Source organism: Ostrea edulis, chromosome 8 (assembly GCF_947568905.1).
Source record: "Ostrea edulis chromosome 8, xbOstEdul1.1, whole genome shotgun sequence".
Taxonomy (NCBI): Eukaryota; Metazoa; Mollusca; class Bivalvia; order Ostreida; family Ostreidae; genus Ostrea; species Ostrea edulis.
The window spans coordinates 11044772-11327330 of NC_079171.1; the positions used below are offsets into that span (position 1 = coordinate 11044772).

Below are 282559 nucleotides of genomic sequence, written 5' to 3' on the forward strand. Positions count from 1 at the left end.
TAAATAAAGCAATGGATTCCACTTTTAAGCAGAATTTTTTAAAGTTTACAACGATAGGTATTAAATATTTCTGATGTGGATTTATTTTATTTAAAATCATAATTTGATGCAGATCGAGTCAATTTGACCGGTCTCTGAAAACTCTTTCTCTTCTTATCTGCCGCTTTCTGCGTTGCTTCAAAATCAACACCGGTGTCATTATTCGTTTAGTTGTTCACAGACTAAGAGTTACCCCTAGTCCTGAGCAGGCTTAAATTTAATCCATAAATTTAGTCGGGTGCAAACGTAGTCTGTTTTATGAAACGCAACTTAGTCCGGTTTTATGATTTAGTCCTGTTTTACGCCCGATTAAGCTAACATCTGGTTGTACGTCTTTTTGTGAAACGGGCCCCAGGTGTGACTGTCACGGGTCTTCGGGGATTACCTTAAAAACGGATGTCCCGTGTCGCAGTAGGTGTGGCACGTTAAAGAACCCTCACTGCTCAATGGCCGTAGGCGCCGAGCAAAGGCCTAAATTTGAAGCCCTTCACCAGTCTTTGTGAGGTCTCAATATGAGTGAAAAATTCTCGAGAGAGATGTTAAAAATGTATGTAATGATAGTTTTGCTGAAGTTTGTTTACTGCTAAAAACTGCTGCTCAGGTGAGCAATGTGGCCTATGGGTCTCTTATTGCGCTTATAGTTGATTTAAGATTCATTCAATTCAAGTTGATTTGTCTGTTGGTGTCAACACAGCATAAACAACACAAATCAATCATTGCATAAACTACAGATATAAAACAGGGGCCAGTTTCACAGAACTATCTTACGACTAATTTGTCATAAGATCCATCATTATGTAGCTGTTTCACCAAACTGTCATATCTTAAGATGATCTTAAGGTTGTTAGAAATCTTAGAACATCCTGATACTTGTCTTAAGTCTATACTGAACTATGCTGTGTTAAGAGATAGGTAGCTTATCCGGAGGAAACGTGGTTTCAGGGACAGAAACAATATATTAGACCATATGGAGGATGTGGACATCATCGATAAGCTTCGTATACCGCGACATGTGATCTTTATGATGAATTCAATATTCGTTTAGAATATCATACAGCCAACCTTTCCCTACATTTGCTGTTTAGGCATGTCCACTTTTTCTTCATTTCTTTACCCGGCCGGACATAGTCTGTTGAATTTACAGCATCTTAAAAACAAATGTCTTCTCCCCCTCCACCATGTCAAACAATGCTGATATTTCAGCAACTGAAAAGTTTGGACATCGTTTCATAAAATCTTTTGACACCGATTTGTCTGAGTGCATGTAAACGGACTTTGTAGTCGCCGTGTGGTCACAATTAAACGCATTCGAATACCATTCATTTATTGCTTGTAGACACAAAAGCAGTGTTGGGTGAATCTATTTCTTTACGTTTTTATGTTTGGTTAGTTTTCGTACTATTTCATTTCATTCAGTTATAGACTTTTTCACATAGGAAAGCCTCTGCGCCCAGTATACATGTATAGTCGAACACGCGTATGCGTTTTGTTCGATTAATGCGACGTTCGTTATAAATTTGCTTAAGTATTACATGTGTCTTTGGTTTTTCCAACCCACCCACATCCTAGTTTACTGAATACCTTTTTTGTATCCAGTATATTATTTTGTTGAATAAAACAAGTGCGGCGTTGCTAACTTGTAATAAACGCAACAATCCTAAATTGTCTTTTTTCTCTATATTTCAGTTAAACAAATATTTTATTTTCGGAGGAGAGGAATGGGAGAGAAAATAAAAATATATATCAGGCTTTGATATATTGTTTATACAAAAATAGCATTCAATGTTTTCATTTTTGTATCACAATTTCTTAAATCAAATATTACAGAAATTAAATGTAACTTTTGAAATACGAAATAAAGTGTAGGTCACATCATTTAAAAAATAAGTACAATGTATCAAATTTTATAAATATATTAGATAATTACAAATGCCTAAGATCGCAATATTTCAACTTCCTATTTATATTTTTACATACTTTAATCTTTTATTTACATGTAACATTTAAATTCATCCATGACGTTGAAAGCTTGTGAAGGAAACACGGCATTTTACAATGTAACGAGTATACAAGTACATGTAACAACGTGGTATGATAAAGACCCCCCCCCCCCTCCTGCTCAATGGTCATAATCGCTGAGCATAGGCCTAAACTTTGCAACCCTTCACCGGCAATGGCGACGTCTCCATACGAGTGAAATATTCTCGAGAGGGACGTACAACAATATTCATTTAATCGATCAATCAATCAAACAAACAATAAATCAATCGTGAAATGGAACTTTAAAAAGTACGGGTTAGAGATAAAAATTTAGACTATTCGCGAAAATACTGAAATGGTATACAAAATTTCCAGTAAATGAAATCAAACTTTTTAACTCACCTGAACTGAAAGCTCAGATGAGCTTTTCTGTAAAATTTTCATACTTTTGACTTGATCTTCTTCTTCAGAACCACATAGGCCAATTTCAAACAAACTTTGTTCAAATCGTCTTTGGGCAAAGGGGATTCAAGTTTGTTCAAATGAAGGGTCATGTCCCCTTCAAAGATGAGATAATTACAAAAATTCAAAAATAGCGTGGGGTAAAAATTAAATATAATATTCTCAAGAGCCACTGGGACAGAAAAGCTGAAATTTTCATGAAGGCTTCTTGATATAGAGTGGAAATTCAAGTTTGTTGAAATCATGACACTCGGGGGTAGGTTGGGGCCACAATAGGGGATCAAACTTTTACATGCGAATGTATAGGGGAAATCTTTAAAAGTCTTCTTCTCAAAAACCACTGGATCATAAGAGTGGAGTTTCTGGTATAAAGTAGGTTGAAGTTTGCCCAGATCATGGATGGCCCCTGCGGTATGATGGGGCTACAATAGAGATCAAAGTTATACATGCTGATATATAAGAAAATCACCCTTTCCAGAATTAATTGGCCAATTTCAACTAAACTTGGTACAAATCAGTAGCGTATCTGCCTATACGCAAGTTCGCAACTGCGTACACATCATGTGCTAGACAGAGAGAGAGAGGGGGGGGGGGGTTACATTTTTAAATCAGCATTATGATGTCCATTTAATCAAATTTAAATCCCATTTTGAATTTCAAATTGTCAACATCATGTCGAATATCACTTTAACGTACATTATCTATGTACACAGTACATGTAGTAGACGGATTTAGGATATTCTTTGTTACCAGTAACAATTATCATCTATACCACTCGAAAACATCGAAGAAAAATAACCCGGACAATTTACAATTAGCAAACCAAATGTAAAGTCAGTCCAAGTACACACGGTGAGTCGGCATTATGAAGCACTTTAGAGAGTAATTTTGTGACTTCTTTTTGTTTTGGAAATTGACAAGAGACCCTGTAACTACGCACAAAAAATAGGCGATTTCATTGGTAAAACCAAGGAGCTTCCGGGGGCTTCGACCCCTCGGCCCCATTCTCAGACCCCTTGCCATACTTTGCGTACGCTTCATTTTCTTTCTGGCCATGCGCCCACAAATTATCCTTACATGGAGGGGATATCAAGTTTGTTCAAATGAAGGGTCATTCCCCTTGAAAGTGGAGATAATCCAAAAAAAAAAAATAGGGTTGGGTCTTTTAAAAATCTTCTTAAGAACCACTGAAATTTACCTGAAGGTTTCTTGACTTAGTGAAAAATTCAGCTTTGTAAAAATTATGACCTGCATTGGTAGGTTGGGACCACAAATGGGGATTAAAGTTTTACATGCAAATATATGGGGAACATATTTAAAAATCTTCTTCTCAAGAACCACTGCGCCATAAGAGTGGATATTTACCTGAAAGCTTCCTAGTATAAAGTAGATTCAATATTGTTCCGATCATGGCCCCCGGGGGTAGGGTGGGGCCACAATAAGGGATCAAAATTTTACATACAAATATCTAGGGAAAATCTTTAAAACTTTTCTCGAGAACCATTGGGGCAGAGAAATTCATATTTAAATGAAAGCTTCCTGACATAGTGCAGATTCAAGGTTGTAAAAATCATGATCGCCGGGGGTAAGTTTGGGACAACAATAGGGTTAATCATTGTAAAGGGATGAACAAACTTAAAATTATCCTCATTTCCCGATGGTCTTAGAGGATGTGGATGAAGGAAACCCTGAGTAGGAGGATTACAATCCTGAGGAGGAGGAGGAGGAGGAGCTTCATTGAGCTGCAAGTAGGATCCACTTGTTCGAGGGTAGGGATTACTTCTTCCATGAGCAATTCGCTCATGTCTCCTCATATTATCATGCCTGGTAAATGTGCGCTAGCAAACAGAACACGATGTTGAGCGTATGACTATCCTATACGAAATTAATATGTGATCTTACTTTGCTCTGTTATATACAAAATTCGGCACATGTTCAAATCCAGAACTTGAATATTTCTCTAGATATTATTGCCCTTAAAAATCGATGAAGCTCCACCTCTGCTTCGTTTCAGACATAATGCAATTTGGTCTAACTTTTAATTCGGCACACTTGTTCGTCTTCTATACTATAGAAATTAGCGACATCGAACCAGTGGTGACATCCAGCAAATACTAGTATAGTGCCATCGACATCCATCCAGAATTTGTGGGTTGCCATTAATCTATGAACTGGAATGCATCATCTACCAATTCTGAAATAACTAGGGTCTATAATGTTAGATATAAACTATCATGGAGACATTCTTCGTACACAAACTGTAGCTTTGTACGAGAATAGTCTACTATTTGCAGTTTTATGCATAGATAAAAGCGTTTACCATACGTTTGAACTGCACAAGAAAAGAATATATCAATACCCTAGCATTTGGAAGAGAAAACGTGTATTGGAAACCATTGATCTAAACTTTAATATATTTTATATATACTTAAACCTTATAGTCCATTAAATTAATGATTCTGCCACATAATTAGTACACACTGTGGAGTCTAGAAACCATACACTTCACTGTTAAAGGTATAACTTATTAAAGTACTACTTACAGTAACTCTACTGCAGTACTATTATACTAACTATTAAATATAACTAGCCATGAGCATTTCTGTAAATTATCAAGATTGTTTTAACACTTTTCACAAAGAAAATGAATTGTCCAAATGAAATACTTAACTCATGAATAACTTTGTTGTTTTGCGTCATAAGACTTAGTGTTAACTTAAAGTAAAATGTACTTATATCTCTGTGTAATATTTTATTATAGTAATGCTCAGTAAAACGTGTAATTTAAGATATAGTTCTAAAGTATGCTCATTGTAAAATATTAGGTTACGTATCCATACCTAATGCAGTCTTAAGATTACCCATGTACAGCTAACCCAAATAACAAAATGTTCTACATATCTTAAGACAAACCAGTAACCGCAATTACTGACAATAACTACTATTAGCCCATATACATAACTTTGATATGTATAATTACTTATTCCGTACACGTTCAGATAAATACTAAACTCGAAATAATTCCATTCCTTTAAATTAACAAAATACCCATAGCCATAACTGTAGACATTGACCATAAAAATAACTGTCTCCAAAGACACAGCAATCACCAATGCAAGGTGAAGAAAACGAACAGTGATCAATCTCATAACTCCTACAAGCAATACAAAATAGATAGTTGGGCAAACACGGACCCCTGGACACACCAGAGGTGGGATCAGGTGCCTAGGAGGAGTAAGCATCCACTGCTAAAAAGACTGTAGCATTGTAACGATCTGTATCTCATGACACAGCAATCACCAATCCACTGCTAAAAAGACTGTAGCATTGTAACTATCTGTATCTCAGGACACAACAATCACCAATCCACTGCTAAAAAGACTGTAGCATTGTAACGATCGGTATCTCAGGACACCGCAATCACCAATCCACAGCTAAAAAGACTGTAGCATTGTAACTATATGTATCTCAGGACACAGCAATCACCAATCCACAGCTAAAAAGACTGTAACATTGTAACGATCTGTATCTCAGGACACTGCAATCACCAATCCACAGCTAAGAAGACTGTAGCATTGGAATGAACTGTGTCATGTACAAAGCCCCTAGTCTCTGCAGGATAATAACTATCAACGAGGAGTTTCATTTCCTATGTAAAGCCCTGTGTCTCTACGAGAGGTTTAACAATTGAATTGCAAGAACTCTTATAATTGCATCTTGGTTGTCAATCTCTGTAAAGTCATGTGTCTCTACTAGAGGTGTAGCAACCCTGTAATCAACTTTATAGAATGTCGTTGGTTCTAGAGTGTCAAGACACCAAGGTACATTCCAGCACTTGTTCTCAATAGGTAAGCCTGTGCTGTATTTGTTGTGTGTATATGGCACAAGACACAAAGGATGTGTGCAGGACCAAGTGTAAATGCCCATAGACGTTGCTGTTGTCTCATTGAGCTGTGGCACTGGGATGACTTCACCATCGTGAACCATCCTCTCAATAGTTTCAATGCAAAGTTTAATTACCGGAGGCATAGCCATTACGGCCATTTCCCCAGCAAACTCTGACATTTTTTCGCGGTGGTCATCATCGTCATCACTATGTCCTGTCCCAGTAACTGGAGATGCAGCCAAAATGGCCGGTGTCTTATTCAGATGTGACATAGACAGGACCTTATTATCTCTATCCACTCCCTTAATAGTTTCAATGCAAAACTTTGTTGCCGGAGGGATAGTCGTTACGACCATCTCCCTAGCTGACTCTGACATTTTCTCACGGGGATCTTCATCGCCATCACTGGGTCCTGCACCAGTTTTCACATTGTTTTTAAACAAGGCACCCCTTTTTGGATCTGATGAAAACGGTGCTGAAATTTCTAATTTTTCTGTTGCACCTACTCATCATTTAGACTGTTGCATTTGAACAGCTTGATCGATTAGTTTTTAAGGGATTTCTTTGATTGGATGTACTAGATTTAATCCAGCCTGTACATCTGGCACCTGTGCATACAAACGCAATTCAATTTTATCTATTCTTTTCTCTAGGTCATTGAATCTGTTGTTGCATTTTTGTTCTAGCATGTCTACCACGATTAATAGTTTTTTGTCTACTGGTGACTCCTCTGACAAAGGTTCGGGTGGTATGTTTTTGTCTGAGGCATTTGTGGTGTTGGTGTCCTTCTCATATGCACATACATTTTGGTATTAACTTTGTAAATGTTGTCTGAAACAATAAACACAGCTTGTATCAGGAAACAAACGTACTGTTATGAAACAGCTTTATCTATTAACAAAATCACTGTTACAGATTATCAAAGACAATATTAGTATGGAAATACTTTTCAGGTAAAATGATCCGGAGACTGTATCTACAATATATTGATGTTTTGCATATTCAAAATTATCAGCTTGCAGAAAGTCAGACTTTAACTACTTCGTATGTTTTAATTGTTCTAGTTGGAAAAAAACCCCGATATTTGACTGCTTGGGTAATAAAATACTTTCCCAAACTTTAATTCTACATGTTGAAAATATTACGTTTCGATTGATAGGTAGATAATGACTGAGTACTAACTCGTGTATTGGTACACACTAAATGACTATGGAGCGCCAAATTAACATAAACTCAAATAATAAATTCAATTATTTGAAGATAGCATCAATTCATTTGATGCGCGCAAAAATTTAATTAAAGATCTCTTTAAATAATTAATGCTATCTTTAATTCTGAATTATTGCGCGCATTAATTGAATTAATGATCTCTTCAAATGAATTAATGATATCAACAACTGAATTGATGCGCGCTACAATTCAATTGTAGAGAGCAATAATTGATATAATGCGCGCATTAAATCAATTGATGAGAGCAATAATTGAATTGATGCGCGCATTAAACTTGTAAAACTTTATCTAGGAAATAAGGAAAGCGATAAATGTATCAACGAAATGTCTTTGAATGAAACATATGGGAGCGAAACGTCTGGGGGCGAATCGTCTCTTGAGGCGAATCACCCTAGGGCGAAACTAAACTGGTTCCCCGCTGATTGGTGCTACACAGAATACCTGAGAGAATCGAGGTCAACAGGGTACCAGTTGAGGGCGAAACATCATTAGGAGCGAAACGTCTCGCACTCAGAAATGGGGCATTATAGGTTATACAAACATTTCTTATTTTTATCTATTGATAATTCATTCCGGTATCTTTTTACATAATATTACGAAAAAATATGTGCATTCACTTTTGTTTTTGCGTAAAGGGCGCTTTTCAATTACACTACTAATTTTAACAATTTGGATCGGGATCGGAGTCGACATTCTGAAAATCAGTGAGATCTGAGAGGGCCCAATTGCCCAACGAAACATTCTGTCCTAAAGCAGGACATATTAAAGGTAAATTTACAGCTTAAATTCGTATAGTAATACTCCACATTGTTTCTTTGCGTGATAGATCACAACTAGTACAACTAGTATGTTAACTGAAGAAGAATTTACATGTCAAAACACGTGGTAAGACGCCTAAAAAGTGAAAGTATGTTTGGAAGTGAAAGTACTTGAATATACATGGGTAATGTAAATGTGTATATTCGGCGTGACCATTGGACTGAGCGAAACATGCAATGGTCATTGCTGTGTCCCAAGTGATAATCACAATTCAGTTAAGTACGGTAATTTATAATTCATTTAAAAACAAGCATTTTAAAAGTATTGCATTATAAATAGGCTATACATGTCCCCTAATAATAATCTAATGATTGTAAAGTTTTATTAAAATATTCGAGGTAATACAAAGTTAAAAAACTGGAGACCAACACCCTGGGGTTAAAATTTCGGTGAATTTTCACTAATGGATACCACTTGGTATTCAATAGGGTCTGCATCCAAAGTAAAAACTTATTTTTAAAGATAAAAAACAGATAACCAACACATCATGGGAATGTGATTTCAAATTTATTTGGTTGACCGGTTTTGACCTTAGACGGTCGTCATCAGAACAAGTAAAACGCTGAGGTGCAAATTTCGGCTAATGTTACATGTACATCAGATAAAAATAGATTCTGGAGTGACGTTGCTATAAACAAAGAAACAATGGTGGATGACAACAAACATGTACTAAATCAAATGTTTTAGAATATAGACTTGACTCACAGCCTACAGAAACAGATTTGATGTATATTTTCGTTGATATGTTCCTCTTGTGATTAATTAGCTAAAAATGCTAATTAATGAGAAGTATTTTTATTGCGATTGGCTGTCCTCTGTTGTGCGTTAACAATTGAACATTATTAAGTTCTTCTTGATAACTGCTATTCCAATTCTTTTCAAATTTGGTATGAAGCATCTTTGGAACAAGGGGGACATAAATTGTAAATTTCAGGAACCCTGGGCCTTAGGGGTGGGGCAAAAACTGGCCAAAATGGACCAATTTTCAAAAATCTAGAATTGCACATGTGTAAGAAAAACTAAATGTATATTAGTGATGTAGAGCAGGAAGGCCTGTACCTAAATTGTAAATTTCATGATCCCAGGGGCACAGATTTCGATTCCAGGGCGGACCAAATTTAGTATATAGTGTGTATGTGTAAAACACTTGAATAGCATCTTCTTTAGTGTTATTGATACTAAATTGAAAGTAAATAGATATTTAAGAAAGAGAAGGTAGTCCTTTATCAAGATTGTAAATTTGATGATCCCAGGGGTAGGGGTTTTGGTATTAGGGTGGGACCAAAATAGTCAGTTATTAAATGTGTGAACAATAGAATTTTTTTTATCTTTTTCTTGATTACTACCATTCCAATTCTTTTCAAATTTGGTATGAAGGATCTTACCAAAATTGTAGATTTCCTGATCCCCAGGCAAGGGGTTTTGACCCCAGGGCGGGCCTAAACTTAGTATATGGTGTTTATGTGTAAAACATTTAATTAACATCTTTAGTATTATTGATATTAAATTGAAACTAACTAGATATTTAGAAGAAGTAGTTAGTCTTTTATCAGAATTGTAAATTGCATGATGCTAGGGGTAAGTGTTTGGTTTCAGGGTGATGTCACAATTATTTTAATGATTTGAAGGACTTATTTAATTTTTGCTGATACTGTATAAAATCTAAATTCATACCAAGGAAGAGCAGAAAAGAATGTACAGTCAACTTTCTAAAAACTGCCCCTTTTCTTCTTTTGAATTTTTGACATTATAACAAATTTGGTGATGAATTGAATTTCCACCATCTTGGGGAGAAAGAGTTTCTATTTTTGTATATGTAAGAGTTATCTTTCCTTAACGTACAGACTTAAAGGGAACGTAGGGTATAAAAAAATATTTTCACATTTCAAATACTAAATATTTAGTAATTAAGTCCACTGGTTATTTCCATTTGATTGTAATCTGTTGTGTAGAAATCGGCTATTAAATATAGCTACACATCATCTGCTGGAGGCTGCCATTTTGCAAGATAAAGTTATTGCTCTTTAAGATATTTCCCACAATCCTATCTGCTTATGACGTATACCGGGCAATTGCCACTCAGTGAAAGCAGCTGATCCTGTCTGACTGCAAATGATATCAATATGAGCCTGATTATAATGAAGAGGAATTATTGGCAGCTTCAAATGAAAACACCAGTGAATTGGGATGGATTGATGAAAACGACGCTCTTAATTCTTAAACTTTTAATTTTGTATTCTTTATACAGTTCATTATCTTCACTTCTTCATTCTTCACTTGAACATTCCTTAGCACATATGATGGATAATGACTGGGCAATTCTATCTGTATATGTTGCACAAAGTTGATCTATTCTTCAATATGGATTGAGAGTGGGATATTTTTGTCACTATTCATGTCTTCATTGAGCTGAAAATATAAAAATGAAATCAAACCATTACTTTATAACTTAAGTAATGAATTTTCCTGAAAGTGCATGTACATGTATTTCACACAACAAAGAATTTATTTTTCATAGTAGTTTTCTCTCTTTCTGATTTATTAGTACATCTGTTTACAAGAGAATCTTGCAATGTGAACATGTATACAGCACAAATCAGTTGATTATCACCACACTCCTGCAGTAATTGCCACGTAAATGTCAAGACTTGAAAGATTAACTGCACAGGGGGAATTGAAATGACCTTGGTTGTAAAACTTTGTTAATCATTTAATAGAGAAATGCATCAAATTACCCGTTTCCTTAGATGCTGATAGTCCAGGTTGGTCAATAGGTTCTGCATATGAGTTTTTCATTGGTTTCCAAAAGAAAATGGAATTTAGCTGAAAAATGAAAAATACTCATAATGACTAATTAATTATTTATACTATACTTCATATATACTATATTCATTTGTTGACTTGTACATTTTCAATTTCTTTAAAAAACAATAGTATAGGGCCTAATACAAAATGTGCTAGTGCTGGGATGATTTTTGAAAGTATTACATGAATCCTGCTTTTCCTCATCTTTTTGAGCTATTTTCTCTTATTTCCTTAGGCTTGCTGCCATCAAATATTTTAGTTACTGCATCTTCTTTTTAATAGGTCTTGGTGTGTATCTCAATATCTTAACTTAATTATATATTATTTTAACTTTGAATATTTCATATTTAGCTTGTACAAAATGTTCACTGGATAAGGATATTAAAATAAACTGAATTAGATTAGATTAGAAAATTATTGTATAAGTAAAAGTTTGTTGTAAATAAACTCTGGTTATTTACACATTAAGAATTATTAGTATTTACCAAGTAAAAAGCAAATATAATTTATACTTACCCTGATATCCTCTTTCAAAGAATCTTTCTCAAAATGCCGTTCAAAACAAAATATTCATTCCAAGGTTATGTATCCAAATTATTGCACAATGCTCATAGTTTTGGGGGGAGATCAGGGATGCTAAAAGGTAGATACATGTATTCCCTTTCCTTTGACCACAGTGCAAAATTTCGATTGAACTTCCGACATTTAAATTATAGATACTCTGTAACCCATTTAGTGCTAAAGGCACAGCAGTTGTAATGAATTGCCGCATACACGTCATCAGCCGCCATGATAAGAGATTCTCCCATTCAGCTCAGTTTTCAGTGTAAATGACAGATTAAATATTGTTATCAACAGCAATTATTTTTTCTATGCTTGATTTTGTTGTCTGCATGGTACCAGTTTTCACATATCAAATTTTGATTTTTGACCCTACGTTCCCTTTAATGTAAAAATATCTAGTAATTTTTGTTCCAGATTTTCCAACATGATTAAAATAGTTTTACAGTGATTTTTTCCTACCCATTGGTACTGGTACCGGTACCCATTCAATTGGGAAAAATAGTGTCAAAATCGAACAAAATTGGGAATTTTCTACCACTGTATCGGCAAAGTAAGCACGTAAGTAAGTAATTTATTTCCAATTTTGGGCCCAGAGGGCATACAAAGAATACAAAGTTCATATACATAAATCATAAAAGAGTGATTATCCAAAAGATAGATGAAAAATAAAATTTACAAGTTCATGATAATTAAATCAACTTTTCTTAGTAATGAACAGCTATATATGTAATTGGCAATTTTTTTCAATAATACTGTCACATTCGTTGCTCATAAGCCAGATAAAGTTTTGTCTATTACACAGGTTTATAAAATTCTTGCACAAAATGTTCATGGACTCTATGAATGGTTTTCTTAAGTGTTGGTATGCTATGCAGTCAAATACAAAATGGAATTCATCTTCTACACAGTCAGACTTGCAGACAATACATATTCTCTCATTTACATGTGTTTGTGTGTAACGTCCAGTTTCGATAGCCAAAGAATGAGAACTGATTCTGAAATTTGTGAAACATTTCAAAACATGAGGATTACGAACTACTGAAAAATATTTATCTCTACAGAATCTTGTTTTGAATAGTGCATAGGTTCGTAATTTACCAAATTGTTTGTCTGCATTGTCTGAGAGTGTATTACACCACTGATATTTAAATCTTTCATACAACTTACTAGCAACTGAACAATTGAAACAATATTTTTATCATGTATAGGACATTGTATATCCAACTTATTCAAAATATAATGAATGCTACTGATCCAGCTGCTTTCGTTATTATCGTATAATACATTGTTTTCAAGTACAGCATTTCTTAATAAGGAATTTACTTCGGAATTTAAAATTCTTTGTAAATATTTAAAACAGCTTTTTATGACTTCAATATACATTGGGAATCGACCAAGTTCACCAACAGTAGCTTGATTTGAGGCTTTTTTTATGTACACCACAAATATATTTCAAAAATTTAATGTGCATTTTTTCGCAGTACATTTTGTTAAAGAAGTTTTCCATACAATAATTGGGGCGTTTTGCAGAACATGTATCTGTATTTATTGTGCCCCAGATTTCACACGCATATAGCAGTACAGGTTTTACAGTATGATCATATAAGTGTATCAGGGTATGTATTTTAGGTTTAATATTTCCAAAACATTTGACTAATTTAAAATATGCTTTTAAGGCTCTTTTGTAGAGATCAAACTGGCAATTTGTGAATGAGCCTGATGAGGAGAAAACAGTTCCTAGATATTTATATGATGACACTTATTCAATAATTTGATTTTTATAGAAAAAAATTTCGGCTGATTTTTTACCATTTTTGCAAAATATGATAATTTTTGTCTTCTTGAGATTGACAGACAGGCAATATTTTTCACAGTAGCTTCAAGCTTATTTATACATTGCTGAAGTCCTCTTTCAGATTTAGAAATTAATACTAAATCATCAGCATACAATAGACAATTTAGGGAAATGTCACCTAATTTAACCGGATCATCATTATCATTAAATTAAATTATCATTAAATAAAGATGATTTCAACTAAAAGAAAAGAAAAAAAGAGTTCTACAAAACAAGAGGTAGTAAATTGGGAATTTTTAGTCTCAAAATTGGGGAAAATTTATGGTTTTTGGCATTGGGAATGGTACCGTTTATCGGTACCAGTTATATAAGGAAAATAATCGCTGGTTTTATCAATAATAAGGCGGCTTCATTTCAAAACAATACACATACAAGACACATATATACACAGTATGTTCAAAATTATTTATAAACTATGTCCAGTGTCGGAATTTAACGCATGGCGAGGCTATTTCCTGGCAGGTGAACCGTCATTAAATGGATAAAGATTAACAAATATTTCATTCTTTGCAGCCAAAATATCACCCACTGTCCTCCTTTTTATGGAGTTTTCCCTGGGGCATAAAACAATAGAATAATTGATGACTTCCTGTTGTGTACATTTCGGATGGTTTCCGCATGTGGTATGTAATAATTTACTTATTTTCTTTGAAACTCAACAAAAACCTCTTTCGTGGCGAAGCCATATAGCTAAACTGAAATATTTTGCTGTGATGCAAATACATGAAGACTACAGTTCCCATTGAGCAATTATCTTGTTTATTTATTATTGGGGTCCGTCTGCCTAGGAGTATGCAGGAGATCGACAAGGACCAATTTTCCGCATCCATGGCGGTTTATCGAGATAATTAACACTTTCAAATATACTTTTGTAATAAAAACACCTTGGCAAATGGTGAAAGCAAATTTGGCATTTTAACGAGAAATATTTAAGTAATAGGAAAAATGTTCCTGGAAAAATGCGGCTTTATAATGAAAATGGGGATGAATTGAGTGGCGATAATTCGAGAATTAACTGTACAAACAAACAGGGTTGGGCGATTAAAACCACCCTTGTTTTTAACAAGTTTTAATCTTCCTGGTCAATATATACTCCTTAAGTGGTCAATACTGGTCAATTGTGATCTAAACTGTCCATTTTCCTATTTTTGTACATTTCTTGCAGAGTTAAAGATAAATTAAGTCTTTTCATCATATGGATCAATTATTGATTAATAATTTTCATTAGTTTCATAATTTTAATACATTTGGTTTGCTGAAACTGAACGAAATATCTTCAGTATTAGAGGGTTACAGATAACATAGCTTGACAATTGGAAACAGACCTGTTTATACATGTACCTGGACAGATTAAGAATAAAAGGTAGCTGGACATTACCTGAGCACAGGAAGCAGAGTTGACAGGTGTTAGTTAGCATAGGTTGGGACCAGAGATGACCAGTGTGCCTGTTATTGTTATGAAAACATTACCAACCCACCCCCTCAAATATTCATATTTAACAATTGAAATGAAGATTGGACACATTAGGTAGTTCTTGTTAAACTAAGGAATTTGAACAGAAACCTTTACATCTTCCCCAATTGAACAGAGTCACTTACATTATATTAGTTATTTGATATTATGACTCAAGTATATTATAAACTAATAATACATGTTATGAATTACAGTATTTACCATAATCAAGATAATGGCCATATCAATGTCGACATATCAAGCCCAAGCTGCAACTGATTTGCGTGCATCTTTCACCTGTACCGAGGTGATAAACAACTAAAAGTCTAGCGGATAAAAATAGCTCTACGTCACTTGTATGACGACGTAATCTAGGTAAGCAAAGGATTTCCCCACGTGATACGATTTTTGTTAATGTATTGACAAATGATTTTTACTAAAAATATGCGACGCTTGAAAGAATTTTACTTTTATATGAATATGCTGTTATTACTTGTTATTTTACTCGGGACACCTTAACCCCGCTGTGTCGTTTTTAAGGCCATGCATCTCTGAGGACCCGTGGTAATGCTATTGATACTAAATTCTACATTTAAAATATAGCCAATAACACAGACTATAATGACCAAATAATTTTCAATCGACCAGTATTGACCGGTTTTAACCAGTATTGACCACTGTCCCGGTCAATACTCATATTGACCCCTTTTTTGTCAACCCTAACAAAAAATGGTGAATTTCACAACCCAGGGTTTTGACTCTTTTATGAATTGGGGCAAGAAATTCATTTTAGAAATGATATCTTATGCTGCACATTCTATCTTGTTGCAATACTCAAACAGTCTGTTTATTCGTATAGTGCCAGGGCCCAGCTAAAAGTTGACCAAAAAATAATAGGCATTTTTCCGAATCCTTTTCTGCATATCTTGGGGAAGTATACGGAATTTCGGGATGAACTTTGGTAGTAATGTAGATTAAAGATGTACGGATATAATAGAATACAAAGTAGAATTTTATATCAATTAATTTATTGTTTTTACATTGGCTAACTTGGATCCCCTATATTTAGAGTTCTAATACCTTTACTCTATATATAGTGAATTTGACCCCAAGCAATACAATTGTCTGCGGTCCAGATTAGTGATGTTGAATACACATATTATAATATGTAAAGCCTTTCATCAGTGTATGCACTTTTGGGGGCAGTGAAGTTTTCAGAACACAATCTTGTTATATGCTGTTGTTGAACTTTAGAATTTAGCTTAGATATTCAGAACAGGAATTTTTTTTCTTAGATTTCATAGCCCTTGGGAGTAGTAATACTTAATAGTTCACTAGTACTCAGGTGACCGATAAGGCCTGTAGGCCTCGATTTTGTTGTCTTAAGTGGCCAGTCGGCCATCAACTTAAAGATTTATTGCTATCTTGCTAATCTTAGTGGCCATATTAATTATTTTGATAACACATTAAATGTTTTAAAAACTAACTTTTAAAATAAATTAATTATGAAGTTTTAAAGTTTCTTGTTTAAAGTTTCGGGATCCTGGTTTTGGTTTCATCTTCTCTGCAATTGTAGGAGATGCCTTAATTACTATCCACGCAGTACATGGACATCGTTTCCTTATTTTCAGATCGAAACCGTTAATACAATTTCAACCACAAATCTTTGAATGCTTATTATTCATCTTCCTTCACCGAACCCTTGCGCTGCAGTTAAGAATCATCATGTTCCCTTTTCTGTGTGTCAGCAGCCCTTAGTTTACGGTTAATGTTACCAAAAAAGTTTGCATTTTTTTCCACGACTAAGTGCTTCAGGTTGTTGTTGTTGTTGGTTCCTTTTTATGTTCGTGCAGAATTACGGGTATAGTGTTCACACTATAGTGGGCCCCCTTCCAGGTATCTGACTAGCTGCACGAATGGCAGATCTCACCTAAGATAAACAGGTTTTCAGGTAAACAGAAGATGTTATAACCAAATACTTTTGTCAGACTCTTTCGTGATTCAGACTATGTACAAATATTACCTCATACTTTTCGGAAGGTCGGTGGTCTCTTCCCAGGTACATTGTACCTGGGTTCTCTCTTCCACCAATAAAAACTGGGCACCACCAGAGAACTGAAAAATTGTTGAGTGTGGCGGAAAACATCAATCAATCAATCAGGCCACAATTAAAATATTGTTTGTTTGCTGTTTCCGACTCATGAGTAAATAGTGATGAAACGATTGTCGCCGATGATCGATTTTCGGTCGTTCAGATACCTACGATGCTACTAATCGATTACAAAATATAAGTCACCTTACAGAAAAAAGGTACATTTTAGGTACCTTTGTTGGGTACGCTTTTGGGTACATTTTGGATACATTACAGGTACAATTTGGGTACACTACGGGTACACTTTAGGTACACCTAAAAGTACCCGGAGTGTACCCAAGAGGTACCTGGAATGTACCTAAAGTGTACCTAAAAGTATACTCTTTTTGGAACCGGACTTTGAAAATATTTCTAGCTGCAGACGGGTACTTTTTCGGGTACATTGTTCTTTCCCATGCAACTGTCGAAGTTAAAATTTTCCGGGGTACTTTTTGGGTACCTTATTATTTCCAACTTTCCAAGTATCAATTTTTAGGGTACCTTCTGGGTACAATATTTTTGGGTACACACTTTGGGTACGCTTCGGGTACACTAAAAAGTACCCGGAAAGTACACAAAAGGTACCCAGAATGTATCTAAAGGGTACCTAAAAGTCTACCCTTTTTGGAACCAGACTTTAAAAATATTTTTAGCTGGAGGCGGGTACTTTTTCGGGTACATTTTCTTTCCCGTACAACTTTTTAAGGTTTTAATTTTTGGGGTACCTTTTAGCTACAATTTTGTCAACATTGTTGTTCCCATTTTGGGGTACCTTTTGAGTACATTTCTTTGATACATTTTCAGGTACATTATTGATACAACCCAGGTACATTTTAGGTACTTTTCAGGTACAATCCAGGTACCATTTCAGAAACTTTTCTGGTACATTTTAGGTACAATTCTGCTACTATTTTAGGTACTATTTAGGTACATTAATGGTAAAATCCGGTTAACAATTTAGACAGTTTTTAGGTACAAACTGGGTACATTTTAGGTACTTTACGGGTACAATTTTAGGTACAAACCCGGTGCCATTTTAGGTACGTTTTGGGTACATTCCGGGTACAGCATAAGTACCATTTTAAGTACACTCTGGGTGCCATTTTAGACATTTTTCGGGTACCATTTATGGCATTTTCCAGACTTTGCTTGCCTCTCCTAAAGTATGCTTGACTAACACTTCAAATGTAATGGAGTTCTGCTAGTTTTCATGAATATTACCAACCATGTGTTCTGAAAAAATGAAGAATCTTAACATATGAGAAATTGCATTTAATTCATCTATAAAAAATTATGACAAAGCTTCTCTTCTTCGTAGTCCTATTTCTCCTGCAAATAAAAAAAAAAACCCATTTAATGAAATATAATAAAACCAAATCACAATACGAATGTAGTTTACTGCACTTTTCTTTGTCTTTAATTCAGTTGACTTGACGCTTTAAATTATCTTTATTTTACACCCGTTTCGTCTCTTTTAACTTTCTAAATTAAATATACTTATATATTATATTTTCTTGGATATTGTTCCTTTATTATTACTTCGATTAAAATCTAACAAATACATGTAAATATAAGTGCATAAATGAAAGAAATTTTAAAAAAACATTTTCATCATAAATGATTAACACATGCAATAAAATACCAAGATTGCAATGAAAATATTTTAACTTATCTAACTTTGCATTAAATGGTTGTGCTAGATAATCATTCTTAACAGCAACATCTTTTCATAGTCTGAACAGCAACAAGACATGAATGTGAACCATGGATGCCCCCAAACTTAACGGTTTTCAAGACAAGTAGGTCAAAATTCATGTCAAGGTCAGAAGATCAAATTTGGTACCATCAGAAAGCCTTAGTAGGTCAAACGGTCATTAATGAGGTACTTATATATACAGTTTGTATATATATATTAAAAAATATTTTCTTGTCACAAAGAATAAAAATGGCAAATATAAAATCCCTACCCATTTTAGTTGAAAAGTTATAACTAAGTTAAAGTTATATCAATATGCCACTTATATTTTATTACAGATCATAGGATACAAAATATTTTAACAGCAATATTACCTGTGCATTTTAAAAAGTTTCACAAAAATGTGCTGTTGATTCTCTGGATAAGTTTTTGCTCACTTTCCTTTGGGAGAACATTGATGACGTACATTCTAAAAAAAATAATAATGCAATTATTTTGTGGGCATGTTATATATCTATTTAAAATTAATAGAAACAGTTTGTATGATCTGTTCAAATTAAATCAGTGATTTGAAACTGATAGTGGAATTAGTCATCCCAATTTGACTTGCTGTCAGACAAATTTAAGACATATCAGGGTCATGAACTTCCCATCCACTATACATATAGACCTAGTAGTCTAATTGGACTTACCTAAAATGTGCATGAACTGAAGTGTCATTCAGAGTAAACTCATTTTGGAACTATGTAAAAATTGATCCAGGTCTGCATAGTGTAATTCTCAGAATGGCATATTAAAACCAGTCTGGTCAGTGGTCACACCATATAAATTCTGTATCCATCATGAATTATATTCTGAAAGAGAAATGAAATTGTAAATAATCAAAGGATACCAAAGACCTTGCTTCCAATAACCAAATTACAGGACAATAAATAAATATTTCTAATCACTGGTCACTTGTGCTATCAAATTAAAGTTTTACTTGTCAATTGATAACTCTTACTGTTCCTTCCGACCAATCTGATTAAAACCAGCTCCTCGATCCGCTCCTCGTATTGCGACAACATAAAAATAAAGGAGCGGATCGAGCTGATTTTAACATAATGCCGACGTTACTTAAGTTATTTCAGTTTGACCTGCTTTGTACATAATAAGAGTGGTTAAACTATGAAGTGTTACAAATGAAATAGCATTGCTGTGTCTAGCGAGTATATATCTAGTTGATGCAAATCGCGGGTTATCAAGTGCCGGGTAGAAAATGAAAATCGTCTAAGTGTCCGACAATAGACGCATTTAGACTAGTTGGCGAATTCCATTGTCCTACTTTACAAAAGACACATGAGTTACATAATTCAAGATACCTCTGACTGTTACCCTTGCTTTCTCTATATGTTATGTGCAGTGAAGATCATCAGACACAAATGTGAAAGGGATAAGAATCGGAGGAATTTCGGATTATCAGTGATCATGACTGGCATGAAGTCAAAGACTCTACAAAATACACTAGTGTGTAAATCACTTACTTAATGGTTGTGAGTCTCTTCAGGATAATACCACGAACTCCCTCGGGTCCCTGTTGAAGGCTATTCTTTGTCTGTTCATAAAGTTTACGGTATGTCACAACATCATAAAAATGGCGTCTGCATGGTCTGCATGCTTATTAAGCTCGGGAACTCGGAGTGCACACCCGATGCTTTATATCAGGAACCCGATCTCAATTTACGGTTGTTAAGAGCCAAGTACTGTGAAGACCCACTCTGAATTGATTGGTTAATTAATTAATAAGTTATCTAGTTTATAAAAATAATATGATGATCTTCAATAATTTCCTTCTGCAGGGACATCTTTTGAGATACAGTGTATATCAATATTAAAAAAACCCAATACCACCCCCCAAAATAAAAAATCAAATACAGATAGATCTATATATGTATGTATTATGATATATACGGATTGTTTACTATATATATATATATATATATATATATATATATATATATAAGCACTGAAAAGGCCACGACACTGTTGGTTATTTAAAACTCAAATTTTCGACTCAACCCGCGTCTTTATCAAGAGACACATAACTTACATAAACAAATAACACACAAAAACGACAAGTATCGATAAACTACATTGGTGAGAAGAGTGATACACTATTGTACTGAGTGATAAAAATGGTGGTGGTTACGTTGTAAAGCGTGTTTACTGACTATGGTTTAGAGAGTTTGTACCATGGTCGGGTCGGGATGAAAATAAAATTATTCTTGAAAAATTACAGAAATCAGAAAAATTTAGAGGGAAATCTTACAAAACAATGTGATTATGGAATAAAATGGTGGGAAGATAATGATATGGAGTGATTAAGTTCAAAACAATATTAGGTAGTCCGTACCATTGATGATTCGGATATGGTGAACAGCGAAAAATAATGATTGCCAGAAGAACACGATTAAACAACAAACAAAGTCAATCAAAGGACACTGATCTAGCATTAAAATCAACAATCGAATAGGTGAATGGGAGAGAAGTCTAAGGAAAAAGATTCAATAATATTTTTATTTTTCAAGGTAATATATTTTTCAAGGTCAGACAAATTGAAGCCGCATTCTAGAAATTCTGATATCCCAACATAAAGAGCTATGCGAATCCGAAATTATGTTGATTTAGAATAATGTTTTACCATAGTTTAGAGGTCTTAAGATGATATATTAATAAAATACTAGTCTTCAAGGTCAATACATTTTTTCCTTTATTATCGCCCCCCCCTTTTTTATTTTAAAATTTTAAAAATGAAAGAGAGAGAGAGAGAGAGAGAGAGAGAGAGAGAGAGAGAGAGAGAGAGAGAGAGAGAGAAAGAGCTATAAAATTTTATAATTGTAATGATTTCTTACGATGTTCTAACATAATTAGGAAGTATTGAAGGTCAAACAACAATCGCAATCCTGGGAATCCTCGCTATGGCTAAACAAGGAACTCAAGGTTAAATAAAGGAACTCAAGGTCAGAGCCTTGAAACCGGGGAAACGAATTTTATTTATATTAATCAAACAAAATAAGATATCTTATCGGGTGAATTTTGGCGATTAGGCTATGGAAACTGATTTTAACTAAGGATTTATCCTGGATTCATGCGCGTGAAATCATTCAAATTATTCATTCCACCTGGACGGAATGATTTCAAACGGTGCATCCAGGATTTTTCCGTGCTCTTTCTCTCTGCATCGGTCCATAATGGGTTATGATCAATAACAACCACTTGCATGTCTTGCCAAATGTGACCTTCTTTGTTGAAATGTTCCCCTACGGGTTCGGTCACGCGTTTGGTTTTGATGGTTGATCGGTGGTTGTTGGTCCTAAGTCTGATGTTTGTAGTTTCCCCAACATATTGTTGTCCACATTGTTTACAATTGATGAGGTATATGCAGTTGTTGGTTTTACAGGAGAGTTGACCCAATATTTTATACGTTTTGCCTGTAGTGAAGCTTTGGAACGTTTCTGAATTATGGCTAAATTTGCAAAGCAAACACCGCTTGTCAGAGCAAGTTGAAAAGCCTCCATTGGGTAGGGGGTTGTCTAATCTGGCCCTTACCACCAAATCCTTGATAATCCTGGGTCGTCTGAAGGACACCATTGGTGGCTCACCAAATTCTCTTGCCAATCTAGGATTATCCAAGAGTTTCGGGAAGTTATCCTTTAGGATTTTGTTTAGGTCCTTCAATGCAGGGTGGTAAGTGGTGACTAGAGGTACTCTACAGCATTTCGTTTTCTCCCTGTACTGCAACAGTGAAGACCTGTCGAATGTTTTAACCTCATCAATGGCATTAGTGACAGATAGCGGCTTGTAACCTCGTTTGCATAAATGAGACTTTATTTGTTGACCCTGTCGTTCATAGGATTCCTCACTAGAACAAATTTGTCTGGCACGAATTGCTAGGCCTTTCGGTAAACCCTTGAAAATGTGATGTGGGTGACAGCTGGATGGCATTAGATATAAATGGGCGTCTGTCGGTTTGGTATGGAGATCAAATTCAATTTCACCATTTCTAAGAGTGGATTTTGTATCAAGAAATGTATTGGTGGTATCTGAAATATCCACTGCGAACTTAATACTATGGTGAAATGAATTGACAAAGGACACAAAATTGTCCAGACTTTCCCTTCCTTCGACCCATTTGATTTCTATGTCATCGATGAACCTAAGCCAGCTGAGGGGTTTAGTGGGTACTTGTAGCAAAAGTTGTTTTTCTAGTCTACCCATAAATATGTTAGCATACGAGGGTGCCATTTTAGTTCCCATGGCCGTACCACTTACTTGGAGGTAATGTTCCCCATTGAACATGAAGTTATTGCGTTTAAGTACATAACGTAACCACCACCATTTTTATCACTCAGTACAATAGTGTATCACTCTTCTCACCAATGTAGTTTATCGATACTTGTCGTTTTTGTGTGTTATTTGTTTATGTAATTTATGTGTCTCTTGATAAAGACGCGGGTTGAGTCGAAAATTTGAGTTTTAAATAACCAACAGTGTCGTGGCCTTTTCAGTGCTTTTATAAATTTCTTTACTGGCCTTGTATCTTCTCAGATCCGACACTTTAAGAAAGTAGGGTGTTGTTGGGTTTTTGTGCTTTTATATATATATATATATATATATATATATATATATATATATATATATATATATATAATTTTTTCTAATGAAATTGCCGCAGACTAACAATCATGTAGCATTATCAAGTTCAAAAGAGTATCTTACTACTAGGTCTCTACAATTATTTATTTTTGATTGTTATGTTTTTAAAAATCGAAAATAGCTTTCCATTTAGAAGTTTAGGGATGGATCCCTCATGTAATCCTTCAGATTTTCTTTAATACTATAGCTACCTTAATGGCAGAACAAAAAAAACCTTTTTATAGATAAATTAAAATTCATTAACATCAACAGGATTTGCACTATTTCATATATATATATATATATATATATATATATATATATATATATATATATATATATATACATATATATATATATATATATATATATATGGGCAGTATTAGGTTCGTCTAAATTCTAAAAAATGCTATAGAAAGTCACAAAAACTTTAGACTTTGTAACTGATATTTGGTTTAAAATGATTTTAGTTTCTCGGTTTTTGCCTATAATAGCTCTAAAACTTCATTGTTATTTCGGATTTCAAACATTTCGGTCGAGCATCACTGAAGAGACATGATTTGTCGAAATGCGCATCTGGTGCATCAAAATTGGTTCCGTATAAGTTTTACATTATAACAGTTTAATTTACAATATGACAAATAGTTTTGTTGTTTGTTTGGTGTTTATGAATTTTTTTTCAATACTGTACAATCACAGGGGATTCTTATCCATTTTATTCTCAATTTATATGTTATATATAAATTATATATAGATTGAGAACAAAATGGATAAGACCCTGTGGTACAATAAATGATTGTATGTTTACGGGTGAAAATTCTTTGTAGTTCTTTTTATTATAAAGTCTTCATTGTCATTGGGATTTTGAAAATTGTTTAGGTATTAAATTTTGATATGCCAGACACTCAGTCATATGATATCTGGTTATATTTAGACTAAGTGATCAAATTCTGTATTAGTGACAAACAGCTGCAGATAATCAGTAAATTAACAAAATACTCTTTTGACTTTTTCTGAAAAGCAAATACCCGTTGATTTGAAAATCAGGGGGTAAATACTCTTTGTGGTAAAAAATTATCTTGTCATGAGCTCTGAATTTTTATATAAACATATGTAGTATGCGCTACGGTTAATTTGAACCATTAAAATTATGTTGTGACCATGTAATCTCTGCGAATCTTACTCAGTAGGGAAAGCAGGATTTAATTTGATGCTGTTATAATCGATCATTGTTTGTGAATAGTATCCTCAAAGACAAGGTTCGACATTACCGAAGCTAGGAATTTTTATGACATTTACATGCATTTCTTAAAATAAATCTGACAATGCTCTCTAATTGCATATGCACTTGCACTAAATATATTTCAATGCTATGACATGTGCTGATAGAGCAATTTATCGCATGAACTTTGAAATGTAGAAAACGCGACTGATCTGATCATATAAAAATAAAAAAGGGTGTTCTCTAGTACATCTTAAAATAGTCTTAATTTTGTCAGAAGAATATCTGCATAACGTCGACATAAAACAAATTTTATTAGTGTCATTTTTACTAACTTTACATTACACCCCCCCTCTAGATCCATCATTGACCGGGCTCTATACTTTATATTGTCACGAAGGTTACTGGTGTAAACAAATATCAAGTAATGGAACAAGGGGATGGAGATTATTTCAAAGATGTAGAGTATAAGACAGGTTCGGGCTAATGTAACGCAGAATTTATGACGAAGCAGGACCGTCGAAAAACCACCGGGATATTGAAAATATTGTATTGTATTGAAATTAGAAAAAAAAAAACCCTCAACATCTTAATTTCTAATAAATGTGATACTACAATACTTGACAAATAAATATAAATATCATTTTTGGGCTGGAATTGTATCTTATTCATGAAAATGCTCAATGCACTCTTCAAAAGTTGTACAATTACAAAACAAAGTGACAAATCACATAAATGAAATAATTCTTTTTAATCTGTTACCATGAAAAGTTTCAAACAAAGCCCGGTGGGTAGTAATTTTATATGCTTTCTTAAATATTTATGGTCGAAAGTAATTTTTTTCTGATGTAGACCTTATAAAGCTGCTCAATATATATTTTTTGTTGCCATGACAATGACCAATTTAAATTTTATTCAGGATATTAAAAGTGCTATTTTTTGAGTTTTAAAATAACATTTTTCTACCAATTAGGATTATCTTATAGATAATACTCTTTTCAAAAATTCTAACAGCTTTTTACCCCATAAGTTTGCCTCGTGTAGTTTTTATACCACTAGTATTCCCTTTTGTACAAAGATCCCGAAAATGTAAAACATCACAAAAATAAGCCCATCTGGTCAAAAAGCGACACGGGCGATTTTTTTTTAAAGTCAATTTTTAAAAGATAAATTCCTACTGAACATACTGATATGCAACATGACTTTGTTCGCCAAATATCAAAATGTCGTAAACCTTGCCTTAAGCAGGTCAAAAACTTGAACTTTTACATCCTAATTTATGTCTATTTGATATCAACTTCACAAGTTTCATGTCCAATAAACTAATCCTATCGGTCTTCTACTGAGGTGAAATTCATAAGGTAGTCAAGCAATATTATGTATACAAGTAGGTTTCCTCATAGAATTAAAGTTCTTTTAGTGAAAAAAAATTGCATACAAGTTATATGTAGGTAGCTGGTGTTTGGAATGCGACACCTTGAACATCAGCTTTTGAACCATACGTACGATACTAAAGCTAATGATTCTTAGAATTATTGAAATTTATCTTTAAAAAAAAACAAAACAAGAAAAGTCTTATTTTTATTGTACAGTATTAAAAAAGATTTTCAAAATTTTATATGAAATCTCCATGATTACATAGGAATGTCAGACTATGTCTAAAACTGTTGATCTTCCATGTGCGAAATGCTGGGGAATCTTGCACGGTGGTCATGACGTAATTTATGACCTCACTAATACCCGAAAAGAGAATAGCCGGCAGCGGGGAATTACCCCGGCGATGTAGATTAATGATTAATATTGATATTTAGCTTCGATAAACCGATGTAACTTCGATGAGTTAAATCCCAATAATTTACATATAGTTCATAAAACATGTACAAGTGAATTGTAGCTCCAGAAATCTTGCCTTTATGATATTATTTAGCAGCATCAACATTTTCCAGCGACAAAATCATAGTCATGCAAGCTAGGCTGACTTTTATGGTGCATTTTTTTTTTCATTAAGGGTTGATGCTTCAGAGAAAGATGGTTCGTTTGGACGCCTGTTAAACAATGATCAACCTCATCCAAATTTTAAGCCAAAAGTCATTGAGATAGATGAGAAGCCAGTTATTTGCTTTTACTCTCTAAAACCAATACCTCCAGATACAGAACTGTTGTATGATTATGGGCCTGGTAACATGTATCCTTGGATAAGAAAGGTAATAAAGCCATATTTGCATGCTTGTTTTTTTTGTGTGTGTGTATGTGTGATTTGAGGTGGATGCGCATGAATATACACATGTAAATATTCAATCTCATCGTCAGAAAACCACGGTTGATTACACTTCATCCCTCTCTCCATCACCCGTGTTTCCATTCATTCCTACTCGGTCGTTCTAATGAATAAATATTTTAAAATATCGTCCAATCAAAGTAATCGTTATAGTAATGGAACTTTTGTTTTTAAAGGTAGCACTAACTTAACTTTGCTACCACAGCAATTCTATACCGAAATTGGGGTGAAAGCGTCTTTTTGATTGGACAAATCGCTTAGGGTTTTCTATGAGCGTCCAATCAAATTGCCTCATTAATTATTCATGAGAACGAGCGAGTAGGAATGAATGGACCCACGGGTGATGGAGAGAGGAACGAAGGGTAATCAACCGTGGGTTTCTGACGATGATTCAATCTAATTTCAGCTCATTTGCAATGCTATATTTCATGTTAGCTGAATCAAAAATAAGATATCGATTGCATGACTCTTTTATCTGTAGACGTCCAAAAGAAGTGCAAAAAATACAAATCCACGGAAAGGTCTTATTTTTGTGCATTATGTTCTTGTTTTGTTGAAACTTATCACCAGAATTTTTTATTGAACTTAACACTCAGAGAAAAGCAAATTTATAATTTATCTATCTTCAATATGCTAACTTAAGACTGTGGTTACAACCCGAGTACAACAGTTTTGAAGCAATTTACTGAATTTCATCTTAGAGTTCATCTTTTTCTAACTTATATGAAACTTGAATGAATACATAAGCTCAGAAGTTGTGAAATAGTCAATGTACAGTGTTTATACATACAGCAAATTTGCTGGACCTATAACGAAAAGTGTATATATTTGTTTATGGTTACCCAAACAAAACCTAATTTAATAGCTTTCTTTAGAATATATTTTATGCTGGTATGAAATTTTCACTGTTTCACTACTGCTGCAAATCACTTCTTTTTTTTTTAGCTTTATTTTTATGTAATGACTTGAGACTGTCTGCTTACATGTATTTTTAATGTTAAGGATTATTTTCAACAATATACAGATTTCTATAAAAAATTTGTCTTGCTAATAAATACCATATGACTTTCTTGCAAAAATAAGGTGTCAAAAAACATTGGTGCTCTACAGTGTGTCAGAACTGTTCGTTTGATGGACAATCTATTGTTTACTACCTTGTGTTAAACAAAAAGTGGGTTTCACATAATTTTTCTACTTTAGACTAAAACTAGATTGGAAATTTCCCGTACTAAGAAAGGAGAAAATGTATGTCAGGACCAGGTATCGAACTGAGACTCCTGCATCACTAGTGCAGGTGCTCTACCAACTGACCTATCCAGGCAAATACACATGGTCCAAACCATTACATTCCAAAGTGATGTAATTGGTTCATTCTTGTCATCCAATGAAATACCTCATTTCTTGCTACGTTAGGCTATGACTTTAGCATATGTAAACAAACTTGCTGAAATGGCAAATTTTGCTAACTCAAATGGAAAAAATACATGCAAATTAAGTTTTTAATTACTCTATCATGGACTAATATAGTGTTTAGAATGCTTGGACTAATCTTTATAAATTATGTAATAGAATGCAGATTGCAAATTATTCTATTTTATATCAAATGGTGGATCGGTTTAACTACACAAAAGTACCCTGAAATTAGTGTTCAGTGTAGAGAGGGTCATTAAACATGTTAAGCAAAGTGATTTTCATTCCGTTTCGTTGTAAACCATGTTGACAACTTAACAATATAAATTATGTTTATGAGAGCAAAATGGTCAGTCCTTGGTATTTTGCTATAGGGATGTTTTACTGTACATGTATGTATTCCCCCTGTGGAAGTTTGATATGTATACTTTCTATACTTGCAGTGTTTTAATGTAGAATTATGACCACAGCATTTCTTTTATCTTGGAAGTACTAACTGTAAGAATTAATATTATTATACCCCCCACAACAAGTTGGGGGGGGGGGGGGTATACTGGAATCGGGTTGTCCGTCTGTCTGTCCGTCCGTCTGTAGATGCAATGGTTTCCGGGCTCTAAAGCATTATCCTTTCCACCTACCATCACCATATAATATATATGGACTACCCATGGGATGAAGATGTTCCCTATCGATTTTGGGGTCAAAAGGTCAAAGGTCAAGCGCACTGGACATTGAAGTAGCAATATGGTTTCCGGGCTCTAAAGCGTTATCCTGTCCACCTACAGTCACCATATCATACATATGGACTACCCATGGGATGAAGATGTGCCCTATCGATTTTGGGGTCAAAAGGTCAAAGGTCACATGCACTGGACATCGAAATAGCAATATGGTTCGGTTTGTCACGCCATTTGTTTTTTACACTCAGAAAAGAGGTAGTTTATACCTATTACCAACACCCTTTGGGAAATTGGGGTAAGCGGGGGGTATTCTTAGTGAGCATTGCTCACAGTACCTCTTGTTTTTTCATTACTAATGCCATAAAATCAGGGATCCAAGGCCTATGATAATTGTGCAAAACTTAAAACAAAAAGGTGGAGGCTCATACCTCACATTACAAAGGTTTTGACCTATGAATATGTGTGCCTATCATAAAATGGCACTTTCTATTCTGGTTTAAATATTTGTGTTTTTAAAATTAAGTTGCAATTTTTTCCAGAGGAAGTAAAGGATATTGATGCCAGTTCTTGTGTGGATGATGAGTATCAGAGTGAGGAGGAAATAGATGACAGTCAAGACAACCAGAATTTCCAAACTGTGACTCCAGGTACTGTATACACACTGCATGAAACAATTTTGAGCATCAAGTTTCTTTACTTGGTATTGTAAGCATAAGCCCAACATGGACTACATACATGGAAATGTGTAGTTCTCAAGACTTGAAATGGAGTTTGTGAATGGCAATCAGGATGATTATACTCGAGAATGGAGCAAGGTTTAGTTCAGGACAGAAGTTATTTGCATTGAGTGAAATTTGCCAGTATGAAAGACATTGTACTTCACACAAAAATCTTCTGAATGGAGATGGGGGAGCTGAGATTAAATTCCTAGTAGAACAGAGTATATAACTTTGTACATAGTTAACCACTCAAGTACACAGACCATTCAATTAATGAAAGTATTTATTACCAGTACAGATAAATATGTAAACAATCACTCTCCTAAATCGCATTCATATGATAAAAATCACTTCACTCTTCTCAAAAGACTTAGCCAGTCATGATGTACCACTTTCTGAGCAATTTGCATTATCTATACACATACCATACTACCAACCAAAATTATAGTCTGAAAACTTGATTTTAGGGAAGAGGGAGGCAGTATCTGATAGCGGATGCTCCAGAGAAATGGCTGAGTCTTCATCCAAGCGACAGAAGTTACAGAAAAAGCCATGGACTTCATCTGAAATGAACTCCATTCACAAACATTTTTCACACTTTATTACCATATTGAAGGTACCTGGGGAAAATGATGTAACAAATGTTTTGAAAAAAGATAAAAAGATAAAAATCTGTAATGTAAGAGACCAAGTCTACAATATAATTAAAAAACAGAGAAAATGTTGATTTCGATACTACATGTACTTTGATTGTTCACTAGAATTGATGGTATCTGTATGAAAAATTATATTTTTGTTTACAGTTCTTACAATTTACATAAATTGTACATAAAAGAATTTGTTGAATCATTATCAAAATAGATTTTGACAAATTTCAGCTTTTTAGCTCATATGAGCCAAAGGTTCAAGTGAGCCTTTCTGATCAAAATTTGTCTGTTGTCTGTCGATGTTGTGACCGTAAGGTCGGGTGCTCGAATCCCTGCTGCGACTTGACCTGAGTCAATAAGAAATAGGTAGCAACTGTTCCATGGCCAAGCACTCAACACATTAAAATAATAGTTTCAGGTCTTTCAGATGAGACCTTAAAAACTGAGGTTCTGTGTCATGGCAGGTGTTGGCATGATAAAGATCCCCCACTGCTCGATGACCCTAAGTTCCGAGTAAAGGTCTAAATTTGAAGCCCTTCACTGGTATATGATGAGGTCTCTGTATGACTGAAAAATCTTAAACGGGATGTAAAACAACATACAATCAATCTATCAATCAGTCATTGTCAACTTTTTACAATATCATCTTCTTCTCCAGAACCACTGGGCCAGTTTCAACAAGACTTGGCACAAATTAGGAATTCAAGTTTGTGCAAATGAAGGACCACACCGTCTTTCAAGGGAAAATACTTAAGAAAAAGTAAAATTGGGTGTTGTCATTCAAAAATCTTCTTCTCAAGAACCTTTGGGTCAGTAAAGATGAAACTTAAATGAAAGCTTTCTGACAAAGTGTAAATTCAATTTATTCAAATCATGACCCCGGGGTATTGGTGGAGCCATTATGGGCAATCAAAGTTTTACATAGGAATACATAGGAAAAATCTTTAAAATCTTCTTCTTAAGAACAGCAGAGTCATAATCAGTCACATTTATATGGAAGCATCGTCAGGTAGTGTAGATTCAAGTTTGTTCAAATCATGACCCCTGAGAGTAGGCTGGGGCCATTATGAACAATCAATACCTAGGAATACATGTGAAAAATCCTTAAAATCGATTTCTCAAGAACAGCATAGCCATGATAATTCATTTTATATGGAGGTATCCTCAGGTAGTGTAGAATCAAGTTTGGTCCAATTGTGGCCCTGAGGTAGGGTGGGACAACTATGGGCGGTCAAATTTTTACACAGGAATACATAGCAAAATTCTTTAAAACTATTTTCCCCATGGATAAAAAAGTAATGATTAGTCATATTTATATAGAAACATCCTATGGTAAGCATAGGTTTGCTCTAGTCATGAATCCCCCCCACACACAAACACATCCTGGGCTACAATGAGTAATCAAATAAAAGTTTTTCATAGGAATATGTAGGGAAAAAAATCTTCTGATTAAAAACAAGAATGGTCATAATTACGCATGTGAGCATTGTGGCCCATGGGCACATTGTTAACATTGTTTAATCAAAATGCAGAGAATATGTTAATTTGCATATTAGTGTACATGTAATATTGATCAGTTGGTCATGTGATATAATTTTATATCTGAAATGAAATGATGACAATTGTATGAATGATGATGAGTTTAAAGTCAGATTCTTTAACACATGTATTTTCAAGAAAAAAATTGTCTGGAGGTATTTTGGAAATTTACTTTTTATAGTATTGTGATAAATGTTTGTTTTCATGCTATGTTGAAGGTCAAGTATCTACGAACACAACTGACTTGAATGAACATCAGAAGTATTAGATAATGTATTTACAACTGAAACTGTAATAGAATTTTATCAATTGGATTTGTAAAATTAATTTGATAATAAATTTTGATTTTTTACCTAAATTTAAACATTTTGTTGCTTAGTAGATCAGACTACATTTAAATCATAAGATTTAAACATAAAACCCATAGGCCATTTTACTTAAACTGTTTGTATTGACTGAATGGTTCTGTACTTTTTTGTCAGTCAATAACTTAATACCTCAGTATGTGAGCAGGTCCAGGAGATTGGTGTCTGGTGTGAATAAGGGACATGCAGTCAATTTGTAGCTCATGGATCTAAAAGAGGAATAAATATGGTATACGCTCTGTATTTGAGTCATAGTTAGCACTGCCCCAGGGTGAAGTTTTTGCAGCAGATCTATCACTATGTAAATACATACTTTGCATAGAAGGAACTCGCATGATTGAACAGTGCTTCACAAGCCTTGCATGACGTGTGTAGCAAACATTGAAGGTGTTGTAGGAAGTTTTACTATGATTTGATTTCACATGAACAAATTCCAAAGTATCACATACTTTTCTTAAAGTAAAAAAGGTGCAATTAAGTTTGATTAAGTCTCCAATTTTAATTAATAACCATATCCTTGTATGATATCCTCATTTTACTGTACCTTTATCAAGTGCATGTACTGTAATATGTCGGAAATTGAATATAAGTTTATTATTTTCAAGTACCCCAATTTTTCAGTGTAAATAAGGTCCGCGGTTTCTGTTTAAACCATATTATTTAATGTAAGTCCCCAAACTTGTACCCTGTGTATAAGATCCTCAGTTTCTATATAAACCCTTCTCTTGTTTAAGTCCCCAAACTTTTACCATGTGTATAAGGTCCTCAGTTTATAAATATACCCTTATCTTGTGTAAGTCCTCAATTTCTATTTATACCCTTATCTTGTGTAAGTCCTCAAACTTTTACCGTGTGTATAAGGTCCTCAGTTGCTCTACCCTTGTGTAGGTCCCCAAACTTTTACTTTGTGTATGAAGTCCTCAGTTTCTGTAGGCACATTTACCATGTGTCAGTCCCCAAACTTTGACCACGTGTATAAGGTCCTCAGTTTCTACATATACCCTTATCTTGTGTAAGTCCTCAATTTCTATTTTTATCTTTATCTTTTGTAAGTCCCCAAACTTTTACCGTGTGTATAAGGTCTTTAGTTTCTATACCCTTATTTTGTGCAAGTCCCCACACTTTTATTTGTGTATAAAGTCCTCAGTTTCTGTAGGTACCCTTACCATATGTAAGTCCCCAAACTTTTACCGTGCGTATAAGGTCCCCCATTTCTATCCCCCTTCTCTTGTGTAAGTCCCCAAACTTTTACCTTGTGTATAAAGTCCTCAGTTTCTGTAGGTACCCTTATCATGTGTAAGTCCCCAAACTTTTACCTTTTGTATAAAGTCCTCAGTTTCTGTAGGTACCCTTACCATGTGTAAGTCCCCAAACTTTTACCTTGTGTTAAAGGTCCTCAGTTTTCTATGTATACCCTTGTCTTGTGTAAGTCTTCAAACTTTCATTGGTTATATATCGTTTTCAGTTTCTATATCTTTATCTTGTGTAATTCCCCTTAAACTTTAACCGCGTGTACAAGGTCCAAGTTTCTGAACCTCTTATTTTGTGTAAGTGTACAATGTGTATAAGGTCGTCGGGTTAATGTACGTTTTTCTTATTCAAGTACACAACAATAATTATGATACCGGGCGCTACAAACATAGCCGTAGAAACCCAAGGGGCCGTGCCCCCATAATCTTGCCGATATATAGTATACTAGAGAAAAACTTAGCTCCTTGATGCTTGTGCCCCCACAACAATAGTGTCTGATTACCTATTTTTCTTTTCTTTTTTCTCGTCAAGAAATTTTTGCTTGGTAGTTTCTGAAAATATTTGGTTGCTCCCCCCCCCAAAAAAAACCCATCTGCTTCCTACGGGCCTGTCAAATATGTTTTGATAATATATGAAGGTTTTGTTTAATATTCACATGAAATATTTGACTTGAATGCTTATTTATTTTTCAACGATCATGCGAATGCCCTATGATATATATAACTATTAATCTACCTGCCTTCTAATACTATTTTTACATGTTTGACCTTTCAAAAATTATGGTACTCATAATGGTTGAGTGAAATCAAGGGAATTTTTAGCTCACCTCAACGAAGTGGGGATAGCTTATGCATCGTCTGTATCTCGCAGGTTAAAGATTTTTAAACAGTTTATTTCCAAGTAACTCTGCCCTAGATGCATGGATGATACCTCTCGGGTTTAACTGTACCAGTCAAGTGTCAAAATATTTTCTAAATGTAGGAGCAGATTAAAGTTCCGGGATTGTGTCTCATTCCCAATATATAATTGTATAGGCCCTACCTGAATCAAACTCAGTTGCATGGATGATGTTTCATGGGATAAAATACCAGACCATGCTTCTGATTCTGTACGATACCCATAATTTTGTGATGAGTGAAATTGTTAAATTTTTGAAGCAGGTCTTATGCGTGAAAAATAGAGCCATACTTCACTATTTTGCATGGATAAGTCTGATTGAAAAAAAAAACCGTAACAATATCACAATCTTATAATTATTTAAATGGAATACGTCAGAAAACAGTGTGTGTATGAATAGTATCGCACAATTTGGTACATAATAGAAATTTGGTTTTACTTTTATGTAACCCTTTTTTTAACTGACGACATTTCTAGGAATGCACAGAGTATTAATTTACAATAAAAATCAGGGTTCATTATTCTTCAAACATTCAGTTTTAACTGTCAACTGTCATTTTTGTGTCAAAATAAAATCATCGCTGATTCTCAGGAGCTTCCCCAGGAACTTTGACATATAACAGTGCCACTTCTAACCCTCCCACCGTTCCAACGCAAATTCCTGCTGGATCCACATTTATAGTCAAATTTTCTGTATACAATCTGACCATTGGCTTGTTCATTTTTCATCATAGTACAGTTTAAACATGTATTTGTAGCATAAATTTACAATTTCGTTTTGTGGCCATAAAAAACTTTTGCCCTGAATGAAATCAATCTACAATACACATAGAGAGAAAAAAAAAACCTATTTCGCCATGCACAGACCATGTACCTGTGTACGATGAAGTACAAATAAAAGTGTAGCTGCACTGTATCCATAGTTATGAATAAGCAAAATGACCAACTTGTTTGGCTGCTTCTTTTTTTTTTACTCTCAATCTGTTTTCGAATCTCAACGTCAAAACCAAATGGAAGCTTCTCGGAGTTTTAAACAGATTCGGCTTTGGCTACCATATACGCATCCAAGTCATGATCAGGATTCTCGCCATTTTTGTTTTTGATGTTAAATTCATTGGACCCGTAGCAAAATCTTTTGTCATACCTATGAAAATTATTTCTCACATAAATCTGAACTAAAATAGTCTAACATTTTTGATGAAATCGTAATTGTTGAACAGCTCATTGAGATATTGTACCTCAGTCGATGAGATATTGGAGAGCTATGACTTTTTTTGACACACTGTAGGCGGGATAAGTTATTATCTAATCAACGATCGCAAACATGGAAACCATCACAAGATATGATAAAATAAAAAGTAAAAAGGTATGACAACACATTGTTTGACTATGTTCTCGGACAAAACGTGTTTTTTCCTTCGAACCAAACTGTTTGCCTTCGGCTTAACAACCATAAGCAAACAGTTTGGTTCATGGGTCCGACAAACCACATGTTGCCCTAGAACCCAGTCAATAAAATTAATGACATGTATGATTCATAGGTCCATGCTACCCCAAAATTTTAATTCATGAATAGGTCCCCATTTCTCTCTGTGTATGAACGACTGAGGTTAGGTCCTCAATTCTGTTTGCTTATGAGGAATTGGGTCCCCTAATTTTACACAGAAGTCCTCAGATTGGCACTTCCGGGTTCCCATTATCTAAATTCATGGAAATATCAGTCCAGCTCAAAGACTCATTCTGTTTACTTAAAGCAGGATACCTACAGAGTAAAATGAGTTGAACAATGTCAAATATGTCATGAAATCTCTCAGTCCCCATATTAAGATGTTATGACATGGTCCCCAGATCGGAGTCGATACACGTGTGTGTGTGTGTGTGTGTGTGTGTGTGTGTGTGTGTGTGTGTGTGTGTGTGTGTGTGTGTGTGTATGTGTGTGTGTGTGTGTGTGTGTAAGCCCTGTCAATTGAACCAGTGAATAAGAAGGCACACGTGTAAATCAACACGGGGTCGGCCAAAGGAACACGGAAAGGGTGGTGTTCAGTTGGATGTTTATAAAAATCAGCGTAAAATCATTAAATAGGTCATCTACCATCAAAATCCTGAAGTGTTTACTTAACAGGATTTATGAGATGTGTGTAAAGGTATGTAAAGATTTAGCACTCGTCCATCTTTTTTTTCCTTGCGAGCATGGCTTACACACTTTTGAAGAGCGCAAGCTCTGTTTTAAATGACGTCATTTGTGATATCATCATAATGGAGTTTTCCAGGGAAAGAAGTTGGCCCATCTGATGTAAGTAAACACGGTTGAAAGAAATTTTGTGCATATTATCAATGGGTTTTTTATTACATAGACTGATTAAATGGTGTTTCATACAGATCGTGTTATGTACAAGCGACAGAGTACCCGAGTTACTGAAAATTTCGATGATAAAAGTGATAAATTTGCGTGAACTGTTTGGTTTTTTTTTTCTTTTTAAAATATAATCTTTGCAGTTAATGTACTCTGTATACTAAGCATTCATATTGATTTTGGATAGAAATTCACAAAAAGATGTGCGCCAGGTCCTTAGGAATCAACCCCCTACCCCACCCCCACACGGCACATTTTTTGGATGATTGGAACGTATACTCCTCTACATCTGTCTCCCTATTTTGAAGTTTTTTCAAACGCCATGACATAAATAATAAATAGATAAGTAAATAAAAATGCAAAAATAAAAAAGAAAGATGTATATGTATTCGGATTGACATGTTGCACTTTGTCCGGGTTGAAATCCCTGAGGATGCAAATACGCCGCACTGCTTGCAGTACGCACATGGTACAGGCGTACCGCATAGGTATGTAACTACTAAGACTATAAACCAAACAGAATATGATATGTAAAACTATTACTCTGAATGCATTTTACTTGTTTACAATGTAGCCTGTCGGGCTGTGGTGTCACAAGTGTGGTTTACACGTGCACTTTAGGTGGCAGTGGAGAAAATTCGAACGATGTATGGACTATTGTCTCCTGGTAACTTTGGCAGTTACCTTTTGCTTTCGATCTACTTTTTAAGAATAATTCAACCCTCGCTAATCATTTCCAAGCTGCATTTCGATCTTGGCAGAATGATCTTCAGCTACAATTCAAAATTAAGGGATAATGTTGTGTACTGAGTTTTTCTCGATTGTTTACAACTGTGATTGTTTATGTGATGTATAAATTGATCAAGCTGTACAGTGTCATGACATACAGTGGCATAGCTTCCATTTATATGCTTGCGCATCATTTTGTCAGAAGAAGAAATTTCTAAAATTAAGATTTTTAACATGTATATGATTATATGTGTTTGTTTGATTTTAGTATTTACCTGTAAAGAATATTTCTGTAATATGAAGTGCAATACATTTAGACGTATGCATGTGGTGTTTGAAGGTATCATCTGAAAGACCAGCAACTTTCTCTTTTGAATGCTAAATATGACGATTGAGCATTCACCTCACTACCTACATTTACACCCTAAATAAAGTACATTAGCATGGCTCGAAACCATGATTTCTTCATCATGAAGCAAATGCTCTGTTACCACTGAGCTACCAATTTTTTAACATGAATTCATAGCTAAAAATTTTAAAAATTTATAACTAATTTTTTGGTTAATTCCATAAATATTATTCCTCTCTCTAGACACAATTCTGGGAAACCCCCTGTCTTTGGGGATATAAGCACATCATTTCTTTCAGAATGGGACAATGTCAGGAGAGCTTTTGTTATTTGTTATACTCTTAGTGTTGATGGAATATATGAACAACAGGATAATGTTTTTAGATTATTATTTCTGATATCATATTTGTAAATTGTTTATGAGGGGTTGTTAATGTTTGTGGACAACAGGACACACTTATTAAAAATTCAAAGTTATGATAAGTAAAAAATATAGGAGATGTGTTACAAGATTGTAGATTTGAACATTTTAATTTTAATTAATTTTTATAAGTATTGATTTCAGATACATGTATGACATTGCATGCTTGATCGGGGAGGGGGGTTACAGTTAGATAATATTCTGGTCAGCACATTCGATAAACTACAGTTGTACATGGAACTCATTAAATCACTTCTTTTTCTTTCAGTGGTCTTCAACTTTTAATCTCCAAGAAGGAAATGTAATTAAAAGATGAATAAAGTATCCCTAAGAATACCAGAAGAAAGGCTGTGTTGAGAAAAACAGCCCTTCCTCAGTACCTCAGAACTAGATGATAGCCCCTGTTACTTTATGCTGAATATGACACAGTATAGAAGATCTGATCATGAAGAAGTTACATCATTGATACACTTGCCAACTGCCAAAACTACTTTCTGATAAAATGACGAGATTAAAAGATAGCATGGTGTAGTCATGACACAAACTGCAAATCAAAGATTGTCTTCCCCAGAGGATGAACAGAGTGCTTCACATGGATAACATTTCCTTTTCGAGTTTTGAAATTAGTAAGTATACAAAATATTTTAGGCCACATAGTCATAAAATTATTTTTTAGATTTCCATCCTTGCTTGGAAAAAAATGGGGCAGGTGGTGTATTTTTTATTTTTCAGAATATATATTTCCCGTTCATTATACTCGCATGTTGCTGTAGAGTGTAGATTACTTCATTTTTTTTTTACATTGTTTTCTTTGGACAGAAAATTTTCATACAGCAATATTATAATTGTTTTTAAGTGATTTTGAAGTACATTTTCATGTAACACTGAAGTTGAAAATTCTTTTGCGCTTTTTTGAATAATAGTAATTTTTAGCCCACCTGAGCTGAAAGTTTAAATGAGCTTTTCTAATCCCCTGTTGTCCGTCTGTCTGTAAACTTTCACATTTCTGACTTCTTCTCAAGAACCACTGGGCCAATTTCAACCAAACTTGACAAAAAGCATCCTTTGTGAAGGGCTTTCAAGTTTGTTCAAATAAAGGGCCACACCCCCTTTCAAAGGGAAGATATAATTACAAAATTGAAAAAAATAGGGTTGGGTCATTTAAACATTTTCTCCTAAAGAACCACTGGGCCAGAAGAGCTGAACTTTACATGAAAGCTTCCTGACATAGTGTAGATTGAAGTTTGTTCAAATCATGACCCCCATAGGTAGGATGGGGCCAAAATAGGGGATCAAATATTTTACATACAATTATAAAGGGAAAATCTTTAAAAATCATCTTCTCAAGAAACACTGAACTAGGAAAGTACAAATTTACATAAAAACTTCCTGACATAGTGCAGATTCATGTTTGTTAAAATCATGACCCCCTGGGGTAGAATAGTGCCATAAAAATCTTCTTCTCAAGAACCATTAGACTAGAGCAGTTTACATAATTTACATGAAAGCTTCCTGATATACAGCTCAGTAGTGCAGATTCAAGTTTGTAAAATAAAATTTCGGAAAGGTGTCGCTGTGTTTGGTGTAATTTTTGTTCGTTCTGCACAAACTTGCTCACTCAGCTTGACACAGTCTAGGTGTTCATATGTATTTTTTTTATTTTTCGTAACTTAAAATGTCGTGTAGCAATGGTGGCCAGATCAAATTTCCCTTCCAATGTTATAATAGGACTAGACATGGGTATCATTTTGCATACAATTTAAAGTATGTTTTTGCATATACACATTTTTCTAATGCCTGTACTCATTGAATTATTAAACACCAGGCACGTCCTCATATCCCCTTTACAAGCTATGCTTGTGTAGGGTTTTTTAGAGTTAGGTTTTATGTAGGATAAATCATGGCCCCCGTGAGTAGGTTGGGCCACAATACATAAATAGGGATCAAAGTTTTAGAAGCGAATATGTAGAACAAATCTTTAAATATGGGCTAAGGTGAATCAGGTGAGCGATGTGGCCCATGGACCTCTTGTTTGAATATGCAGTTCATGCAGGATTAAGATATGCCATTGCCGTATCCGCTAATTAATGAGTCATAATTACCATCATTGTACCACAAAGCAACAGCCACTGTACTGTAGTTATTTTGCTTAACATTATTCAATTCAGTTTGCCATCATCTTCTTCTAGTCTAAGACACGCACACTCAATAATGAAAGTTCCAAACACAGAATTGGGAAATGGCATGGTATCGCATACTTTCACATTCAATTGCATATCCATTAATCAATTTTAACAAGGCATACATATGCAGTCACTTGACCAAATGCATATCACACTGCAACAATCCTTCACAACTACCACATCATTGGGTACCCTTATAATAGAAACATGTCAAATATAACCACAACATGCCAAAATGTTAGGGTCAGTCATTGAAATGCTCTAAATGTTTGATATACAAGCCAAATATTTGTTCTCAACTTCTTTTTAAAAAAAAGGTAGAATGAAAAACAATGGGGTGGATAATTTTGAGAGGGGTGGGCGTGGATGATAATCTGTAAATATGAAATTATATGTGGCCTTAAGTACAGTAAATATGAAAGCAGATCTTAGTATTTAACAATTTTGTTGATCCATAATTTATTTACAGATTTTATATGATCTTATTTTGTATAATTAAAATCCTAGATGCTATGCGTAGAATAATTATATCATTTAGCAAAATGTAATGATTTGTAAACTATAGATACATATACATGTAGTAAATTGGTGTAACAATTAATACATTCAACCCAAAAATGAATTTGCATATTTTAATTGATTTTTAGTTCACCTGAACCAAAGGTTCAAGTAAGCTTTTCTGATCACATGTTGGCTGTCGTATGTCCGTCTGTCTGTCTGTCCGTCTGTAAACTTTTCACATTTTCGACTTCTTCTCCAGAATCCCTGGGCCAATTTCAACCAAACTTGGCCAAAAGCATCCTTGGGTGAAGGACTTTCAAGTTTGTTCAAATGAAGGGCCATGTCCCTTTCAAAAGGGAGATAATCATAAAAATAGGGTGGGGTCATTTAAAAATCTTCTTCTCAAGAACCACTGGGCCAGAAGAGCTGAAATTTACCTGAAAGCTTCCTGATGTATTGTAGATTCAAGTTTGTTCAAATCATGGCCCCCGGGGATAGGATGGGGCCACAAGGGGGATCAAAGTTTTACATACAAATATATAGGGAAAAACTTTAAAAATCTTCTTCTCAAGAACCACTAAGCCAGAAAAGCTGAGGCCAAAAATAAAAATTGATTTGTTTGATGTACCCCGACCGACCAATCAAATTTGCTCCTACCCGACAATTTTTTCCAGCAATTAAAAACTTTTTTTGGGGGGGGGTCCCTTGAAAAATAGAAAATTCTCCTTATTCTGAAAGAAAAAATTACAAATTTTCATGACGTTAAAAAAAACTCCAAACTAGATGCTGTCATGAGACAGTAATACCCTCACGTAAGTGTTTGCCTTTAAATGTACTATCTGTCCAAATGGCGGATCCAGAGGAGAATCCGGGGATTGGCACACACCCCCCTTTCTGTGGGACATCTTTGTAGTGTTGTTTTTTGGTTTGTTTTTTTTTAAATATGATACTGCTATTATTTGTAGACAATTATTTTTAATGTACAAGTTGAATAAAATATTAACTTGCACTGGGTGATACACGTATAATTATTTTTATCGATTCATTTTTTCCTTCTTTTTTTCGATTCCTTGACCCCCCCCCCCCTTTTTATATCGCTGAATCCTATAATCTTTATCTAGTAAAGAAGCCACCGTGTGATTTCGCTACGTCATTGCATTCTCAGTTTCAAAAGGGGATGAAGAAGTTGACTCAGTAATTTGACAACTAGGCCTAACGCTATTAAAACAAAGTACGTACTTAAAGCCAAACCTCGATATACCAAATCTTCAAAAGATGACTGAATTCATCGTTTAAACTTACATTTCCACTACATACCGTTTCGACTGCCAACCAGAGAGAGAGAGAGAGAGAGAGAGAGAGAGAGAGAGAGAGAGAGAGAGAGAGAGAGAGAGAGAGAGAGAGAGGGGGGGGGGAGTCAATAACTCGAACTTCTTTCCCATTTCAAAAGAAAGAAATTGCGTTGTCAATAAAGCCGACGCGGCTCATATTTCTTCGCATTGAGGTGGTTTTAAAGGGCAAGTGACTGTAATCGCAAATGAAAGTTCCTAGTAGAAACAACACATAATACATGGGCGGATCCAGAACGGGGGGAGGGGTCCAGGGCGTCTTATTCTAAAAGAAAATATTACGAAGTTTAAGAAATATTCAATTTTAACGAGACTTTGAGTCCAAATGATATGAACGGTAGATACTTACATGTATATGTACTACTAATTGCTTCATTCAAATTTATCAACACTGTTATAATTATCATTCAACTCTAGGATAAGTAAGACAACACACTGATAATATATTTACGATATTTTCGTCAGATGCAAGTATCGCTTTAAAAAGAATTCTTAAAAAGTACATTTGTATATATGTAACATAAAAAGAATTGTTTAAGAAGTAGACAATTTGAAAGTGAAAGGGAAGTGCCAGGAAATGTACAGAAATATACAGAATGCAGGACAGAATGCCGGAGTTGCACCATTTACCCTACAGCTTCTGGGGGCCTAGGCCGCCTCCAGCCTACTAGGAGTAACTCTCTCTCTCTCTCTCTCTCTCTCTCTCTCTCTCTCTCTCTCTCTCTCTCTCTCTCTCTCATTTCTTTGCGATATCAGAAATAGATAGCGGAGAGACGTTGTGAAAAGTATCTAAACGATCAAGTGCTGGACCCCCCACCCCCTTCCACTTCAAAAATTCCTACATCCGCTTCTGTACAAGATATACTTCACAAGAGATATAATCCGCCAGTAACTCGAAAATCCAGGTTTTCTGCAACTCGTCGTAGTTACTTCAGTGTGTAATTTTTACGACAAGTTTAATTTTTAGCGAATTACATTATCAAACAAATATGATGAAAGTTGATGATCAGACATCGTCATATTCCACTTTTCCCCTCTCTAAATATAACTATGATCATTTGACCCAGCTGACGTTTTTGTGAGCAAAATATTTACGAAGGTAATGTGACCAGGGTTAAATACTAGATGATATAAAGAGAAGAAATAATGGAGTTTGAATGATATTAATGATGTTTATTTGTGTTTGAATGCATGATGGTGATCATTGTACATTGATAAAGTGGCTTTTTATAGGATCCGAAACAGTGATATGTGAGAAAGTTGGTTGGCGGGGATTTCTACTTTCACTTTTGAGGATGCAGTAAACGGACGACAGGAGGGGAAGCTGCGCATTTCCTCATTGGATGATTTTTGTACATGTGTGGACGTGGATGTCATTTCAGTGAGTTCACTTGGATTTGAGAGCTGAGCAAAGGAACAAAGAAATTGTTTCCTGAGTATAGAGTCTGAAACGAGGATATTGCATCATTTCTGATCAGGCAAGTCTGGCTTGTTCATTTATTTTATTTATCATTTCTTTTTCTTTTTATTATTATTTTTTATTCATTTATTGGTTAACAATATTACAGAAGGTGAAATGTACATGTTTAACTATTTCTGTGTATCATGTATGAGTATTTGTTTTAATTTTTAATTTTCTTGGAGAGGGGGGGGGTGTTATCAGTTTGTGTAGAGTGTCAGTTTTGTGTATTACTTAAAGATCAGTACCAGTGCCCTACTGTTGAACAATGGGCAGATATGTAAATTGGCACTTCGTTGGTTTATGCAGTCCTACCTGACATTGACAGGGCTTTCCCATGGAGACTGTTTTCCAAGTTATGCGTATAGTGTCAGTCATTTATCTGTGTCTCACAAGTACTTGGTGCAGACAGCTGAAGGAAGGGGATATATACTTCCTTTGGAATGACGTACATACTCAATGTTGCGTCGCTTGTGGAGACCCACATCTTGAAGAGTGACCTAGACTTTTGACCTTGTCCCATTTTTAAAGGTCAACCACCTATGACTCTGTGGAGGAGAGAGTGATCTTGACCTTTGACCTTGACCCACTTTCAAGGTCATTCAAGGTCAACAATCCTAGAATATCATGTGACTACTCCTAAAGATGTAGATGGAGCTTTATGATAGAAAACGTCATTTTTCGGCCCCTATTTGCCCCCTGGGGCCAATATGAAAATTCCGAAACCTTATTGCACATCTACAGGACATTACTATTCAGCTCCTAGAATATCATGTGACTGCTCCTACAGATGTAGATGGAGTTTAAGTGACAAGCTTTATGTTAGAAAATGTCATTTTTCAGGCCCTATTTGCCCCCTGCGGCCAATATGAACATTCTGAAACCTTATTGCACATCTACAGGATTTTGCTATTCATCTCCTAGAATATCATTTGGATTGTGCTGTAAATGTGTACACAATTTTAATGACAACAACCGGGACATACAGACGGACGGACCGAGATAAAACAACATACCCAAACATCCTTTAGAAAGTGCGGGTAAAAAAAACAAACCCTACCTACCGACCCACCTTGAAAAATGTGAGTCAGAGTACATCAGACAAAAATATTTTTAATGATGGCCTGATATTTACATGAAAGCTTCCTGGCATAATGCAGATTCAAGTTTGTTCAAATCATGGGCACCGGGGGTAGGATGGGGCCACAATAGGGGATCAAAATTTTACATACACATATATAGGAAAAATATTTAAACATCTTCTGAAGAACCACTGAGCCAGAAAAACTGATTTTTACATGAAAACTTTCTGACATAGTGCAGATTCAAGTTTGTTCAAATCATGGTCCCCGGGGGTAGGATAGGGCCACGAGGGGGATCACAGTTTTACATACAAATATATAGTTAAAATCTTCTTCTCAATAACCACTGAGTCAGAAAAGCTGATATTTACAAGAAAACTTTCTGACATAGTGCAGATTCAAGTTTGTTCAAATCATGGCCCCCGGGGGTAGGATGGGGCCACAATTGGGGAGAGGGGTCAAAGTTTTACCAATCTAATTAAAATTAGATCCTTTGATCCGCTCATCTACTATCGCTACACAAGGATCTAACAACTCTCCATAAGAGGTCATCTCAGATTGAACTTTTGCATTGACCAATCAGCGATGGGCTTGAGAATCGTTGGTGCGATTCTATATTCTCGGAAATAATTTGTTTTTAGCTTAGCTGAGCTTTTCTGATTGAAACTTGTTCTGAAATTTATATTGTCAGTCTGTTCATCTGTCTGTCACAAAATCTTGTGACCGCCTCTCCTCCTGCATGGCTTATTGGAGAGAGTTGAAACTTTGTACAAATTATGCTTCATTGCCATTTGTAGATGTGCATATATTGATTCAGAAGAGGGATAAGGGATGTTATATAGCTTGTAAACACTTCTCCTCTTCTATGGTTTATCGAATATCCAGGGAATGGGATACAATTGTTCACAGTGCAGCACGAGTTATTTCCCCCTGAATACAGGGGGCGCACAACACGGTGGGGTCCTCAAGTGATTTTATCAATATAAGGAATAGATAGAGAATTTATTATTTCTGATTGTAATTAAATGCCAGTTAAGGGATTTTTGTAGAAATTAAGTGTATAATTACTGACATTTGATATGACTACATTTTTTTGTAGTCATTTAATATATTTATACATCCTGTATGGGCTTTTTCACATTCCACGATATCTAAATTAAGATCAGAATAAGGATGAGCAATTCTTTCATAAATACTTTTTATCAATATTATTGACGACCCCCCAAAAAAATCCACGATGAATATGCAAGAATTAAATTACATGTGCAACCAACACATGCAATCATTAACTTGTAATCCTTTCACACTGTGGACAAAAATATGTACACCAGGTGTCAATAAACAGATCATATATGTTAAGTATATCAAATCTGTATCTCTAATGCAAATTCTCTGTTGAATCTTTTTTCTAATATATATTATAGTATATAATTATAGTGGAACTATAAAATTTAAGGTACTAATTAACTGAATTTCAGGACTAACCTTTACAACCCCCCCCCCCACCCCCCTTCACGATTTAGGGTTTGGAGCTTTTGGGTTTTGTTATTTTTGTTAGTACATGTGTATGTTTTTGCTTTTCAAGAATTTTCAGACAATAATTGTCAAGTCAACTTCACCTTGCCTCCCCCTAAACCCCTTTTGAAAATAATGTTACATACCCGACAATTATATTTATATCATATTATGGTTTCAGGGTGCTTTTGTTCCCAAAGGTCTATTATCTATTTTTTTTACAGATTACTCATGAAAGTTTTGGTATTAATTGTACCATTACTTGGACAGAATTAAGCACTAAATAGACCTACTGGATATAGGTCTAGTCTTTACTCCTTCTTCCCCCTCCCTTTCCCACCCCTTCAATTTAATGAAATGAATATATTCTAAAGTGTTCTTCGTAGAATTGGATAAACTAATAAGTTTTGTTATTACTGTATAGGGAGAAAATAAATCATAGTGAACATTTTCGCTATATTCGTGATCTAGACAAATCTGCGAATTTAAGAAACTGTGAATATTTTTATTTTTATTCTTTAATACACAATGTGTTTAGAAAAAGGGGAGGGGGCTTATAGTGATTTAAATCTGCGAATTTATGAACCCACAAATGTGTCTAACATGAAAAAAAAGCGAAAATTACAACCCGTGAAATTATTCCCCATTACAGTATAATATATATGATATAACCTGTTAAAACTCAACCCATAATAAAGATTTTGATCCCATAAGCTTTACAATACCCTATTTGTTACCACTATTGTATCTGTCATCTTAGGACCCCATTAGTAAGCACGCCCCCTACTTCCGGTGTAATGGCAGTAACTGCAAGCATGAAGGCCATTGTTTACAATACTTCATTATCAGTTAATGTTGTTCACGTTCTTCTGACCCAGGGATCGAATATATTCCTACAATTTACAGTGGATGAAAGATAATTGTTTTATAGTTTTTTTTCTTCTTTATGCATATATGACCCAGTATGTCTCTGCAGAGCACATATCTACATCTGGCATTTTCTAATTACTGAATGTTCACTATTTTTAGCGATCAATTAAGTTTTTTTTAAAATTAGTTTTTCAATCAAAATTAGCATAAATATAAATCTATAGCTAACCAGGGGTATGATGCATGTGACCCAAATTTGTCATTATGCAGGGGCCTATATCTATTCTACGAAGTATATTTGATGCGCATTAAAGTTTGAAAATTTTAATTCAAAATATGCATTAAAACCGCTGTTTGAACAATTTAAAGTTACATATGTACGTAAGTATCTTTGCTAGATATGATGTTCAAAAAGATTAATCAGTTTTTTAATTACTGATTAGATCACCTGAGTGGGTAACTAAGGATTGATAAACTAAGATTTTGAATTTTTAAAAAAGCTAACAGACAGATGAAAGAGCTTGATAAATACCATAATACAGTCCATCATAACATGGGTGCATGAATATCAGGTTCTAGAGCAGATATTAATATATTAGGTAGAACATTGATGATACGTCTTATCTGGTATATGTAAGTTGTAACACCCTCTTCATTAATACTGTGCATTTTGACAAAATAGTATATGAAGTCCAGTGGTTCCATTGAATTTGAACATATGTTGAATAAATATATAGTTAGTAGTGTTAGGGAACAGGTATTGCTTGAATGTGTCTACTAGATTTCTTGTTAAGTAACCTTCACTTTAATTTCAGTCAAACATAATTTTGCATCAAAGAGAACAAGTGGCTTTGACATAACCTAGAAAATACAATATTCATTAAAAAGAGCATGGCACCAGGATAGCTAGATGCCCATATTCTCAGCAAAATGAACCAGTCCTAAAGAGAGTCCACTAGAGATGAAATAAAACTCATTTAAAATGTATTGAGAAAAGGTATATATATATACAAGTTTTGATTTGCACCTTAAGAGTATATTGATAATTTGTATTTTCACAGCTTCCAACTGAAATACAGTGAAAATATTGCTGCAGTACTGTAATTATGTCTCCCCTCTTTCAGGGGAGACATATTGTTTTTGTACTTTCTGTCCGTTTGCCACAAAATTTTGTGAACACTTCTCCTATATGGCTTATCGGATAGACTTGAAACTTTGTACAATGCTTCATCATGTTCATTGTCATCTGTAGATGTCTATATTGGTGGGACGGAAGGATCCAATTATTTTCCTAAAAGTTATTAGTAGATCTGAGAGGGGTGGAGGATGTAAAATACCTTGTCAACACTTCTCCTCCTATATGGCTTATTGGATAGATTTGAAACTTTGTACAATGCTTCATTGCCATTTGTAGATGTGCATATTGTCGGGACAGGAGGGTCCAATTATTTTTCTAAAAGTTAATAGTAGATCTAAGAGGTGTGGAGGATGTTAAAATAGCTTGTGAATACTTCTATACGGCTTATCCGATAAACTTGAAATTTTGTAGAATACTTCAATGCCATTTGCGATGTGCATATTTCAGGGACAAATCAAAGATCCAAATGTTGACCCTAATATAGTGGATTGTAGGGGTGGAGGGTGTAAAATAGTTTGTGAACCCTTCTCCTATGTGCCTTAATTATTGGAGTTCATAATGTCTATGTTCCTGCTCATGCTCATGCTTTATCTTCCATACCATGCAGTACATTAAGGGATTGAAGGTTTCATTTGGAGCACTTCCAATTTGGGGAGCTGGGGATACATTTGTTTTTCATAAAAACAATCTGAAGTTATGATATATTTGTCATAAAATGTTTATGATATCTGTATCACTTTGAATCTTTAAAAATGATAATTGATATGTGAATTAATATTTACAGCTGATCATTTGATAAACACTTACTTTGTAGAAATAGAAATTATGACTTTTATCTAATTGTACATGTCTTGCTATCTCTATGAAGACCTTTTACGAAGACCTTTTACTAATCACTTCTCTAAATATTTTTGCAGATTTGTCAGAATCCTATGCATCATAATCAACAGAAAAGAACTTCACAGGTAGACCAAAGCTGACATGGGATGAAATCCTAAAACGAGACCTAGGGTTTAGAGGATTGGATAGGATCAATCCACTGGGTCGCCAAGTGTGGAAGTACAAACTTCAACCTCGACAGGACAGCCAGGCCTCACCCTTGCAAAACTATTAATTTGGCCTGGATAGTCAAAATGAGTGATGATGATGATATCAAGGTCTGACACTGTAAGCTCAGTAAGGGTAGATGCTGGCAATGAAGCTGTTAAGCAATACAACAAACAGGTTTAACATTGAACATGTTTATATACTTTTTTAGTTCACCTGAGCCAAATGCTCAAATGAGCTTTTCTGATTACCTTTGCCTGTCATCTGTCTCTCTGTAAACTTTTCACATTTTCATTTTCTTCTCCAGAATGAACCACTGGGCCAGTTTCAATCAAACTTGGTATGCATCATCAATAGATAAAGGGTATGCAAAAATAGGGTGGGGTCATTTAAAAAACCTTTTCAAGAACCACTGGACCAGGAGAGTTGAATTCACATAAAAGATTCCTCTTTTGTGCAAATCATGGTATCCGGGGGTAGGGTGAGGTCACAATCGAGGATCAAAGTTTTACATTCATATATAGTACAGATTCAAGTTTGTTAAAGACCATGGCTCACAGGGGTAGAGTGGGGTCACAATAGGGGATCTAAGTTTTATATGTGAAATATATACAAGGACAATCTTTTAAAATCTTCTCCTAAAAAACTAGATGCAGAACTAAACCCAAAATCGTAGCTCTTTGAGAAGATATTGGGGCAAGTCAGAGCGCTAGAGCTTCAGATGAACCCATTATTAAAAATCTTCAATTTACGGCACAGAAAAAAGTGCATGGTTAAGTCCCTCTATCACTGCATTCCTGCATCGCTGTCTCATGAATTTAATATTAAATAATTCCTAACATATTTTCCCACTATACTTGTTTCCAAGCATACTTTCAAATATTCCTTAAACCCACATATAACCTAAAAACTCACAGCTTCAAGTGATTTTCTTTGTTGATGTAGCCATGTTAGGTATACGTAGCCAGTCAATTTGAACCCCAGTTCATTTCCATACCCATACTCAATTTGAAACATAATGTCTGTGTGAACTAATATCCCCACAAATATTTTTAGTGAAATATTTTGGATGAAATCATCCCAGTTGGGTTAAATATTTATTATTCAAAAACTGTAGGTTTGAATATTGAACTAATCTCACAGCTTTCTTAAGTTTGATCCCCATCCCCTCCAGTCTGTTTTTACGCTTAACTATTGAAATGGAATGTAAGGGATCAGACTAGGCTTTAACAGCATTATCAATTTTCAAAAGCTTTAGAAAAATATACAATTTTAGGTCACTTGAGTAAACTCAGATGACATATTGCTATTGGTCTGCGTCCCTTGTAGTCCGTCGATGTTAACAATTGAATATTTTCAACTAAATTCTATAACTGAAAGGTGAAGATAACGAACAACGATCGATCTACGATTCGAATAACAGAATTCTTTTCAAATTTAGTATGAAGCACACAAATTTACATTAAACCTTCCTGACATAGTGCATATTCAAGTTTGTTAAAATCATTTCCCGGGAGGTATGGTGTGGTAACAATAGGGGATCAAAATATTATATGCTGATATATTTAAAGGACAAATCTTTAAAGATATCTCTTGAACTATTTAAGCTAGAGCTTTCATATCTTGTATATACAATTTTTATAGCAAAACAAATCTGACCTATTCAGTGTGTCCTGAACTACATTGTGTTTAAGGTAAAACTTATACGGTACCAATTTTGATGCACCAGATGCGCATTTCGACAAATAATGTCTCTTCAGTGGTTGGCGTGGGTTCGAATCCTGCTTGCACCGGTAAGTGAGAAAGTTTCCCAGTTTACTTTCGGAAGGTCAGTGGTCTCTTCCCAGGTGCATTGTATCTGGGTTCTCTCTTCCACCAATAAAAACTGGGCACCACCAGATAACTGAAAAATTGTTGAGTGTGGCGGAAAACAGCTAAAACAATCAATCATATTATGTTCTTTGACCTTGTGACCCTGAACTCTGAGTTTGACCTACTTTTAAGAAAATATAACTTATCAAGTATATCCAGGACTATTTTAGATAGGCCTTTCATGTATTGTATATAGATTACTTATGGCAAGGTCTTTCATATCATACCAAGACCTATGACTTCATACCTTGGCCTTATCGAGAACAGCAATATTATGCTTGTCATATCTTTGTGTTGTATGATTTCATTTTAGTAATGTTGTGTTCTTTAGAGATAGGTTTGGGTCACATTATTCATGATAATAAAGATTGATAAAATAGCATTTAAAAATCAAAACAGCAGGGCCAAGGTGACTCAGGTGAGTGATGTGGCTCCTAGGCCTCTTGTTGATTTTGATATTTATACAGATATCATTTGTATGAGAAATGGAACTCTTTTTTTCTTCTTTTACAAATACATGTATTATCATATGGATCCATCTGTGTTGATTATTTAATCAAAGGACTACATTCAATGTATTAAATGCAAATTTATTGATATGTCTGTGGTTGAATTACTCATGTATGTATACATTTTTTGGCACATGCAATTACATATATAATGTATATATATATATATATATATATATATATATATATATACGATTGCCGACTTAGCGGCTGTTTTAGTATGAAAAAACACCGAGTTAGTGGAGGCGATTTTTAGCGGCTGTTTTATAGCAGCCGCTAAGTTTGAGCGAATTTCAATACGCTGACATTTCCATGCATGTGATTGTTTATGAACGGAATTCACACACATGAAACTATGAAGCATTAGCTTTGCACCGGTATAAATATTATATCCGTATTGTATCTATTATATCAGATAATGCCTTGAATGTGAGGGTACCCTTTTTTGCATGTATATCGAAGTGCGTAAAAACACCGACTTGTTGGAAACGGTCGATTTTTGTCCATTTTCTTTCTAAAATGCGATATATATAGTAATAATTCCTACATATAACTCTTCAAGGAATCGCTCTGCCTCTCTGAGACTAATACTATGTCTTAAAATTCAAGTTTTACATTTTTATTGGCGATTTCTTATTTTACCTGGTCGATTTTTGCAGCTTGTATTCTATATATATACGCGCAAGCGCACTGTAAGAACTACGATGTTTGAAAATGGCGGAGGTGTTTTTATCGCTTGATACAGAAAATCAGTTATGATCTCTTGTGTTTGCATATCTATTGCACCTGAAAATATTCATTTTGGATCTAGAAATCATATTGAACAATGTGAGGGGATTACGGGACATGTGGTGTTTATTTCAGCACACATTACAACTACAAGTAAGTCAATAAACAGATGTGCGATGTTTGTGATAATTAAGAACATGTTTGTTTTGGAACTGTGATAACATTCCTTATGATGTCGAATTTAAAGCGTGGATGCGATTGTAAGCTCATATCTTATTTCAGATTTAGAATACTGGCCCATTAATTGACAGTCGTGGAATAATGTCTAATTTATACAACATTCAAACTATTCCGATGAAAACACGGAGACCGTGTGCATGTGTAATGTATTTGTATGAGTGCAGTATATATATTCAATTTCTCTATTAAATGACATTTGATATGCAAGTATTTCACTTTTACTGCATTGTTTCAATTGAACTATGTATTCTAGTGAATGCCCAAGAAACGTTTCTTTATCTGTTACAGACCTGTTATTGTCCTGGTTTATTTACTTATCTATTTATAAATTATATTTGTTTCAATAAAAACATAACCTAAGAAATATACTGACCAAAAATAATATTCACTGAATTGAGAATTTTTAATGCTCGTATATATTTTTATATATCTATATATAACATATAAAGCAACACACTCACATCCCAATGGCCTAGATTACCAGTTCTTTCCCTTGCACCATACACAAAACATTTTGTGATCTGAAAAACATGTTTGTTGGCAACCCTAATAACTCCTAAAGAGGATTTCTATGCTTGTAATCTCACATTACGTTTCAGAATCCTGAGTCTTTTTTTTTTTAATTCTATACATTAAAAGCCGTTTCCAAGTTTGATTTCAAGTTTGATTGATAACAACATATTAATTTATTTTATATGTATTCACACAACACTATCATTATCTGCTATCCCAGAAACTGATGTGTGAAGCAGTTGGGTTATTTTATTTATCATGTTGTTAATTTAAATCTTGTCGGTAATCAGTATTTCATATATAATTATAGATATGTGCAGTGCAGAAGTGTGAACTCTGTCAGTATTACCGGTAGTACTTCTAAATGATTGTTATTTATTTTCATTGTTATAATTAATTGCCTGTTAACATGTGTACATGCCCCCCGAGGGCCCTTGATTGGTGAATAAACTAATACAATATTAAATATAATGCGATACAATGTGTCAAATCAAAATTATTCTTTCAATTCATGTGCATGTAGATAAACTCTTAAAATATTCAAGTGAAAATATAGAAACAGTGTGTCTCTGTAATGTATCAAAATGAATATAGATGTATGAGTGCAGTATATATGCCATTCCTTTAAAATGGTAGTTTAAGTTAGTAATGTCTAAATGCGTTTTAATCACACTTTCACATCAAATAATCATGGTTCAGTTAGTGTCAACTTTTGTTAATAATAGTAACATATAATCTTGTCTGCAATCAGTATTTCATATATAATTATATAGATATGTGCAGTGCAGAAGTGTGAACTCTTGTCAGTATTACCGGTAGTACTTCTAAATGATTGTTATTTATTTTCATTGTTATAATTATGTACATGCCTCCGAGGGCCCTTGATTGGTGAATATAAACAGTGCTCGAGCTGGGCTTCGCCATTTTCGGGCGAATTTTTTTTTCAAAAATGGCGAAAAAAAAATGAAAGTAGCGAAAATCCCATTTTGTTAAAATCTGTCTGTCAGTGACACATTATCGCCTGTTTGTTTATGCAGTCAAAATTTGTTTATTCAGTCAACGCGTGCGACCGGAAATCTCGCGTCGCTCCAGTGCACACAGAGCTGGTCAAGATGGCCAGATAATAATCTCAAGTAATGTATGGCTGCAAAAAAGTCGGTGATTATGTAATAAAGTACATCGGACAGCTGTGTACCCTGCTGTGGTCAATTGTTTAACATTTGAAGTCTTATTCATTATCGTGTTATCATTTCCACATCAATGTCCATTCTTAACCACAGAACCGACCGATAATTAAATTGGCCGTATTATTGTGTATAATGTATATACATCAATTGTTTGTGTTTGCGGCCAAGCTCGTTGATTACAAGATTTTAATTTTGATGGGTTTGATTTTAGTTATTTCATAAACAATGCGGTCGGTCACCATTGATATGGACATAGCAATTTTAATAAAAAAAAATTCTTTGAAGTTCGGTGCGCAACAGTATAAAAATGTTAATCTCATAAGACTGTGCACCCCATTCTATTTTGACATTAAACTCGTAGCTTCTGACCCAAGTCAGTCTAGAATTTTAAAAAATATATTGTTTGGTTTTACAGTCAACCCCACCTGCTCAAACATCTTATTCTGTCCAAATTCCAAAATCTTCCATACCAAAACGGAAATTTAATAGGTAGTGGTTCAGATACGACTCTAAATTGGGCTTGATGTTTTGTGACATCTGTATTTCGGGCAAAGTACACAATGTTTTCACTGAAGGGTGTAGCATCATGAAGTTTATATTTATATGATTTATTATCTGATTTTTGATTTCCAAAATAGAATTTATCAAAAAACAAATCAACTTCTTAATAATTCAGAAAGAAGTGTTTAGGTATGGTAGGTGGATATGATTAAGTACTATAACTGATTCAAACTGCTAAAATCAGTGTAATGAATAAAAATAATATGATGGAAATAATTGTAAAGCATGAGATTATTTGCGCTGCGCCGCACCCCGAAAAAGTGGCGAAAGGGAATTTTGGTTCAGTGGGAGCACTGCATATAAATATGGTTTATTCATCTGGGTTAGCTTTTTTATACATGTATATGTAAATTAACAAGCATCTATGATAAGTTATACACATACATGTACACCAAAAACAAAATTACACTCATTTCTTTCTGCATATCCAGATAGCTTATTGGAAGCGACCATAATGTTGTTATGGTTATCTAGGTTCGAATCCTAGTCTGGATTTTGAGTAAAGAAATCATAACATATTTCAAAATACCATGCAAGCACACAAATAACTTTATGACCCCGTGACCTAGATTATAAATGTTTTCCTTTCAATCATGCACAAAACATTTTGTAGTGATTATCAGTTCAAAATTATCTAACAATCTTAATTTCAATGTAATTTTGACAAATAAAAATTCAAAAATGTGTTTTGAGAACCCAAATAGAAAAATAGAAAAACAAAATGCTATTTTTAAAAAGCTATCATTTCTGATTTAAGGATGCATGTGGGGATTATTTCAACACCTGATTATTTTAAAAATGAACTGTTGTGCGATGAAATGTTTCATCCTTTAACTTTATGATCTGAAGGAGAATGTTGGCAACTCTGCAAATTCCTTTAAGAGGAAAATGAATTTAAAGAGTGTGCTTTCAGAAGATTTTTTCACCAAATTTAATATTAAAAGTCATTTCCAAGTTTGCTTTTCTGATAGACAAACTCTTGCAAATATCGCGAATAAATATGTCATATTTTTACTGATTTTAGTCTGGAAAACCCTTTCGTCAGAAATTAGAGCAAACATATATCAGCAACATGTCGAATTCACTTCATCGATATTAATTACGCCTCATTTGATTTTTTCAACATACAAAGTATTGTAAAGAACTGCAAACAATGTAAATATGATATCTGACTGCACGTTTTTAGGCTTTGCTAATAGGAGAAATAATAATGCTAAAAATAATGGCACAAATGTGGACTTGACAAAGAATTCACAAGGATTTTAATGTATTTTCTAGGTGAAAACAAGTATTGTTTGGGTCATTAAGGTTGATATTGATTCTATATAGGTAAATTCAATAAAACAAATACCACTGTGATACATTTTGAACTGAAAGTAGAGTAAAAAAGGTATGTAAAGCATTTGAAATTCCCTTAATCGGCTTTATTTAAGTGGAGATTTATTTTTCCGAGAAACTATGTGTTGCGAACAATGCAAAATGAAGAATAATTTATTGTTTTCAGTCCAAATTCCTGGAAAATAGAAATAAAGGTGTTCGTAAAAGACAAAAAGGAGACATTTCACAACCCCCTTTTTACTCACATATTTTTTATGAGTAAAGTTGCAATGAAAAATCTTGAAGAATTTGTAATTTATCAAAGGTATTGATCCTAAATTAAAAAGAAATTGACCCTTGTAAGCTATGCTCTTTTCTAACAAGCACTTTGGCTGAAAATTCTAAGTAAACAAAAACAATAATTGGATTAATTTTAGGGAAAAAAATCCTTTTCTGAGGGTCATTAAGGTTGATATTGATATTATATAGGTAAGTAAGCTAATATCTGATAAAAAAAATACCACTGTAATACACCTTCAACTGCAATTAGAGCGAAAAAGCTATGCACAACATTTAAAATTCTCTTAATTGACTATATTTTAATCGAGATTTCTTTTTTTCGACAAACTATGTATTGCGAACAATGCGAATAAAGATTAATTGACTATTTTCAGTCCAAAATTCCTTGAAAATAGAAACAAAGTTGTTCATAAAAGACAAAGAGGAGAAATCGTGATTTTTGGCTGCCATACTTTTATGAATAAAGTTGTAATGAAAAACCTTGAGAAATCTGTAGGTACTGATCCTAAATTGAAAAAATATTGACAACTCTCTATTTTCATTTCAGCTGTGCTCTTTAATAAAACGCACTTTGTCTGTAAATGTCTGAAAAAGTAAACAAAAACAATCATTTGATTAATCATTTCCTGGGGGTCAGTTAGGTTGATATTGATTCTATATAAGTAAATAAGCTAATATCTGATAAAAAAAAATGTCACTGTGATACATTTTAAACTGCAATTAGAGCGAAAGAGATATGCACAAAATTTAAAATTGCCTTAATTGGCTTTCTTTAGTCGAGATTCATTTTTTGGACAAACTATGTATTGCGAACAATGCGAACAAAGATTAATTGAGTGTTTTCAGTCCAAATTCCTTGAAGATAGAAACAGAGGTGTTAATAAAAGATAAAAAAGAGAAATCGTGATTTCGCACTCCCTTTTGGCTGCCATAATTTCATGAATAAAGTAGCAATGAAAAATCTTGATGAAATAGTATCTATTAAAGGTACTGATCCTAAATTACATAATATAAACTATATACATAAAATATACACATTTCCATTTAAGTTGTGATCTTTTGTAACAAGCACTTTGGCTGAAAATGTCTGAAGTAAACAAAAACAATAATTGCGATTTATTTAAGATATAATCCATTTTCTGTGGGTCATTAAGGTTGATATTCTATATAGGCAAATAAGCTAATATATAATAAAAAATACCATTGTGATACACTTTCCACTGAAATTGGAGCGTAAAAGTATGCACATCATTTAAAATTCCCTTAATTGGCTTCATTTTAGTCGAGATTTTTTTTGGACAAACTATGTATTGTGAACAATGCGAATAAAGATTAATTGATTGGTTTTAGCCCCAATTTCTTGCATATAGGAAATAAAGGGGTAATAATGGAAGAATATGAGAAATTGGCCATTTTTGTAACTCCCTTATGGGCTGCCATATTGATATGAAAGTAGACAAAATATACAATTTTGGAGAATTTCTAATATATTCATGTACTGATCTTAATCTTAATGAACACTTTGCCTCTATATGTGCATACAAGCTGTGCTCCTTTGTAATGAGGTTGTCTGAAAATGTCAAATATAACCATCAACATACATTTTCCTTTATTATGATAGCAAGTGTTGTTTGGTTCATTTAGCTTGATATAGCTAAATAAATTATTATCTACCTAAAATTTTCACTGTGATATACTTTCAACAAAAATTAGACTGAAAAAATTAGCACAATGTGCCATTTTCCCTTCATAAGGGAACTACGGGCTGCTGATTTGTTATTTTTTGCATTGTGCACATTTCCTTTGCTTTACACTTTTAAGCTGTCTTGGTTACTGGGAATCAAGAGTCTGGTACAATAAATTTATTGCCACACTGTTAACAGGCACTGTCCCTTGGTACTCCCTGTAATCAGGTCAACATATTGTGGGTTTTTTATAATTCTCTCATATAATGCTATTATTCTCTTTTATATAAGTATTCCAACCTTCCTGCTTTAGACATAAAACGTTAAGAACAACTGGATCCTGCGTGTACATATGTAATACATGCTGTATTCAGTAAGATGATTTCGAACAGTGGAATGTGATACTACAAGTACATGTCTTTGCATTGTACACATTTCTTTGTTTTAGACTTGTAAGCTGTCTTGGTTACTGGGAGTACAAGACCAACAGTCTGGTACAATAAATTTACTACCAGACTATTAACAGGCACTGTCCCTTGGTGCCCCCTGTAATCAAGTCAACAATTCATACCTTCTTTAACACTTCGTACAATTCTTTTCATTGATATAATTATTCTATCCTAATCTCCCTGCATTAGCATGTAAAACTTATACGGTACCAATTTTGATGCATCAGATGCGCATTTCGACAAATAATGTCTCTTCGGTGATGCTCAACCGAAATGTTTGAAATCCGAAATAACTATGAAGTTTTAGAGCTAATTATAGCCAAAAACAGCGTGCCAAAAAAGTGGAGTCAAATTCGTCTAAGGATAAGTGCTATGCATGAGGGAGATAATCCTTAATTTTGAAATGAATTTCTAAATTTCATAACAGCAATCAAATATACATCCGTATTTTCAAGCTAGTAACGAAGTACTTAGCTACTGGGCTGTAGAGACCCTCGGGGACTAACAGTCCACCAGCAGAGGCCACGACCCAGGGGTCATAATGTAAAACTGATACGGTACCAATTTTGATGCACCAGATGCGCATTTCGACAAATAATGTCTCTTCAGTGATGCTCAACCGAAATGTTTGAAATCTGAAATAACATTCAGAACAACTGGGTCCTACATATACATGTGTTTTATACTTACATACTGTACTTACTAAAATATAATCATACTGATTTGATTACGATTTTATTTGTATTCACACAACACTATAGGAGAGGGCGTTCTAAGTTTTAAGAACTTGTGCTCAATCCGTTTGTAATAACATCCAGACAATAAAATATGTTCAAATCAACACTATCATTATCTGCTGTCCCAGAAACTGATGTGTGAAGGAGTTGGGTTATTTTATTTATCATGTTAATTTAAATCTTGTCTGTAATCAGTATTTCATATTTAATTATAGATATTATAGATTATGAGATTGATCACTGTTCGTTATCTTCACCTTGCATATGTGCAATGCAGAAGTGTAAACTCTGTCAGTATTACCGGTAGTACTTCTGAATGATTGTTATTTATTTTCATTGTTATAATTCATTGCTTGTTAATCTGTACATGCCCCCGAGGGCCCTTGATTGGTGAATAAACAATATTCTATAAAGTGTATATATTTGTGACACTTTCGAAAGAAACTATATAAAAGGAAATATGTATACGAGACATGTTGGATTCACTTGTAACAGGAAGAGAGAAAATGCAACGGACCAGACTGTAATTCGAACCCTGGCCCCTGAATCTCTAGTCAGGTGTTCTACCAACAGAGACATCTGGTCACCTGCGATCGAACCAGTCTGATCGTTACATCCTCCCTCAATAAATTGTCTTAGTCCCAGAGGACACAACACAGATTCTTATTGCCCCCGCCAGTACTTTCATCTGCAAGTCCAGCGGTGTTCAGTGACACGAAATGTAACATAAAGGGAGAAAATGCAACGGACCAGACAACCCGGACCCTCTGAATTTCAAGTTAGGTGATCTACCATCACTGAGGCATCTCGAACCCGGCTGACCGCTACACACTTACGGTTTTCAATGTATAATGATGGTATTTCATATCAAGAAAGTGGATGGTGGGATTTTTTGTAATCATGAGTCACATTTTGAAAGGTTTATCACAAAAAACAAAAATAATCCACCGTACAAATTTTCAGAATTTCAATCACTGCTTGATTTACTTCACCTAGAATATTACATTGAAGTCTATGGGAAGAGCATGTTTCATTAGAATATTTGAAAAAGAAATTATATTTTCATAAATATCTCTGGGTAGAAAGTTACATACACTTTCTCTTTATGAAAATATGAAATAAAAATAATGCTTTACCACAAATGTTTTAGAAAACTAGATCTTAGGTCTAAATTAAGTGCTTCTAATCCTGTACTGGTCAGTCATGTTAATTTCTCAACTTCATTTTCACCGTTATTTGACAATAAATAATTGTGTTGAAAACTGTTCACTATCCGTTGCTATATATTGAATAATTTAGTTGATATGAATTTAGATGCAATGTATATTTCTCCCGATAGACAAACTCTTCCAAACTATGCGAATAAGTGTCATTAAGTAATAATTAACTCTTTTTAGTCCGGAAAACACTTTCGGCATAAATTAGAGGAAAAATATATCAGCAACATGTCGAATTCACTTCATCGAAATTAATTAAGCCTCATTTGATTGTTTTCAACATACAAAGTATTGTAAACAACTGCAAACAGTGTGAATATGATATACAATGTATATAATTGCATGTTTTTAGTCCAAATGCATTGCTAATAGGAGAAATAATTTTCCGGTATCTTAGGGGTGAAAACCCGTATTTTGGGGTGAAAACAAGTATTGTTTGATATTGATTCTATATAGGGAAATTAGCTAATATTCAACAATAAAAAAATACCACTGTGATATTAGACGAGATTTCTTTTTCTCGACAAACTACATGTATATGTTGCAAACAATGTGCCTCAAGAGTAAATGACTGTTTTCAGTCCAAATTCCTTGAAATAAAAAGGTGTTCATAAAAGACAAAATAAATCGCGACTGAAATAAAGCCGATTAAGATCCACGGGCATATTCTTCTTTATAGGTTAGGATTAGGGCTTTACTTTATAATTCTCTGGAATTGAGACCGAAAACATTAAAGTAGTCTTTATTCGCATTAGTTAGTTCCAACAGGTAGTTTGTTGAAATAGACAACTGCGAGTAAAAGAACGTCATTTTAATGAGTGTAATTTTGGACTTAATAGTCAAAGTTGTCTACCCCCTGGGGTTAACATTTAGAGGAGAGATACTGAAATTATTTTTTTACTGTAGGTACTTTGGACTATGTAGACCACAATGTACATATCTATATTCATTTGAGTAATAATGCAGCAGATATAAAAATGTAATAGAACCACCGCTTCTGACAACTCATTCCATAAAATTGTGGAGGATACCTTAAAAGACCGTTTATAATATTCAGTTCGAACTTTTGGTAAATATAAAATGCCACTATCGCTACTTCTTGTTGTTCTGGAACTAACTTGGCTAACAAAACTAAAAACATTCATATATCCTGGTGTCATGTTTTAAGAACCTTCAAAGCAAGCACTCGTTTTCTATATATAAAATAATCATGAACAGGCATCCATTTAAGAACATTAAAAATACCAACCGTAGAAGTCTGAATTACTTTCACATTCAATATAATTCTGGCTGCCCTTTTCTGTAATTTAAATAAACTATGTATTGCGAACAATGTGAATAAAGATTAATTGACTGCTTTCAGTCCAAATTCCTTGAAAAAGGAAATAAAGGTGTTCGTAAAAGAGAAAATAGAGAAATCGTAATTTCGCACTCCTTTTTGGCTGCCATATTTTTATGAATAAAGTTGCAATACAAATCTAGAAGAATTTGTATATATCAAAAGTACTGATCCTAATTTGAAAAGAAATTGACACCTTTGTATTTCCATTGAAGCTGTGCTCTTTTGTAACAAGCACTTTGGCTGAAAATGTCTAGAAGAAAACAAAAACAATAATTGGGATTTATTTCAGAAAAAAATCATCTTCTGAGGGTCACTATTAAAGGTTGATATTGAATAAATAAGTAAGCTAATATCTAATAAAAAATATCACTGTAATACACTTTCGGCTGAAATTAGAGCGAAAATGTATGCACAACATTTAAAATTCCATTAGTCGGCATTATTTTAGTCGAGAATGATAATAATAAATTCTTTATTTAGACAGGATAGCACAATTAGTACAAATTACTAGCTTACATTGTGGTCCTGTATAAAACATATTCACAGACAGATAAATGAGAGATTAGAAAAATAGAATAGGCCCCCTTTTCTCCAATTTGGTAATGACGAGCACTTTACTCTTTATTTCTCTGGAATTGAGACTGAATATAGTAAAGCAGTCTTTATTCGCATTAGTCACAATAGGTAGTTTGTCGAAAAAATTAATCAAGACTACAGAAATGGACATCATCAGAATTCACATTGGAGTTCGCCATTTGCAGCTGAAGTGCTTGTTTACAAAACAGCACAGCTTGTATGCGCATGGACATGAAGAATGCTCATTAGGATTTAAAATCAGTACATTGAATTAATACAAATTCTTTAAGAATTTACAATTCCTCTCCTTTCATACCAGTATGGTAGCCAATCAACAGGCTTCCTTTTCTCCGATTTAACAATGACGAGCATTTTACTCTTTATTTTTCTGGAATTGAGACCGAAAACATTAAAGTAGTCTTTATTCGCATTAGTCGCAATAGGTAGTTTGTCTAAATAAATAACTCCGACTAAAAGAACGTCATTTTAATGAAAGGGTCATTTGGGACTTAATTGTAAAAATGGCGTACCCCCTGGGGTTAGCATTTAGAGTTGAGATATTTAAATAATTTGTCTACTGTAGGTACTTTGGACTATGTAGACCACATTAGAGTACAAAATATTGTTTTTGGAACATCTTGGTTTTTTGGCTATATTGGATCTGTAATGCAGTAATCCAAAGTGTCATTTGGGACTTAATAGTCAGAATGGTCTACCCCCTGGGATTAGCATTTAGAGTAGATATATTGATATAATTTTTCTACTGTTGGTATTTTGCACTATGTAGACCACAATAGTGTATTTGGAACATCTTGGTTTCTTGGCTAAATTGGATTTGTAATGCAGTAATCCAAAGTGTTATTTGGGACTTAATAGTCAAAATGGTCTACCCCCTGGGGTTAGCATTGAGAGTTGAGATATTTAAATATTTTTTCTACTCTAGGTACTTTGGACTATGTAGACCACATTACAGTACAAAATAGTGTTTTTGGAACATTTTGGTTTCTTGGCTACATTGGATCTGTAATGCAGTAATCCAAAGTGTCATTTGGGACTGAATAGTCAAAATGATGTATCCCCTGGGGTTAACATTGAGAGTTGAGATATTTAAATATATTTTCTACTGTAAGTACTTTGGACTATGTAGACCACATTAGAGTACAACCGTGGAGTAAGACCGTGGATCATATGAAAATCCATTAACGGGCTTTATTTCAGGTGCGATTTATTTTCTCGACAAAGTATTAGGTGGGAACAATGCGAATAAAGGCTTATTTAAAGTTTTCAGTCTCAATTCCAGTCAAATAACAAAATAAAGTGCTAACACAAGGGGTAAGACCATTTCGACTATTAAGTCCCAAATGACACTTTGGATTACTGCATTACAGATCCAATTTAGCCAAGAGACCAAGATGTTCCAAACACACAGTTGTGGTCTACATAGTCTAAAGTACCTACAGTAGAAAAATCATTTCAGTATCTCTACTCTATGCTAACCCCAGGGGGTAGACCAATTTGACTATTAAGTCACGAATGACACTTTGGATTACTGCATTACAGATCCGATTTAACCAAGAGACCAAGATGTTCCAAACACACTATTGTGGTCTACATAGTCCAAAGTACCTACAGTAGAAAAATTATTTCAGTACCTCTACTCTAAATGCTAACCCCAGGGGGTAGACCAATTTGACTATTAAGTCCCGAGTGACACTTTTATTAAAATGACGTTCTTTTAGTCGCAGTTATCTATTTCGACAAACTACCTGTTGCGACTAATGTGAATAAAGACTACTTTAGTGTTTTCTGTCTCAATTCCAGAGAATTATAAAGTAAAGTCCTAATCCTAACTTATAAAGATGAATATGCCCGTGGATCATATGAAAATCCATTAACGGGCTTTATTTCAGGTGCGATTTATTTTCTCGACAAAGTATTAGGTGGGAACAATGCGAAAAAAGGCTTATTTAATGTTTCCAGTCTCAATTCCAGTCAAATAACAAAATAAAGTGCTAACACAAGGGGTAAGACCATTTCGACTATTTAGTCCCAAATGACACTTTGGATTACTGCATTACAAATCCAATTTAGCCAAGAGACCAAGATGTTCCAAACACACTATTGGGGTCTACATAGTCCAAAGTACCTACAGTAGAAAAATCATTTCAGTATCTCTACTCTATGCTAACACAAGGGGTAAAACCATTTCGACTATTAAGTCCCAAATGACACTTTGTATTACTGCATTACAGATCCAATTTAACCAAGAGACCAAGATGTTCCAAACACACTATTGGGGTCTACATAGTCCAAAGTACCTACAGTAGAAAAATCATTTCAGTATCTCTACTCTATGCTAACCCCAGGGGGTAGACCAATTTGACTATTAAGTCACGAATGACACTTTGGATTACTGCATTACAGATCCAATTTAACCAAGAGACCAAGATGTTCCAAACACACTATTGTGGTCTACATAGTCCAAAGTACTTACAGTAGAAAAATCATTTCAATATCTCTACTCTAAATGCTAACCCCAGGGGGTAGACCAATTTGACTATTAAGTCCCGAGTGACACTTTTATTAAAATGACGTTCTTTTAGTCGCAGTTATCTATTTCGACAAACTACCTATGGCGACTAATGCGAAGAAAGACTACTTTAATGTTTTCGGTCTCAATTCCAGAGAAATAAAGAGTAAAGTGCTCGTCATTGCCAAATCGGGGAAAAGGAGGCCCATTGATGGGCTACCATACTGTTACGAAAGGAGAGGAAATGTAAATTCTTAGAGAATTTATATTAATTCAATGTACTGATTCTAAATCCTAATGAGCTTTCTTCCTGCCCATGTGCATGCAAGCTATGCTGTCTTGTAAACAAGCACTTAAGTTGAAAATGGCCAAGTGCAATGTGAAATCTGAAGATCTGCATTTCTGTAGTCGTGATTAATTTTTTCGAGAAACTACCTGTTGTGACTAATGCGAAGAAAGACTACTTTAATGTTTTCGGTCTCAATTCCAGAGAAATAAAGAGTAAAGTGCTCGTCATTGCCAAATCGGAGAAAAGGAGTCCCATTGATGGGCTACCGTACTGTTACGAAAGGAGAGGAAATGAAAATTCTTAGAGAATTTATATTAATTCAATGTACTGATTCTAAATTCTAATGAGTTTTCTTCTTGTCCATGCACATACAAGCTGTGCTGTCTTGTAAACAAGCACAAGCTGAAAATGGCAAAGTCTAATGTGAAATCTGAAGATCTGCATTTCTGTAGTCACGATTAATTTTTTCGACAAACTACCTATGGCGGCTAATGCGAAGAAAGACTACTTTAATGTTTTCAGTCTCAATTCCAGAGAAATAAAGAGTAAAGTGCTTGTCACTGCCAAATCGGAGAAAAGGAGGCCCATTGATGGGCTACCATACTGTTACGAAAGGAGAGGAAATATAAATTCTTTGAGAATTTATATTAATTCAATGTACTGATTCTAAATCCTAATGAGCTTTCTTCCTGCCCATGCGCATACAAGATGTGCTGTCTTGTAAACAAGCACTAAAGCTGAAAATGGCCAAGTCCAATGTGAATTCTGAAGATGTCAATTTCTGTAGTCGCGATTAATTTTTTCGACAAACTACCTGTTGTGACTAATAAGAATAAAGAGTACTTTAATGTTTTAGGTCTCAATTCCAGAGAAATAAAGAGTAAAGTGCTCGTCATTGCCAAATCGGAGAAAAGGAAGCCCATTGATAGGCAAAAGGAGAGGAAATGTAAACTCTTAGGGAATTTAGAAATTCCTGCAACATTAACTTCTCTGTTAATAACCTCCTTCTGATTTGTTTGTCAGTAGCCTGCTTCGACTTAATATTTAGTCATATGGAGAACAAGCTCTTGCAAATCGAATGTTTATGGATTTTTATTGTTGGTTCTGAAACACAGTTCCATACATAAAAAGTAAAAACATGGAGCGGACCGTTCCCGCCCCCGATTAACACTCCTCCTATCCAATGAGCCACTCCACCTCTCCTATGGTAGGTCTCCTCTCCTAGAGTTCCTTCGTGCCGTGCGGACCCTGTCAGCAATCCTCTTTAGGTACCCCTTGGGATCTACTTCCTTTACCCGTGACAGGATCGCCCTTCCCTCTGGTGTTCGTTCGAGGACTCTAGCACACGCCACACTCGTAATGGAGCAATCGGGATCTGCAAAAATTATATGGTGATTTGATTAATTGATCACTTCAAGTCAATTGAAGTTGTCGTCAGCTATTTTTGCTTTTTATCATATTGCTTACCAGAAATCATATAGTGGCATTCATCGATTAGGAACTTGGCTTCCTCCTCTAAGAAAAGCCTCCTACCATGTGAGGAAATGGCTGCAGGTGAGGGACTCGATATAGTCGATCGCAGCGGAGTATGTTGTTCTTCCGGTGGCTCATTGGATGCCGTCGCAGTCTGGAATGGATAAATATAACTGTAATTTCAGGCTAATTTGTTCATGTTGAATTCTTTGTATACGTGATTTGAAGACAGAAATTGTTTATTAGTGCAATACCAAGGAGAGGGTTTCATCTTCCTCCTCCACCTCTTCAACAATGGGGCCGGATGGACCTGGCCTGTCTTCCAATGCCTCTGCCTAATGGTAATACAAATATTATTTCCAAAAAGTTTTATGTTTCGTCTTTGGATTTTCACGTTTGATAGATACCCGCCACATTAATTGTAATGCAGCATCTTTTGGGACTATATGGCCATTAGATCACCCACAACCAGGCACATAACATTATCTAACCATCGCAAATTCTTCTTACAGTTGATGAACATAAGATATACAGTCAATATAACGCTCTAAAACACACATGTGACTTGATCAAGCGTCCCTCGTATACCCTATAGCAACACAGTAGAAATCAGAACCGGAGAAGTTGATCGGTGAACTCTATTATTTTCATCACTACAGCTTTACAAAAAACAACTGCACTACACCATATCTTCATACGTTAGATATGCATACATGAGTAATAATTGATATCCATAAGTAACTGGAACATATTTCCTCCAATTGCTATCTTAAGAATAAAAAAGAAAAAAAAAACTATAAAAAAATATGCAAACCCCGGCTCTTTTTTTTTAAATTTGCAACTCTCAAGCACTTAAACATGTTGTTCTTAGTGTGGAAAAAAATAAATAATCATCAAAACAGACATATATTTCCATTATATGCCCGTGCGAGTGTGGATGCATGACAAAAGTGTAAATGTTTATGTAAGAAAAAGATGGCAATTAAGTTGTGCCAAATTGAGCAGACTTTTGGGAGATGCAACACCGTTGCGCCCTTTTAAAACTTATTCATCTAAATGTGTAAAATACAATGTCTCTTAGAATATCTGCTGTCACAACACGGAAGGAAATAATTAGAATATAGGTATGAAGAATTGGAAGAAAAGGAACTTTTATTAAAATATATGTAATAAACAATATAAATTACTGATTTTCCTTTCAAACCGGGACCTCCTATTTCTCTGTATGTGTTAATTACAAATTATTGATTCTAGACAAGCAAACGTTTATGAACTTGAGATGACAGTACTTTCAGATTTTCTGACATCAGTTTGCTCGGCAAATCACTGCCTACTTTCCATACTACTTAAAGTGAAATTGTGATCAATTTGCACTCTATCTGGACAGGCAAATAACCTTCAACTGCATTGAAATCGACAGCTTTATCTTCTCCTTCAAATATACTGTATTCCCTCAATCCCTTCCTTGTTGTAAGAGGTGACTAAATAGGGCGGTCCTTCCGATGAGAAACCAAAAACCGAGGTCCCGTGTTACAACAGGTGTGGCACGATCAAGATTCTTACCTGCTCAGTGACCATAACTGCTGAGCATAGGCCTAACTTTTGCAGCCCTTCACCGGCAGTGGTGACGTCTCCATATGAGTGAAATATTATAGAGAGGGACGTTAAACTATATTCAATCAGTCATTTATTCGATTCCTAAAAATACTTTTTTTATCATATGTTATATACGATCCTGATAGTCTCCGACGCTATACAAAACACGATACATGGTATACCCGATAAGTGCAAAATACGATAGAAAACGGAAAACCTGATAACCGCAAAACAGGATACTATAAGATACACGCACAATAGAACACGATAAGAATGTCTTTGATGATGTTGTACAAACTGTAAGTATTGCCAAACCGATATATGTTCTTTGTGTCACATGTAAGAAAGTACGAAAATGTATTTTGGATGCAGTTTCGGAGGATGAAAAGCTGAAGTCAACAATGAAGATGCAGGATCATATTGCACAAACTGAGAGAGATGTTTACAACGACTGTTAAAAACTATCGTGAAACATACAACTTGCAAGACAAATTGGTACATTTCACCTACATGTATCCCCAGATGAGACGTCTGTACTCTTAAACTTTACGGAATGTCCGTATAGCTAGCGTCTGCAGTAATTGAGAACCAAAACAATTGACGTATTAAATGAAGATGAAACTATCGTTTCCGAGGTATCCGATGTCCATGTACCAGATGCGGTCATTTATTTGTTAAATTGGGTAATGCGCAGCTCAGTTAAGGTTATCCGAGAGAAAAATCACAGTGTTGTTGCAAATGTTCTTCGGTGCATTTCGCACCATATGACGTCACAATGAAAAGGTACGTCACAACGTACAGGTTCAGATAGTTGTATCGCGGGGAAAGTGTCGTAATATTTTGTAATTGTGTTCTACTGTTATCAAGTGATAAACTGTATATGTGAAAACATTTCTTGTCTAATGATTATATATAATACTCCTTTATGATATCAAATCAGTCTTCATGGCACATAGATGGTCCTTACATTTACCTTCTTTAATTTTCACTTTACTCGACGGAAAGTGTACTCTCTCCTGCTATAGTAATATTGATACTGATAATTTCTCATTATTACTGATATTTTAAATATTGGTTCTAATAAAGTTTGTCGGTGCTTAAAAATGCCAATTTTTAAGCTAGTCATACAAATACATGTACAAGCTGATGCAAGCATTTATACACCTTTGATTATAAACTTATTCCAATAAATACACGAAGTACAAATTGTCTGTTTTAAAGCAGCCTGGATTGGTCCCTTTGCAGGAGTTGTGGAAATCGGCCGCTGGCAAAATAAAGCATATTATTACCTAATATAGTATACAATTGTTAGGTCGTCCTTAGTACACTGATATTGGCTACGGATAACTCCGTTCACGTGATCAAGATATACCGCTTACGGCGGGTGTGACCGGTTCACAGGTGATACCTAATTCTAGACACTGATCCCACCTTTCTTATGTCCAGGGATCGGTGTTTGTCCAACTTTTTATTTTATATTGCCTGTGGGAGTTGCGAGAGTGATCAATCTATTGCTTATCGAATCAGTTTAAATATGTGAGCATCATGTATAGGTGATAATGGGATATTCCTTCATAAACATGCTACACAAATGTGGTACGATGGGAAAGCTGAAACCATCCCGTTTGTCATGAAGTTGAGTTTTCAATTTTTCGTTGATATATACTTTTACCAATATATCAAAGCATGAATCAGAAGTAAAATAATATGTGGTGTATTCTATTTCGAGTCCACATGGACATATCGAATCGGTATGTGAATGGAAGCTATTATTCTTAATACAAAGAAGGTCGTTGATATATCTAAATGTCGAATTGAAGGCCGCAGCAAGATGTTTCTTCTTCTGACTCTGATTTTTTTTTTAATAAATTCTGCTTCATGTGAATATAAAAGCATATCAGCTAACAGAGGAGTACAATTCGTATCCATGATTTGTTCCAACAAACTGTTGGAAAATATGGCCCCCAAATACCAAGATATTGTCAATCAGGAACTCTAGCATATTGTTTTCTATTTCAACTTCAGAGTAGCTGTACTTGAAATCATAGTGGTGTTTAAAAAACTATTTTTGGATGACTGATCACTACATATGAATATCTCTTTTTTTCATTTTTGTAGCAGCTGTCTATGATGCCAAAAGGTGTAGTCTTTAATTTATCGTGGTGAATAGTAGTGTAAGGTGATGGAAAGCATTACGTTTTATTTTGTTGATTTGAGGAAAGGTGGCCATTTAAAATTTACTACAATTCTTTAGAACTTTTTAGAATCCACATTTGATTTACACCACTTCTGACATATATAGTACCACAGTAAATTTGTTTTTTATCCGCAGCTCTGTGTATTTTCATGAGGAGCAAAGGTATGTGTTTGGTAGAATACTTGCTGGATCCAACAAAGTATCTTTGTTTTATGTAGTTTTGGAATCAGTATTGACACGATGTCTCATATCCATTCAACCCATTGACGGGGATACTAAATGTTTATAAAACTGAAACATGATTTTGAAGAATTTCCTATTCTGAAAGGCCACTTGGAGTATGATTACGATTACCAAAAGTGTAATGAATATAAGTTCGTTTAAAATAAAGTTGTAATAATTAGCTTTACAAGGTACGCTTGGAGTTTCTCATTCACAGCTGTTAATGAAGTTTATCAACTTATTGAGAGGTTTGCAATGATACCAAAACAATAGAAAACAATAGAAAATCTAGTTTTGAACATCGTCAATTTCATATCCTCCCCTATGGTGTTCATTGCAAATATTCTTTCATTCATTGTTAAATAATACAAATAATGACTTATGCGTGTAATTCGTGTTTTGGGTGTAAATTAATTAGTGAATAAAAAGCTTACGCATGCAGTAGGGGTATTCAATAATTACCTATGTGTTCTTGTTGAGGCGCATTTTTTCTTCATTATATTGTTCTGATGAACATTTGATGAAATCAATTTGATTCCAAATTGAAATTAATGTCGACGAATTGGAATCAGTTTATAACATATATTAAGAAAATCAAAAATACAAATCATCAAATGCTGTTTAAAATCATGAGTTAATTACATTTGACGAAAACCTATATACTTTGATCGAAATTTTCATCAAAAACCTTTCACCAGGGTGTTTGGATAATTTAATCGCGTCTTACAACAAGGAAAGTGGATAAAACTAAGCACCATTATCCCCATTCATTCGTATTTACTAGTCCTAAAATCAATTAAACTGTGCAACTTCTGATGGGTCCAGGGCAATAAATTGTGTGAGTATTCTAGCTAAAAATAGCACTTCTCTACATGTCAGTGATAGGATTGACCAGATTGATCATCATTCATTATTTTTCCTTATTCACTCCTTTTACCACATCAAATCATGATTCATGTCTAGATGCAAGGTGAAGATAACGAACAGGGATCAATCTCATAACTCCTATAAGCAATACAAAATAGTTGGGCAAACACGGACCCCTGAAGGTGATATCAGGTGCCTAGGAGGAGCAAGCAACTTGCCGACCGGTCAGACCTGTCCTGATCAGGCAAACGGAGCCATCCGCAGTCAAAATTTGATGTGATTTATATGATTATGGTCATACCCAGTCAAGATTTGTATGATTATGTTCATGTCAAGTCAATATTCATATGATTATGTTCATACCCTGTCATGATTTATATTATTTAGTTCATTTTGTCATAATTTATATGATTAGGTTCAAAAATCACAAATAAACGTGACAATTTTCAACCTTTAAAAGTATACATACCATCTTTATAGATAATGTTTCCTTAGAACTACAGAAAACGAAGCATAAGTGAATATTGGAAGTATACATGGTGTAGTTTAACTTTAAAAATCTGAAAGAAAAGATATAAGAAATGTTTACAAAATGTTTGATTTCTTACATAATTAGAATTGTATCAGATAATGAAATAAGAATAAATTGATTCTTAAAACGTAATATGTTCTCTATGAAAGGTGAAGATCTCTTTGTCAGACATGCAAATACAAAAAAGAAAATCTAAATTTCGAGGCAAATTCAATGCGATATTACATTGAGTTTATGACATTAAAACAAAAAGAGTTTTCTTTTCGTAGGTAATGTTTGAAATTTTCCCTTTTTGAAATAGAATCCGCAACAGAAATAATGCAAATAAAACAACACATATATTATTATTATTTTTATTTCTTTCTTGGTAAACTAGTTGCGCTATTGCATTGATTATTTTTAACCTGTTCGTGACAGACAAAATCAGGCACAGGGATACACTACATAGAACGATGTAACTTAAATGAGGAAGCTAAAAAATCTCAATTTCCAAAAATAATATACGATACCGGTTAATAAAATTCAGCGTGGCAAACAGGGTAAGTACAGACATGTGCATGAAATGTTAAGGAAACATTTTTTTCTATCGGCACAACGAGAACAGGAAATAAGTACCTATATTTGTCTCAACTTAAAATATGGCACACGATTTCTTTAAAAAGGGTTTGTTAATGTATTGTTTCCACCACTGTCACTCAAATACGACAGTATGTGTTTTTCATTGCTAACCATACCGTCTTCAGCTATGTTTGTTACACAAGAAACAGCTAGCACCTGTGTTGCAATCGCTTTGATCAAAATAATTTCAAAAAAGTTTTAAATATCGTGTTGCAATGATTTAGATATATCCACAGGTCTTTGAAAAATATTGAACAACATTATAATCGATATTTATTCTGGTGTCATGCTGAAACATGGATCGCTCAAAGAACCTTGACCTTGTAGATGCGTACACTAAATGTTATGACTGAACATTTGGTTTTCACTCCGTGAGACCACACCATGATTCAGATTTATATTATTGGACACCAGGTATGGTTACTACTCTGCTACCTTAGTTGATCTAAGGCAATATCATGGTGGATAGGGATCGTCAGATTGAATCGCCCACTAAATATCTCGAGTTTTAAATAACGGAAGTACTCACTCTTACAGACAAAACATGATAGAGGAACAAGCATCTAATATCCACACTTTAGATAACTTTTATCCTGTATCTAATAGCATCACTGCCGTGTCAGATATGTCATGGCTGAGCATCAGTGACTCATGGCAAGAATTGTAAACGTCAACACATTCTGATATTAGTTGAGAATCTTTCAACCATTAAACCATACTATCTAGATGTACCGTGACAAGGTATATCGTTAGTGTTATGGAAATTAAAAACTTTCACATGTGTGATATGCTTCATTAGTATGGTGGTAATTGCTCGGGATATTCGACCTCCCATTGGAACACCTATGGTCTGTTTGTAAAACTTATTTGTTCTCATGGGTATATCTTAGAAAGAAAATAAGACCGACAATACTGAGTCGGGAAATATCCACTTCCATGTTTTGTAATGATTCAATTTTGTGTATAAATCAGGTGAATATATTGGATCTTGACCATCGTTAAAAGAAAATTGTCGTAGTAATGTTTTATCTGGGTATGCCGCAATAACAAATGATATACCATTCATGTAGAAAAAATGATGCAATATTCACTTTTTAAAGGTTTATAAGGAACATATTGATGAATTTCGTGTATTTTAGGGAGCACACACATTCTTGTATATGCGATGGTGTCTGAAATTTCCTGGTCTGATATTTCAATATAACAAACTTCCTATTTTCGACTGCATGTTTTGATTGTATCCCTATAGCGTCGCTATTAGTTGTCTGAGTCAATTGCCCCTATAGGGTTGCTTTCATTTGTTTGAATCACTAACCCTTTTAGTGTTGCTAGTATCTGTGGTTTGATAACATCGGGATTGTTTTAAAACTACTTACCGGAATAGTTAGAGAAAAGCTTGTGTTTCACTTTTGTGTTAAGTTATCAAGGAAAGGTGAAGATAAGGAACATTGATCAATATCATAACAAGCAATAAAGAATATATAATTAGGCTAATACGGACCTGAACACACCAGAGGTTGGATCAGGTACCTAGGAGGAGTAAACATACCCTGTCGACACCCACTGTCAGCCCTATATCCTGATCCGTAATCAAAATCAGTGTTCCAATAATGGCCTAACAATCGGTATAAAACACGTCAGACAGCATTTGGCCCAATGATAGGTTGTATTGACAAACTAGGTCGTTATATAGACCATACATTTTACGAAATGCTGACTTCAATCGAGCCAGTCGAAACCCCTGTACCATCAACTTGTTTGTCAGTAGGTTACCTCAATTTAAAACTGACTATACGCAAAACAAGCTCTTCAATATCGAATCAATTGAGATATGTAATCACCATTTACAAGTGATAATGGAATATTGCTACATAAATATCTGAAATTGACGATGGAGAAGCTGAAATCATCCCGTTTGTCATGCAGTTGACTTGTCAGTTTGCCGTTAATGTCTACTTTCAATACCATATCTAAGTATGAAGTGGACGACTCTGTGATGTCCTTCATTTCGAACTCACAGGGATATATCAAATCTACACATGAATGAAAGTTATTATTGTCAATAGACAAAATGTCAACGATATATCCAAATGTCGAATAGAAGGCCACAGCGAAATATTTTTTCTTCTCTCGTAAATGATTTTGAATAAATTCTGCTAAATATGAATATAGAAACAGGTCAGCTAACAAAGGAGGACAGTTCGTGTCCATGGAAATTCAAACAGCCTGTTGGAAGATCTGATAACGAAAGACCACGAAGATATTGTCAATGATGAACTCGATTTTAAAGTATTTGTGCGTGGAATCAGAGTGATGTTTAGAAACGTAAGTTTTTAAATGACTGATCACTAGATATGGATGTTTCCGTTTTCCATTTTTGTTGAAGAAGGAACTGTCTATGATGAAAAAAGTATAGCCTTTAATTTAAAAACTAATATTTCTGACGATATCGTTTCAAGCTTGGTTTTGTCAATAGATCGGTGCATTTAAAATGCATCACATATTACCCTCTTGTAAGTAGTACGAGTGGGATGTGAATGAATACAGGCAGATAACTGTTAGGAGTGATGCATAAATATTTGCCCCGTAAATTTGTCAAAAAATATGTAGAAGTTGCGTAGCATTGTATCATTTGTAGCTTGGTATTAATTTGAGTCATTTGGTCAAAACAGAGTTTGAAGTATAGAATAATGTTGCAAGACGCTTCTCATACCAATTCTTAGGTCGTTCCAATTTTGAATACATAATATATAGGGGTCACGATGGATGTTACAGAGTCGACAGTGGATGCTTACTCCCTTTAGCCACATTATCCCATCTGGTATACTTATGTGCACATGTTTGCCCTATTTTCTATTGTGTATTATTTATAGGATATATAAGATTGATCGCTGTTTGTTATCTTCACTGTCCAATGTTTGAAGAAAATTTTGTGTGACAACATAGCATGGCCAGAAGTCCTGTGCATCAAAATATACCATCATTTTAAAAAAGCATTTACTAAAACAATCAATAATAGAGTTAGATTGGTGTAAACTGCATCACAGCAATGTAAACATCCAATCAAAATATCTTCATAATTTAAAATACCATGCATAATCCACAAATAAATCTGATAGTAAAGAGTGCAAATAAGAATGATCATATTCAGTGAAAACTTAAATTTATATATTCTAGATTTTTCTGTGGTTGTGTACATTGTGTAAGTTGCAATTTCCCGCTGTGATATTAAACGAGTCTTGATGTAACATCACTTTTTGTACTTACCACACATAATGTTTGTCGGTATGTAGGAGAGTTAATATCTACTTTCAATAAAGTACCTAAGATGAAGCAAAAGTTGAAAACGTTTAATTGTATCCATATAAGAAATAATATAGATTTGGAAATAAACAATTTGGTTTCACTATGTTCCCGATTCACCTCTTACTCCGGAAAATTAAAACTATAGTGAATAAGGAACTAAAAATACTTGGATGCGGTCATAACCTCTTCAAAGAGAATTATTGGACAAAGAGAAATAACTCCAGTTTTTTATTTGTAAAATCAGAACACTACAATCAGCTAGGAAAAAGAAAAGATGCATGGAATATTTATGGCGTATGGTGGCCATGTTGAATATAGCAATTTTGGGAATATTTTCAATTACTATTTTGTATGTTTATCAAACCACCAACTTTCATGAAGACGTAGTAACCTACGATATGGACCAGTATTGCATGACTGTTTGCTACACAGGCTCTTAAAACCTTATAAGTGGATAAGAAGAATGCATACTTTACTCAATACAATGTGTGTCACGCATGTGATTCGTAATCACTTAGAACACTGAGAGCTACACAAGTGATTCGTAAGTACACCGGATAGTATCACTTCTCCTGTTTTAGGATGATCTGTTTAGTGGAGTATTTGCTTTTCTGTAGATACTTTACATGCTGATTTAGACTCGGATTAGGTTATATTTTGTTGAACAGAGATGTTGACGGAAAACTAACAACTCAACTTTATGACAACCGGGAATTAGGTAGCAATGTTCCATTATCACCTGTATGCACATATGGTGCATCAAAATTGGTATCGTATAAGTTTTACATCATGACAGCTGGGCCGAGGCCTCTGCTGGTGGACTGTTAGTCTCTGAGGGTCTCTACAGCCCAATGGCTAAGTATTTCGTTACTAGCTTGCAAATACGGATGTATATTTAATTGTTGTGTTAAAATTTAGGGACTCATTTCAGAATTAAGGATTATCTCCCTCATACATAGCTGTTATCCTTAAATCAATTTGATTCCAGGTTTTGGCACTTTGATTTCCCCTAAAAAAGCTCTTACAAGTTTATTGTTATTTTGGACATATTTTTGTCGAAATTTGCATCTGGTGCATCAAAATTGGTACCGTGTAAGTTTTACATGATAGTGCATTCCACAAAGATACTAAACATGCATCGATTTTGTAAGAATATTTTGATAACTGTTTTAGCGTATTGGATAAAGTTAGTATAGTGAGAGTAGGTTAGGACTGAACCGATTGGGGCTGCATATACGGCTAATAAACGATCTACGTCAAAACAAAACAAAAAAGATTTATACTCCTAACGACCGTCTTCTTTCTCTCGCAAAATGACACCTCGTTAACCCGAGATAGCGAACTACGTGAATAAGATCATCTCGTCTTAGTCTTATGGTCCCCTGTCCAAAACACTGCTCCATATTGATATGAAATGAGTAAGCTTATATACATACAATAGAGTTGATTGTCGATCATACCCGAAGCTAGACTATACATGTAACGTTATAATTACTTCGACTTCATGATACAAATAATAATCAAATGTCCATGATCATCTGGAAAGAATCTCAAAGTGTCGTCACCGATATGAAAAGGGAGCAAGAAAGAAGTGGGTGTATCTACAATATAGCAAAGTTGATTCTACATATCTCTACACTATGCTATGTCGATATGTTCAAAAACTGTCAAAGATTAAGATTGTATACAATATGATATTTTTCTAATTTACCCTTTGAATTCCACATGTGATTTCCAACACGCTACCAAGGTGTCCCGCCTGTTTGAAACATTGGTAGAAATTTTATCATTAATTTTTGATAAAAAAATGACCTCTTCTACGGTATATCCCCCGCAGCCAGATGCGAATCAAGAAGGGAACGAATAATCCGACCCCTTCCCTGTGACTTTTGTAGAAAAGAAATCAAGTTACATACCCAATACTCTTCCAGTTGTTAAACACCAAGTGTTAACATCTTATAACAAATGCTAATTGTTTCGTAGGATGAAACTCCCCTAAAGCAACTTTTATGGATCCATGCATATGTATCAAGCTGCTCTTCACCTAAGGGTTTCAACATTTTACTCGTGAACTTCCACTGAAATTGTGAAATCCGTAACCCTAGGTTTGACGGATCTGCTGGAAATCTGGACACAGTGTCCGAAGGTTGGGATGTTGATGGTAGTCTGGAGCTCCGTCTGGTCTGACGTGTATTAAGACTCATTTTGGTTTGAATTGTTGGACTAGTAGTGATGGACATCGGCGTACAAAGGTATAATGAGCTCCGGTCTAGCATCCAGTGGATGATCAAATGTTGGATGCATTGGACGAGTATGGGGCGATGATGCAGTCGAGTGTCGTGCTGGTGAGTCTGGGTTGTTCCATGTTGAGATCAATGCATGCGCTGGGGTTTCTGATGAGTTATGCGAGATTATCCCATGCGTGAGGGAAAATATGTGGCCTTTCATGTTAGTGATAACGACTCTTGCCAAGGGGCATAGTCAAATTGCCATAGCTGTATCAACCATGGTTGAAACAGTGTTATATCAGTTCTCTGGAGAATCTGTTTCCAGGGCACCTGGTAAATGTATTTCTGTGTGCTTGTCTGGTGGTGGTTATGTTGTATCTGGGGATGATTCTGTGGATGCGGATATCGTGTCTACATCCGATTTGGTCTGGTGGGATAGTAGTGTCCCTTGTTGGATTGAGAGGCTTCCTCCTGACAAACGTCTAAACACTGAATGGGGTGGGTTTGTTACTAGGGGCTTTGTAAACTCGCATTTTTCGTAGAGTGATGGCTGTGCAGCCCATGTTCAACTGACAGTGAAATACGAACAAACCAGATTATGTCACCACAAGGGGGTTTAAATAAACTGAATGAGTTATTTGAGGGGTGTATTCTCCTCCATACTCAGTGTCACAAAATACGGGGGAGGATACCTTAGTCGTTGTTGGGTGGAGGTATTTCCTTGTGCTGTTTCCGGATCTGCTTAGAACTTGTGATGTTCTCTAGTGTACTATGGCGTATCCGATGTCCAAGATGACACATGTCCTGTGACCTGTTCGTTTGTGGACTTCATGTGATGTTCTGTGTGATTGTGACATTCTGTGTTTTGAGTTGTTACACTTTATTTAATTCCAGGGTACATTTTTGACATGTTCATAAAATATCATTAATTTGATTTGTGTAAAGTTTGAATTAATGGATTTCGACGCTGGTAAGAGATGGGTTTGGAGGTTGTTATATTAATTTGTTCACATGAATCTATCAGGGTAGGGTCTCTTTATTTCCGAATCGGGATATTCCTCCTCAGAATTGGGGTTGTGCTGAATTCAGGTATTTAAATTATAATAGGGGATAATTGCCAGGGATTCGCTCCATTTTCACTGGAAGCGGAAATCCTCAATTTCTCTTTTAGCCCTGGCGTTTGAATATGCAAGGCCGTGTGTTGACTTCCCAGAACAATTTTGTCATTATCATTGTATTGCTTTCGTGTTTTCTAATATAGTCGTTTATTCCTTGAGTGATTAGGTTATCAAAGTTGTTTTTCGACCAAGGAATCATTTCAACGTAAATCTGAATTCATGTGATGCGGTGATCCTTCAGAAGATTTTTTAAAAATAAGATTACTTTCTACTAGTACTGTATTTTTGATTGAATAAAATATAGTTGAAATCTTTCAATTTCAAATTACAGTGAAACTTCTCCAAACCGGCTTCTCAGAAAACCGGTTCTCCCTGAATATCGGCCGATTTTCAAAGTCCCGGCAGACACCTTAACATTTCCTTACAAAAAAGTCTCACAAAACCATCCACCCCTGAAAACCGGACATCGGCCACTTTTTAAAGTACAATTGTTAACAAACGTGTGTAATTTACCCTTATAATACCGGTCACTATTTGAAGACTAGATAATGTTGCCCAGGGAGTGATTAAGACCGGCCAGGTGTGAAAAATGACTGACCTACCGGCCAGGTGGGGAATTATCGACCGGAGGTGTGAAAAACACGAGTGGTTTCTATAAGTTCTATAGTTTACCTGTGCTGTCCAGGGTGTTAATTGGTGCTTGGCTAATCCAAGTGACCCTTTCAAATTTATGTACGAAATGTTATAAACAGATATTCACATATTGAATGAATACAATCAATACGCCATATTGTTGTACCATGGATATAAGCGGTAATTAATAAACAACAAACCCATGCCTGTCAATGATACCTTTCAATATATAAATGTTTTTTTCTTGGGGGGGGGGGGGGGTCCATACACTTAAAATTCTTAAGAAACATCAAAATTAGAATTATATATTTACTACTGTACTTTTCAAAAACGTCAAAACAAATTTGTTAACGATATCAGAAATGGACGTAAACATAGTTTTTATAGGTAAGAGGAAGTCCAATAATAGGCCTCTGTATTTTCTTTATGCACATGTATCCTGTTATAAATTTTTAGTTAAAGATCCAAATAAAATACCGTACGGTTTCTTCACGGATCACTGAATGTGGGCGGAACTCATATATGGTTATTGCTATTTACCTGTAATTTACCTGGCCAAGGGATCAGTGTGATGTGCATACTTTTGATACATACAGGATGGGTCTCAGAGCTGCCTGCAGTGTTTTTGTGATAACAGTGTTTGTATAATGGTTGTATCGCTATGGCTAGATGACACACAGTCTACACCACCCCTCTTTCTCTCTTTTACTGTCAGTCATTGCCTCAACGAATAATTTCTTTTATAGATATAGAACTATCATAAATTTATAATATAAATTAAATTACTTCAATAAGCTACAAGTTTTAGAAATTAGTGGGCACATTATTGTTTGATCTCTAATTGTGATATTTATATTACATGTATGTAAAGGGGGAATTTATAATTATATTCAAATTAGGTTGTTCAGGGTTCTTTTTAAAAGCAATTGAATTGCGAGAAAATAGCAATTGTGGACAGGTCAATGCTATCAAAACTCTAGAATACAGGGCTTCCTCAAGATCTAAAGAATGCCAGTAGGTACTGGTCATTATTGTTATTAAAACACCTCTCTGGGGTCCCTCCAGACCACATTCTATGTCACTCCACCAGAGATGTATTGTTAAATGTTGGATTGACAGACGGCTAAGAATTTGGGGGTGTTAACTTAAAGTTGGGTTTTTAGAATTAGATGATTGTAGCAAGACTGTTTCTCGTAATACTTACCTGTAGGTACAAGCGGAGTAGTTTGATCTCCACAGATAATTGATTATACATCCCTATATCAAAGTGATCAGCACCTACTATGTATCTACTATGTGTATTGATTGAAGCAATGAAATGGCTATGTGTTTGTTTTGTTTACTAAAACATAAGCCGATATTCTACATAAATGCTCCTAGTCAACAGATTTTATACATATATTAAATGCAATTTTATTTTCAACGGAATATTTTCCATTATTTATGCATTTCAATGTAAACATGTTTATTCGTGTTTAATTAGTTTTAATGCTATAAATTGAAAATAAACATGTTAGTAAATTATTTTATTTTATTTCCAATAGGGAAATGATAGTCCTTGAACACCATATTATATGGTTTGTGGTATGTCAATGACATACCTAGGAAAAATTGAGCTGAAATGTCTCTAAATGCTAAATTCTCGGTATACCGGTCACCCCTCTAAACCGGCCGCTTTTTTTTTTTGGTCCGACAGCTGGCCGGTTTAGAGAAGTTTCACTGTACTCTTGAACATATTCTCCACTTTTATTTAAATCATATCTCTCTGAGCTGTTATTTATTCATAACATTACATATGTAAACGTCATCATCAGCATTGACACTTTCGGAGTTCGTTATATCTTAAGAACACATGTTGCTTCATACTGCTGCCGAATTATATTACATTTTTAGATATACAAAGCAAGAGATTCATTACAGACTTTGCAGTCTTTGGGGTTAATGATACTTTAAACTAATACCCACATTACTGATAATGCACATTGCTGTCTTGATGCGATTTGTTTAGTTTATTTGGATCGTTAGTTTACATTTTAGTTCACCTGAGTTGAAAGCTTAAGCAGATTTTCTGATCACTTTTTTATCCAGCGTCTTTGCGATCGTGAATTATGTTGACATTTCTAGAACATAGGACAGTACAGCCAAACATTTTATGCATGTTCAAATGAAATGACATGCGCCCTCCAAAGGGGATACGATTGAGAAAATGAAAGAAATAGGGTGGGATCATTTAAAATTTTCTCAAGAACCACTCGTTCAAAGAAATTGACATTTATACATGACACCTCCCAGACAGACTGCATAATCGAGTTTGTTGATATCATGAATTGAGTGTAACCACAATAGATGGTCAAAATACATTGAGAAAAGCTTCCCAATAACCACACGTTATGATTACTCGAATCAATGTGAAATCACCCGCTGGTAATGCAGATTAAAGCTTCTTAAAATTGTTACATTATTATTTTTTCACCTCCCCATGGCAATGTTTAGACAATCTACCCATGGTATCCTAAAACAAACATTAACTGTAGCTATTAGATACAGATTGTGATTCATGTTAAACCACGTACAAACATATAATGTTCATTTGCGATGAATTTTATACAGATTAAATCTTAATGAAGATGGCTTCCTGTTCTCTGCATGAATAGCAAATCATTGGGGAGCGTAGACGATGGCTTGGTTTCAATTGTGTAAAGTTTTCCTTAAATATGCGATTTTCCATAGTTCCTGACACTCTATCACACATCCATTTCCGGTTCATTGTGAATAAAACAAACAATATCGAAAAAAGGCTATTAGTTCTAAAAATGTTCATTTTCAGTTAAAATATCGATATATTATTTTACCAGAATGAATGCCTGGATGAATATTTAAATTTGATAGACTCCGTTATTTAGATATCATGGATACCCACATTACAGCTTGTATTGTTTTAACGGTTGCAATAGCTCAGTGGTAGACCGTTTGCATAGTAGCCGGAAGGCTGTGAGCTCGTACCATGAACACATCATACCTAAGACGGTAATGGTTGCTCCTTCGCCAAACACTCGACAATTAAGGATCTTTCGGATATGGCCCTTAAAACGAAGGTGCAATGTCGTGGAAGGCGTTGGCAATTTCAAGAAGTCATCACTGTTATGGAGCTGATCGCTAAGCATTGGTCTAAATATATGGTGGGTCACCTATATACTTCGTTTTGTCTCAATGAGTGTGAACAATTCTTGACTGGACGCAAAACAAATAAACAACTAAATAAGTATAATATATTTACTTTTGAAACACACCTTGATGTTTACTTTCGGTTTAAAACGTAGGAGAAATGGGCACTATTATGTAGTGAAAAAGTCGTGTAGGGAGTTTGGAAACTTACCTTAAAGGATACAGAACGGTTTAACAAAAAATAGGCTTATTTTACTAGTATGGGTATTCCAATACTTTGATATAGATGATATATTGGTTGTTTAGCCGTTTTTCGCTACACTCAACACATTTTCAGTTACATGTATCTGGTGGCGCCCAGTTTTTATTAGTGGAAGAGAGAACTCAGTTACCTTCCGAAAGTAAACTGGGAAACTTTCTTAATAGCCAGCGCGAGCGGGATTCGAACCCGCACCGACCAAAGTTGAGAGGCCATGTGGTTTTGAGCCCGATGCTCTAACCACTCATATATATGTAATGATCAACGGGGAATGATTATTCTTTCTCCTAAACACCTAGCACCTTACCCAACATCTGTTGCATGCAGGGTCTGCATTTTCCTTACTTTAAATTTTGTATTCTTCATATCGATTTTTCATCCTAATGATTTCAACGTTTGTCTTGATTTCACCATTTTAACCTGCCTAACAGTTGTGTACACGTTTTCTGGTAAAATGGGCATGCCTCCTGTACATGCGATTCCTACATCGGACAAAGTCCCAATGACAGTCCATTACAGTCTTGTATAGTTAGATCATTACAGGTCTTCTAGAAATAAACACTGTCACCACTGCAAGGCTTCAAAACCTAAAAAAAAATAATATTATGATTTTTATATTATATCGCCAAGGCACGAGAGTAGAAAACACAGCTCCTTGGATAATAATCGTATCCAACCACTAGCCATGGGAGGTCCTATATATAGTCCCTCTTAATTCACCAATGGAGACGATGTTATGTATTGTATCGTACGAAAGTATACAATGAATTAAACGAGTTGCATTAACCCGAAGAAAGGGAATATATTGCCTCTGTTCTGATGTTTTACTAGCAGCCTTTCGACAGGGGATGCTTGCTCCTCCTGGGCACCTGGTCCCACCTCTGGTGTGTCCTGGGGTCCGTGTTTGCCAAACTATCTATTTGTATGCTTGTAGGAGTTGTGAGATTGGTCGCTGTTCGTTATCTTCACCTTGCATATGCAATGTTTACCTGTTTTAAGTGTGGTTTTATTCTAAATCATTGGAGAAGTACACAAGTATAAACACCACATTCTTCTGTCTACTATTAAAACCCCACAAGTAGATAGTGAGACTATACTTCACTCATCACTATGAGATCTACACAATTGATTCGTAAGTATACCGGATTTGAAGTATCACAATTCCTTTTTTCCGATCATCTGTTTTGTAAAGTGGTGATTTTATAGGTATTTCACATTCTGATTTTAACTTCGGATTACGTTATATTTCATTGAGCATAGCCGTTATCGGCAATCTAAAAAGGCAAGACAATATTTTGTGTATTATCAGATTTGAAATCGAGGCAGGTTATTGGTAAATAATTTGATGTCACAGTTGTTTCAACATTATCCCTTAAAGTCGGCATTGCGCACATTTTATGACCGTTATAAAGATCTACATTGTTAATACAACCTGACGCGGAGGTTAATGCTGTCTGTCGCCTGTAATGCTTTGTGTTAGGCCACTCTTTACACACTTGCCTTTTACCTGATTAAGATAAATGACTCTGGGTGGCTGTAAACGGTCGACAGGGGGTACTTTTTCTAGGCACCAAACCCCACCTCCGGTGTGTCCAAGTGTCTTTCTGTGTCTTACGCTTAACTTTGTATTTCCATATGTATTATGGGATTGATCACTGTTTAATATCTTCACCTTTTCATTATATATTATGTTAAACTGACTACATACATGACTCATATTACTTTCACTTTTCTGATCATTGATCTTTTCGATCATATGAGTTACAAGTCGATGTGTACCAGTGATAATAGTGCTCGCTTCGCAAGCAGGTGGTTTAGGGTTCGATCCCAGAAGTTGCGTCACATTTAAGACGCTTAAGATAGATAATAAAGACTATAATACAGCCTTAAACTACTGAGGTTACGACAGACGTGTGAGACTGAGAGCATTAGATGTCCCCACATTGAAAAGGTAAACATGACGAACAGCGATTCATATAGTAACTCCTATAAGGGATACAAAATAAAGAGTTGGGCAAACACGGACCCCTGAACACACCAGAGGTGGGGTCATGTACCTAGGAGGAGTAAGTATTCCCTTTCGACCGTCCACACCCTCCATCATCCCCATATCTGAATTATATACAGAGATTAAAAGGAGGTGTGTTTGTGAAACAAACTCATGTGATTAAACTCCGAGATCAACGTCATGAGGTCCAATATTTTTGCTACTGAAGAGAGGATGAGTTTAAATATGAAATGCACATGTGAAATATGAAAGCCCTTACATCATATATTTTAATATATTACCAGGGTTAAGGTTGTTGCGGAAAAGAAAACACACGGGCATGCCCCCAATCATCCCAAATATGTGACTTCATGTCAGCTGGTAACATATCAATGTGTGAAGGTTTCTTAATGAGACATGGAAGTACAATACTAACAATAAGGTCACAGTAAGCTCTTAGTTGGCCTATTGCGATGTTTTATACGCATGAGGTGTACCAGGAAGTCAGAAAATACAATGGGATAGACTTGAATTCGAACCCGGGTCCCCTTAATATTTAGTCAGGTGGATGAGCTATCTGGTCACTTCCGATCGAAACCGTCTGATTGCTTTATTCACACCCTTAAGTCATCAACTCAGGATCTTTATCCCCGGTCATACATTTTCACCTAGCAGTTCCAGGAACTACTTTACGGAACCAAATCTGATCAGAAATGTGCAATGGAATAGACCAGATCTAGATTCGAACCTGGTCCCCCGGATCTCCAGACAGGTGCTCGACCAACTGAACTACATGTATCTGGCCATCAGCAATCGACCCCCTCTGGCGTCTACCAAGATTGTGAATTTCCTGATCCCTAAGTTATGGTTATCAAGTGAGCCTTGTATGGTGTAAGATAAGCGTACTAAATTACATCCTTTGTGCACAAAGACCTTCTTGGCACTTGGTTAAGAATATAGAATGAAATTTTTATTGCGATCGCAGAATAGACACAGAAATATAAACGTTTTCAATGAAATAGGCCTAGTAAAAAATAAATACCCTTCAGCTAATTAAGGATCTAAACTAATTAACCTTAAGTTAAGTGATACTGTGCAATGTTGGGTCTTGACTCTATGAGATAGCAGTGAACAATGTACATTGGTTGGTTCTAACATCATTAAAAATCAATATTGTACAGCTGAAGGGTTGGCTTTGAAGTTTAAAGTGCCTATAGATACATCTTGATATTAACTCATATAATCCATTTACTATTGAAAAAAATATCTTACCCGTTTTCGTCGAGATACAATTAATGATAAATAAATGATAAACCTACACCGGAAAATCATTGGGTTTTTTTCAAACATGGAAACAAAAACAATAGAAACTATTGACGCAGTCGTATATGTCTGGTAATTATATATATATATATATATATATATATATATATATATATATATATATATATATATATTTTAAACAAAAAATGTCTACAACATACATACATCAATAAAAAAAAAACATGCCAGATTGAAGTTGGGTACATAATGCTGGTACAATTGACTATAAAAGCTTTCTTATTTCAAAATCAGTTGTGAAATTGTTTAATGTTTATTTTCATATCATTTGTATCTGTTGTGAAATTACAAGGTTTATTTAAATGGGTACATTTCGGGTAGTCACATTTAAAGTTGGTACATTACGGGTACAATTTAACTTTTGAATTTACCCAGGGTACATTTCTGGTAAACATTTCAACATTAATATTTTTGTTGGGTACATTTCAGGTACATTTCAACTTAGTAACTTTAAAGTGGGTACATATCGAATACATTTTAACTTTTTTAATTGATACCCTGGGTACAATTCGGGTACATTTGAACATTTATATTTTTCTGTTGGGTACATTTCAGGTACATTTTAACTTTTCAATTTTTAATCTGGGTACATTTTGGGTACTTTTTACAGTAGTCGGGTACGTTCCGGGTACTGTCGAAAAATGGCTAAGTTTTTTGCGGATACTTTTTGGGTACCTTTTTCAGGGAAATAGTTGCTTCGGGTACCTTACAAATACATTTTGGGTACCTTTCAGGTACATCTCATTTCTGTAAGGGTCGCCGACATCGTTGACCAAACAAAATCCGGAAATCACTTCAACTTTGTTCAAATTTTATTTTCTGTATGTCAAACCTGATCAAAAATAAGCAAACAGAATGGCGGGAGATATGAAGGACAGTAACAACGACATTCAACAGTCAAATAAAGGAGCCTATCTCTGATGTCTTTGATACATTGAGATTATAGATAAATTCCATTACTTGATATATTGGAATTCTCTTTTATTTACCAGTGAACAAATGAAACAAAGAAGAATGTTTCCATACATTTAATGGTTCTGTTACATCTCATTTGAGGGGGAAACACTTAAATGCCAATTCCGATTATAATCGATTATTAATCGAGTACATGTGTCCGATTATTGTCGATAATCGATTGTGGTTTTTGGTCCGATTGCCCATCACTATGAGTAATATAAACCACATGGGTCGGTAGGTAGGGAGAATTTTTTTCCCCTTTCAGACAATGAAACTTTTAAAAATGTCAGATCAGGACCTACTAGTCATGAAGTATGCATGTACTTTTTGAAAATTCTAATGGAAAGAGGGAAATTGTCTGAGAAGTTTCAAGAATTAAATTTGATATCTAGCACCTTTGTTTTAAACTGTCAGATTCTTTGCCCAGTAAGTGTGTGTTTGTGCATATCCTTTTCAAGTATGAAAATGTTTATTTAATAACTATAAATTTGACAAATATTTCTTCACATTAAATGTAACATACTTGAGATTTGGATCAAAATTGAGAGCCACGCTTATAGGTTCTGTTATGTCAGGGTGGAAAATTTCGGGCGAAGCTAATTTATGAGTCAAACAGACGGTAATAGTGTCAGCTTTTCCAAGAGTTAAATCTACTTCATCGTCATCCGTTAAATCATCAAAAACATCCTGCCATGTGTCCTCCTCGGAGTACTGATAAATGGTGTTTTTAACTGTGTGCTTCCTGTCTGTTATAAAGTTACCACAAAGAGTTACGTTTTTGACAGATGGACGTTTAGTAGAAGGAAGTTCTGTCGTCGGGAACGCCATTCTGCAGTCTCACAAACACATTTTCATTCTCTCACCAGAGGGCACGTTACGCAAGCTTTACATACACCTCTGTCAACCCTTGGAATCACGTGACAATATAATCACATGATATAAACAATCATTGTCGGTTTCCTTTCCCTTTAAAAGTTCAGGCAACAGGTGATACATCAGGCTCTTTTCATAGTCAACTGACACTTTAATAAGTGAATTTATATTTACCATTTAGCTGTAATTGTTTCTTATTTTACAAGTTTTATCGTATTTTTACAGCCTTTCTTACTTTTGATTCCATGTTTACATTTAAATATCCACCATGTGTATATCCTACATTCATATGCATATTACGAAGTAGTTCCAAATTTATGATCAGAAAACGGCGATTTTAAACAATTTACAGTAAGCATCAATTTGAGTGCACCAAAAACATATCATAATATGACTAGATATTTAGTCCAAAACATAAATGTTGGATCAAAGAAACTTTTACAAGATTTCTGTAAAAAGCCGTTGACAGAGGTATAGTGCGAGGAGTGCACGGAACTCTGGGTAGAGAATGACACATTTTATTTTTGCGTTAGGAATTCGTAAATATTTCATTATATAAAACGTATATTTGACAAAGATTAAAGATTGGGTACGACTAAAAACCGATCAATAAAATAAACCACCAATATACCGCAACATACTCGGAAGCGATCGCAAATTTTCTTGATAAAAACAAATTTTACTTTTAATTTAAATCATAAAAAAAAATTCAGATCGCACTGAATTCGTTGAGTCGGGCAGAAACGGCAAACAAATGAAATTTTATTGTTATAGGCCTCAATCAAATAGACTTTGAACAAGTATGAGCTCATACTTCAAACAATTTGTTGATTTACGTGAAAAAGCTTGGTCGCCAAATGGTGATCGTTCCTTTAAATTTGGTCACCAGAGACAAAATTAAGGAGGTATGCTACACCAGAGAAATTTGATGTGGATGAAAAGTCAATGGAGGCTATGTACAACAATATTTGAATTTGAAAACTTTCAAATTTACTTTATTTAGTAAAAAAATACAGTTTTAATTGAAAGCAATCTTAGAAAAAATTAAAACCCCTGCTGGATTTGAACACACAATCTACAGTTCGACTGTCGACGTGTTTACCTACTGAGCTACTCAGTTAGGCAAGAATTTTCTAAATGAATAGAAAAATATTGCTGATATTTATATTTTCCACCTTGTTTTAAAAGTAAGTCAGCCAGTATGACAATGTAGAGTACCTCCTTAAGTCGAAATTTTGACCATTTTAGTTGTTATTTTGAGGCCTATACAGGAAAGCTTACTGACATAGTGCAGATCGATTCAAGTTTGTTAAAGTCATGGCCCCTGGGAGTAGGTTGGGGTCATAATAAGGGATCAAAGTTTCACATACAAATACAATATTGTATATAGGGAAATCTTCTTGCGAATCATGGAGCTAGAAAAGTGTACATTTTCATGAAAGCTTCATGTCATAGTGCAGATTCAAGTTTTAAAAAATCATAGCCCATGGGGGTAGGTTGGGGCCACAATAGGGGGGAAAAGTGCCTTTTCACTTACGAAATTGTTGTAACGTTTAAATTATCCCATATCAATTAATATGTGTGCTTTTTCGGAAATACTATTAGACCATCAATTTGAAAAGCAGACTCGTCCGCCATATTTCCCACAATAAGATTATTAATAGGGTTTAGACTTGGTGCTCGCCCCACTCCAATTGCGAGTAAGATTTGTTGTGGGGACCTAAATTCGCTGCCTGGCTCGCCCATATGGCGAGTGATTTCTTTGAACAGGAATTGGTCATTATTGTATCAGGTTTGGTAATTATTATATCTTTAACAACCAGACTCTTTTTCGACAGATATTTACAAGCTTTATAATTTAAAGCGTTTTGGAGACTTTTTCTAAAACGAAAGTAAACCATGCGCAATTTTACTATGAAAGTCGATTGACGATATCACTCATGATGTCAAAACAGCTGAAAGTTTTGAGCTTGCCGGAAAAAAAGAGTACGATTGCAGTCTTTACGATGATTATAACGTAGGGATATGAAAATATAAGTAACCGTTAGTACAAAGAAAGCAGTGTTGTTGATGAAACAGATTTAAAAGAATATTGGAATTGGAATACAAATAATATAATGAATGTTTTTGTGGTAGAGTATATATACGCATCTTATAAAAAGGTGTGGAAACCTATTCTCAACCTCTATGAATATTACTATGCATTAATTAATTCACACGGTATGCATTAAAAGCACATATGAGTTGTATGATCACATGTCTCATTATATTTCATGAAATGTGGGATAACAAGTTTTGTCCATATGGCTCTTGGACATTTTAGATAAAGCGAGAGAAATATTATTTTTCGATTTTACGGATCTGTCGACTCATTTTTTTCGATTTTCGAAAAAAAAGGTCAAAATCCGCAAATTTCATATCTACCCATGTGTGGTTTTAAAATTATCTTTCTCCAATTAAAATCAGCAGAACGTTTGACAATGCTAATCCCTTCTTATGGAATTATAAGCGTCTATTTCACACGGAATATAAACCAATTGAAAATGGAGGCACAAGTCTTGCTTGGTTTAGTTGTCAAGATTATTATGAAGATATTTGTAAATCAACAGCATCCTAGCACTCAGAAATATCCTAATTTATTGAAGGCGTACACTTAATATAGCATTTGGTCAGTTACTTGCATTGCATTTCAACTATAGGCCTCACTAAACAGTTAAAGAAAATTTTAGTAAGGTATGTAGTAAATTTAGCTTAATTCTCTCACAAGGGGTCCATCTTATGCACATATCAATTAATCTCTTTGGATTTAGTTTTACTCTTCAGAAAAAAAAAGGAAGACAAAGAAGAGACAAATAATTTTTATTCTTCAGTTAAAATTTGATCATTTATGTCTTGCTCTTTGTTACAATGCATGTCGCTGGTTGACGCAGGAAACTCGTCACAAACATTTGAGATTGACTCACGAAATATTACATACCTGCGGTGTCAATTTCTTGGACATGCCAATTAACAAAAGGATAAGTTTTTTTTAGATACTCAAAGATTACTGGTCAAATAATCAAACATTTACCACATGTAACACTTTCCAGCACTGCACAGGTGCATTCTTTATAGCATATTTTAGTTTTAAGGGCCTTACCATCATCTAAGTAGGGCCGAGTGGTTAGAGCATCGTGCTGAAAACAACATGGTCTTTCCCCTCTGGTCGGCGCAGGTTCGAATCCCGCTCGCGTCAGTAAGTGCGAAAGTTTCCAAGTTTAATTTCGGAAGGTCGGTGGTATCTTCCCAGATACATTGTGTCTGCATGGGTTCTCTCTTCCACCTATAAAAACTGGGCACCACCAGATAACTGAAAAATTGTTGAGTGTGGCGGAAAACATGAATCAATCAATCAATCAATCCAAGTAATGCTAGCTATCAAGCTGTACCACAAATTGTCCCGGTATTATTGCAAAGATTACAAAAAATTGGATATGAACAGAAATAAATCAGAAATTGAACCTGTGTATGCCGGAAACTAGCTATTTTTGCAAGCAGAAAAAAAAATGATTTTCAAAAGCAATAATCATCTTATGATCACAAAATTTCATTCATGTATAAAGGAGTAGAATAAACAATTTGTACCACTTAAACCAAATACAGCGAGATGAATATGTAAAGGTACTTAAATCACGCGTCCTCATAATGTTGCATATGCAGTTAACATAAAAACTTGGGTAATCTGATCAAATTTCAATCAAATTTGGCACAAGTCATCCTTGTGTGAAGTGGATTCACGTTTCTTCAAATCAAGGGTTCAAATCAAACCCCTTAAAAGGGGAAATAATCACAAAAATGTCAAAAGTGGGTTCATTTAAAATCTCGAGAACCGTTGAGCCAGAAAATGTAAGTTTGTTAAAATTACGGCGCCCAGGGGTATATATATGGGGCCATGATGGGGAATCAAAAGTTTTACAAACAGATATATAGGTAAAATCTTTGAAGAACCACTAAGCCAAAAAGTTCAGATTTAATACTTGCAACTTCCTGACATACTGCTAAAGCGATTTTCAGGCAGAAGGCGAATGATTTTAGGAACGAAAATACACTCAACAATTTAATAATTAATCTTGCAATTTTTGAGATTTGGAAATTTTCAGTGCTGTCTGACACTGGTTTGAACTATGGTTAGCTCACCTGGCCTGAAAACTTAAGTGAGCTACTCTGATCATCTTTTGTCTGTCATCTTTCCATCGATCTGTCTGTAAATTTTCCACCTTTTCATTCTTCTCCAGAACCACTGTGCCAATTTCAACAAAACTAGGTAGAAATCATCCATGGGTAAAGGTGATTCAATTGTTTTTTCAAATGAAGGACCATGCTCCCTTCAAAGGGGAGATAATCATAAAAATCATAGGGTGGGGTCTTTTAAAAACAAATTCTTAAGAACCAATGGGCCAGGAAAGCTCAAATATACATGAAAGCTTGCTGACATAGTGCAGATTCAAGTTTGTCAAAATGATAGTCCCAAGGAGTAGGATGGGCCATAATAGGGGATCAAAGTTTTACATACAGACATACATGTATATGGAAGATCTTTAGAAATCTTCTTAAGAACCACTGTGGTAAATCTTTTTTCAGGAATTACTATAGGCCAAAAAAGTTCAAATATACATGGCAGCTCTCTGGTACATTGTATAGTGCAGATTCAATTTTGTTAAAATTGTGTCCTCGAGATGGGCCCACAATAAAGGATCAAAGCTTTACATACAGATATACAGGGAAAATCTTTAAAATTCTTTTCCAAAAGTTTAAAATTATAAGAAAGCTTCATGAAATAGTGCAAATGACAAAGCCTCGTGAAATAATGGTGTTTGATCTTTTGAACTTGGATTTTGACCTAATATTTGTTTTTAAAAACCTGACCTACATGTGCATGTATTCAATGTGTCTTGAAATATTTAAGATAGTGCTTAATTGATATTTTGTTGATTGATTCATTATGGCAAGGCATTTAGTGTTTGACCATGTGACCTTGACCTGGAAAATTTACATGTTATTACTCTAGATGAAAAGAATTGACCTATTCTATGTCTCCTGAACTATCTAAGAAGGAGCTTTCATGTTTTGTATACATATTTCTTTTGGCAAGGTTTTTCATATCATACCAAGATCTATGACCTTGATTTTAATTGTGACCTTGGTTTTATCCAGATCAGCAGGATCATGTTAAGTCTTTTTGGTGTTGAGGCAACTTTTCAGTTATGATGACCCCTGTGGGGATTCAGGTTGAAATAAGTCCTCAGTACCCCATGCTTGTTGTATGAGGCAACTAAAATTAATGGGGTGATCATTCTGATGAGACTGCAAAAACTGAGGTCCCTTGTCACATTAGGTGTTGCGCGATAAAGATCCCTCTCCCTGTTGACAGGCCGTAAACGCCAAGCATAGACCTCAATTCCACAGCCCTTCGCCAGCATCGGTGACATCTGCATACGAGTGAAAAATTCTCAAGTGGGATGTTAAACAATGTACAACCAACCAACCAACAGTTTTGATGTGATCAATTTGGACTAGGTTAGGGTCTCAATATGGATAAAAATGTTTCATTAAAATAAAGATCTTAAAAATCACTATAGCTGAACAACGAAATGACCAAGGTGAGCGATGTGGTCCATGGGCCTCTTTTGGGGTGTATTTGTTCACCAGAACTGTTCTCGCTACAATTAACACATGGTTGACAATTCTAGGCAATCTGGGCATTCTTCAAATCATGTTTGAGAAGGAATTTCATGTAGAAAGTACATGTGGACCTGTATGAAAGCTGGTGATGCTACTATGTGACCTTCTTGTTTTTCTTGATCCCAAATCCCTGAATCACTTCTAATTTGTAAGGTGGATTTTGATGACATTTTCTTTGAGAACTGATTTGACTGTGAGTGATTTATTTCTATTATTTGAATCTTTAGTTCAGGTAAATTATCGACTCATAAGTTGAAAAATAAATATTGCAAACTTATTTTTGTGGTAGATGCATCTGTAGTTAGTTGCTATTAAAACATCTGAGTGCAGGTGCCCTGTTAACATGTTTGGTCGAATTTGTCGGACAAAGCCTGATCTATTCTCTCGTATTTAATGACAAGTGGTATCTATTTTTTTCCTAGGCCAGGTAAATTTTTTAGGGATGTGTGGGTTTGGGTGTAAAATGGGGTCTTTAAAAGAAAAACTCCTTCACTATGAGTATGTATGGTATGTACTTATATGTTGCAGAATCCCATCAACCCACTGAGAGAGACGAATCACGTTTTTATTAATACCAGACTAAGAACACTGTAGAAACTCCGGAAGACAACAATGGATTTACTTAACGTGCATACAGAGGAATGAAAATGCATGACCTTCCTAAGATGGCTGTCTATTAACGTACAAAACCAGTAGGCAAAGCTCTTCTAGCTCAGAAGGGTGCATCAACTCCATCAGAAGTAAAGCATTAAGTTTCAGGGTTGGATATGTCTTCTTCACATTCAAAAGATAGTGCAAATGAAAAAGACAATGGGTGTAATGAGTCTATTGATTCTATCTGTGTAACAGGAGATTTACAGAAGTGTACTATGATAATTATGCTTGCGAGTGCAAACGGAAAAGGTAACACACATAGTGAATGTGCGGAAGCTGTCTGTGTAACAAGTCAAAATGAAGATCAGGAAAATGATTTACAGAAATTTATAAAAATACATGCAGGTGAAGAACAAAGTTTTCAATGTGATGTTTGTGTGAAGGCATTCAGTCAGACAGGGGACTTAAATAAACACATGGGCACACATACTGGTGATAAACCTTTTAAATGTGATGTCTGTGGAAAGACATTCAGTCGGATGGGTCACTTACAGAGACATATGAGGATGCATACTGGGGATAAACCTTATAAATGTGAGGTATGTGGGAAGGCTTTCACTCAGACAGGGGACTTGAAGAAACACATGAGGACACACACTGGTGAAAAACCTTATAGATGTGATCTCTGTGGGAAGGCCTTCAATGGGACAGGGGACTTGGAGAAACATATGAGAACACATACTGGTGAGAGACCTTTTCGATGTGATGTCTGTGGGTAGGCTTTTAATGAGAAAGGAAGCGTATGGAAACACATGAGAATACATACAGGTGAGAGGCCTTATGAATGTAATGTCTGTGGGAAAGCTTTCGGACGGACAGGAACCTTGCAGAGACACATAAGGACGCACACTGGTAATAAACCTTATAAATGTGGTGTCTGTGGAAAGGCATTTTATGGAAAAAAAACTTTACAGACACACATGAGGACACATACTGGTGATAAACCTTTCAAATGTGGTGTCTGTGGTAAGGCGTTCAGTCAGGCAGGAAACTTACAGATACACATGAGGATACACACTGGTGATAAACCTTATAAATGTGATGTGTGTGAGAAGTCATTTTATGAGAAAGGAACCTTACAGAAACACATTAGGACACATACTGGAGTTAGACCCCATCAATGTGGTGTCTGTAGGACGGCATTTTCTGAAAAAAGAACTTTACAGAAACACATTAGGACACATACTTATAAATGTGATGTCTGTGGGAAGACATTCAGTGAGATAAGAATATTACAGAGACACATGAGGACACATACCGGTGATAAACCTTATAAATGTGATGTCTGTGGGAAGGCATTCAGTCATGCAGGAAACTTACAAACACACATGAAGACACATACTGGTGATAAACCTTATAAATGTGATATCTGTGGAAAGGCATTCAGTCAGACAGGGCACTTACAGACACACTTTAGGACACATACTGGTCATAAACCTTACGAATGTAATGTTTGTGGGAAAGTGTTCAATGTAACAGGAAACTTACAGACACACATGAGGACACATACTGGTGATAAACCTTTTAAATGTGATGTGTGTGGGAAGGCATTCAATCAGACAGGAAACTTACAGAAACACAAGAGGACACATACTGGTGATTAATGTCATATTCTCCAATAAAAATTATAGCCTTATAGATTTATTTAATATACAGATAATATCCTTAAGGGACTTGTTCACGGTTTTTAATTTTTTTTTTTCATTTTTGATGTTAAACATTAAAACTATAACTCATTTAATGTTGACTAGCCAAAATGTTGACCTTCTGAATGCAAGAATTAAAGCCATATTGTAGCCTTATATCTGTGTTAGGTAAACAAAGACTAGATTCAGGTATCCTAAAAATTCATTAATTAATAATTATCAACCTTGATTATTAAAATTGACTACAAATTCACAAATTATCATATGCCCTTGTAGACGGGTATGACCTTTCATATCAACAAATTTCCTCCAAGTATGCATTGTGCTTTAAGTTTGGTTCCCTATTGTACATGAAATTCGCATGTAAAATTTTGATCCCCTATAGTGGCCCCACCCTAACCCCGAAGGTCATGATTTTTACAAACTCGAATCTCCACTTTTTCAGGAAGCTTTCATGTAAATTAAAGCATTTTTAGACCATTGGTTCTTAAGATAATTTTAAAATGACCCAACCCTATTTTTGTGATTAACTCCCCTTTGAAGGGAACATGGTCCTTCATTTGATTAATTTGAATCCCTTTCATCCAAGGATGCTTTCTGCCAATTAAGTTTGGATGAAATTGGCCCAGTGGTTTTGGAGTAGATGAAAATGTGAAAAGTTTACGCTAACAGACAAGGCACAAATTTTGATTAGAAAAGCTTCAGCTATGGCAAATTAAAAATGGGGCAAAGCATATTTCACCAATTTTACATGAAAGGTGAATACAACAAACAGCGATCAATCTCACAAATCCTATATAAGGCCAATTCAACTTAATTAGTAGATTATCATCCAGGGTCAGCAGAAAGTATGGGGTGGGTGGGAGGATTTTATTATTATTTTTTTTTTTGATTTTTAATTTTCTGAGAAAAATATTAAAGAGAAGCGAGCCCCCCCCCCCCCCCCAAACAGATCTGCATCATTTAATGGCAGAAGGATATCAATCTATGCTATTTTCATACACTAATTCTAGGTTAATCTTAAAGGATATAACAGAATTATACCTAACTTCTTGAAGATTTACGTCTGTAAGAACGCGAGAAATTAAGAAAACCATATTTATAAATCTATTTTCTTCACGTGACTTTTCACGGTCCTATACCGGAAATGTAAACAACAAGTGTAAATACCAGAGTCGGACATGAAAATATTCCGGCAATCGCAAGTTTCGCAATATAAAAAATTCGAGGCGGCCCAACTTTTGAGGGTTGGGTGGGGATGATAATCTATCAATTAAGTTGAATTGGCCTAATGTAAAGCATCTTAATTTTGCATAGTCACACATTTTATCCTAGATGACACATTTTACCCAAAGAATGCTTTAAATGTGAAAGATAAAAATTATAAACTTAGATCGATATCCATTTCTTTTGAAAATTTCGTGAACAATAACATGCAGCAATCTTTGTTTACGAAACAAATAATAAGCTCGCTAAAATGAGCTGTGCTATTGTATAACCTTTATTTTTTATGAAATCTTTTAAACACATTAGACAATTAGACACTAGATTTTGATCATTAAAAGTGAAAAACAAAAATTTTAGGGAAATCGTGAATCAGTGCCTTTAATCAATATAGTTAAAGTTGAAAGAAATGTTAACTAGATGCTGTCACAAGATATAATATCCACACCTCTTTTGGAGTATGATTTCACCATCGACAGGGTGATACAAGCTCTCAAGTATTTAATATTATTATTGGTAATTTATCCCGGAATGATAAAAAGGTGCTTTGTTTGCAAATACGATACTGCTGCTTTAGTCCAAATTTCGCTTAGATTTGATGCATGATATGAATATGAAAGGTCAGGATAATGAACAGCGATCAATCCCATAACTCTTTAAAAAAAATACAAAATATATAGTTGGGTAAACACGGACCGCTGAACACAGCAGAGGTGGGACCAGGTGCCCAGGAGAAAGCACCCCCTCTCGACCGGTCACACCTGCCATGAGCTCCATATCTACGAAAATATGCTTAAATGGCTCAGATAGACATTGTAATGTTTTAAATTGAGAAAATATGAAAATTGAATGTGTCATTTGCTAATATTTTTTTGAGATATCTTATAAAAGAATATATCTTTATATATAAATTTATTTTTGTACGATATCTTATAAAACATATAAGATATCTCATGTTGCGACTCTTGTGTTTGCAAAATAAATTCACATCAAATTCCATCCAGAAATGTCCAAGTTGTTTGTTGGCTTTGTATCGTACTTGGCTTGTGTCATAAATGTGTGCACGTATGTGCGTGTGTATTGCAAAACAAACTTTATTATGCCCCACTTCAAAGAAGAGGGGCATATTGGTTTGCACCTGTCGGTCGCTCAGTAGACCACATGTTGTCCGCTCAATATCTTGAGAACCATTCACTTGATGATAATGATATTTCATTTGTGGGTTATGAGTAGAAGAGGACCCCTATTGTTTTTCAGGTCAGAAGGTCAAGGGTCAATCTACTCTGGACATGGGCATATAATGTCTGCTCAATATCTTGAGAACCCTTTGCTTGACAGACATCAAACTTAGTACATTGGTACATCGTCAGACGAAGATGACCCCTTCTGATTTTGAGGTCACATGGTCAAAGGTCAAGGGTCAAACTGGACATAGGAATATAATGTTCATTCAATATCTTTAGAACCCTTTGCTTGACAGACATCAACTTGTACACTGGTATATCTTCAGGAGAAGATGACTCCTATTGATTTTGAGGTCACATGGTCAAAGGTTAAGGATCAAATTAGACATGGGAATATACTGTCTGCTCAGTATCTTGAGAACCCTTTTCTTGACAGACATCAAACTTAGTACACTGATATCTTCAGGGGAAAATGACCCCTATTGATTTTGAGGTCACATGGTCAAGGGTGACACAGGATATACATGTAGGAATATAATGTCTGTTCAATATCTTGAGAACCCTTTGCTTGACAGACATCAAACTTAGTACACTGGTGTATATTTAGGAGAAGATGACTCCTATTGATTTTGAGGTTACATGGTCAAAGGTCAAGGTTCAAACGGGGACATAGTAACATACTGTCCACTCAATATCTTGATAACCCTTTTGCTTGACGGACATCAAACTTAGTACACTGGTACATCTTCAGGAGAAGATGATCCATATTGATTTTGTGGTCAAAAGTCAATAGTTGAACTGAACATCGTAATATATTGTCTCCTATATTTTAAAAATTATTTGCTTGATTGACACCAAACTTAATTGGTACACTGGTACAGCATAAGGAGTAGATGGTCCCTATTGATTTTTAGGTCACATGGTCAATTCACTCTTGACGTAGGAAGATATTGTCTGCTCAATATTTTGAATTGATGATACTACTATCAGTTAAATGATGTGTGTGTATAACCCTTTTCAATTTTGCAATATGGGGGGCATGTGTGTTTTACAAACATCTCTCTGAAGAACCACTGAACCAGAAAAAATTACACGAAAGCTCCCTGGTATAATACCTATTCAAGATTTTTAAAACCATGGCCCCCTGGGGTAGGATGGGGCCACTATGGGTGATCTATTATTTTAAATACACATATACATGGGGACATATTTAAGATCTTTCTTCTTAAGAACCATTGGGCCAGAAAAGTTTATATTTACTTGAAAGCTTCCTGGCATAATACATTTTCTAGTATGAAAAAAAAAATAAATCATGGCCCTTAGGAGTAGGGATGGAGCATACATAATAGGAGATCAAAGTTTTGCATTCAAATATATACCAAAACAAATCTTTAAAGATCTTCTCAAGAACTATTGGGCCAGAGAAGTTTACATTAACTTAAAAGCTTCCTGACATGGTGCCAGACTCAAGTTTATAAACACCATGGGCCCCGGAGGTAAGGTGGGGTCACTAAGGGATGAAAGTTTTACCTAAAAATATGTAATGAAAATCCTCTCAAGAACCACTGGGCCAGAAAAGTTTACCTTTTCATGAAAGCTTTCTGATATAATACAAATTGAAGTTTGTAAAATCATACGTTGGGGCCACAATAAGGATCAAAGTTTTACATGCGAATATGTAATGGAAATCTTTAAATATCGGCCAAGGTGACTCAGGTGAGCGATTTAGTCATTCGGCCTCTTGTTTATCATTCCGGGGAAAAATCAGGAAAAAAATGATATAAAATGATAGAGAGATTGTATCCCTTTCAATGATGAAAGCATAAATTGTCTCGTGGGTATTCCGGTTAGAAGGGGTCCCCAATACACCTTGCTTGGCGTAAAAGGCGACTAAATGAGACCGCAAAAACCGAGGTCCCGTGTCACAGAAGGTGTGGCTCGACAAAGATCCCTCCCTGCTCAAAGTCCATAAGCGCCGAGCATAGGAGTAAAAGAAGATGGGTGAACATGGCGAACAATAAGCCTATTCATGATTTGGCACCGGTCGCGAATCGGGAGTTTAAAATCCGCATTGATAGTACCCGTAGTTACAGTAGATACAGTATCGTACTAAAATGCTGTCCACAATTTTTAAATCAACATCTTCATCAGAACTTGCCTCACAGGCAGCATCATGTATATCAGACATTAAGCGGTTTTTAACAAACAGACATAATTACACCGATGCCTGGATTATCTAAGGTACCAAATGACATTACATATATGCTTGCAACATCCAACTGTATGTTCTCCGCATTTCCATTGACATATTAACTGATGTTAATGACAAACCACATGTTTTGTGGTGTAAATCAAAAGTGGAATAGCGTTTTCTGTATTGTGCACTATTAATGCTTTGATTTGGATTCAGTTTTCCCCAACACATGTTTTTGAACAGCATTTACAACCTACTGGTACTATTATACCGAATATGATACCAGTTTTCGCCTCTTTTGGTACAACTCTGAGGCCGGTTTTACAGTTACAGAACGCACATTTGCTGTTAGATTTCCCAGCAAATACGAATGGGACAGACACAAACACTTTATTTGCTTTTGATTTTGTACTAAACTGTAGTTCACTGTGCCTTTAGGCAGTCTGCACCAGTTGGTTGCATATTTAGCCTTTGTCATGATCTCTTAAAGTAACTTCTTAAGCATTGTTGAAATTGTTCTCTTTAACGTTCCTTTAACGTGTCGTTTACATAAACAACATCCATTCTTCACAGGAGGCCCCATAATTGTTTACATTTATTCACTAGCTGCATGTTGGAATCTATTTCTTGCGATCGTCATTAAGACTGCATAAACTTAGCATAAAATGCCAGAGACAAATAATAATGGGAAGTCTATTCATTAATAAAAAAAAAAGTAGGAAAAATTGGTATTCGAACCACGGATGCGCAATCTAGGCTTGTCCAAAACTCCAGTGAGATTGCCGCTATACCACCTCGGCTACCCATCTTATGAAGAATTCTGGAATTTCAAGCTATCTAAAGTCATCCGTCGTGATTGTGAGAATCCGCGCTAAATATTATTAAAAACCCCTCACAGATTGCTATGCTGCACATTGCAGCGTATCTTACTTCTGTTTTGGTTCGAAGTCCGTTTATATCTGAAATATTTTGGGCACTTCATTGAAAAGGTTTATAACATTATGTGAATGTTCAAATTAACGGACTGAAAGAAAATACGAATCATCAGTATTGGCACTTTGAAGGGCATTTACGTCTTAAAAGCTTATCTTTTTTTATACTTTAGCTAAATATTAGAATTGAGAACAAGGATTTTTTTCTAGATCTCATATCCTTTGGGACTTATTTAACTGAGGTGACTGGTAAGAGCTATGGACCTTTTCTGTTTATCATTTGCTAAATGCTTTTACTGTGGACAATTCAGGTACGATAGTCCGCGTGTGTTACTGTTACATGTAAAATGTAAAATGGTCTTCATTGCTTTCTGAATTAACTGCTCAATTGAATTTTATCAATTTTTGATATATTAAGTAAATAAATTCATTTATACATGTATCAAACATTTTAATCTATCATCAATTCCCATGAACTCATTTGAAAACATGTATAAATGTAATACTAATGAGCTCTAGTTAAGGAAATGGTAGCCACATTGAACTATTATCAATTCTAATCATTAAGGCTTCCATTTTGATCACAAAAGACCAGTTGTGTAAAAATTTTGAACTCCTATCCTCAAAAGTAGTGTTTTATACAAACACGCAAACAGATATTCTGTATAGCGGCCATATTGATATATTACAACTTTTGAACATTAGGGTTTCTATTTAAAGCAACCGCAATCGATCAATTGTGTAAAGTTCTGAACTCTTTGTATAAAAATAGTGATTCTTTTAAAATAGTGTATTACTTGAGATCGATCTTTGTTCGTTATCTTCACCTTTCACTCAACGGGATTAGGACAACACCAACATTGATGTTGTTTAATTCCACTTTTACCTTAAGGAAGAATTAATGACAAATTCCAAGGGCATATGTCTACTGCTAGATCAATTCACTGTAAGTTCTTATATTTCCCTAGTCCATGTGACATCGTATGACGTAATTTAGTACACTTTATTTAATCGTTTATTACATGCATCTGCGTTCCTTCCACATCAAACGAGTTCACTGTAAATATATTGGTTTTAAAAGAGAAAAATATTGGTACCAAGTTTCTAAGCATCACAGGACGTAATTTCTATTAGACAGTGAGTTTCTTAGATTGCATATAAACGACTGTAACTGGCCTTAACTTGCGTGTTAGTAGAATGCATATATATACACATCAGATATCTACTTCAGAATAAAAAAAAATGACTTAAAGGAAAACGACTTCAATGTGATAATGTGTGGTATGTACTCTTATGTTACAGATATCCCAGCAACACACTGAAAGAGACGGATCACATTCACATTGATACCAGAGACAAACAACACCGTAGAAAATTCAGAAGACGACACAGGAATTGTCTGAAGAGGAATATGGTCTTCCTAATATGGTTGTCTATTAACGTACAAAACCAGTGGACAAAGCTCTCCTAGCTCAGAAGGGTGCATCAACTCCATCAGAAGTAAAACATCAAGTTTTAGGGTTGAATATGTCTTCTTCACATTCAAAAACTAGTGCAAATGAAAAAGATTATGAGTGGAACGGATCTGTAGACTCTGTCTGTGTAACAGAAAGTTTACAGAAGTGTACTATGAAAATTATGCATGCAAGTGCAAACGGAAAATGTAACAGACATAGTGAATGTGAAACAACTCAATCTGAAGATCAGAAAAATGATGTGCAGAAATTTATAAAATCACATGCAAGCGGAGAACAAAGATGTCAATGTGATGTATGTGGGGAAATATTCAAATGGACAAGGGACTTTCATAAACACAGGGGTACCCATACTGGTGATAAACCTTGTAAGTGTTATGTCTGTGGGAGGGCGTTTATTGATGCAGGAAATTTGCAGAAACACATGAGAACACATGCTGGGGGTAGACCTTATAAATGTGATGTCTGTGGGAATGCGTTCAGTCGGTCAGAAACAATGCAGAGACACATGAGGACACATACTGGTGATAAACCTTATAAATGTGATGTCTGTGGGAAGGCATTCAGTCAGACCGGAAGTTTACAGACACACTTGAGGATACATACAGGTATTAAACCTTATATATGTGATGTCTGTGGTAAAGAATTCATTCAAGATGGAGGCTTGCAGAAACACCTAAGGATACATGCTGGTGATAAACCTTATGAATGTGATGTCTGTGGAAAAGCATTCAATCAGACAGGAACATTACAGAGACACATGAAGACTCATACCGGTGATAAACCTTACAAATGTGATGTATGTGGGAAGGCATTTAATCATGCATTAGTATTACAGAGGCATTTGCGGACACATACTGGTGATAAACCTTTCAAATGTGATGTCTGTGGGAAGACATTCAGTCAGACAGCACATTTACAGACACACATGAGAATACATACCGGTGATAAACCATATATTTGTGGTGTCTGTGGGAAGGCATTCAGTCGGACTGGAACGTTACAGAAACACATGAGGATGCATTGTGATGAGAAACCTTCCAAATGTGAAGCCTGTGGGAAGGTGTTCAATAAAATAGGAAGCTTACAGAAACACATGAGAATACATACTCGTGAGAAACCTAATAAATATGTGTGTGAAGGCATTTAGTCAGACAGGGCACTTACAAACAACTCTTATAGGGCGCATACTGGTGATAAACCTTATATATGTGAAGTATGTGGGAAGGTGTTCTTTCATGCAGGATATGCTTACAGAAACACATAACAACACATACTGTGGATTCCTAAATTTATTATCGCGTAATTTTGCGAGGAGCATCACTCACGACATGAAATTGCTCACTTTTAATTTTCTATTACTAAAATTACATGGAAGAATTCTTTATTATCAGACGTTACGCATGTTCATGGTCACCTGATTTGATGTATAAAAGATGAAGAAAACAAACAGTAATCTCATAACTCCTATACAATACAAAATAGAGAGTTGGACAAACACGGACCCCTGGACATACCAGAGATGGGATCAGGTGCCTAGGGGGAGTAAACATCCCCCGTCGACCGATCACATCCGCCGTGAACCCTATATCTTGATTAGCTAACAATCGGAATGAAACACGTCCAACAGCATTTGCCCAATGATAGGTTGTATTGGCAAATTACATCGTTATTGTATATGAAGTACTCGCGTAAGATGTGGAATCTGCAGTGAATGTGATACATATGTGGGAAAACAGTCAGTGAGGAAACTTAAAGAAACACATGTATCTCACATACTGGTGATAAACCTTGTAGATGTAATTTTCTCCAATAAAATAAGGATAATTGATACATGTACAACTATTATCCTTAAAGGGAAAGACAACCCTAACCACATTGTTGCTTTTATGAATAAAATATCACTTACTGATATCGTAAATGACAACAAAAATCCTTGCTTAACAATTAAATCAATATTATTCTATCATGTATTTTAAATCACCCGCCGCTAAGAGAGCGGCCATTCATGTTTAATTTATGACGTCACACCGTCTGTTCCGGTTTATTTCATCAGTAGCACTGTAAACACGACAAGTCAGAAACAATTAAGTTTGGAGCCGTATAGATTTGAGCCCGTTCTTTCACAAGAAGAAATTGAGAAAAGAAGTCGTTCAGTCGAGCCACAGACCAAGCAGATGGTAAACTTTTCTTCATACCACATCTTGTCATTACGTTAATGATGAGTCCACAGTTTACTTGTCTTTCTTTTCAAATGACTTGGTTGGGTAGGGAATTTTGCAAAATTTTTTTTCACATCTTCCCTTCGCATTGGTGTAATTAACTGCTCGATAGGAAGGCATCAACCTATTTATTCTTAAGATCTACCACATGCACATCTTTGATGATCTTGGAATCTCATCAAAACCGGAACAGACGGTGTGACGTCAAAATTATTGATTTTTGTGATCTTCAATACAAAAGAGTTGCACATCATGGCAGCCTCTATAGATCGCGGGAATTTCAATTTTTAACGTTTTCAAATTAGTACTGAAGCTTATCTAGAACGTATATCAACAGAATAGTATGATAAATCTTTATCATATACTTAATCCTATCATTTATCATGTAAAAATCTTTTGGGTTGCCTTTCCCTTTAATTAATGTAGTCAAAGTTGACACAACAGTTAACTATATAATGTCAGAAGACATACTACCCGCTCGAAAGTGTTTGCAATATTGACAATAGACTCTCTTCACGTATTCGCGATTGAAATCTTCAAAGCGAGGCTGACCTGACTATAGCTTTGCCTTGAGACAAAGTATGATGCCGCGGCCCTATCAGCGTGGGTACCATGTCATCACCACTGCATGATGCAACATTTTTCAGGTGTTGCAGATATCACTTCAAAAGTTAGCTGCACGATATTGAAAGTTTCTTTTTGTTTTCCAACGGCCTCGCAGATGGCATATATTAAACTCTGTTTACCTTGAATACATTATAACTAATGCGACAATAAAGATACACCATATGTGGAGCAGGGAATGCATATCAGTGATCATTTATACAAAATGTAGCGAAAGAAAATATATTGCAACCACAATATGCGATTTGCGAAACTGTAAGGTGGCGTGGTTAAGAATTTGGATCAGCTGTTTTAAATTTGTAACTGATTTATCAGGAATGTTCTCTGAAAACATGCATGTCTTGCACATATTATTTATATGCTCGTCGAAGACAAAACATATTTTGATATGTTGTCATCCGTCTGTCTGTCCGGACCTTGTGGGCAGGATACAGGCTCAAATGTAGGCTTTGGGATTTTACAACTTGGTACATTTGATCACCATGATGAGAGAAGGATGTCTATTACTTTTCAATGTCAAAAGTCATGGTCATAGTATTATTCAGTGGGGAAACCTTGTATGCAGGATACAAACCGGACCGTAAGCTCCAGGATATTACAATTTGGTACATTTGATCACCATGGCAACAGGAAGATGCGTATTGTTTTTCAGGGCCAGAGATCAAAGGTCAAGGTTGTAGCATCAATTGATACATGTAGGAAACCTTTTAAGCAGGATATAGATTGAACTGTAAATTCCAGGATATTTCAACTTCATACATTTGATCATCATTGCGAGAAAGCAATGCCTATATTATGTTTCAAGGTCAAAGATCGAGGTTGTATCAATGAATATGTAAACCTTGTAGGCAGAAGACAGACCGAACTATTGGAGTTAGGACTGCCAAACTCGGTACATATACTTAATATGCCAAGTGGAGGAAACATGATTTTGAAGGTCAATGTTGTAGTATCACTTCAAAGAAAACCTCGTGGTCAGGGTAGAGGCTGAACCGTAAGTTCCAGGATATTACAACTTGGTATATTTGATCATCATGATGAGAGGAATGTGTCTAATGTTTTTCAAGGTCAAAAGTCAAGGTCATATTATCAATTAGTATGAAAGCCTTGTTGGTAGGATACAGACCGAGCTGTTGGGGCTAGGACTGTCAAACTTTGTGCACATGCACCTTTTACCAAGTGGAGGATGTCTACTGTTTCTCAAGGACAATGTCTTAGTAGCAGGATACAGACCGAACCATAAATACACCTTATTTCAAGTATACATATTATATAGAATACTTGATTTGTCTGTTTTGACGATGCAAGGAACGTATGCTATACCCTGATGATTGCTGACTACTTGAAGATAAGTTATACAAATCATGGTGTAAGAAAACCGCCCTATATTAGCTTCGAACGCGTGTATTATGTACCGTTGGTACCATTCTTGTTAATTATAAACTTTGCAGTGCCTAGATAGAGATAATGGTATACTTAATCCACCTACATGTTTTTGTTCTTCGTCTTCTTTCAACTATAGTCCAGTTGGACATGTCCTTACTGGTGATGTTGATATTAGTTGAAAATGAGGACCTCCAATCACTTATTCTAAAAGGTCTTAAATACAGATAACCTCGGTCTTTCAATTAGCGATCGAAAGAACTTCATCTCTATTACATGTATGCATTCAGGCGAAGATTATGCTAGTAAATGTTCTACCAAGCCCCTATATTTAATCACGAAAATATTAACAGCTGTGAAGGAGAAACTTCAAACGTACTGTGTGATACTAAAGATGCCAGAAGTGCTGTAAATCAAATATTGATTCTCAAATTCTGAAGAACTTTTAGTAACCTTAAAATCGTAAAGCTTTTCTCAAATCAACAACATCAAAACGTATGAGTTTTCAACACTTTACACGACCATTCTTCACGATAAATTACAGACGACTTTTTGACATAGAAAGTTGCTTCTTCAACAGAAATGAAAAATGGAAATATTCATATCTATGATCAGTCATCCAATCATTACTTTGTTAAAACAACTCTGATTCCTTGCACAAATACTCTGAAGTTGAAATTAAAATTATGCTGGAGTTCCTCATTGACAATATCTTCGTAGTCTTTAGTGATCAAGTCTTTCGACAGTTTGTTTGAATTTCCATAGGCACGAATTATGCTCCTTTGTTAACTGACCTGTTTTTATATTCTTATGAAGCAGAATTTATACAAAAACTTCTACGGTTTAAAATCTTGTGGGGATTTGGAATAGAATAGGTCCTCAGTACTCCTTGCTTGTCGTAGAAGGCGACTAAATGGAGCGGTCCTTGGGATGAGATCGCAAAAACCGAGGCCCCGTGTCACAGCAGGTGTGGCTCGATAAAGATCCCTCCCTGCTCAAGACCATAAGCGCCGATCATAGGCCGAAATTTTCCAGCCCTTCGCCAGCAGGGTGGCGTCTCCGTATGAGTGAAATATTCTCGAGAGGGACGTTAAACAATATTCAATCAATCTACGATTTAAATCATAGCTTTATGATAAACGGGACGATTTCAGCTTCTCAATCGTCAACTTCATCTATCAATATTCCATTATCACCTGCATATGGTGTTTATTTCTCTCAACACAAGAGCTTGTTCTGCGTATGATCAGTTTTTAACTTTCGATTTTATCCGAACTTGTGACCTCTAAGGTTAATGCACATCGGAAATTACAAGCAGGAATTTCTAATAGATGACAGTGGGCGCACTTGTTTCAGACATCCGGGCGATGACCCGGTTCATTTTTATCACAGGACTTTTTGACCCGGTTTGTTTTGCGAAACGAGTGGGAAATCGGCCGAATATATATCAAAATGTAAAAACAAAAATTCAGTATTTTTCAAAGAACATCTGCATAACAGATTTCATAAAATGTAACCCATGTAAGTTTAAAAAATCATAATTGATAATCAGTTTTATATTCAAACATTTTGTTCACAAACACTGCAGACTGGGCTGTAACTTCCACATAGAAGCGGTGTTGATCGTATCATCCAGCATTCGGAAACAAAAATGTCAAAAAAAACTTACCTCTTAACTCACTACTTTATACTAAATGAAATTTAAACTCTTTTCTTATGAATGAAAAATGGATAAATAACGAGCAAGAAAATGTTTATCTATATTTTCCGCCATATTGTTTTCCATCTGCTCGCTCTAAATTTATCGGGCGATCCGGACTACTTTTCGGTCGACCGGCGGCTTAAAAATACTTGAAACAAGTTACTTGCCCGTTTCCGGGAGTATCAACCGGCTTGACCCGAGCGATGAAACAAGTGCGTCCAGTGATTCATAAATTGACATTTTTGAGTCGGCTCGCGAAGCGAGATTCTCCTTGCTAATGGCGTGCGGATTTATCGCGTCTCACAAACTTTCGATTTATTCTTACACCGACAGCAAATAAATCCCGTGCACAAAGATCTTGAAAAAAAATTAATTTGCTTTTTTCAATAGCTTCATTATGTTTTGATGACAAATCATACATAAATGTTCACATTCTTATAACAATGTAAATTAAACGAGTCCCCTCAATACTTATAAAGAATCTAAACATAGTGCGCATAAATACATAATGCCATTAAGTCAATAAGACTTTAGTGTCATAGGCTATTGTACATTAAACATGCGACGTACATGTGTATAAATATATCAACTACAAAAATAGATTCGTAAACATGAAACAAATAACTTATACGTAAATATTTTATAGTAAAGAAAGTAATATCTCGCTTTCTTAGGTTGGAAAAGCATGGTAAATATTTGAAAATGGGTCTATTACGACCGATCATACTCCCCGTCGAGGCTTCTTCGAAAGCCCAAACCGTGTGACTATTTCTGCGGGACCCCTATTGATTTTGAGGTCACATGGTTAAAAATCAAGGGTCAAACTGGACATAGTAATATATTGTCTCCTACATTTCAAGAATCAGTAGCTTGATTGACACCAAACTTGGTACACTGATACATCACATGGAGTAGATTACTCCTATTTATTTTAGGTCACATGATCAAAGGCCAAGAATCAGTCCATTCTGGACATAGGAAGATATTGTCCACTCAACATCTTGACTTGAATTGCTTTGGCACTATTATCAATTAAATGATGCATGTGTATAACCCTTTTAAATTCTGCACCACATTTGGGGAGGGGGGTATGTTTTTATTGTTTGACAAACATTTCTTGTTTTCTGTATTGTTTTGATGGTAGCATTTTATGACTATTTGCTGAATAAACTCTCCAAATATGCACGGAGAGTCAGTACAGTACAAACAGCGATGTTTCTTACAGATGTCAACTGCATAGTCATTGTAACATTGACTACAGTTTAAGCTCAAGGAATTGATTTGCTAAACTTTTTTGTTAGATGGTACCTTCTTACAACCACTGTGGTGCTTATTTGAAGGTTTTCTGTTGTGATATAGAGTACTATATGACTACATAATGGTTTTCCTCCAAGTCTTAGCATTTGTAACTCGTGGATTGTTTAGCACAATCTTCAGTTAGCAATGACTCTTTATATCCATGTTGGATATGTACATGTGATTTAAATGGCAGTGGTCAAATTTAGTCAGTTTACACAGGCATGATGCATTAAAGTATAAATCCTGCTAAAAGAAGCATGGATATGCGAACTCACACACACTATATTCGTCATCCTTGATTACTACTATCTTGCTCCTTCAAGATTACCTATTGCTGTTGACAATAAATTGCGAGTCGACTCTCAGGCCCTTCAGGCCTTTGATTTTTTATTATTTATTTATTTGCTGATTTGTCTGGTCTGTTGCTTCATATTCACTCTGATTCTATGAATGTTTATATACTCAGTCACAAATATGTAAATTCTTTTATTTTTCAATCTATTTTCCGTCAGTTACAGCTTGTATTGCTTTAAATAATGTAAATATAACTCGCGTGCAATGTTGACAACCAAAATTTGGACCTTCTGAATTTAATGATGAGACCAAGCATCTTAATTTTGTATAGTCTCTAGTTTAACTTTTAAATGACACATTTTACCTTAAGAATATGTATAAGTATAATAAACTTAGACCTATATCCGTTTATTTTGAAAACTTTGTAAACAACAACATACCTCAATCTTAGTTTACAAAATAAATAATAAACTCTTAATTCACAATGTGCTACTGTCATCATGTATAACCATCATTTTTTGGTGAAACCTTTTAATCACATTAGACAGTAGATTTTGATTATTAAAAGTGAAAAGCAAAATGGAGGATGGATCGTGAATCAATACCATTAAGGTGGAATGATACACCCTGTGATTTTTCCCTATGTGAATTCCTCATATATTTATAGACACATCTGTCATAAGCTCAGATCACAAGTATCTGTCGTTTTAAAGAGCTCTTAGCTCATGTTTATTGTTTACCTGTATATAGTTCCGACTTTAAATAAAAATTACTTACTTCATTTTTCATAATTTTTAATTCTATTTTTAAAGAAAATTGAATTTCATAAACCAAAACTTCTCATTTTGTCTTTTGAGAGATTCCTGTTTCCGATGTCTGTATCAAAATACAACAAAACAATAAATTTAGTCATCATATCTCTTTATTTATTTCTGATAAAAGGGCTGCTTTTTCTTTTCTTTTCTTTTACATCAAACTTCAGATTCTTGAAAACCGGCGGTTAAATCTCTACCAACTTCTGTAAATAGAAAATACACTTGTGTTTATTAATGATATAAAAAGGTCAAATTGGGGGGGGGGGGGGGGTGGTGTTGTATACAGCCCTGGCTATATAAAAATGTTGCCTTAGATGGTAGAGTTATCTTTCCTAAAATAACAAGATCCAAACAACCTGGTACTTTATGTAAAAAAAAATATTAAAAAATCAATAAATTGATAAAAATTATACTATTGGTATATATATTTTCGTCACTTCTTTCTCAGATAAATGAAAAACGATATAAATAGGAAAAGTATATAATGTTTATGTAAGAATTGATACTTTTTGGTACAGAATTTTATTGCACACCTGGATTAATCTATTATATGTACATATATTTGCATATGAGCAAAGCAGTAAAATAAAATGTATGTGCTGTTATGGAGTATACTGTTGTCAACATAACAGGCTACAACAGTATGATGACTATTTTTATAATTGTGACAGGGAGATATTTGTCTAAAGTAAATATATTATTTCATTATTTAGATTATGAAGATTAGTACATGACAAAAGTTGTCTTTACTTTTAATTTATTTTATGTACAACTTAATAGTATATGGAAATATCTCTAAAGTTATTTATAGATTATGAGATCATAATGGTCAGTAATAACACCATGTAAATATTTATAGAATATAGAACTCTCCAATTTCATTGGTTATCTAAGTTCCCTCTCTTTACTATTGTTCACATTTTGAATTGTCTTCTAAGAATATAGAAGTGTTTTCCAGAAGATTTTCCTAGTACAATTCGACTATTTATTACCAGCATATAGAATATTCTGGACCTGACCAGAAATTTGGCTCTGTGTCACACATAGAGTTAATTAGAAAAGAATACAAACTCTGATAGAACCCTACCATTGGTGTTGAGTTGTTTATATACATTATACAATCCACACTATTACATAATAATAATGAACAAAACTGTTAAACTATTGATACTGAAAAAAGTTTTTATTTTCCATAGATAATCAGACAATTAATTTATTAATTAGCAGTTTTTTTTTTTTTTTTTTTTTTTTTTTAATTTAAACTGTTGACATTTAAAAAATGTCATTTCAAAAAGTTTTATCAATTTTTATTATTCTGTTTAACAAAAATGTGTGATTTTTTTATGGTGATATAAAGGTGGCGAAATACACCTTTACCTTGGTTATTTTAATTAAAATTAAATTAAACTACATTGAGTGGAAATTGAAACTGGTTTTTCCATATTCAACCATGATATTGATAAGTCACTCCACCTTAATTAAAAATACATTGGAATTAATTTACGCATAAATTCACAATATATACTCTTTGTTGCAAACTTTTATTATCACTTGAAATGGCTGAAATATCAACAAATGTTTGTTTTTGCACCTCGGGATTTATAGTACCGTACTACTTTTACATCGTCCCCATTGATCGGGATCGACATTCTGAAGTTAAGTGTTTACAAGTGTCGTATGCTGCATGCTGTTGGGTTGAGTTATATAGGCCTAAGTTCCTAAAAATGATAAAACGGGTAAGTTCTGCAATATTCTGCTACATTACGGGTATATGGGATACATTCTAATTGGGGAGAGGGCCTGTCTCAGGACGCAGTTAAGTTATTTTAACTACTAATACGTTTTCGGAATGTTCCGCAAACAATTCCTCTGATAGGTTGGGAACACTTCCTCTACAGCGAGATATTCTCGCGAAAACGCGATTATCCCTCTCTACCAAGCGTACATAGGCCTATATCCCGTACAACCGAGAAAAACACCCGTGGAGTACATCTCTTCGTATTTCACGTGAACAGAAGAAAAAGGTGCTGAAAAGTCTGATACTTCTGCAGATATATTAATCAAAACAAATACACTCAAAGTCAAGATGTGCATTGTATTCAGACTTTTTCCCTCTTCTTGACTGTGTTGTCAATATGCCGGTTTATTTCCGCAGGGTTTTAACCGATTTTAACCGTCCCGGTCAATGCTCCCCAAGTGGTCAATACTGGTCAATTGTGATTTAAACTGTCCATTTTCCTATATTTTTTATGCCCCCCTTTGAAAAAGAGGGGGCATATTGTTTTGCACCTGTCGGTCGGTCTGTAGACCATGTATTGTCCTCTCAATATCTTGAGAACCATTCACTTAATGATAATGATATTTCATATGTGGGTTAGTTATGAGTAGAAGAGGATCCCTATTGTTTTTCAGGTCAAAAGGTCAAGGATCAATCTACTCTGGACATAGGAATATAATGTCCGCTCAATATCTTGAGAACCCTTTGCTTGAAAGACATCAAACTTGGCATACTGGTACATCCTAAGGAGTAGATGACCCTTATTGATTTTGAGATCATTTGGTCAAGGGTCAAACTGGGCATAGGAATATACTGACCATTCAATGTCTAGAGAACCCTTTGCTTGACAGACATCAAACTTGATACACTGGTACATCTTCAAGAAAAGATTACCCCTATTGATTTTGAGATCACATGATCAAAGGTCAAGGGTCAAACTTGACATGGGAATATACTGTCTGCTCAGTATCTTGAGAACCCTTTTCTTGACAGACATCAAACTTGGTACACTGATAAGACTTTAGGAGAAGACGACCACTATTGATTTTGAGGTCACATGGTCAAAGGTCAAGGGTCACACTAGACAGGAATATACCGCCCGTTCAATATTTAGAGAACCTTTCTCTTGACAGACATCAAACTTGGTACATCTTCAGGAGAATATTACCCCTATTTTTTTTTAGGTCGCATGTTTAAAGGTCAAGGGTCAAACTGGACATAGGAATATACTGTCCGTTCAATATCTTGAGAACCCTTTGCTTGACAGACATCAAACGTGGTACACTGGTACGTCTTTAAGAGAAGACGACCCCTATTGATTTTCAGATCACATGGTCAACGGTCAAGGGTCAAACTGGACATTGGAATATACTGTCTGCTCCAAATCTTGAAAACCCTTTGCTTGACAGACATTAAACTTGGTACACTGGTACATCTTCAGGAGAAGAGGACACCTATGGATTTTGAGGTCGCGTGGTCAAGGGTTAAACTGTACATAGGAATATACTGTCTGCTCAATATCTTGAGAACCCTTTGCTTGACAGACATCAAACTTGGTACACTGGTACATCTTCAGGAGAAGATGACTCCTAATTATTTTAAGGTCACATGGTCAAAATTCAAGGGTCAAATTGGACATAGGAATATACTGTCCGTTCAATATCTTGAGAACCCTTTGCTTGACATACATCAAACTTGGTACACTGGTACATCTTCAGGAGTTGATGACCCCTATTGATTTTTAGGTCACATAGTCAATCCACTCTTGACATAGGAAGATATTGTCTGCTCAATATTTTGAATTGATGATACTACTCTCAATTGAATAATGTGTGTGTGTATAACCCTTTTCAATTTTGCACCATGGGGGGGGGGGGGGGGGGGGGGGCATATGTGTTTTACAAACATCTCTTGATTTACATTTCTTGCAAATATAAAGATAAATGAAGTCTTTTCATAGTATGGATCAATTGTTGATAAATATTTTTCATTAGGTTTCATTTAAGTATGATATATTTAGTTAGCTGAAACTGACCGAAATATGTTAAGTACTACCAGACTGAGGGGGTCACAGTTATATAGCATAGCTTAACAGTTGGAGACAGACCTGTTAATACATGTACCTGGACAGATTAAGAATAAAAGGTAGCTGGACATTACCTGAGCACAGGAAGCAGAGTTGACAGGTGTTAAGAAGCATAGGCTGGGACCAGAGATGACCAGTGTGCATGTTATTGTTATGAAAACATCACCATGCAACCCACCCCCTCAAATATTAATTTAGCAGTTAAAATGAAGATTGGAAACAGTAGGTAGTTCATTTTAAACTAAGGAATTGGAACAGAAACTGTTAAATCTTCCCCAATTCAACAGAGTCATTGGCACATTATTTATTTAATATTATGACTTACAAGTATATTATAAACTGATAGTGTGCATGCTATGAATTACAGTATTTACCATAATGGTCACTTAAACATTTAAAATAAATAACACAGACTATAATGACCAAATAATTTTCAGTCAACCAGTATTGGCCACCGGTCGGTCAATACTCATTTTGCCAACCCTGCTTTGGAGAACTCTCGTACATAGAGAGACGCGAAACAATTTGTTTACATTCGGGAGTGGGACAAATATTCATCACTGCTTAAGTGAATGTACTCAGTAAGTCTCTCATATGCTGATCACCCGAATTCAACTGATACACAAACAAAGTAAGTTATAAGGATTTAGGGAGTAATTAGATACAGAGAATTCTTTTATCATATCACGTTATTTCGTTGGTCATAAGTACCATATCTAAGATATTACTTGCAACTTATATGACATTGTTTTTATGTTGCCGCTTTAGTAAAACATTTCATTTGATAGTATTTTGTATTTCCCACATTTACATATTATGAGGAGCCACTTTTAATACATTTCATGGTCTTCCTCGCTGACTGTAGGTCCACTCTATCCAACTTAGTCATTCAAAGTTCCACTAAATGCACCTCCAACACAGAAGAGTTCGTTTCTCGAAACTGGCTTATTATAGAGAGATAATTCATGTCATGTTGCATGTGCCACACTTATTCAGCATTGCACGGAATTTTTCATTATTATCAATCAAATGCCTGCTAAAGGTAATGTTTACTTTCTCGCTGAAGTGGGATAATCACCTTTTAGAGAGAAGATCTCAATATATGGGAACTGTACACAAACTGTAAAAAAAAAAAAAAAATTCACTGGTCAAGTGGGCTGGTGAATTTATGAAATTAACTGGTCTTAACAATTATTTACCTGTCAGTATTTTAGTTACTTGATTTAAAAAAAAAAACAACTTTAAGGGTGTACTCTCGTGGTAATTTTACAGCGAGTGGGTCGCCATACTTTTTAAAAAGTCGTAAATCTGGGTATGCCTGTGTTTTATTTTGTATGCACACAGTAGAACATTAATATGTGTTTTTGTTTGTAAGTAATGTTGATAAACTAACAAAAATTAATTAAAACATGACAATTTTTTTCTTATTTTCTCAATTTACGACATTGGTACCGTATAAGTTTTACATTAGTGATGACGTTACGATTTTAAACAAACTTGAGCTCGAAGACGCACACTGTACGATGTCGCATTTAGTCTATTCTAAAGCAGTCCAGAAACATATATGGGCGATTCGTTAGAAGTAAAACGGCAGTTATAGATCAGGCTGCATCCGACATTCTCACAAGTGAGTGGCAGACAAAGAAAATTACAGACAAGCAGGCACAACCACACACATGGTGACACAGTACATATACTGTACATAGTGTCAGACGAGAGGGGAGAATGGAAGAATGTTAGCGATGTAGGACCTGAACCAGAGGTTGCTGATATAGTGTTGAATGAATTTGTAAGTTTTTCAATATACAAGAATTTTTTTTATGAAAATGAATTCTACAAGCTATGTAGATCTGTACCTAAATTGATCTGCGATCTTCCCGATCCCGCCTAGTCGGTCATGAGCGAATCTCGCGTCTAACGTTCAATGTATCATTATTGAAGCATCCTTTTGATTAAAAAATGTAATCTATATCATTGTTTTAAAAAATCGCCAAAGTATACAGCAAATTTAATTCATTAAAAAGAGTTCAAAGGGAAAAGGGGGGTTTCTCCCATCTGGAGAATTATGGCGCGCCATTCGTGAACAAATTAGTTAAAACAAAAGATGATTTTGTTGACTATATATACATGTATAGATATGTTTCTCTTGGGCTACTAGATCGATAATTTGTTTCTAATCAGTTCTGGAAAATTAAATTATTTTATCAAAATTTTATTTTAATTATTCCTTCAAAGTTTAATTGTCAAAAAAAAATTATAATTTTAAAATTTGTTTATAGGGTATTGAAAATGCACATCTAAAAAAAATCCTGATTAGAGCATCCTTTTGATTAAAAAATGTAATCTATATCATTGTTTTAAAAAATCGCCAAAGTATACAGCAAATTTAATTCATTAAAAAGAGTTCAAAGGGAAAAGGGGGGTTTCTCCCATCTGGAGAATTATGGCGCGCCATTCGTGTACAAATTAGTTAAAACAAAAGATGATTTTGTTGACTATATATACATGTATAGATATGTTTCTCTTGGGCTACTAGATCGATAATTTGTTTCTAATCAGTTCTGGAAAATTAAATTATTTTATCAAAATTTTATTTTAATTATTCCTTCAAAGTTTAATTGTCAAAATTTTTTTTATAATTTTAAAATTTGTTTATAGGGTATTGAAAATGCACATCTAAAAGAAATCCTGATTAGAATTTCAGCATATATTTCATTTATGCACTAACAAATTCATTTATAACATTTTGCATAAGAAATTCTTTTAGAGTAACAATTTGTGGAGCAAGGCATTGAAACATAATCCCTGGCTAGACAAAAATTGGAGGTAGTTGAAGTTGGTGTATTAGCAGTCTGGTGGTAAACCTAATAGTATATTCTGTTCTATTGTTAAGAATTTACAGTATTGATAGAAATTGAGTTCCAATGTTTGCTTGTTAGCTACATCCATTTGGTAACCACAGTGAGAGTAATGAGTCGTGCTATCATCATATGAAGAACCATACCAGGAAGTGCAGATTTCTTTCTCATGGCCACATGGAAGTTGACTGTTAAAACTAGTTTCTGGATAATAACTCAAGTACTTTGCACTCTTTTCAAACCAAATTTGGACATAAGGATACATACAAAGAAAGGAAGATGCCTATCAATTTTGGGGTCAGAAGGTCAAAGATCAAGGTCACAGTGCATGGAAATTAGAAAATGCTGATGCGGGGGCATATGTTTTACACATTCTGTAGTTGTAAATGAATTAGTATTGTATATATGCATATATTATTTATGTTTTCTGATTATTTATCATATAATGAAATAAATATATAGAATATGTAAATATGAATTGAAAAATACACATTTTATAACAAATCGTATATTGTTATTGTTTAGAATGTATGTCAGTGTAAGAAGGGGAGTGGGGACACAAAATGGTTCAAATCTTTGTTCCAATGCACACTACCCCTCACATTTTTTTCATTTAAATTAAGCAAAAATATGATTCAAATCTACATTAGTAATTTCAGAAAAAGTTTGATCACTGTTCGTTATCTTCACCTTGCATACAGATATTCTCCCTAGGTTGAATTTTTTGTTGAAATAGGTCTTCAAAGAGCAAGGTACATTAAGGCCCAAATTTCGCCACAAAATTAGAATAAATTTAAAATGTGGTTTCACTTGGTTTAATCATTATGATTATACACTATGGCATTGGCCCTGATGATACATGTGGAAATTAGTGACGTAATATGTTCTGTGGCGTCATTTTCCTTATCTCCGATTGACATGATTTACCGAAATCGCCGAAATTAGCCGTTTTTTTATGCCTTTGAATCCATTTTTAAGATCGAGCACATGCAACAACCACAAAGATGTTTTGTGTACAAATTAATCATATTGAAAGTCAGTAATGAGCAAAATTTCGACTTGGTTGATAAATGAGCAGACTATTAAATTTAACGTTTAACCATTTCCCGCGTTCATCTGTAATACAAATTTCAACGTTGATGGTGTTCATATATACAAATTTGATGAATAGATAACATCCATATGTACAGCATACTAAATTTTATAAGACTCTACGTAGTTTGCATTGAAGAAGATAGTGTGTAATCAGAGAATTGGAATCTTCGACACAGATATTTCCGATTCCAATTTTACTCGTTTTATGTTTGATATAGATACGCAATGATATCAACACAATTAATGTAACACATGGCAAAGTTCAATCACATATTCTTTTTTATCATAGATAGTTTATGATATGAATTATCCCTCTAAATTGGTGTGCATATACTGTGGCGGCTACAATGCGTATCTAAATACATGTCTAAATACGCCTTGTCAGTCAAAATATTCTAGCGTACATGTAGGCTAATTATAACTTATTGGGTATGTTGCATGTGTAATTTCAAATGCTATTCTAATATTGTATTAAGCAATATGTCAGACACATATAATGATAAATAATCATAAGGGGGGGGGGGGGTAAATCAAAATTCGCATATAAAATTTATGGGAAAACTACATTCTCAAAACAAAAGAATGTGTGGGCCAAATTTTTCTGTTGCTATTTGCTTATAGAACCACCTTACATTTGTCGATAGCTGACGCACGTGTTCTGTGACATAGTCTTATTTAAAAATACATGATAGCTACTATTTTCATCATTAAATCGTGGAACTGGTGTTGAAGTATTAGAACGCGATTTTTACACATAAGGAGCACTTTCTTTTCCTGCATTTACACTCTAACCATTCCACTCACCGTCGGTCACTTAGCATTTAGTGGCATGTGCACAAAACATCGCTTAATGACTAATCCGGACCTCCACTCTAGATCCGCGCATGATTCGGATATAGTGACTATATCCGAATCATGCGCGGATCTAGAGTGGAGGTCCGGATACCCCCTCCCCTCTGGAATTAAAGTTGCATGTAATGTGTGCGTAAAGCAATGACGACTAAACTAAATCAGATCACAATATTATCATGAAATCATTTGTATAAAACTTCAACGATTGTTTGAAATCCTTTTCCCAATCTACATAATTACCGGTGATTGATTCTTGGCTTTTTTCAATTTCACTAGAAATATATGTGGAAATATAATGCAAGTTCTCAACAAAGCACATGAATTTGGATACAGCAATAATATATTAATTTCAGCAAAACATGATATTTTGTAGGATTAAAGTTTGAACACTCGATATTTTCTTTGTTTAAACTTCAAATAATTCAAATAGCCGATGTTATAGAAATAAAGTAAAAATATTGATCAATTGTTCAATGTGTTGTAATCGTACACTATCATTATTTGGAGACGGTAGTGAAATGAAGAATTTTCGTTGCATTTAACATTGTAGATAGATGAAGTACATCAGTCGCGTGCCATTTACTACAAAAGAAAATTGCATATTCCCAGATCCATGGAAATCGTGCAGCATGCTGAAAGTACCCTGAAGAGGTGTCTGACAAAATCAAGTGATGAAGCCCTTGTACACAACTATGGCTTCGAAAAACATGTGCTGGTCATGGTCACGGTGTGATGATATCGTGGCACTTATGTACGATGATGAATATCTAATATGAATTTAAGATCGAATGAAACTTAATTGGCTGTTTTATAATAATTTAATTATTCACATATTGTTAAGTATAACATTTTCTACAATTTTACGTTCTGTAGTAATTTTCTTGAGATCGATTAGGTGAACAATGTGAACAAGCATATGATATGTCTCCGAGTGAAACATTACTTAACCACCGAGTTTCACAAAAAAAAAAAAAAAAAACTATTTGGTAAACAATGCGCACCCCTTTCTCACACCAAAAATCCTTGAAAAAAAAGTACATATCTTATTCGACAAAATACGGTACGACGTATTCTTCATGATATTCAAGCATAAATATGATGGTTTGATGAGAGAATCATGAAAAAAGAGGCTAGATTTGGTCATCAAATTTTCATTTATTTGTCTCAAATAAACAATTTGCATCTAGAATTTGAATTTTTTCCCAGACCCCCACCCTCTTTAAAAGGGGACAAGCCCCTCCCGCACTCTTCCCCTTGTCACATCGCGAATCGGCCGTCTACTTTCAGCAGCCGGACTAGTAAAAAATCAGCAGGACTCGTAAATTATAGATTCTAGTAGTCCTTTTCACTAGTATAGAAAAAACTTAGTGTCAAAAACTGATTAGATCTTACACCTTTCATTATTTTGACAATTGCTGGAAAATATAAATACCTTTGACTGACGGCAATATATATGCTGATGCACTGTCATAGTGATTGACTTTGGTACTGTTAATAGACGATCTCTGCTTCATTCATCATTAGAAACTGGCCGAAATGGAATTGTTGAATTATTTATTAGACACGGAAACCAAGGTTATTTTCATGAGGTCTCCGACTAAATCGGCATATAGCAAAGGGTAGGGGGGGGGGGGGGGGGGGTCACAATATACGATCCTCTCCCATGCGGACTTCGGACGTGGTTTGAGACAATGAATATGATTTATGATTCAAACTTTTTTTCCTTTGCGTAAATACTAATGCGTTGAAAGATTTGTTATATAAAGATAATTGTCAGTAGCATGTGTATTTTCTTCAAATAATGAGTGTAAATAGATGCAAGTGTATATGCTAAAACATTGAGGATAATACGGACACGATTATTTTTTGTTAGGTTTTTCATGGTGTCAGTGTCAAATCTTGTGTAGAACTTATCACATTGTTTGTAAATCTTATCACATCCTATAAGGTTCACATTCGGTCCCATTGTCGTGTGTTGAATTTTAAAAAAAATGGAATTGCAAAGACAAGAACGGTATATTTCAATAGCAGTGTTGTTTTTGACATTTCTTCAGCGCGAATTAGCTATTGACGGAGTGACAGATTTGTCTACTGAGTCCGTGTCATTTTAGGAGATTAAATGAGCATTACGTCGTATTTATCTTCATAACCAGAATACATTGATTTTATATGTGCTAATTGGTATTCTCAATAATTAACACATTTGAAAAAGAAATTAAATATACCTAAATCATCAAGCTAGTTCATCATTTAACAGAGACTTGGCAATCCCTAGTATTGATTAGAAAATATAAGGATGCCATATTTGGCATCTAATGAATCAATTTGCACAATACGTTCATTATATATTCATTTCAAAATAGGTTGGTGGCAATATAGTTTTTCTTCGAAACATTGCTTGGTCATGTGAGATTTCAATGGGATATATGTGTATATTTTTGTGCAGCAGGATACGGACATGTAAGGTACTAAAATCGATGCTAGGCGTTTGATAGATGCATTCCTGTCAAAACTGCTGGAAGCAAATGGGACTAAACATTTATTATTAATATAATTTGGAACAATTCTAGATATCTACTATTGTTGTGAGAGTAAATATTATTTCCATACAGTAGGACCAGCAGGCATGTTCACGAGGCTATCTTAGGGCTAAGCCGTGTCGTAAATATGCCTTAAGATACTACATAATCTTAAATCAGTTTCCGGAATTTTTCCCAAACTTAGGCCTCGCCATAAGTTCATCCGAACTTTAGGACAGTCCAGCCCTTGCCCTAAGGTCCTCAAAAGTTTGTTTAAAATGACGTCAACCATCATATTGAGGCGAAGGGTTCAAAGAAACCATGAAAAGATAGATGTATTTAAATATATTGACAGCCCACAAAGATTACTTAGTTGCGAGTAAATATACAGATTTTCGTAGCTTCCCAGTGGTTTTGGACTTGGAGCCTTCTTCTTAATGTCACTAGGATAGGAAGGATAGGAAGGTCACTTCTCCCTACTCTGACCCACAGTGGATGAAATAATCTCTCTCTCTCTCTCTCTCTCTCTCTCTCTCTCTCTCTCTCTCTCTCTGTATATATATATATATATATATATTAACACATATGGAACGTTCGAATTTCCCTATGCGTTTCTTGTACTTCTTTATTTTAAGCAAGGTTTGATAGGGAGAAGTTGAACTGAATCTCTAGATTTTTAATAAGTGCAAAAAGGTCAACTACTTAAATGAAGATTGTTTAATATATATAAATATATATGATGTATACGAATATATTACCAATCAATGATTACAAGATTAAAATTCATGAAAAATTACTAAAGCCTATGAACATTCAGAAATAAATTTCATGGGTTTGTATACATTCTATGTAATAAAGGCAAAACAATTATTATGTAAATCATTCAATACAATTTTAGAATGTTGATTTTGGGGTCATTTTTATACACAGGATTTGAAATAATAGTCAATCAACACACATAACAAATTAAAATTATCAGTAAAGCAATTGCCTATCATGAAGAATCTTAATTCATTCACTCACATTAATTAATTTTGGCAGATCCAGAGGAGGGTCCCCCCCCCCCAACTTTATCTGGGACATTTATGTAGCTGTTTAGCATTAACTAGAAATTGCCTGACTCTCTTGTAAAGTATTTCCATTTGCATTCATTAAATGACACACCAAATTCCATTTTCTGCTTGTATCAGATTCACAGGACTTGCTTTAATGCATGCTTAATCTGATGTTGAAATAGGCATTGAAAAGATATATAAAACGTATGTTCGTTTTATAATATTTCTTTTCACATATCTTCTGAATGAATTTCATGTTCTGTTTACTACAATCCAAGGTAACATTGGTTAGTGCGTGTTCCTTCGCTCAAAAAATATCTAGTGTGCTGGAAAAAAAAAAGAAGAACAAAGTGTACATATACACACAAGAATAACTTAAGGTAACCACGCGCTACGTACATATATGATATTCATTTAATTTAGATTAAAACAATGCAAATGTAAATACAATGTTAAAATTGAATGAATATATATGGGTTGCTCTACAATTCTTAGATACAATTACACTAATCGTCCTTCAAATCACAGCACCCGCTGCATCGAATCATCTACAATTGATTAAAACTTTCGGAAAAAATCAATTAGAATTTTCAAATAAAAATCATAGTGCACATTTGTTTAATAAAACTTTAAGCATATGGCGACATAAGTTGGATTATTTTCATATTGAGTTCATGACATAGCTTTCTTGTTCATGACGTCGCATAAAATAACGTCAAAATGGCACAACGTTATCGTAAACTATACTGTATTTACATATGTATTATATATAAGTAAAACTTTTTACGAAGACATCATAAACATTTTATGGAAGTATACACCATATGAAAGAATTTTAAGGAATATCATTTAATTTGGACGCGGGGCCAAATTTGGCCCCAAACGTACCTTGTCCTTTGTGTGATATTTTATACAATTATGTTAATTAATACTTGATTTTTTGTAGAATTGGTGATATATTTTATGTAAAAGTTATTGAAATAATCAATTATGCTTAATTTTCATAAATTAAAAGAAAGCCAAGATTATTCTGTCCTTAATATTTGTTTTATAGTGTGTTTCTTGTGAAAATTGGCGATTTTATTGAAAAATTAAGTTTCAGCAAAGGGGCAATTTTGAGGGGCTGTAATTCTTTAAAGTCCACACTAACATACTCTTTTTTATGTTTTAAATGTCTTTCGGATAAAGTTGTATCAGTTACAATGGTTTATCAAAAAAGTTTGATACTTCTGAAAAAATTCAAACCAGGAGAGACCATCCTTAAAAGGTTTGTCATTGAACTTATGACTGCTTTTTTTAAAATCCTTGATGCTTGTTTATTAGAAATCCTACACACAGCTTGATATTTTTTTTAATATGCAACTTAATACATTTTAACACACTGTTCTGTTTTTGTTTATTTAGATGCTGATGGCTGTTTGGCAATTCTGTGTAAAGAAAAGTTTGAGAAACCCTGACTACAAGTTCAAAAAATTCCACAGAAGATACATCCCCCATCGCAATCAAGATTGAAGTTCTTGATGTTATAGGTATCTTCTGTATTCAATTTTTTTTATGGATTAACAGGGCGATTTTACTTGTCTATCAGTTAAATCACTAGAATGCTAGTAATTTAGGGAATGGAATACAGGAATGGAAGATTAGTAAATTTACTGAATGCATACTAATATTTACTATTGACTGAAGTAATCTTTTACTGTCCGATTAGTTAAATTACTAGTTAACAAATAGTAAACTTACTTAACACCTAGTAAAAACTACTTTTAAATTAATGATTGTATGGAAAGTAGTTTTACTAGTTTGCTTAGTGTATTTTACTAGTTATTTTTTTCAGTGTACCTGAATATACTCTGTCTACTGTGTTATTTGATATTTTGAAATTATGGGTAACCCTAAAAAAGAGAATTTAAAAGTGACAAACAAGGAGAATTTTTTTTTTTATCATTCTGCTATCGTCACAAGACGTGGTCCAACTATGAACTGTGGTTGGAGATCAATTTATTCTTCCTTACTCTTTTTTTCATGTTCCAAATATTGGAAAGTATTTGTAGCCAGCAGGTTTGATGAACGTTTTAAGGATATGCGGGACGATGATCACGTGATGGTTGCGAATTTATTATAAATTTAGTCCATACTAGGAATGTTTAATTTTTGCAAGCATTTTCATGTAAATATAAGTACGCTTTATATCTGAAACTATTTCATATTCCAAATTGTTTTTACTAACTTTACGAAACACTGCTGCGGAAGTGGTAACTAACTTAAAACATATGACACACGTCGGAATGTATGCGAAAAGCAGACGTGTGAAAAAGAAAAAGGTGCAAAGTCACAACATGTGCGATACATAAATACCTTGAAAAATAGCATGGAGACGATCGAGTCAAGCGACACTAGCTACCATGGCTGCGGTTATGCTGTTGATCTGGTAAAGGAAGTAGTAGCTCATATTGACGTTAACTAGACCTAACCCGTGGTTTGAAAGACGACGTATTGTTTAGAGCTAGACTAGACGTTTTGTTCGAAGCCATGTTTAATATATACATGTATATTTAAAAATAAATAAATTTTAATTTGTTTCCATGAACTCAATTTTTGTTCCATAATTATGAAAATTCTAAATATTTCAATAGGTTCAAAACAAATATAGTTTCTAACAATGTATTCCAAAACAGGCACGAATAATTAGCCCCCACCCCCCCCCCCCCCCCCCCTGTCTTTGACAATGAGCTTTATTTTTTAAATTGTGTAGTGCAAATAAATTGAGACTGTCCCATTCCTCATTACTTTTAACAGTAGTTGTACATGAAAAGAATATAAGCTTGAAAGTTATTAGTAACAAATATTTCGCCAAGCCTAACCCCAAGTGAACATATCAATGTATAACTTCAAGGACGCCTACCTCAAGATCAAGATTAGCTTCACCCCTTCATATTTCTACGGGAAGTTGGGTATATGAATAGCTTTTAATCGCAATGTTTGCAAAAAAATTCATTGACAAGTTTTTGAGCAGTGCTTCATTTAGTATCTGGACTACCCTGTTTTTGAGTACCAATTTCCACCCCAAATCCTTAAATTTTCCCAATTTCTTATAATATGGTTATGTTTAAGCATTTTATTATTATACATTTTATATTTTACATATATTCTAAAAATTATTGTAAAAGATATAGATAAAAATTCCATCAAATTATTTTTTTCAATTGAAAATCGGAATAATCTTGTAAGATTCACAATTTTCGAAAAGGGGGGTAATTCAAAGCTTATTATCTCCCTTGCATACCTAGAAAGTAGCCATGAATTTATACACATTATACTGGACATCCTGATGGTGCTTTATGAAAAAAATAAAAAAAATTGACGAGTTATTTTTGGCCACATCGTCCCGCATGTCCTTAAACTCAAGGAACCACCGCGGTTGTATAGAGGTAGAGTGTTTGACCCGCATGCGGAAGGGCGGGGTTGGAATACCGGCCGCGACAGACCTAAATCGTTAAAATAAGTAGTGACAGTTCCATTGCCAAACGCTCGGCATCAAATGTGAATGTCACGGGTCCTCAGAGATAGCCTTAAAAACGGATGTCTTGTGTTACAGTAGATGTGGCACGCGAAAGAACCCTCGCTGCTCAATGGCTGTAAGCACCGAGTATAGGCCTAAATTTGAAGCCCTTCACCGGTATTGATGACGTCTCCATATGAGTGAAAAATTATCGAGCGAGACGCTAAGCAAGATAGAACCAATCAATCATTTGAACAAATCCTGTGGGGACCCCAATTTAGAATAGGTCCTCAGTAACCCTTGCTTTTCGTAAGAGGCGACTAAATCGGGCGGTCTTTCCGATGAGACCGCAAAAACCGAGGTCCCGTGTCACAGCAATTGTGGCACGATAAAGATCCCTCCCTGCTCAAAGGCCGTAAGCGCCGAACATAGACCTAAATTTCAAAGCTCTTCACCGGTAATGGTGACGTCTCCAATTGAGTGACATATTCTCGAGGGACGTCAAATAATATACAATCAATCAGATGGGACCGTAAAAACCAAGGTCCCGTGTGACAGCAGGTGTGGCACGATAAAGATCCCTCCCTGCTCAAAGGCCGTAAGCGCCGAACATAGGTCTAAATTTTGAAGTCCTTCACCGGCATTGGTGACGTCTCCATATGAGTGAAATATTCTGAAGCGGGACATTAAACAATATTCAATTAATCGTTTGAACAAACTTAAATTCCCTTGCCCCAAAGATGCTTTGTGCCAAGTTTGGTTGAACTTGGCCTAGCGGTTCTGGAGAAGAAGTCGAAAACGTGAAAGGTTACAGACGGACAACAGATGATCAGAAAAGCTAACTTGAGCTTTCAGCTGAGGTGAGCTAAAAATAAAACTTTAAAAATGCTGGCACATCCTCCAGAGAGACAAAGACTCTTTATCTACCTATAGTGTCATATAGTGATCAATTGCAATTTGATTATTGCATAATTATTGTATTTAGTGTAGGTAAACTTCTGATTAGGTAGATTTCAGGATTTTCATGCAAGTAAAAATATACAAAGAGGGTGTTGCACCGAAGTGGGAATTTTCCCTAATCGGAGCTCCGTACCAGCACTCGTGGCGTAGAACTGACCTTCCTTCATATTTACCTGAAGGATTCCCCAGTACTAGGGGCAAGCCTAATACATTTTATGTGTCAATACATTATACATGTAGTCTAAAGATAATTTTTGAAATCGTGAAAATGAAATTGTCTTCTTTTTTCTTCTGAATATCAAATACAATGTATACGGTTACATGTTACATGTACGAGTGTATCAAATATTTAATATTCTATACTACTACAGTGAAAAAGCTTTTATACTCGTATGTATCGTTTTCTACAACCAAATATACACAAAACAAACAAGAGGTACTGTGAGCAATGCTCACCAAGAATACCCCCAGCTTACCCCAATCTCCCAAAGGGTGTTGTTAATATGTATAAATTACCGCTTTCCTGAGTGTAAACATATGGTAAGCCTTTGTAGAAGAAAATGGAAGATATAGTCCGAACACAAATCCATGGCTTAAACCTATAATTTTGACCTTGAGATCAAAGGTCAAGGTCATAGAAAGGTCATGAATGTACATGACACATAGTCTCATGGTGATACACTCATGTCTTATGGTATGGCTATGTCAAAACCCTATAATCAATATTGACCTTGAGGTCAAAGATCAAGGTCATATAGAGGTCATGAAGGTACTCGACACATCGTCTCATGGTAATACACTCATGTGTCAAATATGATATGCCTATGTCAAAGAACAAAGAAGTCATGGCCCTGACATGAATCCATTGTAAAAACCTTTAATTTTGACCTTGAGGTTAAGGTCATATGGAGGTCATGAAGATACATGACACATCGTCTCATTGTGATACACTCATGTGTCAAATATGGTATGCCTATGTCAAAGAACAAAGAAGTTATGGCCCGGACACAAATCCATTGTAAAAAAAACACTTTAATTTTGACCTTAAGGTCAAGGGTCAAGGTCATATAGAGGTCATGAAGGTACTTGACATATCGTCTCATTGTGATCTACCTGTGTGCCAAATATGGTATGCCAAAGTCAAAGAATAAAGAAGTTATTGCCCGGACACGAATCTGCACAGACAGACAGACGGACGGACAGACAGAGTGATTCCTATATACCCCCCAGAACTTCGTTCGGGGGGTACAATAATTAAAAACGGTATCTTAGGCCCCTGTGAAAGTTACCACATGTAAATAAAATTTGCCTCCCCTTTGATGTAGGCTTTCGCCTTGACTGATACAAAGTTTTTACAAGTTGGAAGGAGGGGGGGGGGGGGGGTGATTAAGCACAAAGTACATATCCGAAGTTGATCAAATACCATGTGTAATTAGTTTTGGTACATAAATTTCAGAACGGAGGGTTACAGTCTTATAAGTCAGAGGTCTGGGGAAACACAATAAACGAGGGTGGGGTCGCCGGCGTTGAATCCACCTTTGGGCATAAATACATGTTTCAGTCTTTTTTGCTCTAAAGACAAATCTATGTATACATGTGGATATTGTGTATTTGTATGTCGTAAATCAAACGGCGGATTCTAAGTATGTCCTACTGTTCTCTTTGTAATTTCTGCTTCCCTTGTTCAGAAGCCTTTTGATTTTACAAAATAATAATACCATATTTCTATAGCACCCTTTTCATACACTATGTACGCTCAAAGGTGCTTTACAATGCATATATACCTTACAAGAGAATGTTATACACATAATACATAGAAAATAAATAAAACATTAAAAGCTGCACCTGTCCTCATTGTACATATAAAACATGAAAACACAAGATACCATAAATATGCTAGATAAGAATAAACATCAGTTTCAGGGCGTATTAAAATAATAATAACTAGAAACTCATTACTAGTAATGAGTAGGTCTTCCGTTATACTACTTCCTGTCGAAATCGAAGAGCTTCAATCGCATAAATATTCCATTCTACACCTTAATAATTCTCAACTAATCATACTCTTAACTTTCGACAAAAATACCCATGTTTGAACCAACTTCCGGTTAATTTAAGGAAACTTCATACTCGCAGTTTTATCTGATACAAGTTTGAAAAATGTATTTATTTCCATTCATTAGAGTTAAAATTAACAAATTATCAAATAAAATACATATGTCATCACACTTTTTAAGATACGAGACGTACATCAACAGAATCATATATCACCGTCAGAAAATTGCAATTTTCCTTAAACAGCGTTATCAAAATATCATACAAACTGGTTATGACGATATAGCAGCATTCATAACAATTTCATGAAACTGTATCTTCACAAATATATACGAAATGTCTGTAAAAATAAAGGAAATCTATCGCATAATAGACTTGATAAAGAAATCAATAGAAACAGAGTTATTGCCCTTGGATTCAATAATTTAAAACGTATCATTGATTATTCATTTATAACTAAGACTTTTAAAATAATTTATTTTTAACAAGATTTTTTACAATAACTATCGGAAAAGACTCCAACAAAATTTATGTTCTTATCACGCATAAATGTAAATAAATCATTGATTTTGCAAAATCTGATGACATCACAGGAGGGTGGAATTACTTTAAGAACTTGATAAACACTTTATTATAGTCAATTCAAATAAACTGTTTAAAATTAACATCGAGTAGATGTCGTTAAACATCACTACCGACCGCGACTTATTTATTAACTAAAAATAGAGATTATTCCACCACACGATTCAAGATTGGTAGTTTCTTGTTTATTATTTAACACGACCAGTCGGACTAGTAAATCGACATTTTACCCGACCGGACCTATCATTTAGTAGACTCGGTCGGTCGGACGTGCCTTAGTGTCAAACCCTGATACCCCATATACAAACGAGATTTAAGGCAAAGTCAAAAACTCAATTTTTCCAGTTTTTCTCTTAAAACCGGAAGTTGCCGTTTTGCTTCCGCTAGGATCAACATATTTCAAAACTACAAAAATGAAACAATAAACTAATGCTCGTTTTGCGTCAAAAGAAAAAATCTGAAATTTTTTATTTCTTTGATCACTTCCGGTGACGACTGGAAGTGACGGCTGACGGAGTTAACCCTATTCGACAAACCTACTTGTCATGATCTATCATTCCTGAAAGTTTGGTGCCTTAATCTTTAACCGTTTCCGAGATCTCCCGCGGACAAGATCTCTTCTTAAAAAAAACGGAAATTGGACATATCTGACGACCGGAAATGAATTTTGAAAAAAATGAAGAAATGTGTTCTGAGTATTTTCATTCTCTATCATCCCTGAAAACATCAAGAAAATCCATCCAGCCATCTCTGAGAAATCACTCGAAGAAATCGGAAAATCGTCATTTTTTTTCAAATACTTCCGGTATGGAGCGGAAGTGACGAGCAAAAAAAAAGTATATGTACAATGGCCTAATGCTAGTTGATCAACCCTACAAGTTTCAAGCGTCTATATATATTTGTTATTGAGAAACTGAAAAAAAACAAAGTTTGAACTTGTCCACCCCCTACCTCACGACCGGAAGTGAATTTTCGAAAAATATTTGACGTTACTCTAGACATTTATAGTGTCTACAACATACTTTAAATACCAGTCAAACACTTGTTTAGTAAACGAGATTTGAGGCATTGAAAAAGGAGAATTTGAAAAGTTTTTCCTTAATTACCGGAAGTGGACGTTTCCACTTCCGGTGGGGTCAACGGCTTTCAATACTCCTAAAGTCACCTGATAAAGTGGTATAGGTTTCGATTCAACAGCTACAACTTTATTTTTTCGATTCATTTTATCACTTCCGGTGACGGCCGATATTCTGAAACCCCAACTGCACGCCTACAAAGTGAGATCTATCAACTCTGAAAATTTGGTGACTCTATCTATTGCCGCTTCTAAGACAAGAGGCCCATGGGTCACATCGCTCACCTGAGTCACTTTGGCCCATATCTGAAGACTTTCCTTATATATTTGCATGTAAAACCTTAGTCCCTGTTATGGCCCAAACTACCCTTTGCAAACTTGAATCTACACTATGTCAGAAAGCTTTCATGTAAATGTCAACTTCTTTGGCCCAATGGTTCTTGAGAAGAAGATTTTTAAAGCTTTTTTCTATATTTGTATGTAAAACTTTACCCCCCCCCCCACTTGTGGCCCCATCCTACCCCCCGGGGGGCATGATTTGAACAAACTTGAATCTGCATTATGTCAAAAAGTTTTCATGTAAAAATCAGCTTTTCTGGCTCAGTGGTTCTTGAGAAGATTTTTCCTATATATTTGTATGTAAAACTTTGATCCCCTATTGTGGCCCCATCTAACCCCCTGAGCCCATGATTTGAACAAACTTGAATCTGCACTATGTCAGGAGGCTTTCATGTAAATCTCAGCTGTTCTGGCTCAGTGGTTCTTGAGAAGAAGATTTTTAAAGATTTTCCCTATATATTTGTATGTAAAACTTTGATCCCCCCCTTGTGGCCCCATCCTACCCCCGGGGGCCATGATTTGAACAAACTTGAATATGCACTATGTCAGAAAGTTTTCATGTAAAAATCAGCTTTTCTGGATCAGTGGTTCTTGAGAAGAAAATTTTCAAAGATTGTTCCTATATATTTGTATGTAAAACTTTGATCCCCTATTGTGGCCCCATCCAACCCCCGGGGGCCATGATTTGAACAAACTTGGATCTGCACTATGTCAGGAAGCTTTCAGGTAAATCTCAGCTTTTCTGGCTCAGTGGTTTTTGAGAAGAAGATTTTTAAAGATTTTCCCTATATATTTGTATGTAAAACTTTGATCCCCCCCCTCTTGTGGTCCCATCCTACCCCCGGGGGCCATGATTTGAACAAACTTGAATTTGCACTATGTCAAAAAGTTTTCATGTAAAAATCAGCTTTTCTGGCTCAGTGGTTCTTGAGAAGAAAATTTTCAAAGATTTTTCCTATATATTTGTATATAAAACTTTGATCCCCTATTGTGGCCCCATCCAACCCTCGGGGGGGGGGGGGGGGGGGGGGGCATGATTTGTACAAACTTGAATCTGCATTATGTCAGAAAGCTTTCATGTAAATCTCAGCTTTTCTGGCTTAGTGGTTCTTGAGAAGAAGATTTTTAAAGTTTTCCCCTATATATTTGTGTGCAAAACTTTGATCCCCCCTTGGGGCCCCATCCTATTCCCGGGGGCCATGGTTTGAACAAACTTGAATCTGCACTATGTCAGAAAGTTTTCATGTAAAAATCAGCTTTTCTGGCTCAGTGGTTCTTGAGAAGAAGATTTTTAAAGATTTTTCCTATATATTTGTAGGTAAAACTTTGATCCCCTATTGTGGCCCCATCCAACCCCCGGGGCCCATGGTTTGAACAATCTTGAATCTTCACTATGTCAGAAAGTTTTCTTGTAAATATCAGCTTTTCTGACTCAGTGGTTATTGAGAAAAAGATTTTAACTATATATTTGTATGTAAAACTTTGATTCCCCTTGTGGCCTCATCCTACCCCCAGGGGCCATGATTTGAACAAACTTGAATCTGCATTATGTCAGGAAGCTTTAATGTAAATCTCAGCTTTTCTGGCTTAGTGGTTCTTGAAAAGAAGATTTTTAAAGTTTTTCCCTATATATTTGTATGTAAAACTTTGATCCCCCTTGTGGCCCCAACCTACCCCCGGGGGCCATGATTTGAACAAATTTGAATATGCACTATGTCAGAAAGTTTTCATGTAAAAATCAGCTTTTCTGGCTCAGTGGTTCTTGTGAAGAAGATTTTTAAAGATTTTTCCTATATATTTGTATGTAAAATTTTGATCCCCTATTGTGACCCCATCCAACCCCCGGGGGCCATGATTTGAACAAACTTGAATCTGCATTATGTCAGGAAGCTTTCATGTAAATCTCAGCTTTTCTGGCTTAGTGGTTCTTGAGAAGAAGATTTTTAAAGTTTTTCCCTATATATTTGTGTGTAAAACTTTGATCCACCCCTTGGGGCCCCATCTTATCCCCGGGGGCCATGATTTGAACAAACTTGAATCTGCAATATGTCAGAAAGTTTTCTTGTAAAAATCAGCTTTTCTGGCTCAGTGGTTCTTGAGAAGAAGATTTTTAAAGATTTTTCCTATATATTTGTATGTAAAACTTTGATCCCCTATTGTGGCCCCATCCAACCCCAGGAGCCCATGATTTGAACAAACTTGAATCTGCATTAAGTCAGGAAGCTTTCATGTAAATCTCAGCTTTTCTGGCTTAGTGGTTCTTGAGAAGATTTTTAAAGTTTTTCCCTATATATTTGTATGTAAAATTTTGATTCCCCCTTGTGGCCCCATCCTACCACCGGGGGCCAGGATTTAAACAAACTTGCATCTGCAATATGTCAGGAAGCTTTCAGGTAAATTTCAGCTCTTCTGGCCCAGTGGTTCTTGAGAAGAAGATTTTTAAATGACTCCACTCTATTTTTGCATTTTTGTGATTATCTCCCCTTTGAAAGGGACATGGCACTTCATTTGAACAAACTTGAAAACCCTTCACCCAAGGATGCTTTTGGCCAAGTTAGGTTGAAATTGGCCCAGTGGTTCTGGAAAAGAAGTCGAAAATGTGAAAAGTTTACAGACAGACGGACAGACAGACAGACGGACGCCGGACAAAATGTGATCAGAATAGCTGACTTGAACCTTCGGTTCAGGTGAGCTAAAAAACGCTGGACAACGAAAACAGCTAATAAGCCGGATTTGCCGACCGGAAGTGAATTTTGAAAAAATGAAAAAAACTGTCCGAGATATTTTCATTCTCTATCATCCCTGAAAATTTCAAGAAAATCCATCCGGCCATCTCTGAGAAATCGAGGGAAAAAAAAAATAATAATCATGATAATAATAACTAGAAACTCATTACTAGTAATGAGTAGGTCTTCCGTTTGTTCACTTCCGGTAAAGAGTTTTCTGATCCTACAAAAACCATTCAAATATATCAGAGAATGTACTTTAACAATAAATGAGAAGTGTATTATCGAATTTTTTACTCATTTCTTGTAACTTCCGGTGACGACCGCAAGTACTATTCAGATGTGTTTTCCTATTAATGACAGTGACTCTTTACTGTCTATATTCCCTGAAAATTCCACGTCTCTATCTGAAGAGTTCTCAACAAAAAGAAGTAGACTAAAGTAAAAAAAATAGTAGGTAACTACCGACCGGAAGTCAATTTTGAAAAACGAAATTGTCAAAACTCTAGAAGTTGATACTATATAATCTTAAGACATGTGAAAATCATATCAAACACTTCAAATATAAGCGAGATTTGTGGGTACAAAGAGACGAAAAGTAAAAAAGTATTTTATCAAGAAACCGGAAGTTGTCCTTTTGACTACCGACGGGGTCAATATACTTTTGACATTTTGAAAGAGACTTAATAAACTAGTATAGGTTTCAATTTAAAAGAAAAAGTTTGAAATTTACGATTATTTCCATCACTTCCGGTGATGACAGGAAGTGACGGTTGACATGCTCAACACCCTATTGCATGCTTACAAACAGAGATTGATCATCCCTGAATATTTGATGAACCTATCTTTTACCCTTTCCAAGAAAAATGCTGGACAAAATCTCGTTTGAGAAACAGAAAATCAGCCATATTTTCCTACCGGAAGTGAATTTTGGAAAAACAAAAATAACCACAGGAAAGTCATTTCATAAGACATTATTCCTGAAAATTTCAAGAAAATCTATCCAGCCATCTCTGAGAAAGCACTCGAAGAAATCGGAAAATCGTCATTTTTTTCAAATACTTCCGGTATAGAGCGGAAGTGACGGACGAAAAAATTGAAAGTATGTGTACAATGGCCTAATGCTAGTTGATCAACCCTACAAGTTTCAAGCGTCTATATATTTTTGCTATTGAAAAACTGAAAAAACAAACTTTGAATTTGTCCACCCCCTATCTCACGACCGGAACTGAATTTTCGAAAAATATTTGACGTTACTCTAGACATTTATAGTGTCTACAATATATGTTAAATACAAGTCAAACACTTGTTTAGTAAACGAGATTTAAGGCATTGAAAAAGGAGAATTTGAAAAGTTTTTCCTTAATTACCGGAAGTGGACGTTTCCACTTCCGGTGGGGTCAACGGTTTTAAATACTCCAAAAGACACCTGATAAAGTGGTATAGGTTTCGATTTAACAACTACAACTTTAATTTTTCGATTCTTCTTATCACTTCTGGTGACGACCGGAAGTGGCGGCCGACATTCTTAACCCCCAACTGCACGCCTACAAAGTGAGATCTATCAACTCTGAAAATTTGGTGACTCTACTTTTTACCTTTTCAGAGAAAAACGCTGGACAATATCTCTTCTAAAAAAACGGAAATTAGACATATCTAACGACCGGAAGTAAATTTTTGAAAAAATGAAAAAAAAAAAACGCCTGGGGGTATTTTCATTCTCTATCATCCCTGAAAATTTCAAGAAAATCCATCCAGCCATCTCTGAGAAATCGTGCCGAGAAAAAAAAAGGGGGGGGGGAAATAATAATAATAATAAACAGTACAATCACTAGAAGGTATTCCGTTTCCAACGGAAGACCTTAATGAAATACACACACAGCATATAATGTCTCAGGTATAATACATTAAAACATACAATTCCTTCACAAAATGGTACTCGAAAGCCAAGACACAGTGACACAGTCTTTAGTTTTCAGTTTTTCACAGAATCTAACCTACATGAATTACTAAAATGATAGAAACTAGTCATGGAAAACTTGATTGAAAAATGTGTTTTCAGTGACTTCTTGAATGCACACGGTGTTCTACAGTCCCTTACATGTTCTGGAAGGGCATTCCACAGTTTTGGAGCTATTGTTCTGAAACACCGATCTCTGTATGTTACGGTTCGACTTTTTGGAATAACTAAAGTGACTGATTGTTTTATAGACCTAAGATTTCGGGTAGGCTTATATACCTCTAGTAATTGTTTGATATAAGTTGGGCACTCATCATGTAAGGCTTTGTAAGTATAAGTAAGTATCTTATATTGTGTCCTATACTGCACAGGTAACCAGTGTAGTTCTCTTAGTATTGTAGTGATATGGTTGTAACGAGAGGTCCTGGATATGAGACGTGCGGCAGTGTTCTGAATATGTTGGAGCTTGCTCAGGACTTTCTTTGGAACACCAATCAGGAGATCGTTACAGTAATCTAACCTTGATGTAACTCGGAAGTTCACAAGAGATTTGCTGACCTCCTCCTGATATTATTGCATCACACATTTCTGTTTTCCATCCCATTTTCAATTCCCCGTCTTAGCAACATCCTAAATGTATAGAGTTATCTTTAGACTCACTACATATCAATAATGATTTTTAATAATACATGTATATATACCTTACTGAATTGCATTCATATAATATGGTATACTATTTAGGCCAAAATAAAAATATTGTATGTTTGCCCAAACGCGACCGACCCGAAAAAAAACCTCCGAGTCAAATTCTTTTATTGCCGATTTTCAGCAATTTTTTTTTCTCTCGGAATTTTTACCTGTCCGGGTCGTCACCATATCCAATTTTAGTTTAAAACTGCACTGTTGTGCTTGAAATGAACCCGAGTAAGCGCCCAGAGGACGCAGTTAACTTTATCTCGATATCTTTGGGATTTATCATGTCATATTAGGAAAACGGCACATGGCATGTGAAGATGGCAGACAGTTTTTTCACGCTGTCTTCATCCGTTGTGATCAAAATTGACAACAAAGTTAAGCCAATCATATCAAACAGATTATATCGCTTCAACAATAAGAAAACATGGAATGACGTCTTCGACGAAGTAACAGATCCAGACGAGATTAGCATGAGAAAGACTGATGAAGTTATTGTAACCGTCACGGATCGAGGTGGGGTCCAAAATTTTGAGCCCGACATATGAGTGAACCCATCCAAGTTGTCCAGGAATTCTACAAGTTAAAGTTTGCAACTTTTACTGTAAACAGGTTTTCTCCAGATATGCAGGATGACGAAAATAACAATGTGAACAAAGCGTCAAGTTCCAACACAGGAAAGACATACTTTGATGTGATAATGTCCAATACCAGACACTTAAACTGTACAAAAAACCCTATTCAAATGAATGAGGAGGATACTCGCTTTACAGGTACTGTATGTGATTTTTTTTAAATTTCTTGATGAACAATTGTAGTTTTTAAACTCTGGAAGGCTGACATATAAATGTCAGCCCTGTCCATCCGACAGAGTTTATTTTATTTTTTTGCCATTGGTCTGGGTATAAGGGGTAGGGGGATGTAAAATGGATGTGTTTACAAGGGGGGGGGGGGGGGGAGTGAGTGCATGTGCTGCCCAATTTTTTAAAACCCTATATTTTACAATTTGGAGGGGGATTGGTCAGGATAGACCCAATTATCTGTCATTCAAAAGATTTTTTTTGATGTTGGCTTTTGTGTCGTCACAAAAATGTTAGCGTTTGTGATGTCACAAAAGCCAACATTAAAAAAAAGCTTTTGAACAACAGATAATTCGGTCTAGAGTCAGGGTATATTTTTATAAATGGGGTATCTGTGCTTATTTAATACATGTATGAGTTAATATGCATCCTGTAAATGCCAGTGAAATATTTAATGTCAATGCTTCCAGTTTTGATTGACCTGAATTAGTTTATGATGTCATCCAGGAAAAAAACGTTCGAAAACGTAATATAGGTATAAATCAGGTTTTACATTTACACGACCCGAGATGTCCAAGATAAAACTTTTTAATTTGATGACTGTATAAAAGAAAATTTAACAAAAAAAAACAAAAAACAAAAACCGAGCTTCGCTTAATAATTAATAAACCCTAGATATCTTTGATGAATTCCATGTATTTATATCCAGTCTTCACGAAAACTCAGTGGTCCGAAGACCGAGCCAGTGAATTTTACAGTCGGGTCAGTGAAAATTAAAAATCAGGAAGTCCGATGGGCTTGTAGACTTTTTGTAAGTCACGTTAAATATAATGTTGGATTTAGATATTCTAAACATCTTATTTGCTTAAATATAATGTTGGATTTAGATATTCTAAACGTCTTATTTGCTTAAATTTACCATAAAAATATATTTTTTAAAAATAGCACATAGAATAAGTGCTTGAATATCGTGGTTTGTTTATTTCGTAAAGAACGATAACTATACTTGTAATTGTCAACTTGTACGTTGATCGCGTGAATATTAAACGAACAACTTGTTGAAACAACCAAAAATGGCCGCGTTCTGTTTTGCACTGCACACCGGTAATTGCTGCTTTATTGCATTGTCCAATTAAAATGAACTTCGTTAATTGCAGTTATCTCTGATTTTATGCAATTTCTATAATTTATAAAATTAATAAATCGTTTACATTTGATGTTGGTAGAGAAGGCTAGTCTGGCTACTTCCTAAGGTGCAGTAGGGCTCTTGTCATGTTTGTGAAAAATACTTTTGTTTGTGGGTGAAGAGAAAATAGTTCCAGTAAATTAATTGTACAATTTTACAATGCATTCCATAATGTATGTGATAAACATATGAAAATTTAGGGGGCCAGTAAATTTAACTTGGGCCAGTAAATTCAGACAGTTCACTGGTCCGACTGGCCAGCAAGTTTTAAATGTTTTCGTGAAGACTGAATATCTAAAAAAAATATTTTAAAAAGCCCTGACCTCCCCTTAGAAAAAAAAATGGTTGTTGTCTTAAGGCAATATTTTACATATAATATTTTATATTTATAATTTCAGTCAAAGACGCCGTATTCAACAAAGTATGTGATCTGTTTGATGGATGTGAGGCAAAGTTTACATCAACATTATCAAATGATGAGATCAAGCGGTACACCATGATACTGGTTGATGCTTTATGGTACTTGAATGGTCACTTTAATAAAATTGGAGAAAGAGCTTCACACATGCCAAATATAGTTCCTATTCCGGACAGGTATTGCATATGTTCATCATGTTTTATAATTGGAACAAAACTTAACATTCTGGTGGATCCTTCTTCTGGGAGACACAGTGTATGTACATTTAGAAATGTTTTCATAAAAACTGACTCCCAGAGAAGTGAGAAGTCTGAAGTTGCTGCTTAATTCCCATGATTACAGCTGTGGGGCTGTCATTACTACTGATGGTATGTTTAACTTTAATATAAATGGCCAGTTTGTCATTGTACCAAGTCAGGATCATTTATACAGTATTGTTTAAAATTCACCATGCTTTTACACATGTTTTATGCACTTATGAAAATAGAAGGTAAAAAAATCAAACATGTACTACTTGAAAATGTGCATTTATTTATTCATCAAATGTTAGGATTACAGTGTCTTTTGGTTTTATACATTCTTCTCACTGAGTGTCAGATGAGGTCACAGTCTTTAGAAGTATGAATTAGTCTTCATTTTTCTATTGCAATTTCTTCCATCATGCCAAACAGCCTGCAGAAATACTATCTTCTTATGTTTTAGCATCTGTCATATATTCAAGCACATAATGATACAAATTAAAATCGTCTTGAATAAAGTGATTAAACAAGTGTGAAATCATAACAAAAATTTGTTTTCTGTATTGATATTAATTTGGTTTTGTTTTACTTTTTATACAGGTCATATTCTACAAGGGAAAGTCTTTGTGAAACTGCAACTCAATTGCCAGTCACCCATAGAATTTGGATATTATTCTTCTGGTATAGGTAAAGCAGGTATCTGCTGCTACTGCACAGCTCAAGGTATCCAGCAAGACAAGGAGTTAAAGAAACAATTTCGGGTTGTCCTACCAGTGTGTCAAGCTTGCCTGGATGATAACAAACCAGTGTTAAAAAGAAATCCAATCAGAAAGTGAACTGACTGTTATAAACATATGTATATTCCATTTTTGTGTCTGTTAGAAGGATCTGACAATTATAGAGAAACATGCATTTGAACATTGACGTTTTCTTTTCAGACATAGTTCTCAGTATTTCTAAGTTCTAGTCATAATGATATGTTGTGTTTTTTTCAGTGCTTCTAAGTTCTAGTCATTGTTATGTTGTGTTTTTGTCTATACAATATTAAAATTCAGTTTAGATGAGTGCTTTTCAATCTAAAATATCAGGACATCTTTAGTTTTGTTGGAGGGACATATGTTGCTTGCATTATTTTTGTACACATTAAATTTTCAAATTAGGTGCTCCAAAAAAAACCAACAAGAATTTGCCTACCTACCTACCCATACCCAATTATCATGAGTCAAGTTTGGGCAAACTCAAATATTTTTAATGCTGGCCTTAATGTTTTTCCATTATTGAAAGTACTCGCACCTCAGCAGTTAGAGATAAAATAAGGGGTTAAGTGTTCTTCCTGCTTTCAACTTTCTCAGACACCAGCTTCTTCAAATAATGTATCTATACCCAAAGGCGGATCCAACGCCAGCGACCCCACCCCTCGTTTAGTGTGTTTCCTCAGACTTCTGAAATTGTAACCCTCTGTTCTGCAATTTATGGATCCGAAACTAATTGCACATGGTAATTAACCAACTTCCGATTTGTACTTTGCGCTGACTCCCCCTCCCCCTTTCCAACTTTTAAAACTTTGTATCAGTCAAGCCAAAATCCTACATCAAAGGAGAGGCGAATTTTATTTATATGTGGTAACTTTCACTGGGGCCCAAGATACCATTTTTAATTATTATTAATTAAAAGAGTTCGGTTATACAATCTGTTTCGTTTCGTTTCGGTAAGTTTCGTTTCGTTGGGTTTCTTATTGTTTCGGTAGATTTCGTTTCGTTTCAGTAGATTTCGTTTCGTTTCGTACTTTACAGGTACCCCTAAATTTCAGGATCTAAATTATTTAGTCAAAATTTTAGTGTAATGTGTAATAGATGTTTCCATCCTTACCTTCATTGATTTCTGACTGCTTGTTATCTTCATTGTTTGATTTGTCTTCAGATGACGAAGACACAGCTGATGTCTATTACGAAAAAAAAATATAAACATGACTCATATGGTGCAATGCATTTGGTAGCAACTTTTTCTGCAGTCAAGTCATTCAAAATCTGGTACTATTTAAGAAATATATTTAAACTGAAATTACCACATACCTGTAAAGAAGACGATGCATGTTTAGGTGTACTTGACAAATAATCGTTCTCATTCTCAGGATATAGGCATTTAAACATAGCTCTCTTTCTGTCCTCGAACCTTTTTCTAGCAGTTTCCCCTAGTTCTTTCAAACTCTTTTCCAGGTGTTCCTTTTGGTATTTAAAGTTGAAATAATCAATTGATTTGACAGTGGTTAATCCAACTGGAGTTTCATAGCTTCCTGGGGGCATAGTCTGAATTGGTCGTCTACAATCTTGTTTGTGTCCATGTGCAAGATATGAATACTTGTGTTCTTGGCGAATAGCTGCATAAGTGAGTTTCGTTTGACCCATTCCTTCTTCATTTAAGAAAGATGATAAATGATCCTCAGTAAATTCTACTGTGAGGTAGAATAAGACAAAAATGGCTCTGTTGTAAATTTCTTTTACTGATTGCACTACATCAGCTGGAAACTCTTCACTATCATAGAGTTTGACCATAGTTCCACGATTATCTCCTATAAGGCCTTGGAACCACATTTTAAAGCTTTCAACTTCGGTGTAGTTGGATTTTGAATACACTATAACAAAATGAACCAAGTCTTCAGGTTGCAAAAGCTCTCCATTGCTCTTTTTTGGATAAAACGGGTCCACTTCACATACTTTTTTCACTGTTCTTGAATTACATTTGTTGGATTCGATACTGCTAGTGTTAATTGTCGGTAAAGTTGCACCTAAACAATGAATGAAATAGAAGAGGTAGACATTACAAAGAATCATAAGCACAATATGTATATAGAACATGTAGAACATGAATAGATATTGAACCTTGAGGATTGATTGATTGATTGAATATTGTTTAACATCCCTCTCGAGAATATTTCACTCATATGGAGATGTCACCACTGCCGGTGAAGGGCTGCAAATTTAGGCCTACATGTGTATGCTTTAAATTGAGGTCTCGTGTCACAGCAGGTGTGGCACGATAAAGATCCCTCTCTGCTGTTCCTATGGGCGGGGAAATTAAAGTTCCCCCAAAACAGATCAAAATACCAGAACGGTCTGAGAAGATCGCGAGTTTGTTTCTCAACAAAAGTGTCAGTCACAGTAAACAAAAGTGTATAACCAAAGGAAATTGAAGCACTTAACAGAGAAGCTTGATGTAACAAGAATTTTACTTGTTATTGTGAGGGTTTCTTTACAGTTTAGTAGAATTTTACTTGTTATCGTGAGGGTTTCTTTACAGTTTAGTAGAATTTTACTTGTTTTTGTGAGGTTTTATTTACAGTTTAGTAGAATTTTACTTGCTGTCGTGAGGTGTACGTTATCTACATTTTGGGGTGAAATTTTTATGGACAAATTAAATTTTTTTTCCACTTTTCCCCAAGACATATTATACTTTTCCTGAATTAAGCAAGGTTTTGAATAAAAGTAATGTGTTTTTGTCTTGGTGTGGTGCACCAATGACAATCTGAAGTGCACATGGCGTGAAGTGAGAGAAGTTGATATAAAATTAATGTAAACACATTAAGGAAGTTACATTGCAGCTCCTGAGATTTTGCGCACAACTGCGCAGGATGCTATACTAAGTATTTACTGGTTCAATACTGATCCCATTGGTGCAAACATATTACACATCTATTACTGAACTCTATCCAGTTGGAAACAAAAATTGTGTCAATTCAAATTTTGAAAGGGTTCGGCAGGGACTATATTTTGTTGCGGAAGGATTGATTAATCAAGAAGTTCTAAATCTGTGTGACATTACAGTTTCTGTTTCATCCAATATACTTTGCATTTTTATATTTCTATACGTGTATTTCAGTTTTATAATTCATGATACAAGTAGTTGAGACTTGGAACTGGTTCAAATATCAATTTGGTTGCTGTATTTTTTCAAACAGAACACCGATTCTTTAATTTTTAAAAATCAACTTACTCGAAATTTTGTATAAAAATTCAGTATTTCACCAACAATTTAACAAGAGTACCGCAAACAGTAGAACATACACCCGTCAGACAGTGAAATTCAACCTGGAAGCATATTGAATTGATACAACACACATTTTGAATAAAAAAGCCTTAAAGTGGGTCATGGTGCACCATTCCAACTGACATATGAACTGATTACGTATTTCTCTGAGAGTGAGGTTGTGACAAAACGGTGGTGCAATATCTATCTATGATGATGGAAAGTCCAGGAAACCATTTGAATCAGATCTACTTTTAACCCAAAAAATAGGTCATGGTGCATCAATTAAGTTGAAATGTTTGAAATGTGAACTGATTATGTATTTCTCCGAGAGGTAGGTTCTGACAAAATTTCAGAGTTATACCTGTGACCATACCGAAAAAAAATATGGAAAACTGTTTGATCTACTTCTACCCCTAAAGTAGGTCATAGTGTAACAATCCAGATGAAATGCTAACTGCACTTGTATCAATTTCTCTGATAGAAAGCCTTTAAGTATCCGTAGAAAACCGATTGACCAAATCTTAGCCCAAAAGTAGGCCAAGAATGGACCAATCCAACTGAAATGCAAACTGAACTTGTATTCCTCCAAGATGAATCCTTTGAATAAATTTCATTGTAATATCTGTATTTGTAATGAAACAAAGTCCTGAAAACTGTTTGACCTATCTTTAGCCAAAACAGTAAACCAAGGATGGACCAATCCAGTTGAAATGCAAACTGAGCTTGTATTCCTTCGAGAGGAAGTATTTCACTAAACATCAGGACAATATCTGTATCCGTAATGAAGAAAAGCCCGGAAACCTATTTGAACTACTTTTAGTCCTAATGTAGGTCACAGACAGACAGGACAATCCAGCTAAAATGCAGTCTGAAATTGTATTCCTCTGAGAGGAAGCCTATGTGTAAATGTCGGATATATCTGTATCTGAAACGAAAAAAGTCCGGAAAACTGTTTGACCTACTTATAGCCCTAAAGTAGCTCAAGGACAGACCAATCCAGCTGAAATGCAAATTCACTCGTGCACTTCTTGAGACCAAATTTCAAAGTCGTACATCTGTTACGGAAATGTCAGGAAAACATGACATTGGGTGGACAGCCAGCCAGCCAGCCACACGGACAGCACGATAACAGAATATGTATCGTCTAATGAAAAGTGTCTACAAAATTTGGTCTCTAAACCCTACTTTTAAAAGTTTCTTTTTAAATTTTAAGACAAGACCTTCAAAATTATGTGAAATTTTAGAAATTGTCAGACAAAACTCATAAAATGACCCTTTAAACTCTGAAATTTAATATGCTCATGAGTTTTTCCATATATCAAGTGTAAAATGGTCATTATTTCCATTACTAGTATTAAACATTTTTTTTTTATCTATAGTATTAGAAGACATGATTATGTATCTAATTTATGTAATGATCGATTGATTTGTGTTGCTTCCCTAGGTTGTGTTCACCATGTTGAATAAATTTTAAGTGCAAAAAGGTCATGTTTAGAATAACTGTGGCTCAATAACAAGAGTCCAAATTCTTCAAATCAAAAATAATCTTCCCCCAAAAATTGACATTACTCCAAATCTCAGGTGCGAACCTCTATAACTAAAAATAAACTGTTCGAGTTATTCAGAGTACTGTCAGTGTGTGGTATTTGATGAAGGATAGGAGTAAAGAGAGGTAACTCAACGTGACAAACAGATAACTTGCATGCGTTATTTTTCCAATTGAATATGTGTTTGCATTATGCCCTTGAGTGGTTTAAAAAATACCCAAAAGTTAATGATTTAAACAAGATTTCCTTTTCTTTTAAGTACACAAAAGACAGTAACAAAAATGAACAAGCATGGGATGCACAACACGCCAAAAAAATTCACCTGTTCTGCACCAAGTCTATCAAAGATATACGACATCTGTATTACTGTTAATCTCATAATAATGATTATCAATATAAACCGTGTAACAGGAAAAAGTGAATATATCAAACAACACCTAATTTCGTAACTCCTGTAAAGATTAATCAGACCACACCAATTTGTAAGATAGTTCTTCGGATTTTCAAACAAAAAAAGTGAGGCGAGAGGGCGAAATTATTTTACAAATATTATTTTTAATTTTGGAGATAAATATTATGAGGCGAGTGAGTACAATAAATAAGAAGTATTTCAGGTTTCAAAGACTTATTTTCTTTATACCTAAAACATTTACTTTGCAACATTAACTGATATAGCTGCAGAACTGTATAGCTCTCTGAAAAAAATATTTTGACAGAACAAAATATTTTTTCAGAGAGCTACAGTTCTGCAGCTATAACTGATAAGGTCTTTTTGAAGAATTTTATTTAAGTTTCATTTCTACAAACTTTCGATTCAGAGATGTGCATATTGCTAGGGACATGTTCAGTTTTGAAATCTCCATTGCATCGCTTTTAGCATTTTCTTGAATTTTAATAGCTGGACACACTTAATCAATAATCACCAAACCTTTTGTGGAAGTGTCATTAACAGTGGGTCCGATTTAAAATAGTCATCAGTACCCCTTGCTTGTCGTAAGAGGTGAATAAATGGGGCGGTCCTTTGGATAAGAACGCAAACACTGAGACCCGTGTCACGGCAAGTGTGGCACGATAAAGATCCATCCCTGCTCAATGGCCATAAGCGCTGAACATAGGCCTAATTTTTGCAACCCTTCACCGGCAATGGCAACGTATTCATGTGAGTGAAATATTTTCAAGAGAGACTTTAAACAAAATATAATCAATCAATCGTACGCTGTCTCTAAATAGTGGCATCGAATAGCGCTTCAAAAGTTCCATAGGATTCCAGTTCGATTGCAGTATAAGGATCAACTTCCAATCCAGTGTTATGAAGTATCGTACATATTAAGATAGACATCATGAATAACTTAAAACACCGTATTACACTGTTAGAAAATTTCTCAAGAGCCCGCACTTCCGTCATTTATCAGCCACATACATCAAGGTCGTTTTAGCGCTTGTTGTAAAAAGTCGAAAATATTTTACGGATATTTTTGGACACACGGGCGGAAATTATTTTTTGATAATATTATAATTTAGATTTATTTCAAATAGAAGCGGTGAATCCGACGAACTAGATTACAAATTCACATGGCCTCATGGTCTAAATTTGGATAGATTTCCACAATGTATAGAAATTTACCTTCAGTAACGGATGTAGAATCTGGAATACCCGAATTCACACTTGCCTGATTATCTGCAAAAACAAGGAAATGGAGAAAATTAAAATCCTTGGTTGGGAAAAAACCTGTAGTGTGCAAAGGTAAGATAAATTTTCAATATGCACGACATTTTTAACTGTTTTTGTATCAATATACAAGCATCACTACCCATGTAATTTGATATTTGATCAATATTAATAATTATAGGTTATAAACTTTGTATGGGAAAATATGACAACCGAGTTTTTTGGCGCGTAGATGGACCAAGCTTGCGAGGTCCGCCCGCGACAAAAAACGAGGTCGACATATTTCCCATACAAAGTCTATAACCTTTTTATTATATACTTTCAATTCCCTCATTTATAAACTGACACTAATTTTATTTTTAACAATAACTTTATCGGTTTAACTGAGTAAAAAAGATGAAAAACACGAAAAATTAGAAAATTAACGGAATAGAAATTTGATTGTGACGTAATGTTTGCGGGCCGGAATGTTTCCGGGCATATATCGTGTGATATATGCCCGCAAACTTTTAAAGAATAAAGAAGAGATGAAATTGAAAGTATATATAATAATGATATTTACACTGCACCTATGACTACAATGGTTGAGTATAGATAAATAAAGAATATCCCTTACCATTGTTTGGAATCTTTTATGTTTATGTTCTTCTTCTTCAAACCATCTAACACTTTAATCATCTCTGGTGTGGCTTTACTCTCCTTCAAAACTTCGTCCATCTCTTTCTTTCCACTCTCTGACTCACGGACACCAAATAAATAATGCACAACAACTTCTATGAAGCTTTCTATATCCTTCTGGATGTTTGCATCGCTTACATATCCAAAGTCGGATATTTTGACCGTGGAATTGGTTGTGCTTTGAAACAAAATGTTTCCGTAATGTAAATCCCCATGACAATGCTTTAGCGCGTGGATGTGTTCCAAACCTTTAAGGAGACCAAGCATAACCTCCCTTCTAAAAGAGTCATTACTATAGTGGGTCTTCCGAAATGGAGAACTTCTCAAATCTCCTCCAGTGCATAATTCTAGTTGTATACACAAGAAACGTAACTCTTCGCCATCTTCAGAATCCTTACTACTGTATGATTTATCTCTATGTGTATATTGGTGAAAATCAAAATAACGGACTATATTGTCACATTTCATTTCTCTGCAAAGTGTGATGTTTCTAATTAATTCTTGAAGTTTAGATTCTGTTTCTGTTCTACCACACATAATTTTGAGGGCTATACTATCGACCTCGGTGTCTTTATAGTGAATGTTCGCTTTGTACACAACACCAAAGCACCCGTGTCCTAGTTCCTCCACAGCACGATATTTATGTTTAAAATCAGTATTATTCATTACAAATGTCTGTGTTTGTTGGACATATAAAGTCATGGTTCGCTTAATCTAAAAAGGAAAGAAAATCAAGGTGTCAGTGCAACAGAGACAGATTGTCTACTTTCGTTGAGTCTAAAGTGATCCCCGGAGTGGAATATAACGACACTAACACCTGATCACGTGGCTAAATCAAATGTAATGACTAATCAACAGTAATCAACAGTAAAGGTGACAATTACACTGGCAAAATACACAACCTTACACATGTGTTTCCTGGAATCGAGAGAGAGATTCGGGATTCCCGCTTCCGGTAAAAAGGATATGGGTACCCTGGCGATTCGCCCCTATCCTAATTTAGAAACCCAAGTTCACTACAAGTCGATTAACTAGGTACTGGTCTGGAAATCACAATCAACTGAGTTTCCAGTTATTCACTTTCGGTAAGGGCTTTGATCGCAAATCCGAGTAATATAGTATAGACAGCTTAACCCAAGTTAAGTCGCCTAGAATTACTACACTCCTCCCTCTCCCATTGTGAAGGCTGAAACCCATTAATCAAAATTAAAAGGTATATACATTAACATGTTAAAATTATCAATCAGGGTGAAGGTACCTAATAAATATCTTCGATTCACCCCTAAGAACACTAAACAAAGTCTGGTGAAGGTACCCAAATAGTATCTTCACAGGTAGATAAAACCAAGTTGAAGACAAGTTAGGTTGACATCTTCATATATACCAGGTTGACTGAAGAGGTACCCAATAGATGGTTTTCCATCGAAGCGATTAAGCAAGAGTTATTTCCCATTGGCCGCCATATTGTAGGTTAACATGCCCGGATTCCTTCATTATTCAACCAAAATCAGCCTTGTTATTCTGGTCACTGAGGTGGAGATAAACTGTTTTTCTTATTAATATACATTTGCTAATGCATCTTTTACTTCATAATTGCAATACCCCCACCCCCCCCATATATTTCTGCCTTACATGTTTGAAATTGGTTGCCCCAAGAGGAAAATCCACCAGTTTGACCTACAAGATGGCGGCCAAGGGGAATAACTCGGGGTTAAAATACGTCATATGAAAACCATCTAATATATATTACGGCGTGACCGTGTTTGAGGGCGAAGCAAACAAGTTTTGGTATTAGTATCTATATCCAAAACAAACCAAAAACAACCCGAAGTTAGCAGGATTTGATCCGACTATATATTGAACGCGGGAAATATAACGCAACTGATGTAAACAGTACATTGTGACGTCATATTCAGTGTCGTATTTTAGCAAATTTACAAACATAGCGTTTGAACCACAACAAACATGACGTTAATGGTGGAGTGATTATATATGATTAAGAAAATAAGATTTACATGCTTTTACGAATTTTTGTAACATCTCAGAACGACGTGAACTAGGGTAGACGAGATTCAAAATGGAGAAATACATGTCCACGCGATAGTATTCGAATCGACGCCATTAGTACCAAAATTTTCAAGTTCCATAGGTATGGTTTAATTTTTCATTGTTTTCCTATATTTTCCTTTTAAACATGTATACACGTGTTACCTATAGGGAGAGCTCCGCTCTCACGACCCTTCGGGCAATAAGAGGGCTTCGCCCTCTATTAGTATCTCCAAATATAGATAAAATACAGTTGAAAACGCCAGAGTAACATCTTCCTATACATACACAGTCTCTGCTCACTCACAGCGCACTTAGACACGGTGCAATTGTAACCGGTCCTGGGTGTAAAGATGACAGTCAAACTTATCAGTTTGTGGTGGACCAGACGGTCTAGGTAAGTGCTCTTACTTCTCTACTTAATAATAAGACTGATATGAATTAACTGAGGGGAGGGGTATTTTTTTTCCTTACAAGTCTTAAGGTTTACAATTTTTACTCTTTAAACGAAAATGATGCATTTTTTTTTTTATTTGCTATCTTATGAAAATGTAGTTACTTTAATAAAAAATATTTTAGATACGGACTTCAAAGAATTACAGAATCCAGTGGTTTTGAAGTGTACATGCCGATAGATCGCTAAACATTTAAAATGTTTAAGTATAGCAAGAGTAAATTAAGAAATTATTATCATAATGTATATGAATAATATGTTTTACGGCGTGACCGTGTTTGAGGGCGAAGCAAAAGAGTTTTGACATTAGTATCTATATCCAAAACAGGACAAAAACAACCCGAAGTTAGCACGCGGACGAGGCTTTATCAAAGCATCCTAATTTTTGGACATTTGATCCACCTCTATATTGAACGTGGGAAATATAACGCAATTGATGTAAACAGTACATTGTGACGTCATATTCAGCGTCGTTATTTAGCAAATTTACAAACAAAGCGTTTGAACCACAACAAAAAACATGACGTTAATCGTGGAGTGATCATATATGATTAAGAAAATAAGATTTACATGCTTTTACGGATTTTATGTGTAACATCTCAGAACGACGTGAACTAGGGTAGACGAGATTCAAAATGGAGGAATACATGTCCACGCGCTAATATTCGAATCGACGCCATTGGTACCAAACTTTTCAAGTTCCATAGGTATGGTTTAATTTTTCATTATTTTCCTATATTTTCCTTTTTAACATGTATATACGTGTTACCTATAGGGAGAGCTCCGCTCTCACGGCCCTCCAGGCCGTGAGAGGGCTTCGCCCTCTATTATCAAAAGTGGTATGATGAAAATTAATCCTTGATATATATTCCTTTCTATATTAAAACATAATGTCATTTGAAGTAAATATTATGAAAAGTTAATGAGATCTGAGGCGTTGCTGCATATAAATACGGTGTACCAATATAAGGCGGTGTTACTAGCTCACAATGAACAGGAGAGCGTTAACGTAACATGTCCCCGTCATTATCGGGAAGACCTGTCCAACTTACGTTCATATGAGCCTATTTCGGTGGGCGGAGCTCCGTCCTTGGTGACAGGGATGTCGATGGCCGTGCAGCAGCCTTGAAACTCCACAGTTTCTTAATCAGATCTCAATGTTGTATGAATCAAATTATTACATAATGAAATCGACGATGGTTTAGTACAACTTTTTACTGATTTCTTTGCAAAGGCAAGGTACCGACATTCTGTTGAACACAAAAGTCTCTGACAACACGAGCAACATGAGACATTGCGTTGTTTTGCTGCAGAGTGTTGTGAATTTGCTGCCTCTGTATGAAGGGTATCACATAGCGCTGAATAATTTCGTCTCGATAGCCTACATCGGTGAAATTTCCATTTACAATTTGTAGAGGGGTCCTTCCACGTGCTGTTATTCCATCCCACACCATAACACTACCTCCACCGAATTATCGACGTTGCACAACAGAAGCGTCCTGGTACCGTTCTCCAACGCAACGATACACTCTACAACGACTGTCACTGCTATCCAAATGAAATCTGGATTCATCGGTGAACAGAATCTTGGCCCAGTCCTGTATTCTGAATCGCAGATATCGTCTGCATCACGCTAGTCTAGCGATACGATGACGTTAAAGCAGTATTGGGCGCACCGCTGGACGTCTTGGTCTGGTGTTGTGCTCGCGCAGACGATTACGCAGAGTTCTTGGACTGATTGGTCGGCGAAGTCCAGGAATGCTACAAATGGTCCAACTTGCTGTCTAGAAACGATTTCACAGGTGCACAAGTCTAATGTAGTTGTTCTGTCGACGCGACGTTACACGAGGACGCCCAGAACGTGGTCAATCCCGAGTGTTACCAGATTGTTGAAAACGTCTCTATAATGACTGGATGGTGTTTCAATGAACTCCAACGATATTTTGTGCCATTCCAGTTGAAGCATCCCAACAACACGATTACGTTGGTTTTCGCTGAGCCGTGGCATGACAGAGGGGTAAATTTTGTCAAAACTAAAGTACTTTCCTTAACGAATAGTGTCCAAACAAACCTTTTACACTTCTTATTCCAAACAGTATTGATCAGTAAAACTCTTGCGTACGAACAATTCAATAAACAACATGTTTTCACTAACCATGTAAAAGGTCATGCATCTGAGTCGGGTACTATCTGATATTGTTTAAAGCATCACCTTTATCGATTGTTTCGATTTTATAAATATAAACAATGAATATAGAAAAAAATATACTAAATTTCATAATGGAAAGTTTCTTTTTCCGCTAATAATTCCAATGTTATTTATTACGATTGTTTTGATTGGACAAAAATAAAACTGAACAAGAGTTTATACATCAATAAATCCGAAAACGCGATGTATTCATACACGCCTGAAAACAAATAACATAGTGCGGGGAAAGTATTAACATTTTTGCAATTGTTAATAAAGTGAATGAATTGGAATGATAAGAATCAAACATTCTTTTTTGAAGAATTTATCGATGTGTAAACTCCGGACAGTTTACTCACAAACTTAACATAAAAGTGCTTCGCACTTTTATTCAGTTTGTGAGTAAAATGTCCGGAGTTTACACATCGATAAATTCTTCAAAAAGAATGTTTAATCCTATAGTAGAGATTGTAGTAATGACCAAATGCTGACTTTACACTAGACTGTTGAAACCCATGTAACATCAACGTTTTAGTCAGTAGCATCTGATCATATGCAGAACAAGTCACTGGGTATCGAATCAGAAGGTGTAGATAACGAACAGTGATCAATCTCATCATTCCAATTAGGAACATAAAATCAAGAGTTAGGCCAATAGAAACCCCAAGATATAACTTGTCACTAAATGTATGAATTATGTCATTTTGACCCTAAGATGTATGATGTTTTTTAAATAAAGGATATCAGTTAGGTGTTTTAAAGTCTTATTGTAAGCAAAGTTCATTGTTAAAATATGCACGTATGTTTTTGCAAAACTATGAAATTGATCATGTTCTTTAATTGTGCTTAGAAATGAATTCTAGTATATACTTTATAAATTGTGTTAATGTTAAAGTACTCGAGCCACGAACACCCTGTAATGGCCTATGCTTGGGGTGAAATCTAAAGTCTCTTTTGCTGATTTTTTCTATCCTTGATTTCCATGTATACTATTTACCCAAATCACATGTCACCTTAATTTGTGAAACAGGATGTTGATTACTTGAAATTAAACGTCAAACCCATATATGTATTTGATTTTTTCCCGAATTTTACCACCTCTTTTTTCACTTTGAGGCAATAATTTTTATATTACATATGTTTCGCTCTAAGATTTAATTCGATTGAATAAAAATTGGTAATGAAAGGTATTCTTTCCAATAAAAAAACCTCGCATCAACGTTCTAGTTGCTATCGAAGAATAACTTTTTTGAAATATCGCGAGAGGAAGAGGAATAGTCGTCTGAACAGCTGACATCAGTATATGTGATGCATTGTGATTACTGCGGATACAGGTGCCAATTAAAATGCTTCATTATGTTGATTCCTAAAAATTAGATACGCGAGTATTACAGAATTTCCATTCTACAGCAAGTATTACCAATTATATAGCCGGGAGTTAACATTTTCAACCAAATCTTTTAAAGGTGTGTACCTCGAATCAGTACGCTACCCGGGGTTATCACTAGGCCGATCACTCACCGGGCCAGTGATATATGTAAGTGTATATGAATTGGAAGTGCGGTAATAGTAGTAAAAACTTCTTGTACATTCCACTTTTATTTGAAAATGATAAGTAGTCTTTCTAATTTTGTCTGGGGGGAAAAACAACATACACTATCCCTCACACGTAATCTTGCTCATTTACATAAATTGCCTCCAGTCATTCAGCTATTCTGATATATTTCCAGTTAATATATTCCCGCACATGAGTTTAATCATACATTTTCCTTGCTTACATACATTTGTTTTGTCAAACTGAAATACGAGTCAAAATACACCTATCAACACTTCGCCGCGAGTTACGTCCCTTTGCGGAGTCAGCCAAAGGTCAATCGGTGAAAAACCAAGTTTTCCTTCTTTACCTTACCAAACGTAAGATGTTATTACTTTGAATTTTAGCCAATTACCAAGTTTTCATACAAGTTAATGGGTTGCTCCAATCTGGGGCATATTGTAGTTGACTGCAGTTGATGGAAAAATAACAGATGTCAAAGCTACAGATAGGAAAATTACAAAGGCCAACGTAGGGAAATGCGATTTTTATCCGGGAGATGGCGGACAAGGGACGTAACTTTCGCGAAGTGTTGATACGTGTATTGTTACATATAGTGTTTTGTAATGCATTTTCTTTACTTTTAATTACAATGAGAAGTAACTATATGCATGGTTTCAGGCATAAATTCCTAATTTATTAATTTTTTAAATTTATTTTTTAATTAAAAAGAGTAGTTGTTTTTTCAAATGATCATTTTACACATTCAAATGACGGTTTTAAGGAGTTTAATTCATATTGGTAGAAATGCAAGGGAGGCTACTGTAAGTTAAAATAAGTGGCGGATCCAATGGAACGTACACACAATTTTCAATAGAAAATGGAGGACAAGAATGTATAAATGGAATTTATTAATATTTTCATAGTATAATATTACCCCTTCATTTTTTTTAAATGAAGACATCTAAACCTGTGATATAGATCTACCATAGTATAATGATTATTGTACCAGTATTACATGTACTGGTCAGGGTTAAATAGTGCATTTCAGTTTAGAAGTACATGTAACATATTGTGTTAAGATTTTTACCTAGCCATTTATTATTGAATGTGAAGAGAGCGATGCCTTAATTGAAGGTCTAAGTTATTTATTATTATTTATTTTTTAAAAATATTATTATCCCAATTTTTTTACCTTACTCATTTAAAGTTCTGCACTATTACATGTCTTTATTATTATTCCTAATGAAACAAAATCAAATGATTTACATCCAGTGTTTTTCACACCAAATTCAGAAGCTACGATTATGCCTTACTGATTTGGAAAAATTATCAACTTATTTTGATATTAGGATTTTTTTAAAATATTGAACCTCCATAAATAAACGTGTGGGTAAATGGGCGCGTGCGTGTTTGTTTGTGTGTAAACTATTGGAATTTTGTAACTATAGATTTTTAAAGAATTTTCCTTTTTGCTACTTATTCATGCGACATGGCATGCATCTCGATCATGAAATGGAAATTATACAAGGTTATCTTGATACTGTCCAATATTCACTTTATGGGGATGCCATTAACGCAATAGTAGGTCATACGTAAAATATTTGTAACATATTGTTTTAAAAGTGCAAATAATTTTGACACGATTTGGGGGGGGGGGGGATTTTACAATGTTTATGGGGAAACGGCCTGAATGATGTTTTAATACTTAAGTGTGTATGAATAACACTGACATAATTTACTTCAGCGTGCATTTGGAGAGGGTTAATATAGACAATGCCTGTTGTCCAATGCATTTGTGTTTTCTGCATATTTAAAAGATTGATATTTTGATTTATTTCCGTTTCCAAATTGATTTGTTACAGATGCCTAGAAAAAAGTCCTATAAGTGTTTTAACTGCCCTAGAATTACGAAACAAACAGATATATGTTATATATCAGATTCGTAGGAATGTAATAAGCAGACTATCTGGAAGAACGCCGAGTCATCGTGATTTTCTGTGTGACAAATGCAGACATATATGCAGGTCCTATGTACAGAAATACGGCAAGTCAAATCCAAAACTCAAGGGGAGTAATCTGTCATCTATAAACCAACCAACATTGTCTACGTCCCTTAGTCCTCCTTCTGTTCAATTGTCATTCCCATGTACAGCTAGAGGTCACTCTTCTTGCATACTTAAGATATTTATTTCAGTTCATATATAAACTTTACGCGGAGGCCGAGAGGTTTAGATCGTTCGCCCTGCATGCAGTAGGCCGGGGTTCGAATCCCGGCCGCGTCAGACCTAAATCGTAAAAACGGGTAGTGACAGTTCCATCGCCAAACGCTTGGCATCAGGGGATGTCCCATGTTGCAGTAGGTGTGGCATGCTTAAAGACCCAACTTTAAGTTAACGCCCCCAACTTTTACCTGTGTTGCGATCAATGATAAGCCGCTGGTCTATCAAACTTTTAACACTAGAGCTTAGGTTGACTGACGTTTGCAGAGACTGTGGTCTACAGCTACCCGAGAAAGATGTTTTGATAGCAATCATGGCTAATGATGACCGGCAGTCTTCAGATCTCGAGGAAAGCCCCAGTATACCTGAGTTTTAATAGCATTGACTCGCACCTAGAATATTTTAATTTCTAACGTCCCCTATACAATGCAATTTATCATCGTATTTTCTCTCTCCATCGTTATATATGTATTATAGATTAAACAATCAGAAATCAAACAATAATAATAAAAAAAATGGTTATTGGAATATTTTTTATTAATGATTTATTGTGGCTTTATATTTATAAAAACATGAACAATTCTTTATTGGTGCAGCACATCAACATGTATAATGGTTATATTGCCCATGCGTAAAACTGTTACAGTAGTTAAAAAAAATTCTTCTGTTTGAGATACCACATGGATTATAAATTACACAATCAGAAATCAAACAATAGTAAAAAAAGCATAAATAAGTTATAAGTTATTGAGATATTTCTATTTATAATTTATCACGGCTTTATATTTATAATTTATCCCGGTTTTATATTTATAAAGAGAGAGAGAGAGAGAGAGAGAGAGAGAGAGAGAGAGAGAGAGAGAGAGAGAGAGAGAGAGAGAGAGTTACTGAGATATTTCTATTTATAATTTATCACGGCTTTATATCTATAATTCATCCCGGTTTTATATTTATAAAGATATATATATATATATATATATATATATATATATATATATATATAGAGAGAGAGAGAGAGAGAGAGAGAGAGAGAGAGAGAGAGAGAGAGAGAGAGAGAAGGAGTTACTGAGATATTTCTATTTATAATCTATCACGGCTTTATATCTATAATTTATCCCGGTTTTATATTTATAAAGAGAGAGAGAGAGAGAGAGAGAGAAAGAGAGAGAGAGAGAGAGAGAGAGAGAGAGAGAGAGAGAGAGTTATTGGGCTATTTATAATTTATCACGGTTTTATATATATATATATATATATATATAGAGAGAGAGAGAGAGAGAGAGAGAGAGAGAGAGAGAGAGAGAGAGAGATAGAGAGAGAGAGAGATGTGTAAAACTGTAGCAATAATATAGATGAAATAATATGGCATGACAATAGTGTTGCATACGTATGACAATAATTACTCATTTAGTCAATGATTGAGAGTAAGGGAGAGAGAGAAAGGGGGTGTAGACTGGCTATGTGTCAGCTTCTGTTTAGGAGACCATCGTTACACAAACACTACGTTCACAGAAACCCTAAAGAGAGAGAGAGGAGGGAGTGTAGACTTCGTGTCAGCTTCTGTTTGGGATGCCATCGTTACAGAAACACTACGTCCACAGAAACCCTAAAGAGAGAGAGAGAGAGGCACAGGTGACATCCACGGAGTTCCTCCGCGGACTTAAAAGTCTACTTCGCTCAGAAAAATGACTTCAGATGTGCCTACAATTTTAAAGGTCAACCGTGTTTTATAAAAAAAAAAAAAAATAGGTTCACGAGGGGGATGTTTAAAAAATCCATTTTCCTATTTAGTTACTATAATTACTCAAGTTTAACCAAAATTATAGAATCGTTTCTCTTTTTATCGTCAATTAATATCAATTTAATGGAAATTTATACAAATAGATATACAACTTTTAAAAAAATAAACTCGTCTCTGAGGTAGACGGTAAAACAATATTGTTTGCTGTGGTCTTTTCACCGCATGGAATTTTGATTTTTGATCACGATTTTTCAATTATGTCCAATACAGCGGGGAAAAAAATGTAAAGTGGGGAGAGGGGGCCATATATCTCAAATCTAAACGTCGTGATAGAAAATATACAAGTTCTTAGTATTTTAACAGTTCTGATTTACAATCAGAATAAGCCCCAAAAATATATATTAACCTATACGTCCTTTTTTTTGTGTTTTACACTGTGATTCTCATAACATCAACACCATGACGTAAGCATCATGACGTTATTTAGTTGTCATGCTGAAAAACAATACAAAGTTTAAACGACTGTAAAACAATAACTAGAAAAGATATTGTTATAAAATAAATTGTTCTATGACCTATAAATCTTAGAGCATCAACTGTGAAAGTCTCATTTATTTTTGCGAAAGGGCCAATTTTAGTACTTTGTGGCTCTAGTCCTTTGATCTGATACAATTGTCGCTGCCTTACTCATTCATAGAACGTGTTCTAAAAATGAAAATATGACTTTAAAGGAACTTGTCCATGTTTTAAAGAAAAAAATAACTTAATAAACATTAAAAACATAACTCATTTAAAGTTGCTTACGCAAATCTAACCTTATTATTTCAAGGATAGGGGCAACAGTTGAGCCGTAACCCTGTGCTGTGCAAACAAGCCTCAAATCTTTTTTAACGTAATGTTAATAAACAAATTACTGAAATGTTAATTTTGTTATTTAAAATATCTTATGTTGCATTGGCATGAATTAAACTTTTAAATGAAAACGATTGTCATTAACCATATATGTTTAAAACTTTGAAAACAATAACATTCCTCAATCTTTGTTTAAACAACGTATGATGAACTCTATGTAATGAGCTTCTATCATAATGTATAGCCTTATTTTTGTGAAAGCTTTTAAACACACCAGACAGTAGATTTTGATCATTAAAAATGAATAACTAATTTATCAGGAAAGTCGTCAATTAGTCCCTTTAATTTATTGAATAGATGAAAGGTGAAGATGACGACACGTAGATGAGTCGCACACAGAAATGAATTATCGTGTTCCAGATGAAATGTTATGTTCGTCTATATATTATAAGTAGTCTTAAACACATATATTATTCATTCGAACTGGCAACTAATATAAGTACATCTAGAAGGAGTAAGGAAAGGTGCAACCATAAGAGTTTTCTTCTGGAAAAAAGACGGTCTATTTTTTTTTCTCTGAAACGAAATACTGTCTATTTTTTTTTCTCTGAAACGAAATACTGTCTATTTTTTTTTCTCTGAAACGAAATACTGTCTATTTTTTTTTCTCTGAAACGAAATACTGTCTATTTTTTTTCTCTGAAACAAAAAGCCGTGGTCATTTTTTCCCCAGAAACGCTGTGCACTTCTAATAAATCACAATGAGTTGCAGAAAGATATCAAAATGTTTGATATTCTCGTTTTGTTTAATGTTAATGACACCGCATCCACTCTCGGGGAAAGGCTTATGTGTATCCTACCAACGGAAAATAGATCTGGACTACCGACGACAAACGAATGCGGTTTCTGTCCCAATTGACAATCCGTCTGTCTGCGCTTTAGAATGTGCTAAGAAGGTTACGTGTGTTTCCTTTTTCTTTAATATCCTGGAATCCCTATGTCAGATAGAGGGGACAATCTACCTTTCTTTTGACGGAAGCGATGCTGGACCTTGGCAATACTATGATTTGTATCATTTCTATTTTTTGAATTTCTAAAAAAATATTGTTTCTACAATAGATATTTATGTAAGGGATAGTTCGTGTCATTTTCATTCAGGTTCTTGCTTTTCGCAGCTATGTTAAAGTTACCCAAACTATGTTTTTCTTTGTTTTGCGTCCCATTGAGAATGTTTCACTGATATTGAGACGTCACCAGTTGTAGATAAAGTACCCCATACTTAAACAGCTTCACGGAAGAACTTACGATAAAATCGCAATCTTAAATTGTATTACACAGTTATTACTTTAAATGAATGAATGAAAACTTTTATGAGGCTTAATTTTCATCATCTTCAAAAAGTATTTTGCCTTTTTATTGAATATATCGTTAATAAACTGGAACTCCCCAGTACATAACGCTGGTCGTAAGTCGTAAGTTCTTTTGTAAAACGTTTCCCATCCCTTACCAAAATATACACCCTCTGGCACACAGTTACTGCAAATTTGCTGCTAGTGGCACACTGTATGCCGCTAGCCGCATTAGCTGCAGACTTTTGGCAAACAACTCTGGCACACTGACTTGTTTGCCGCAAACTTGCAGAAAACTTGCGACAAATTTGCAGCAAACTTTACATTTTGGTCAGGGATGTCCGTAACAGCAGGTTGATTTATCGTGCAAACACTTGCCGTGACAGAGAGCGTTCATTTTTAAGGTCATAATTTTTACATCTAAATAACGAGCGAAATTAGGAGTATTTAACATACCAGATATAAATAACGAGCGAAATTAGGAGTATTTAACATACCAGGGATAACCCCTCTATATATTTTGCTTAATTGTATGGTGCAGGTAACTTGTGTATATATTCTACAGTGTTTTGCAAAAAATCGCTTCTTTACAAGTCAACGATCCCATACCAAGCGGGTACGTTAAGGCAGGTTATGAAAATCCTTACTGGAATAAAATCCGCGAAATAATGTGACGTCATAATTGAAATAAGTGTATCACTAAGTATATATTAAATTCCGATTTTTTTTAATGTAAGTTTTATTTATGCATAAAATAAACCATGCAGCTACTAAGATCCAAAGAAATTCGAAATGTTGTACTGCTGTCGTGTAATTTGTGTCTGTTTGATATGAAAGTAAACTGATGACGTCACGACTATGCATCGAATGACGTTGACACATGCATTTAAGTTAAGAATCAGACATATAATTACGCATCGGTGAATGCAAGTACCCTTCACACACCCACATTAATCCGCACTTGTGATAGAATAAGAGCGAATTATCTTTTTATGTGAATTGAGGTTAACTCGCCGCTTGATTCTGCATTCAATGGTCGCTATGAAAATTGCTAAGATGATAATGACAATTTTGAAAGATGATTTAGAGATTTTGGAAGATTTAATTAAAAAGATGTTTGCTATATTTCTTTTTCTTAATGATGTAGAGTGCAATCGATATATATCAAATGAATTTGCATTACCAAACGTACATGATGGATTCTTGCTAAAATCAGTGTACAATATCTCACGAAAACAACGATACTTTCTCCATCAAACGTTAGATTTCTTAAAAGCCTTACTAAGTAACAAATACATAACTTTGCGAGAAAGGGAATACTGTTTGTGGTAAATAATTAGCTATTTCTTTGTTCAATATTTTCGTTGTAGTATTTTCCCAAAAGAATTAAACGAATGATTTATTCATAGACAATGTTGATTGCAATCAAAAACGGAAAGTGTGTCAATCTCCGTAATGGAAATGTTGATTTTAAACAAGATAGGTGTGTTATCTGGTGGTAATGGTATGTGATTGTTCACACAAGTCAAATTAATTGCAAACAGCAGTATTACGATGACATTTGTTTCAGGCTGTTGATCATTCTGATATAATATATAGTATTGATTCTATCTCGCACATTATCTACACGAGTGATTCGGGAATTACAAGTGATGTTTTTGCTAATGTATTACGATTTTCATCATTTTTACGTAAAACTGTATGATGGTGCTGTAGATTTAGAAAACAGTAACATCGAAATGGAGCAAATCAAAACCAACAACACTAATAGGGGTTCCAACGCTAGCCAAGAGACATTTTGGTAAAGGCACGATTCCCTACCAAATGGGTAGAGTTATTTCAGCCTATAGGTTGAAGCCTGAATATTCAAATCTTACATACCCTACCATTGGCAAACAAGGAAAAGGGGAGATAACAAGCAGGGCCCGATCATCATACATTCTTTATAATCAGGAAAAAATGAAGAGTTCCCCCTTCACCAATTCATGTCCTTGTTTTAAGCTAATGTATCTTGTATTCACTTTTGGAGTTCACCTTGACCTCTACTTACTTTTTATTTCCATTCGTACATTTGAAAAGATATACAAACCCCGAAGAGTACTATTACACCACTTGCACGGAACGGTGAACAGTTTGTACAAAACGCTGAATGGTATGCACGGAACGATGAACGGTTTGTACGGAACGCTGAACGGTCTGCACGGAACGGTGAACGGTTTGTACAAAACGCTGAGAGATCTGTATGGAACTGTGAACGGTTTGCACGAAACGCTGAACGGTCTGCACGGAACGGTGAACGGTTTGTACGAAACGCTGAACGGTCTGCACGGAACGGTGAACGGTTTGCACGAAACGCTTTGCACGAAACACCGACCACATTGTAGGCGTGGCTTGCACACTTTGTGAACGGTCTGCACGATACGGTAGGCGTGGCCTACACGCTCTGATTTTTTTAAATATTATTTTATTCAAATAGTTTCAATATAATTGCAGTATTCTAGATATTAAAAAAAAGGTTGAGAAAGAAATAACAATGATTCATTTTAAAATGATTGCTCATGTACGACGCGGTAAATTTCATTGTTGCTTATTAGATCAATGAACACGTTGGAATGAAAACAGATTATTTTTTTTTTAATTTCGGAAATAAAGGAATAATATGCCAAACTCATATCATCACGCAATATTGATTAATCATATGTTATTGATTCATTGCTCTATTTTAAAATTCATTGAAACTGAATATGAAATTGTCGCGTCTGTTTCGCTATTTTTGTACATTCATTCTCAGTGTCGTGAAAATACATTTGCAATTCATATATTCCAGGCCTCTTCCCAAAGACAGATATTGAATAAACCTATACATTTCATATACATGTGTACGTGTATGAAAACAGATAAAATGATTTAAAGAAATTTCTCGTCAGGAAAGATTGAAATGTTTTTGGACGGGGAGAGGGTTGTGAACGGTCTGCACTAGACGATATGCATGATCTGTACGCTTTGATTCTTTTCAGAATTATTTGTTTCATCCTGGGATTACTTTAATCAAGGGATAGTTTAATGACTTACGAACACGTTAGAATAAAAGGAAATGAATATTTTTCAACTTCGGAAATAAAGGGAAAAGATGCGTAAATTGTATTGTCATGGAGTATTTATTATTCAACTTTATATATTCATTACTCTATTGTATTCCTTAAAAATCCCGCGTCTGTATCGTTATATTTGTACATTCAATATGAGTGCCGTTAAAACACGTGTGCAATTTGTATATTCCAGGCCTCTTCTCAAAAACATATCTTGAATAAACCTATATTTTTACATACGTGTATGGCAACATATAAAATGATTTAAAAAATTCTCGTAAGACTGGAACATATCTTCGGTCGGGAGAGGGGGTACAACTAGACATAGGATTAGCCAGTCAATACGAACTTGTCACCTTGGATAAGAAGGGAAGATACAAAAAAAGAAAACACAATCGTAATGCCATGGAAATATATTGAGAAAAAATCATAAATGAATAGATAAAATAAATAATTACTAACTACAGTAATGATCAACAGATGTGCGAGCGGATCTAACATCCAATTTTGATTAGATTGTTGCATTAAAGATATAAACACCTCTTTTGTCATATTTCAATTGCCCACGCCAATTTTCACACATTCTGTACGAATGTTAATTTCAAATACCCGGATTAACTGACCTCTATAATTGTGGTAAAAGAAGGACCTTGGAATTTGCTTAGAATATGCAAGTTATACACAGGTTGGTATTTGCATTATACAGACAGTTCCGATAAACGATTTTGATGAAAATATTTCTGTTTAAAAAGAGAATCTTGGTCATACCGATGTAACAAGATAAAAAAATTATTTTTATATACAAAATAAATAAAAGACATAAATATATAGCGAGGGCAGAGATACACATGTCTGTGTACTTGCTAGAAACTACCAAGAACGATAAAATGGTATCGGACTTTGCTCTGCCTGGTGGTTTTATAATCAACTGTTTTCTTTCAATCATTTGCAGATTTTCTATTTCCACTGTTTAAAGCCCGTCTTAGAAACATTTCGAAATCATATGTCAAATTCCCAACAATGTTTACCTGTCACACATCCCATTCCGAAATGACTGACACGGTTTGTACGTTTCTAAGGACGTGGTTTGAACGATCTGCACGTTTTTATGGGCGTGGCTTGATCATACACGGAACGGTGATTGATCTGCACGGAACGGTGAACGGTTTGCACGGAACGGTGAACGGTCTGCAAGAAATACTGCATGGGTCTGCACGGTACGATGAACCGTTTGTACGGAACGAAACGAAAGGCTTTGGTGTAGTAGCACACTTCAGGGTCTGTATTATGATTTTACAGAAATGAAAGCAGTGAATGCCGCATTCAACAAGACTGCAACGATGAGTAGCATATTTCACCCAAGCAAACTAGATTATGTTGTTGACGGAAGGGTTGTACTGGACGGCCATGCGGGTCAGTGCTCACACACACAGGATGAGACCAATCCATGGATAACTGTCGATTTAGGCACCATCTACGTCGTACAATACGTCACCCTCTTCAACAGAATCGATGCTCATGGTAAAATTCTATTTCACTAAAACATTACCGTGTAAGTAGAATTTTTAGCGAGGATTTCTTTTTGGCTTTATTAGCGACAGTGTTGGGATCCCTAAAATTGAACATCACCCATAATTTATTCAGAGGTAATAGTGATCTTTCCTGGAAAAATGAAGTTTCTAAATCAGCTCACACTAGATATAATACATATGTTGTTTGGACAAATCCCTAAATTTGTGTATCGCTGAAGATCCACTTATACGGTATTTTAGAAGAATATTTCGTACTTACAATTCAATGATTAGACATCATTATGCAAATAGAATCGATTAAAACATTGAGAACTCTTTCTATAAGATAATAGTAAACTTTTTGATACGAATTGTATAAATAGAACAAGGTCCATCTTGAATTTCTTTATATCAATATTTTAAGGGATTTATTTTGATTATGAAGTAAAACTTGTTTCTGTTTCACTTTTCTCTAAAGACAATTCCACGCCCACTGTTGACCCACACTTAAATATTTCACATGTCAAAAGTATTTACTAGTGTGCCTTTTTAAATATCAAAGTATGGATGTTCAGAAGAAAATTCTATGGATTGTTAAAAGAGGTAAAGAAATGGCCGTTATCCCATCTTAATTAATGGTGAAAAGTCGACTTGTTCTGAAGAAAGGTGAAAATAACGAACAGTGATCAATGTCAGAGTTTCAAAACATTAAATAAAGATCTGGGCAAATACAGACCCCGGAGTACACCAGAGGTGCGATCATATGCCAAGGGGGAGCAACCATCCCCTGTCAAGCGGTCAAATCCGCCGCGATACATATATCTTGATCAGACAAACGGAGTTATCCATAGACAAAATCAGTAGTCAAGAATGACGTAAACAATGGGTGTGAAGCATTTCAGACAGCACTCGATCCAATAATATATTGTAGTGGCGAACCAGAATTCCATAACGTCATTTGAGAAATGCTGACGTTAAACAAGACTGTTTTAACCACTGTAACATCAGCTTGTTTGTCAGTAGCCTCCATCGATCTACAAACTGGTGATATGCAGAACACGAATTTGTGTATCTTGAGTGATATAATATTAATAATAATAATGATAATAATAATTAGTTGAATGATATAAGCACTAAATATAGGTGATAATGGGACATTGCTACAAAAGTGTAGGAAGTTGTCGATGGAGAAACTGAAACCATTCCGTTTGTCATAACGTTGAGTTGTTACAGACACTGAAGCGTACTACTACACCATTTGCACGAAACGGTAGGAGACTATTTTTCATGGAACGATGAACAGTTTGCACGGACCACTGAAGGGTCTGAGATTATTCGTAATAGATGAAACGTATTCGATATATCTTAATATCGAACTGAAGGCCACACCAAGATATTTTTTCTTCTGATATAGAATACATTTTCTTTTAGGTCATCGACTCCATAATGTGTTCGTCACTTTGGGTGACACAGATACAGAATTCCCAGTGAGCTGTGGACAGTTCAAGGGTCCTGGCGTAAATGCAGAAGTGTTGCACATTATATGTCCAAATAACGCACGTGGTCGTTTTGTGAAAACCGAAATTAAGGGTCAAACTCCTTCTGAGGTTGTGGTTCTGTGTGAAATCAGAGTTTTAATTTCCCTGTGATCGGCAGTGGTTGTATGTGAGAGGATATGGCGGACGCCAGCTTGGACACGTCGGTTTCCTCCGGGTACTCCGGTTTCCTACGACGTAAAAAAAACTCTATAGCTGTGCATCAAAGTACAATGTTTCAGCTTCCATGGGTTATCCTTGGTATTTATGTATCTATGTTTGTATGTATGTTAATACAGAATAAACATATATATCCATCTAACTTCAGGTGAGATAAAATGTCCTCGGATACTCCCGCATACTTCTCACCAATGTTGCCAGCGGCCTATTAAAAGCATCATTCGAAAACATTGAAATGTCATTAACAACGTTGATGTGGAAGCACATAGATTTCACTAAAGGAATAATGTATCAAGAATGTAGTCGTGAGTTGACCGTATAGTTATGATAATAAATATTTAAGGATAATATATACATTGTAGACAAGTTTAAAGGATATTATACTACCAAATAAAAATAAAAGAGTATATGTATAACATGAAGTTTCAAGAGAATTGCACTACTACGGCAAATACAGCCCATTTCATCCCTTTAAGACTGTCCTACTGGAGGACCGTTCTCTTCACTGTGGTCAAGTTACATGAATTTGAAATGATTTTCAAAACAATGTATGTCCTTTTGCAGTCATATATTTCATGACTGATGAATAAAAAACATATGATTTATTAACATGATTTTACATATCAAAAACTCGTTTAACTTAAAAACTTCTAACCTACGTAACATTTTATATTTGTTTATTCTATAGGCTACATATGTAATAAATAAATCTAATAATTTGGTTTTATCTATTTTTGAAAAAATCCAACAACTATGTGCTTCCATTGAACTTTGATAGATAACTGCTTACAGTTTTTCATGTATTAAAAACATCACACTCGCGATTCAATATTTCAAGAATTGCCGGCAGTTTACCGGCATGAAAACGTCAGATAACAATTGAATAAACGACAGGTTGAAACCCTTTTGACATTAGGTTATTTGCCATTAACGTGACTTGATTTAAAAAACTAATCATACGCAGAACACGTTCGTACGTATCGAATCTGTTGATATATATAAACACCATAAAACATCACAATGGAATATTGCTACATAAATATGGGAAGTTAACGATGAAGAATCTGACATCACCCCGTTGGTCATTGAATTGAGTTGTTAGTATACCGTTAATATCTACTTTCAATGGCATATTTAAGTATGAAAAAGAAGTAGACGACCCCATGCCGTCTTTTATTTCGAGTTCATTGGAATATTTCAAATCGACATGTGAATGAAAGGTGAAGATAACGAACAGTGATGAATCTCATAAGTCCTACAAGCAATACCAAATAGATAATTGGGCAAACACGGACCCCTGGACACACCAGATGTGGGATCAGGTCCATAGGAGGAGTAAGCATCCCCTTAAAATTATTATTGTTGATAAATAATATGTCGTCAATATATCTAAATGTCGAATTGAAGGCCACAACAAGATATTTTTTTCTTCTCATGTAGAAGTTTTTGAATGTATTCTGCTTCATAGGAATATAAAACATGTCAGCTAACAAATGAGCACAATTCGTCCGCATGGAAATTCCAGTAGACTGTTTGAAGACATGGTCACCAAAGACAACGAATATATTGCCAATTAGGAACTCTATCATATTTGTGTTTTTAATTTCAACTTGCGAGTAAGTGTGCGTGAAATCAGAGTGGTGTTTAACAAAGTGATTTTTGGATTGATTGATAGATTAATTGATGTTTTCCGCCACACGCAGCAATCTTTTAGTTATCTGGAGGCGACAAGTTTTTATTGGTCGAAGACAGAACCCAGATACAATATACATGGGAAGAGACCGACGAACCTCCGAGAGTAAACTTGGAAACATTCTCACTTACCGGCGCGAGGGGGATTCGAACCCGCGTTGACCAGAGGGGAGAGGCCGTGTGATTTTAAGTGCGATGCTCTAACCACTCTGCGAGCGAGGCCCCAGAAAAAAGGAGTAAGTGTGTAAAGAACAAGTACCTTTTATATTCCTACACAATTGTTGCTGCCTTACTCATTCATGAGAATTGTTTTATAATTGAAAATATGACTTAAAAGAGATTTTTCACTTTTTTTCTTCAAAAAATCCTTTTGATGTTAAACAATACACATGCAACTCATTTAAAGTTTATTATCCAAATTTTGACCTTGTTATTGTGAGGATAGGGGCAATATTTGAGCAATACCCCTGTGTTATTTAAACGAGCCCCGAATCTTTCTTAATATTCATAAACAAACTAGGGAAATGCTCATTTTGTAATTTAAGATATTTTAATGTCTCATAGTCATAGATTAAACTTTTAAATCATTTTTTTATCGTTAACCATACAAGTTCAAAACTTTTGAAAATATTAGCATTCCTCAATCACTTTACGAAACAGATAATAAACCGAGGAACGAGCTTCAGTTATAATATATAGAATATATTTTTGTGAAAGCTTTTAAACGTATTAGACATTAGATTTTGATCATTAATAGCGAAAAAGAAATTTTTAGAAAAAATCACGAATCAGTTCCTTTAATACATCGTATAGATGAGTCCCACGCAGAGTGAGTGATAGATCACCCTAAAGGTCTCTCCAGGTGAAATTTTATGCTCGTATAAATTATTATTTTTCTTTAACTCATATATTATTCATTGGAAGTGACAACTAATCAAAGTATATCTACAAGGAGCAAGACAAAATGCAACCAGATGAGTTCTCCTCTGAAATAAATGACGGTGTATTTCTTCCTCTGAAACAAAAGAGGATCTATTATTCCCCTGAAAAAAAAAAACAACAACAAAAAACGACGGTCTATTGCTTTCCTCTGAAATAATAGACGGTTTATTGTTTTTGCTGAAACAAAGGACGGTCATTTTTTTCCCCAGAAACTTTTAACAAATCAGAATGAGTTGCAGAAAGATATCAAAATATTTGATATTCCTGTTGTGTTTAATGTTGATGACACCGCATGCGCTCTCTGGGGAGAGCACATTTGTATACTACCAGCGGCAAACAGATCTGGACTACCGACGACAAACCAATACGGTTTCTGTCCCAGTTGACAGTCCGTCTGTCTGCGCTTTACAATGTGCTAAGAAGGTTGCGTGCGTTTCTTTTTTTTTCAATATCCTGGAATCCCTGTGTCAGACAGAGGGGACAATCTATGTTTCTTTTGATGGAAGCGATGCTGGACCTTGGCAATGCTATGGTTTGTATCATTTCTAGCATTATTCCTACAATGTATATTTATGTAAAGGATAGTTTGTGTCATTTTCATTCAACTTCTTCCTTTTCGTAGCTATGTTAAAGTTACCCAAACTATGTTTTTCTTTGTTGTACGTGTCACTGAGAATTTTTCACTTATATTGAGACATCACCAGTTGTATTTAAAGTACCATACATTTAAAGCTATGCTTAGCGCTCATGACCGTAGCAGAAATAGCAATATATCGTGCAAACGCTTACCATGACAGAGAGCTACCGGTTTTAAGGTAATGGTTTTTATATCTAAACATCGAGTGAAATTAGGAATATTTAACAAACCCCTTCAATCATTTTCGCTTGAGTTGTATCTTGCAGGTAACTTATGTAGATATTCTACAGTATTCTGAGAAAAAATGCTTTTTTGCAAGTCAACGATCCTATATTACTGAAATAAACAGTAGTTATAGAAATCAAAGGTTGATGTGGCATGTTGATATATAGTTATTAGGGTATATCGAATTGATTGCGTCGTTGGTCAATCAGTGTTTTCTGTATATATAAATTTCTTTACTGGCCTTGTATCTTCTCAGATCCGACACTTTAAGAAAGTAGGGTGTCGTTGGGTTTTTGTGCTTTTATATATATATATATATATATATATATATATATATATATATATATATTGTGAAGAGTTATCGTTATTTGTTAAAATATTTCCTCTTCTTTATATTGAATTAGCTTTCTTTACGACTTAGACTTCAAACCCGTTTAGAGTTACCATACTTAATTCGAGCACGTACTTCCTGTTTACCTGTGAGTGTGTTTCACGCATCGGTCGATTGTTCCAATCATTCATTTTCTACTTAGAGATAGCACACACTGTAAGTAGTCTTTTGCAGTTCATTATCATGTTTCTCTTAGCCTTTGAATACATATTTACTTTATTTTGGTTTGTTAGCTATTCTTGTATATTATATTTAGAAGTGGCATACATCTGAATATTTTCTATGGAACGCCGTTAGTGTCATATGTATCTTTCACATAAATGTACGCACTTAACAATTTTTTCTACGGAAACAAGTTTGTGATAAAATTAAATCCAAATTTTGACTATTTTCTTTTTGTAACATTTCTTAAGTTTATTTTTGATTATTTATTTATTCATTTGTAATTTAACAGTATGTCTATTACTCCTTTTGCTTGTTTCAGTCTTTTACCACACATGAAGTACATAATAAAGACTACGCACCGTCCTATTGTGTCTTTGGTTAAACTATCTGCAAAAGTAATGGCAGAATATATATATATATATATATATATATATATATATATATATATATATATATAATTTTTATCACAGCAATTATATATACCCGTATATTCAAGCTAGTGACGAAGTACTTTGCTACTGGGATGTAGAGACCTCCGGGGACTAACAGTCCACCAGGAGAGTCCTCGACCCAGGGGTCATAATGTAAAACCTACGTCAAACTACATTACCGTGGTGTAGATGTAGAAAACAGTAGCATCACAATGGAGTTTATGAATCCAACAAGACTAGTGTGGTTTCCAACGCTAGCCATGAACCATTGTTGTAAAGGCACAATTTCAGACCATTATGGCAGAGGAATTTCATCCTGTAGGTTGAAACCTCAATATTCAATTTTGCATACTCTACCATTGACGAACAAGGAAATGGGGAGATAACAAGCAAGGCCCGATCATCATAAATTCTATATAATCATGAGATATGAAGCGTTCATCCTTGAACTATCTCTGTCCTTGTTTCAGGACACTGTATACTTTATTCACTCCCGGAGTGCATTTGGAGAGGGTTAATATAGACAATGCCTGTTGTCCAATGCATTTGTGTTTTCTGCATATTTAAAAGATTGATATTTTGATTTATTTCCGTTTCCAAATTGATTTGTTACAGATGCCTAGAAAAAAGTCCTATAAGTGTTTTAACTGCCCTAGAATTACGAAACAAACATATATATGTTATATATCAGATTCATAGGAATGCAATAAGCAGACTATCTGGAAGAACGCCTAGTCACCGTGATTTTCTGTGTGACAAATGCAGACATATATGCAGGTCCTATGTACAGAAATACGGCAAGTCAAATCCAGAACTCAAGAGGAGTAATCTGGCATCTATACACCAACCATCATTGTCTACGTCCCTTAGTCCTCCTTCTGTTCAATTGTCATTCCCATGTACAGCTAGAGGTCACTCTTCTTGTATACTTAAGATATTTATCTTAGTTCATACAAAAACTTTACGCGGTAGCCGAGAGTTAGATCGTTCGCCTTGCATGCGGTAGGCCGGGGTTCGAATCCCGGCCGCGTCAGACCTAAATCGTAAAAACGGGTAGTGACAGTTCCATCGCCAAACGCTTGGCATCAGGGGATGTCCCATGTCCCATTAGGTGTGGCACGCTTAAAGACCCAACTTTAAGTTAACACCCCCAACTTTTACCTGTGTTGCGATCAATGATAAGCCGCTGGTCAATCAAACTTTTAACACTAGAGCTTAGGTTGACTGACGTTTGCAGAGACTGTGGTCTACAGCTACCTGAGAAAGATGTTTTGATAGCAATCATGGCTAATGATGACCGGCAGTCTTCAGATCTCGAGGAAAGCCCCAGTATACCTGAGTTTTAATAGCATTGACTCGCACCTAGAATATTTTAATTTCTAACGTCCCCTATACAATGCAATTTATCATCGTATTTTCTCTCTCCATCGTTATACATGTATTATAGATTAAACAATCAGAAATCAAACAATAATAATAAAAAAAATAGTTATTGGAATATTTTTTATTAATGATTTATTGTGGCTTTATATTTATAAAAACATGAACAATTCTTTATTGGTGCAGCACATCAACATGTATAATGGTTATATTGCCCATGCGTAAAACTGTTACAGTAGTTAAAAAAATTCTTCTGTTTGAGATACCACATGGATTATAAATTACACAATCAGAAATCAAACAATAGTAAAAAAGCATAAATAAGTTATAAGTTATTGAGATATTTCTATTTATAATTTATCACGGCTTTATATTTAGAGAGAGAGAGAGAGGGAGAGAGAGAGAGAGAGAGAGAGAGAGAGAGAGAGAGTTATTGAGATATTTCTATTTATAATTTATCACGGCTTTATATCTATAATTTATCCCGGTTTTATATTTATAAAGAGAGAGAGAGAGAGAGAGAGAGAGAGAGAGAGAGAGAGAGAGAGAGAGAGTTACTGAGATATTTCTATTTATAATCTATCACGGCTTTATATCTATAATTTATCCCGGTTCTATATTTATAAAGAGTGAGAGAGAAAGAGAGAGAGAGAGAGAGAGAGAGAGAGAGAGAGAGAGAGAGAGAGAGAGAGAGAGAGAGAGAGAGAGAGAGAGAGAGTGAGAGAGAGATGTGTAAAACTGTAGCAATAATATAGATGAAATAATATGGCATGACAATAGTGTTGCATACGTATGACAATAATTACTCATTTAGTCAATGATTGAGAGTAAGGGAGAGAGATAAAGGGGGTGGGGTGTAGACTAGCTATGTGTCAGCTTCTGTTTAGGAGACCATCGTTACACAAACACTACGTTCACAGAAACCCTAAAGAGAGAGAGAGAGGAGGGAGTGTAGACTTCGTGTCAGCTTCTGTTTGGGATGCCATCGTTACACAAACACTACGTCCACAGAAACCCTAAAGAGAGAGAGAGAGAGAGGCACAGGTGACATCCACGGAGTTCCTCCGCGGACTTAAAAGTCTACTTCGCTCAGAAAAATGACTTCAGATGTGCCTACAATTTTAAAGGTCAACCGTGTTTTATAAAAAAAAATAGGTTCACGAGGGGGATGTTTGAAAAATCCATTTTCCTATTTAGTTACTATAATTACTCAAGTTTAACCAAAATTATAGAATCGTTTCTCTTTTTATCGTCAATTAATATCAATTTAATGGAAATTTATACAAATAGATATACAACTTTAAAAAAAATAAACTCGTCTCTGAGGTAGACGGTAAAACAATATTGTTTGCTGTGGTCCTTTCACCGCATGGAATTTTGATTTTTGATCACGATTTTTCAATTATGTCCAATACAGCGGAAAAAAAAAAGTAAAGTGGGGAGAGGGGGCCATATATCTCAAATCTAAACGTCGTGATAGAAAATATACAAGTTCTTAGTATTTTAACAGATCTGATTTACAATCAGAATAAGCCCCAAAAATATATTTTAACCTATACGTCCTTTTTTGTGTTTTACACTGTGATTCTCATAACGTCAACACCATGACGTAAGCATCATGACGTTATTTAGTTTTCATGCTGAAAAACAATACAAAGTTTAAACGACTGTAAAACAATAACTAGAAAAGATATTGTTATAAAATAAATAGTTCTATGACCTATATATCTTAGAGCATCAACTGTGAAAGTCTCATTTATTTTTGCGAAAGGGCCAATTTTAGTACTTTGTGGCTCTAGTTCTTTGATCTGATACAATTGTCGCTGCCTTACTCATTCATAGAACGTGTTCTAAAAATGAAAATATGACTTTAAAGGAACTTGTCCATGTTTTAAAGAAAAAAATAACTTAATAAACATTAAAAACATAACTCATTTAAAGTTGTTTACGCAAATTTAACCTTAATATTTCAAGGATAGGGGCAACAGTTGAGCCGTAACCCTGTGTTGTGCAAACAAGCCTCAAATCTTTTTTAATGTAATGTTAATAAACAAATTAGTGAAATGTTAATTTTGTTATTTAAAATATCTTAATGTTGCATTGGCATGAATTAAACTTTTAAATAAAAACGTTTGTCATTAACCATATATGTTTAAAACTTTGAAAACAATAACATTCCTCAATCTTTGTTTAAACAACGTATGATGAACTCTATGTAATGAGCTTCTATCATAATGTATAGCCTTATTTTTGTGAAAGCTTTTAAACACACCAGACAGTAGATTTTGATCATTAAAAATGAATAACTAATTTATCAGGAAAGTCGTCAATTAGTCCCTTTAATTTATTGAATAGATGAAAGGTGAAGATGACGGCACATAGATGAGTCGCACACAGAAATGAATTATCGTGTTCCAGATGAAATGTTATGTTCGTCTATATATTATAAGTAGTCTTAAACACATATATTATTCATTCGAACTGGTAACTAATATAAGTATATCTAGAAGGAGTAAGGAAAGGTGCAACCAGAAGAGTTTTCTTCTGGAAAAAAGACGGTCTATTTTTTTTTCTCTGAAACGAAATACTGTCTATTTTTTTTTCTCTGAAACGAAATACTGTCTATTTTTTTTCTCTGAAACAAAAGGCGGTGGTCATTTTTTCCCCAGAAACGCCGTGCACTTCTAATAAATCACAATGAGTTGCAGAAAGATATCAAAATGTTTGATATTCCCGTTTTGTTTAATGTTAATGACACCGCATCCACTCTCGGGGAAAGGCTTATGTGTATCCTACCAACGGAAAATAGATCTGGACTACCGACGACAAACCAATGCGGTTTCTGTCCCAGTTGACAATCCGTCTGTCTGCGCTTTAGAATGTGCTAAGAAGGTTACGTGTGTTTCCTTTTTCTTTAATATCCTGGAATCCCTATGTCAGACAGAGGGGACAATCTACCTTTCTTTTGACGGAAGCGATGCTGGACCTTGGCAATACTATGGTTTGTATCATTTCTATTTTTTGAATTTCTAAAAATATATTGTTTCTACATTAGATATTTATGTAAGAAATAGTTCGTGTCATTTTCATTCAGGTTCTTGCTTTTCGCAGCTATGTTAAAGTTAGCCAAACTATGTTTTTCTTTGTTTTGCGTCCCATTGAGAATGTTTCACTGATATTGAGACGTCACCAGTTGTAGATAAAGTACCCCATATTTAAACAGCTTCACGGAAGAACTTACGATAAAATCGCAATCTTAAATTGTATTACACAGTTATTACTTTAAATGAATGAATGAAAACTTTTATGAGGCTTAATTTTCATCATCTTCAAAAAGTATTTTGCCTTTTTATTGAATATATCGTATAATAAACTGGAACTCCCCAGTATATAACGTTGGTCGTAAGTCGTAAGTTCTTTTGTAATACGTTTCCCATCCCTTACCAAAATATACAACCTCTGGCACACAGTTACTGCAAATTTGCTGCTAGTGGCACACTGTATGCCGCTAGCCGCATTAGCTGCACACTTTTGGCAAACAACTCTGGCACACTGATTTGTTTGCCGCAAACTTGCAGAAAACTTGTGACAAATTTGCAGCAAACTTTACATTTTGGTCAGGGATGTCCGTAACAGCAGGTTGATTTACCGTGCAAACACTTGTCGTGACAGAGAGCGTTCATTTTTAAGGTCATAATTTTTACATCTAAATAACGAGCGAAATTAGGAGTATTTAACATACCAAATATAAATAACGAGCGAAATTAGGAGTATTTAACATACCAGGGATAATCCCTCTATATATTTTGCTTAATTGTATGGTGCAGGTAACTTGTGTATATATTATACAGTGTTTTGCAAAAAATCGCTTCTTTACAAGTCAACGATCCCATACCAAGCGGGTACGTTAAGGCAAGTTATGAAAATCTTTACTGGGATAAAATCCGCGAAATAGTGTGACGTCATAATTGAAATAAGTGTATCACTAAGTATATATTAAATTCCGATTTTTTTAATGTAAGTTTTATTTATGCATAAAATAAACCATGCAGCTACTAAGATCCAAAGAAATTCGAAATGTTGTACTGTTGTCGTGTAATTTGTGTCTGTTTGATATGAAAGTAAACTGATGACGTCACGACTATGCATCGAATGACGTTGACACATGCATTTAAGTTAAGAATCAGACATATAATTACGCATTGGTGAATGCAAGTACCCTTCACACACCCACATTAATCCGCACTTGTGATATAATAAGAGCGAATTATCTTTTTATATGAATTGAGGTTAACTCGCCGCTTGATTCTGCATTAAATGGTCGCTATGAAAATTGCTAAGATGATAATGACAATTTTGAAAGATGAGTTAGAGATTTTGGAAGATTTAATTAAAAAGATGTTTGCTATACTTCTTTTTCTTAATGATGTAGAGTGCAGTCGATATATATAAAATGAATTTGCATTACCAAACGTACATGATGGATTCTTGCTAAAATCAGTGTACAATATCTCACGAAAACAACGATACTTTCTCCATCAAACGTTAGATTTCTTAAAAGCCTTACTAAGTAACAAATACATAACTTTGCGATAAAGGGAATACTGTTTGTGGTAAATAATTAGCTATTTCTTTGTTCAATATTTTCGTTGTAGTATTTTCCCAAAAGAATTAAACGAATGATTTATTCATAGACAATGTTGATTGCAATCAAAAACGGAAAGTGTGTCAATCTCCGTAATGAAAATGTTGATTTTAAACAAGATAGGTGTGTTATCTGGTGGTAATGGTATGTGATTGTTCACACAAGTCAAATTAATTGCAAACAGCAGTATTACGATGACATTTGTTTCAGACTGTTGATCATTCTGATATAATATATAGTATTGATTCTATCTCGCACATTATCTACATGAGTGATTCGGGAATTACAAGTGATGTCTTTGCTAATGTATTACGATTTTCATCATTTTTACGTAAAACTGTATGATGGTGCTGTAGATTTAGAAAACAGTAACATCGAAATGGAGCAAATCAAAACCAACAACACTAATAGGGGTTCCAACGCTAGCCAAGAGACATTTTGGTAAAGGCACGATTTCCTACCAAATGGGTAGAGTTATTTCAGCCTATAGGTTGAAGCCTGAATATTCAAATCTTACATACCCTACCATTGGCAAACAAGGAAAAGGGGAGATAACAAGCAGGGCCCGATCATCATACATTCTTTATAATCAGGAAAAAATGAAGAGTTCCTCCTTCACCAATTCATGTCCTTGTTTTAGGCTAATGTATCTTGTATTCACTTTTGGAGTACACCTTGACCTCTACTTACCTTTTATTTCCATTAGTACATACAAACCCCGAAGAGTACTATTACACCACTTGCACGGAACGGTGAACAGTTTGTACAAAACGCTGAACGGTCTGCACGGAACGATGAACGGTTTGTACGGAACGCTGAACGGTCTGCACGGAACGGTGAACGGTTTGTACAAAACGCTGAGAGATCTGTATGGAACTGTGAACGGTTTGCACGAAACGCTGAACGGTCTGCACGGAACGGTGAACGGTTTGTACGAAACGCTGAACGGTCTGCACGGAACGGTGAACGGTTTGCACGAAACGCTTTGCACGAAACACCGACCACACTGTAGGCGTGGCTTGCACACTTTGTGAACGGTCTGCACGATACCGTAGGCGTGGCCTACACGCTCTGATTTTTTTAAATATTATTTTATTCAAATAGATTCAATATAATTGCAGTATTCTAGATATTAAAAAAAAGGTTGAGAAAGAAATAACAATGATTCATTTTAAAATGATTGCTCATGTACGACGCGGTAAATTTCATTGTTGCTTATTAGATCAATGAACACGTTGGAATGAAAACAGATTATTTTTTTTTTATTTCGGAAATAAAGGAATAATATGCCAAACTCATATCATCACGCAATATTGATTAATCATATGTTATTGATTCATTGCTCTATTTTAAAATTCATTGAAACTGAATATGAAATTGTCGCGTCTGTTTCGCTATTTTTGTACATTCATTCTCAGTGTCGTGAAAATACATTTGCAATTTATATATTCCAGGCCTCTTCCCAAAGACAGATATTGAATAAACCTATACATTTCATATACATGTGTACGTGTATGAAAACAGATAAAATGATTTAAAGAAATTTCTCGTCAGGAAAGATTGAAATGTTTTTGGACGGGGAGAGGGTTTTGAACGGTCTGCACTAACGATATGCATGATCTGTACGCTTTGATTCTTTTCGGAATTATTTGTTTCATCCTGGGATTACTTTAATCAAGGGATAGTTTAATGACTTACGAACACGTTAGAATAAAAGGAAATGAATATTTTTCAACTTCGGAAATAAAGGGAAAAGATGCGTAAATTGTATTGTCATGGAGTATTTATTATTCAACTTTATATATTCATTGCTCTATTGTATTCCTTGAAAATCCCGCGTCTGTATCGTTATATTTGTACATTCAATATGAGTGCCGTTAAAACACGTGTGCAATTTGTATATTCCAGGCCTCTTCTCAAAAACATATCTTGAATAAACCTATATTTTTACATACGTGTATGGCAACATATAAAATGATTTAAAAAATTCTCGTAAGACTGGAACATATCTTCGGTTGGGAGAGGGGGTACAACTAGACATAGGATTAGCCAGTCAATACGAACTTGTCACCTTGGATAAGAAGGGAAGATACAAAAAAAGAAGACACAATCGCAATGCCATGAAAATATATTGAGAAAAAATCATATAAATGAATAGATAAAATAAATAATTACTAACTACAGTAATGATCAACAGATGTGCGAGCGGATCTAACATCCAATTTTGATTAGATTGTTGCATTAAAGATATAAACACCTCTTTTGTCATATTTCAATTGCCCACGCCAATTTTCACACATTCTGTACGAATGTTAATTTCAAATACCCGGATTAACTGACTTCTATAATTGTGGTAAAAGAAGGACCTTGGAATTTGCTTAGAATATGCAAGTTATACACAGGTTGGTATTTGCATTATACAGACAGTTCCGATAAACGATTTTGATGAAAATATTTCTGTTTAAAAAGAGAATCTTGGTCATACCGATGTAACAAGATAAAAAAATTATTTTTATATACAAAATAAATAAAATACATAAATATATAGCGAGGGCAGAGATACACATGTCTGTGTACTTGCTAGAAACTACCAAGAACGATAAAATGGTATCGGACTTTGCTCTGCCTGGTGGTTTTATAATCAACTGTTTTCTTTCAATCATTTGCAGATTTTCGATTTCCACTGTTTAAAGCCCGTCTTAGAAACATTTCGAAATCATATGTCAAATTCCCAACAATGTTTACCTGTCACACATCCCATTCCGAAATGACTGACACGGTTTGTACGTTTCTAAGGGCGTGGTTTGAACGATCTGCACGTTTTTATGGGCGTGGCTTGATCATACACGGAACGGTGATTGATCTGCACGGAACGGTGAACGGTTTGCACGGAACGGTGAACGGTCTGCAAGAAATACTGCATGGGTCTGCACGGTACGGTGAACCGTTTGCACGGAACGAAACGAAAGGCTTTGGTGTAGTAGCACACTTCAGGGTCTGCATTATGATTTTACAGAAATGAAAGCAGTGAATGCCGCATTCAACAAGACTGCAACGATGAGTAGCATATTTCACCCAAGCAAACCAGATTATGTTGTTGACGGCAGGGTTGTACTGGACGGCCATGCGGGTCAGTGCTCACACACACAGGATGAGACCAATCCATGGATAACTGTCGATTTAGGCACCATCTACGTCGTACAATACGTCACCCTCTTCAACAGAATCGATGCTCATGGTAAAATTCTATTTCACTAAAACATTACCGTGTAAGTAGAATTTTTAGCGAGGATTTCGTTTTGGCTTTATTAGCGACAGTGTTGGGATCCCTAAAATTGAACATCACCCATAATTTATTCAGAGGTAATAGTGATCTTTCCTGGAAAAATGAAGTTTCTAAATCAGCTCACACTAGATATAATACATATGTTGTTTGGACAAATCCCTAAATTTGTGCATCGCTGAAGATCCACTTATACGGTATTTTAGAAGAATATTTCGTACTTACAATTCAATGATTAGACATCATTATGCAAATAGAATCGATTAAAACATTGAGAACTCTTTCTATAAGATAATAGTAAACTTTTTGATACTAATTGTATAAATAGAACAAGGTCCATCTTGAATTTCTTTATATCAATATATTAAGGGATTTATTTTGATTATGAAGTAAAACTTGTTTCTGTTTCACTTTTCTCTAAAGACAATTCCACGCTCACTGTTGACCCACACTTAAATATTTCACATGTCAAAAGTATTTACTAGTGTGCCTTTTTAAATATCAAAGTATGGATGTTCAGAAGAAAATTCTATGGATTGTTAAAAGAGGTAAAGAAATGGCCGTTATCCCATCTTAATTAATGGTGAAAAGTCGACTTGTTCTGAAGAAAGGTGAAAATAACGAACAGTGATCATTGTCAGAGTTTCAAAACATTAAATAAAGATCTGGGCAAATACAGACCCCGGAGTACACCAGAGGTGCGATCATATGCCAAGGGGGAGCAACCATCCCCTGTCAAGCGGTCAAATCCGCCGCGAGACATCTATCTTGATCAGACAAACGGAGTTATCCATAGACAAAATCAGTAGTCAAGAATGACGTAAACAATGGGTGTGAAGCATTTCAGACAGCACTCGATCCAATAATATATTGTAGTGGCGAACCAGAATTCCATAACGTCATTTGAGAAATGCTGACGTTAAACAAGACTGTTTTAACCACTGTAACATCAGCTTGTTTGTCAGTAGCCTCCATCGATCTAAAAACTGGTGATATGCAGAACACGAATTTGTGTATCTTGAGTGATATAATATTAATAATAATAATGATAATAATAATTAGTTGAATGATATAAGCACTAAATATAGGTGATAATGGGACATTGCTACAAAAGTGTAGGAAGTTGTCGATGGAGAAACTGAAACCATCCCGTTTGTGATAACGTTGAGTTGTTACAGACACTGAAGCGTACTACTACACCATTTGCACGAAACGGTAGGAGACTAGTCTTCATGGAACGATGAACAGTTTGCACGGACCACTGAAGGGTTTGAGATTATTCGTAATAGATGAAACGTATTCGATATATCTTAATGTCGAACTGAAGACCACACCAAGATATTTTTTCTTCTGATATAGAATACATTTTCTTTTAGGTCATCGACTCCATAATGTGTTCGTCACTTTGGGTGACACAGATACAGAATTCCCAGTGAGCTGTGGACAGTTCAAGGGTCCTGGCGTAAATGCAGAAGTGGTGCACTTTATATGTCCAAATAACGCACGTGGTCGTTTTGTGAAAACCGAAATTAAGGGTCAAACTCCTTCTGAGGTTGTGGTTCTGTGTGAAATCAGAGTTTTAATTTCCCCGTGATCGGCAGTGGTTGTATGTGAGAGGATATGGCGGACGCCAGCTTGGACACGTCGGTTTCCTCCGGGTACTCCGGTTTCCTACGACGTAAAAAAAACCTATAGCGCATATATCTGTGCATCAAAGTACAATGTTTCAGCTTCCATGGGTTATCCTTGGTATTTATGTATCTATGTGTGTATGTATGTTAATACAGAATAAACATATATATCCATCTAACTTCAGGTGAGATAAAATGTCCTCGGATACTCCCGCATACTTCTCACCAATGTTGCCAGCGGCCTATTAAAAGCATCATTCGAAAACATTGAAATGTCATTAACAACGTTGATGTGGAACAACATAGATTTAACTAAAGGAATAATGTATCAAGAATGTAGTCGTGAGTTGACCGTATAGTTATGATAATAAATATTTAAGGATAATATATACATTGTAAACACGTTTAAAGGATATTATACTACCAAATAAAAATAAAAGAGTATATGTATAACATGAAGTTTCAAGAGAATTGCACTACTACGGCAAATACAGCCCATTTCATCCCTTTAAGACTGTCCTACTGGAGGACCGTTCTCTTCACTGTGGTCAAGTTACATGAATTTGAAATGATTTTCAAAACAATGTATGTCCTTTTGCAGTCATATATTTCATGACTGATGAATAAAAAAACATATGATTTATTAACATGATTTTACATATCGAAAACTCGTTTAACTTAAAAACTTCTAACCTACGTAACATTTTATATTTGTTTATTCTATAGGCTACATATGTAATAAATAAATCTAATAATTTGGTTTTATCTATTTTTGAAAAAATCCAACAACTATGTGCTTCCATTGAACTTTGATAGATAACTGCTTACAGTTTTTCATGTATTAAAAACATCACACTCGCGATTCAATATTTCAAGAATTGCCGGCAGTTTACCGGCATGAAAACGTCAGATAACAATTGAATAAACGACAGGTTGAAACCCTTTTGAAATTAGGTTATTTGCCATTAACGTGACTAGATTTAAAAAAAACTAATCATACGCAGAACACGTTCGTACGTATCGAATCTGTTGATATATATAAAAACCATAAAACATCACAATGGAATATTGCTACATAAATATGGGAAGTTAACGATGAAGAATCTGACATCACCCCGTTGGTCATTGAATTGAGTTGTTAGTATGCCGTTAATATCTACTTTCAATGGCATATTTAAGTATGAAAAAGAAGTAGACGACCCATGCCGTCTTTTATTTCGAGTTCATTGGAATATTTCAAATCGACATATGAATGAAAGGTGAAGATAACGAACAGTGATGAATCTCATAAGTCCTACAAACAATACCAAATAGATAATTGGGCAAACACGGACCCCTGGACACACCAGATGTGGGATCAGGTCCATAGGAGGAGTAAGCATCCCCTTAAAATTATTATTGTTGATAAATAATATGTCGTCAATATATCTAAATGTCGAATTGAAGGCCACAACAAGATATTTTTTTCTTCTCATGTAGAAGTTTTTGAATGTATTCTGCTTCATAGGAATATAAAACATGTCAGCTAACAAATGAGCACAATTCGTCCGCATGGAAATTCCAGTAGACTGTTGGAAGACATGGTCACCAAAGACAACGAATATATTGCCAATTAGGAACTATATCATATTTGTGTTTTTAATTTCAACTTGCGAGTAAGTGTGCGTGAAATCAGAGTGGTGTTTAACAAAGTGATTTTTGGATTGATTGATAGATTAATTGATGTTTTCCGCCACACGCAACAATCTTTTAGTTATCTGGAGGCGACAAGTTTTTATTGGTCGAAGACAGAACCCAGATACAATATACATGGGAAGAGACCGACGAACCTCCGAGAGTAAACTTGGAAATATTCTCACTTACCGGCGCGAGGGGGATTCGAACCCGCGTTGACCAGAGGGGAGAGGCCGTGTGATTTTAAGTGCGATGCTTTAACCACTCTGCGACCGAGGCCCCAGAAAAAAGGAGTAAGTGTGTAAAGAACAAGTACCTTTTATATTCCTACACAATTGTTGCTGCCTTACTCATTCATGAGAATTGTTTTATAATTGAAAATATGACTTAAAAGAGATTTTTCACTTTTTTTCTTCAAAAAATCCTTTTGATGTTAAACAATACACATGCAACTCATTTAAAGTTTATTATCCAAATTTTGACCTTGTTATTGTGAGGATAGGGACAATATTTGAGCAATACCCCTGTGTTATTTAAACGAGTCCCGAATCTTTCTTAATATTCATAAACAAACTAGGGAAATGCTCATTTTGTAATTTAAGATATTTTAATGTATCATAGTCATAGATTAAACTTTTAAATCATTTTTTTATCGTTAACCATATAAGTTCAAAACTTTTGAAAATATTAGCATTCCTCAATCACTTTACGAAACAGATAATAAACCGAGGAACGAGCTTCAGTTATAATATATAGAATATATTTTTGTGAAAGCTTTTAAACGTATTAAACATTAGATTTTGATCATTAATAGCGAAAAAGAAATTTTTAGAAAAAATCACGAATCAGTTCCTTTAATACATCGTATAGATGAGTCCCACGCAGAGTGGCTGATAGATCACCCTAAAGGTCTCTCCAGGTGAAATTTTATGCTCGTATAAATTATTATTTTTCTTTAACTCATATATTATTCATTGGAAGTGACAACTAATCAAAGTATATCTACAAGGAGCAAGACAAAATGCAACCAGATGAGTTCTCCTCTGAAATAAATGACGGTGTATTTCTTCCTCTGAAACAAAAGAGGATCTATTATTCCCCTGAAAAAAAAAAACAACAAAAAACGATGGTCTATTGCTTTCCTCTGAAATAATAGACGGTTTATTGTTTTTGCTGAAACAAAGGACGGTCATTTTTTTCCCCAGAAACTTTTAACAAATCAGAATGAGTTGCAGAAAGATATCAAAATATTTGATATTCCTGTTGTGTTTAATGTTGATGACACCGCATGCGCTCTCTGGGGAGAGCACATTTGTATACTACCAGCGGCAAACAGATCTGGACTACCGACGACAAACCAATACGGTTTCTGTCCCAGTTGACAGTCCGTCTGTCTGCGCTTGACAATGTGCTAAGAAGGTTGCGTGCGTTTCTTTTTTCAATATCCTGGAATCCCTGTGTCAGACAGAGGGGACAATATATGTTTCTTTTGACGGAAGCGATGCTGGACCTTGGCAATACTATGGTTTGTATCATTTCTAGCATTATTCCTACAATGTATATTTATGTGAAGGATAGTTTGTGTCATTTTCATTCAACTTCTTCCTTTTCGCAGCTATGTTAAAGTTAACCAAACTATGTTTTTCTTTGTTGTACGTGTCACTGAGAATTTTTCACTTATATTGAGACGTCACCAGTTGTATTTAAAGTACCATACATTTAAAGCTATGCTTAGCGCTCATGGTCGTAGCAGAAATAGCAATCTATCGTGCAAACGCTTACCATGACAGAGAGCTACCGGTTTTAAGGTAATGGTTTTTATATCTAAACATCGAGTGAAATTAGGAATATTTAACAAACCCCTTCAATCATTTTCGCTTGAGTTGTATCTTGCAGGTAACTTGTGTACATATTCTACAGTATTCTGAGAAAAAAATGCTTTTTTGCAAGTCAACGATCCTATATTACTGAAATAAACAGTAGTTATAGAAATCAAAGGTTGATGTGGCATGTTGATATATAGTTATTAGGGTATATCGAATTGATTGCGTCGTTGGTCAATCAGTGTTTTATGTATATATAAATTTCTTTACTGGCCTTGTATCTTCTCAGATCCGACACTTTAAGAAAGTAGGGTGTCGTTGGGTTTTTGTGTTTATATATATATATATATATATATATATATATATATATATATAAATTTTATCACAGCAATTATATATACCCATATATTCAAGCTAGTAACGAAGTATTTTGCTACTGGGATGTAGAGACCTCCGGGGACTAACAGTCCACCAGGAGAGGCCTCGACCCAGGGGTCATAATGTAAAACCTACGTCAAACTACATTACCGTGGTGTAGATGTAGAAAACAGTAGCATCACACTGGAGTTTATGAATCCAACAAGACTAGTGTGGTTTCCAACGCTAGCCTTGAACCATTGTTGTAAAGGCACAATTTCAGACCATTATGGCAGAGGAATTTCAGCCTGTAGGTTGAAACCTCAATATTGAATTTTGCATACTCTACCATTGACGAATAAGGAAATGGGGAGATAACAAGCAAGGCCCGATCATCATAAATTCTATACAATCATGAGAGATGAAGCGTTCATCCTTGAACTATCCCTGTCCTTGTTTCAGGACACTGTATACTTTATTCACTCCCAGAGTACACCATGCTCTCTACTAAGCTTTTATTTCCATTCGTATATTTGAAACGATATATTATGATTTTACAGAAATGAAAACAGTGAATACCGCAGTCAACAAGACTGCAACAATGAGTAGCATACTTCACCCAAACAAACCAGATTATGTTGTTGACGGCAGGGTTGTACTGGACGGTTATGTGGGTCAGTGTTCACACACGCAGGGTGAGACCAGTCCATGGATAACTGTGGATTTAGGCACCATCTACGTCGTACAATACGCCACTCTCTTCAACAGAATCGATGCTCATGGTAAAGTTCTGTTTCACTAAAACATTACCAGATATAAGCAGACGTTTTTACCGAGGATTTCATTTTGGCTAAAATTGAGTATCACCCATAATTTATTGAGAGATAATAGTGATCTTTCCTGGAAAAATAAAGTTGCTAAAATTAGGTCTCACTAAATATATATACATATGTAACGATGCTTTATGGACAAATCACAAAATGTGTACATCGCCGAAGTTCCACTTATACGGTATTTTTGAAGAATATTTCGGACTTAAAATTCAATCATTATACATCATTATGCACATATAATCGATTTAAACATTGGTGACTCTTTCTATGAGAGAATAGTCAGCTTTTTTTATCCTAATTGTATCAATAGAACGAGGTCCATCTTGAATTTCTTTATATCAATGCTTTAAGGGAATTATTATGATTATGAAGTAAAACTTGTTTCTGTTTCACTTTTCTCTAAAGACAATTCCACGTCCACTGTTGACCCACATTTAAATGTTTCACGTGTCAAAAGTATTTACTAGTGTGCCTGGATTCTTTAACTTAAACTATGGAAGTTCAGAAGAAAAAAAATAGGGAATGTTAAAAGAGTTACTGTGATGATCGTTATCCCTTCTTAATCAATGGTTAAATCTACTGGTTGTCCCATGAAAGGTGAAAACAACAGTGATCGGATTTCAGATCTCCAAAATATTAGATAAAGACCTGGGCAAACACTTACTCCCGGGTAAACCAGAGGTTCGATCGTATGCCCAGCAGGAGCAACCATTCCCTGTCGACCGGTCAAACACGCCGCGAGACATATATCTTGACCAGACAAATGGAGTTATCCGTAGACAAAACAAGTAGTTAAGGATGGCGTAACAATGGGTGTGAAACATTCCTGACGACATTTGATCCAATACTATATTGTAGTGGCGAACCAGAATTCTATAACGTCATCTGAGAAACGCTGACGTTAAACAAGACTGTTTTAACCACTGTAACATCAGCTTGTTTGTCAGTAGCCTCCATCGATCTACAAACTGGTGATATGCAGAACACGAATTTGTGTATCTTGAGTGATATAATGATTATGATAATAATAATTAGTTGAATGATATAAACACCATATGTAGGTGATGACGGGATATTGCTACAAAAGTGTAGGAAATTGTCGATGGAGAAACTGAAACCATCCCGTTTGTCATAACGTTGAGTTGTTACAAACACTTAAGCGTACTACTACACCATTTGAGCGAAACGGTGCGTGACTATTCTTCACGGAACGGTGAATAGTTTGCACGGACCACTGAAGGGTATGAGATTATTCTTAATATATCAAACGTCCTCGATATATCTTAATGTCGATTTATAGGCCACAACAAGATATTTTTTCGTCTGATGTAGAATATATTTTCTTTTAGGTGACCGATTACGTAATGTGTTCGTCACTTTGGGTGACACAGGTACAGAATTCCCAGTGGAGTGTGGGCAGTTCAAGGGTCCTGGCGTAAATGCAGAAGTGGCCCACGTTATTTGTCCAAATAACGCACGTGGTCGTTTTGTGAAAACCGAAATTAAGGGTCAAACTCCTTCTGAGATCGTGGTTCTGTGTGAAATCAGAGTTTTAACTTCACCGTGATCGGCAGTGGTTGTATGTGAGAGGATATGGCGGTCGTCCGCTTGGACATGTCGGTTTCCTCCAGTTACTCTGGTTTCCTACGAGAAAAAAATCCCATAGCACATATATATGTGCATCAAAGTACAACTTTCGAGCTTTCATGGGTTATCCTTGGTATTTATGTATCTATGTTCGTATATATTTTACATGATTTTAAAGGATAATATACTACCAAATAAAACTAAAAGAGTATAAGTATCACATGAAGTCTCAAGAGAATTGCACTACTACGGCAAATGTAGCCTATTTGCATCCCTTTAAGACTGTCCAACTGGACTGGTCTCTTCACAGTAGTCATGTTACATCAATTTGGAATCATTTTCAAAACATGTATGCCCTTTTGCAGTTATATATTTCATCACTGATGAATAAAAGGATACGATTTATTAACATGATTTTGCATATCAAAACTCGTTTAACTTAAAACTTGTAGCGTACAAAACAATTTATGCTTGTTTATTATATAGGCTATATACGTAATAAATAAATCTAATCATTTGGTTTCATCAATTTATGGTAGAAAAAAATCCAACAATTATGTGCTCCATTGAACTTTCATAGAGAACAGCTTACGGTTTCCCATGTATTAAAAACATTATCACACTCGCGATTCAATATCTAAAGAACTGACGACAGTTTACCGGCATGAAAACGTCATATAACAATTGAATAAACGACAGGTTGAAACCCTTTTGACATTAGGTTATTTGCCATTGGCGTGACTTGATTTAAAAACTAATCATCCGCAGAACACGCTCGTACGTATCGAATCTGTTGATATATATAAACACCATAAAACATCACAATGGAATATTGCTACATAAATATGGGAAGTTGACGATGGAGAATCTGAAATCACCTCATTTGTCATTGAGTTGAGTTGTTAGTGTGCCGTTTGTATCTACTTTCAATGGCATATTTAAGTACGAAAATGATGTAGACGACTCCGTGGTGTCTTTCTTTTCAAGATTACTGGAATATATCAAATCGACATATGAATGAAAATTATTATTGTTGATAGATAATACGTCGTCAATATATCTAAATGTCGAAATGAAGTCCACAACAAGATATTTTTTCTTATCACGTAGAAGTTTTGAATCAATTATGTTTCATAGGAATATAAAAACAGGCCAGTGAACAAAACAAAACAAAAAATACAATTCGTCCCCATGGGAATTCCAGTTGACTGTTGGAAGACATGATCACCAAAGACAAGGAAAATATCGCCAGTGAGTAACTCCAGCATATCTTTAAATTTCAACCTGCGAGTACTTGTGCGTGAAATCGGAGTGGCGTTTAACGAAGTGATTTTTGGATTGATTGATTGATGTTTTCCGCCACACGCAACAATCTTTCATTTTTCTGATGGCGCTCTGTTTGTATTGGTGAAAGAGAGCACCGAGATACAATGTACCTGAGAAGAGACCACCGGTATTCCGAAAGTAAAGTAGGAAACGTTCTCATTTACCTGAGCGAGCGGGATTCAAACCCACTCCGACAGAGGTGAGATGCCGTATGATTTTCAGAGCGATGCTCTAACCACTCGGCCACAGAGGCCCCTGCATTTTGAAGGAATGATCACTAGATATGAATATTAGCATTTCCATATTTGTTGAAAAAGTAATTGCGCATGTTGTCAAACATTCTAGCCTTTAATGTATCGTAAGAAGTGGCTGTTTAATTTTTTTAAAAAGTCATAGGCTTTGATGTTGTTGATTTGAGAAAAAACTTTAGTAAGTTTGTTTAAAGATTATTTAGAATCCACATTTACACCACTTCTGGCATTTATAGACGCGCAGTACAGTGGAAGTTTCTCCTTCACAGCTGTTAATATTTCCGCAAAGGCAGGGGCTTCGTAAAATATTTAACTAGCAATGCATGTTTGTTTGTACGAGTTTTTTATGGAGTTTAGGAATCCAGCATAAGTACGGTAACTCATATTCATCCAACCCAATGACGGATATTAAATTTGACTAAAACTGAAACATTATTTTGAAAGGGCAGCAGGAGTATAAGTACGATTACCAAACGTGGGATTAATGCGAAGTTAGTTTAAAATACAGTTGTAATAATGAGCCTTAGAAGCAAAAGCAATATTTGTCAGTTGGAACCAAAACATATTCATCATGTAACATATCTACGTCATTTATCACTTTTGGTTTACTAAACACAGAATAATTAGATGGTAGGTACTTTTGTTTTCATATGTCTAATGCGGGATTTTAATATCATCTTGCATTTTTAATCCACTCTGACAATGTGTAGATTTCCCCCTTTTCATAGTTAGCCAATCGTCTGGCATAATCCTCGACATAATTCATAATAAAGATGAAGTTGTGTCGCCAATTGAACGACGGAGGTTCTATGTATTGAGGACCCATTAAAATATGTGATTTGGGATTCTTATCTACTACTATATGAACATCACTAGTAACGACATCTCCAGCTGGACTATAGTTTAAAAAAAAACAAAGAAGAAGATCACCTAGGTCGATTAAGTATAATGTGATATATAGACAAAACTTTGGATGCTGTAGAAGTAAATTTGCAGGGTGTAGATTTGATTTGATTTTTTAAATTAATTTGTGACTAATTCAAACAGAGCCATTGCGACGGATTACACACTGAATTCATCAATATTTCGATCAATCGTTTAAGTCCTATTTATAAATTGATGACATCAACAAAGTCAAGAGTCTTCTTCATAAAAGAAGTCAGTCTTTTATTCCAACATAATATTTCAAGTTCAAAGAATTCCACAGTATTGCTGGGTTTTTTTTTAAATATCGCATAAACTGTTATCCCAAGTTTCGGACAACACCGTACCTTTTAACACTCGTAAACTGATCAAGTTTGTCAGGGGTTCTCGCAAGATCTACATTTTAGGAGTTTCTCGCGAGATCTACACAATCACCGCCTTTTTCTTGTTTCGTACACTCTTTTGAAATGCTGTTCTGACCACCTTCCTTGTAATTTCCTCACCAAAGGGAATAAGAACGATGGCCACGGAGTTGCTTTCCTGCTCTGCTGCTTTGGGTCTCGTAAGTTCTACATTCACTTTGAAGTACGGTCTGTCTCCGTAGCTCACTGGTTCGTCACAGAGCAGTCTCACTGAGCCGTGAGAGTCGAGCACCTGTTTCTCGAAGTCAGTTGTCAGGAAAGTTGGCAGGCTTCTATCGATAATCAATTCTGCCTGTTGTTTTTCTACTGCTGTTGTGAAGGTTATGTCCTCTGTTGAAAACAGTTTTGCGGACCAGACTTTTTCGCTCGAAGATGGTGATGATGTAAAGCGTTTTAAGTTAGGATCTGCTGTTACCCGTCCAACAAATTGAAATATTGGAAGCAGGTTATTCAATATGCCCTTTCGCAATATAGACATGATTTGGAAGACCACAACTTCTCCAATGTATAAATATCCCTCTTCAGGTCGGTCTCACCGTACTCATGTCCTAGTTTATAAAGTGTGTTCACTGTATACCTGTAACAGAAAACTATGTGAGCAGTTGTGTTCAAACAATACATGAATGCCAGACGAGGGGGTATAATTCAAATCACTACGTGTTTGTGTTATAGGGTTATACCACTCCTAACGTTGTCTATAAATCGTAGTTCTGATAAACACACAATAGAAGCATTTATAATAGTTTTAAGATATATGACAGCGTGTATATTACTGTATTTGTGTCGGTTAAAAGTCTTAGCACAGAGATACTAACAAGATTAAGGTAATTTACAAGAACAGTACAAAACTTATCCGAATAGCAGTTCTTTCCAGCGGCAGCAAATTTCCATAGACTTTTGATAACGATTACATGTTAACACATTTATGTACATTGTAACACGCATTTTCATTTCACAATAATCTACACTAATATCACAATGATACGATACACATATTGAATTTTACATGCAAAAAGTCAATTTTAATGCCATCTGTTTCAATAATAAGCGTCCCCGAATTTTTTTTCTGTTTTGAAATTCGGCATTTGTTTAAATTGTCGAAATAAAACAAAAAATATCACTTTACCTTACCCTGTCTAAGAGGAAACAACGTGAGTTTCCAAATAAAAGAAATTTAGCAACAGTACTCAGTTTATGTATCATCAGACATCGTTTAAATTATAGTGCATAGTAAAATTCCGGTATTCTTATTTCAATTCATTCATAAACAGGATATCGAGTCAAGTAGCGCGTGCAAACACTTCCTACTTACTTAAATATAATTATCTATCTGATTAGAAATAACCTTCAGTAAACGGTCAATTGTTTGTGTCCTAGTCATGAGTTTCAGAGAGTTTGCTTGTTCTTGACGATATAACTAATCGTCAGCAGTGTAGTGTACTTTACATCGTCAAATCATGTCTAATCTACTCGCGCTGCATTTCAGTCAGTGGTGTCAAACCATTGAACAGGTTGAATGTCTTACTCGAGCAAAAGGTAGCTGCTCTTTTAATTATTCACCATACAGACAGATGGAGGGAAATAAAGAGAGATAGACAGAGGGGGAGATATATACAGAGGAGGAGAAAAACAGATATACAGAGAGAGAAAGAGAGAGACAGACATAGAGATAGGGAGATACACAGGGATATAGGGAGAGAGAGAGACAGAGGGGTGGAGATACAAACGGACAGATATATAGGGAGGGAGAGAGAAGGAGACAGATACATACATGCAGATATATAAGGAGGTAGAGAGACAAAGGGAGGGAGATACAGACATATATATATATATATATATATATATATATATATAGAGAGAGAGAGAGAGAGAGAGAGAGAGAGAGAGAGACAGAGACAGAGACAGAGAGACAGAGATACAGAAATAGACAGTGAGACAGAAACAGAGAAACAGACACAGACAGAGACACATATGTAGAGAGAGATAGACAGACAAAGATATGCAGAGAAAAACATAGAGGGAGGTTAATTTGTAAAAGAATGAAAAGTAAACAACACATATATAACATTGTAAATTTTGAATTTCTATCAAAATGCAAACTTCTATGATAAGTTAACGGAAAGCTTTTAAGTCTGTGTACGGATGTCCTTGTTTATTGTAAAGTACAAAACTATCCATTCTATAAGATAAAGACATGTTTGAGGTTTGGAATTCCGAGAATAGCTTTTTCTGTCACAGAATTGGCTGTTTGGGGGTAATTTATATTCCTTATACATTTGATCTACTGTTAACGTAATAAACTGTCTCAAGTGATATTGTAGTTTTTTTTAAAGTGAAGACAGCGAACAGCAATTCATCTCATTATGCCTGCACAGAATAAAAAAAACAGAGTAGGGCAACCACGGATCTTTGGGCAAACCAGATGTGAGAGAGAGAAAGGGAGGGAGAGAGAGAGAGAGAGAGAGAGAGAGAGAGAGAGAGTCTACAAGAAAAGTGTGTTGTTAAACTTATTGATCAGTACCAGAAAAATTTAGATTTTGTGGTCTACATAATGTAAATGGAAAAAATGTCCTCATCTTTAGAAGATTAGTGGTGGATATGTTATATCGTTAAGAAGAAAAATACATGCCTACTCATGATTACAGTCTGTCGTAGAAGTCTAGGTACAGATAATTCTCATCATGGTGGAAGACATCATCTAAATGTGATAATATTTGGTATTGGTATGAGGTCTCCATAAATGTTTATTATAGATACGCATTTTATCTGCAACACCTGCAGAATGATAACGATTTTAGAACAAGGTTAGCGCAAATGGTACAATTTACGCCTGTCGGACAGGGAAAACACATTATGCACTCTGAATTGATATCACTCGTACTTTGAATGAAATGTGAAGATAACGAACAGTGATCAATCGCATAACTCCTTTGAGCAATACAACATAAATAGTTGGGCAAAAATGGACCCCTGGACACACCTGAGATGGGATCAGGTTCCTAGGAGGAGTAAGCGTCCCTGTCGACCTGTCACAACCACCGTGAGCCCTATATCCTGATCAGGTAAACATAGTTATTCGTAGACAAAATCAGTGTGCCAAGAATGGCCTAACAATCGATGTGAAACAGGTCAGACAGCATTTGCCCCAGTTATAGGTTATATTGACTGACTATGTCGTTATAACGACCATAGGATTTGCGAATGCCGACTTCAATCGAGACTGTTGAAACCCTTGTACCATCATCTTGTTTGTCAGTAGCTTGCCTTGATATAAAAATCACTATACGCAGAAAAGCTCTTGCGTATCGAATCAGTTGAGAGATACAAACACCATATGCAGGTGATAATGGAATATTGCGGCATAGATATGGGAAGTTGACGATGGAGAAGCTGCCATCATCCCGTTTGTCATACAGTTGAGTTGTCAGTTTGCCGTTAATGTCTACTTTCAATAAAATATAATTGAAAAGTCTTAAAGTGGTTCACTGTGCACCAATATATCTAACATGTGATTTGATTATTTATTTCTTTGAGAGGAATATCTCTATGAATGATGAGAAAAAGTCCAGGGATCTTTTTGATATATATTTAGTCTTAAGGTAGGTCATGGTGCACCAGTCAAATTGAAATGTGAATTCATTATGTAGATCTAAGAGAGAGAATACGACAACATTTCAGGGCAATACCAGTATCCATAACCAAGAAGATCTGCAAAGTGTTTGACATACTTTCAGCCTCAAAGTAGGTCATCATCGGACCAATCCAACTGAGATGCAAACTCACTCTTATGTCTCTTGAGGAAGAAATTGTAACAAAATTTGAACTCTGTACATGCATCTGCTTCGCAAAACAAGTACAGAAACATTACTTTGGAAAAGTGTTAGACCTACATTTTGCTATAAGGTAGGTCACCGTGCACCAATACAGCTAAAAAAGAAACTGTTATATTTTCTATGGAGAAATTGTGACAATTTTTCAAAAACCTTATATGCATCCGATATGGTAAGAAGTCCTAAACATGACCCTGGATAGCCAGCCAGACACATGGACAATACCATAACTTAATACGTCCCGTATAATGACAAAACTATCTTTTATTTCTCTCTTGTTGGATGTCTAAATTAGATCCATCGCTCATCAAAGGTTTTATGTTGTAATTCAGCAGTCTTACACCCCGTAAAACAGAAAACCAAGGGGAAAGGAGAAATACCAAATTGGTAATTCTTGTAAACGTACCTTAAAACTTAATCTCTTTAAAAACTGAAGTTTGTACAGTAATTATGGAAATACACTGCCTGTCTCTACACAGAGTCTTGACGCATATATTAAAATTGTTTTGTATACTTTTCCTAATTTTTGTAGACGTATTTAATCTAATGTCCGATCAAATTTGACTATTTTTTGTGTTTAACAGAGAAATACACAAAATTAAATCTAGCACGAATATTTAATTTCAAAAAAATATTTATCTTTGATTTCAGAAGAATCGCTTTTACTCGTCGTTCATTCATAGATAACATATTTCGGGTGTGACCGGTCGAAGGGTAATATTTACTCCTCCTCGACACCTGATCCAACCTCTGATATATCCAGGATCCCCTGTTTGTCCGCCTCCCTATCTAGTGTAAAACGTATACGGTACCAATTTTGATGCACCAGATGCGCATTTCGACAAATAATGTCTCTTCAGTGATGTTCAACCGAAATGTTTGAAATCCGAAATAACTATGAAGATTTAGATCTAAATATAACCAAAAACAGCGTGCCAAACAAGTGGAGCCAAGTATAATGAGATTGATCACTGTTCTTTATCTTTACCTTTCACCCATACCTGTTAAATGACACACAGTTTTCTTATGAAATATGACTTATGATAATCAAAGGAAGATGTAAGTGTACATGGGGTGTTGAATGAATAGTTTATGTATTAAAAACTGTTTTGGGACCCACCTCTGGTACATACAGGGATACGTGTTTGCCGAACTTTCTATTTTGTATAGCATAAGGAGTTCAAAGATTAATCACTGTTCGATGTTTTCACCTTTCACTAAAATGATTCATCTGATTTCTACTTCTTACATTTGGATATATTTTGTTCATTTGAAAACAATAAGGTACGTGATTATAAATCTGTTATCTATAACTTTCGATTATTCTATGTTCCTAATGCACGCAATCCACACATCAGTAATTTATCAAATGTACACGTCATCGATATTTCATTGCGTGTTCTTTAAGTCTGTCGTTTTTTCTAGAATTGTAGCTTTGAATGATAATTGACACAATAAAGCTATTGAATTAATCAGAGTGATATTTAGAAAAGAAATATTTTAGTTCACTAAACACAAGATATGAATGCAAAGATGAAGATAACGACAATGATCAATGTCATAACTCCTACAAGGAAGTTCAATAAGTGGGAATTACAAAATCAAGAGTTGGGCACACACATACGACTGGATATACCAGAGGTGAGATCATGTTCCTAGAAGGATGAAGCATTTCTTTTCAAGCGGTAATATCCCCTATGGACCTATATTTTGATTAGGAAAAAGGAGTATTTGTTCGTTTTGATGTTTTCCGCCACTCTCAACACTTTTTCCATTTTCTGGTAGCGCCAAGTTTTTGCTGGTGGAAGAGAAAACCCCGATACAATGTACCCGGGAAGAGACCACCAACCTTTTGAACGTAAACTGGGAAATTTTCTCACTTACCGGCGCGATCGGGATTTGAACCCGCACCGACCATAGCTGAAAGGTCATGTGATTTTGAGTGCGATGCTCTAACACTCGGCCACTGAGGCCTCAGAAAAAGGAGTAAGTGTGTAAAGAACAAATACCTTTTATATTCCTACGCAATTATTGCTGCCTTACTCATTCATAAGAAGTGTTTTAAAATTGAAGATGTGACTTAAAAGGGATTTGTTGAGTTTTTTTAAAAATCATTTTGATTGAAAACAATACATATGTAGCTCATTTAAAGTTGAATACCCAATTTTGGACCTTGTTATTGCAAGGCTAGGGGCAATATTTGAGCCGTGCCCTTGTGTTATGTAAACGAGCCCCGAATCTTTCTTAATCTACATGAACAAACTAGGAATATGCTAATTTCGTAATTTAAAATATCTTAATGTTGCATAGTCATAAATTAAACTTTTGAATAAAAACTTTTACGGTTAGCCACACATGTTCAAAACTTTTGAAAACAATAGCTTCCTCAATCACTTTACGAAACAGATAATAAACCGAGGAACGGGCTTCAGTCATAATATTTAACGTTATTTTTGTGAAAGCTTTTAAATGTATTAGACAGTAGATTTTGATCATTAATAGCGAAAAACATTTTTTTTGGAGAAAAAATCATGAATCAGTGGCTGATAGATCATACTAGTGGTTTTTCCCGGTGAAATTTTATGCTCATATACATTATTATTTTTCTTCAACTCATATATTATTCATTGGAATTGACAACTAATCTAAGTATATTTACAAGGACAAGACAAAATGCAACCAGATGAGTTTTCCTCTGAAATAAATGACGGTGTATTTCTTCCTCTGAAACAAAACAGGATCTATTATTCCCCTGAAAAAAAAAAACGACGGACTATTGTTTTCCTCTGAAATAATAGACGGTTTATTTTTTTCACTGAAACATAGGACGGTCATTTTTCCCCAGAAACTTTTAACAAATCACAATGAGTTGCAGAAAGATATCAAACTATTTGATATTCCTGTTGTGTTTAATGTTGATGACACCGCATGCGCTCTCTGTGGAGAGCACATTTGTATACTACCAACGGCAAACAGATCTGAACTACCGACGACAAACCAATGTGGTTTCTGTCCCAGTTGACAGTCTGTCTGTCTGCTCTTTACAATGTGCTAAGAAGGTTACGTGTGTTTCCTTTTTTTTCAATATCCTGGAATCCCTATGTCAGACAGAGGGGACAATCTATCTTTCGTTCGACGGAAGTGATGCTGGACCTTGGCAATATTATGGTTTGTATCCTTTCTAACATTATTCCTACAATGTATATTTATGTAAAGGATAGTTTGTGTCATTTTCATTCAACTTCTTCCTTTTCGCAGCTATGTTAAAGTTACCCAAACTATGTTTTTCTTTGTTATACGTGTCACTGAGAATTTTTCACTTATATTGAGACGTCACCAGTTGTATTTAAAGTACCATACATTTAAAGCTATGCTTAGCGCTCATGGCCGTAGCAGAAATAACAATCTATCGTGCAAACGCTTACCATGACAGAGAGCTACCGGTTTTAAGGTAATGATTTTTATATCTAAACATCGAGTGAAATTAGGAATATTTAACAAACCAGAGATGACCCCTTCAATCATTTTCGCTTGAGTTGTATCTTGCAGGTAACTTGTGTAGATATTCTACAGTATTCTGAGAAAAAAATGCTTTTTTGCAAGTCAACGATCCTATATTACTGAAATAAACAGTAGTTATAGAAGTCAAAGGTTGATGTGGCATGTTGATATATAGTTATTAGGGTATATCGAATTGATTGCGTCGTTGGTCAAATCAGTGTTTTATGTATATATAGATGTATATATAAATTTCTTTACTGGCCTTGTATCTTCTCAGATCCGACACTTTAAGAAAGTAGGGTGTTGTTGGGTTTTTGTGCTTATATATATATATATATAAATATATATATATATATATATATATATATATATATATATATATATATATATATATATAATTTTTATCACAGCAATTATATATACCCGTATATTCAAGCTAGTGACGAAGTACTTTGCTACTGGGATGTAGAGACCCCCGGGGACTAACAGTCCACCAGGAGAGGCCTCGACCCAGGGGTCATAATGTAAAACCTACGTCAAACTACATTACCGTGGTGTAGATATAGAAAGCAGTAGTATCACAATGGAGTCTATGAATCCAACAAGACTAGTGTGGGTTCCAACGCTAGCCATGAACAATTGTTGTAAAGGCACAATTTCATACCATGATGGCAAAGGAATTTCAGCCTGTAGGTTGAAACCTCAATATTCAATTTTGCATACCCTACCATTGACGAACAGGGAAATGGGGAGATAACAAGTAAGGCCCGATCATCATAAATTCTATATAATCATGAGAGATGAAGCGTCCATCATTGAACTATCTCTGTCCTTGTTTCAGGGCACTGCATACTTTATTCACTCCCGGAGTACATCATGCCCCCTACTAAGCCTTTATTTCCATTCGTATATTTGAAACGATATATTATGATTTTACAGAAATGAAAACATTGAATACCGCAGTCAACAAGACTGCAACAATGAGTACCATACTTCACCCAAGCAAACCAGATTATGTTGTTGACGGTAGGATTGTACTGGACGGTCATGCGGGTCAGTGCTCACACACACAGGGTGAGACCAATCCATGGATAACTGTCGATTTAGTCACCATCTACGTCGTACAATACGTCACTCTCTTCAACAGAATCGATGATCATGGTAAAGTTATATTTCACTAAAACATTACCAGATATAAGCAGACGTTTTTACCGAGGATTTCATTTTGGCTAAAATTGAGCATCACCCATAATTTATTGCGAGATTATAGTGATCTTTCCTGGAAAAATAAAGTTGCTAAAATTAGCTCTCACTAAATATATATACATATGTAACGATGCTTTATGGACAAATCACAAAATGTGTACATCGCCGAAGTTCCACTTATACGGTATTTTTGAAGAATATTTCAGACTTAAAATTCAGTCATTATACATCATTATGCACATGGAATTGATTTGAACATTGATGACTCTTTCTATGAGAGAATAATCAACTTGTTTATACTAATTGTATAAATAGAACGAGGTCCATCTTGAATTTCTTCATATCAATACTTTAAGGGAATTATTCTGATTATGAAGTAAAACTTGTTTCTGTTTCACTTTTCTCTAAAGACAATTCCACGTCCACTGTTGACCCACATTTAAATGTTTCGCATATCAAAAGTATTTACTAGTGTGCCTGGATTCTTTAACTTAATTTCTGGAAGAAAAAAAATAGGGAATGTTAAAAGAGTTATTGTGATGATCGTTATCCCTCCTTAATCAATGGTTAAATCTAGACGTGGTCCCATGAAAGGTGAAAACAACAGTGATCAGATTTCAGATCTCCAAAAAATTAGATAAAGACCTGGGCAAACACTTACCCTGGGTAAACCAGAGGTTCGATCATATGCCCAGCAGGAGCAAACCATCCCCTGTCGACCGGTCAAACACGTCGCGAGACATATATCTTGACCAGACAAACGGAGTTATCCGTAGACAAAACTAGCAGTCAAGGATGGCGTAACAATGGGTGTGAAACATTTCAGACGGCATTTGATCCAATACTATATTGTAGTGGCGAACAAGAATTCGAAAACGTCATCTGAGAAACGCTGACGTTAAACAAGACTGTTTTAACCACTGTAACATCAGTTTGTTTGTCAGTAGCCTCCATCGATCTACAAACTGGTGATATGCAGAACACGAATTTGTGTATCTTGAGTGATATAATGATGATAATAATAATAATTAGTTGAATGATATAAACATCATATGTAGATGATAACGGGATATTGCTACAAAAATGTAGGGAATTGTCGATGGAGAAACTGAAACCATCCCGTTTGTCATAACGTTGAGTTGTTACAGACACTTAAGCGTACTACTACACCATTTGCACGAAACGGTAGGAGACTATTCTTCATGGAACGATGATAAGTTTGCACGGACCACTGAAAGGTCTGAGATTATTCTTAATAAATGAAGCGTCCTCGATGTATCTTAATGTCGATTTGAAGGACACACCAAGATATTTTTTCTCCTGATGTAGAATACATTTTCTTTTAGGTGACCGACTACGTAATGTGTTCGTCACTTTGGGTGACACAGGCACACAATTTCCAGTGGAGTGTGGACAGTTCAAGGGTCCTGGCGTGGATGCAGAAGTGGTGCACATCATATGTCCAAATAACGCACGTGGTCGTTTTGTGAAAACCGAAATTAAGGGTCAAACTCCTTATGAGGTCGTGACTCTCTGTGAAATCAGAGTTTTAACTTCACCGTGATCGGCTGTGGTTACATGTGAAAGGATATGGTGGTCGTCCGCTTGGACAGGTCGGTTTCCTTCCGGTACTCTGGTTTCCTACGACATAAAAATCCCATATCGCATATATGTGTGCATCAAAGTACAACTTTCGAGCTTTCATGGGTTATCCTTGGTATTTATATATCTATGTTCGTATGTATTTTACACAATCTTAAGGGATAATATACTAACAAAAAGAGTAGAAGTATTATATGAAATCTGAAGAGAATTGCACTAATACGGCAAATACAGCCTATGTGCATCCCTTTAAGAATGTCCTACTGGAGGACCGGTCTCTTCACAGTAGTCATGTTACATCAATTTGGAATGATTTTCAAAACATGTATGCCCTTTTGCAGTTATATATTTCATCACTGATGAATAAAAGGATATGATTTATTAACATGATTTTACAAATCAAAACTCGTTTAACTTAAAACTTGTAACGTACATCACAAATTATGTTTGTTTATTATATGGACTATATACGTAATAAATAAATCTAATCATTTGGTTGTATCAATTTATTGTAGAAAAAAATCCAACAACTATGTGCTCCATTGAACTTTGATAGATTACAGCTTACAGTTTTCCATGTATTAAAAACATAATCACACTCGCGATTCAATATTTAAAGAACTGCCGACAGTTTAACGGCATGAACACGTCAGAAAACAATTGAATAAACGACAGGTTGAAACTCTTTTATTTATTATTTAGATTATTTGCCATTAGCCTGACTTGATTAAAAAACTATTCATACACAGAACACGTTCGTACGTATCTAATTTGTTGATATATATAAACATCATAAAACATCGCAGTGGAAAATTGCTACATAAATATGGGAAGTTAACGATGAAGAATCTGACATCATTCCGTTTGTCATTGAGTTAAGTTATTAGTGTGCCGTTTGTATCTACTTTCAATGGCATATTTAAGTATGAAAATGATGTAGACGAATCCGTGGTGTCTTTCTTTTCAAAATTACTGGAATATATCAAATCGACATATGAATGAAAAATATTATTGTTGATAGATAATGTAAAACTTATACGGTACCAATTTTGATGCACCAGATGCGCATTTCGACAAATAATGTCTCTTCAGTGATGCTCAACTGAAATGTTTGAAATCCGAAATAACTATGAAGTTTTAGAGCTAAATATAGCCAAAAACAACGTGCCAAAAAGTGGAGCCAAATTCGTCCAAGGAAAATAGCTATGTATGAGGGAGATAATCCTCAATTTTGAAATGAATTTCTAAATTTTATAACAGCAATTAAATATACATCCGTATTTTCAAGCTAGTAATGACGTACTTTCCTACTGGGTTGTAAAGACCCTCTGACACTAACAGTTCACCAACAGAGGCCTCGACCCAGGGGTCATAATGTATAACTTATACGGTACCTATTTTGATGCACCTGATGCGCATTTCGACAAATAATGTCTCGTCAGTGATGCTCAACCGAATGTTTGAAATCCGAAATAACTATGAAGTTTTAGAGCTAAATATAGCCAAAAACAGCGTTCCAAAAAAGTGGAGGCAAATTCGTCCAAGGATAAAAGCTATGCATGAGGGCGATAATCCTTAATTTTGAAATGAATTTCTAAATTTTATAACAGCAATTAAACATACATACGTCGTCAATATATCTAAATGTCGAACTGAAGCCCACAACAAGATATGTTTTCTTCTCACGTAGAAGTTTTGAATAAATTCTGCTTCATAGGAATATAAAACATGTCAGCTATATGTCAGAATATAAAAACAGGCCAGTTAATAAAAAAGTACAATTCGTCCATATGGATATTCCAGTTGACTGTTGGAAGACATGATCACCAAAGACAAGGAAAATATTGTCAGTGAGTAACTCCAGCATATCTTTAAATTTCAACTTGCGAGTACTTGTGCGAGAAATCGGAGAGGCGTTTAACAAAGTGATTTTTGGATTGATTGATTGATGTTTTCCGCCACACGCAACAATCATTCATTTATCTGATGGTGCCCGGTTTGTATTGGTGAAAGAGAGGACCGAGATACAATGTACCTGAGAAGAGACCACCGATATTCCGAAAGTAAACTGGGAAATTTTCTCATTTACCTGAGCGAGCGGGATTCAAACCCACGCCGACAGAGGTGAGAGGCCGTGTGATTTTCAAAGCGATGCTCTAACCACTCGGCCACAGAGACCCCTGATTTTTGGAGGAATGATCACTAGATATGAATATTAACATTTCCATATTTGTTCAAAAAGCAATTACCCATGTTGTCAATTAGTCTAGCCTTTAATGTATCGTAAGGAGTGGCTGTTAAATTTTTTAAAACTCATAGGCTTTGATGTTGTTGATTTGAGAAAAAATTGAGATTTCAAGTTTAGTAAGTTTGTTTAATGATCATATAGAATCCACATTTACATCACTTCTGATAATTATAGACGCGCAGTACCGTGCAAGTTTCTCCTTCACAGCTGTTAATATTTCCGCAAAGGCGGGGGCTTCGTAGAATATTTAACTGGTAATGCATCTTTGTACGAGTTTTTATGAAGTTTAGGAATCCAGTATAAGTACGGTAACTCATATTCATCCAACCCAATGACGGATATTAAATTTGTCTAAAACTGAACCATTATTTTGAAGAATTTTGCCTTTGAAAGGGCAGCAGGAGTATAAGTACGATTACCAAATGTGGGATTAATGCGAAGTTAGATTAGAATACAGTTGTAATAATGAGCCTTAGAAACAAAGGCAATCTTGTTAGAACCTATGTCAGTTGGAACCAAAACATATTCATCATGTAACATATCTACGTCTTTTATCACTTTTAGTTTACTAAACACAGAAGGATTAGATGGTACGTACTTTTGTTTTCATATGTCTAATGCGGGATTTTAATATTCATCTTGCATTTTTAATCCACTCTGACAATGTGTAAATTTCTTCGATTTCATAGTTAGCCTATCTTCTGGCATAATCCTCGACATAATTCATAATAAAGATGAAGTTGTATCGCCAATTGAAAGACCGAGGTTCTATGTATTTAGGACCCATTAAAATATGTGATTTGAGATCCTTATCTACTACTAAATGAACAACACTTGTAACGCCATCTCCGGCTGGACTATATTTTAAAGAGAACAAAGAAGAAGATCACCTAGGTGGATTAAGTATAATATGATATATAGACAAAACTTTGGATGCTGTAGAAGTAAATTTGCAGGGTGTAGATTTGATTTGATTTTTTTAAATTAATTTGTGACTAATTCAAACAGAGCCACTGCGACGGATTGCACACTGAATTCATTGATATTTCGATCAATCGTTTAAGTCCTATTTAGGAATTGATGACATTAACAAAGTCAACAGTCTTCTTCATAAGAGAGGTCAGTCTTATATTCCAACATATTTCAAGTTCAAAGAATTCCACAGTATTGCTGGGTTTTTTTAAATACCGCATAAACTGTTATACCAAATTTCGGACAACACCGTACCTTTTAACACTCGTAAACTGATCGAGTTTGTCAGAGTTTCTCGCAAGATCTACATTTTAGGAGTTTTTCGCGAGATCTACACAATCACAGCCTTTTTCTTGCTTCGTATACTCTTTTGAAATGCTGTTCTGACCACCTCCCTTGTAATTTCCTCACCCACGGGAATAAGAACGATGGCCACGGAGTTGCTTTCCTGCTCTGCTGCTTTGGGTCTCCTAAGTTCTACATTCACTTTGAAGTACGGTCTGTCTCTGTAGTTCACTGGTTCGTCACAGAGCAGGCTCATTGAACCGTGAGAGTCGAGCACCTGTTTCTCGAAGTCAGGTGTCAGACAAGTTGGCAGGCTTCTATCGATAATCAGTTCTGCCTGTTGTTTTTCTGCTGCTGTTGTAAAGGTTATGTCTTCTGTTGAAAACAGTTTTACGGACCAGACTTTTTCGCTCGAAGATGGTGATGATGTAAATCGTTTTAAGTTAGGATCTGCTGTTACCCGTCCAACAAATTGAAATATTGGAAGCAGGTTATTCAATATGCCCTTTCGCAATATAGACATGATTTGGAAGACCACAACTTCTCCAATGTATAAATATCCCTCTTCAGTTAAGTCAAATCGTACCCATGTACTAGTCTATAGAATGTGTTCACAGTATACCTGTAAAAGAAATCTCTGTAATCAGTTGTGTTCAAACAATACATGAATGTGAGTCGAGGGGAATATATTTCAAATCCCCCCGTATTTGTATTATAAGGTTATAACACTCGTAGCGTGCTCTATAAATTGTAGTTCTTAAAAACACACATTACAGGCATTAAAATAGTTTTAGGATATATAACAGAGTGTGTATTATTGTATTTCCGTCAGTTATAGTCTTGACACATATATACTGACAAGATTTAAGTAATTTACAAGAACAGTACAAAACATCCGAATAGCGGTTCTTTCCAGCAGCAGCAAATTTCCGTAGACTTTTGATAACGATTACATGTTAACACATTGTAACAAACATTTTCGTTAATACGAAATATTCGGCGGTTCATTTCACAATAATCCATACTGACATCACAATGATACACCAAACATGTTGAATTTTACGTGAATAAATTCAATTTCAATGGCATTTATCTCAATAATAAGCGTCCCTGTATTTTTCTCTCTTTTAAAATATGGTATTTGTTTGAATTGTCGAAAAAAATTACTTTACCTTACTCTGTCGAAGAGTAAACAACGTGAGTTTCCAAATAAAAGAAATTTATCAACAATACTCAATTTATGTATCATCGGACATCGCTTAAATCGTATTGCATAATGAAATTCCGGTATTCTTATTTCAATTCATTCACAAACAGGATATCGAGTCAAGTGGTGCGTGTAAAATCTTCCTACTTACTTAAATGTAAATATCTATCCGATTTTAAATAACCTTCCGTAAAAGGTCAATTGTATGTGTCCTAGACATGGTTTCATAGTGTGTGCTTGTTCTCGACAATATAACTAAGTTCTTAATCGTCTGCAGTGCAGTGTACTTTATATCGTCAAATCTGGTCAAATTTCACTATTCACGCTGCGTTCCACTCTGTGGTCCCAAACCATGATGTGCCAAAGCATCGAAAACGTTGAGCAAAAGGTTGCTGCTCTTTTAATTATTCACCATAAAGACATATGGAGAGAGAGAGAGAGAGAGAGAGAGAGAGAGAGAGAGAGACAGAGAAAAAAGAGATAGTGATATAGAAATAGGCAGATAAAGATATAGTGAGGGAGAGATAGAGGGAGGGAGAAACATATAGAGACAGCCAGACAGATATACAGAGACAGAAAATGAAAAAAAAAAAAACAACGAATGGATTGCATTGTAAATTGTAAATTCTATGAAAATACAAACTTCTATGATAACTCAACTGAAAATTGAGCTATAAAGCTTTAAAGTTCGTCTTCAAATGTCCTTGTATATTTTAAACTACGAAACAGTCCATTCTATGAGAGAAAGGCCTGTTCAAGATCTGAAATTCCGATGATAGCTTTTTCTGTCACATAATAGGCGGGTGGGTTGTATATCATACTTATGTATTTTCTATTGTTAAGGTAATAATCGGTCTCAAGTGATACATGTATTATTCTAAAAGAACATGAAAATAACAAACAGCGATTTGTCTCATAAAGCCCGTACAAAATACAACATTAAAAGTAGGCCAACCACGAACCTCTGGATATATCAGAGGTAGGATAAGATGTCTTGGAGGAGTAACCGTTCCCTGATGACCGGCCACATTCACCATGAGCCCATTCATATTTGATTGATGAGAGGGAGAGTCCACAACAAAAGGGTAAAACTAAATGTGTATTATTGAACTTAACGATTATTACAGGGTAGACTTAGATTTTAAAAAGAGCTCAGCTAAATGTATTTAGTAATGTGTGTCTTCAACCTTTTTCTTTACCATTTGTTCTCAAATTGATATAGTTTTTACTTTCTTGCCATTACCCTTTCGTGGCAGTGCAGTGGTGGAGCATTCGCTTCGTAACGGGGGATCGTGAGTTCGAGCCCCGTTCGTGCCATGATCGCATCAAACCCAACACGTTAAAATAGGTAGTGTTTGATCCTTCGCCAAACGATACGTATATAGAAGTGGGAATTACGTCTGTGATGGGTGTTTCGAATGTTACTTTGCAAACGGAGATTCTGTGACGCAACAGGTGTTTTCCCGATAAAGACCCCCCACTGCTACGGCCTTGAGTGTTAAGCAGAGGTATAAATTTGTGGTACATCACTTACAACTGGTAAAGTCTCATTATAGATTGTAAATTTTCGATGGAACGTAAAAAAGCAATCAATCAATCAACTTTTCGCAATGGATGACGAAGCTAAATGTGAGGTGTTGAATCAATTGAGCCACAAATAGGATTTAGCACTGCTTCTATACATGGGAATGGATTAATGGAACTTTTCATATTTTAGCACATATGTGTATGAATCTGTGCTCTCCTTCCACAGCCGCTTTAATTTGATTCCCGCTAAAAAGTACAGGTGCAGCATTCCCCTTGTAATCTTCTCACTTGAATATATATTCATCAGAAGGAGAAAGTATATCTTATATAATACACGGTCATGTGGCAGATTCAATTACTTATGAAAGGTGAAAATATAGACCAGTGATCGAAGTGATGCCTGATATAAGGAATACAAGATAGAGAGTTGGACATCAGGATGTAAAAGAGGTTGAATCAGGTGGGAGGAGGAGCAAGCATCCCCTGTCTACAGGTCACACCTACGGTGGACCTCATATCCCGATCAGATAAACGAAGTCATCCGTAATCACATCCACGGTGAGTCCTATATTTTGATCAAGTAAACGGAGGGTGCCAAGAACAGCCTAACAATCGGTATGAAACATGCTTGGCAGAATTTGACCCAACAAAAGATTGTACTGAAGTATTGTGAAAAATTGTGTTTTGACGTCTTCATATGATTGAAAGATTCCCCAAAAGGAATCATCTCATGTTTCAAACACTGAAAGACATTTCTTCAATATATACCATGGAAAATGTTATGATGTCATATTTTAGAAACATTTTTTTCTGCAATAGATATAAAACATTAGGTATAGTCTTCATTAAAATTTGGTAAGACTTGTTACTTGTTACGAGGGTTTCAACAGTCTTGTTTTAAGTCAGTATTTCACAAATGCTAACACGGCACTGATATTTAATTGAGTATTTTATCTTTATCTTGCTTATTTCAAACGTTGGAGGTAGCGTTATAATGTTACTGACCAAACACCATAACTTTGACCAAAATAAGTATAATTGATACGGGATTATTATAGTTCTCAAATTATGCATTTTAGACAAATAAAAAGTAAGATATAACCAGTGATTAATCTCACAAATCCCATAAAGAAAGCAAGAGTGGGACGAACACGGATCCCTGGACATACCAGAGGTGGAATCAGGTGCCTAGGAAGTGTAAGCATCCCCTCTATACAGGTCACACCCGCATTGTTGCTATATCTCGACATCTCGATGGATAAAAGTAATGTCAAGAACCGGTATGTCCTTATAAACGTGAAACGTTTAGCTGATGAATGCAAGTTCGCTTGACCTTTACAATCTCCACAGGAATAACAGAATCTAACAGCAAGTGAAAGTGAAAATAAGCCTATGGCAATATTGCACCATATTTCAACATTCCACAAATGATCCATTAGATATGAGAAATGTAGCGATTACTGATTTCGCAATTCAGATATAATGACAGCGATATTGCCTCTGGAATATTTAACAATCCACACATATGTAAAACAGCTGTGACTACAGACTCCCTGCTGCTTCAGCTCTAACAGTGACAATATGATGGAACGGCCTGGTAGTCTCCTTGCTTTTGTAGTGATGGCGAGTGTTAAGATTTATCTGGGATCAACGGAGGTAAGGGTGGGTTTAAGATAATATCGCCCTTTATCAATTGAAGACAAATGAAAATAATAGTTAAAGTTGCTGTTAACCATTTTGTATGAAGTATATGTAGCGTTTTTATCGCCGGTCAGTGTTAAAGCGGCATGGTCACGACCTGAGTAGAATATTTTCAATTTTTTTTTTTTTCATTTTTATTGTTTGCAATGCTTAGTGAAAGTATTTGCTATGGTCAACCAAATTTGGGTATCAGTTGTTGAATTACAACTGAGATACAGGACTCACAATTCTTTGTTTAGTAAACAATGTTTTTGCATATAAATTGTTTTATAGAAAATTGCATGTTTAAAACAAAATGAGATCTTCCAAACACTATAAGCTATTTAATTGTGTTCAGCAGTAGCTTGTAGATTGAAAAAAAATCTGCTTTATACGAAACTTTTGGTAGTATATTTAACATGTGTGAACAAAAAACATGGCATGAACCTTGTTTACATAACAAAGATAACTGTTTGCTTGGTATCTCACATGTATATTGACATCTGACCTTGATATTTTTGCTGATCATTGGAGGAGTTAAGCATTTTTGTCATTAGAAATAGAAAATTAAAATTTAAAGGAATATTCAGCCCAAATCGTGTTTATGCCCCTTCAACGTAATGATTCAATTTGTATTCTAACAAGTGTGACGGGGAGGGGACATGTGTTAATTTGTTTTCTATTTATTCATTGTTTGTTACTTGGTGACTGTGAATTGAAGGAGTATGTCATTTATCAGATTATTGTTAATGTGTACCTTATTCATCAGGGTATTGGTAAGGAGTATGCCATTTATCTGATTATTGTTAATGTGTACCTTATTCATCAGAGTATTGGTAAGGAGTATGCCATTGATCAGATTATTGTTAATGTGTACCTTATTCATCAGAGTATTGGTAAGGAGTATGCCATTTATCTGATTATTGTTAATGTGTACCTTATTCATCAGGGTATTGGTAAGGAGTATGCCATTTATCTGATTATTGTTAATGTGTACCTTATTCATCAGAGTATTGGTAAGGAGTATGCCATTTATCAGATTATTGTTAATGTGTACCTTATTCATCAGAGTATTGGTAAGGAGTATGCCATTTATCAGATTATTGTTAATGTGTACCTTATTCATCAGAGTATTGGTAAGGAGTATGCCACTTATCAGATTATTGTTAATGTGTACCTTATTCATCAGAGTATTGGTAAGGAGTATGCCATTTATCAGATTATTGTTAATGTGTACCTTATTCATCAGAGTATTGGTAAGGAGTATGCCATTTATCAGATTATTGTTAATGTGTACCTTATTCATCAGAGTATTGGTAAGGAGTATGCCATTTATCAGATTATTGTTAATGTGTACCTTATTCATCAGAGTATTGGTAAGGAGTATGCCATTTATCAGATTATTGTTAATGTGTACCTTATTCATCAGAGTATTGGTAAGGAGTATGCCATTTATCAGATTATTGTTAATGTGTACCTTATTCATCAGAGTATTGGTAAGGAGTATGCCATTTATCAGATTATTGTTATGGAGTATGTTATTAAACAGATTATTTTGAAGGAGTATGCTATTTATTAGATCATTGTTAAGGAGTGTGCTATTTATTAGATCATTGTTAAGGAATATGCTATTCATTAGATCATTGTTAAGGAGTATGCTATTCATTAGATCATTGTTAAGGAATATGCTATTCATTAGATCATTGTGAAGGAGTATGCTATTCATTAGATCATTGTTAAGGAATATGCTATTTATTACATCATTGTTAAGGAATATGCTATTCATTAGATCATTGTTAAGGAGTATGCTATTCATTGGATCATTGTTAAGGAGTATGCTATTCATTAGATCATTGTTAAGGAGTATGCTATTCATTAGATCATTGTGAAGGAGTATGCTATTCATTAGATCATTGTTAAGGAATATGCTATTCATTAGATCATTGTTAAGGAGTATGCTATTCATTAGATCATTGTTAAGGAGCATGCTATTCATTAGATCATTGTTAAGGAATATGATATTCATTAGATCATTGTTAAGGAGTATGCTATTCATTAGATCATTGTTAAGGAGTGTGCTATTTATTAGATCATTGTTAAGGAGTATGTCATTTATCAGATTATTATTAGGGAATAGGTCATTCATCATCTTATTGTTAAGGATTGTTTTATTAAAGGGATCGGTGTTAAGGGGTGTGTCACCTTGCATTTATCAGATTATTATTTAGGAATATGTCATTCATCAGATTATTATTTAGGTGTATGTCATGCATCAGATAATTGGCATTTATCATACCATTGATACGAGTATGTCATTCATCAGATCATTGTTAAGGGGTGTGATATTCATCAGATGACTGCTATTGGATGTGTCATGCATCATATCAATGTTAAGGGGTGTCATATTCTTCCGATTATTGCTATCGGATATGTCATTCATCAGATCATTGTAAAGAGGTGTGATATTCATCAGATTATTGCTATTGGATATGTCATTCATCAGATTAGTGTTTAGAATTATATTGGTTAAATGTATGCAGTCTGTGGAACTAGACTACTGGTACAAAACACTTGGTTCATCAGAACTTCAATTAAAAGTATTGTTCATTAGAATGTTTCATGTTTAAATGTTTTATTAAATATTGAACATAGACGTCAATGTCACTCTAAAACGCACCTTTGTTACAAATGGACACATTTCACCAGATTATCAGCTTCTCATATTAATATAGCAATATTCCATTATCACCTGAATATGATGTTTCTGTATCTCAACTGATCAACTCATTCGATACGCGTTTGAAAGACTGCAGTATACGGACAAAATTTAGTTGTTAAAAGTGCTAGTTATTGAAAGTTGATGCTTTCTTACAGTACACGACACGAGTTTTATGCGTGTTCCACGCAACGCGGTGGAACAAATTTGCCCCAAACACGGTGGACCTTTAAAATTGTCGGCACCTTTGAAGTCCTATTTTTCCGCGCGAGCTAGACATTGAAGTCCACGGAGGATCTCCGTGAATGCCACCGTGCATCTCCATGGATGTCACCTGTACCTCTGTCGATGCCACCGTGTACCTCCGTGTGATAAAACAAAGAAATATTTTCCGAAGTGATTCACCCAAAAAACCTTTTCGCTTGGCCAGCATGCATACCCCCACCCCATTACTTATTTAGAAATTAGCTATAAATCATTCAATTCTTGTAATTGTTGTTTAATGATACGTTGGTGTTTTCGGTACATATACGTATGTAGACTTTCCTGCAGACGTTCACATCTTTTTATGAAACGCCCAAATTCTGGACATCCTGTATATAAACACCTGTGTTATTCCTACCACTCGTCGGTACATTGTTTCACGGCACATGCAACACAATTTCACCAAATAAAAGAAGGGTCATGAACAACGACAATCCCATGCCAGTAATTTCAATTTGATAAATAGAAGTTCAAAGAAATGTGCATCATAAGCAATGGTTTATTTTTACGTAAAGTTTTCATTGTAATTAGGAATACATGTATGTGATTAAGGTCAGCTTATATTGGATATGAATTTCATTATGTACTCAACTGTGAAGCAATGTGAGCAAAGGATCAAATTTTCATCACCTAAACAAATAAAAATTAAAAGTATCTTTACTTTTAAACAAACCTTTAGAAAACTTCGTACTTTCATTAAGAAAATAATGAAATAAAATGTGCTCCCCTACCTAGAATGCCCATACTCCACATTAATAATAACACGGTTTTTTAAATAGTTTTTTTTTAACTTGATAAATACTTTATTACACGCATGTATTATTTACTAAGTGTATATATAACAGCATTTTGTCTTTATATTTTTGTATACCATTGCATAATGGTGATGAGATCCAATAAATTGAATTAAGTACATGTAGCCTTGAAATATCACAAAGTATAGAGTTGACAACGATTGAAATAAAAATGCAGACATTTTCTCGTTTATCCAGTAACTCAATAACTTCTGAATGAAAGTTGTAAAATAACCGTACTAGGTTTTGGTCAGTTATAACAAAATAAGGGGGTAAAATTCATCTAATCTCCGCTAGCAATGGGTTTTGAGTCAACTGTACCTTCGTGGACGAATAATCTCGGCTAGCGAAGATGGAAAAAATTCCTAGATAGTCCACTTACATTAACATGTATTATGAAGGTGAAATCGAAGAATTATCCAGTAAATCCAATGATGTTGCAGTATATATAGCATGTATTTATTTTATTTTTGACCGAAAGGGAGATTATACAGCTAAGCACGTAACATCGTTTTAGAAGGAGGGGGGGGGGGGGGGGGGGGCTGGGGCTCATTCATTAGTCCTAACCCGGACCAGCCGAAAAATTTAAACATGTAAAGAAAACAAAATGGGAAATAAAAAAAAATATCAGAATGAAAGAGGATGGATAATTAATCAGAAAGAAATTGTACTTTCAAGATTTATACTAAACGTATTAAACTTCCCGTATCTGCATACATTCATGAATATCATAATCAATGCTTACCAATGCTCTCTCTCTCTCTCTCTCTCTCTCTCTCTCTCTCTATTGCTTGCTTTACCTAATGCATCTAAAGATTAAATTAAAGATTTTAATAATCGATAGCATATATGAATGAAATCCAATAATCGTTAAGTCATTTCTGTTTATATTGATATTAGTTTTTTTTTCATGAACTAGTTGCGTTTAACACCGAGGATTTACATCCTTAAATATTGATTACAAGCACGTAGAATCGGAGAGGGTGTACTTTGAAAACTTGAAAGTTAAGGATTTAGCCTCCTAGGTTGTAGCGACCTACCCACTGCACGATTTAAGAAATTGAAGTCGGAAGGGGAAATTGAGACAGTTTCAGACTACTACCCCCCCACCCCCCACCTCACCCACACACACACACATGCTCCCAATTTAAGGTTTTCGTAATCGGATAATTTAAGCACCATTTTTGTTATTTTATTGCTTGTCAAGAAATTAACACAACTTAACCGGCAACATATCCCTTCTGATACATTGAAAAATATAAGTAAATATAAGTAATGTTAGCACGGGGCTCTATAAAGTTCAATCTGCAGTTTGGTCATACTTCGTCATTCAATATTAACTTATTCAAAATAAAAGAAAAATGTTTGTCGGGTTAGCGGTACTATGATGTATGACTATAACAATGACCTGTGTATAACATGCAAATTCGAAGGGGTTTTCGCCTCAGTAGAACAATGGGGGTCAGCTAATCCGTGTATTTGAAATCAACAGAAGTGCTTCAGCAGAAGTGCTAACTTCTTGCGGAAAGTGTGAAATATATTGGGTCGGCGCAAGATACCCGTGATCTTAGACTAGATCTGATATCGCGCCGACCCAATATATTTCACACTTTTCATGAGAAGTCAAAACACAAACTAGCTAACCGTAATTTAGTAAATACTGTGACAAAGACCCTAGGAATTTGCATGGTATATACTTATTATACAAAAATCACTGCATTATCCAGACCCTCCCGATGAACGTTTTTTTTTATGAAAACCTCAAAGTACATCGAACATGAGTCTCGGTCAAATGTAATTAACTCGGGATTTTAAAAATAAATCATCCGATGTTTTGTATTTTTGCTTCTATTAATTACGTAATAAATTAATTCCAATTTGTTAATCATCGACAATGCTATAATTTCTATATTGGATCAAGTTACATTTGTCAAGATGCATATTAACACAGTGTGATGGAAGTAATTATGTTAAACCGCGCATTTGTTAGAGAGAGAGAGAGAGAGAGAGAGAGAGAGAGAGAGAGAGAGAGAGAGAGAGAGCACATCGGTAATTATTAAATATCCCTATCACATGTTGTACATGTATGTTTTTCATTTACTGAATATACTAATTCGCATTCAAAACAGGAATTGCTTGCAAGTACACATTGTTTAAACATAGAATTTAAGAAACTTTTAATGAAGAAAGAAGAAAGAAGACTAAAAGAAAAAAAGAATTCAAAACCAGGTTTTCTTAAAAACATAATATATAGTGTTTGGTATCGTTGGAATAGGCTCAAAATGCTGAAAAACAATATAAGTATCAGGGGGAAAAATATTTACATTTTTTTCTTTTCTTAAAATTTCACCCTTATCTTGATTATTTGGCCTGCGGCACATTTTCACATCTTCCGCAAGGCGCCCGTGGCCAGAACAAAGGTCTTAGCAGCTGTGTGTATTCGCAAATAACACACACCGTGGAACACGGGGGACACGGTGTATCTCCGTGGATTTTCCACCATGGTCTTTCCACGGTGGGGTGTATAAAACTCGTGTCGTGTACTGTATATAGATCAAGCTAAAAGATTCACGTTGGATGTCTCCGGTCGATGGGGAATGATTACACCTCCTAGACACCTGATGAAAGACGAAGCTAACGAACAGTGATTAATTTCATAACTCCTATAAGCAATACAAAGTAGATAGTTGGGCAAACACGGACCCTCAGACACACCAGCAATGGGATCAGGTGCCTAGGAGGATTAAGCACTCCCAATATCATCCTTGAGTTTATCCAGGGGTCCTTATTTGTCCTGTTTCTAATTTGGCATTCTTTATAGGAATAAAGAGATCGTACGATATTTTCAACTTTCTTTAGTTACTTTAAAATGACAAAACGTCATCTACCTGGTTATTACAATTTTAGTGATCTTTTATAAATTGGTCGGTTCATGTGTCTTTTTCTCTTCTGTCGGATTTTCCTATAAACATGTCTATGGGATTATATCAGACACGAAAATTAACAAGCTTTGGTGTTTTTTTTTAAATAGTTCGGATGGGAAGTAGTGCGCCAACTTAGTGGAAGCATTTTCCAGTTAAGGTCGGCGACTAAATCTCCGATCGGAGACTGTTTCACATTTAACGCCACCATTGAAGCTCCCAGAAACACTACCAAAGTAAATAAATACTCAAAATGGATGATGCGTAAGTATCAATATATCGAACAAATGTACTCGTTATTGAGTACCATCTTTATATATACATTGTAACTTGTTTTGTATCTAGCGTAAAATGTGTCATAAATGGTTATTTCATTTAAGATAATTTGATATAGTTGCAGAAAAAAAAATACTCAAACTCCATAATACGAACTCAATATCGACTCCCTTACTTCCTGTCAACGGACGCCAGACAGGTTAACATCGGGCTCGGAATCCATCGTCATACTGTGGAGTGACTCTACCGAAGAAACTTTACAAACTGTTTTTCCGTTCAATAATTGCAAGCTCAAAAAGGAATCCAACACATTGGTATCGTTTAAAGCTTTTACGAAGTCATGCTATGGTAATTACACCTTTAGGTCCGAAATCGGCGTGAAAGGCCACCGGAAGTGGGATATAACAAATAATGAACGGAAATATTTCAGACAGGAGGATGGGGAGGTTGTTTCAATAGCTGGTGAACTACAAGGCGCCACGTGGACTTCCGGGAATTTTGATGAGTTGGCTCTAAGTAATGACAATATGAGTCTGAAGTCTTTCACATTCCGTGTTTATCTGCGTTAGGATAATTCGGAGGTTTTGTACACGATTTGGATAATCAATCTTCTCTCTGTGTTTTAATGGTCCAAGTATCATTCTCATATTGCAGATCTTATATTGTAAATGATGGAGGGCTCATTACTTCTGGACATCTGATCTGATCCCTTTTCTGGTTTTTCCATGGTTTTGTGTTTATCCAGGTTTCGATTTTGATTTATTTATAGGATTTTTGAGGTTGATTGCTATTCACATTTTTTATTTTATCTTTAAGTCCTCCGAAATCGAATAGGCTATTATTGTATGAATGGTTTTTGATACATAAACAAGAATGACAATTTTTTTTTTTAGTTTCTACATTATATTTTTGAAAAATGTACACACATGTTCAGTTATTGCCTTGGTATTCTGAAGTTGATTATGGTAATTAGTTTGGGGATATCTGTTCAGATTGAGTACATTCAACGCTAATTCATAAAGCAATTGGATTTATGCAAAAGTAAAAAAAAAAAAAAAAAAGAAAAAAAAAAAACAAACGTATGAAACATATAAAGAGTATAATGATTTTATAATGAAGTAAATGGGACAAATCGACTGTTTTAAAAAAAAATAATTTTACTTTATTTCTGTTTCTTCTTGAATTATTGTACTGATGATTCATTTACTACATATTTAAATATTAATATTGTTCTGTTGTTGATATACAAACGTTCATTATTTTAAGGAATCCAATGGAACATCTATCACTTTTTCACATAGAAAGCGCTTACGTGAATTTTAACCTATTCGAATTATAATCTAGACGCATCGTACAATCTACATATGCCCATGGCAGACAAACTTCTACATATATATACAGATGAGAGAGATGATAATTGGAAACTGAAATTATGACAGCGAGAGAATATACCGTAGACAGAAAAATAACCCAGTAACCTGTATATGTAATGGAATGATTCAAGGGATTACTCCGATTATGCAATCAAAATATAGGGCTCATAACGGGTGTGACCGGTTAATAAGGGATGTATACTCTCCATGAGCAACTAATACCACCTCTGGTATATCCAGGGGCCCGTGTTTGTCCACTTCAGATTTGGCATTCTGTAGATAAGTTATGAGATTGACCCCTATTCGTTATATTCGCTTTTTCATTGAAAATCAATAGTTCAATGCAAAACGGAAATATTCATACCTAGTGATCAGTCATCCAAAAACTGCTTTGTTAAACACCAATCTGACTCCAAGCACAATAATTCGGACATAAAATGCTAGAGTTCCTCATTGACAATATGTTCGTGGTCTTTGGTGATCAGGCCTTCCAACAGGCAGGAATACCCATGGGCACGAATTGTGCTCCTTTGTTAGCTGAACTGTTTTTATATTCATATGAAGCAGAGTTTATTCAAAAACTTATACGTGAGAAGAAAAACTATATTGGTGTGGCCTTCAGTTCGACATTTAGATATATCGACGTTTTATCTATTAACAAGGATGATTTTCATTCATATGTCGATTAGATATATCTATGTGATCTCGAAATAAAAGACACCACAGAGTCTTCCACTTCTGTTTCATACTTAGATATTTTATTGAGAATATACATTAATAGCAAACTGATACCTCAACTGTATGACAAATGGGATGATTTCAGCTTATCCATCGTCAACTTCCCATATTTGTGTAGCAATATTCCACTATCACCTGCATATGGTGTTTATATATATCAACTGATTCGATATGCAAAGCTTGTACTGCGTATAGTCAGTTTTTAAATGGAGGCAAGCTACTGACAAACAAGTTGATAGTGCAGGGGTTTCAACAATCTCGATTGAAGTCCGTGTTTCGCAGATTCTATGGTCGTTATAACGATCTAGTTCGTCAATGCAACCTATCATTGGGTCAAATGCTGTCTGACGTGTTTCATACCGATTGTAAGGCATTCTTGGCTTATTGATTTTGACTACGAAGAACTACGTTTACCTGATCAGGATATAGGGCTCACGGCGGGAGTGGCCGGTCAAAAGGGGATTCTTACTCCTCCTAAGCACCTGTTCCCACCTGATCCCACCTCTGGTGTGCCCAGGAGTCCGTGATTACCCAACTATCTATTTTGTATTGCTTATAGGAGTTATGACATTGATCACTGTTCGTTATCTTCACCTTGCATACATGTATAAATGCAATCGTTATTTTGTATTCAAATCAATTGTATCTTATATTATGAAGTTTTACTAACAAGGGGTGTTATTGTACCATAAGTAATATAAACTATCATTAAGAATCGCAAGATTGTAACTAAATTGCTGTAAAATTGTTTTAAAAAAAATGACCCCACAAATCTATTTACATTTCCGGCTGAAAGTGCTAAAAAGTCAGCTGAAATGTATTTTAAAAAAAAAAAAAAAATTCTGTACACACTATATTCATGATGACATATATCATTAAAATAGAAACTGTCAAAACACGGACAGATATCAATTTCGTCTTAGTTCTATATTAATATAAAAGTCAATTGAAGTAGAAGGGATAGAGGAATTACTCAACTGCAGGAAGAATTACTATAATGATAAGAACTTAGTAAATTTTAGTCCAATTTCAATGATAATTGCATAACTGATGTTATACAAGAAGATGCTAGGTCCGGTTAACCCATCGCATGAGAAATGAGAAATAATAATTCATAAATACATGTACTAGTAATTAACACGATAAATATTTTTAACCATCCGAAACCTTCATATTAAAGTTTTTAAGTTAAGGGAGAATGCGCGGATCCAGACATTGCGGTTACGAGGGACGTCACTTTATGAGACACGGTGGTTTGAGGGCCGCCTTGAGGAAACTCCTGGAATTCATGGGGCTTGAAACATGTCTCCTATTTGGTCACTATTTTCTACCATTTTTAACAAGGTGGAATTAATAAAAATGACGCAAATATTAAGGGCTTTTGGAAAAAATTAAGTTATCTTAATAAAGTAATTCAAAAAATCAAAATAATTTGTCATTTATTTGTCCGGGAGTGGAAGAAAGTATAGTTTCTTCTATTGTTTAGTACATTTTTCTAAACAAGAAACCACGATTTACTTTAAATTTGAAAATTTGCCCCCCCCCCCCCCCCCGTTAAATACGCCACTGGGGAGAATATTTTTACATGACATACCACTGGTGTCCGGATTTACCCGATGCTTGTCCAGACTTCCCCGACTTTAAGCTTGCCTTTTATTTCCATGAGCATTGCAAGTTTCAGCGTTATCAGTTTTCAACACTAACAAAACCATATTTTAGTCTCCAAAATCTTCTGTTTCAAAATATGTTTGTCAAAATATTTCTATTACTTTCTTTCATTTTAGGAACAAATCATTAAAACGGACATGAGTTTTGTCGGATTTACCAGAATGTACTATATTGTGTGTTTTGTTTTTTGGAGATGAATATCTTTTACATTGTTTTTAAAATTTCTTTTCCAAAAAAGCTATACATAGCTTATATACACTGTAGCCATTTGCGATTTAAAAAGAAACGTTTTAGGCCTAAAAGTTAAAATACCTAAATGATTTACATTTATATGTTTTACTACAGAGACCATAAAAACCTGTAAGCATCTTTTCTATTTACACTTCGGTGATGAAATCTTGAACAATGAGAACATTTATTAGTAATAATAATAATAATGCTTTAGGAAGAGAAGCTAACCCTTTTAATACAAGGCATTATTCTTCCCCAGGGTCATCTGAAATACAAACGTTATACTCATAGCGATACGTGCAACCAAAGATAAGCGTATAAAGATAGATTCCGTGATTATATACAATGTATTACAAAGTGGTGTTTAATACAAGTATAGAGTTCATATTCCTGGTATAGAATTGGTACATGTAATGCACGAGGGAATAAAACATGGGGGGGGGGGGTAACGAAAATGCATCCATATATTTTCAAATACATACACATGTATTTAGAACATGTATTTAAAAAATAACGACAGCTAATTATATTTGATTCCATTTTTCTTCTAAATCGAGTAAGAGACGGTAATAATGTAATACCTAATGATCCCTTATTAGATACACGTACGCCTGAATATTGACGAACGTTTTCGAAACAAAATTGTTCGATGTTTTGGTAAACAAAGATTATAATTCAATTGGGGGCGCATGGTATAGGAATCATGAGGTTGAAAAAAAAATACACACATTTTAATTAACAATGCGTATTAGACTATTTTTTTTCTGTATACGAATTGAGAAAACGTCATCAGACACAGATATAAGACACAGCGTTAAATCTTACATTCGCAAAACATGCCAACTTTGCTACTACATATATCACAATTCAAATACATGTTAACTGTAAATAGTGTTTGATTATGATATTTCTATAATGTTATTGAAAAGAAATTTGTGTGTGTGTCAATACTTTTTTAAAAATTATCCAAAACATTTTAATTAACAAGGTGTATTGAACTATTTTTTTTTCTGAATAAGAATTGAGAAAACGTCACCATACAGATCAAAGATGCAACGTTAAATGTTGCACTCGCAAAACATCCTAACTTTGCTCCTTCATATCACAAAAAAATATACGTAACACGTGGATATACTTACTATATATAGAAAGTACACCCCTATATAGTATTAAGGCATAAAAATACCAACTTCTGAAGATAGGCCAAAATTGACACTTAGTGTACCTTCTCCTTTCTAATTTTGAAGCAGCTTTGACACCACTAAATATTATAGAAGTTCGAAATTCAATTCAAACTTCACTTTATTATGCAAACATGTGGATTAAAATTTAATTTAAACACCAATTTGCATGTAATTCTTTATTTTAATATCTGCATGATACTCAGAATGCATTTCACATATTTTAAATGATGTGAAATCGCCACAGGATAGCTTCAGATACACCTCGACGACCCAGTGGTTTTAACCCCAAAGCAAAAACATCAAAATAGAGAGCATTGAGTTGAATATTGTCCTCCATCATTGTGATTTTGTTTAAAGTAATGTTTGACTCGCCACGTTGTGTGTAATTCTCCGTAATGTTCAAATATTTCCCAAGAACCCCTATTTGGGATTCCGGGACATAAGCTAATGAGACTTTAGCATTGTCGTCTTTGTCGATCTCGCCTCCGAAGTAATGGGAAATATCATAATCAGCATCGCGTCCACAGTCTGCAACAGTAGAGGAATATGTTTCTATATCTTTTATCCGTGACCTATTCACCTCAAGCAAGCACCTTGTCCCGCCGAATACAGTCTGCACATTATTTGCTGGACTATTGTTTAATATCATCTTTAATGTTTCTGATGCGGATTCTGATCGCAGAATAAAACGACGATAATTGTGATCGTATGTGAACTGTGCAAATATCTCGAATTCTGAAGAATTTGCCCCATCAGAAACTGTAACAAAGATTGTGTGATTAAAATACAAAAGAAACATAATAACTCAGCGTAATCTAAGCATCTCAAATAGTTTTACATCATAACCAGGAAATCCCGAGTTCCAGTCCCTCTCGGGACATGGCCGTGTTAACCCTAAATCATAAACATTGCCAGTATTTGCTTCTTCACCAGATGTTCGGAATTTACAAAGGTGAAGATAGCGAACAGTGACTAATATCATAACTACTATAAGGAATTCAAAATAAAAAGTTAGAAAAACACGGACCACTGGATATACCAGAGTTATGATCAGGTGCGGAAGGGGAGTAATCATCCTCTGCCGATCAGTAAAACCTACCGAGGTGAGAATCGCGGGTAATTCAAATGTGACCTTAAATCCGTAGGTTGCGTGTCGTAACAGGTGTTCGATGTTAACGAACCGTCACTGCTAAGACCCTGATCTGGGTAGTACTTAACCTCAGATCTGGTGACGTCTCAACATGATAGAAAATTGTCAGAGGGACGACGAACAATGAACGATCAACTAATCCGTTGATGTTATTTGGTCAATGACAGTTGAAGATAACGAAGAGTGATTATATGTTTGGTCAAGTACAGAGTGGGTGTAGGATACAATCACTGTTATCATAAGTTAATGCTTACATCAGGTATTGGGAATTTTTTAAATCAACAATTGATAGTGAATAATGCCATTGATGCGAGTAAAATCATTGTATGTTGTTCCACCACGGCTAGTTTACAGAATCGCCGTATTGTGTTGTGTCAGTACAAGTTCTCTATCGCGGTCTCAGAGAATCTAAAATAGGCAGCTACAATAATTATATGAACAAGAACATGGTCATATGCTACTTTACACTAACTTTCTATCAAACAATGAACCCGGTACAAGCTGATACTCTTTATACAAAAAACAAACAAACAAACAACAACATCGCTTTATCTACTCATCAAAGTATTTATACTTTCACGATCACTACGTTCTGACAACTCAATGTGTTTGGTCAAGCCACGCGTACCGACCACGACATTTGGATATAGACGGTTTAATGTGTCCGACGCTGCTTGTAAAACACTTTTTCCGAACGAAAAACATACGAAACCCGTTTTACTTTGTTTAAAAGGAGTTTAGAAACTAACATTCTCCCAGATCTATTATAGACTGTATTGTAATTTGTTTTTCATACAAATATTGATTTTGTATATGTTCAAGTTTTTTGTGTTTTTTTTTTATAACATTTTTTTTAAAATCCAGACATTATTAGATATGTTTTATTTTATTTTTTTTAGAATTTCTATTCTTTTTTTTATTCACCAGCATGCGAGAACAGCATATGTATTTTAAGAGACGCTTTAGAGGAATTCCATATAAAAAAATACTCCTTTTTAAATCATTTGTAGTAAATAATAAGTGCTCGACAATTAGTTTCAATCCACCATTCTTAACGATATTGGCGAATGTTGCACATGGGAAGATCTGAACGAAAGGAAATTAGACTATAATACGACATATTGATCGAAATGCCCACTTGGTGCATCAAAACTGGCACCGTATAATTTTTACATATGTACTATTATTTCGTATCCGATTCCGTCGCGGTTTTGATATATATTATCTCTAGTGAGATCCCGTTCCTGTGTTGTATTGGACATTTGTTCAGCAAACAAACATATTGGAAACTATCAGATGCTGTGACGTCAGTCACATAACATTGTTTTTAAGTCAGTAGGGTGACTTATTGCGTAGGTACCCAATCTGTCGCCGCCAAAAGGAACGCCATCATGTGGAAACAAGACAAATAATGAATTGAAATGAGATGACATATTTCGTTGAAATACTTACCTTTTTGTAACGTTCCCACGGAAACTGCCACTAAATCGGAAGGACCAGCAAAGCGTCCGTTGTACGTGGTGACTCTCGTCTCCTCGTGGTACGACACATTCAGAAACAGAGGCTGTATATTACCCCTTGCTGATGGTCGTAGTGTCTCGATTATCTGTAAATTATGTAAAAATAAAAAAGAGAAATAAATTGACGATGTGAAAAAACAACAAAACCCCCAAATTCATATGATTAACATTTTTGTAATTTAGTATGCATAATTTCATAGAATGAGATTGAATCAGACGCACTAAATTCTTCAAATCAGCAGGAAAAACTGATTCATGAATTACTATCACTCTGTAGGTAATCCCTGATCGTCATGTATCATGTGTATTTAACTCGAAGGTCACCAGTTCGAAAGAATGCGAAAAAGAAGCACTTTCAACGTTTCCTATTTGTAAATAATTTAACGTGGCAATTTTATAGTAAATTCACTATGAACATTTCATTTAGTGCCACATTTATGTTATTGAATTGCTTTCTTAAACATAGAATAATTAAAGACACGATAAAAATAATATTTTAAAACAAAAGTTGTTACTAAGGTCTGTCTCCGTCCTACTATATGACCTCGGTCTCTAGAACTCGAATACGTTCGACAATGACCGTTCCCATCTCCGTGTATATTGCACAAACAATTTATACGAAACTCTCATTACAGGTATGCTCCCAAACAGTATTCCCCTGTTTATTCTAGTGACATTTTCTTCAGATATTTTGTCATAGCGATGGGTGTTAATTGATGCAGAATTGGGTAGTTCAAAAATTGCTTGTATTGCTTAAAGCACAACTTCACTCATATGAAGACGTTGTCATTGTCAATGAAGAGCTGCAAAATATAGACCCCTGCTCGACGTCTACGGCATATGAACTTGAAGGTTCTTTAATGTGTCACACCTGCTTTGACGTGTTTCTGCAATCTCGTCCAAAAGATCCCCTCTTTAAGTCGTCTCTTACGACAATCAAGGGATACTGAGGACTTATTCTAACCCCGATCTCCACGCAAGAACAATTGATAATGCGAACAGTGAACAAACACACCAATCTTAAAACAGAATACAAAATTATGAAAAAGAAAAACACGGATCCCTGAGCACTCCAGAGGTGTGATCGAATGCCTTAGAGGAGTAAATATCCCCTGCTGACCGATCGCACCCGCCGTGATAGTATAACGAGGAACGCAAAATCTGTTTGATGATAAACAAAAAACAATGATAAAGTATTAACAACTTACGCAGTAACTCGGGGTGGACTGTAGAACGACTACACACGTCACTGTGACAAGCCCCAACAGTATCCTCAACTTCATTGTAAAACGTACCTGTTGATGTTAACAGAAGTGATGAGGTGAAAGCTGAATCTTGTCACATTTTATACTATAAGTTGATTATATATAACTATCTACATAAAAATCCCCAAATTACCATAATGATGTATCATCAGTTGTTGGGAACCACAAAGGTCAAGCTGGATATCATCTATGAATTAAGGAACCGTTAAGTAGAAGTTCATCTAGAGTTCGGACATTAATTATCTGAAACACATTCACAAAATCGTTCCGTCGCTTCCCACATAGTGTACGGCGTGACTGTTATCTCTGTATTTGTGTCACCACTGTTCACACTCTTTTTTTTGATCATAGGAAATGTGATATACCTTTTATTCATCAGCATATCACTTTGTGTATAGTTCACGTTGAGTTTTTACAAAGTTTGCGTCATTGAACGTTTACAAATTGCACGGTCGTATGGGAAGGAAAGGGGTGTATGTTTGTAAAGTGAGACGAGAAAACCTTCTAACTTGTTCATACTAATCATTACATTATTCTTTACATACCGACTTTCACTGGATTACGCCGTGATAAAGTTCACGGGCTAATATGGATGCTTACTCTTGCTAAACACCCGACAAGCCGTGAACACTATTATCTAGATCAAGTTAGCATTGTAATAATTACCCAAAATATATAAAAATGAAAGTAAATGTTGAATACGAGTATTGGTGTTATGAATATGTATTAAAATCCGGGGTTAAAAAAAACCATGTTAGATTTTAAAAATAGGAGCACAACTAAAGCTGTATACATACTAGGACCGGATATGGTACCGTATTTTTGTGATTTTCACCAAAAACGGGTTATTTTGTAAAGGTTTTGCCATACTGGTTTCATCTCGCCCAAAATATTTAAAGTATTTTTATAATATACACCTTTTCAATTGACCATAAATGCAAAAATATTTTAGGTCGAGCTATGAGCACTATTTTTATTTTTCAAAAAACGATATTCCGGATTGTTGAAAAATATTACGGTTATAATGCGCTGGTGGTGGTAAACTTGAATTTTACAGAAAATATGGATGGTTTAAGTATCTTATGGAGAAGGAAAGTACGTTTTTTTTATTTCGTGCCATGTATATGTACATAGGTCATTTTAGTTCGGTGTTTATTTTTAAAGCAAGGGAAATTCCCTCACCTAATGATAGTTTTCTGTTGCAGCTTGTTTTGCTCTTTTACTATAGATGTTCATTTTCAATACCTAGTTGTTTTCATCTTTTAAAGTCGTTTACAGTACATCTTCATTGCATCGTTGCTTAAAAACTGTGTACAATTTTGGTAGTTTTACATTATTATCATAAACATAATCATTGAACGAAACGACAGTTACCGAAACTGTTAGGCCTAGTGACTGAAATGAACATGGCGCGGCCCGGCGTCTTCTTTCACTTTGGGATATCGGAAAATATTCGGGCTTCACGCAAGTATTCTTGTATGGTACTGATATCATATCGAATAATTTTTGCTCTATCTATTTTACAAAATTGTTACTACGCAGCTTTAGACAGTCAACATTCGAAATAACTGTTTTATTTAACCTAACTTTGCGTACATTGGGAGCAAGTCCTTCTTTGATTTACAGTACATCCAAGTTTTGGGCAGAATATTAGCTAGCTGCAGAACTGTAGCTCTCTGAAAAAAATATTTTGACATAACAGAGGTGTTATGTCAAAATATTTCCCCAGAGAGCTACAGTTCTGCAGCTAAATATTAGCATGACCTGGTCAGGCAAAAAGGAATTCAAAATAACAGATTTAAACTACAATATGACTTACCATAGCATGCAACATTGCCACCAGTTTAATCCGACATAGTAAATTATGTAAGCAGTTCATAGATAGCGATCCACATGTTATCGATGAGACATGACGTCATCCGTTGTAAGACATTGATGACTCATTTTATGCTTCGATAGGCGGATCAAGTAACCCCCATATGAAAATGCTCCATATACCTTTTTTTTTATTTCACATGATATCGTTGTGCATGTCAAGAATTTTTTATTTTCTATTTTTATGTAACTTTACTTGTAAACAAAGACTGTGCGTTTTGTTTTTTGTTTGGGGGGTAAGACAGCACAGTATTTATTGTGCATATTTAATTCCGTTGATTTTCAATTTCATGGCCTAGTTCGAAGGCCTATCAAAATATCAGTGTTCCATTGTTCAATGTAAAATTATAAAAGGAAAAATAGTGCCGTCTTGGTTGTCAAGGAGGTGTGTCCCCATGCCAAGATACATTTATACAATAAAAACAAATATTTTTTTCAGCGTGCTCAACAAATCAAATTGCGTGATACAAGTAAAATTAAATTATGACAGACGGACTGAATGCTATATTATATATGTTTTGCCTATCAATAAACTGGACATGTGTTGTGCCAATAAATATATCTTAATTTGATAATCCAGCCTACAATAGCAACAGGAAATTGTGCTTAAATTGTCCAATCTTCAAAACCTTAAATTGTGTACATGTGTGTGGTGGCGGTGGTGGGTGGTGGTCTTCATCCACTCAAACTGTCCCAATCCCCCTCCCAAATTCAATTGATTTAAGTGTGTAGTGGATAGATCGCCACATGGACCCATCCAAGTCTACTGTAAGGATGTTTTAAAATATCGGTTTCATATGAAATTAGTTCACACAAAAAAATATATAGACAACTTTATTTGACGATTTTCATTTTAGTTGCTTCTATTCATACACGCTATACAACAGTACTGAATCTACAACTGAGAGAGAGAGAGAGAGAGAGAGAGAGAGAGAGAGAGAGATCACCAGTAATTGTATACATGTAAGGGAAGTTTAACCAAATCTTAAATGTACAATATTATTCTTAATTAACCATTCCACTTCATTCTGATATATTTAATTTCCCTTTTTTTCCATGTTAAATTATTCGGCTGGCGCGAGTTAAAACTACCCCCCCTTCCTTTTTTAAACCGATGTTACTTGCCTAGATATCTAACCCCCTCTCAGTCAAAAATGAAATAAATATATAATCTATATTACTACAACTTTATTGGTTTTACTAGACTTTTTTTTTTACCACCGTAATACATGTTTATGCAAGCGGACAATCTAGGCATTTTTAAAAAAAAAAATCCATTTTCGATAGCAAAATGTGTTCAGTCCACGAAGAGCAGAATGGACCCAAAACCCGTGGCAAGCGAAGCTGATTTTTACCCCCGTTTTCGGTTGTTATAACTGACCAAAAAAATAGTATGTTTTATAACTTTCATTCAGAAGACGGGTAAGTTCGTGAGTCACTGAAAAAACAAAAAATCGTCCGCATTCTTATTTCAATCGCTTTGTCAACTGTACACTTTTTGATATTTCTACACTACCTGTAAACATGTAGACAGCGGATCTAAATCATCTAATATTCTTAATTACAATAAAAAGCATACATTAAAAGACATGTGGTGCACTAATATAAATGTCAATCTTTTAAAATAATCGCACAAATAAACCAATGCTTTTACTTATCATTTTATGGTCCACATTTCTTTGAGCTGGTATAATTCATGATATTTAACATATTGAAATCAATGCCAATTTATACCATGTCAGGCGCGTAGCTGCCTATACGCAAGTACGCAACTGCGTACACATCATATGCTAGGGAGATAGATTTTTGTCGTTGAAATATTTGTGCCTCAGGAATTACATTGTCCAGGGGTCCGTGTTTGCCCAACTATCTATTTTGTATTACTTGTAGGAATTATGAGATTGATCACTGTTCGTTATCTTCACCTTGCATTATATAGTTCCGATTCATAATTTAATCAACATCATAATGTCCATTCAATGAAAATTCGCAGTTTTATTTCAGTGTGTGACAGAGGAAATTCAGATCGACATGCTAAATGGAATGTTTTCCCCGTTAAACAAAATTGTCAATGAATGACATCAACATACATGTACCATCATACTATCAATAAGTTCTTAGTCTTTCACATATATATTCCATATATCCCACGTTATATTTTTCAAATACTCCCACATTTTGTCGATATTTGCGTGACACAAATTAACGAATTCCTTGCATGTGTCAACGTCACTCAATGTATAGTCATGACGTCATCAGTTTACTTTCATATTGATCAGACAGAAATTACACGACATCAGTATAACATTTCGAATTTCTTTGGATCTTAGTTGCTGTATGGTTTATTTTATGCATAAATAAATCTTGCATAAAAAATGAAATCGATATTAGATATATACTTAGTGATATACTTATTTCAATTATGACGTCACGTTGTTTCGCGGATTTTATCCCAGTAAAGATCATAACCTGCCTTAACGTACCCGCGTAGAAATAATAATTCATAAATGATTAAGAGAATAAAGGGTTTTAACCATCCGAAACCTTCATCTTAAAGTTTTTAAGTTAAGGGAGCAGACACGGATCCAGGCATTGCGGTTACAGGGGGGGGGGGGGGTCACTTTATGAGGCAGGGGGTCTTGGGGCCGCCTTCAGGAAACTCCTGGATTTTACAGATTTCATAGGGTTCGAAATATGTCTCCCATTTAGTCATTTGTACTATTTTCTATCATTTTTAACAAGCTTAAATTAAAAAAAAAATTTAAAAAATGCAAATATTAAGGGTTTTTGGGGGGAAAAATTAAGTTACCCCAATAAAGTAATTCAAAAAATAAAAAAAAAAAATATTTATTTCTCCGGGAGTGGAAGAAAAGATAACAAGATACCAGGATTTACTTTAAATTTGAAATTTTTAGGGGGGAGGGGGCGGCTGCGTCCTCCTTAAATCCGCCACTGGGGAGACATATTTTTACATGACATACCACTCATGTCCGGATTTACGCGATGCTTGTCCAGAATTCCCGGACTTTAAGCTGTCCTTTTATTTCGCTGACCATGGCGAATTTCAGCGTTATAAGTTTTCAACCATAACAAAACCATATTTTAGTCTTGAATATCTTTTCTTTCAAAATTTGTTTGTCAAAATTTTCCTATTACTTACTTTTCATTTTAGGAACAAATGGTTAAAATGGATGAATATCTTTTCCCATTCTTTTTAAAATTTCTTATTCAAAAAGTTATATGTAGCTAATACACACTGTTATTATTTTCGATTTAAAAAGAAAGTTTTAGGCCTAAAAGCTCAAATATTTAAATGATTTACATTGATATTTTTTACTACAGAGACCATAAAAAATTGTAAGCACCTTATCTATTTACACTTCGGTGATGAAAATTTGAATAATATATTAGTAATAATAATAATAATGATAATGCTTTATGAAGAGAAGGTAGCCCTATTAATACAAGGCGTTATTTTATTATAAATGATTCCATGTATCTTCTAAAAAGAATAAGAGACGGTGGTGATTCAATACCTAATGGTGCCTCATTAGATACATGTACTTCTGAATATTGAAGAACGTTTTTTGAAACAGAATTGTTCGATGTTTTGGTAAACAAAGACTATAATTTAGTTCGGGACGCATGGGATAGGAATCATGAGTTTGGAAAAAAAAAATATACACAGCATTTTAATTAAGAAGGTGTATTAAACTATTTGTTTCTGTATAAGAATTGAGAAAACGTCATCAGACACAGATAGAAGGCGCAACGTTAAATCTTACACTCACAAAATATGCCAAGTTTGCTACTTCATATATCACAATTCAAATGCACGTTAATTGAAATAGTGTTTGATTATGATATTTGTATAATGTTATTCAAAAGCATTTTGTGTGTGTGTGTCAATATCTTTTTTAAAAATTATTCAAACCATTTTAATTAGCAAGGTATATTGAACTATTTTTTTCTGAATAAAAATTGAGAAAACGTGAACAGACACAGATCAAAGACGCAACGTTAAATCTTGCACTCGCAAAACATACTAACTTTGCGCCTTCATATCACAAAAATATACGTAATACATGGATATAATTACTATATATAGAAAGTACACACTCTACATAGTATTAGGGCATACAATTGCTAACTTCTGAAATTAGTCCAATATTGACCCTTTAGTGTATCTTCTCCTTTCTAATTTTGAAGAAGCTTTGCCACCACTAAATATTATAGAGTTTCGAAATTAAATTCAAACTTCACTTTATTATACAAACATGGGGATTAAAATTTCATTAAAAACCAATTTGCATGTAATTCTTTATTTTCATATCTGCATGATAATCATAATGCATTTCACATATTTTAAATGATGTCAAATCGCCACAGACGACCATCAGATACACCTTTATCACCGAAAACTAAAACAACAAAATAGAGAGAATTGAGTTTAACCTTGTCCTCCATCATTGTGAGTATGTTTAAAGTAATGTTGGACTCGTAACGTGGTGTGTAGTTCTCCGTAATGTTTAAATATTTTCCGTGGAATTCTGAGGCATAAGCTAATGAAATTTTATCGCCATCTTTGTCAATCTCGCCTCCGACGAACTGCATCATACCATAATCAGCATCGCGTCCACAGTTTGCAAGAGTTAAGGAATATGTTTCTATATCTTTTATCCTTGACCACTTCGCCCCAAACGCGCAATTTGTCCCGCGGAATGCAGTTTGGACCTTGTTTGCTGGACTCGTGTTTAATCCCATCCTTAATGTTTCTGATGCAGATTCTGATCGCAGAATAAAAAAAAAACCACCATTGGGATCGTATGGGAACTGTGTAAATATCTCGAATTCTGTAGAACCCGTCCCATCGGAAACTGTAACAAAGATTGTGTGATTAAAATACAAAAGAGAAATAATAACTTAGCATAATCTAAACATCTCAAATAGTTTTACATCGTAAACAGGAAATGGTGAGTTCGAATTCCCCGCGGGACATGACCGCGTTAAAGCATAACCATATCCAGCAATTGCTCCTTCGCCAGATGTTCGGAATTTACAAAGATGAAGATAACGAACAGTGACTAATATCATAACTACTATAAGGATTTCAAAATAAACAGTTAGAAAAACACGGACCACTTGGATATACCAGAGGTGGGATCAGGTGCGTAAGGGGAGTAGGCATCCTCTGTCGATCGGTTACACCCACCGAATTGAGAATCCCCTGTATTTCAAATGTGACCTTAACTTCGTAGGTTCCGTGTCGTAACAGGTGTTGGATGTTAACGAACCGTCACTGCTAAGACCCTGGTCGGTAAGCATAGGTCTAGCTTTGTAGTACTTAACCTCAGAACTGGTGACGTCTCAACAAGATAGAAAATTGTCAGAGGGATGAACAATGAATGATCAACTGATCCGTTGCTGTTCTTTGGCCAATGACAGTTGAAGATAACGAAAAGTGATTATATGTTTGGTCAATGTACAGAGTGGGTGTAGGATACAATCACTGTTATTATAAGTTAATGCTTACATCAGGTATTGTTTATTCTTTTTAATCAACAATTGATACTGAATAATGTCATTGATGCAGGTAAAATCATTGTATGGTGTCTCCCCCCACGGCTAGATTATGGAAATGCCTTACTGTGTGGTGTCAGTACAAGTTCTCTCTCGCGGCCTCAGAAGATCTAAAATAGGCAGCTAGAATAATTTTATGAACCAGAACATCACCATATGCTACTTTACACTGGCTTTCTATCGAACAATGAATCCAGTACAAGCTGATAGTCTCATTACACGAAACATCACCACTTTATCTACAAGAATTCATCAAAGTATATACACCTGCACGGTCACTATGTTCTGAAAACTCAATGTGTCTGGTCAAGCCACGCGTACCGACCAAGGCATTTGAATATATACGATTTGATGTGTCTGACGCTGCTCTGTAAAACACTTTATCCTAAAGAAAAAAAAAATACGAAACCCGTTTTACTCTATTTAAAAAGAGTTTAGAAACTAAACTTCTCCTAGATCTTTTATAGACTGCATGTAATTTCTTTTTCATGCAAATCTACATTTTTATATGCTCATGTTTTTTTGAATTTTTGATAACTTTGTTATGTTTTCCAGGCATTATTTGATATGTTTTAATTTTTTTTTAGAATTTGTCAATAATAAGTAATTTTTGTGTTGAAAATCCTTTACAATTCTCTGTATTTATTTTATATATTAATTTGTTTTAAGTTATAAACATTATTCAAATGAATAGAAATGAATGTATATATGTGTGTGTGGAAGGTGTTTAGAATAAGAATGGATGCATTTAGATATGTTGATCAACACCTGTTTCAATTCGTCTTCCATGAATTCAACATTAATTTAACCCGACGGCGACACCCACAACAACTGCTTTATTCACTCGACAGCGCCTAGGTCTTGATTCCACCTACTACGACCTAATTGGACGATAGTAAGTTAAGCTAATTCAGTAAAACTTACCGGCAGATGACGTCAACTCCGAACGTCAGGCTATTTCACAGGAATATATTGTTTGAATTTGTCGTTTACAGCTACATGTTTAAAAAAAAATCACCGACAGTGTTTCAGAGTAATTTTACATTATGCTTAGCGCTTCGTGAATGATGCGCACTAAGTAATATATGATCGATAATTAGCATTAGTCCACCGTTCTTACTGACAAATTTTGATCTGATGATCTGAACGAAACGAAAGTAGACTGTAATTAGTGAAAGGCGAGTTGGAACCATTTCCGTCGCGATTTTTAGTATTTCCAGTGAGATCTCGTTTTCTGCGTTGTTTTTGACAACTTTTCAGTAAACAAGCACATGTGAAACTATCAGATGGAATGGATCCATGCATTCAACACCGTGTTTAGGTGACACGGATGACTTATTGCTATCCGTGTTCGTACGTGCGTAATTCATCTATAGCCGCCACTTGGAACACCAGCATCCGGAAACAGCAAATGTATTTTAACATCCCGTAAACGCTTTAAAGCAATTCCATATCAGAATTTAGTGCTTTTTAAATCATGTGCAGTAAATAACAAGTGCTCGACAATTACTTTTAATGCACCATTCTTAACGATATTGGCGAATTTTGCACACGGGAAGATCTGAACTAAAAGAAATTAGACTATAATATGACATATTGAAGAGACATTATTTGTCGAAATGCGCACCTGGTGCATGAAATTTGGCACCGCATACGTTTTACATATGTACTATCATTTCGTCTCAAATTCCGTCTCAGTTTTGATATATAGTATTTCCAGTGCTATCCAGTTTCTGTGTTGTATTGCAGAATTTTTCAGCAAAAAAACACACGTGAAACTATCAGATCATGTGACTTCAGTCGCTTTACATTGTTTTTAAACCAAGCAGGTGACTTATTACTTGGGCACCCAATGTATCGCCGCCGAAAGCAACGCCATTATATGGAAACAAGAACTATAAACAATTGAGATGACATGACATCTTTCATTGAAATACTTACCTTTTTGTAACGTTCCCACGTAATCGGCCACTAAATCGGAAGGACCAGCAAAGCGTCCATAGTACGTGGTGACTCTCGTCTCCTCGTGGTACGACATATTCAGAAATAGAGGTTGTATCTTACCCCTTGTTGATGGTCGTAGTGTCTCGATTGTCTTTAAATTATGTAAAAATGAAAAAGAAATAAAGTGACGATATAAAAAAACCAAAACCATATAATTAACATGTTTTTTTTTGCAATTTGGTATGCAAAACTTCATAGAATGAGAGTGGATCTGAAGCAATAAATCCTTCAAATCAGCAGGAAAAGCTTATTCGTGAATTACTGTCACCCTGTCAGTAATCCCTGCTCGTCATCGCCGATGTGTATTGACCTCGAAGGTCACCAGTTCGGAAGAATGCGAAAAAGAAGCACTTTGTATGTGTCCTATTTGTAAATAATTGTACATCCCAATTTGATAACAAATTCACTATCAATATTTCATTCGAGTGACACATTTACGTTATTGAATTGCTTTCTTACACATATAATAATTAAAGTTATCAATGGCACGATGAAACAATATTTTAAAACAAAAGTTGGGACTAAGGTCAGTTTCCATCTTAGTATATGACCTCGGTCTCTACAACCCGAATACGTTCGTCAATCACGGTTCCCATGTTCGTGTATATGGCACAAGTAATTTATACGAAACTCTCATTACAGTTATTTTCTCAAACAGTATTCCCTTGTTCCCTTTATTTTAATGATTTTTTCTTCAGATATTGGGGGTTATATTAATCATATCGATGGGTGTTAATTGATGTATAATTGGATAGTTGAAAAATTGTTTTTATTGCTTAAAGTACAACTTCGCACATATGAAGACGCTGTCATTGTCCACAAAGAGTTGCAAAATGTAGGCCCTTGAGCGACGTCTACGGCACATGAACTTGAAGGGTTCTTTAACGTCTTACACCTGCTTTGACAAGGAGACTTGGTTTCTGCAATCTCGTGAGAAGGATCACCTTTTTAAATCGCCTCTTACGACAATCAAGAGATACTGAAGACCTATTCTAACCCTGATCTTCATGCAAGAACAAGGGAAAATACGGAACAGTGAACAAGCACATCAATCTTAAAACATAATACAAAATTCTGAAAAAGAAAAGCACGGGTCCCTGAGCACTCCAGAGGTGTGATCGGATGCCTTAAAGGAGTAAGTATCCCCTGCTGACCGGTCAAACCCGCCGTGTTAGTATAACCAGGAACGTAAGAGTTGTTTAATGCTAGTTGTTTAATGCTAAAGATAAACAAATGATAAAATATAGCTAACTTACGCAGTAACTCGGGGTGGACTGTAGAACGACTACACACGTCACCGTGACAAGCCTCAACAGTATATTCATCTCCATTGTAAAATATTCCTGCCGGTGTCAATATAAGTGATGATGTTGAAGTTGAATCTTGGCACATTTTATACTATGAGTTGATTATCTATAATTATCTACATGCATATCCTCAAATTACCATAATAATTTATTATCAGTTGTTAAGGATCAATTTTAGTGATCACAAAGGTCAGGCTGAATATCAATTATAAATTAAGGATTTATTAAGTAGAAGTTCATGTAAAGTTTGGACGTTAACTATCTGAAATGCATTCACATAATCGTTCCTCCGCTCCCCAGTGTACGACGCGGATATTATATCTGGGATCTGTCACTTCTGTTCCAATGCTTTTTTTAATCATAGAAATTAGTGAGATATACCTTTTTCTCAGGAACATATCATTCTCTATAGTTTTAACTTAGAATTTTTACAAAGTGTACATCATCGAGAGGTGACGAATTGCACGGTCGTATAAGATGGAAAATGATTTTTGTTTCTAAAGTGAATTGAGAAAATTTATTGAAATCTCTCATACTAATTGTTAGGCCGTTCTTTACATACCTATTTTGAGTGGATTACGGCGTTATAGAGCTAAGCGTAGGTAGTTACCTGTCAACAGGGGATGTTTACTCCTGCTATACAACTAACAAGCCGTGAACACTGTATTTTGATCAATCAAATAAAGTAACCAGTACTTAAAATCAGTTATGTAAAGCATGGCCCTACAATTGATAGCATTCGACCCAGTAATAGCTTGTATGCAGATTGTTTGAACGGCGACAGAATTTGTGAAACGCTCACCTTAAAGGAGACAAAAATAGTTCACTTGCTCTATGAAAGGTGAAGATAACGAACAGTAATCAATCTCGTAACTCCTACAAGCAATACAAAATAGATAGTTGGGCAAACATGGACCCCTGGACATACCAGAGGTGGGATCAGGTGCCTTGGAGGAGTAAGCATCCCCTGTCGACCGGTACAATGCAATACAATATACTAAAAATAATTGTATTTGAAGATGTTTTCGTTGGCTTCTTACAACTGATGCCTATATCGTATCCACTATTTTCGAGTTTACATATTTATTTTATATACATACCATCAACATGAAATCAATGACGCCCCTTGGTGATTGATACAGATATATCTGCCTCGGCGTTGGTATCATGACACAATAAATAACGCAATACTCTTTTTGAAAAAATGTACAGACCCTGAAACGTGCTACTACACCAGTTGCACGGTACGGTTCGGTACGCTTTATGAACGGTACGGTCCGTTTTCTGAACGGTACGGTTCGTTTCTTGAACGGTACGGTTCGTTTCTTGCACGGTACGGTACGCTTCTTGAACGGTACGGTTCCCTTCTTGCACGGTACGGTTTGCTAAAAATAGCTGCACGCTTTGTGAACGGTTTGCACGTTTTATTAATGAGGTGGGCGTGGCCTGAACGCTTTGACTTCGTATAAATTGTACGTTTCGATAGTTTGTTTTCACTCGATCGGTCTTATTCGGCTCTTTGATTATCGGTTGCAGGATTTGTGGTTGTGTTAGAATGTGCACATGGGGAAATGAGACGTTATTTTTGATTGCTTCGATGGAATAATTCCATATTGATAACGTATATAAAAGTTATGAATAAAAGTTTTTAGAATTTGCTTAAGTCTAAGTCTTAATGGTTGTTATTACGTTTCAATTTGTTTTTCATCAGACATTTATTAATTTACGATTTTATAAAAAGTTGTTACATGAACTGCTCCCCGACATGGGCATGCGTAAGTGTAAAAACAAAGCGTATTAAGTTTCCGGATATAAATTACAGTGCCTAAATTGGAAAAGTTTTTAAGAAGAAGTGAATTTTGTTTTGAATACACTAAAGTCGCAAATGACACAATGATTATTTTCTGCACTTCACATTTATTGTGATTTATCATCGGCATTATGAAAGATCCAGGATATCTGCACGTGAAGTTTGTATGTCCTTTTTTGTCAGCATTCAGAATTAATAATGTTAGATATGTGTTGCATTTGTCTTTGAATCAAATAAAATGATGATAATACATATATATTCCTATCCTTTATCACGCGAAGTCCGATTTTCATTTCCCTGACTTTATTTTTGATCACTGAAAATTGAATTTAAAAAAAATTAACAGAAAAGTAAGGCAAGTGTATAGTTTGCAATAAAAATGTTTCATATACCTTTTCTATATATTGTTGAAATACTTGAAAATGCTGAAATGAATAATTTTTTGCGGCCGATTTGATGCTTTGCATCAATTTAACTTGTTTACATTCTTTTACACATGTATGTATCTATTTATTTCTCTGTCGATGTAATTAAAAATTGTTTATTAGTGTATATAATAAATCCGTCAATCTACATCTATCTATATGGGTCGTTATCAATGTAGAAGAGAAAAAGATATGTCAAAATTATTGCTAATAAAGTAATGAAAATATTACAGTGTAGAACGTGACAATTTTTCTAATCGGTCTAGAAATTTCTCATATGATTCAGACACTGTACGTAGGAAAGTACATATTGAATACATTAACGCTACAAATATCAATTTCATCTTCTTACGACAAGCCCTGTGCCATACGTGTAGTAGCATTATCAGGGACTTCGACGTCCCTGATTATATGAAGAAATTAAATAGGCTACTTGTAAGTACTATTACAGTATTGTAGTTAACTTCACCCTTGAATTTAAAAGAATTGATTGAAACAGAAATTCCGTTAAAACAACGAAATGCCCCTTGGTTCACTCTTTAAAAGTCTGCAAGTGAAATATACATCCACAGTACACAGGACTGGCTGCAGAAGCATGCATGCAAAATCCGTGCAGTGATCTGACGTCTATTTCTGTTAACAGTTCACAGTATAAAACGAATTTTTATGCATAATTCAGTCAAAACTTGGGTACTTGTTGATAACATACATACACATATATGCACTGAAACAATGTGACATTTACGGAAAGTAATTTAAAAAAAAAAGAGAATATCAAAAATGTTTTAAGCATCTCGGTGATTTTCACAGTTGATAACCCAGATGTTTGAGGATAATGCTTCGAATAGCCAGTGATAGTCTACGACCTCCTTTCCCATCGGGCGCCATTGTGAAAATAATATACTGTGGCTGAAAAAGTGGGTCACGTGACATAAATTACACGCTTTCTGCACGGTACGGTACGCTTTCGGGCTTTTGGGGGCGGGGTTTGCATAATATTATCCTGCACGCTTTCTGAACGGTACGGTTCGTTTCTTGAACGGTACGGTTCGTTTCTTGCACGGTACGGTACGCTTCTTGAACGGTACGGTTCGTTTTTTGCACGGTACGGTACGTTTCTTGAACGGTACGGTTCGTTTCTTGCACGGAACGGTTCGGTTTGTTTTTAAGGTGTAGTAGCACGTTTCAGGGTCTGTAGTATCCTACATATTTTCATATATTCTAATTTTAACATCTACTGCATTCAGTTGTACAGACAGTTCGTGCTGTGTTCAGTAAACAGTGAGTCTCCGAATTTTCTCATTTGTCATATTTGGAGTGAAAATCTTTTGAGGAAACTTCTCCTTTCATCTTCTGACTAAACATTTGTATTTGCCACAACCGCCTTATACATCCATAAACTGTCATTACAGTTGAGGAATTGAATGTCTTAATCCATGTATTAATTCAATGTCGAATTTAACGTATACCTCATATTAAATACTGATAAAACTGGACTCATTTCTGTAAGGGAAGCATGGACAGCATTAATATTTTGTCACGATTAAGAGTAAGTTTGCATTTCAGTTTGTTGTCTATTTAACTATTTGCACTAAATTGACCTAGATTGTTCTAGAAAGGTGAAGATAACGAACAGTGATCAATCTCCTAACTCCTACAAGCAATACAAAATAGATAGTTGGGCAAACGCGGACCCCTGGACACACCGAGGTGGGATCAGGTGCCTTGGAGGAGTACGCATATCCTGGCGACCTGTCACACCCACCATGAGCCCTATATCCTTTTCAGGTAAACGGGGTTATCCGCAGTCAAAATCAGTGTGACAAGAAGGCTTAACAATCGATATGAAACACGACAGACAGCATTTGACCCAATGAGAAGTTGTATTGACGAACTAGATCGTTATAACGACAATATAATTTGCGAAATGCTGACTTCAATCGAGACTGTTGAAACACTTGTACCATCAACTTGTTTTTCAGTGGCCTACCTCGATTTAAAAACTGACTATACGCAGAACAAGCTCTTGGATATTGAATCAGTTGATATATATAAACACCATATGCAGGTGATAATGGACTATTGCTACATAAATATGGGATGTTGACGATGGAAAAGCTGAAAGCATGCCTGTTTAGTACAGTTGAGTTGTCAATTTGCCGCTAATGTCTACTTTCAATAAAGTATCCAAGCATGAAGCAGAAGTGGACGACTATCTGGTGTCTTTTATTTCGAGCTCACGGGGATATATCAAATCGACATTTGAATGAAAGTTACTATTGTTGATGGAGAAAACATCATCGATATATCGAAATGTCGAATTGAAGGCCAAAGCAAGATATTTTTTCTTCTCACGTAGAAGTTTTTGAATAAATTGATACTCTAGATTGTTCAAGATTATCACGATTATTTCCTTGCATTAGATTGACACCTTTGACTTACATTGTTCTATAGGATGAATGTAATTGTTGCATCATTGTCTTTCAAGATTGTACTAGAAAAGTCATACCTATTATATGCACACTGAAATTTTTATGATACAAATATATGGTTAGACAATTTCTACACATTTTGGATTATATTGGGAACTAGGACTTTAGAATTACTATTTTTGTATTTGTAAATTCTGTTTGGATTTATTGTTCAACTACCAGAAGTATTTTACTATTGTGATAAATTCATTTCAATTATTAATTTTAAACAAATATTATGAACTATCTGATTGTCTTTTGTTGGTAAATTCTGCTGTGCTATAGTAAGGGTTTGTTTTGAACCCTGTCGCATGTTGACTTACTTAAGGGTTGAACATTGTCCAGACTTGTTTGGGTGACGGATATTGTCCTGAAATTTAGTCTCGCGGAGAAATACAAGACAAGTTTGCATTTCACCTGGGTTGGTGCACCGTAATCTACTTTAAGGCTGAATGTACGTCAAAACCCCTGTTTGAGAAATACAGATTAAGTTTGCATTGCACTAACTTGGTACGAAGATTGTTTAGATATCTAATAAATAATACAATATTATTTGATTTGTATGAAATATAGCAACAAAAAATACATTTCAAAACTGACGCAAAGATATGTTTAATACATCTAAACCTTTCATTTTCAAAACAAGACACTAGCCCCATTTACATGTCACGTGACTCAATTATCGGTTGTCTGCTTCGGTAAGAGAACAGGTTTTACAGCCAAAAAGTATATTTTTTTCTTCTTTTTTTTTTTTCGTGCTTGCTCCCTACATTGATCTATCACTAACGTATGTTGGTATGTTGAGAGCTTTTAACATTGTGTTTAGAAATTGCGGTGTCCACACATCTGCGTTTGGATTTCTGGTTATGACAAGCGTGTTAACAAACAATATTTTGAGAACCAGATTTTATGTAAATAAAGAGTATACCCTGTGAAAAATGTTATAATTCTTTTATTTGATATATTTTTCGGTGTGACTGTTGAGACGGGCGAAGACCCATGACGTCTTGAACACGATTTCAATCATTTCATTTTATGCGGGAAATATAACACAGTCGCTATAAGCAGTGTATTGTGACGTCAAATTATTAGCTGCGATTGTTTTTCAAACCAAGCAGAATTATCCACAGCAAAACGTACAGAGGTATGAAAAAGGTTGTCTGGACTTCAAAAACACTTACGGTACTTTCCAAATCATTTATCTAGTTCGCCTACTGGGTTGTTTACGAAGTATATCATAGTGATGGCAACATTTTTTTCCGGAAGCATTATGGGTAATCCCCATCATTTGGGTAGTCATTGGAGCGAGCACGTCGTTTTGCGACGAGAGCTTTGCTCAGTATAAAGATCTTTATTTCTAGGACCAAAAAAAAAAACTATCAATTTCAATCTATTAGAAATCGTGCACACACCCCTTTAACGTTAGCGATTTGCAAATTATTTGGTCTCCATAATGATCCACAGGCAATTGTATCACTTCAGTTCGAATTTACTGTGAAAAAATAAAGGTATAGCTCTGAATAAAGGTGGCCTAAGTTAGCCGATATAAAACAATAAACCAAGTGGTCTACAATTCTACTCTGTATTCTAACATATGTATACACACTTAATCTACATTATTACCAAAGCTCATCCGGATATCCCGTATACTTTCCACGATCTGCAAAAATGAATTCGAGAAAATGCATATTATTTTGGTTGATTTTAGCTAAAGTCTGGCACTAAATCACTAAACAGTATGTTTATGCATTGTAACAACCTATCAAGAAGAAAGTGCAGCATTATATATCATTTCAAAGCTGAATCGATGAGCATCTAAACGCAAAAAACGTAATGGATAGTAAACAGTATCCGGCTATTGACTGGGTTCGACGTCGTCAGTAGCTGTTTTGTTTGACCAAGGAACGGATATGTTGCCCAAAGATGGAATAACGTGATGCTTACTTGAATGAATGTGTGATATTTTGCTATGAGCTAGTGATGTAACTTTGTTGTGTTCTCTCGCGTAAATCTAAGACAAAAAGGAACAACCTTGAAGTGTGGGATGTTATGCGTATAATAACGCAATGATTAACTGTAATTATAATTTTCTGCGCATGTGTATGAGCTAGTGCGGTCATGTTGCGTTAGGTAACGTAAATAATGAGATTAAACTCAAGTGTGTGGCGTTGGAATAACGGTATGTTAACTCAATTCCCCGCGAGTGTATGACTTAACGTTGTTGTGTTTTCTTATGTGAATACATGTAATGAGAAACTTGATTAGTGAAGCATTATCATTTTGTAGATTAACGCTACGTCATCTTTTGGATATCCGTGAGTGTATGAAGTAGTGAAGCAACCAGGCTTTTTCCTAACTTCAATATTTAAAAACAACCTGCAGTGAAGCGCGTTGCTAAATCATAGATCCTTGACTGAGAGTGAGACTTTTATGTGCAACTGTTTTAGCTAGTAGATCGATTGTGTTGTGTTTCCTAATGTAAATCATGAAAAACTTGGAAGGGTGAGGCGTTGTTATGTCACACTAGTGTTTGTTTTCTGTAAATACATGTAATGCGATAGTTGAAGACCATTGCATATAGTAGGTCATATTTAAGTAAAGTATCCCGACAATATTATGTAATCGTTATGTTTTAGGTTACAATTTGAAGAGATAATTTTTCAAATTTTATTTTCACATTTTAAATGTTTACAATACTTAATAACTAAGAATTTCTAATGGTCAACACAAATTTGAATTACAGTTATTGGGAGATAAAGCACTCAATTTCTTTTATATAAACAGGGCCATGTTTTGTTTACATATATTGATCGGTTAATAACAACAGGCATTTTAAAAACGGAATCAGATGTTACAAACACTAAAACCTGTTTAATTGTGCTTAGAATATACTTGTTAAGTGAAAACAATAAATCAATTTGCTTTGAACGAAACTTATTACTAGTATATCTAAGCTATGTAAACAAAAAACTACACGAGCCTTGCTTACATCACAAATAAATTAGTATCGTGATCTCTGAATCCCTTTGCAACTCGAAATTAGGAATATAAGTACCATAGTTAAGCATTGTAAACATAAGAGAATGTAAAATGAAATTTGAAAAATTTCAGCTCAAATATTGACTATGCCCCTCTAATGATAAAACATAATCATAATAGGTATGTTTTTCCATACTTGTGAATGATTATTACCGTTTAGAGGTAGAACATAATATTTGTAGCTTATGTGTTTAAACAGTGTCCTGGGGAATTCTTATTAATCAATCAATACTTTAGAGTACTAAATGTTATTAACCCTTACTTATGCTACTCACCACCTCTTAATCTTGAACCGACGGAGGTCAGCAAAATGATCGATTTAGGGGGAAAATCACGCATGTAGCGTTATTTCATTGGCGAATACATAATATCACGTGTCGAATATCCACATACTATGCAATTAACGGAATTCGGAATGGGAACAAGAGAACGGCGCGACATCCTCAAAATATTCCCTCTTTGGGCACGTTTACGGTGTTCCTGCACTGTGTAGTATACACACCCTATCGCACACCTTTCCGTGACACCCCACTCCGTACCTGGTAATTGGATTATCAACGAAGCCATCAAATACCATTTTCTTTAATCTATAGATATCCCCACGCTTTCAATGTTCCCCTATAACCTTCCAACTGTGTGATTGTCCTTTATTCATTATAAAATGATATAATTCAAAGTGATCAATTAATTGATAAATTTGACATCCTAGATATAAAGAGCTATTTTATGATTATTTTGAGGGTCAATTTTTTTTCATAATAGTGCCTATATGTCTATAAAAAGCCCATTAAATATTCATATTGGTATACATGTATGCGGTTTTACGAGAATGGACATATTGCGAAGATTTTTGAAAGCGAACTTAATTCATACTCACGTGCATATACATGTATAATGCAGACTTGTTTTGACGATTGTTTTAGGAAGAAATATTACCCAAAGACAATGAAATAATAAATAAAAATATGGATGGACATATTGTGATAGTTCGTTAAACAAGTAGTAGGGAAGACATTATTTTGTGTAGGCGGACATATAGTGACACTTTGGAAAAAAATGGACGGACATATTATGCATGCGGACATATAAGGACAGTTTGGTCCAAAATTGGGCGAATATTTAGTGCAGGCGGACATATAGGGACATTTTGGTCCGAAATTGGGCGGACAAATAGCGAAGGCGAAATATTGTGCAGACAGACATATAGGGGCTCAACACACGTCCGTTCCTTCTGCATATTCAGCTCAGCTGCATAAGTATACATTTCTACTTTTGAAGCTGCTTTGCCATCACTAAATATTATAGCGTTTCGAAATTGATTTTAAACTTCGCTTTGTTATGCAAACACGTGGATTAATATCTCATTTGGAAACCAATTTTCACCGGATTCTTTTTTATATCTGCATGATAATCAGAAGGCATTTCACATATTTTGAATGATGTCAAATCGCCACAGGATAGCTCCAGGCACATCTTGACGACCTAGCGGCTTTGGCCCCAAAGCGAAGACATCAACAGAGAGATAATCGAGTTGAATGTTGTCCTCCGTCATTGTGAGTTTGTTTAAAGCAATATTGGACTCAGAAGGTGGTGTGTAGTTCTTCGTAATGTTCAAATACATGTATTTTCTAATATCCTTTATTTGGGATTCTGAGAGATATGATAAAGAAACTTTAACATTGCCGTCTTTGTCGATGTCGCCTCCAAAGTACTGAATACTATCATAATCATCATCGCGTCCACAGTCTGCAAGATTCGAGGAATATGTGTCAATATCTTTTATTCTTGACCTCTTCACCTCAAACACGCACCTTGTCCCGCCGAATGCAATCTGCACATTGTTTGCTGGACTCTTGTTTAATAGCATATCCAATGTTTCTGATGTGGATTCTGATCGCAGAATAAAACGGCCAAAAATGTCATCGTATGAGAACTGTGCAAATATCTCGAATTGTGAAGAATCCGTCCCATCGGAAACTGTAACAAAGATTATGTGGTTAAAATACAAAAGAAAAATTATAACTCAGCATAATTTGAGTATCTCAAATAGTTTTGCATCGTAATCGGGATATCTTGACTTCGATTCCCTATCGGGCCATCGTCACCTTAAACCTAAGACATAAACATATCCAGTAATTGCTTCTTTGCCAGACGTACGACATTTAGAAAGGTGAATATAACGAACTGTGATTAATCTCATAACTCCTATGAGCAATGTAAAATAAAGAGTTGGGAAAACATGACCCCCTCCCCAGATATACCAGAGGTATAAGAAGATAAGCATCTAAACTCAAACAAGTCAATGGGTAGTAAACAGTATACGGTTATTGACTGGGATCGCTGTTTTGTTTTACCCAAGAAAGGATATGTTGCCCAAAACCGTAAATTAGGTGTATGTAACAAGAATGTATAGGGGTGCTGACTCCTCCTAGGCACCTCAATCCACCTCTGGTATGTCCAGGGGTTCGTGTTTGTCCAGCTATCTGCTTTGTATTGTTTATAGGAGTTATGAGATTGATCTCTGTTCTTTATCTTCACCTTTCATACTTATGGAAGTTTGGCAAGGCGACAGCAATACTTTACAACGGTATCCCATGTGAACTTAGGAATGTTCAGAAAGTTGATTGCTTAAAAAAAGATTTAAGGACCCAAGTCTTTCGTCTGATTTTTAACGTGTGATTTGTGATTTTTTTTTAAATGTGTATCTATTGGTTTTTTCATAGAACATTTATTCCAATATGATTTTTGCTTTTATTTTTGTGACGTTCAATATTTTTGAAATCGGGTATTTCTATGTGTATTTAGTATTTAGATGATTTGATAGTTGTACTACAGTTTAAAGTATTTTAGATAAGACTCTATATAAATGTATGTTATCACGACGGGTGGGACCGGTCGACAGGGGATGCTTACTCCTCCTAGGCACCTGGTCAAACCTCTGGTGTGTCCAGGGATCCGTGTTTGCCCAACTATATATTTTGTATTGCTTTTAGGAATTATGAGATTGATCACTGTTCGTTATATTCTTATCATTATTAGCGATATAAATCAGGTTTAAACTTCTAAGAGATGTGTATGTACAACCAGTTTGATATGGCCGAAATTTTCATATACACTATCTTAATTCGACGAAGAGACGAAGACAACCGTACCCTATCAAGTGTCCATTATTGATGAGCATCATTTCCTTAATTGCTTTCACTTTAACAGGAAGAAACCGTAGATGCGTTCAATCAGATCTTTGCTAATAACTTTACTAAGAACATCATTATACACTAAGAGTATGATTCATCATCCACTAGATTTATTTGGGTGGTCCTATTTACTATAGTTTAAGAGTGTGTGGTTCATCAGACTATTGGTTAGGAGGGTGTGGTTCACTTGACTATTGGATAGGAGTGTGTAGTTCACTTGACCATTGATGTGTAGTGTGGTTCATCAGACTATGATGAACCACAATTTTGTGCTGGTGATGAGGAACCGTCCCATTTAATCGTATCTTATGACAAGTAAGGAGTACTGAGGATATATTCTAACTCGGATCCCCACGGGAGACAAAGTGTTTAAAGATAAACACAAATCAGTGATAAAATATAACCAACTTACACAGTAACTCGGGGTGGAGTGTAAAATGAGTACAAACATCAGCAAGGTAACTCTGAACAGTATCTTCACCTTCATTGTAAAATTTTCCTGCCGATAGTCACTGGAATAATGTGGTTATTTCTTAAAGCTGAGTTGAACATTTTTTACTATCAGTTAATTATCTATAACTATCTATATCGTCAAATTATTGTAATGATGTATTGTCAGCTAGAGAAGATCAATTTACAGTGACCACAAAGGTTAGATTGGAAATCATATATAAATTCGGAAGAGCTCATACAGAGTATGAACGTCAATTATGTAAAATTGTGAAATACATTCACACAAGCGTTTCATGAGGTCGTTTCTCTCAAAATATACAAGGTTAATATTTTCTCTGGAGACTAATGATACTGATCTTAGATAAATAGATAGATAGATGAATAGATAGACTGGCTAAGACATTATATTTACGGTTTCAAAAATTTTACATCATTGAATGTTGACGATCGGGGCTATAAGTCTCGTGTCTTCTCACTTCCGGCGAAGCGTCTCCGTTTACATACAAGTCCGATATCGTATTATGAACATAACATAGGGCCAATTACACAAGGAAAAAGCAAAGCTTTTGCAAATCAGAGCTACCATTTTTATGTCCCTGTTTGACAAGTAAATGTACATTAGTAATGCAGCGGTTCAAGTGTCGATGAAGAAAAAGTCGTATAAAATTACCAGGTTTAAGTCCATCTTCATGAATGATTACTCAATAATTATAGTCATTCATACTTTATACTCAGCTTACTTCCCTTTCAGTTCAAACAACTAGGTCTATCAGTGTTAATAATCACACATACACATGTACAAAGTAACTCAGTTACAAACTTTTGCGATGTGGCTTGTATTGAAAGAGGTAGTGTTATGGTTATATTATGACCTATTACAACACGTGCTTTTATTTTTTTTAGCAATTTGGAGCATTGGGTATTGTTAAGATTACTTGATTTTCTGTGACTTGATTAAAAGTTTGTATATTTAGCAAGGAGTTAGATGGCAGGTAAAGGGGGTAGGGTTTTGAAATATATCAGGGGGGACGCCAAAGAGAGTAATTTAAGCAATATGGCAGATAATTTGTACAATGTATATGTTCTATATAATTAAAACCTGGTTACAGCCAAATAAAAAAAAAGTTGTTCAGCATCAAAAGAGTCCCAAATAAATTATTTCTTACCTCACCGATATCGTCTTTGTAATATTACTCCTCTTTTGTGTGGTGTATACAATACTAATGGTTAGAATAATCGACAAGTGTTACCACTAGCTATAGATGAATCATTCAGAGTGGGTTACTGAAGAACAGAAGGACATGTAGATGTCTTACTGGACTGATGAGTTCTTAACATATTGGTGTAATTAAAATGAATTAGGGATTTGGCTGCAAGAGTCTTAGTTTGAAATTCATCTCTCGATGGTCTGTCCCTATCTCACTAACATGCGAGGTGAATTACTCGTCATCAGAGATCCGATAAGCTGTTGCTGATATAATGAAAGTGAAGAACTCTTTCTCTGAAGCAGATAACAATGCACGAAACGGTGCACATTTAAAAGAATTTTACTTTGGTATTGTTTTGTAAGCATTCCGCTTGGTTTTGCTATTTATTGTGGTATCTCCTTTAATCAGCTTCACTGTACATTACATATACACTTTCTGTTACATTTTGAATACAGGAAACGTATTTGCTACCTCAAGACCAGTGACCCTTACTATCAAAAGATACAAGACCAGCTTCGGTGCAATATGAATAGCTGCATATCCTTACCTTGGACTGTGGGATGTTGTATGCAAAATTATCTCGATGATCAATGACTCTTAGTGGACAAGAACATTGCAGAGTGATATAATTTTATTGCTCCGACTTCATTATTTGGTCAAAGGCTTCTTGCAAAATTATCATAAAGGGCTCGAAATGCGCATATAACGTCACTAGAATATTGCATTCAACATGAATTTAAAATTAATATGTATTGATAAAATAAACTTAGTAAAACAACAGTCAATGGTGTATTTAGCATTTATGGTGCAGGGGTTTCAACAGACTCGTTTAAAGGCAGCATTTCGCAAATTATATGGTTGATATAACAATCAAGCTTGCCAATACAACAATAATTGGATCAAATGCTGTATCACTTGTTTCATACCGATTGTTAGGCCGTTCCTGATACACCAATTTTGACTACAGGAAACCTGATCGAGATATAGGGGTGACGTTGGTTATGAACGGTTGACGGGGGTGCTTACTCCCAATAGGCACCTACTCCCTCCTCCGGTATATCCAGAAGTTTATGTTTGTCGAAGTTTCTATTTTGTATTGTTTATAGAAGTCTTGAGATTGATCACTGTTTGTTATCTTTATCTGTCATTTATAAAGGTCATGCACACGCTCCGCCGAGAAAGAGTCTTCAGTAATGATGTTTTATTGTATATGGAAAGACTACTGTCTAGTAGTATGACAGCTGTTGTGTTTAGGAATGTTTGTCTTGAAAACCATCCCTATATATCGTGAAATCATGTCCCTGCCTCTTTAAACATTCCATTGATGCAGTTTCAAACATGACTGTATGTAACGTGTATCAGTGTGAAAGGTGAATATAACGAACAGTTATCAATCTCATGACTTCTATAAGCAATACAAGTTAGATATTTGGGCAAATACGGACCCCTAGACACACCAGAGGAGGAATTAAATGCCTAGGGAGAATAAGCATCCCCAGTCGACCGGCAAATTCTGAAAAAAGGAAGTTTGATGAAATACCTCCATGTCCAGCATCGCATTTCTTTATTTTCAAACGAGTGATAACATTTTCTTCCTTTGCTATATGATTGTGCAAAGTTTAGCAAAAATATTTGATAGGAAGTGCATCCCTTTGATAACCATTCGATTCAATCAATTTCAATACTTTATGTAAAAGATGTAGATTTCATATACATGTACTCAGGTTTGAGAGTGAATGCTAGTAATAATAAGATATTTGTTTATAAACAAGGAAAATAAAAGTCGCAATAAAGATATACACTGTAAGTATAGATCGTGATTTGTGGACAATAGATACATAAAGATCGACATGTAGGCATTCTGTCCTTTAAAAAAAAAACATTCAACCAATATATACAATGGAACTCGAGTTTATTACCGCTATTTGAATGCATTTATACTGACCAGCACATCTTTCCCCACAACACCCACTTCTTTATATCGACCGAAAAACGATCAACGATGTTTTATCTATTATTAATAAGTAAATTAATTTAATTTTTTTTTTTCAGAATGGGTGTTCTATTTATAAAACAGATCAACCAAATTAACAAATTACAACATTTGATCTAGTTCCAAGTCTCACCTACTTGTATGATAAATTATAAAACTGAAATACGAGTATAAGGGTATAAAAATAGAAGATATATTAGATGAAACAGAAACTTCAATATCACGCAGATTTAGAACTCCTTGATTAATCAATCCTTGTACCAGAAAATGTAATCCCAGCAAAAACTTTTCAAAATTGAAATTGAGATTTTTTTCAATTGAATAGTGTTCCGTAATGGATATGTAATATGTTTGCACCAAAGGGATTATTCTTTATAAAATGTCTTCATTGGCTTTTTGTAGTTTATGTATAAACATTAACTATTTTTGAATTGATTTATTCATTTAAAATACACACACACACAGATATATATATATATATATATATATATATATATATATATATATATATACATATACATGAAAGGTGAATATAACAAACAGTGATCAATCACATAACTTCTATAAGCAATGTAAAATAGAGACTTCGGCAAACACGGGCCCCGGGATATACCAGAGGTGGGTTGGCTACCTAGGAATAGTAAGCATTCCCTGCCCACCATAATGTAGTCAATAATCAATAAGCACATGCAATCAATACCGCCCCTTTTGTTAAAGTTATATCTGCCTCGTCCGTATTATGATACAAGAATGATGTCATTCTTCATCAACAAACCAGTGCAATAAAGAGTATCCAACACGTTTTCATATGACTTCTTATATTTCAGGGCGTATTTAATCGCGGTTCTGTGAACATGGTGTATTCATACGTAAAAAAAAATAGTCTCCAAATTTTGCCAGCTGTCATATTTGGAATGGAAAGTGTTTGCGGAAACCTCACGTTACATCTGGTATATGTAGTCGCACAGTAAGTTTAAAGTTTCTCCTTCACAGCTATTAATAATTTCGTGAGGAGGAAAGATAGGGGTTTGGTAGAGCGAGCACTTACTGGATCCAGCAATGTATCTTGATTTGAAGGGATTTTATGTAGTTTAGAAAGCCAGTATAGATACGGTAACTCACATTCATTCGACCCATTGACAGGGATATTAAATGTGTCTACAACTGAAGCATGGTTTTGAAGAATTTCATCTTTTGAAAGGGTGGTTGGAGTATAAGTACGATTACCAAAAGTGGGATTAATGCCACGTTCGTTGAAAATACAGTTGTAATAATGATCCATACAAACAAAGACAATGTTGTTACTAGCTTTTTCAGCTGGAACCAAAACATATTCCTCTTGTAACCTATCTAATTCTTTTATCACTTCTGGTTTACTAAACACAGCAGGATAAATGATACGTACTTTTGTTTTCATATGTCAAATGCGGGATTTTAATATTCCTCTTATGCTTTTAACCCATATATATAAAGACTCGAGTCTTTGTTTCCATAACGCATATTTAAGACTAAAATATTCCTTTTATTCTTGCATTCAGAAGGTCAAAATGTTGGATGTCAACATTAAATAAGCTGTATTTTAGATGTTCAACATTAAAAATGAAACAGAAATTGGTTTTTTTTTTAATTGTGAACCAGTCCCTTTAACCTCATAATGTATTTGATTGAAACCTTAAAGTTCTAATTCAAGAAGGACACACTCTAATCAAAACACTAAGTTAACGTTTGAGGTTCATGCATGTACCTACTCCAGTGATATCAATCTGGCAACATACATGTACTACATTAATCCAGAAAGGAAACGGATCTAAAGGATCCCCCGCCTGATTGAATGTTTATTTCTAAATAAACATAGAAGCCATCTTTATCATTGTAGGGGTTTCCTTCTTTCTTGGGTGGAAAAGGTCATTGGGGGCCGCCAGAGAAACTCGAACGTTCACAACCTAACATCTTTAAATCGATTACCGTCGTAAAATGGCTGAACTATTACAAAAACAGCATAAAACCGCAATCAATAAAACACTTTGGAAATTTGCAGAATCTGCCACTGAATGATATAAATCTGGCAACAAACTTTAAATTTAACCTGGCCACGTATGTTCTCGAAGGTGTTTTAAAACACGTTAATGTCCTTATTTTTATTTGAAAAGCTCTTTGCAAGTTCAAAATTGATTAAATGAGCATCAACATATACTGTAAACCGAGGTCAGTGTCACAGCAGGGGACGCATCTATATGAGTGAAACGTTATCGAAAGGGACTTTAAACAATATACAATCAATCACAGCAGGTGTGGCACGATAAAAAATTATCCCTGTTGAAAGACCGCAAACGCCAAACATAGGCCTAAATTCCGCAGCCCTTCAACAGTAATTGTGACGTATCCATATGAGTGGAAATTTATTGAGTAGGACCTTAAATGATATACAACCAAACAACACAATTTTGTTGAGCATGAGGTGAATATGTTGTCTTGTAACTCTGTACAAAATCATAAATTAGACTAGCATTTATCGTTTTCTTATGAATACGGATATTTTTTTTCAAAATCCAAAGAATTTTTTTTCTGAAATCATCTTGTTTATAAATCATTGCTAATTTCAATAAACATGTGTTTGTGCATGCACAAGCTGACTTCTTCCCATCGCACCCAGTATACATTGTCTGCATGGACCTATGCATGTGTCATATATTCAAATATTGATAACATTTCACATCTATCTCTGATTTCATGTGAGATATGTTCGTGACCAGACAAAGATCGGAAAAACAAAATAATAGAAATTCAAAGTAAGATATTCCAACACATCTCGTTTTAATCTGATTAAACGAAAGTTGTTGTGAAAAAGAACATCTAAACAAGGCATTATTAATAACTAAATCTGCAAGTGATTCAGATTGTATTAATTTACGACATCAAGGATACAAACAAAAATATGGATTGAAACCGCTATCTCTGAAGCGTTACAATGATGGAAAGAAGTTCCGATATAGATAAAGACTTTACCGATGTAATTCTAATCCCATTCCGAATGGGTACTGTACTGCTGTCACTAAAATTTTATAAGACTTTCGAAATAGTAGTCCACATATTGTTTTAATCTGATTTAATTTCACTAATATATAAATATGTGGATGAATATCTCATTTGGAAACCATTTTTCATTTAATTATTTATTTCTATAGAATGTATTTCACATAGTTTAGATAATGTTATATCGCCACATGATTTGATCAGATATATCGTGGCGACTTAGCGGCTCTAATTCCCAAGTAAAAACATCAAAATAGAGAGAATTGAGCTCAACGTTGTCCTCCATCATTGCGAGTCTGTTGAAAGTAATGTTGGAACCGTAAGTTGGTGTGTCACTGTCTGTAATGTTAAAGTATTTCCCAATATCCTTTGAGAGATCATCGAATTCAACATTGTTGCCGTCTTTGTTGATATTGCCTTTCAAAAACTGCAGAATTCTATAATAATCAGCAACAGGTTCACACTTTTCAAGACTTGCAAAATATTCTTCGATTTCTTCTTCCCTTGACCTCTTCACCTCAAACATACACTCTGCTCCGCTGAATACAGTCTGAACATTATTTGCTCGGCGGTTGTATAATGCCATCTGCAATGTTTCTGATGCAGATTCTGATCGCAGAATCAGACGGGGATACGCGTCATTAAATGAGAACTGTACGGTTATCTCGAATTCTGAAGAATCTGTCCCATGGGAAACTGCAACAAAAATTGTGCAATTAAAATACAAAAGCATAATAACTCAAAATAACTCCAAGAGCTTCCCACTAGTTTGTTTCCTAATAGGGATGACTTGAGTTGGAGTCCTGCGCGTGCCGTTTTAAACCTAAGACACAAACATACAATACCAACCAGACCCAACCTGACAGAAAACTCTCTCAGAGTAATCTCGGGGATTGCTTTCTGGGACTGCTCTGTGACTGCTTAGCAGTCCCAGGGCAGCCCCACAGCCGTCCCAGTAAGAAAAAAAAAACGAAAAGCAGTCCCAGCGGTCCCAGCTGACCTAACAGTTCCCGTATGCGGGGTTACGGATGCTTGTATGCTTTTGAAAACTCGTCAAAGTGTATTTAACGGCACAATCTTTGCATTCTGAAAACTGAATGCGCCTCGTCTAAACACGCGTACGGACCAAAATATTTGGAAACAGATGGTTTAATGTTTCTGGCGCCGCTCTGTTACTGGTAAACACATTGCTCGAAACAATAAAATATGAAACGTGTTTCACTCGATCTAAAAAGTGTTTGAAATTGTCCTTAAAAACACCTTCAAGATTATACATGGCCAGGTTACTTTAAAATAGGTTATTCATCATAGAGCGGGTAGTATAGAACAAACGAAAAAAGTGACATTAAATGTAGAATGTTGTCAAAACAAGAAACACTTATGAAACATTTACTGTATATACTCGCCTATAAGTCGGATTTTGGGGAGTCATTTTTTGGTCCAAAACTCTATGTCCTAAGAAGATTGGTATTTTTCTGGGCGGCGTAATGTAGTGTTTTGTTTTTAAACAACTCCGACGATTATTGCCATGGACTACCACACAGATGATTATTGTTCACAAATATCTAGACATATTGTATTGTTTATGCATTTTAGAATTATGTATAAAGTACAAGTATTTACAAATTTTTATCTAGTTAAAAATTATTTACATACCGGTAACTAATACTTTCAATTCAACTAATCCATTGTTCATCGGTAAAATTTAATTACAAACCCGATTTAATATTGAAATATTCATATGTATACCTGCTGAAATATATTTCATAAAAGATTGAATATTGTTAACAGATAATTTAGATCATCATTCTTGACTCTTAAAAACTATATTGTTTATACAATGAATTATACCGGAATTCCACAATAACAGTTTTCGCGAGGCGCGTGCCACTAAGTAAACACGGTTTCAGGTATTGGTAATTAGTAAACCATAATTGCTTAGGTAAACAAGGGATCATTGTCCATAATAAAGCAAGGGTTGCGTTTAAACCCCAAACAGATATGGCTTGGATATTGGGCAACTCATAATTATTAATTTCACAAAATATTGTTTGAAACATAGGTAAAACACTAGAGCATTGACTTGAAATTGTCAACCGATTCTGACCAACATGTGTACCGACTTATAAGCGGGTCAATGGCAAATTCCTACAAAATAACCTTAAAAATACAACTGACTTATAGGCGGATCAACTTATAGGCGAGTATATACGGTATTGCATATCTTCAATGTCTTTATAACGTCTAGAATGTAAAAGGTCTGAAAATGTTAAGTAAAAACTGAGTTGAATACACAAAGTAGGTAGCATGCTTAAGAATGACAGGGTTCAACAACATGATGTACATGTATTTTTTTTTCAAAGTGTCCGATCACTACCAAGACACATGCACATATTCAATACATGAGAATTCGCTTTACAAGGATGTCAAATAAATGCTACACGAGGGGTTAATTACAAACAGGTACCGTCTATCCATGATATTCTTAAATAAGAAATATAAACTACTCAATTTAAAAAAACAAAACAAACAGCACACAAATATATTCAATACGCCCATGACATTTTATGCAAATCTCAAAATTTATATACCCTCAAATGTCTTACATATTGTAACCTGTTGATAAATTTATTTGCTGTTTAAAGAACTGATAGGTATTATTTAACATGTTTCATTTGTTTTTTATTTCGTCAGTTGCAGGTACGCTTTTCTAAAAATCCTACATAGGGATTCTCTATTATTAGCTCTTTAATAATCCCGTGTAATGAATAATTCATCGATGGCTAGTATTAATCCATCATTCTTGCTAATGATACTGGCGATGTTTTGTACACGGGACGATTGACAATGGTCTAAACGAAATGAAACTAGACTACGATACGATATATTGGAACTAATGTTTCGTCTTCGATTCCGTCGCAGTTTTAATATTTAGTATTTAAAATGAGATCCCGTTTTCTGCGTTTGACTTGAACAACTTTTCAGTAAACAAGCACACGTGTAACTATCAGATGTGATAAGTTCAAGCGTTTTAACCCCCCCCCCCCCCCTCCCCGGTGACTTTTCACACTTGTGTACTCTATCTATTGCTGCCACGAGTAACACCATGATGCGGAGACAGTAAAAGTATTACATTGAAATGAGATGAAAAAGTTCGTTGAAACAATTACCTTTTCGTAACGTTCCCACGGAATCGGTAACTAAGTCGGAAGGTCCAGCAAAGCGTCCGTAGTACGTAGTGACACTCGTCGTCCAATTGGATGACATATTCAGAAATAAAGGCTGTATCTTGCTCCTTGCTGTTGGTCTTATTATTTCCAGTGTCTGTGAATGATGAAAAATGAAAACAAAATGTTTCCGATGAAAAGGGGGATTTTAGGATGTGTCGGACTCCAAAGTGTGAATGGCATGGCGTGTCCTGGACATACTTAGAAATTGATGAGGATTGTTATCAAGATATGTTTAACAGAGGAGAGCGATGTTGTATAGTTTCATCTCAACACGCATTGTGGAGCATCCACAATATGCCGACCGCATTGTGTACCTGTACCAAGACCTAAAATAGTAACTGCTACTTCAAACAAGATATGTTTGTAAAACACATATGCCCCTCATGGTGCAGAATTGAAAAGGATCATATACACACATCATTTAATTGATAGTAGAATAATCAATTCAAAATACTGAGCAGACAATAATACCTTCCTATGTCAAGAGTGAATTGACCATGTGACCTAATAATCAATAGGGTAATCCACTCCTTATGCTGTACCAGTGTACCACGTTTGGTGTCAATGAAGCAAACAATTCTTAAGATATAGGAGACAATATATAACTATGTCTAGTTGAACAATTGACCTTTGGCCGTGTGACCTCAAAATCAATAGGTTTCATCTCCTCCTGAAGATGTACCAGTGTATTAAGTTTGATGTCTGTCAAGCAAAGCGTTCTGAAGATATTGAGCGGACATTATATTCATATGTCCAGAGGAGATTGACCCTTGACCTTTGACTTTTTACCAACAACAATAGGGGTCCTCTTCTACTGAGAATAAACCCACATATGGAATATAATTGTCATCAAGTGAATGGTTCTTAACATATTTAGCGGACAACACGTGGTCTACCGACATACCGACAGAAAGGTGGAATCCAGTATGATCCTCCTCTTTGAAGAGGGATACAAAAATAAGTCGACATCTAGAAGGTAAAGTTCCGTGTCACGTATGGCGTTGGTACGTAAAAAAACCTAGCATCGCCCTTAGCCACATGTACCTATCGAAACATGTCAAACTTTACAGATGGCTATGTCTGAAAATGAGTATAAGAAAGATTCTCGAAGACGCATTTGATCTAATATAAACAAGTGAAGATAACCAACACTATTAGGGTTGTGATAAATATATGAAACCTTAGTGGTCCGTGATTTTTAAAATTTTACAGGCCCACATCTTGATCCAAGTCCCCACATTGTGCATCGCCATCAGTTCAGACCAAATAACAAGACTATTTTAGTGACAAAACATTCCGCTTGCTGTCTCCGATAGTAATGGCTGATTAACAAGCTTATTCTGCGAAAACAATCTCGATCGTTTCTTCTCATTTTCATGGAGGTAATGGTCTCTCATCATTGCTCTTCTGGAGTTTTGAAAACATTTTGATAAATACATGGCTAGTCAATGTCACCAATATGCTTGTTGTAACATGTTAATAGAATATGCTTTGCACACGACATGAACACTATTGGTTAGTATAACGTTGTATTGAAAATGATAGCGCATCATAAAATGAAATGTTCCGGTGAACAATTCAGTCGTCATGTGCACTAGGTGGCTTTTAATATTCAATCATCCACAGCAATCAGTACTCGGATGGGCGAGTGGCTGTTTACAGACTTGGGTCTATCGTAAACCAGAAAACAGGTTTTTAGAACGACAAACATGGAGCTCTAAACACATCATCAGTGAGATCAGGTGCCTACGAGGGGTTAGTAGCCCCTGCTGACAGGTTAACACGTCGTTATAGTACAATCAGGGACGCAAGATTTGTTTAGTGATCAAGAAAAAACATTGATGAAATATAACAAACTTACGCAGTAACTCGGGGCGGACTGTAGAGCGACTACATACGTCACCGTGACAAGTCTGAACAGTATCTTTATCCCCATTGTGAAATATTCCTGCCGATAGTCACAGAAATGATGAGATTAGAGCTGGAATCAAAATACTGGTACATTTTATGCTATGGGTTAATCATCTATTATATGGGTTAATAATCTATTCTATGTAGCCATGTCATCAAATTTTCATAATAATCAATTATCAGTTGTAGAGGACTAATTTCACAGTGACCACAAAGGTCAGGCTGAATATCATCTATAAATCGAGCAATTGCTGTGTAGAAGTTCATGTAGAGTTTGGACGTTGATTATGAGAAATGCGTTTACAGAATAACTTCATCAGGTCTTACACAACAAACAACCTTCATATTACCGCTGGAGACTGCTACCGGTCATTTTCCCCATACATCAGTAAATATTGCCATATATCTGTCTTGTACATGTATCTGTAAGGTATAGAAATTACTGAAATTTAGAGCATACATGCTGTGTTTCTCCCAGGAATAAGGGAAACTGTCCAAGCATGTATGAATGCTTTGCCCCAAATCACCAATTCATATGTTTTACACCTGTTTGTTGGTGAATTGGTATTCCTAGTGTCGTCCACTTGATTAGTTTTGGAACACCCCATTGATACACAATCTTGGTGACATGTCTAGTATAAAGGAGAGATGTATGAATTGAAAGTAGTTCATGCATCATAAATACGTGTACATTATATTCACTACCATCATAGTTATATAAATAACTATGGACATATTGATCTTCAACCAAACTCTTGTTGCATGTGCATACGTTTTAGAAATCTAGGTGATGTATCTCCACACGTGGCTAACTACTTCCGGACAGCAGTCGAAAAATGTCACCTTGTTTTGCTTTGGTTATGCTCAGATGACAGCGTTAAAATGAACCTGCAGCCTATATAGATTCCCTACTTATGCAAAAAGAGGAAGAAGTGGATTTATAGATGCAGGTAAATTAGTCATAATATTTATATTTTTATAGTTAAATCGCCGATTGAGAACTGAGAAGCAGTGAGCTCTACCCACGAGCGGGTGATTGATCTAAAACCTATTTTACTGAATATTTCCGATAATAAACAGCTATCAAGTTGAAGGGTTTAGTTTTTTATGAGTTAGAACTAACATTACAGGAAACAAACTGAATGCAAAAGGGTCCGGGGGGGGGGGGGGTCGGGAATAAAACAATTAGATGGGTAAAGTAAATATATGCAGGTATCTATTTGTACCATATTTTGTCAATCTCCCTGATTAATAGTTGATCATATAAACTTGGAATAACACATTTTTATGGGATGCTGACAGCTAATGGGGGGGGGGGGTACATTTACAAGGCAATGCAGTTTCTCATTTTTACTATGTTTTAATTAATGATATTTTTTGATGGGATCAGATCGGGTGGGAGTGGTGGTGGAGCCATCCACCATTTGGCAGTTCATATGTAACAAATATGGGGATCTGGGTTGCAATTTTGGTATTTTTAATTTACACATACCTCTTTTATGGGAATGATATAAACTACATTAGCCTTTTCAAATATTCTTGATCCACCCCTGCAATACTTTTAATGATATTCACTTGATGTCTATGCTTGTTACAGATGCTGTTATATACATCATTTCCTTCAGAAGTATCAATGTGTTGGTGGCTGTTATGAAGAGAATGGGCCCATTTTAACAACTTATAGGATGAGCGGTACAAGGGTTCATACCAGTGATCAATTTCTCATAACTCTTATGAAGTTGCACCTAAATCTAAGGGATCTACATTTAGCAGGCCAGAGGGTTCAATGTTGAATTTACCTCTGGAAGAATTGCAATGGATACAACAAACATAGCACTGGATTTAACTTTAAAAATGAATAACTAGTCATTATCTGACAACAACTACATTGTGCAAAATTAATCACACAGCAAAGGCTATCACTTGTGTAGCACAATTGTTCTGAATTATATCCTGGATCCACCTCTGATTGTGACATTCTTGATCACTGATGTGTATTGGAGATGTTGAAGCCAGATAATATATGATTCTTGCTAAGAAAGGATTTGATATATTTGATAAACTTTAATCAGGAGTGGCATTGAACATATCACCTTTTCTTTCATCAAAATCTCATTTCAGTAAGGATGAAGCACAACTGTTACAAGACTAGGAAAAGTCAAATTCATGTAGAGTGTGCAATTGAACAATTAAAAACATCCATATTCTAAATCATATACCTTCACAATACAGACAGGTATATCTGTCCACTAAGATTTTCAACTCTGTGTGACTCTTGTACATTTGCAAATCCTCCACTAAAGGAAATAGCTGACATGAATTCTACAATATATTAATTTTACCTTTGGACTTAGATACTATAAATGTACAACTTCTTACTCACATTGTTCTGCATTGTTAAGTTGTATTAAATGCATTCAAGTAAATAATAAAGTGAACATGTATTTAAGGTTGCTAGTCAAAGAAATTGTTACAATGGTGATTCATGCACATCTTCACACTGATGATTTGTAGCAAAAACAAAATAAAACTAATGGCAGACATTTGAATTTTCACAAGTCTGTCTAGTCGGTTATTGCAGAGAGGGCACAAAGGCTCAATCATGTACATGCCAAGTATAATTCCCATAATTCATCTTGAATGAGAATCACTTCCATGTCCATTGTTGTTCAAACTATGAAATCATAAGTGGTGTCTGTGAGGTAAAGCTGATGGGGAACTTGATGCCAATAACCATGGTTCTCTTTGAGCTGCCGTGCACCTTCCGGGTTGCAATTTGAACATTTTACCAAGAAAAATATATTAAAAAAATTACATCCACTACGTCTATATATTCTTTCATAAAAATACCAATGCTAGATAATTCTTATTTGGACATTCAACATTTTCTTATATAGCATAATAAAATTTATTTACTTATACTGGTGTCTGATAGAATTTGTAAAGAAAAACTTTATAACGATATCTAGCAAAAAAATCCCTTTATGTTTGCACAGGCATCCTTTGCTGTTGCAGGTAAAGGACATTTTAAAAATTTCTATATTGTCTTGAGATGCATTTATTTTTGGTGAACCTTTATATTTTGGGATCACCTGAATTTATGTATATACAAGTATTCATTACAGAATGAATATCATTTAATATTGATAGCTTGATGAGCATATATTGCATAAAGAGCTCTGGTGAGTTACCTAAATTCTGATTGCCTAGGTGGATACATTTCTCTCATTGTCATAGCTTTACGAGGTGCAGACTTAGGATGCTTTATCCAGCTGTGTTGTTTGCCCTTTTATATCTAAAAGATTAACATTGTAGTCATTGTCACACAAAACATGTGGATTATGCACACTAAAATGCAAATTGACTATCTGGACTTGTCATTGTTTCATAATAGACATATAACATGTTCTATCAATTCAGCTGAAATTCAGATAAACCAAAATTCATAAGATACACATGTATTTATATCTACAATCCATGAAATATGCCAGTGGTGGATTTAAGGGGAGATAGATATCCACCTCATGACCCCCCCCCCCCCCATGTTTGAATTCCTGGGTCTGGAATACTAGTATATATAGAATTGCACACTAAAATGGTTGTTGACTATCTGGATTAGTGATAATTCAGCTGACATTCAGATAAATTAAAAAAATCTTAGATGTCAGTCGCGGATTTAACCCCCCCCCCCCCCCTCTGAATTTCTGGATCTGGTCCTGTATGCAATTTTACATACCAAATGTATTTACTATAATATTATTAATTACTGCAGCTACATAGTGGACACAAAACTGATTCGTGGGACTTGGATATGATTGTTGTCAGTAAAAGTTCTGTCTTCATTTTATAGAAATATCTTAATGAAATAATTTAAATAAATTTCTAAATGAAACTGTAAAACGTTCAAAGTCATAGAATAAAATAGGGATATATATCCATATTATACACAACACGAAAAAAGTTTTATTCTTTCCTAGTGTTCTAGCGTTTTCACCCGATGCAGATTATTGGGGGGGGGGGGAGGGGGGGGGGGGGGTAGCACACCATCAATTAAGAAAGTCTAATCAGAACTACACAAATATATTGCTGAGATTTTCATCGAGGACTTCCGATATCTTGAACTAAACTCTGAGATATAGATGTATGGATGTATATTATGCAAACGACTGTGCAGTGCATATGGTGCAGACGACTCTATAATGTAAACATACATGTACTTTGTTGGAAAATGTCTCGTATTGACGCTTGAACAGCCGCTGTAATAACTCAGATCTCTATCTAGAACATAATTTCTAAACCCAGTTGTTATCCACCGTTCTCTCGCTTTTTGAGGTAAGCTCTATGTGGTTTTGAACGTAGCAAGTGTAGTACATTATTGATAATGCCATCCTGACAACTGCCCGGAAGTACGATTTCACATCATTTCTCGCGAGTCACATGACGAAACTTTCCTACCCTATTTCTACTCTAATTCAAATACTAACTGTAAGTGTATTCCTCCGAAAGAAAGCTTGTGAATAAATTCAGGGCGATATCTGTATCCATAATAAACAAGAGGCCCATGGGCCACATCGGTCACCTTGGACCATATCAGAAGACTTTCCATATATATCTGCATGTAAAACCGTAGACCCTATTATGGCCCCAAACCACCCCTGGAGGCCATATTTTTCCAAACTTGAATCTACACTATTTCAGAAAGCTTTCATGTAAATGTGAACTTCTTTGACCCAATGGTTCTTGAGAAAAAGATTTTTAAAGATTTTCCCTATATATTTGTATGTAAAACTTTGATCCCCTATTGTGGACCCATCCTACCCCAGGGAGCCATGATTTTAACAAACCTGAATCTGCACTATATCAGAAAGCTTTCATATAAATCTCAGCTTTTCTAGCTCAGTGGTTCTTGAGAAGAAGATTTTTAAAGATTGTTCCTATTTATTTGTATGTAAAATTTGATCCCCTATTGTGGCCCCATCCGACCCCCGGGGGCCATGATTTTAACAATTTAGAATCTGCACTATATCAGGAAGCTTTCATATAAATCTCAGCTTTTCTGGTTCAGTGGTTCTTGAGAATAAGATTTTAAAAGATTGTTCCTATATATTTGTATGGAAAACTTTGACCCCCTATTGTGGCCCCATCTGACCCCCGCAGGCCATGCTTTGAACAATTTAGAATCTGCACTATATCAGGAAGCGTTCATATATATCTCAGCTTTTCTGGCTCAGTGGTTCTTGGGAAGAAGATTTTTAAAGATTGTTCCTATTTATTTGTATGTAAAATTTGATCCCCTATTGTGGCCCCATCCGACCCTCGGGGGCCATGATTTTAACAATTTAGAATCTGCACTATATCAGGAAGCTTTCATATAAATCTCAGCTTTTCTGGCTCAGTGGTTCTTGAGAATAAGATTTTAAAAGATTGTTCCTATATATTTGTATGGAAAACTTTGACCCCCTATTGTGGCCCCATCCGACACCCAGAGGCCATGCTTTGAACAATTTAGAATCTGCACTATATCAGGAAGCGTTCATATATATCTCAGCTTTTCTGGCTCAGTGGTTCTTGGGAAGAAGATTTTTAAAGATTTTCCCCATATATTTGTATGTAAAATTTGACCCCTATTGTGGTCCCATCCGACCCCCGGGGGCCATGATTTTAATAATTTAGAATCTGCACTATATCAGAAAGCTTTCATATAAATCTCAGCTTTTCTGGCTCAGTGGTTCTTGGGAAGAAGAATTTTAAAGGTGTTTCCTAAATATTTGTATGTGCAACTTTGATCCCCTATTGTGGATCCATCCGACCCTCGGGGACCATGATTTTAACAATTTAGAATATGCACTACCTAAAAAAGCTTATCTATAAATTTCATTTTTTGTGGCCCAGTGGTTCTTGAGAAAAAGATTTGTTAATGACCCTACTCTATTTTTACCTTTTCTTGATTATCTCCCCTTGGAAGGTGGCCTGGCCCTTTATTTTAACCATTTAGAATTCCCTTTACCTAAGGATGTTTTGGTTGAAATTGGCTCAGTGGTTTTTGAGAAGTCAAAAATGTTGAAAGTTTACAGACGGACAGACGCCGGAATATGGGTGATCAGAATAGCTCACTTGAGTTTTTAACTCAGGTGAGATAAAAGTCCAGAAAACTGTTTGAACTACTGTTAGTTCAAAAGTAGGTCAAGGATCAACAATCCATCTCAAATGCAAACTCACTCTTATGCTTCTTAAGGGAGGAATTGTGACCAAATTTCAAAGTCATATAAGCATACTTTACGGGAAAAAGTCCGCAAAACATGACCTTGTATGAGTGACAAAGTTGAGCTACGTGTATTTTGTTTCCGAAATTGAACCAATGATTGTCTGTATTGGTAAACTAGATCGTTGCAACGACCATATAGTTTGCTTTATTTGTTTTTTATGCAAATCTCAAAATGTATATACCCTCACATGTTTTACATAATGTAACCTGTTGATAAATCAATTTGCTCTTTACAGAACATATAGGTATTATTTAAAATGTTTCATTTTTGTTTTTTATTTTGTCAATTACAGGTACGCTTTTCTAAAATGCTACACAGAGTTTGTAGTGATTCTCTATTATATTTAGCTCTTTATAAATCCCGTGCAATGAATAATTAATCGATAATTAGTATTAACCCATCATTTTTACTAATGATATTGGCGACGCTATGTACACGGGATGATTGACAATGATCTGAACAAAAGGAAATTAGACTGCGATACGACATATTGTAACTAATATTTCGCCTGCAATTTCGTCGCAGTTTTAATATTTAGTATTTCAAATGGCATATCGTTTTCTGCTTTGACTTGAACAACTTTTCAGTAAACAAGCACACGTGTAACTATCAAATGTGATAAGTTCAGGCGTTTTAACTCATCCCGGTGACTTTTCACACATGTGTACTATATCTATTGCTGCAACGAGTAACACTAGGATGGGTAAACAGTAGATGCATTTCATTGAAATGAGATGGACAAGTTTGTTGAAATAATTACCTTTTCGTAACGTTCCCAATCGATATCGATCACTAAGTCGGAAGGGCCAGCAAAGCGTCCGTAGTACGTAGTGACACTCGTCGTCCAATTGGATGACATACCCTTCTCGAGTTGACACCTGCACGGTGAAGCCGATTCCGTATCGTCTGAGTAGACACATTCACCCCCGAGGCGTTAAGGAGGTCGTTACGTAGGCTGGTTGCTGTCCAGAAGGGATATTTAGTGCATTTGCAACGTCACGTTGTGAATAGCCAGCGTCAAGCATTCCAATACATCTGCCCAGTTGTTCTGTCGTCAGGCGACGCCTTACACGTTGCGGGGACATTATGTTGATAAACGTGGTGTAAACACTCAAGTGGGTTTGAAATTTTAGAAAGAATCAGACACCGATGCCTGAGAAAAAATCGTGCAATGGTAGCAAAAGCATAAACTGTGATGAGAAACACATTTCCCATGGCATGAAATGCACGTGCAAGTTTGTTGAAGACATTTTTGATTTCACTTGGACACAATATTGCCAGTTATGCAGTTATCATTTTTTTAAACAGAAAAATATCTATGATCCTTATCAAATTTTGAATAGTATATTACTATGTCTAGTTCAACTATTGACCATTGACCGTGTGACCTCAAAATCAATAGGTTTCATATTCTCCTGAAATGTACCAGAGTACCAAGTATGATGCCGGTCAAGCAAAGGGTATTCAGCTGACGGTATATTCCAATGTCCAGTTTTGACCCTTGACCTATGATCATGTGACCTCAAAATTTATAGGGGTCATATTTTCCTGATGATGGACCAGTGTATCAAGTTTGATGTCTGTCCAGCAAAGTGTTCTGAAGATATTGAGCGGACATTATATCCCTATGTCCAGAGTAGATTGACCCTTGACCTTTGATTTTTTTTCCTAACAACAATAGGGGTCTTCTTCTACTCAGAATAAGCACACATATGGAATATAATTATCATCAAGTGAATAGTTCTCAATATATTTAGCGGACAACATGTGGTCTACCGACCGACCAACCGACCTACATACCGACGACCGACAGGTGGCGTCCAGTATGAATCTCTTCTTTGAAGAGGGGTACAAGAAAAACTCGACATCTAGAAGGTAAATCTCCGAGTCACGAATGGCGTTGGCACGTAAAAACATCATCGCCCTTAGCCACACGCAGATATTTAAACATCTCATACTGTACAGCTGTTTATGTCTGAAAATGAGTAAAAATCAGATTCTCGAAGACGCATTTGATCTAATATAAACAAGTGAAGATAACGAACACTATCAGCGTTGTGATAAACATATGAAATCTTAGGGGCCCCTGACCTTTAAAAGTTTACAGGCCCACATCTTGATCCAAGTCCCAACATTGTGCATCGTCATCAGTTAAGACCAAATAACAGAGTAATATTTTAGTGATAAAAAAATCCGCTTGCTGTGTCCGATAGTTATGGTTGATTAACAAACCCATTCTGCGAAAACAATCTCGATCGTTTCTTCTCATTTTCATGGAGGTAATGGTCTCATCATTGCTCTTCTGGAGTTTTGAAAACATTTTGATAAATCCTATACATGGCTAGTCTATGTCACCAATATGTTTGTTGTAACTTGTTAATATAATATGCTTTGCACACGACATGAACACTATTGGTTAGTAAAACGTTGTATTGAAAATGATAGCGCATCATGAAATGAAATATGCCGGTGAAAAATTCGGCCGTCATGTGCACTAGGTGCCTTTTAATATTCAATCATCCACAGCAATCAGGACTCGGATGGGAGAGTGGTTGCCTACAGACTTGGGTCTATCGTCAACCAGAAAACAGGTTTTTAAAACGACAAACATGGAGCTCTAAACACATCATAAGTGATATCAGGTGCCTGAGAGGAGTTAGTAGCCCCTGCTGACAGGTCAAACACTGAGAGGAGTTAGTAGCCCCTGCTGACAGGTCAAACACTGAGAGGAGTTAGTAGCCCCTGCTGACAGGTCAAACACTGAGAGGAGTTAGTAGCCCCTGCTGACAGGTCAAACACTGAGAGGAATTAGTAGCCCCTGCTGACAGGTCAAACACTGAGAGGAGTTAGTAGCCCCTGCTGACAGGTCAAACACTGAGAGGAGTTAGTAGCCCCTGCTGACAGGTCAAACACTGAGAGGAGTTAGTAGCCCCTGCTGACAGGTCAAACACTGAGAGGAGTTAGTAGCCCCTGCTGACAGGTCAAACACTGAGAGGAGTTAGTAGCCCCATGCTGACATGTCAAACACGCCGTTATAGTATAATCAAGAACGCAAGATTTGTTTAATGATCAACAAAAACCATTGGTGAAATATAAGAAACTTACGCAGTAACTCGGGACGGACTGTTGGACGACTGCATACGTCACCATAACAAGTCTGAACAGTATCTTTATCTTCATTTTAAAATGGTCCTGCTGATAGTCACATAAATGATGTGGTTAATACTGAATTTAAAATTGTGGTGCATTTTATACTGTGGATTAACCATCATACTATGTACAAGGCTGATATTACCGCCGGAGACCACTACTGGTCACTTTCCCATATATCAGTAAATATTGCCATATATCTGTTTTGTGCATGTAACAGTGAGGTAAAGAAATTACGGAAATTTAGAGCATACATGATGTGTTTCTCCCAGGAATAAGGGAAACTGTCCAACCATGTATGCATGCTTTGCCCCAAATCACCAATACATATGTTTTACACCTGTTTGTTGGTGAATTGGTATTCCTAGTGTCGTCCACTTGATTAGTTTTGGAACATTCCCTTGATACAAAAGATATACCATTTTCCGCTGAGAGAAAGACGGAGAGGTGATAAGAATAGAAATAAACAGGTCTAGAATAAAGGAGAGATGTATGAATTGAAAGTAGTTCATGCATCATAAATACATTATATTTACTCTCATCATAGCTATATAAACATTTATGGACAAATACATTTTGATTTTCGACCAAACAATTTGACATCATTCCTCGTTTATGCCTAAATACTACATATATTAATAACATTTCCTGTCGCGAGAGGGAGTTCCGCCGAGCAGTGTTCTTGTTCTTGTTACATGTACATACGTTTTAGAAATCTAGGTGATGTATCTCCCCACATGGCTTGCTATGGCTGGTGACGAAATTCCGTCTACAGCCCTCTGCAAATAAGCAAGCACTCTGCTCAAACACAAAACTTTGAGAATTGAATGTTGTCAGTATCAGATATGACATCACCTTTTATATGACATTGATATTATAACCCTATAAGCAATAAATATAGAGTTGGACATACACGGACCTCTGGACACACAAGATGTGGAATCAGGTGTCTAGTGGAAATAAGAATCCCCTCTCAACCGGTCACTTCCCCGTGATCTATATATGTTGATCAGGTAAACTGAGTTTTTCGTAGTCAAATTCAGGGTGCCAAGAACGGCCTAAAATCGGTATGATACATGTCAAACATAATTTGATCCAATTAAATATTTTATTGGCAAACAAGATCGTTATAACAACCATGTAATTTGGGAAATGGTGACATTAAAGGAGACAGTTGAAACCCCTGCACCATCAATTTAATTATCAGGAGTCTGCCTCGATTTGAAAACTGACCATACGCAGAACAAGCTCTCGCACATCGAATCAGTTGAAAGGTATATACACCATATGTAGGTGGTAATGGGATATGACTACATAGATATGGGAAGTTGGCGATTGAGAAGCTGAAATCATCCAGTTTTTTCATAAAGTTGAGTTGTTACTTTGCCGTTGATATCTACTTTCCATACACTATCTAAGTATGAAGCAGAACTGTACAACTCTGTGGTGTCTTTTATTTGGAGTTCACATCGATGCATCGAATCAACCTATGACTGAAAATTAGTATTACTTAATGAATACATCCATAAATTAAATTCCTCAACTTGAATTACAATTTCGGGATTATAGTAAGTGGTAAAGTATGATGTAACGTGAGATTTCCGTAAGTAGTTTGCTCTTTCATATGACAGATGAGGAAATTCGGAGAATTTACTGTTTTAATACTTCATTTCATTTATAAAGTTTACACCAGTGAGAGTTGCCGAATTTCATGGGTGTTTCAGAAGGAAAAGGATTTCTGTATCTAAAGTGAATCGAGAGAACGTAATGACTCGTCTCATACTAATCATCATATCATTCTTTACATACTGATTTTGATTGCATTGTGCCGTTATAGAGCTGACCTGAGGTAGTGACCGGTCAACAGGGGATGTTTACTCCTCCTAGATACCTGGTAAGCCTTGAACACCATATCTTAATGAAGTAAACGAAGTAAGTCGTTATCAAAATCAGTTTTGTAAAGAATGACTTATATTCCTTGAACCATGTTTAGCATCGATTTAGAATTGATCTTCACCTTTTTCTATGCTAAGCACTTATTTCTCATCACACCACAGCTGTTATCACGCCCCTGGGAAGAGTAAGCATACCAGTCATACCTGTCGGGAGCCCTTGATCATATAAACGGGGTAATCCGTAGTTAAAATCAATGTGGAAAGTACGACCAACGAATTGTTATGAAACACGACAGAGAACAGGTGACCCAATAACATGTTACATCGACAAACTAAATCGCTATAACGACAATAGAACTCCTGGCATAATACGAGATTGCTGAAAATCCTGTAACATTGGTAGTCAAAATCAATCAGTAATAAATAACAATTGACACGAAACATCAGAAAGCACCCTACCTGGCTACAAAGTGTAATAACAAGTTAAACCATTTTAGCGGTAGTAGAAATCATTTTGAAAGAGTGTTGAAACTCCATGTGTAATCAATTACATTGATTACTGTTCGTTATCTTCACCTTCCATATGTCAGTACATTGTAGCCGCATTGATTTTGAAATTGTACATACGTAGAATATGCTCTTACGTATTACTTCCATTGGAAGACATAAACAGGTTATCCGGAGGATAATGCAATAGTGCTACATGTATGGAAACTTGGGGATGGAGAAACTACAATCACACCGTTTGTCAAATCACTCAATTCTTAGAATTACCGTTAACTCCAATCGTTAGGAAAATATCCAAATATGAAGCCGGTATGGATTTGGTATTGATCTGGTATAGTCGTTTAGGGGCTGTTTTGTTGACTATCAACAGTAAATCTAATCAATACGAACATGTATGTATAGCTGAAAATGCTGGTAGTTTGATATCATCTTAACAAATCCATTATTTTCTTTCATTCAATTCATTATTGCGTGCGAATTAAATATGAATATACCTTTGCAACTTCCTTCAGTTCACTCGGATAGGCAGGCACATGCCCGGGATATTTTCGATTATGTACAATCTACAGCTGTGTTATGTGCTCAAACATAATTAGAATTATCTCTCTTACACTAAAGTTTGAAATTGAGGCGATTAATCTCAGTTTGACTGATTCTTGAGGTTAGAACTTCATGTTCTTCCCCAACTTCGTCATTCAACAGTTCCTTGTATTTATTTCTCATGAGATTACTTCTACTGTCACAAGATTTCTAAATGTTTGCAGGAAAAAAAAAACAAGTTAGTAAACGCGTGTGATTCCATTTTGTAAAATATCGAACACGGTCTTGCAGGGTTTATTTACCAATCTCATAACAGACTGGTCACTGTTCGTTATCTTCACCTGTCATTATGTGATGCTTATACCATCTACATTTTTTAGCGTATAAAGGTCACAGCGCAGGAGTCACTGGAACAAAAAGTGTGCGCTTGGGATTTCTTATTTTTAACAATTAGGGTTGAATTTTTCACCTTTTTGACCTTCCCTTTCTTTACCTACGATTGAGTTTTGTCTTTCTTTTAATGCCTTTATGTGTGTGCATTTAACATAATTTATACCGGTCCAATTTCGAAGGGTGTGTAAATACGGAAACTGCTAAATGCTTGCACGTTTTTCAAGATATATCTAGCAGGCTATATTATGACCTAGCAGTCATTTTGATTCTGGAACAGTGAAATATTTCTGATGTTGATGAATCAGTGAGATGGATATAGTGAAATTGTAAAAGTTTAAACATAACACATTTCATATCCGGCATCTAGAGTAACAAGACCAGCTGTTCGTGCTCAATAAAAATGATCTACTCTCAGCTGTCCTGTAAATTACTAACTTTATTCAGACAAAATAAATAAACTTCCCAATCTAAAAAAAATGTATCGTTTATCCCGTGAGTAAAAAAAAAAAACGCACAAGAGTCTTGTGAGGATATATCCATTAAATGTGAAAAGTGCTGAAAGTCAAATTTTAGTCTCAGTTTCATCAGAGTAGGTAGAACTTGAGCTTTTGTCAACAATGATTCGGCACTAAAATTGTCTTGCTTCACTTGAAATGATCTTCAGCTGTTGGTGCAAGAAATGTGTAGACAGCATCAACTTGGTCCTTAGAAAACCCAGTGTAATACTGATAATATCTATCATTCCGACGTTGACATCCAAATCTCCACTGCAACTTTTGTTCATTCAAAACATGTAACTGTTGTTGAATATCACAATTAACCTGTAGCAGCTATTTATCTCTCCCCCATCAATGCTCTGTTTTCAGCAACAATGACCAAATGGTTGAATTGAGATACACCTGCAAGATATGTATAGTATAAATGGTAAAAAAAATATACAGTAACGCCGAGTCATATACCATGAATGAAAGGATCATAGTATAATTATATACTTCATTCTGGTATGTCATAATAAATAATATACTGCCTCTTATAAAAATTCTGGAATTTCATTGGCTTAAACCATTAATATATACATCGATAGTATGCCTAATAAGTGTCAATATAACTAATGTTATAGAAGAAGATCGCAGTTTTTATAACAATAGACTGTCAACATTCCGAGTATGAGCGTTCAATATTGACCTTGCCATAACGACGTAAACAAGATGTACTAACGGGTTTAATATTAAACAGTTAAGAAACGCATGCTGATATTGCACAATTTCACCTTAGATGCCAGTATTGATGACTTTTCGTCTGTTGTAGAGTATTTTGAGTGCAAAAGGAGATAATTTAACAATTAAATACTTTAGCTATATAATGAAAGGGTTATTGAACTTAAATTGGTGAATATTGACACTCGTTTGCTGTCAAAATGCACTAACAAGCTGACTGAAATTCGGTCAGGGTATTTCTCAGAGGGTTTACCATTTACATTATAACACTGTATATAATGATGACTTACATTAATGATTATTCTCTTTGATTAGTCATGAGGTATTCTATTTCATGCATTTCATTTTATAATTTGAGATTTTAATGTATTTCTTCGATTCTTGCGACTACCTCCAATTCTGCTTAAGCGTTGATTATATAGGTCTTTGCCTCACTGCCCGGTGAATTTTTATGTTAGACACCATATCAACACACCTTCCTGTTACTTTCGTTAAAGAAGTGGACAGGAATAACCTACACAGATATACGCTATCCCTGTATACTTCTCTAAACAGAATAAACTTACTAAAACTTTACCACAGGCCTATATGTAAGCCTGTAGTGTAAACGGAACTCACTATTTTTTTTTTACACAGACGCATTAGATTCAAATCACCCATACAGCTATGTAATTACATATACAGTAGGCCCTTTATTATCATATTAGCTCTCAACATACATAAAAGTGTTTGGCTTTTCCTTGATATTTCAGAATTTCTTCGTTTAGCTGGCAATGCAGTGTAGTGTGGTCTTCCAAACAGTCTTATCCATTTCCTCGCTTCCTCAAGATTTTTGCCTGGTTTCGGAAATAAGAAAAATACAATACCCCCTCAAGTGGCTCAATATATCGGCTGTCTGTGTTGCATGTTCCCAAGCAACATTGCGTCAACATTTTTATTTATATTCGCCAAATTAGATACGAGGTAAACAAGCTAACCATATGTAGGATGTCGGGCAAAATGGCGGCGCATCCTTGGCTTCAGACAGCGCTTTTAAATGCAACTCTTTCATTGGCTCAAGTCACTCAAAAAATCGGCGATCAGCCAAGCATCAAGACCTAACTAGCCCAGGTTCCTGGGCGCTAAAGTAACCTACTTTTGTGGGATACCAGATAAGCTTCGTCACCCAGCAAGCCCTATGGTTGACCTGCCTTAAAGGGATACCTAGTTAACTGTCAATGCCCAACTAGCCTGGTTTCCCCTTCGTACGAGTGTAGTACGATTTCTAGGCTACTGTACTAACCTGCCTTTAAAGGATACTAATTTAGAGTTACTATACAAAGAGTAATTTATAAGATCTGCCTTTCATATATACGGAGTTAGCAATTTGTGGACAGCTAAGCCAGTTTCTAGGCTCCTTTACTAAGCTGCCTTTGGGGGTCAATGAAGCTGTTACATCCACATAGTTCGCACCTAGCATATTTTTACCATGGGACTAAAATATGTAATACTAGTAAATGAGAAACACTTTGTACTTTAAAGGAAATGACACTAATGATAAAAGAATATTCATGGACACATTTAAACGTTATGTAATAATCCCCATGTTGCAAGGCTGTAGTTTTCATTGACTAAGTTAAATTAAAACAACATTTAGAGTTTCGATTTTTGATAGACTATCATCAGCTATGATAATTTGTAAATGAATGTGAGCACATATGATATTGAGTGCTAATTGTTTTCTTACTCTCGCTCTCTCGTCTCTCGCCATCCTTCTCCACCTGTCTTCTCACTCTCTCTGTATAATCTATATCTCCCTACTCAATGCCTCCATAGCTATCTTCCCTATCTATCTTATCCTTCTCTCCCCACCCCCCACCCCCCCCTCTCTCTCTCTCTCTCTCTCTCTCTCTCTCTCTCTCTCTCTCTCTCTGTTTTCTCTCTCATTCCGCCTTTCCCTCTCTTTCTGATATCTCTAACCTCTCCCTTTCTCTCCATACTCTATATACTACCCTTACCCCTCTCACCCCTCCCTTTCTCTTCATATTCCTCTCCCCAACCATTTAACTCATCCATTCCCTGTCCCACCATTCTCATCTATCTCCCCTCTCCCCTTTCTATTTCCTCTCTCTCCTTTCCCCTTATCCCTGTCCCTTCATCTCTTCCTCCATATCTTATCATTCCCATCTCTATCTCTTCCCATGTCTTTCTTTCGTCTCTTCTCTCTCTCTCTTCTTTTCTCTCCAATCTCTCTACATCTTCCATTCCCCCTCTCACTCTCTCATCTATCTACTGTCTTTATCTTCTCTCTTCCCACCCTGTCTCTCTTCTCTCACTAATTTTATACCACTTCTCTCTCTCTCTTGTTTCTCTTGATTTATATATCTTCTTTCTCATTCTCCCTTTCCTTCCATATCTCTCTCTCTCTCCAATATTTCTCTCATATCTACGTATGTAAGATACAGATATTCTATGAAAGAAAGGTATGTAAGATATTTCTATCTTTCATATCACGTGACGTTTATCTTACATATCCCGTGACGTCATAATCAATACACAACTAGCTTGCAACTTACCTCGCCTCGATTGACGAACACTAGCGTCTGCAAAGCTCTTGTACAAAAAATGACAGATTGTAATGTCCCTGATAATCTCCAGGTGTATGTGACACAAAAATACACATTCCTTGAACAATTACTGCACACTCAACAACAGTCACAAATTCCTCATACACCTATGTCATCCGGTGCATTATGCCCGTTCACAGAAACCCAGCCCACACGGTCTATTACGTCTAGGCCTACCTCCACATTCACTCTGTCAACGTCTACTGTCCGTGTCTCAGGTGAAATAAGTGCGTTCAATGTCCATGAAACTCGAGTCCTTGCACGCGTGAAAAACGAAAGTCTAGCCATGCCCATATTCACCAACAAAAACCACTTGGAATTCCTCTTCACACACTCGTCATTAAATAACTGCTCAATTAATATCAATATCAATGCTCCTCTAAGAAAAAGAAAAAAAACCGTGCAGTTGTGAATGCATATTCTGATTAGGTCTGTCAAAATGTTTCGCGCTGATGACTGTCGAGTTACGTCACGCACCCTGATTATTGATTTATTCAAAGAGGAATAACTCTAATACAATTCACTTATACACTCGTCGGCCGATTTTTTGTCAGCAACATAGTTGCCAAAATGAAGGTCGTAGAATTCGATTCTGATGTTATTTTTAATGTAGAGCGAAAAATTAATTGATTGAAAAATTCTCAAAATGGCGTCGCTAGGCACAAGGAAAACGGAAAACTCTAGAAATATGAGAGAAAAATACTCTCTTATGAGTTGCCATGAAATATTAAGGTGATTCCACCCTCGGGGTTGCAAAAAAGCGGTAAAACCCTCGGCAAAGCATCGGGTTTCACAGCTTTTTTGCAACCCTCGGGTGGAATCACCTTATATTTCATGGCTACTCATAAGAGAGTCTTATATTCCTCCCTATTTCTCCCCATCTCTTTCTTCTCTTGTCTCTCTTCTTTTCACTCCCCTCCCTCTCTCGCAATCCTTCATCCATGCTTCCATATATTCCTCCTTCCTCTCTTCCTCCTCTTTGTACCCATCCCTTTCTCTATTGTCCACCCTTCATATATCTCTTCAATCTCCCCTTTCTATCTTCTCTCACCTTCTCCATTTATCTATCTCCCATCCTCCCTCTCTATCTCTCCCGTCTCTTTATTCTCCCTCCTATCTCTAGCATCCCCTCATTCCCACTCTCTCGCATCTCCTCTTCCGTCTATATATCCTTCCCATTTCTCTAATTCCTCCCACCCTATCTCTCTCATTTCCTTTCCAACTCTCCCTATCTGTCTTCCCTCTACCCCTCTTTATCTCTCTTCTCTCTCTCTCCCCGTATCCTTCTCCCCCCAATTATTTCCCCTATCTCTTTCTTTCGTTTCTCTTCCTCCTCTCGCTGGCTCCCTCTATCACCCTCCCCCTCTCTCATGTCCTCTTTCACTATCTCTTCCATCTCTCTATCTATTCGTTCTATTATTCCAATATCTCCCCTTTCTCTATATCCTTCCGGTTCCCATCATTCCTTTTTCTCTTCCCTCTACCCTCGCTATTTCCTGCTATCCCCTTCTTCCCATCTCTATATTCCTTCCCTATCCTTTCTCTCTTGAAACTATCCCTTCCTCTCTCATCTCAATCTCACTCCCCCTCCCACTCTGTACCCTCTTTCTATCTACCTATGCCGTATATATATACTCCCTCTCTCTTCTCTCTCCCTCCCTTTCACATCGTTTATCTTCTCTATCTACCCTCTCTGTCCCCACTCAATGTATCTTCCATCCTTTCTCTCTCTCTCTTATCTTCCTCTTTCTCCTTCTCTTTACTATCCTACCCCTCCCTCACTTCACTCTCTACTTTCTTCCCTCTGCTCTCTATCTCCCCTCTCCTCCTCCCTATCTCCTCTTTATCTCTCTCCCTCTTTCTCATCTCTTGCTATTTCTATCCACCCCTTTCTCTCACTTTCTTACCCCCTCTCTCTCCGACTGCAATATAAAAAGAAAGAAACGATCCTCATAAATTGTTGATTGATTGCACTATAATTTGCGGTTTAATCAATAAGTTAATCGAGTGAGGGCAAGATAATAATAATAGTTATATCTGTATATAAATACATACTCAAGATATATCATCATATTTTGGGCACAAACATGTATCATTCAATTTAGAGAGCTCGAAACATTACGACCATATGTAATCAGAATTGTTACTGATATGCCAGCATTACCGTCTAAAACTTAAACAGTACCAATGTTAATGCACCAGATGCGCATTTTGACAAATACTGTCTCTTCAGTGATGCTCAACCAATTTTTTTGAAATCCGAAATAACATAAACTTGTAGGCCCTAAGATGTATTTTTAGGGGAAAACAGGGTGCCAAAAAGTGGTGTCAAATTCGTCTAAGGATAGGAGCTATGCATGAGGTAGATGATCCTTAATTTTCAAATTAATTTCTAAATTTTATCACAGTAATTAAATATACACCCGTATTTTCAAGTTAGTAGCGAAGTACTTAGTTACTTGGCTTTATAGACAATGACAAGAAATGATTTATTACAAATCTTGGTTGAAAACACTAATTGAGAGTTATGCGTATAACTCATCTCATTATTTTTAAGTAGTATAAGCAGCATCGATAGGTGGGTCGAAGGTCAAGTGATGACGTAACAATAGCAGCCATGAGCTCTATGATGTAAAATGGCAATGTCTTGGGACTGGGATGGACTAGGTCGGGTGCGATATAAACTGGTACCCTGTTGACCTCGCTTCTATCGCCAAATAGTGGGGAACCAGTTTAAGGTATCATATAGAAATGCAAGAGACCAATGATGTTAAGTCGGATATGACGTAACAATAGAAGTTGGTAGCGCTATGTGGTGACAAAACCGTAGAAAAAATCAATATACAACCAAGAGTGCTATGACGTAGTAAGGACAAGAGAAAAAGTCGATAAAATCGGTGCAATGTTTAGATGTGTTATTGATAAGTGTACCAATGTTATCATGTATGTATAGAAGGTGCTATACGTGATTCTATGATTGGTGGTATATAGTGTATGAGCGGCACAGATTGTATGTGGTGTACACCACTCATACACTATCAACCACATCATATACACCACATACTATTACACTGCCTATGTACCACATACCACCACCCATACTACAAAATAACATTACATGTACACGTACATCACACACCACTGTCATTGTTAGGTCATAAATCTCTCTGCTTATTTAAATTTTTCTGATGTTATTTTCCGAAGTAAAACTCATAGATTCCATGTCTACGCCATGCTAGACGCAACGTCATATCGCTCTTGCATTTCTACGTTGTACCGTTCCAGGCTTCGATTGTTACGTCATACTCGACCTAGATCTAGTCTTGTTCAACTAGACGAACGGCTGTCTCGGCAAATATCCAACAAAAATATATGCTCGTCGGAGATTTACGGAGACAGCCGAGCGTCTGGTTGCACAAGGCTAACATAGATCCCAACCCAATCGGAAGTCATCGGATGTCTCGTGCATTCGACATATTGCCTCATTCTCTACCCACAGTTTCTTTCGCTACTCTCATTGCATCTCTGTCAACGGCTTTTTACATAAATCTTGAAAAAAGTTCTAAAATCTAACATTTTGGTATTGAACTAAACATTTAGTCATATCACGAAATACTTTTGGTGCAATTAAAGGCGTGCTTACTGTAAATTGTTTAAAGTCGCAGTGTTCTGATCCTGGATTTGGAACTACTTCGTATTACATGTATGTATGTAGAGCATCGACGTGGTGGATATTGAGAAAGAGAGAGAGAGAGAGAGAGAGAGAGAGAGAGAGAGAGAGAGAGAGAGAGAGAGAGAGAGGGGGGGGTGGTGGGTGATCACTAAAAACCAACAAGACTCAAAATACAAAGTGTTGGAACTCAACATTTATGCGATGTTAAATGTATAAGGCTTTGGAAAGCAGATCGAATAACCAACGGCACGAACAATCTGAAATTGTCAAATTTTCGGAATGACTTCGACTTCTTTTTAGATCAGACGCCTTTTTGATGCAAGGTGAAAATAACGAACAGTGATCAATCTCATAACTCCTACAAGCAATACAAAATAGATAGTTGGGCAAACACGGACCCCTGGATACACCAGAGGTGGGATCAGGTGCCTAGGAGGAGTAAGCATCCCCTGTTGACCGGTCACACCCGCTGTGAGCCCCATATCCGGATCAGGTAAACGAAGTTATCCGCAGTCAAAATCAGTGTGCCAAGAACGGCTTAACAATCGGTATGAAACACGTCAGACAGCATTTGACCCAATGCGAGGTTGTATTGACGAACTAGAGAGTACATGATTGGTCCTGTTTTTAAGATGCAAAGATGATTGATGATATTACTTGAATATAAGTTCTACAAATCGTTGTGTTAGAAAAAAACACCCAATACTAGCTTTTCATGGGCGTATTATGTACCGTTGGTGCTATTCTTGTTTACCTCACCTGAACTGAAAGCTGGAGAGGGTTTTTTCTCATAATTTTTTATCCGGCGTCCGTCTCTCTCTCCGTGACTGTCGTTGAAATTTTTACATTTTGAACTTCCTCTTCAGAACTGTCGGGCCAATGTCAACCAAACTTAACACAAAACCCTTGGGTAAAGGGATTGCAAGTTTGTTCAAATGAAAGAGCAGACTCCTTTCAAAGGGAGGTAATCACGGAAATACAAAGTTGAATTGGGTCATTTGAAAATCTCCTAAGAACAAGTTGGCCAGGGAATTTAAATTTACATGAAAGCTTTCTGGCATAGATTCAAATTTACTATAAGTATGGTCCCAAAGGTAACGCAGGATCACACCAGGGAATCAAAGTTTTACATTTGAAGACATCGGGAAGATCTTTAAAACTCTTCTGCAGAACCACTGCGTCAGAAAAGTTGAAATCTAGTCGAAAAGGTACCTGATAAACAGTATATTCTAATTTGTTCAAATCATGGTGCGCGGGGTAAATATTGGGCCACAATAGAGGATCAAAGTTTTATATGCTGTTTTATTTTTTAAAAATCTATAAAACCCTCTAGAGCTAGGAATTCCATATTTGGTATACATATCCTTTACAGAAAGATCAATCAATCTCAAACTAGGGCTTTCAAATTCTGTGTATAGATTCTTCGGCAAGACCTTCTGATACAATGGTGTTTGATCTTTTGACCTTTGAATTTGACTTACTTTTGTAAAAAAAAAAAAAAAAAAAAAAAACCTGACCAATTTCATATCTCCTGAACTATTGTAGGTAGGGCTTTTATATTCTATATATATACCTTTTTACAATGGCAAGACTAAGATGGCTCAGGTGAACGATATGACCCATTGACCTCTTGTTTGACAGCGTACATGTCCCATTAGTCCTACATTCAAAAACTATGTTTGCAATCCAAAGGAAAATATATTGGATATACCCCCTTTTTTCAAAGTAATATGTAAGCTTGAGCAAATGAAGGCAACGAACGTTTGCAGCCACATCCCGTGGTAAGACATTATCTTGATCAGGTAATCAGAGTAATCCGTAGTCAAAATTAGTATGTAAAGAACATCCTCACAATTGGTATGTACTGTGACTCGTCAGATAGCATTTGACTCAATGAATCGAACCCATGTAGAGGAGGACGAACACTTGCTACTCCTCAGCCGTTACGATTTAATATAGCGAACTGTGGGTAATGACCGTCGTTTAGTTTGTGTTGTGTGTGTACTTTTCCTTACCCCCCTCCAGGATTTTGAAGTTTCAGTATATTTGGGTTTTAATTTTTATTGATTTCTTATCATATTGCTTGTCAAGAATTTTAGACGACTCTGAAATCAACTTCCGATAAGACTGTACTCTCTCCCTTACTTTGAAAAACAGGGCTATAAGTCTGTAATGCCAATCCACCAATGAATGTACCAACCATTCCTGGTAGCGACTG

General features: G+C 35.3%; 3 protein-coding genes and 1 pseudogene across 3 annotated transcripts; 3 read left to right on the forward strand and 1 right to left on the reverse strand.

The window, feature by feature from the left end:
• Positions 1-8288: 8288 nt before the first annotated feature.
• LOC125661078 (zinc finger protein 91-like) lies at positions 8289-105552 on the forward strand (annotated as a pseudogene).
• Positions 105553-141583: 36031 nt separating this feature from the next.
• LOC125662385 (uncharacterized) lies at positions 141584-143947 on the reverse strand. The gene is made up of 3 exons (XM_056146895.1): positions 143239-143947; positions 143036-143108; positions 141584-141954 (listed from the first exon to the last, which is right to left on the reverse strand). The coding sequence occupies exons 1-3, from the start codon at positions 143755-143757 to the stop codon at positions 141806-141808; spliced, it is 741 nt and encodes a 246-aa protein (XP_056002870.1). The 5' UTR covers positions 143758-143947; the 3' UTR covers positions 141584-141805.
• Positions 143948-187661: 43714 nt separating this feature from the next.
• LOC125662252 (fucolectin-like) lies at positions 187662-189460 on the forward strand. Its single transcript, XM_048894426.2, has 2 exons — positions 187662-187842; positions 189243-189460. Exons 1-2 carry the CDS (start codon positions 187662-187664, stop codon positions 189458-189460), a joined length of 399 nt encoding a protein of 132 aa, XP_048750383.2.
• Positions 189461-200714: 11254 nt separating this feature from the next.
• LOC125662251 (fucolectin-1-like) lies at positions 200715-202504 on the forward strand. Its single transcript, XM_048894425.2, has 2 exons — positions 200715-200895; positions 202287-202504. The coding sequence occupies exons 1-2, from the start codon at positions 200715-200717 to the stop codon at positions 202502-202504; spliced, it is 399 nt and encodes a 132-aa protein (XP_048750382.2).
• Positions 202505-282559: the final 80055 nt, after the last annotated feature.

Coding starts and splice junctions, on each gene's coding strand:
- LOC125662385 (XM_056146895.1), bottom strand. CDS start 143,757: ATGTGGTTCCAAGGCCTTATAGGAGATAATCGTGGAACTATGGTCAAA. Junction 143,109..143,238: donor ATGCATCGTCTTCTTTACAG/GTATGTGGTAAT, acceptor TTTTCGTAATAG/ACATCAGCTGTGTCTTCGTC. Junction 141,955..143,035: donor GCAGTCAGAAATCAATGAAG/GTAAGGATGGAA, acceptor GTTATCATCCAG/GCAAGCTTGACACACTGGTA.
- LOC125662252 (XM_048894426.2), top strand. CDS start 187,662: ATGAGTAGCATACTTCACCCAAACAAACCAGATTATGTTGTTGACGGC. Junction 187,843..189,242: donor CAACAGAATCGATGCTCATG/GTAAAGTTCTGT, acceptor ATTTTCTTTTAG/GTGACCGATTACGTAATGTG.
- LOC125662251 (XM_048894425.2), top strand. CDS start 200,715: ATGAGTACCATACTTCACCCAAGCAAACCAGATTATGTTGTTGACGGT. Junction 200,896..202,286: donor CAACAGAATCGATGATCATG/GTAAAGTTATAT, acceptor ATTTTCTTTTAG/GTGACCGACTACGTAATGTG.